This window comes from Borostomias antarcticus, assembly GCF_949987555.1.
Source record: "Borostomias antarcticus genome assembly, chromosome: 15".
In the NCBI taxonomy this organism is placed as follows: domain Eukaryota; kingdom Metazoa; phylum Chordata; class Actinopteri; order Stomiiformes; family Stomiidae; genus Borostomias; species Borostomias antarcticus.
Window position 1 is genome coordinate 20,422,192 of NC_140248.1, and position 288,358 is coordinate 20,710,549.

At 43.3% G+C, this 288,358-nt stretch overlaps 28 protein-coding genes across 29 annotated transcripts in view; 25 read left to right on the forward strand and 3 right to left on the reverse strand.

The window, feature by feature from the left end:
• Positions 1-20,031: 20,031 nt before the first annotated feature.
• Positions 20,032-21,098, reverse strand: avd (avidin; the record flags this gene model as incomplete). The annotated part of the gene is made up of 3 exons (XM_084450358.1): positions 20,032-20,065; positions 20,179-20,299; positions 20,870-21,098. The coding sequence occupies 3 exons, from the start codon at positions 21,096-21,098 to the stop codon at positions 20,032-20,034; spliced, it is 384 nt and encodes a 127-aa protein (XP_084306484.1).
• A 3,508-nt stretch (positions 21,099-24,606) lies between these two features.
• On the reverse strand, positions 24,607-28,912 carry asb3 (ankyrin repeat and SOCS box containing 3). Its single transcript, XM_084449357.1, has 10 exons — positions 28,851-28,912; positions 28,014-28,251; positions 27,489-27,659; positions 27,299-27,411; positions 27,032-27,170; positions 26,730-26,907; positions 26,372-26,590; positions 25,151-25,714; positions 24,906-25,039; positions 24,607-24,769 (listed from the first exon to the last, which is right to left on the reverse strand). Exons 2-10 carry the CDS (start codon positions 28,210-28,212, stop codon positions 24,618-24,620), a joined length of 1,869 nt encoding a protein of 622 aa, XP_084305483.1. The 5' UTR covers positions 28,213-28,251; positions 28,851-28,912; the 3' UTR covers positions 24,607-24,617.
• Positions 28,913-32,477: 3,565 nt separating this feature from the next.
• On the forward strand, positions 32,478-39,747 carry LOC311318926 (short transient receptor potential channel 7-like; the record flags this gene model as incomplete). The annotated part of the gene is made up of 12 exons (XM_084450360.1): positions 32,478-32,761; positions 34,643-35,405; positions 36,095-36,277; positions 36,619-36,783; positions 36,950-37,166; positions 37,383-37,616; positions 37,707-37,971; positions 38,552-38,747; positions 38,932-39,153; positions 39,235-39,306; positions 39,399-39,474; positions 39,599-39,747. The coding sequence occupies exons 1-12, from the start codon at positions 32,508-32,510 to the stop codon at positions 39,745-39,747; spliced, it is 2,796 nt and encodes a 931-aa protein (XP_084306486.1). The 5' UTR covers positions 32,478-32,507.
• A 1,160-nt stretch (positions 39,748-40,907) lies between these two features.
• On the forward strand, positions 40,908-45,319 carry LOC311318352 (eukaryotic peptide chain release factor subunit 1-like). The gene is made up of 10 exons (XM_084449654.1): positions 40,908-41,205; positions 42,211-42,386; positions 42,615-42,754; positions 42,903-43,041; positions 43,147-43,337; positions 43,451-43,580; positions 43,710-43,883; positions 43,998-44,062; positions 44,243-44,390; positions 44,510-45,319. Exons 1-10 carry the CDS (start codon positions 41,120-41,122, stop codon positions 44,590-44,592), a joined length of 1,332 nt encoding a protein of 443 aa, XP_084305780.1. The 5' UTR covers positions 40,908-41,119; the 3' UTR covers positions 44,593-45,319.
• Positions 45,320-48,951: 3,632 nt separating this feature from the next.
• fbxw11b (F-box and WD repeat domain containing 11b) lies at positions 48,952-57,425 on the forward strand. Its single transcript, XM_084449980.1, has 13 exons — positions 48,952-49,015; positions 50,647-50,712; positions 51,216-51,435; positions 51,882-52,068; positions 52,400-52,490; positions 53,788-53,925; positions 54,034-54,152; positions 54,308-54,557; positions 55,320-55,438; positions 55,580-55,690; positions 55,904-55,982; positions 56,268-56,432; positions 56,589-57,425. Exons 1-12 carry the CDS (start codon positions 48,977-48,979, stop codon positions 56,427-56,429), a joined length of 1,581 nt encoding a protein of 526 aa, XP_084306106.1. The 5' UTR covers positions 48,952-48,976; the 3' UTR covers positions 56,430-56,432; positions 56,589-57,425.
• LOC311318927 (fibroblast growth factor 18-like) lies at positions 56,524-66,222 on the reverse strand (the record flags this gene model as incomplete). The annotated part of the gene is made up of 7 exons (XM_084450361.1): positions 56,524-56,643; positions 59,218-59,463; positions 59,612-59,718; positions 60,104-60,281; positions 64,676-64,759; positions 64,878-64,902; positions 66,200-66,222. The coding sequence occupies 7 exons, from the start codon at positions 66,220-66,222 to the stop codon at positions 56,524-56,526; spliced, it is 783 nt and encodes a 260-aa protein (XP_084306487.1).
• A 2,992-nt stretch (positions 66,223-69,214) lies between these two features.
• Positions 69,215-91,140, forward strand: LOC311318928 (uncharacterized protein; the record flags this gene model as incomplete). The annotated part of the gene is made up of 7 exons (XM_084450362.1): positions 69,215-71,740; positions 72,418-72,476; positions 72,650-72,762; positions 72,948-73,190; positions 74,915-77,313; positions 89,863-90,915; positions 91,096-91,140. 7 exons carry the CDS (start codon positions 69,215-69,217, stop codon positions 91,138-91,140), a joined length of 6,438 nt encoding a protein of 2,145 aa, XP_084306488.1.
• Positions 91,141-91,636: 496 nt separating this feature from the next.
• LOC311318929 (protocadherin alpha-2-like) lies at positions 91,637-94,054 on the forward strand (the record flags this gene model as incomplete). Its single annotated transcript, XM_084450363.1, has 1 exon — positions 91,637-94,054. One exon carries the CDS (start codon positions 91,637-91,639, stop codon positions 94,052-94,054), a length of 2,418 nt encoding a protein of 805 aa, XP_084306489.1.
• Positions 94,055-95,567: 1,513 nt separating this feature from the next.
• LOC311318930 (protocadherin alpha-2-like) lies at positions 95,568-104,088 on the forward strand (the record flags this gene model as incomplete). Its single annotated transcript, XM_084450364.1, has 3 exons — positions 95,568-95,853; positions 98,918-99,171; positions 102,229-104,088. The coding sequence occupies 3 exons, from the start codon at positions 95,568-95,570 to the stop codon at positions 104,086-104,088; spliced, it is 2,400 nt and encodes a 799-aa protein (XP_084306490.1).
• A 1,736-nt stretch (positions 104,089-105,824) lies between these two features.
• On the forward strand, positions 105,825-108,200 carry LOC311318931 (protocadherin alpha-7-like; the record flags this gene model as incomplete). The annotated part of the gene is made up of 1 exon (XM_084450365.1): positions 105,825-108,200. The coding sequence occupies one exon, from the start codon at positions 105,825-105,827 to the stop codon at positions 108,198-108,200; it is 2,376 nt and encodes a 791-aa protein (XP_084306491.1).
• Positions 108,201-110,104: 1,904 nt separating this feature from the next.
• Positions 110,105-117,060, forward strand: LOC311318932 (protocadherin alpha-8-like; the record flags this gene model as incomplete). Its single annotated transcript, XM_084450366.1, has 2 exons — positions 110,105-111,239; positions 115,802-117,060. The coding sequence occupies 2 exons, from the start codon at positions 110,105-110,107 to the stop codon at positions 117,058-117,060; spliced, it is 2,394 nt and encodes a 797-aa protein (XP_084306492.1).
• A 13,802-nt stretch (positions 117,061-130,862) lies between these two features.
• Positions 130,863-145,581, forward strand: LOC311318225 (protocadherin alpha-C2-like; the record flags this gene model as incomplete). Its single annotated transcript, XM_084449488.1, has 4 exons — positions 130,863-133,382; positions 135,714-135,772; positions 141,168-141,253; positions 145,274-145,581. 4 exons carry the CDS (start codon positions 130,863-130,865, stop codon positions 145,579-145,581), a joined length of 2,973 nt encoding a protein of 990 aa, XP_084305614.1.
• A 41,451-nt stretch (positions 145,582-187,032) lies between these two features.
• On the forward strand, positions 187,033-189,387 carry LOC311318933 (protocadherin gamma-A11-like; the record flags this gene model as incomplete). Its single annotated transcript, XM_084450367.1, has 1 exon — positions 187,033-189,387. Exon 1 carries the CDS (start codon positions 187,069-187,071, stop codon positions 189,385-189,387), a length of 2,319 nt encoding a protein of 772 aa, XP_084306493.1. The 5' UTR covers positions 187,033-187,068.
• A 1,008-nt stretch (positions 189,388-190,395) lies between these two features.
• Positions 190,396-202,100, forward strand: LOC311318934 (uncharacterized protein; the record flags this gene model as incomplete). The annotated part of the gene is made up of 6 exons (XM_084450368.1): positions 190,396-192,732; positions 195,947-196,064; positions 196,191-197,239; positions 198,463-198,494; positions 199,416-201,753; positions 202,011-202,100. Exons 1-6 carry the CDS (start codon positions 190,432-190,434, stop codon positions 202,098-202,100), a joined length of 5,928 nt encoding a protein of 1,975 aa, XP_084306494.1. The 5' UTR covers positions 190,396-190,431.
• A 1,750-nt stretch (positions 202,101-203,850) lies between these two features.
• Positions 203,851-206,936, forward strand: LOC311318935 (protocadherin gamma-A4-like; the record flags this gene model as incomplete). The annotated part of the gene is made up of 2 exons (XM_084450369.1): positions 203,851-206,178; positions 206,877-206,936. The coding sequence occupies exons 1-2, from the start codon at positions 203,890-203,892 to the stop codon at positions 206,934-206,936; spliced, it is 2,349 nt and encodes a 782-aa protein (XP_084306495.1). The 5' UTR covers positions 203,851-203,889.
• Positions 206,937-207,375: 439 nt separating this feature from the next.
• Positions 207,376-214,543, forward strand: LOC311318937 (protocadherin beta-16-like; the record flags this gene model as incomplete). Its single annotated transcript, XM_084450372.1, has 4 exons — positions 207,376-209,703; positions 211,858-212,041; positions 212,168-213,216; positions 214,532-214,543. The coding sequence occupies exons 1-4, from the start codon at positions 207,415-207,417 to the stop codon at positions 214,541-214,543; spliced, it is 3,534 nt and encodes a 1,177-aa protein (XP_084306498.1). The 5' UTR covers positions 207,376-207,414.
• Positions 214,544-215,123: 580 nt separating this feature from the next.
• The window catches only part of pcdh1g18 (protocadherin 1 gamma 18), a 145,233-nt gene continuing 71,998 nt past the window's right edge, over positions 215,124-288,358 (forward strand). Inside the window, exon 1 of one of the 2 annotated variants that reach the window (XM_084449489.1) lies at positions 215,124-217,442. In XM_084449489.1, the coding sequence (XP_084305615.1) occupies positions 215,139-217,442 (2,304 nt within the window). In that variant the 5' untranslated portion in view covers positions 215,124-215,138. Of the gene's footprint in view, positions 217,443-255,342; positions 257,659-288,358 lie in introns of those variants that run through there. The other variant, XM_084449490.1, reaches the window with a different exon arrangement.
• Positions 219,997-232,853, forward strand: LOC311318449 (protocadherin beta-16-like; the record flags this gene model as incomplete). The annotated part of the gene is made up of 6 exons (XM_084449800.1): positions 219,997-220,312; positions 220,451-220,503; positions 220,693-221,939; positions 223,180-223,361; positions 229,911-232,066; positions 232,842-232,853. 6 exons carry the CDS (start codon positions 219,997-219,999, stop codon positions 232,851-232,853), a joined length of 3,966 nt encoding a protein of 1,321 aa, XP_084305926.1.
• On the forward strand, positions 234,899-237,498 carry LOC311318450 (protocadherin gamma-A4-like; the record flags this gene model as incomplete). Its single annotated transcript, XM_084449801.1, has 2 exons — positions 234,899-237,241; positions 237,472-237,498. The coding sequence occupies exons 1-2, from the start codon at positions 234,938-234,940 to the stop codon at positions 237,496-237,498; spliced, it is 2,331 nt and encodes a 776-aa protein (XP_084305927.1). The 5' UTR covers positions 234,899-234,937.
• On the forward strand, positions 238,402-240,750 carry LOC311318451 (protocadherin gamma-A11-like; the record flags this gene model as incomplete). The annotated part of the gene is made up of 1 exon (XM_084449802.1): positions 238,402-240,750. The coding sequence occupies exon 1, from the start codon at positions 238,435-238,437 to the stop codon at positions 240,748-240,750; it is 2,316 nt and encodes a 771-aa protein (XP_084305928.1). The 5' UTR covers positions 238,402-238,434.
• On the forward strand, positions 243,688-246,006 carry LOC311318452 (protocadherin gamma-A11-like; the record flags this gene model as incomplete). Its single annotated transcript, XM_084449803.1, has 1 exon — positions 243,688-246,006. The coding sequence occupies one exon, from the start codon at positions 243,688-243,690 to the stop codon at positions 246,004-246,006; it is 2,319 nt and encodes a 772-aa protein (XP_084305929.1).
• On the forward strand, positions 247,221-249,581 carry LOC311318453 (protocadherin gamma-A11-like; the record flags this gene model as incomplete). Its single annotated transcript, XM_084449804.1, has 1 exon — positions 247,221-249,581. The coding sequence occupies exon 1, from the start codon at positions 247,266-247,268 to the stop codon at positions 249,579-249,581; it is 2,316 nt and encodes a 771-aa protein (XP_084305930.1). The 5' UTR covers positions 247,221-247,265.
• LOC311318454 (protocadherin gamma-A11-like) lies at positions 251,799-254,117 on the forward strand (the record flags this gene model as incomplete). Its single annotated transcript, XM_084449805.1, has 1 exon — positions 251,799-254,117. One exon carries the CDS (start codon positions 251,799-251,801, stop codon positions 254,115-254,117), a length of 2,319 nt encoding a protein of 772 aa, XP_084305931.1.
• Positions 261,356-270,992, forward strand: LOC311318455 (uncharacterized protein; the record flags this gene model as incomplete). Its single annotated transcript, XM_084449806.1, has 4 exons — positions 261,356-263,701; positions 264,994-265,288; positions 268,811-270,780; positions 270,981-270,992. Exons 1-4 carry the CDS (start codon positions 261,401-261,403, stop codon positions 270,990-270,992), a joined length of 4,578 nt encoding a protein of 1,525 aa, XP_084305932.1. The 5' UTR covers positions 261,356-261,400.
• Positions 271,930-274,294, forward strand: LOC311318456 (protocadherin gamma-A11-like; the record flags this gene model as incomplete). The annotated part of the gene is made up of 1 exon (XM_084449807.1): positions 271,930-274,294. The coding sequence occupies exon 1, from the start codon at positions 271,979-271,981 to the stop codon at positions 274,292-274,294; it is 2,316 nt and encodes a 771-aa protein (XP_084305933.1). The 5' UTR covers positions 271,930-271,978.
• On the forward strand, positions 275,443-277,860 carry LOC311318458 (protocadherin beta-16-like; the record flags this gene model as incomplete). The annotated part of the gene is made up of 1 exon (XM_084449809.1): positions 275,443-277,860. The coding sequence occupies one exon, from the start codon at positions 275,443-275,445 to the stop codon at positions 277,858-277,860; it is 2,418 nt and encodes an 805-aa protein (XP_084305935.1).
• LOC311318459 (protocadherin beta-16-like) lies at positions 279,959-286,457 on the forward strand (the record flags this gene model as incomplete). Its single annotated transcript, XM_084449810.1, has 3 exons — positions 279,959-280,186; positions 283,742-285,892; positions 286,431-286,457. The coding sequence occupies 3 exons, from the start codon at positions 279,959-279,961 to the stop codon at positions 286,455-286,457; spliced, it is 2,406 nt and encodes an 801-aa protein (XP_084305936.1).
• The window catches only part of LOC311318460 (protocadherin beta-16-like), a gene marked incomplete at both ends in the record, with an annotated part of 9,827 nt that continues 8,514 nt past the window's right edge, over positions 287,046-288,358 (forward strand). The window contains one exon of the mRNA XM_084449811.1: positions 287,046-288,358. This exon is cut by the window's right edge and continues 1,087 nt beyond it. Within this exon, the coding sequence (XP_084305937.1) occupies positions 287,046-288,358 (1,313 nt within the window).

Here is a 288,358-nt window from a genome sequence, read left to right on the forward strand (position 1 = left end):
TACTCCAGAACCTCGTTCTTCCTCTTCCTTGTTCTGGTGGAGGTGGTGGATGGCCCTGGAGTGGTGGATGACTGTGAGGTGGTGGATGACCCTGGAGTGGTGGATGACTGTGGGGTGGTGGATGACCCTGGAGTGGTGGATGAACGTGGGGTGGTGGATGAACGTGGGGTGGTGGATGACCCTGGAGTGGTGGATGAACGTGGGGTGGTGGATGACCCTGGAGTGGTGGATGAACGTGGGGTGGTGGATGAACGTGGGGTGGTGGATGAACGTGGAGTGGTGGATGACCTCGGGGTGCTGGAAGGCCCTGGGGTGCTGGAAGGCCCTGGGGTGCTGGAAGGCCCTGGGGCAGAGGTACTGTCCACCTCATCATCAGGCTCCTCTGCGTCCGATGAGGAGTCCACTGCGGTGGCTATCAGGTTTAGGGGCCTGATGGAGTCCCTCTGCCCCAGAGCCTCATGCATGGCCGCGAAGAATGGCCAGTTTCCAGCTGTGACCTGACCACTCTCCGTCCCTGACCCAGTCCTTGGCAGTATGAGATCCTGTGTGACGTGTAAAAGAAACAAGGTCAAATGAACACATTCACCTTTTGATGGACCTTTACTGATTATCCATGGGGCCGGGGCCCACCACCGTTAGTGGACAGTAAACCCACATAGTGAAGGAGCCTACATGTGACCCAGTGGCCCACCCATCAGAGAATAACACATAAGATAGTATATACAGTAAACCCACATAGTGAAGGAGCCTACATGTGATCCAGTGGCCCATCCATCAGGGAATAAGACATAAGATAGTATATACAGTAAACCCACATAGTGAAGGAGCCTACATGTGATCCAGTGGCCCATCCATCAGAGAATAAGACATAAGATAGTATATACAGTAAACCCACATAGTGAAGGAGCCTACATGTGATCCAGTGACCCATCCATCAGAGAATAACACATAATTGCTTCACCCTATACTTTTTCTTTAAGTTCTCCCATTTCTTTGCTGCTTGTATGGCAGTCAGGATGCCCTCCAATCCCATATCTCTTATGATCACACTGTTGGGCAAAGTAATGTTGGGGGTTCGTTGTGTGGGATGAAATGCAAACTGATATCAGAGCAGGACATTTACCACAGCAGCAGTAGGTGTACTAATTTATATGCCACACAGAACACACACGCCAGTTCATATGTGTTAGCTCTAGCTGTTGTGTTTACAGTCATCCATTGGCTGGCTGAATAATCACAAACTAACATTTCTGGGGTTTGCTGTACTTACTTGAAACCTTGAGCAGAGGCGTTTCTGTGGCCAGTGAAGAGGGGCTCGAGTGTAGTCCGCAGCTGGATCAATTGGAGGGTTTGTTGATCGCTCCCTATTAGTGAAGAAAATTGCGATGCTGTTGGATCGGATCGGATTACAGCATGTTTGGGATTCATCATCATGCCATTATGTGACAAGCAACTATAGCTATGTGTCCCTACTTACATGAGAATGTCTTTCTTGTCGTTTGTTTTGATTTTTCTCCGGCGGTTCTGCCTACAAGTTCTTCCATCTTGTTTGTTGTGCTACGTTGTTGTGGTAACCTGTGTTTTTAAGCGATTTCACGTCACGACGCTATGAACTGTGGGTAATTCCCTTGGGCTAAGTCTGCAGAAATGCAGACTTACGGGAAGGGGCCATAAAGGGCTCAAAATGGCTGCCGGAGAGCCCTCGCGCACTTGCCGAGTTGACATTGGGACACCCCTAAGCCCTCGCGGACTTCGCGGGAGCGCGCCCTTAAGTCTGCGAGTCTGCAAGGGTGGACATTGGGACTGGGCCATTGTGTTCATCAGGCCAAAAACACATTTTGTGAGGTCACAGTCATTGAACTTTGACCTTTGTCCCCACGATCTAAGCAGTTCATCCTTGGGTGCCATTGAACATTTGTACCAAAGGGGAAGAAATTCCGTCAATATGTTCCCAAGATATTGCATTAACAAATATCGGACGGACGGACGGACGGACAACGACAGGCTATCGCCTGGCGGAGGCATAAAAATTAATTGTGGCAAGCGCCCCCAGGTGGTGGGCTCCGGTACAACAAGTGTGACGGACAAACGAACGCACACGCACGCACCAACGTACACGGTCAATTTGACGTCACTTCCCTTTATTTCATCAGGTGGGGGACGATGAGCAAACTGTTCTATGTGATAGTGTTTCAACCTGCGTGGATCAGAAAGAGAGAAAGATCTCAGCAGTGGATATGGAAATGGTTCCCAGCGGTGTGGAAGGAACGGAGCAGAAATGGTAAGTTGGCATTACATTACATTACAGTCATTTAGCAGACACTTTTATCCAAAGCGACTTACAATAATTGCATTTAACGCAGTACGTAATGACTGTAACGGCTCTCTTTCTTCCTCTTTTGTTTGAGTAGTTGGCAGTTGGTGTGGACGGGTGATCCCGTTGCCTACCCAGAGACCCTACTCCAGGGAAAGGGGCCTCTGGAGAGAGAGAACAGGGCTCTGCCACAGAAAAAAAAAAGGAGTACTTTTCCGCCTCAGTTTCCGCCAAAACCCCGGGAGCTGAAAAGACCATGCCTGTAAATAACTGCTCCTGCTGAGCTTGGGGTACAACAACAACAACAGGAGCCGGAGCAGACGGCCATAGCAACATGCCTGTCAATCACCCAGTGTGCTGCAGCAGCCCCCATCGAGCTCAGTAAAGCCCAACGACTCACACAACCAACAGGAGAGAGCTCCGTTGGAGCATCTAATGTGGATTACAGGGCTTTGTTCCATTGAGCAGCCTCGGCGCAGGTCTCTGCCGGCTAAAACACTTTGGCCTCAGTATGCTTGAACTCTAAAGCTCTTGACCTCCGGCAACAAGAATAGCCCAGCAGGAACATCATCTCGGTCAGTCATGTACTATAGCTGCTTTTGAGTTGTAATGGGAAAAAAAACTCTTACCCTAACCTTAACCTGCATATTGTGCTCACTCTTTCTCTCTCTCTTCTCTCTGCGTCTCTCTGGAAGTGTGTGTTTGCTCTAGCTGTTTGCTGTGTGGGAGATCACAGAAATGAGCTGTCTGAGCTCTGATAACTTTTATTACCTATCTGCTGAACTTACTGAACAGTACAGTATGTTCCCATAAACTACGCTTGCCCCAAGCCACAGAACACCTAACAAGATATACTGTCATTGAGAAATATAATTTGACAGCAAGATCAGTTTGAGTATCTGGTTTGCTATCTATCCAATATATACTACTACAACCAAACTTGTATCTAAAAATGTTTGCTTTGAAATATTCACATCCACTATACCCAAATTATTATACACAGTATGTTACATGAGTCTTATGCTGTGTTCACACCGGGCACAACAATTTTTTACAATTTTTTGTTTACATAGAAAGACAGCAGTGTAAAGACAGCATAAAGAAGAATGTTCAGTAAATAACTTTCTACAAAATCCTAATTAAAAGCACAAATTGCATTGGGTAGGGTGAAATGGGTCCAACAGCAGTTCCTCAGGGCATCAATTAACAGAACAGGGGATTGAGGCTAGAAAGCTGGTATCTCTCAAGCAGAAATTCAACAACAGTTCATGGCTTTGAAAGCACTCTTAAAGGAATAGTAAAGGGAAAATGCATGTTTAGCCCTGTTTTAGGGTTACTTGTGATCATATACAATGATTCAGATCAAAACGTTGACAAAGCTAGCATTTTTGAGAAAGTTGATAATTGCTCTACCACCGTTTTGGTTATACAATTCTGATTCTGAAAACTGCCCTTCCACCTCCAAACTTGATGGTTTGTTTTACAAACTAGCCTTGTTAGAAATATGTCACTGTTCACTTCATGATCAAAGGAACACACGTCAGCAAACATACCACTACAATTATTGCTCGTCCCATCTCCCTCCCCTTGTCACAAGCTTTCAACTAAAGGTTTGTCACCGGGGGACATGGGGAGCATAGGGATTTGAGAAGTGGTTCATAGAACCTCAGATCTCAATGTGTGACCATGGCAACATCTATCCCAAAGCAGTTGTTTGTAAGGGAAATCATATAGTGAAAGAAGAGAGCAGAGAATGAAGAGTTGTTCAGCTGTGATTTGCCAGATGAGAGTGGTAACTGCAGGTAGACATGCTGTCTATTGTACTCCAGGGCATTCATTGGGGTCCACATAATGGTTGAGACATTCCTTAATGTGTGAGCTAAAAAGCAAAGCTACCAAGTCTTTACTAAAAACATTTTCCCCTGTCCTATTGAGCTTTAAAAAAATAAAAATAAAAAATAAAAAACTATATATAAGCCGTTATTGTCCTCGATATCAAACCAAACCATGACACTGAAAGAAAGGCCAAAGAACATAGGAATGCTAAGGGCTGTGGATAGGTTGCTTGAGTACTTTCGTTTGAGTACTTTCATTGACTACTTCACCTCTTTGTAGTAAGTCCATCATCTCAACTGCGATTGAACCGAACCCACTGATCATAGGAAGGATAAACGCTACATAGGCGGTCGGGGCAGGTTGGTTCGGGCGGGGGAGGAGGGCTTTGTACCCTGAGAAACATTCCCGCCCTCTGGCTTTCCCCTACGGAATCTCTCCAAACCCTGCACGGATTCAGACACATCTGAGGGGAGATTATTAGGGGACCTGTGAACAAGGTCAAAGCCTTATGGAAGAACACAGAGCAAGTTAAGTTTAACTTCCACTTCATCCCTGAGCCTCAGAAAATACTTTGGAGATAGTTGAGGCAGGCTCTGGTGAAAGCTCCCCCGCCGGCACGCAGGGCTTTACTTTTGATGTTAATTCCTTGAAAGCTGTTTCTTTAGCTGGGGATTAGTGCATGGAGAGCTAGGCTTACCATGTGCCAGCTAATAAAGATGACACATCTAACACAGGTACATACACCCGCCCGAGAACAGTGCTTATAAAGTTCCTTAATTATGAGCAGCTCGGATGGCTTTAGTAAGTACAAGAATAGGCAGACATACACATACATTAAAAATCATTGCTATTCTTCAAACAAAAGTCCTGAGGGAGAATACACCATTTCATCGTGGGGCACACATGCATAGTCATACAGACACATACTGTAGTTACACACATGTGCACCTGAACACACACACATGCACTCAATCATTGGATCCTTATTTTCCTTTTTTACAGACACATAATTCAAGCTTTCAACACATTTAAGACAATACTGAGCACTCGGCCTCTCAGGCTCCCTTCGCCATATTATGAGAGTGACAGTTATGAAGTGTGTCCATTACAGCCCATAAGCGTCCATTACAGTTACTGATTAGTCTCCATGCCTGCGCTAGCTCGAGGGACTGTTGTAGCTAATGATTCTATGGCGGCATGCATACAGAACTGACACCACGATTCATCTGTGCGGCCTAAGTCCCCAAGATTAATAGGTAATTCAGGAGAACACTCGTCCCTCTGAATGTTTAAAATGAGCCCCTCCCATCTCTGGTTTTCCTGCTTGGATAGCCAGAGGAGTAAACTAATCAGCTCTATCCCTACATCCTTCCTCCTTTCAAGAGCAATGAATAATTCTTTTTTTAACAGCTTATTTGGCAGAAACTCTTGCCCAGATTTAAAGGCACTATATATTTCATCCAGGGTACTCTACATTCAGATAATATACAAGTTGGGAGATTGTGAGATAGCTAAAATTGATTCCATTAGAACTGTGTTGATAACCAATGGTTCTGATCATGCACAGTGACATTCATTCTACCCCACAATAAAACTGCATGGAATTCATTACTGAAAAAGTGACATAGTAAGGTAACTTTAAAAGGGTCCACGTTTGCAAAACTAACTTTTTCATTATTTTTGCATATACGTTTGAGTCGCTGATGGGCCTACTAACACATAAAGTATGACGTGGAACAACCCAGTCATTTTGTTGTGGTCAACCGAAATGAAAACATTAGAAAAAAAGTCAGTCCCAGCAAGCCATTCAAATTTCCCATGTTAAATTACGTCACAGTCAGGGACCTATTATAATAATCCCGCCCTCATTTGAATACCTCCAATCACCTGCGTTCGTTTACCTGGCTATAAAGGCTGGCATTATTTGCAGGTTCCGCTAGCCAGCATAATGTCTTTGCATGGAAAATGCTCTGTTCTTGGATGTACTAAGCAGCACAGATCGCTACATCGTCTCCCAAGCTCAAAAGACAGAAGAGCTGAGTGGATACATTTTATTTTTGATGGCAACTTTCCCACTGAAATTGGCAAAATACTGGCAGTGTGTGCTAGGCAGTTTTTGACCAATTGCTTTTCCAACCTGGGTCAGTACAATGCTGGATTTTCAGATAAACTCTTTCTGAATGATCAAGCAATACCAACTGTCCGTGGAAATCATGCAGAAACTGTAATACTAAGTAATTATGCTGTGTGTTTCTTTACATGAACAAACTCCCCTTTTGCCTCAATCTGGATGCTCGTCTCATCATATACGTTAGAGTAACATTAGTGGAATGAAATTGGTAGACTTCTAGTTGACCGAGCGGTCATTAGTTTTCTCCGGAGGGTGGCTGGGGTCTCCCTGAGAGATCGGGTGAGAAGTTCAGTCGTCCGGGAGAGACTCGGAGTAGAGCCGCTGCTCCTTGTTATCGAAAGGAGCCAGTTCAGGTGGTTCGGGCATCTAGTGAGGATGCCTCCTGGGCGCCTCCCTAGGGGGTGGTTCCAGGCGTGTCCGGCTGGGAGAAGGCCGTTGGGTAGACCCAGGACTAGGTGGCGGGATTGCATCTCCGCACTGGCCTGTGAGCGGCTAAAGATTCCCCAGGCAGAGCTGGTTGATGCTGCTAGGGAAAGGGATGTCTGGGGCCCCCTGCTGGAACTGCTGCCTCCGCGACACGACCCCGGATAAGCGGATGCCGATGGATGGATGGATGGATGGATGGATGGATGGATGGATGGATGGATGGATGGATGGATGGATGGATGGATGGATGGATGGATGGATGGATGGATGGATGGATGGATGGATGGATGGATGGATGGATGGATGGATGGATGGATGGATGGATGGATGGATGGATGGATGGATGGATGGATGGATGGATGGATGGATGGATGGATGGATGGATGGATGGATGGATGGATGGATGGATGGATGGATGGATGGATGGATGGATGGATGGATGGATGGATGGATGGATGGATGGATGGATGGATGGATGGATGGATGGATGGATGGATGGATGGATGGATGGATGGATGGATGGATGGATGGATGGATGGATGGATGGATGGATGGATGGATGGATGGATGGATGGATGGATGGATGGATGGATGGATGGATGGATGGATGGATGGATGGATGGATGGATGGATGGATGGATGGATGGATGGATGGATGGATGGATGGATGGATGGATGGATGGATGGATGGATGGATGGATGGATGGATGGATGGATGGATGGATGGATGGATGGATGGATGGATGGATGGATGGATGGATGGATGGATGGATGGATGGATGGATGGATGGATGGATGGACATTTGTGTTACATCAAAGTGCACATTTCAGCGGAGGCTTGTCATAGCAGGTTGCTATTGTGTTGATGGTGGTGGTGTTTGCTAGAGAACTGTCATGTCTAATGAGCTGTGATCAACAATATCAGAGTGTGGCTGTGTGCCACAGATTATGATTAACATTACATTAACCAGACTTTCACAGTAATGAGATTTGCAAGGGATGTAGGCTACCGTTCGGTTCTTAAAATTATACAAATAAAAAAAATGCTTTATTTTACAGCCCAGTTTTACTGTAGCTAGCACTTACCTCTATAGTATAAATTAATGACGGAACATACATTTCAAAGCAATCAACAGTACCTGGAACCAAATGCAAAAATTGTGACTACATGGGGCGGCTGTAGCTCAGGAGGTAGAGCAGGTTGTCCATTGATGGTAGGGGCAGCGGTTCGAATCCCAGCTCCTCCTGACGACATGTCGAAGTGTCCTTGGGTCAGACATTGAACCCCAAATTGCTCCCAATGACCAGGCTAGCACCTTGCATGGCAGCTGCCACCATTGGTGTGTGTGTGTGAATGGATGAATGAGAGGCCTTCATTGTAAAGCACTCTGGATAAAAGCACTGAATAAGTGCAGTCCATTTACCATTTACATTTCAAAGAGACTACAGTGCTTTTATGGAAGGTTATTTGTTGCACAATGTACCTTCTCAGTGAATATTTAACCAGGGTGAAAAAGTAAAGCATTATTTAAATCAGCTTATCTACTGTAAAATGGAATGGAAAACATGCTGTAATCAAAATGTCAGTGCTATATGGAAGAAGTGTTCTGAATTGCTCCACTTGACATCATACAGTGTTATTGAATGCGCAATGAGACTGCAGGCATCTTTTAATGAATTAAATTAAATTAAAGGTAAGTAAATTAACTCTAACATGTTAGGCCAACATATGAGCATTTTAATCCTCATGCCTATGTATGTATTGAGAAACATACTTCCCAAACCATAAAAGAATGTGAGCTCATGGAGAAATAGAAAGAGTAAAAGGCAAAAGGAAAAAATATCCTAAGGGCTCAAGTAATGAAACCCTGATGTGAGACGGAAACCTCTGGAGGCTGCTTATCTTTACTATAATGACACATCCGGCGTCGGTCTGTGGCACAATTATCTTGGGAACAGATCGATGTATGAAGTTAACATTCGGCAGGGGTATTTCTCTAGCCTCGTGAGACCATCCTGATCTCGCGAGCTCACATTCTGTTTCTCTACACAGCTCAATTTGGCCAGGCTCAACATAAATCTGTTTGTGCTTTGAGTAAAATTTACTTTGGCCAATCAGTGTCCTATGAGGAGTAACTACTGGCATCTACATGTTTAGGCGATCATAAATAAAGGAGCCCATCGAACACCCCCCCACCCCCCCTAAGTGATCAATTAAATTGTGCTTCATCATCAATAAATCAATAAATTACGCCAGTCACACACACGTCTGAGGATTTTAACAACAAAGGAGGAGCAACATGTAAATATGTAACATCAAACAGGAGCAACATGTAGGCCTACCTTCTGTAGGAGTGATGATATGATGGGGAGGCAGTAGGGTGCTCTATTCATGTTCATCTTGCGCTGTAGGCTCTCCCTCATCATGGACGGCATATTGTGGTTGCATGGAAGTTATGGAACTGCTGCAAGAAAAAGACTACACATCAAGGGACAGAGAGAAAGAGATAGAGAGAGATAGAGAGAGAGAGAGACAGAGAGAGAGGGAGAGAGATAAATCAGATGGACACAAAAAGGGGCCTAGAATAGAACTTACAGTCAGTGTCAACATCAGATGTGGTAGATGGAGATGGCTCCAATGGCTGGAATAATTTCAACAATGCTCCTGAGGTCAAAAATGGAAAACAGATGATATGGCAAGAAAGGGATTTTTGTGCATAGATTGAGAAAATACTAGCAAAACAATTGACCTATATATTGGGCTCCGCAACAAGATGATTAGATGGCAATAAAGTCTGTTCTAAAATGAGACTATGCTTCCACTCTCCTTCAGTCTGTTGCACCTGAACTCCTTTCCTTTCTAACCCACCTCATCAATGCAGATATCAGGGTGCTTTCCCTCCACTTTCAAGACTGCCAGAGTCACCCACCTCCTGAAGAAACAATTTCCCGACCCCTCTGACGTCAAAAGCTACAGACCGGATTCCCTTCTAACCTTTCTATCGAAAGGTTTTAACAAACTATCTTCATATCTCCACCAGAACAACCTTCTGGATCCCCATCAGTCCGGGTTCAAGGCTGGCCACTTGACAGAGACTGCCCTCCTTGCAGAGACAGAGTCATTCCATGCAGCGAGAGCAAACTCTCTCTCTCTTTCGTTCTCATACTCCTAGACCTATCAGTAGGATTTGATACAGTAGACCACCAGATCCTCCTCTCCACCCTCGAGAAGAAAGGCATCACTGGCTCTGCACACTCCCTGTTCGTATTCTACCTGACGGGCCGCTCCTACCAGATGACATGGAGAAGGTTGATGTCGGAACCACGTAGTCTGACTATGGGGGTTCCACAAGAGTCTGTCCTGGGTCCTCTCCTTTTTTACCTCTACAACACCCATCTCTGGGTTCTGTCATTCGCTTGCATGGCTTCTCCTATCACTGCTATGCTGATGACACCCAACTGGTCCTGTAATTTCTCCCTTCAGACACACAAGTGGAGGCACGCATAGCTGGGTGGCTTGGCTAATATCTCAGATCACACCACCTCAAGCTCAACCTGGACAAGACTGAGCTGCTGTTCCTCCCAAGGAAGGGCTGCCCTCACTGGGACTTTGCCATCACCATTGAAGACATAGTGGTAACGCCAACTCGGACTGTGAGGAATCTGGGTGTGACCCTGGACGAGCAACTGTCGTTCTCTGCACATATCACATCCGTTACACACTCTTGCAGATTCCTGCTCTACAACATCAGGAGGATTTGCGCTTTCCTCACTGACGAAATGGTGGAGGTGCTCATCCAAGCCTTTGTCATCGCCTGCCTGGACTACTGCAACTCCCTCCTTGCTGGGGCCCTGGCATCGGCCATTAAACCCCTGGAACTTGTCCAGAATGCTGCTGTTCGCCTGGTGTTCAATCACCCCAAGTTCTGGTAAATGGTAAATGGTAAATGGACTGCACTTACATAGTGCTTTTATCCAAAGTGCTTTACAATGGCCTCTCATTCACCCATTCACACACACATTCACACACCAATGGCGGCAGCTGCCATGCAAGGTGCTAGCCTGCTCATTGGGAGCAATTTGGGGTTCGGTGTCTTGCCCAAAGACACTTCGACATATGGACAGGAGGAGGCGAGATTCGACCTTATGATCATTGGATGACCCGCTCTACCACTGAGCAACAGCCTCCCCAGTTCTCTCACATAACGTCCCTTCTCCGTTCTCTACACTGGCTTCCTGTAGCAGCTCGCATCCAGTTTAAACCTCTGGTACTAGCCTACAGGGCAATGAAAGGAACAGTCCCCTTATACTTGCACCTCGCCCCATTGCTAAGGGTTAGCTCATTAGTGTAGACTATTAACGAAGGGGAGTTGTTTCAAGTAACCTATTGTATGTTTAGTGCATTTAAGAAAAATGTTATAATGCATAGCAGTAGTCTTTATGCTCCAACGGCCATGCATAGCAGCTGACATGTATACTGTAGCCTACCAATGCGCAGAACAACCATGACGAGTACTGGAATGGAATGGAGGACGCAACTGTCATGACAAGTGTCATGGAATTTTGAACAGGCACTTTGCTTTGACTGTGGCCTATAAAGTGCAATCTTGACAAAGCACTTTAAGATTCCTCTTGATTAAAAAAAAAAGTACAGCATAATTGTTGCTTTGCATTGCATCACACGAGACCGAGCTCCAAGAAAAATAAACAAAACAAGTCAAGGAAGGGTGTCGGGTTACTGGTAGATGTCATCAGACGGTCTGGTAGGGAAGGGAGGCAGTAGACAGTACACCATAAGGGATGAAAAGAGCTTGTGTTACGGAGACATGTCATCAGCAGACTAGAGATGAGAATTCGCTAACCAGTTTCTTATGGGCTGCTTGTCTGTGGTACTCTGGGGCTACAGGTTATGACACGGATCCAGTCTGCCCCCACAACACACGCTTAATGAGAGCCCCCATATTCAAGGTCAGCCATAACGAGACAAAAAAAGGCCATGTAGTATTATCTTCCACAAAGCCTTGTGAAAATTGTTGTGGGGGTTAAGGCGTGTGTGGTGTGTGTGCGTGTGTGCAGGGCCACCGCTAGGGGGTGGTGAAAGGGGCGGTGGCACCGGGCCTCGCGCTTTAGAAGGCCACGCGTTAGATACATTTTTGTTTCACTTTTGCGGGGGAGAGAGAGAGGAAGAGGGTGGGGGGCTGCATAAAGGCCTCACAATGCCTATTTCGAACAGGGCCTCGCATATCTCCCAGACAGCCCTGTGTGTGTGTGTGTGTGTGTGTGTGTGAGTGTGTGTGTATGTGTGTGTGTGTGTGTGTGTGTGTGTGTGTGTGTGTGTGTGTGTGTGTGTGTGTGTTTGATGCATGTTGAATTTCTCTATATAGTAGTATTTATGCATAAGGTTTTGCATAAGGGTATGCCTCATAATTTAATTTCTTACACTGGGTCCGGGTTCCTGGTTGCGTTTTAATTAGCTCATAAATCAATACTAACCTGTGGTTGAACTCCTGGTGGAGAGCTCCCATACAAAGTGAGCTGGTCTATTTTCTCTTTTACCACTGTAAAATCCTTCAAAGCACTCTAATCTGATCAACCAATGGTTGGTTTCAGATGAGGAATTATTGTGAACAGATTCTTATCCAAACAGTCCCAGGACCCAGTTACAAATCTGCAGTCGACAGAAATGCAGTTTGACAACGAAATGGTACAAAGTCTTGTCTCTGCAGGATTACAAATGTCAATTTATTAGCATTACTAACGCTACCTCGACAAGCACCAGCAATCCATGTGACAGCTTAATCCAGTAGTATCCTCAAAGTAAAATGTAGTTACCACTATATTAAAATGAAACCATGATGGGTCTGTCAACTCGTATTCTACTCTGAGAGCAACTGTGAAACTTTCAAAACTATGAAGTCATTTTCAGTACAATGTCACAGTGCCCTCTATTGGCAATTATGTATGTGGGGGGAGAAAACAATGCAGTTTTGCATGGCTTGAGATCAAGGTTCTACCAGGAACAACACAAACTCAACACTTTCCTAATAACTTCATTTCTCCAAGTAACTCCAAGACCACGTCATCGTTTATTTGGTCACCTCCTTCAGTGATTATTTTTAAAACATCAGCACTTCACACACCACTCTCATCAGTTGACTCAAGTGTCCCTACTGACCCTCATTGATTTGCTGACCCCCCTTGTCCACTTGCACACCCCCTTCAAACTGTCCAATGACAGCTCAGCCAACCTCCCTGGACTCATTGGAGTCCTGATCTTCCTGCATTGTCAACTCCACTGGTAATCTCATCACCCTATTATCCAGACCTGGGGTCAAAATACTACTTGAAATCATTCAAATCCTTACTGTATTTGTGCATGGCTCTTCTTGTTTGGCACAATGGAACCAATGGGTTGTTCACAATAATGCAGACCACACCTACCAGACATTCCTGGAAGACTAAACGAAACGCTAAAGTAAAGGATTTAAAGTAGCATTTAGCCCCAGGTCTGTTACTAGCCTCTCTCATTATTATGGTGCACCGGGAGGATCTCCTTTCCTGCAAGCAGCACACAGACAGAACGCAGCCCCCCTGCTGCAGTACAACCCCCTTTCCCAGAACTAAACAGCATCCCACTGATTCATCTGGCAAGTGCCTCTATGGGTGTCCACAATAATGGAAGAAAATTACAAAGCATCTTTGCATCTTATGTAAATCCCCTAATTTGGTGAATAGATTCTCAACTAACTTTCATATCATAACGAGTATGATATTGGTGCACAAAGCCACCTGCTGAGAAGGAAAGAGCAAGAATGAGAAAAAGTATGATGGGAAGAGCAAAAAGCAGCTTGGGTCTCTGAAAAGGTACGAGACACTATAAGCAGCAACATCAAGCAGACAATTGAAACCACCTACTCCCTGTGTGCCACAGTCAACAAACACTCCTAGTATCTTTAAGGAAAGACATTGAAAAATGAGTGTAGATCAACATCACAGCACATAACACGTAACCCCCTCGCAATCAGAGTATTGTTGTTTTTTTATTTATTTAATGTAACCTTTATTTAACCAGGTAAAGAAGCTTGAGAGCAAATAACTCTTTTTCGAGCCACACCTGACCAAAATGGCAGCATAAAAAAACAACAAGAAACTAAAACAAAGACAGACCAATATAGAACACAGTTGGCCAGAAGACAGAGAACACAGACAAAAGAAGGGAGAGAGATAAAATATTGCATGCAGTAGCCAAATTGTGTGTGTGGGGGGGGGGGGGCACACAGGAGGGGGGGGGGGGTTAAAGGGGATGCTGTGGAAGGAAGATCAAGTTAAATTAGCATTATACACATACACCATTACTACAGGGTGTACAATGACCAATAAACATTATGTAGTAAAGCATTTGCACACTCCCAAATCATGTCATGGTGATTGGTGGATTGATGCAAATCACTGTTTCCAATTCCTTTATTGACAAGGCCTAGCCTCACTCACAAAGAATGAATAGGAGAATAAAAATAATGATTCTAGACATAGCGCTGGTTACAGAAATGCTGGGAGGTTTGAAACAAAGCTCCAACTCAAACCATTTATTGCCCATTGTGATATTTTTGCAAACTCCAATGCTAAAATTCCAAATCATAGTAGGCCAGAAAAGTTTCACAATGGAGTGTTATTATCTGGCGAAGTGTTTGCATTTGTGCTCCTCTTCTGCCTGTCAGGGGCATACAGGTAGCTATCTAGGGTGAGTCATGCGCTCTAAATGAGTTCCTTTGTGTTTTAAATTGCTAGTTTAATATTTAACTATTAATTTGCCATAATAATGTTCTCCTCCTTATAGTCAGTCATTGAGAAATAGGATGTTATAATGAATTAGTAGTGCATTAGTAATATCACAGCTTGAATTATAGATGAGAAGAAGACATGCCAGAGGAGGTTGGAGCAGTGTTGCAAGAGAGATAGTTAATAATCATTTCCACTCAGGGACACTTGTCAAGGGAATGTCTTGGTTGGTCTGTAGATATGTTAATTGGATCTGGTCATTTTACAGCCAATCCGTTTTACCATTACTTTGTTGACTGTGACGCATGTGCATGTATTTGTTTATTTCATTGTATTTAATTTAACCTTTATTTATACAGGGAAGGCCCTTGAGAGCAAGCTCTCAAATATTAGCCATGGAAAGACAATACATGCAATTAAAAAAATACTCCCCACAAATGGACGTGTTTTTTGGATCTTGATTTGAAAATTTAGAATCATATAAAACCTGACATAGCATCTGAGTACATTGGATTTCTGTACATAGGACACTTGAGTACATATCATTGCACATACTTTACATGAACACAGAACACACATATTGTATATAAACACATTGCACATATACTGCATATATACACATTGCACATCATTTTGTATTTGCAATTTGCTCCCTGCACTATGTACAGTATTTTATATCTCTTGTCCTGTCTCTGCCTTGTCCTGTCTCTCTGTCATTTTCGCTGTCCTGTCTATGGTTGTCTATCCATCAGTGTTATGCACCAACTAACCAGAACACATTCCTAGTATGTGTAAAAACCTGGCAACCTGGCAAAATAAAAACGGATTCTGAATAATAATAAGACTACATAGCCAGCCTGGTCCACCATGGTTCTGTCTTCAGAACTGTAGGGTTTCCTTGCTGGGTACAGTGTTGTCTACACTGTAGGGGCCAGGATATAATGCCTGTATCTAGTCCACAGAAGAATAGATGCATCTCTCTCTCTCTCTCTCTCTCTCTCTCTCTCTCTCTCTCTCTCTCTCTCCCTCCCTCTCTCTCCCTCTCTCTCTCTCTCTCGAGGGGGGGAGAAGATGGCTGGAGTAGGAGCATGGGAGGTGCCCGGCAGAGTGAGAGGAATAGAGCTAGCTATGTAACAGGCTTTCACACTGTCATCTCTGTAATAGAGTCCAATCATGATGAGTGCCTGGGATTGATTCAGTTCGCTCCCTCTTCCCTCTTTTGATTCCCCCCCATTAGATCACTAGAGATGGTGAACCTATTATCAGCGTGCTTGCCACTGATACCCACAGACCCTACTTGGCAGGTGCACACAGCTGCTGCAGACCTCAGAGTGTGCACATATACAGGGAGTCGCTGCAGACCACAGAGTACGCAGATAAGTAGTGTGAGATGTGCGTGGGGGGGAGGACAGATAAAGGCCCAATCCCAATTCCCTTACCTTGGCCCTTGAAAGAGAGAGAGAGAGAGAGAGAGAGAGAGAGGGAGAGAGAGAGAGAGAGAATGGGGAAAGAGAGAGAGACTACAGTAAGACTACAGTTGATACACTGTAGGCTGCCAAGAGATGGAGCTAGATTTATTGCTTGCCACAAACACATACGCGCAAACATGCGCACACGCATGCACGCCCACACAAACACACTTCCTCTCTCTCCCTCTCTCTCTCTTCAACTCTGACATTTAAAGCTAGCAGTGATTTACAAGTTGTTTCCAGCTACCTCTGATATTTGGCATTTCAAACTTTGAATCCTACAAACGAGATCTTTAGTATTCTGAGAGTTATCTCCAGCGAGGACTGATGAAGGGAGTCTGAAAAGTAATCTCTACAAAGTGTGTCGTCAGAGCACATTGACAACCCCGCCATGTCACTCCAAGATAAAGTTTCAGTTATTTCCCTCTATCTCACCCCAGCATCCCCCCATTTCATTCCCTCGTCTAAGAATGTTAAGCAGGGGGATATTTCTGCGCACTTGAGGCAATGAATGGGCAAGTAGTGAAATGAAATGTGGTTGGTTCTGCTGTCAAACCTCTAATTTTTCCCTATGATATGCAAATCAGTTAATCTCCTGGTTATGTGAGGATCAGTTCCACCACTGCTCTAGCATGTTTGGCATAATTTGACAGTTCTGTAACAGAGAATACAAAATAATCGTTACATATTCATACACGCTCTGAGCAGTGACACTTTTTATGCTAATGTCAATACTATCTATTAAGGGTTTGCAGGTATTGTCTTCCATCAGTGCTCACTTTAACTGGTAAAAAATCTAAAAATCAAACGCTTCAATTCAAAGATTTTAAATCTTCAGAATCAGCTCCTCGTGGAATAGATAAATACTGACCTCTAGTGTTTTGATTGGTACTTACATTTCTGTGCTTGAGTGTCATACAGTAGGGAAAGAGAAATGTCTGACTAGTCATCAACAAGTGTACTGTACAAAAAGAGTATGATATAGATGTTAAAACGGGAAAGGCTGGTGGGGAAGTCAGAGTGAGTAGCTTCTCTCAGAAGTGGTTCCAGACAAGGATCAGTCTGGGAGACAGGGAACTGACGCAGCCACCTCCTCTGACAGACACCCAGCCAGTCTGACATCTAGACGGAGCTCAGAGAACTGAGGGGTAGAGGGGGGGACTCGGATCTGTGGCACTAGAGCACAAAGTCTAGCTGACAGGTCACAAGTGACAGCCATGGAATAGAGTGAGAGAGAGAGAGAGAGAGAGAGAAGCCATGCTGATGGGGCAGTCAGTCAGGGAGACCGGCAGTGTCAGTTACCCTGAAGGGAAGTGACTGCTGAACTGCTGAGAGAGAGATCCATCCAGGATCACAAGAGCACGGTCAAGCTGGAGCTGAAACTGGGCATTGCAATGGTCATTATCAGCTCCATAAGCCTACCAATGTCTGGGACATTTTCTGATGAAAATAAAATTAAATGTAATTTTGTTTAGTTGAGATAGATCATTTGAATGCAGCTGCTTTGACGGGCAGAGCTGTAAGGTAGATCCATAGTTCAAAGCTGCATTTTCAGTATTTCAGCCTTGCTGCAGACAGACGCAAGGGGGTTCGCCGCCAGCCCAAGTAAACTAAGACCCAGGTTGAGGAACTAGCTCTGGAAGTGATGGCTCAAAGGTGAAGTGAAGGAACCAAGGGGGGGGGGGGGGTAAAGAGAGAGAGAGAGAGAGAGAGAGAGACATCTACATGACATCTACACCACTCGCTGTAAGAGGAAAGCCTGTACCATCATTAGGGACCCCAGTCACCCTGCCCATGCACTGTTCTCTCTCCTTCCATCCAAAAAACGTTACCGGAGCATCAAGTCACGTACCACCCGTCTCACTAACAGTTTTTTTCCACAGGCAGTTAGGCTGATGAATCACTGATGCTCCTACTTTTGCTCTATGCACTTTAATGTCTCTTTGTAATGTCTTAATGTCGTATTTCGTAGTGTCTATAGTGTCTTAATGTCTTATTTTGTAAACGTCTCCTGTCATATTGTTGTAATGTCTTACTGTCTTATGCCTCAAGTCATGTCTTGATGTCTGAGAGTGCCGGGCACAGTGCATTTCATTGTATTTTATAAATACACATAAAAGCCTTGAACTTGAACTTGAACTTGAAAGAGAGAGAGAGAGAGAGAGAATGTTAATTTCCAAAATGTACTATACCAGCATTTGATTTATCAAACCATTAAGTAATGGATAGCATATTTATGGTCAAATGCAACAGACCTGGACAGAGGTGGAGCTGCATTTATACATCCAGGGGGATAATGGATAAATAGTGTTATATAATATCTCACAGGCCCAAGAGCGCCACTTGAGACCTGATAAAACCTACAAGCTTGAGACTTTCAGGTCAGTGAGGAGAGGAGGAAGGTGATGGAAATGAAACTATAATAAGAAAATAATCTAAGGAGAAAGATTATATAAATCAAACCGCTGTACTGTGTACTCCTTGCCAGCACCTTTTTCCTCCCGTCTATACTGATGGAGGTGGGCCTACCCACTCCCGACCAGGGTTCAACATTTGCTAAGCTCCGGTTTCACTGATTTATTGCACCGTCTAGTGTCAAGACTAACGTTTCGAGCACTATGCTCTTCATGCAGTCTAATGAAAAGTGTGGTGCGTGAAACGTTACTCTGACATTAGACGGTGCAATGAATCAGTGTAACCTAGCAGTGTGCGAGCTGTTCTCTGGCCCAATCCCAATGTCCCCCTAAAACCCTCAACTCTCATAGACTTATTGACGAGAGCATAATCTAGTGCTGAAGGCAAAGTGCAAGAATAGAACTCTAAAATACAATAGGTGCTTAAGAGGGTGGATCGTTGTAGTACTTCTTGAAGAGATGAGTTTTGAGCCTGCGACGAACGATGGGCAGCGACTCCTGCTGTCCTCCTGACATCAGTGGGCAGTTCGTTCCACCACCGCGGGGCCAGGGCAGAGAAAAGCCGTGACCATGTCGATCGACCGCAGGGGCCTCGGAGTGACGGGGCAACCAGTCGCCCCGAGGTAGCAGAGCATAGCGGTCAGGAGGGGTAGGGTTTGACCATGACCTGGAGGTAGGTTCAAGGTTCAAGTTTGTCTCCCTATGGAGAAAATCTTAATGGAGGTAGAGGCAGTGCTGCATTACAAAAAACAGGAATAGCATACAAGACAAGAAACATGACACGAGTACAGTGCATAGTTCCCTATTATCCTATAAAGTGACCCAAGTGCATAGTTCATCACATTAATTTAGTCACATTAGTTGAGCGCCAGCCTCAGATGAGCACTTGTTCAATAGATTAATCGGAACGGGAATTAATGAAAACTTATACTTGTTCAGCCTACATGTTCAGCCTACATAAAGGAACCCTATACCTCTTGCCAGACCTCAGCAACTCATACTCAAGAGTTCAACACATGGGCTGGGTCTGACAGAATCTTCTTTGCCTGCTGAATTGTGCACTCTTCAAAGATTCTTTGGGGTGATAGGAGGGTGGACATTCCCATGATTTTTTCCAGCTCAGCCCAGGAGGGGGCTGTTCCTTTCATTGCCCTGTAGGCTAGTGCCAGAGTTTTAAACTGGATGCTAGCCGCTACCAGGAGCTTTCTGGACAAGTTCCAGGGGTTTAATGGCTGACGCCGGGGACTTAGCAAGGAGGGAGTCGGAGTAATCATGGCGGGAGATTGTGTACTTGACGATTTGACAATGGGACAGCCCTAAGCCCTCACTCACTTAGTGGGAATGTGCCTCAAAGTGCATGTCCGTAAGGGTGGATATTTGAGACTGGGCCTTTTTCTGTTCACCTTCGGCTCAGCACCTTCCCCATCTTGTGGATGTGCGCCTTTCCTCTTACTCCGGGTTCATCGTCCAGGAGTCCTCCATGTGGCAGTCACTACAATTCCATATCTAACCAGCAGAGGTCTCCCTCCAATAGCAATCTGACCAGATTAAAGCATATACAGGAAAGTTCCAAAGATGCAAATAATATTTATTTTGTAAACTTATCACAGATTAAATACAGCCTGGAGTCGGTAGATTCAGAGGTGCACAAAGACCATCTAGTCAGTGGTCTAAGATGAAAGTGTCTTCTCCCATCCTGATGGTCAAAAACAAATGAAGCAAAATAACAAATCAATACTTCCTCAAGGTACAAGATATGTGTACCATATAGTGCAATATTCAAGTAAATAATCATGTAGTAGCCTATACCTGGTGTTCTTCCAGTTGTCTGTAAGGCTCTGAGCCACAGAGCGCAGCATCCAGAGAGTCTTCAGTACTCGCTTCCCATCTGGCAAGGAGAAACACTGACCCACCCACGAGCTACAGGAGCCTGTATGGGGCCATGGACAGCCAATTAAAAATCACACCAGGAACCTCCCAGATAGCAAGCGGATCTGGGCCATATACAGGCCAGATCTGGCCCTTGTGGCTTAGTTCCGGCCCATATATGGCCCAGAATCATTACACATCCGCTTGCTATCTGGGCTCTGACCAGCTATGAACAGCCAGTGTCACATTTGCCTAGGGGTGTAGGGGTGGGACCTACCCACCCCCCCCCCCCCCCCCTCGCTCTGTAAAGCGCATTGTGTTGCCTGTGTATGAAATGCACTATAGAAATTAAGTTTGTTTTCATTTGCGTAGCATAGTAAAGGTTTAGAGGGGATTTCAGCTGGCCGACATTCAAGCCACACTTGAGCACGGCTGGTCGCTGTGTCATATGATAGTAGCTGAGAGATAGGCCTAGCCTACCCACCATAACCTGTAGGAGATGCGGTAGGCCTATTCATTGCTGACCAACTGCGGTGCAAACTACCTGGAATGTGTACACACAACACACACACACACACACACGTCTCCAATAGCACAGAGAAAACACGCACGCACGCACACACACACTTACCCGTCTCCCATAGCACAGAGAAAGCAACAGAGGTTTGCAGACCCTGGTTACTGACGACACCAATTAGCTTGCCCAGTTGGAAAGGCCCTGTGGCTCCAGGCTCGGTCTCCACTGCAGTTAGGTAGTCACCTCGGAGCTCCGAGCCATCGGCCTGGATACGCAGAACAGACCCCAGCTGATTCCTCCACAGCCCTGTCACATTGCAGCACAGGACCTGGAAGTAAAACATCATATGCTCTTCTTTTCTATCTGGCATGCAAACCAAGCTCAAACAATTATTGAATGCAAATAGGTCAATTCAGACACTGCAAGTATAAGCAATACGGTTAATTCCTTACATTAAAAAGAAGACCGTGTAAAGTAAGGACATGAAAAAGGAAATACTTAGTAGCACAATTCATGATAGATTAGAGCAGATATTCAAAATCTCATTCGCCTCCTTCGGTCTGCGAATATAAGCAGTATTTCGACCGCTTAATTTACTAAACAGGAGCAGGTGTGATATAGCCACCAATTTCCACTGACCTTAATTAGTAAGGGGGTTGTCATTAATTGACTGTTTGGTATTTAGCATCATAGCTGTTATAAGGTTATTTACGATCATGTACAACAGCCCATATCAACATTTTGACAGACACTCTTGAGGTAATGCTAACTACAGCCAAGAACACAATGGATCTCTATGGGCATAATTAGGGCCCGAGCACTAGCGGTACGAGGCCCTATTGAAATTGTAAGGATTATTATTCCCCCTTCTACCTTCTTCCTTCTCCTACCTTCTCCTTCTTCTCCCTAAACAAATGCCTTTTTGGCAAAAAATGCATGAAACCTTGCAGATACGTCAGTCCCGGTGACAATTTTTATATTTCATGGGTGACGGAAATGGGCGTGGCAAAACGGCTCAAGAGCGCCCCCTGGAAAATGGCGAGCCCCACCTTTCAGTTTGATGTAGGCGAACGAAATTCGGTGGGCATATGTAGTTCACCGAGACACACTAAAATGTCTCTTGGAGCTATACCCAACATTCAACAGGAAGTCAGCCATTTTGCTCTTAATGTGCCATTTTGTCCTCCTACAGATTTCATCCGATCAACTTCATATTCGGTCAGCTTCATCTTAAGACCCTTGTGATCAAAAGTTATCAATAAAAAATTGTTTTCACCAAACACCCTTGCTGTGGCGCCCCGCCAAATTTTGACATTTCGCCATAAAACAGGAAGTCCTCATAACTCCTCCATACATTATCCAATTTGTCCGATATATCTCATGCTTGATGAAGGTTGCATCACACATCTGTAAGTCAGTATTGCGTCATACCTACAGCGCCACCTACTGGTGAAACAGGAAGTCCTCATAACTCCTACATACGTTATCCCATTTACTCCAAATTGCTCAGGGTTGATGAAGGTCGCATCCTGAACACATCTGTGCGTCAGCATTGAGTCATACGTATAGCGCCGCCTACAGGTCAGGCAGGAAGTCATCATAACTCCTACATACATTGTCCGATTTACACAACATTTCTCACACTTCATCAAGGTACCGTCCTGATGCGATCTATGCGTCGGTATTGAGTCACGCTTAGAGCACCACCTACTGGTGACAGGAAGTTTCTCTCAGTACTGGACACCGAAATAGCACACCCTTTAACAGCGTCGCACCCTGACACGCGTGGGGTGCGAGGGCCCGCTCACTGCTGCTCGCAGCGCTAGTTATAAAGTAATTCTGGACCTCAAAGGTCTTTATTGGCCACACGTGATCACACAACACAGGCCACAACGCACGCATGCACGTGAGTGAGGCGACACCATGGAGGTAGCCATAGGAGGTAGGCTATATGGCGACAGCACGCACACGCGCACACTTAAATGGTCACCGGTGGAGATTGTTCCCTGTATTTATCCCATCCAAGCCGTCCTCCTTCAGGGACAGCCAGGAGCCATGGGAAGCCATCGTTTATGGCGCGGGTGGGGACTATAAGTCTGAGTGCTCCACTTCTAGTTTTAGTACGGAGGCCTACTACAGCTGCCCCTAGAAAGTAGTCTATGTACTTTGCACGCAGTACTGCCTGCTGGCTTGCTTAGGCTACTGCAAAATGGGAATGGATGTAGTAGGTCCTACTAAGTAGGACATCCTGGTATTTTTGCCATAGGCTACTGTGGCATACTATGTATTGGGACATTCTACGTCCATTTTTGACATACCATATACTAACATTTGTACTTCGACCTGTAACTGTTTTTTATTATTATTATTATTATTATTATTGTATTTGTTCCGTTGTTATTTGTGTATCTGTGTGAACTCGTCAACACTGTAAATGAGGGAAACATAATTTATACTTTACGAGTATCGTTTGAAATGAAAATATAGTAGGCCTTGAAGGAATTGAAGTTTGAAATGAAAATATAGTAGGCCTATGGAATTATGCAATTCGGAACGCAGCCCTGGTCTTGGTCAGGGACCGGAAACTCTTGCTATCACAGGGCAAACTCCGCACAGAAAGGCCTGGAGACCTTGCTATGAGGCGACAGTAGCCTAGGTACTAGGCAGAGTTCAACACATGGGCTGGGTCTGACAGAATCAGAAAGACACTTTGGCACAACGCCAGGAGCTGGAATCGAACACATAAAGCGAATACTACATAAAAATTCAAATCACATGATTGCATTTAAATTGTATTATTAAGTCAAATAATGCAGGCAAAAGTGGAAAATGAAAATGCAATCCCAATATTCATTATACTGTATGCTTCCATATCGCTGCTGTTGAGCGGAAACCTTGTACATATCTCCAAAATGGTACGTTTTCAGAATGTTGAAAAGAACATTCAATTTTCTAGGTTTTTGAACATAACATTTTATGATAAGCTGTTTAGAATAGTCTACATTTAATTGGTCCCAGGGCTGGGAGGTGTGCAGAGGTTGTAAAGGTAGTCCCAGCTTTCGATGTAAAAAAAAAAAGAAGAAAAAAAAAAGGAAGAAAAAAAAAAAAGACAGAAGCTTTTAAAGGGGTAGTTCAGAAATTTGGACATAATGTTTAATTTACTACTTAGCCATTATGTTGTTGATCGATGGACGTATTCAGCTGATTCCATTCTGTCCTTGTGGGCATACACATTTTGCTAATGCTTACATAATGTAATGGTTCTGGGGTACCAAACAACTCCACGGTGTACTTAATGGTACAAGTTATTTGAGTGTGTGAGGACCTAGCTAAAACGCATGTCCAGTAGCTTTCTTTTAAGGAATTTAAAATATGGGTCACATCGTCCTTCCACAGAGAAAATAGGTCCCCAAAAAATAAAGGATTCAATGATAGTTTGACTTCAAAAATGATGGTAACGCTCAAATGAACCCTGACACACTGTCCTCATATTTCATTTGCTTTGGGTGCACTGCAAAGTATTTAAGTGAGTTTGGTAGTGGATGTTTCCCTAGTACCATTGTGTTGTGATAGCATTAACAGCATGTGTATGCCTATGCCCACACGAAGGACAGCATGGAAGCAGCTGAAAATGATCTCAACTCTTCAGTCGAAACTGAGGCTCTATGTACACAATTTTGAACTATCCGTCTAAGTCAAGGCTCAATGGAAACAAACAAAACAAAGCACAAATACCCAATTTGTAGCTAATACATTTATTACAGTAGCAGGTATGTACAGTATGTGTGCTATAAGGGTAGTGAGGGTGTGTGTGTGTGTGTGTGTGTGTGTGTGTGTGTGTGTGTGTGTGTGTGTGTGTCTACTAGGGCGGTAGGATGTTTGTAAACTGGACATATCTCTGCAGAGGAGGGGGCAGAGGCAGCTGCTGGACAACAGGCGTCTGCATCAGAGCATAAGAACCCAACAGCTCCCTGATCTGGAGCCTGCAGAGGTGAGAGAGAGAGGGCATACACTCTATATACACACACACACACACACACACACACACACACATACACACATACACACACACACACACACACACAGATTAGGATTGACTTCATGGCAGTTCACCAAACATCATTATTCCTGTGTCATGTGCACATTTTACCTAGGTGTGTGTGTGGTGTCCAGGTCTCGTTCTCCTGTCGTTGGTCAAGTATTTGTCTTAGGGGGCGGGGCAGAGTCGACCAATTCACAAACTCCAGCAAGTAATTAAGCACCTCACTCTTCACCTCCTTCAGCCTGGGGCAAATTACACGCAGAAACAGAACAAGAAATTTAAGAAAAATCAATGGTACCTTGTGAAATTCAGGTGTGTGTGTGTGTGTGTGTGTGTGTGTGTGTGTTTCTTACATGTTAGGGTGCATGAGTAGGGCGGGTTCCAGTCCGGCGCTCAGTAGCAAAGGGAGCCAACAAGCAGCATAGTGCACCTTCCTGACCGCAACAGACACCAGCCCGGCCAACTCTTCTGCATTTAACCCAAGGTCCTTTGGCTGCTCTGGACTGGGCATGCTCCCACTTGATTGCTCTGGACTGGGCATGCTCCCACTTGATTGCAAGTGGGTGCATGCCACATCCCTAGTTGGAGGATCGGGACTGTACATGCTCGAGCTTGACTGCTCTGGACTGGATGTGCTCGAGACTGACTGCTCTGGACTGGACATGCTTGAGCTTGACTGCTCTGGACTGGACATGCTGGAGACCGACAGTTCTGGACTGGATGCGCTCCAGCTTGACTGCTCTGGACTGGACACGCTCCCATTCGGTGGATGGGGTCCAGGAACAGGCCTGCTCAGGTGGACTCTCCGGTGGTGAAGAATCAGCTGCAGCATATCTGGTTTGTTAGTACCCAGCACATAAATCCACACCCTCTGGTTCAAACTTGCCCCCGCGGCTATCAACAGCCTCACTGAATCACTGAAAAATAAAGGGGAGTGAATGAGTGAGAAAGTGACAAAAGAAAGAAAAAGGGAGAGAGTAGACAGAGAGAGAGAGATAGAAGGAGAGAAAAAGATGAGATGGGGGGGCCAGGCTAGCCTCGTAAGACCGTCCTGATCTAGTGAGCTCACATTCTGTTTCTCTCCTTATATCAGTCTGGACTGGACTGGACCCCCTGTCTCGAACGATTTCAGTGGGCGGGAGTAATTGCCTTGACAGACTAAATCCTTCAGCCAATCAGCGTAACAAAACTTGACAACAAATCCAGTCGGTAGAACAGCAAAAACGTATTTTCCATACATACTCTGTGCATATTCTTCTTCTTGTTTATTATTGAATCTTGTGCAATAACTGCACTTATCTCTGTTTATTCTACTCACATTAACGTTACTGCTTGTTGCTTCGAGAGACTGTTTTGCCACGGGAACCAATCCGGGGTGACGTTCTACTGGGGGGGCTGAACAGCAGTGAGAATGCAGTCCCTGATTGGCCCAGTCAAAATGTAATTGTAGAGAATTCATACAAGATAGGGGGAAGTCCAGACTGATCTGCGGAGGGAAAATGAATGTGAGCTCGCAAAATCGGGATGGTGTCACGCGGCTAGGGCAAGACAGTCCCTGGGTTATACGCATGTACCTGAGGGGCTGGTTGGACAATCCAGCAGAATGAAAAGCCATGGTAAGCGGTGTCTCATAGAACAGGAATGGAGTGCAGTTCTGGGCATCTGGGTGGAAACCCTCCTTCAGCAGCAGCTCCATGCTCTCGGTCTGGTCCAAGGCGGAGTACACTGGACTCACCATGCCCTCTTTACGGTCACACACACGGTCGGTCACGGCGCACAGCCTCTTCAGGATACTGGTAGATCACTCACACACACACACACACACACACAGACACAGACACACAGACAGACACACACACACACACACGTTAATATACTAGCCCTTTTATTCCAAAAAACAACCGTGCTCTCCTATTCCAACTGCCTGTGTACCTGATGTGCCCGAACTCAGCAGCTGCATGGATGGGGAGCTGAGGCCAGCCCATGCTGCAGACTAGGTTTGGATTAGCACTGTGTGCGAGGAGAACTTCCACACAACCCTCGTGGCCCTCCTGAGACGCAATCATCAGTGGCGTGGCCAAGTCACCAGCCTGGGTGTTGACATCCGCACCTTCAAATCACACAAGTAATCAATATACACACACACACACACACACACACACACACACCACACCACACCACACCACACACAAACACACACACACCACACCACACACACACACAGAGCCGTGTACCTGCATCAACAAGGATCTCCAGGCAGTGCTGCTGTCCGTACTGTGCAGCCACAAACAGGGGTGTGATCTGGTGGTCATCCCGGGCCTCCAGCTGGCACCCTGGCACGGCCACCAGGAGGCGCACCATCTCACAGCAGCCCTGGGAGAGCAGACAACCAGCATGGTGGTGATGATATATACACTATGCATTAGAGATAACGGGGCGGGTTTGCATTCTATTTGTGTGTGTGTGTGTGTGTGTGTGTGTGTGTGTGTGTGTGTGTGTACCTTATAGGCAGCCTGATGAAGGCAGGTCCAGCAGGACTCGGTGTGTTTTCCATTGATTTTTGCCTCCTTCCTGATGAGGAACTCCACAACTTCCTTGTGGCCACCATCAACAGCTACACAAAGCATGTATAATGATAAGATAAGAAATAGTCATCGAAGCAGTGTGTGTTTATGTGAGTGTGTGTGTTACCTGCGTATATAGGGCAGGAGCCATCATTGGTTAACTGGTTGATGTTGGCCCGTGCATTAACGAGGAGTCTGACCACAGCCAAGTATCCGCGCTGGGCGGCCAGGTATAAGGCGCTCTCGCCCTCATGACTTCTGGACCCCACATAGGCACTGCCCCTGCGGGAGGAGCCTGCTGTTGACATCCAATGGAGAGAGGGTATCTCAATCGACAATCTCAATCTGCAAATGTCATGCAATGGAGCGAGACTAGGGATAGGAAAGGGAATATTTGAAAGGCTTCAATCATCTAAACTGGTTCCTTCATTCAAATGGACGTCATGGCCTACAAGTCTTCCTTCCCGTATAGAATTTCACTTTTTGACTCTCACCAGTGAAAGCAACCATTTCAGATCATTGATGTATGCCATTCATTGCCCATAAGAGAGGCACAGCCATAGCCCTACACCAGGATCAAGTCAGTGTAGTGCGTCCCACTGTGGGGAGACATAGCCCCTCAATGCCGCATGCTCTTCTGTCCATGCCTTACCAACAGCAGAGAGGAGCTCGCGTACACACTCCGTGGAGCCAGCGGCTGCAGCCTCGTGCAGAGCGTGCCAGCCGCGGTTATCCTGGCTGTCGATGCTGAAGCCCTGGTGGATCTGCGCGCGCACCCTCCGCCTGCACCCGGCGCGCGCTGCTGCCGCTACAGAGGAGACCGTGTCACTGTAACATTCTGCAAAGTCCATCTTCCTTCCTCCCTATACGCTCCTCCTTGTGAAACAAATCTGACACAGGAGGAAAAATGATGGAGAGGATGGATTGGGAGAGGGGGAAGAAAAAACGTGTGTTAAGTTTATGATAGCCTCTGAATTCATGTGGCTAGAAGGAAAACTACCTAGGCTTCTACTCAGCGATAAACATATCATCATGCCGAGTAATGGTGCGTTCGTTTGTGGTCGGAGGTGGCAAGTCGCAAGTGGCAAAATACCTACCTCCGACCTGTGTGCATTCGAGCTATATACCATTATATCACAGTTACCTAGTTATATCTAGTGCATTCGAGCAACTGGGGGCTGAGAAACATATCCGAATTTGCGACGAGGAAGTGCGAGTTCATGCGGTGTTTTATTTAATCATTCCTAGTAGCAAGTCGCAATTTGCCACCTCCCAGTTATAAACGAACGCACCATAAGGACAGGGTATATCAACAAGGTGGCTGGGTAAATACTTTCGCTAACATTAGCTAGAAGACAGCTAGCTAGCTATGCTAAGACTAAGTTGAAGGCCACGACACATATCTCAAGCTAGACTACTTAAGCGAGCGGTTTTCCGTGAAACTGTTTCTAAGTGCATCAAAATCCCAGTATTTAGCTAAGGTGTTTACCCGAGTGATTGTTCGTTTCAAGTTTTATAGCAGTGAGCAATATAGCCTACAAGCGACATCAATAAATCGGGTAGTACTTCCGTACACATGCATTGTACGTCCTACCATTGGCCCATTAGACCTCCTCGGCGATGACGCGTTGTGGGGGGGGCGGGGGGGTCTCGCCCACATGTTGGGGAAAATCTGAAGTCTATAATAATTATTATTAATATTAATAATAACAATAATCATAATCATCATGTAATTTTTAACACACATTTCATTAAGAGCGGAAAGGCAGACACATAACGAATGCATACGTTTAGAATATTATTATCATTGGGTCCATTTTTATTTAGAAGCCACCAAGAGCCACAGGAGGTACAGCTCTTTATTGTAGGCCTGTGGGTATCAATGGCAGCGCTGTGGTGGTCTGTGGGAAACAAGGCCAGGTCCAGCCTGGCTGATGTGCGTGGCTGGCTTGTTTCTGTTCAGGACTGGTAGGACGGAAGCTAGTCATGCCACCGAAAAAGCTGTGAATTGAAATTATATGAAATAATATCTGATAAATTAAGATAGGTCTTGTCGCCTGGACGCATCAGTTCCAATGCTTTCAATGCTAATCCGTCACATAGGAGAGGTAGGGGTACACAGGTTTCCCCGTTTGTGCCAGTAGCCAAGTGGGACCCTCGATCTGCGCTTGTGTGAGATGAGGTAACTTCACACAACCAGGTGGTAGTAGTCTGTATGGGGGAATGGATGTCCACCGGATGTATAAAATGTAAACAACAGTGTTTATTTAGCTACATTTAGACTAGAAGAGTTTTGCTCAGCAAAGTGACCAAGTCACTCCAAAACACTACCAGACATTGGCCTACATTGGCTAATAAGACAGCTCATTTTATTGGATTTTAGGGGCATTTCTATTTCATATGAATATTTTAAGAAAAATTCATAAATTTCTTTATATAGCTTACCTGAAATGTGAAACTAGCAGAATTGGAACTGCATTATTTAAAGAAGCTAAGAACTTTAATACATTTAAAAACTTTTCAGCCTGAGTAGTTTAAGCATTGAACTGAGCCTATAGCTTAAAAGATGAGCAAGTTGTGTAAATTCTGCTTACTGACCCTTGAGAGCATGCATATTAAGTAGAATGGCAAAATGGCAAAAGCAATTAGACCTCCGAGACACTGACCTGCACCCAGGGGTGAAGACCCTGTGTCGCCACTCAGGGGCTGAGTCGTGGGGTCCATGGTATGGATAGTGGAGTGGTGGTGAGACTCCATCCCCTCGGGTCAGAGCAGTTCAGGGTTAGTCCAGTTACTTCTGGGCAATCTCCATGCACCCACTGGTGAAAACCGTGTGTCTCTAGCCCACTCAGGGGCTGAGTTGTAGGGTCCGTAGCATGGATAGTGGCGTGATGGCAAGACTCCCGGGCTACCCACCTGCCCCCACCAGTGAAGATCGTTTTTCTCTAGCCCTCTCAGGGGCTGATTTGTGGGGTCCGTGGCATGGACAGTGGCATGGTGGCAAGACTCTGCCCCCTTGCATCATATTGGGTCGGGGGCTGTGGACCCCTCTCTGGGCTACCCACCTGCCCCCACCGGTGAAGACAAGTGTGTCTCTAGCCCTCTCAGAGGCTGTGCATGGCGTGGTGGCGAGACATACACACAGTACAATGACATTCAAAAATGTTGACTCTTGAAAATTGTTATCCACACCATTAGGCATAAAGGCATATCAAAACGGGCATATCAAAAAATAAATAAATAAAAAGGGCCCTCAGAGAGCACAGATCTCTGCCCATGACGTTGTCGTCAGCATGTCCAGTGACATTAGGGTACCGATACTTAGAGGAGATAAATGTCAAAAATATTCTGGTGGTGCATCAGCTGTGGTTCGCCGAATGAGTGCTCTTCGGCTCTGATCTCTGATGTATCTCAACTCCTAGTTAGCTAGCTATATATGGAGATCTGCAGGACACTGACCTAAACTAAATGGCAAGGTCAAATTCCTGACCCAGTCTTTTGTCAAAACATTGTGTTTTGGTATATCTGAAGTGTGATCTGTCAAAGCTGCCTGACTAATGCATCAACTTTAATCTAGGTGAAAGGAGATTGAAATTAGATTATATTCCGCAGTTATCAATTGACGCCTGACCTAATCTGTGATATGAGGTTAACTATTTCTGGCAGACAGTTTATACAATATTAAAATGACTATGGAGTTTGACTTTTCATTATGGATTGAATGGATTTGTACTTTGCATTACATGACCAATCCCATTTCTACAGCCTCATATATTGGAGGATAGCCTAAAAGGTGTGGGCCACATGGAAATAAGGCTATAGACCTAATGTTCCCCATCGAGTATCCACCAAAATAAATGACTGTAAATAATTCAGGTTTGTGTTTTTTATGTCTGTTACATAATCAATATCCTGTCTAAATGCAAATGACATGATCCTCATAAAATCCTCAATATATTTTAATTACATGATTTGCGTGTGTCTGCGCGCGTGTATGTGTGCGCGCATGCGTGCATGTGTGTGTGTTTCCAAGGTGAATTCTAAGTGGGGTTTTGGGAGGATGGGACTCTTAGCTTTTACCCTGTCTCAGGTACATTTCTGAAACATGTTTTGTGGGATTTTGAATAGTTTAAATTCTCAATGGCAGCGTGCGTGCGTGCGGCATTAGATATATGCATGTGCTGTTAAGTCATTGTGGATATACTGTACAATGCATACCAAGTGTTGTTTAGTGTAAGCTACGTGTGATTTGACTTATTTGCTAAAACAAAAACTATACACAACTGGTGGAGCATGACAAAATATTTATGATTTGGGGATTGACCAATAATACTCAAGTTATTGCATGAAGTTGCATCAATGCTCATCTATACAATTTTGACTGTGAACAGCTGGCTCACTGAGTAGCGTTTTCTGCAGATAAAATTGTGTTAGCAAGATTGCATCGTGTGTGGTCACATTAGATTATCAATTTGTGTCACCTTCGACACAGAGCAGTCTCGTCTTGATGGACTATGCTCCTTTGAAGTGCATCAAAGACCCACAACAGGATGTTGGGATGAGACAGTCCCATTTATCATACAATTATGTTAGAGTTGAAAGGCTTGGTGTCTCCCTCCACGTAGGCTCACTGATGCAATAGGCCGTCACAGAGTAAACCATAGGCTTCACAGTATAGCCTACCTTGTTAGAGAGGAGATTGGAAAGTGTTAATGGACAGTAAATCCTCGGCTGAAAGAATAGATTATACATTGCATAAATCTACGTGTGTGTGTGTGTGTGTGTGTGTGTGTGTGTGTGTGTGTCTGTGTGTGTGTGCGCGCGCGCGTGTGTGTGTGTGTGTGTATGTATGTATGTGAGTGTGCGCGCGCGTGCAGTGAATGAGAGAGAGAGAAAGCACACACATTGGTTCGCCTTCTCAAGATGTCATGCTCTAGATTCAGGACTGTTTGGACAGGCCAAAATAGCCTGTAGTTAAATAATCTAGAATGCAACATTCGCGATGAGGACAGCCGCCGTTTTCTCATCGCCCAGTCGATGTTGCCCTGAAACGGCAACTGAGCAGTGGGAGACTGAACATCAACCAGCACAATCAGCTGGTAATGATAACACCCAATTTCTTAACCCACCAACGTTGACCCGCTGTATGACGCTCCCTGATGCTTCGTATCGACAAAGACGAGGACATTCGAAGGAGGAGCGGCGTGATTCCACAGAGCACCGCGAAGAGAACCGCGGGCATCATATCGTTTCAATGAATGCCTATGGAGTCCAGAACGGTGCATTTCAGTCTCACGAACATATTTCCTGGAATTCAGATGTCGGAATGGATGATTTTAATACTCAGTGGGTCCACTCAGAGCACTCAGAGTCCCAATCGAGCATCTCTCCTCAGAAAACGTAAGTGACACATTGACAGTTTGACCGGGGGAGGGGGCGTATGGCAATTCCTTGCATTACGACAGCCAGGGGGGCAGAGGTATACTTGCATTCTAAAGTGAAATATAACTTAACCTATCGTTTTAAAATGTATCTGTCAATCATAATTCCTCACAATTGACTGTCATAACTTTGATTGGATTGGATCTCACCGCTAGCCTAGGCCTATCAGTTCCTCGAGGAACAGGTGAGATGCATCACTTTGGTCGAATCCATTGATACACTCCAACGTAGGCTCATTATAATGATCATTATATTATCATATATAAATCATATTATAAATACATTTATAAAAAATACCATTCAAACTGAAAAGCAAAACACGATACAGTAGGTTAAGTCGATTTTTGGGCTGTAAAGAATCAAGTTAAAATGAAATTTTTTGATCACAGATTTCAAGCTGTCTATTTATTTTTGTGATGTGTTTGAGAAAGGAGAAAGGAGAAAGTCAAACGTGTTTTATTTAGGCCTATCGAGCACAGTATAACACAAGTTCATTCTGAACAATTACATTATTACTATGTGTTAAGCAACAGCTAGGCCTATGCATAAAAAAGTAAAACACTACCAGCTGTTCCAGAGCCAGTAAAGATGGAGAATATGCACAGTAAGAATAAGAATATTATTATATTAATTTTCTTCTTCTTCTTCTTCTTCTTCTTCATATTATTATTATTATTATTATTATTATCCACTCCTCCTTATTAGTAGTATACATATAAAGTGTAGGAGTGCCAATGGATATGTACATTCAATTGTGATGATGTACATTGGACATGGGAAATGACTAGATACACTGAAGGGATTGATGTGATCATGTTGCTGATTGAGAAGTAACCTGGGGGGAAAAACAGTTTGTGAGTCTAGTAGTCCATGCCTGGATGTTCTGGTAACATCTACCAAATGTCAGCGGCAACAACATTCCATTGGCTGGGTGACTGTAGTCTTTTATGATTTTCCATGCTTTCCTCCAATGCAATCCAGCTTTATTTATAGAGCACATTTAAAACAACAAGAGATGACCAAAGTGCTTTCCATTTCAATCAATACAAAAACACAGTAGACAATGCAATAGGACAATAGAAGCATAATGAAAGATAATAAAGAGCTACTCTGATACTCAGCATTAAAAGGCCAGGGAAAACAAATGTGTTTTTAGTTGGGACTTAAACACTGGAAGCGTTGGGGCCAGCCTAATGTGGAGGGGCAGCTCGTTCCAGAGTTTGAGGGCTACGACGGCAAAGGCTCAGTCCTCCCTGTGTTTTAGCCTAGATTTAGGGACGACGAAGGTGACTGGTCAGCTGACCTGAGAGACCGTAATGGGATGTACGGGTGTAGGGTGTCGGCGAGATAGGGTAGGGCCAGACCATTCAAGTCTCTATAAGCAAACAATACAATCTTAAAATGAATCCTAAACTGCACAGGAAGCCAATGGAGGGAGGCAAGAACAGGAGTAATATGTTCTCGTTTACGTGTCCCTGTCAGTAGCCGGGCAGCAGCATTTTGCACTAGCTGGAGACGTGACAGCGAGGCCTGGCTGAGATCAAGATAAAGGGCATTGCAGTAATCGAGGCAGATGGACACAAACGCATACATGACTCTCTCAAAGTCACGAAAGGAAAGACTTGACCTTAGAGAGCTGCTTCAGCTGAAAACATCTAGACCTCCTATGGGATCTTGTGTGGTAGATACCTTGCAAAGAGGGGAGGTGGCAGCCAATGATGCCTTCACCAGTCAGGAGAAGCTGCCATACCACCACCATGGAGACACCATTGGTGATAAGTTGGCTTCATGCATTATGGTTCTCATGGTTCTTTATTCCTCATGTCTCTCTCCATCCAGAGTTGAAACCATGCACCATAGACGAGCCACCATTCGGGAGAAGGGTCGGCGGCAAGCTATTCGTGGTCCAGCCTACATGTTCAGTGAGCGGGGTACCAACCTCACTGCTGAAGAAGAGCGCTTCCTAGATGCTGCTGAGTACGGGAACATCCCAGTAGTTCGCAAGATGCTGGAGGAGTCCAAGACCCTCAATGTCAATTCTGTGGACTACATGGGCCAGAATGCACTGCAACTGGCTGTGGGTAATGAGCACTTGGAGGTAACAGAGCTGCTGCTGAAGAAGGAGGGGCTGGCACGTGTGGGCGACGCCCTCCTCCTGGCTATCAGTAAGGGTTACGTTCGCATCGTGGAGGCAATTCTGGCCCACCCTGCGTTCGGAGGTGGGCTGCGTCTCACCCTCAGCCCTCTGGAACAGGAGCTACGGGATGACGACTTTTACGCCTATGACGAGGACGGCACGCGCTTCTCACATGACGTGACCCCCGTCATCCTGGCTGCTCACTGTCAGGAGTATGAGATAGTGCACACCCTGTTGATGAAGGGGGCGCGCATCGAGAAGCCCCACGACTACTTCTGTAAGTGCAACGAGTGTGCGGAGAAGCAGTGCCGCGACTCCTTTAGCCACTCCCGCTCCAGGATGAATGCCTACAAAGGGCTGGCGAGCGCCGCTTACCTGTCCCTGTCTAGTGAAGACCCTGTCCTCACAGCCCTGGAGCTCAGCAATGAGCTGGCCAGGCTTGCCAACATTGAGACCGAGTTCAAGGTGAGAGACACTGCGACACAAACACAGGTGGCAGGAGGAGATTCTGGTGACACACACACACACACACACACACGACATTTTCTTGACTGATTGTGAAAGGATCCAATCAGGAAATGTGTGGCCACTCCCACAAATTGCTCTCAATTAATATTAGAGCACGTTAATGTAGTGATCGGGATCAGTTTGCTCATGGCTGAAAATGTTTCTATAGACATCAAGCATATTCAAATGACCTTGTATGCATGTTGTCTATGCAAAAAAAAAATGCAAGGCTTTCATGTACAGGGTCTATTAATGTGCTCATTCATGCAGGATAAGCCACCCCCACTCTGGGGGAATTTAATTATGAGAATCAGGGCGAGGAGGCAAGTTTAATCAGGGATTTCCATGGTCAGTACAGTATGCGGCCTGACATTGCTGGAGTGAACTGTTGATTGAATACGCTCCACAGGGAAGTCTTTCTCTCGCTCCACAGGGAAGTCTTTCTCTTTATTATTATATATCCAGATTACCAACCTCTTCACAGAGTTTTGTTGGAGGGTTAGCATATGAAACAAGTGCCTAAGAATACATAGTGTACATACCTAGCTACCTATTTTTGAGCAGTGAGGACCAATGGGGTTTGGCTTGTTTTCAACTCTTGTTCCTTACTCTCAACATCTCTTTTCTCTCCATTTCTGTTGGCAAAGAATGACTACAGGAAGCTGTCTATGCAGTGTAAGGACTTCGTTGTGGGGGTCCTGGACTTATGCAGAGACACAGAGGAGGTGGAAGCCATTTTGAATGGGGATGTGGACCAAGCTCTGCCTGGGGATTACAGTCGACCCTGCCTCAGTCGGGTCAAATTGGCCATTAAGTATGAAGTCAAGAAGGTTCGCCCAACCAATGTCAATGCCTTTTTTTCCACTTCCCTCCTTTGTCTATGTGGTGTGGGCGTGTGTATTGCTGATAATAGCAACCAGGATCATAGACACAACTGATTGCTATTGTAACATCTTCCCAATACCCTCCCCCCTTTAAAGGCTATGTAAGGAATCCAGAAATAGCATGCCAATAGGATTCACCCTAGTGAACTGTAGTGTTTACATCATCTGCTAATGGAGGTTATGATTTACAGCACATTACTACCCACATATACCGTACACAAGGTCCACCTCAGTTGCCTTCTCCAACTGCTGTCGTTAGTCATTGTTCTGCACTATTTTCTCCACAGTTTGTGGCACACCCTAACTGCCAGCAGCAGCTCCTGACTCTGTGGTACGAGAACTTAGCTGGTCTCAGGCAGCAGTCTGTTGGAGTCAAATGCTGGATAGTCCTGGGAGTGACTTTTGGTCTTCCTTTCCTCGCGATTGCATATTGGATCATGCCTTGCAGTAAGGTACTGTACAGTTCACTATTTTCTCTTGTTTTACTCGGAATTACTCATTAAAATCACATAATAAATAATTATTATCGTCGATAGTGTTGTCACTGTATACGATGTGCTCTTTTGGGATAGATGGGTGGGTTGAAGATCTTATGTGGTTTAATTTCCTTTTCACCAGATGAGTCGGATTCTCCGGAGTCCCTTCATGAAATTTGTGGCCCATGCTGTGTCATTCACCATCTTTCTGGGACTGCTGGTGCTGAATGCCTCTGACCGCTTTGAGGGGGTCAAGAACCTTCCGAATGAGACTATAACAGACCACCCCCATCAGGTCTTCAGGGTCAAAACCACCCAATTCTCCTGGACTGAGATGCTGATCATGAATTGGGTCCTTGGTATGTCACTGCTGTGCTTTTATCGCACAACTTAAGTGTTCATACAATTAGTGTTTTTAAAAATGTTTAAAAAAATATTTAAAAAGTCATATAATGTCAACTTATGTGTGACATAGTAATGTAATTCAGTAATTCTGTAATTCAGTCCCTGTAAGGAGGCCCTCGAAACAGTGGGCCTGTTTGACACATGCTAAAATTCCATATGCTTCCTATTAGGTATGATCTGGTCAGAGATGAAGGAGATCTGGGCAGATGGACCACGAGAGTACGCCATGCACCTGTGGAATGTTCTGGACTTTGGCATGCTGTCCATCTTCATCGCCTCGTTCACAGCGCGGCTCATGGCCTTCCTGAAGGCCACCCAGGCCCAGCTGTACGTCGACCTGCACGTCCCCAACACAGATTTGAGCAACGCCTCTTTGCCTGCAGATGTAGCATACTTCACCTATGGTCAGTATAGTGGTATGCTCATACTGCCATTTGCAAGTTGTTAGAAAACTGGTTTCTCTCTATTCATCAGTGTCTTCCTTCACTTCACAGCAAGGAACAGGTGGCTCCCTTCTGACCCGCAACTGATATCAGAGGGTTTGTACTCCATAGCAGTGGTGCTTAGTTTCTCACGCATTGCTTACATCTTGCCTGCAAATGAAAGCTTTGGCCCACTCCAGATCTCTCTCGGACGCACGGTCAAGGACATCTTCAAGTTCATGGTCATCTTCATTATGGTCTTCCTAGCGTTCATGATTGGCATGTTTAATCTATATTCTTACTACCTTGGAGCCAAGTACAACCCTGCTTTTACCACGTAAGTGCACACCAAATTCATGTAGCATTAAAGCAATACATCGCGATATTTGGACCTTTACAAACATGTCTGGTGCTAATTCTCCAATTAGATTTACTAAAAGTAAGCTGAATCGTCCAAACAGTCTACTCAGAAAGATAATACATTGACATTTATACTTTTTAAAACTCGCGCCCCCGGGACGCAGCATTCAGTCGAAGTGCGCATGCGCAACGTTGTGCTTAAACAACACAGTAGTAACTAACTATTCCGGCGTCTATGGATATCATGCGTTTTTTAGCTCAATGATATCATGGCGGAGGTGAGAAAACCAAAGCAAAACATCACGGAGGAAGCCAGAAAAAGAAAAAGACAATCTGATAACTTTACGACAATGCACTTACTCGAAGAGCCTGTGGGGGCGCAGTTCCGAGAAAACGCTATGTATTGCTTTAACATGCAATCTTTCTATTTCTCTGTATTGTATGTAATGTGTGTGTGTGTGTGTGTGTGTATGTACGTACAGTATGTACCTATTTATGTGTGTGCATGTGTGGGTTCATGTACAGTACATTTGTGTTTGTGTGACTGTGTCCCACAGGGTAGAGGAGAGCTTTAAGACTCTTTTCTGGTCCATCTTTGGCTTGTCTGAGGTTGTCTCGGTCGTCTTGAAGTATGACCACAAATTCATTGAGAACATTGGTTACGTTCTGTTTGGAGTCTACAATGTCACCATGGTGATCGTGCTGCTGAACATGCTAATTGCAATGATCAACCACTCCTACCAGGAGATTGAGGTGAGCAAACAAAATCTATGAACACCACAAGGGCTTAGATTGGAAATCAATAATAAGTGTTATAACATAATTACTGTTTGGAGGTCACGGGAAAGGGAGGACAACTAAATATGACGAGGCTGTCCTTTACCTCCATCTGTTCTTTTCCTGCAGTAGAACTCACCTTGCTTGTCTCCCTCAACAGGAGGATGCCGATGTGGAGTGGAAGTTTGCCCGTGCCAAGCTGTGGCTTTCCTACTTTGATGAGGGACGAACGCTTCCCCCGCCATTCAACCTGGTTCCCAGCCCCAAGTCCTTCTACTACCTAGCCCTGCGCACAAGGATCTGCCTGGTGAAACTGTGCAAGGCTAAAGCCTATCGTCATGACAACCAGCGAGAGATGGGCTTGATTGACACAAGATTTAAGGTCAGACATTGACCTTAGCTGTGTGAACTGTGTATCAATGAGTGGTTTAGTAAAAGGGGTGTGATGTATTCTCTGTTTCAGTTCAGTCAATACACCAGGACTCAGGGTGACCCCGCCACATGTAAACCCATCGAACATCCAACACGATACCAGGTAACCTGCTCTCTCCTTATTGCAGTGTCCAGTATGAGATCATGCTCATACACCCCACAATTCTGACTATAGCATTCGATTCCTCTCTATAGAAACTCATGAAGCGGCTGATCAAGAGATATGTGCTCAAAGCTCAGGTTGACAGTGAGAATGATGAGATTAACGAAGGTGAGAATTAGTTTAGATCATTTCAGACTCATAAAGGTCCTTATTCGGTCATTTTAACTGGAAGGCTGGGGAAAGGGGTTGTATGAGATGTATGAATAATCAATTACACTTCTGATCTCTGCAGGTGAACTGAAGGAGATCAAGCAGGACATTTCCAGCCTACGCTACGAACTCCTTGAGGAGAAGTCTCAGGCCACGGAGGAACTAGCTGACTTGATCCAACAACTTGGTGACAAACTCAGCAAGAACACCAAAAACCTTGAGAGGAATTGAGAAGCGTAAATCAGAATCCAGAATGACAGAATCAAACATGTTTATTACCAAGTAGTTTTTCCACATAAGAGGAAATTGCTTTGGACTATTGTGTTTATTGTGGACAGTTGTTTATTGTTATAAACAAGTGCAAGGACAAGAGGACAAATGTGTGCAACCTGAAATGTAAAATAGTATTTTATTAATAGTAGTAATAATTGTAATAATTAATTATTGGATTGTAGGCTACTCTCTCTTGATATTTACCTGTGTAACACCTCCCTCCCCTCGCGATCAGATTAGATACAGTAACTGCTGACTGTGAAATTGTTGCATCGTTATAGGGAATTGTATTTATTTTATGTGCTAGTATTTCAGTTCAGCCTGATGTGCTTATGTTCTGTTGCACAAAGATAATAATAAAGAAGTAACATCATACTAGCTCAGTAGTTTATTTTCTACACTATGGTATATGAAGCAATTGAGGGTTGCATGGATTGAAGGGTTCTCATTATTCAGATATAGATTTGTTTATTGCCATGGTAGTTTACACATACTAGGAATTTGTTCAGGTTGATGGTGCATACACTGATGGAGACAACATCAGACATGTTGCAGGACAGGATAGTGCAGTGCAGATACAAAATACAATATAACTCCCCAAAAAGTACACAGAATGGGGTGTGGTCAGGAAGAAGCTGTTTTTATGGCACGGGGTCTTGGTCCTGATGTACCTCAGCCTCTTACCGTAGGGGAGTGATTCAAAGAGATAAGGGTATAAGGGTTCCCATTCTCATCCACCCAAAAATCTGACTTCAGAATCAGATATAATTTTTGCTGCTTCTTTTTTTTTACACTAGGAATTTGTTCTGGACAATAGTGCAATAATGGACAGACAACAATAGACTTGTGCACGGTCAAGACAAGACAGTGCAAAGACAGGGTAGTGGAAATCTCACTAATAATCCATTTGTAAAAAAAAAAAAAACATTGCAAGTTTTCGTCTCACCTCATGCATCTCACACATAGATAGGTCTCGATTGGCCAATACATTTATTCTCTCAGCTCCACCTACTTTATGTTGTGGCCCAATGACAATGCTCCCTGTAGTGTTTCCAGGAAGTGGTGTGTAGCTTGCTTAGCTACCCGCCAGTCTGCTAGCCCTATGGAGCTAACGTTACTATAAGTTAGTCCAGTGCTAACTTCACAGCTTTTCTAGTCGCTGTTGCCTTTAGAAGTATTGCCAATTTTCTTTTGACCCGTGCATACGATTCAACACTAGTCGCCTGTCATTGTAGCCAGGTACTAGAGGTCTCGTTCTCCCTGCCCATCTTTCCATGGTGCTAACGTTAGTGACTGCCCTCCCAGGTCCAACATTTAGGCATAGAAAAAAATGGCGGACGACACCAGCGCAGCGGACAGAAACGTGGAGATATGGAAGATAAAGAAGTTGATCAAAAGTCTGGAAGCTGCCAGGGGGTAAGCGTTTACGTGATGTCGTGACAAGTCTTCGGCTTCATCACTGCCAGGGTGTCTTATTGTAACGTGACTCATGGTTGGATAGGAAACTACAGCTAGCGTTAGCAGCTAGCTAAGGTCCAGTGATCATTCGTGTTAGCCTTAGTTCAGAGCAGCATGCGTTCTCGTCTTTGGGTCTGGAACTTTAAGCTAACATCGGTAGAGCTTTACGAAACATAGCATGCACATTGACATCAAAGTGGTTGTGTATTTAGTCGTTTTTATGAACACAGTAGCTACCTTGCTGTATCCAGGAAGCATCTCTGTGTTGTAACCTTGTTGCTCTGCTTGTGCGGATATTAGCTAGTTAGCTCCCCCAATGCTATCAGCTAACGTGAAATAAGGTTGTGATCTGATGGCCCCTCGCACTGAGCATGGTGTCTCTCGACATGGCATTTACAATGCATGGTTTTGTGAAATATCGTGTACTTAGGACACTAGATTACATTAAAACGTTCACAGCTTCAACATGTTCAGTTTGTTTGCTTATTCCTTTCAAAATGACTTTTTGGCTTGACTTCACTAACCATGGAGAATAGCGTGTGTGAAAAGTTTGCTTAGTGTCATGCGCATGACTTGGCACAGTGTTACGAGCTAGCCAGAAGGTATGGCGCTAGCTAGCTACGTGCATCATGGAGGCCTGGATACGTCGTCCAAAGTGGTTTGCCTGTCACTGGAGAAGCTTGCCTGATCACAAGCAGCTGTTACAGTACTTGACATGTTGCCAACACATGTATCATTTTTATTGTAATAAGGCATTCGATTTTAGATATTCGTTTTTAACATTTAGGCAATTTATCATATCTAGCCACCCATCCATAACTAAAGTGGTAAGAATTGACTACAACATTGTGTCATTTATATTGAAACTATCTTTGTAGCTTTATGCCCTGTTGTAGATATGGTAGAGTCTGCCCCTTGTCAATGAATAGACAATTGACCTATTTTGTTTTTTTCTCTTTTCAGGAATGGCACGAGTATGATCTCGTTGATCATCCCGCCAAAGGACCAGATCTCCAGGGTGTCTAAGATGTTAGCGGATGAGTTTGGTACAGCATCAAATATCAAGAGCAGAGTCAACCGACTGTCAGTGCTTGGTGCCATCACTTCTGTCCAGCAGAGACTCAAGCTCTATAATAAAGGTGTGTTAGTGTGCGATAGTATATACCTTTCCTCAGTTTACTCTGCAGCTATCTTTATTATAGTTGTTTTAATTGATGAAAATTAATCTCCCAAACTATAAACTGAAAATCAAATTCATAATATACTCTCAGGTATGTGATTTCCCGATCAATGGAAGCTGAAGGGTGGTCATTAATTGAGAATTCAAAAAGTAATTCTGATGGTCCCTGTTCTTTATTTCCTGACAGTGCCTCCCAATGGCTTAGTTGTCTACTGTGGAACTATCGTGACAGAGGAGGGCAAAGAGAAGAAAGTGAATATCGACTTTGAGCCTTTCAAACCTATTAACACCTCGCTGTATCTTTGCGACAACAAGTTCCACACAGAGGTCAGGCTTCCAAACCCTCACGCCTTTTCAATTATATTTCCCCCCTTGTCTCTCTCTTATTTATTTTTACATCCATGTGATCAGAAAATTCTGATAAAGATATTCTATCTTTTTCCCCCACTTGTCTTTTTTCCATCTGTCTTTCTAGGCGCTCACTGCCTTGCTCTCCGACGACAGCAAGTTTGGTTTTATTGTAATTGATGGAAGTGGAGCCCTCTTCGGAACACTGCAGGGCAATGCTAGAGAGGTGCTGCACAAGTTCACTGTGGACCTACCCAAAAAGCATGGTAAAATAATCCATACCCACTCTTCGTCTCAACATATACAAAACCAAATTAATATGACTTGTGAATAAAGCCATGAATCTCAAACATGCCTCTTCCCTCTTCTAGGCAGAGGAGGGCAGTCTGCTCTACGTTTTGCGCGCTTGCGTATGGAGAAGAGACACAACTATGTGCGAAAGGTGGCAGAGACGGCGGTCCAGCTCTTCGTGTCTAACGACAAAGTCAATGTAGCAGGCATGGTCCTGGCTGGTTCAGCTGACTTCAAGACAGAGCTTAGCCAGTCAGACATGTTTGACCCGGTTAGTACCCCTCAATATAAGCCCTTCCCTGGTATCAGTCGGTGTTGATCATTGCCATGTTATAAGGTGAATCTGCCCAATAACTGATGATTGTCTCTAATGTATCCATGCAGAGGTTACAGGCAAAGGTTTTGAAGCTTGTTGATATCTCATATGGGGGAGAGAATGGTTTCAACCAGGCCATTGAGCTGTCTGCGGAGGTGCTGTCCAATGTGAAATTCATTCAGGAGAAGAAACTAATAGGTACTTGCATAGTTCTACGTGATTGTGTGAATGCCTGGGGGCTTATGTTTCATAAGTCCAACTTTTTTTCTTTTGGTATTTACTCTGTCATGGAGATTATGTAGAACACACATTTCCCTTCACTTTAAGGACGATACTTTGACGAGATCAGTCAGGACACTGGAAAGTACTGCTTCGGAGTGGAAGACACACTAAAAGCCCTGGAAATGGGAGCTGTTGAGATTCTCATTGTGTACGAGAACCTAGACACTATGAGATACATCCTACGATGTCATGGGGCAGAGGGAATTGCAATGGAAAATGGTATGTAAAAGAACATGTGAATGCACGAACACACACACACACACACTGGACACAGTTGATGAGTTATAATTGTATTTTTATGCTTGTTTTCTACCCCATTGTCTAATGATCTAGATGAGAAGATTTTGTATTTGACGCCAGAGCAGGAGAAAGACAAATCTCACTTCATAGACAAAGAGGTTAGTAGGGGGTGTTTTATGAACTGCCATAGGGGAAAGGGCAGCTGTCAGATGCCAAGATATTGTATCGCTTGATTTTGTTTTTGCTCTTTGCAGTTGCATTTTGGGGTCTCTGTTGTCCAGTATGTGCCAGCCAACTTATTTGGCTAACATGAGTGTTGGTTTTGTTTTTTTCCGTAGACGGGACAGGAACATGAGCTGATTGAGAGTATGCCATTGCTTGAGTGGTTTGCAAACAACTATAAGACTTTTGGAGCTACACTTGAGATTGTGACAGACAAGAGCCAAGAGGGATCCCAGTTTGTTAAAGGCTTTGGTGGAATTGGAGGTAAGGGTTCCATAGTGTATTGATACCTGAATGTAATTGTAAAACCGTAAAATGATTATTACCAGACAACTCAAAGTCCACACCTTAATCAATGATTGTTCCTTATTTTTCCTCTTTAGGAATATTGCGTTACAGGGTAGATTTTCAAGGCATGGAGTATCAAGGAGAAGACGATGAAGACTTTGATTTGGATGACTACTAGGTAGTCAAGACGGACTGTTCGAAACAAGGAAAATTCAAATGAAAGGCTTTCCCTCTCGTGACTGAAATGACAGGCTAATGGGATAAATTAGTTACCAAGTGAGGGAGCCAGAACTCCTGAGAAAGAGACATTTATGTGATAATTTACAAAGATGTGTCCCTTAATCTGAGCAGTGGTTCCATCTCCTGGTCAGATGAGCAATGTTGTGGTATGTTATTCTCCACTACATAAATGACACATTAAGTGACTTGACAAATAAAAGCCCCCTCTGTATGACTGCTTGCCCCTCTTCCAACCACTATAAAAAATATATATTTTTGATCTTAAATGCACCCAGCCTTATTTTCCCCACTTCAAATTTACCTTTTTTTGTTTTTTTTACTAATTCCTGCTGCTGTTATATTTAATGAGATGACTTGTGATAATTTGTCTCACTCTTTAATCAAATATGTGGAGAGATGGAAGAATCATTAAATTTGAACTGCTTGACTGCCCCATTTCCTGTCCTGGCCTCCAGTCTCATGCTTGCCTGATTCCAGCGCTGGTGTCTTGACAGGTTTTGGGATGATCACAAATACTCTCCAGACCACTATTCTCTTGCTTACATGTGTCATCATTTGGTTGACCATGTTTATATCTTATCCATGTAAAGATTGTAATTTATTTTTGATCAGAAAGTATAGAGCTGCACTTTATATACTATATTATCCCACAAAAAGTTGTCAATTTCACCCTATACTCGTAACAAACCATGCCCTCATTACTGTGTTTGATATGATTATTAGAGCCGTCAATCGATTATGTTAATTGCAATTCATATTTTTTGCTGGGAAAATGGAAATGTAGATATTTCAATTAAAATACATTACCTTGTGGCAGAGGAGTAAAGCATTGAATAGACATTACAAAAGGTGGCTTTAGTAGTCAATATATTCTTTTAAATTATTTGCAATATCTTATGTGTAAGGCTATCAATCAATCTGAGCAAAATATTTGCCAATAGTCTGTGGATTTTCGAAACTTGTGCCTCTTGATGCTGGCTTGTAGCTGCATTGGCTACATAATTGGCAATGCTTCCATTAAGCCCTTGTCTTCTACCATAGCAATTAATCAGCAGTCCATAGCAATTCATTTTGCAACTGAGTTTGTCAATTTGCCTGAGGTAGACTAGGGCATATTCAAATATGAAGCGTGCATTTAGCGCAGTTTAGTACCGGGGGCTAAATGCAAAAAATTATACATTGTTTCATTTTGATTTGTCTCGGTTATGTTCAGACTGCCTTTTTACCAACCGAGCCAAATTTGAAAACGACGGCATGCAGTGCTGAGGTCGAGGTCGCTCGTTGATTGGATGGAAATTCTGACGGGGGTCATTACAGAGATTCCAGGGAACAGTGTAAGACAGAAAATATGGAAAACTTTCGGAAGGTGTGGTGCTATTACTGTTGATTTGGTGCTATCACCGAATCACCAGTGACCAACAAGACCAACAGACCTCTCGAAGCCACTCTGCTTCAGCCGTTCGCTGACTATATATTGAATACTTATGAATTTGTGTTGGTTCTTTTAAGCATGTCATTGATTTCCTCGTCTGCCCAAATATCCAGGAGGCATCGTGTTTCCTCGTTGTCAAGCCCCTGTTTACTTTTTTCGCAGCCATCGTGGCTAATAACTGTACGGCAGCTGATTAATCCAAAAAGGCGTAATACATCCTGCGGTTTATCTGTGCCAGACCCGGGCTAGGCGTGGTCACCTTCAGACATGAACAACCCGATTCAGAACTCGATTGGAATCGGGCCTAGCCCACCTTTTCAGAGCAGGCTCGACCCGTAGGATTTGGCGCGTCCACATGTAGACATGTCCACACGGACCGGGACAATGGGAAACCGATTCCAATCTCGATTAAACCGAGATAAAGCATGCCTGTTTGAATACGCCCTTAGCCTACTCATTCTGTGCTGCCTGCTCTCTGTAACCTATGGGTCTGCTAGGCAAAATCTATTATTATTATTAATTTGGATTCATTTGCTGTAATTAAACCAATGCAAATCAATGCATAATTAATTGGTTTAATTAACGTGTTAAATTGAGCCCTAATGATTATACAAGATGGAGTAAAGAAAGTGTATATTCTATTGTATGCAAGTAAGCAATTTATAGAAATAGGTGTGAGGAAACAAAACACTTTAGGCTTTGTCATTGTCTGAATTGAACAGTGATGCACTCTAGATGGAATGAGCGTCTTTCAGAATGAGAAACGGGGCAATGAAACCCAATGATCAGAGGGCCGGACTGGCCATGTGGCGTACCGGGCAAATGCCCGGTGGGCCGGACCTACTTGTGGGCCGATCTAAAAAAAAAAAAAAAAGAGCTAACGAACGGCCCATAGAGCAGGGACAGCGGCCCATTGGTCCATCCTCTATAGTGACACTGGGCTGGCCCAATCATATGTAGGCCCCACCCCTCCCTCTGTTAGTTTCAGGTGTCAAGAAATCGCGCAGCACCCCCCCCCCCCCCCCCCCCCGTCAACAAATCGCGCACCCCCCCCCCCCCCCCCCCCGTCAACAAAACGAAACTGAAGGTGTTCCATCTCACCGCGTCGGCTCGGCTAGTGGCCTGACTGGGGCTACATTTCCCGGCAGGAAATATTCACCCAGTCCAGCCCTGTGGGCCGGTCTGGGCCAAAAATGCCAGGGCCGATTTTTTGTCCCAGTCCAGCCCTGGACGTCACATAAGGTATCATACTACACTCAATCCAAATGAGTTTAGAACTCCAGAGGTTATACAGCACATAACACGTAAAGCATTTCATATATTCATATTCATTAAGAAAATGTCATGTTTCCATTCCATTGCCACAAAGGATCATGCATTGTAATGATTGTATGTGGGGGACAACATGTTTACTGTGCACTTGTTTGCCATTTTATGTATGACACACTTGTATATGGACAAAAGTATTGGGCCACCTACACATTACACCTACGTGAGCTTTTATGATATCCCATTCTAAACGCATAGGCATTAGTATGGAGTTGGTCCCTCTTTTACAGCTGTAACAGCTTCCACTCTTCTGGGAAGTCTTTCTACGAGGTTTTGGAGTGTGTCTGGGAATTTTTGCCCATTCATCCAGAAGAGCATTTGTGAGGTCAGAGACTGGTTTTGGACGAGAGGACCTAGCTTGCGATCTCTGTTCTAGTTCACCCCAAAGGTGTTCGATGGGGTTGAAGTTAGGGCTCTGTGCGGGCCAGTCAAGTTCTTCCACGCCAACCTCACCCAACCATGCCTTATTCCCACAGACACACTCCAAAATTTTGTAGAAAGCCTTCCCAGAAGAGTTGAAGCTGTTATGGCTTCAAATGGGGACCAACTCCATATTAGTGCCTATGAATTTATAATGCGATGTAATAAAAGCTCAAGTAGGTGTAACGTGTAGGTATCCCAATACTGTAGTGTATTTTGTAAGATACATTATTTTAAATTGAATATTCAGGTAGAGCTGGGTTAGCAAACTCTGGCATAATAACATCTTAAAGCCAGTGGGGATGTTATGCAGCAATTGTATACACTGGTCTGGACATACAAATTAAACATGTTAGTCAGATTCAGATTTGTATTTGGCGAAGTAGGCTTGCACCTATGAGGAATTTGTCTATGCATGTCGGTGCATGAAAATAGACAGTGCAATAACGACAGGACAGTACAGGACAGTTATCCTTTTTTGATTAATGAGCTATATGCACAACTCCAGTACTTCCTGAAATTAGACATGCTTCTCTATTTCCTGTCTTACACTATTGGATGAACTGATTATTCAGGTGTGCCTGATCATTGTGCTGCAGTCAGGCACACCTGATTAATCATTTCATCCAATAGTGTAGGACAGGAAATAGAGAAGCATGTCTAATTTCAGCAAATACTGGAGTTGTGCATATAGCTCATTGTGGATGGACAGATGTGTAGGCATACCTTGGTATATTTAGAACACACACTTGCCGCCGGTAATGAATAGGGAATTTGAAAATTGATATAGCAAGATTTGACGTTGAACTCCTATGAACAAGTATTTCTGAGATTGTTGTCACTGGTTTTCATCAATAATCGTCAATTTCATGCCTTTCCAATTATGAGAAGGCGTTCCAGATCGCCTTAGCAGCAGAAAATAGCCAATCGCGGAAAGGCGGTGGATGACAACAACAGCTTCTTTCTTTTTTTTTGTCATTTCTGACCAACCAGGTGCGTCCGCCAGAGACAGTAGACTCCGCCCCCATGACTCCGCCCCACCCCCACTCCCAGTTGTACCCTGTGACGTCATATCAGCTGCGGACCGCAGGGCTGGGTTTCCATTTTCACAGCGAGCAACTTTCAGATAGGGAACAACAATATGGAGCCGGAGATGGAGGACAAAACATTGGAACTGATGGTGAGTTTGGGAAGGGACGGGTTTGGGCTGCCGATTGAGTGCCGACTACACTCCGATTGAGTCGGTAAATCGATAGGATGGCGGCAGGAAAGTGATGATCGGCGAGCTAGCTAGACAAATACCTGGCTAACGTTAGGCTAAGGCTAGGCTAGTTTAGGGAGGGCCCAAGCTAGGCTAGGCTACCTAAAAGAGCTAGCTGACATTAGCTAGTTGGCTAACATTAACTCAATTGATCTTTTTTTCATAACTATTGACTGTAGTAGTCCTAGGCTCATAAAACGAGGAATAGTCAATAAAACTACAATCCATCAATAAGCCGGTGGCTTGCAAGCTAACGTTACTGTGCTAAACGTTAGCTATCAAATCTGGCTAACATTAGATGGCTAAACCAGCTAACGTTAGCTAGCTAGCCGACAAGCAGACAAGAATGGTCTGCGCCATTTCATTTGCTCAGTGAGTAGTTTGCTACTACCACCCCTAGCTAGCTAGATACTTGGCTTGTCATTTCGGTCAGACAGCCGGCGATCAAGCTAGTAAATCTAACAGCTGGGGTAGCTGACATTACAGTAAGGCTAGCATTACAGCAGCCTAATCAACATCACCCCAGACAGTCACGGCTAGCTAGCTACATATTATTTAGCCATATAGCCGGGACATCCATCCCTATCAACATAGCTTACCTTAACAGGCCCTTTTCACCAGCGAGCTGTGAGCTAGCATAGCCGTCTAGCTTGCTACCACTTTTCCCAACGAGCTGTTTTCATTGGGAACTGTTCATTTCAATCTGCGTAGAAGGAAGTGCTTAGCTAGGTCACGTAGCTAGCTACTACTGGGCTATGCTTGGTCGATGATTAATCATAAAGACGAGATCTTGTGAACATGACATGACTGTTCGATGACCAGCATCAGAAATCTACTCTAGCTTAATGTCAGGCAGTGTCGTTTCCTTGAAACAGACTAGCCATGTACGTGTTAGCGTTATTCTTTGGACACCGAGAGCGAACGCTTTCAGTTAACTCGATAGTCAGTGTCACTCATTTTAAAATGCTGAGAGAATCATGTATAGTATTTAGCCTGTAATTATAACTCTTTCTCTTTGTAACAAGCGGCTAGTGCCTACACACCAACCCGTAAGACACTAACTTTATACAGCCTGAAGTGTCCTGCACCTGCTTATGTGACCCTATATAAAGGAGATTGCACTGAGACCTGACAGCTGTTGCATTGCCAGCTCCCAACTGCTTAATGTGGACATTATCATAGACTTCACCTGTAAGCAAAGCTGGAACAAGGATGATTTGCTTTGTGGTTTGAACATGGTGTTGTATGTAAATTCAAACCTGTAAGACTTGATAGTGGGTACAGATTGTCATGGGTGGAGATTTGGCAGCTGTTGACCAGCCATGGGATCCTCCCTCTCAAATCCAAGTATGCACACAGCCGGGAGCACCAACACGTGGTTTACTTTGAATGAGCGTATTCCTGAAATATATCATACAGTATAGGCTTGTTCCGTAGTTTGCCTGGACTGGTGGACTGGTGCTGGAGGCGCCTTTGTGCAGCATTTGAAAAAAATAATGTCTCTCTTTTGAATGCACTAATGGATTCTCGGGCTCTCCTACCCCCCACAGAACACATCTGTCATGGATTCGCAGACGACAGATGACATCTCGTCAAAGAAGACCACAGTGTTCAAGGTTAGCCAGCTGCAGTCACAAAGCAAAGCAGTGACGTGATCATCCTCAAGGAACCCACTGTCACACCACTGAATAGTTTCCACCATCACTTTCTCCTGTTCCCCTCCAGGTGTTACAATGTCATTTTCTTCATTAGCAAAGTCTGATCGGCCACTGAACTCTGTAGGCCACACTGTCAAGTGACATTCAAGCTCAAATTTGTCAATTGCACACTCTCTAGCACACACTCATCTGTAACCTAGGCTGCAGTACCTCCCAGCTATAAATGCCTTGTTCAAGGACACAGCAGCGGTGGCAAGGTTCGCTACTGATACCTGCAACTGTCTCGACAGCCAGATCATGCACCACCTTTTCTACTGGTCAGGCTCAGAGTTTGAACCAGCAACGTTCTGATCACCGCTCCATATCTCCCCAAGTGAAATACCAGCTTGGATGTGTTTAGTCACAATCGATAACATCTTTCTGGGTCTGGTTCAAATTTCTGTCGTCTTTTGTACTTGCAGATCACAAATGGTCCAATGACGGGCTCCAGGAAGCGGCCATCCGAAGGGAACTATGATAAGGAGAAGGAGGTGTGTGTCCAGCTGTTTGACCAGTGGTCAGAAGCTGAGCAGGTGGAGTTTGTGGAACACCTGATCTCGCGGATGTGCCACTACCAACATGGCCACATCAACTCCTACCTCAAACCCATGCTACAAAGAGATTTCATCACTGCACTGCCAGGTATGGTGCATGGTACTACTGCAAAATCATAGTACTATGGCAACATCATTAGCATTACTGGTCTGTAGCATATTGTTATCGCATCAATGCCAGGCTACCTTATTTATTTTTATTTTTTTTTACCAGACCAACCACTGCAACATGGAGGAGGGAAATGTATTAGTGCACTGGTATGGTTAGGGTTATGGTGGTCTTGTCTTTTGAGGCTTTTGACAAACCCTTACTTATCACATAAAACAGTTTTATATTAGCATTATTGGTCTGTAGCTTATTATAATACTAATTATTATTATTTATGTATGAATAATTGTTATTATCAAATCAATGCAATGCTACTATTTTACAACAATGCACAATACCTACCAGCAATGAAATGAAGTCACCTTATTGACACCATGCTGGCACAAAGGTGATCAAATGCCTTGCTTCTGTGTCCTGCATTGTAGCTCAGGGTCTGGACCACATAGCGGAGAACATCCTGTCCTTCCTGGACGCGCGGTCGCTGTGCTCGGCGGAGCTGGTGTGTAAGGAGTGGCAGAGGGTCATCTCGGAGGGCATGCTGTGGAAGAAGCTCATCGAGCGCATGGTCCGCACGGACCCCCTGTGGAAGGGCCTGTCTGAGAGGCACCAGTGGTGAGCACAGCCTGGCAGCGTTGGGCCACTCTGCCCCAGCGGAGGTGCTCTATAGCTAGGGGTTGAAACCTTTAGTATATGAATAAAATGTAAAATATGAATCAATGCTTTGTTACATCCCCACCCGCAAGCACACGTCTAATGGCTCACATGGAAGACGACTCCATCCAATTACTGGTGTTTTTTTTTTTTGCCATTCTCATCACCCACTCTCAAGACTCAACACCATGCATTGCATCCAAGCTGATCATGTTAATCTTTGCCAGTGAAATCGAGAGGAATGGGGCATTTGTGACGTTCTTATTGAAGTCTCCTCCTCCCCTCCTCCTAGGGAAAAATACCTGTTCAAGAATCGGACCACAGAAGTCCCACCAAACTCGTACTACCGCTCCCTCTACCCCAAAATCATCCAGGACATAGAGGTGGGTCCTCCTTGTTTCTCTCCCTCTCTTCAGCTCTCCACCTCTCATTACATTACATTAGTCACTTAGTTGACACTTTTATCCAAAGCCAATTACAATAATTGCATAGGAAAAGCCAATGTGCTACTACTTGCCAGAACTCACAAGTGCATCTACTTTCTAAAACAAGTGATTAAGAGCATAATCTAGTGCTGAAGGCTAAGTGCAAGAAAATACAATAGGTGCTTAAGAGGGAGGATTGTACTTTTTGAAGAGATGAGTTTTGAACCTGCGGCAAAAGATGGGCAGCGACTCTGCTGTCCTGACGTCAGTGAGCAATTTGTTCCACCACCGGGGGGCCAGGACAGAGAAGAGCTGTGATTGTGTCGATTGACCGCAGGGGCCTCGGAGTGACGGGGCAACCACTCGCCCTGAGGTAGCAGAGCGTAGCGGTCAGGAGGGGTATAGGGTTTGACCATGGCTTGGAGGTAGGAGGGGGCTGTTCCTTTCATTGCTCTATAGGCTAGTACCAGGGTTTTAAACAACGCGAGCTGCTACAAGGACCCAGTGTAGGGAACGGAGAAGGGAAGTTGTGTGGGAGAACTTGGGGTGGTTGAACACCAGGTGAGCAGCAGCTTTCTGGACAAGTTCCAGGGGTTTAAGGGCTGACACCGGCGCCCCAGCGAGGAGGGAGTTGCAGTAGTCCAGGCGGGAGATGTCCAGGGCCTGGATGAGCACCTTCCTCAGTGAGGAAAGGGCGAATCCTCCTGATGTTGTAGAGAATCTGCAGGAGCGTGTGACGGATGTGATGTGTGGAGAACGACAGTTGTTCGTCCAGGGTCACGCCCAGATAGAGATGTAACGGTGTGAAAATTTAATATCACGATTATAGTGACCAAAATTATCACGGTTATCAGTATTATCGTGGTATTGTAAAATGTGCTGAAAATTTTCTAACACTACAGATGCACACACTGTAATCATTTCGCCAAATTTTATATTGAAAACCACTAATAAAATTAGCGGCACTATGCACTTTTTTGCATTAACATTAAAATAAGTCTTTGAGACCGTTTCCAGCTTTGGTTGGTGCTGGACAGTATTTAGTGAGTTTTTCAAAAGCGGGGCAATCAAGCATGGTTTTAATGATAAAATGATCACAATAAAATGTACACCATAAAATGTAATCAAATTGAATCACGGTTTATCATCATACCGGTTATCGTTACATCCCTACGCCCAGATTCCTGGCAGTCCGACTGCGTGGTCTCTCCTGGTTCATGCGCTCACTCGGCCCGCTCTTGTTCTCTGACCACAGACAATAGAGGCCAACTGGAGGTGTGGCCGGCACAACCTGCAGCGGATCCAGTGTCGCTCGGAAAACAGCAAGGGGGTTTACTGCCTGCAGTACGACGACGACAAGATCATCAGCGGCCTCCGAGACAACTCCATCAAGGTGGGTGGACCCGGAACGTCAGCCTCTTGTGTGTCTGCGCATCATCCGTCTGCGCATCATCCGTCCACCCTGGTCCATTCTCAACCCTGCTGCTCTGTCTGTGTTCAGATCTGGGACAAGCAGTCTCTGGAGTGTCTGAAGATCTTGACGGGGCACACGGGCTCGGTGCTGTGTCTCCAGTACGACGAGAGGGTCATCGTCACGGGCTCCTCAGACTCCACCGTGAGGTCAGTCTCTCTCTCTCTGCTCTCGCTCTCTCTCCTCGAACCCGCATCCCCCCTCAATCCGTTTCCTTTCTAGTCTAGTCCCAAGTTGTGTGTGAAGCTTGAGTGCTCTTCAGTTCAATAGTCTCTCTCTCTCTCTCTCTCTCTCTCTCTCTCAGGGTGTGGGATGTGAACACTGGCGAGGTGCTGAACACTCTGATCCACCACAACGAGGCGGTCCTCCACCTACGGTTCTGTAACGGCCTGATGGTGACGTGCTCCAAGGACCGCTCCATCGCCGTGTGGGACATGGCCTCGCCCACGGACATCAGCCTCCGCCGGGTGCTGGTCGGCCACAGGGCGGCCGTCAACGTGGTGGACTTCGACGACAAGTACATCGTGTCGGCGTCCGGCGACCGCACCATCAAGGCAAGTACCCGCGGGTCGGCGCGTCGCAGCCTCCCCGACGAGCGCGCGGCACCGCGAGGCGTTTCGCCCGAGGAACCCGGTAGAGAGCAGCACAGAACCGGAGTTTATCGCAGTCGAAGGGGGGAGAACCCAGAGTGCTCGGTTCGGCTGCGGGCAAAAAGCGTTAGCCCTGCCTGTCTACTCACCTCGGGCCCCGTCCCAAGCCCCGTTCCCCGTTCCCCCCCCCCCCCCCCACCCCCTGTCTTCCAGACGGTGGATTTGTGGCGAGCCGGGATTCCAGGAACAAAGCGACCCTGCCTGGCTAGCCCACCCATCGTCCTGGGAGTAGGGCCAAGGCATTCCTCACCGAGCCGGCTCCTGCCTTCTACGCCCCAGTTCTCTGAAAACATTCCCAAAGTAACAAGGGAGGGTCAGGAGACGTGTGTGTTTGAGTTTGAGGGGGGAGTCATTGAGTTTATTCTGGACCTACATACTACATATGTTACTATAACCGGCACTTGTGCGTTAACACTCATGTCTTCATTGGCTCGCAAAAGTCACACTCTCAAACATGCGTTCCGTGTCCAAAGAGGGAGGTCTCTGGGGTATTTTGCGGACCACAAAGACTGTTCCTGCGGCAGCTTCGCGGGCCTGGTCTAGACGGCGATCGGTAGGGGGGGGGAGGGTACGGCGGATCGGATGGGAGACTTTGTGAAATGCTTCTAGATTCCCTCCTCGGTTGCATCCGCGGTGACCTGTGCGTCATGCTGTGTCCCCTCACAGGTGTGGAGCACCAGCACTTGCGAGTTCGTGCGCACGCTGAACGGCCACAAGAGAGGAATCGCCTGTCTGCAGTACAGAGACAGGCTAGTGGTCAGCGGCTCCTCCGATAACACTATCCGGTGAGTGTGTGTGTGTGCGCGTGTGCACGTGCGCTCACGTGCGCATGCTCACGAGGGGCGTAATATAGCCTACACATCGTGTCATCTACTACTGATATCCTTCTGTGCCACTTGACTGTAACCTCTCCTCTCTGCTCCCAGGTTGTGGGATATTGAGTGTGGGGCGTGCTTGCGGGTTTTGGAGGGCCATGAAGAGTTGGTGCGCTGCATTCGTTTTGACAACAAAAGGATTGTTAGCGGAGCCTACGATGGGTAAGAGGACATTTGATTGATGACTTGCACTACAATTACTCTACAGGCGAAGAGCCTGCGTTGTGCTGATCGCTATTCGACTGACGGGAATCTGCCTGTTTAATGTTTTGTTTCCCCAAACTCATCCAATAGTGTCTCGGAACGCTGTTGCTTGGCGGTGATTGTTGTCATCGCATGAGATGATGATCCACTGTCTGCTTTTTTTCGTTGTAGCAAAATTAAAGTGTGGGACCTTCAAGCAGCTCTGGACCCCCGCGCCCCCGCCAGCACCCTCTGCCTGCGCACACTGGTGGTGAGTCTAGACGCGCTTACGCCCTCTGAGGTCTGGTTCATTTTCATATTCTCCGTTTTTATCCTCGTAGGATTCAGATTGGTCCCATGATACGTTGTTGGGGAGTTAAAACCAATGTAGTTTCCCCTGGGCAATGCACCGCCAAAAAAAAAAAAAAAAAGCCAAGGATGTTATAAAACAGCGGAATGCAGTTTATTAGATCCTACAGACACAGATATTAGAGCAGAGGGATATACAGATGCTAACGATAACGGTCCCTTGATGCCGACGGCCACTGTCTTTCAGGAGCATTCTGGGAGGGTTTTCCGGCTACAGTTTGATGAGTTCCAGATTATCAGCAGTTCCCATGATGACACCATCCTCATCTGGGATTTCCTGAATGTGTCCACTAACGGTCAGACAGAGGGCCGGTCGCCCTCCCGCACGTATACCTACATCTCCAGATAGCAGGTAGGTACCCTGGCGTACACGTTGTCCATCCAGACTCAACGTTGGCACTTAACACTTAAATGCACCTTCGATCACACACGCAGACATGCGTTCACTGAGTGTCGCGCATACGTGGCTGTAATGTACCGATGGACGCGTCTCCTCCTGTGTCCCCAGGGCAGGCCCAGTGGAATGTGGTGCGTTTACGGGGACCGTGCTGGTGGCCAAGTCTCTGTGTCAATGTGTCGGGGGTCAGAAGTCGAGGAACAGACCCACCCTTCCCTTATCCCGCAATCCTCCACAATCCTCCTTGCACCATCTCTCCATCTCTGTGCTGCTGCTGTTCATTCTGACCCCCCCCCCCCGCCACACACACACACACACACACTCCCTCCCCCCCGCCATCATCCTCAGTACCGGACACACACTGCACCTTGCCCTCCAAGTACACTCAGACAAAGAGACATTATGTCACACGTTGCCGCCTCCCCCTTTGCTCAGTTCATCAAAGGCCGAGGCTAAGACATGTGAAGGAAAATGAGCGACATTTCTGGAGAGATGGAGCCCGGGGGATGGAGTTACCCTGAAGAGGGATGGATGGATGGATGGATCGATGGAGGAAGGGCTGAGGCCCAACTCGCACCCAGCCCGAGTGACCCATGCTTCAGGCCCGCCCACTCGGGCCAAAAGACTGTATCAATCTTGTTCTTATGTCATATGTTTTGTTTGGTGGCAGAAAAAAAAAAGACTTTGTAAGAGAGGTCAACGTGTATATATCCTCTCAGAGGACTTTACTGCATGGATGAATGATGGGACAACATCGTGTGATAGTGACCTAGTTCTGTTTTTCTATCTTTTTTTATTTTATTATTTTTTATTTGGGACTTCTGATTCATTTAGCTTTCTTTGTTACATTGTACTAAACATTGTTGTTTTTTTTTTCTCTCAAAGCCCTCTCAAATCCTTGCTCTTGTCCTTTCCTGTCACCCCTCACTATCTCCCCCTCTGTCTTGTTCTGTCCCCCTCTTGCCGTCTGCCTGTCTAGGTTCTGAATGACCCCTAACTTGAGCTGAAATTAGTTGTAAACAGAAATGTCTCGTCTAAAATGGTGTTGTATATTGAAATGATTTTTTAAAGCAAAGAAAAAAAAACATTACTAAGAATAAAGTACTTGACTGTGAAGGAGTGTTAACCGGTGTCTCAGGGTTTTTCCTCCACTTCCCAGCGCTCCATCGGAGATGAGGTCCTCTAACTGCAGCAACGTTCATTTGTCACGTTGTGCTTTGTACTTGTAACAGATTCCAAACAGCACAGCGAACATAGTGTGCTAGTTATGTCAGAATGGCTGTCTGCACTGGCGACTGTTGGAGGGAGAATGTGCACGTTTATTAGGATCCCCATTAGCCGACGCCAGAGTGACGGCTCGTCTTCTCTGTGAGTATATTATTATATTAGGGGAAGGATCAAAGTGGGGAGTGCAGACAGGGAATGCTGCTGTTGGAGCCCAGAGTGGGTAATCAGGAATGCACCAGTTGTCTGGAACCCAGATTTCTACCCACTATAACATTGTACATTTACACACTCTACCTCACATACTACCAAAATTGAAACTCCCATTTGAACAGCGAGAGGCCAGGCTAAACTTCTAAGCCCTCCGCTCCTAAGAGACCTGCAGGCAAGAAAACGGTCCCAGCTACAGGAAATGACCCCGCTGTGGGTGGGTCTGCTGGTGAGACTACCACCCAGATATGAAAGTGCAATATGAACGGTGGCATGGCTCCTGGAGGTGTGCCCGGATGTATAGCCCGAGTGACCCCTCACCCAGGCTCGGGGTAGTAAAGGGATAGCCCTGGGAGGGAGAGGGCACAACATCGAAACCCACGCGAAGAAGAAGATGAAAGTACATCCCTGTTCATTGAAGAGAACAGGTTCATGTACATCAGATGTTTACAATGTAGGTTTTGTTGTGACCACCAGATGGTGCTTGTTCTCCATTTCCTTAGGGGAATCTTTTCAGAACTTAGTTGGTATCATAGTATTATGACTCTTACAATGTCAGGTGTAGCAGAGAGACACGAAGTGTGTATTTACCTGTAATATATATTTTTTTTTTAGTAGAATCTGTACCTCAACAGCATTTGACAATAGATTGGCTTCATATAATTGGCCTAAATGGTAAGTAAAATAAATAATTTTATTAACAATAGCAATAGAATCCATTATACAATGTTAGAGTTCAGGAGTTCAATAATTCCATATGAGATGAGATATAACAGATATTGTGCTAGCTGTTACAACAGCCTTACATACTGAGTGAAAGGACAGGAACAGAGGATCCTGAGTCAGTTATAAAAAGTAAACAAAGTTGTAAGGATAGAGTATCATGGCGTGTCCCACGTTGTCTCCTGTTCTCTGTACTCATCATGGTTCAGCTGTCTTTGGGAGGATTTGGAGCTTGGTCCTGAACACCGTTGATCAGTTGTCATGACTATTTGGAATTGATTGAACCCTATATCGTTCATTTGTCTCGAATATGAAGGGAGCTTGAGTGTCTAGACCAACTTCAATTTGTCGGCACCATAACTAACACCATAGCTGTCTTGTGTGTGCAAAAAATGTTCAGCATTGTTCAACAGTCTTAAGTGTTCACCAAAGTGTTCACATGTCTACCACTATTGACGATAGTGTCAGGGAGGAGAGGAAGATGGTTCAGTTCTTTTGCTAAGAGCAAAGCAGTCTACTAGGAGGGGCCACTAGTTCCTGTGGATCGAGGGGTCGGTGTTGGTGTGGGTTTGGTCCCTCTCACTCTCTTGCTCCTCTTGCTGACGGTGGTGAATCGAAATGGCAGCAGGTCAGGCTGCTCCCCGGGGGGGAGGCGCTTCATGAAGTGGACGTCCTGCTGGTTGGGGAGTGTTTGGGAGCCCCGGCGAGGGCGCCCCCTCTTGGTGAAGCCCACATACCAGCCTGGATAGCGGGCAGACATCAGCGCTGTGTAGTGGTTCTCTAAAACCATTTCGATGAAGACGCAGTCTGCACTGCGATTGCTGACCCTCTGGAATAGAATACACGTACGTGATATTAAAATTAATTACCACAGACAGCAGTGTGCTGGTATTGATCTGTAAATACGTAGAATACTATTGTAATCACCATCCAAGAGAATTAATACGTCAAATGAAGTGTTCATATATATGCCTCACCTTCCCCAAAAGCTTCCCTCGACGGTTCATGCAGAGGTAGAAGTTGGTCTCTTTCCCACGAATTCTCACCTGACTACCAAAGGTGTCATCTTCCACAACAAGCTGGGCTTCAGAATAGGCAGGGGCACAAAGACAGATTTTAAGAGGAGATGCAAAAAAAATTTTGACATGTACATTTCTCCAGGTGCATATTGTCATGTGTGTATGGATATCTATGGCAAACATGGAGCCCTCAAAGAAAATTTGCATTAAAGGTTCTTGTCCTTGTAGAGGAACCCTCTGACAGCCCTTTAAAACCCTTTGTGGTTCCAGGGTGAACTATTTATTCAAGCAAAGACTCCAGCTACAATCATTTCATCAATGAAAGGTTCTATCAGGAACCAAAACAGACTCTTAAAGGGCCGTTCAGTGTTCCCTACAGGGACAACTGAATAACCCTTTTAGAACCCGTTTGTGTCTGAGAGTATGTGTTAGCTGTAAGATGTGTAGTACCATATTTGTCCCCATCGTCTCCCTTGGCACTTATCCGCCTCCCGAGCACCTGGAGGTGTTTGCCGCTGGTCCTGCTGTACAGCTGGTACACCCTGTGATGCCGTCGGCTCATCACGTCTCGAACCCGTGTCTCATTCTCCACATGGACTCCGAAATTAACATTGTCCACAGCTAACTCCTGCAACGACCAGGGAGGGGATTAGAATGGCCTGATTTAGATTACCAAGCAAATGGGCAGCACACTATGTACCTGTGTGTGTGTGTGTGTGTGTGTGTGTGTGTGTGTGTGTGTGTGTGTGTGTGTGTGTGTGTGTGTGTGTGTGTGTGTGTGTGTGAGAGAGAATTATAATTATTTTTTTATATCTATTTTTTCTTGTAGTATGCATATTCACCTGCAGGGGGCTGCAGACTACCAGTGAAGCCTGGACAGATCTGAGAACAAGGGTAAATGGGAACAGAATATAAGCACTCACTATTCCAAATCCATCAACCAGTTCTGCACTCGCCCATCTTTGTATACACTATCTACACACAAAACATCCGTCACATCCATAAATCAAGAACGATGAGAGCATGGGAGCAGGAGCGACGGTTGGCAGTACCAAGCCTTTCATTTCCATCCCACAGCCCCCTGGCGGTGTACTCATTAGGGGACCCTGCCTGGCTGGACCCCCTGCGTTGTCCAGATGTGGGGATGCCTGGAACACAGCCTACAGCTGGGCCAAAACAGACACAGATGTCTGCTCTACTTTCACTTGGTTCTACTTTTGTTTCCTCCCTGTTTTACCTCTGAGAAAAACAAGGTGAAGTCAGATGTTATCGCTGATGGTTGGGAATTTAGAGTGATGCAGGCCTTTGATGAAGAGCAGAAGGGACAGTAATCAGGATGGGGTCGTTCCTCATGGTAAAGCCGTGCTTTGCTTACGAGCACGCCTGCTCCAGGCTTAGCCAGAAAGACCTGACACAATTGTGAATTGTGTGTGATAAATCCAAACATCAGTCAAATTAACTGCTTATGGATTCATCCTAATCAGCCTTTTACACAAACCCCTGTTGGCAGAATACCAAGTGTATTGTGTTCCAAACAAGGTAGAAAGCCTATAGGCCCAGTCTGGGCCTTGAGCACAACACACTGGCAATGCAGAGATGCTCCAGTACACAGAAAGGGCCAGATATCATTTCATGGAGTGATGTGGATTAACGTGGAGCACAGAAAAGCACGTCACCACCTTACAGGTTCAGCAAAGCCAGGTAGGGGCTACTGTAGGCATATAGTTCTCCAATAATTTACAATTACAATACATTTACACATGAAATTGGAATTGCAAAAATCCTATGCTGGCTGCCAATAGAATAACTGCCAGGCCATCAGAATGCCTGCAACCTGTATAATACCTATAGGACGCCTGCGAGACCACACCTGCTGAGCCCACATGCCTATAGGCTACCCTATTGCCCCCCCACAAACACATGCGTGCGTCTCACACAGGGAACTTCACACGTGGACGGTAACGGAACTTTCACTTTACTTCATCATGCAGATACCAGGGCTAAACGTCGATCTACTTTTCAAGGAAATCCTCGTGTCGAGCTTCATGAAGGCACGTTTCACTTACAACAGGACCAGTGTAGAGAGGATATAAGTCATCGCTTGAGCGCCGCTGCTGTACCGAGCAGCTATCCAGGCCAGGGGAAGTCAGGCACTTTAACCGAGGATCCCTCTACAGACCCGTTCGTTGTGGGGTGGACCGGGGAACAGCAACAATTCCTGCGGGCATCAGCAGCGCACGCCGGGCACATTGATCAGGAAGGATGCTGGCGGAGAGGAATGGGTTTAGTGATGTCACTGTTGCCAAAAAGTGAACGCGGATGGAAAGCCTACACAATGTCCCGAGTCCCGAACGGCGTAGGCTACTCCCGATGATGATGATTATGATGATGATGATGATGAAAAGGTGAGGCAAAAAAGAATGTGCTTCACAAAGCGTTCTCCATCTGTTTAAAATGTAGCGTTGCACTTAAAAGGCTCAACATACGCCCGACTTGCTTGTGGTAGGCTATTCTTTCTTTCTCTGTCCTTCTTCTAGCCTATTGTGCAAGTCCAGACATTTGAAGAAACATCTTTTTCCGGATTCAGACTTCAGGTTGAGATTTCCAGGTGAGGGTGAGGATACGGGTTCAGGTAGCTTGTCTAGACCAGGACGCGGTGTCGCCTAAGACCAGCAGCTTCCCGCGGGGATCCAGATCATCAAAACGTTCAGGGGGATGCAGCAGGGGAGCCAGAAGCGAAGTTGGGTTCGTTATCCCGCATGACTCATTTGTAAAAGTAGAAAGTTTTAGTTTACGATATAACAAGCACCTACAAGAACGGAGTTCCGTGAGATTGCGCACGACCGAGGGTGGAGGGACACGTTGACACCCCTGACTAGGCTACATGCAAAGCAGACGCCCTTTGAACCTGCTCTTTGAAGCGCAAATAGCCTACAAACGGTAGGGATACATAGTTATTTTTTGCTTCAGGTGTCCGTCCCTACAGGTGAAGATGTGTTCGCTGCATCCGTTTCTCTCTCCCAGGTTGGGCTACTTTTAGCCTGCATTTGTGCGATATGGCCGCCGCCACATCCGATGTGGGTAGCCTACAGTTGGCCTGTGGTCACATTCTTGAATTATGTTTCTTGAGTCATGTGCTTTTTAATTTAAGTGGGTCGTTCCACTTGTCTGTGTAGTGTTTAGGCTAACTTTAAACGAAACTTCTATCGAGAAGACTAATGAAAAAGGAAAGAGAATGAGACAACTAAGGAAATAAGGGGAGGGTGTGCACGTGGTATGTAAGCAAAATAGGGATCCAAAATGAACATATTTTCAGAGATTCAACAACACCGCGAGTTCCCCGCTCCCCTCACCACCGTGGAACCGCAGACGAACGGTCCGCCAATGCCCCCCCCCCACCCCACCCCACCCCACACACACACACACACACCCCTATCCTCACCACACACACACATATATACACACATTCTCTGTCTCTCTCTCTTTCTTTCTCTCTCTCTCTCTCTCTCTCTCTCTCTCTCTCTCTCACACACACACACACACATAACGTTATGTCTGATTTTGGAGATGATTGATCAACTTTATATATGACCCCCATGGAAAGAGGTCAAATCGGTGTCACGAGTCGACTGCCTCATTGCTGCTGCCCTGGAGGCTCGGCCTACACCACAGAAAGTGTAGCAGTATAACAGTGAGCATTGTTAGACCCACGGGCCTAACAGGTTCCATATGGGGCATCTGGGCCTGGCCAAGCAGACCAGTTTCACAGTACTGGGCCTGGCACAACCAACCAACATTCTGTCTTCTTTCATTTGGGCTGTCATGCTTTTGCCTGACACTTGTGCTGTGATTGGATAACCTCTTGCCCCTGTGACGAATGATACTTTTTCTCCCTTGAGTTACCTTCACGGTCACCTTCCCTCTTTGCTCAGTCGAGTCCCACACACTAGACAGATATTTTAGGAAATATGGAAAAAACAATGGAAAACTATTACACACAAGCTCCCTCTCCGTTGATTCCGGGTGGGTCCTTTTTAGATTAGTGTCACAACAGCGTTGTCTTATCTGCCGTCTAGCTGTTTTCAAAATTGGCTTTCATATCGCTGGCATAGATCTTCAATCATCATATCATTCATCACATTTGCTCTCTCTCTCTCTCTCCCCCCCACCCCTCTCTCTTTCTCTTTCACACTCAGACAGGCGTACAAACATTCTGTCTTGGCTCATCCTCTGTCTTTCCAGTCTTTGAAGGCAGTTCAGACTTAATATAAGACAGGTCCCCACCACAACAAAAGACCTAAGTTTGAGTTTGAATAAACAATGTCTTTCTCTCCCAGGCTCCCACCCTTTCTGTCTGTCTGTCTCACACTCCCATTTTCCTTTCTCTGTATTATTTCGCTCTTGGCATTAGGAGAAGTATGTGCACTTGTTATGCGTTTTCCATCGTTGCGTTTTCGTTTTCTCTGGAATAGATTTGCTGTGAGGAGTGAAGGAGCGAGGTGAACAATCGAGAGAGAGACATGATGAAGGAGATCATGCAAGAGAAACTTAATACGTAATTCACCTGATGCATGATGGGTAAAACATATGATCCCCTTGTCCGAACTAGGACAACTGTGAACTGACGTAAGGGTTAAGGTTTTAATGAGGGCGCTGTAGATAGACCCTCCCCTACCCCCAAACAGCAGATAGATGACATGTTGTTCATGTTAGAGATGTAAAACCCTCTGGAGTTGGTGTTCTGTGTAGGCACGTCATAGTGAATACTGGTTTGTTTGCCTCTGCATGACCTTGACAAGAGGAGTAAACGGCACTGATCTAAAACAGCTTTAAAACAGGAACGCAATCTTACGTACTCCAAAAACTTGACTTGATATTTGCTGCTATTTAGGCGTCTGGATTGACTTCAGACTAAAAAGGCAGTTGTATTTGGTACATCATTCAGTCATGGCTGTGTGCCCAGGCAGCTAGAATTCCCTAGCACTGTTGCGCCTTGGCTTGGGAGTCTCCTGTCAGTCATACCTTATTAGAGCTGCTTCGTGATTGGCTCAGATCTGCTGGTACCTGCTCAATCCAGGAAGCTGCCTCAGCCTGCTGTGGCTCAGCCTGTGGCATGGAGCAGAAGTGTGAGGTACATATGCTGAAGGTCTGTGGTGTGGAGCATGGTTGCCCAGGGCATATTGGTTAGGGTGTGAATGTGTCCTAACAGCCGTTTGTGCCATACCGTGAAGCAGTGGGGTCCCGCAAAGCTTGGGAGTGAGACGTAGAAAACACATAGAAATGTCCTGCTGATGACACTGTGTGAGAGGTGATGGAGCCAAAAAAGTGGTCTGAAAGATAGCATTAGATATAGCCCGAAATAATAACAATTCTATTTGAATCAAGAAAATAATATTTCAAGATTGCTGCATGAACTGCACTCGGTTCTACGGTGACATTATTCTATCTACTGGAGTGACGTCCCGTTGGCAGCTGGCCATCACAAATCAGACATGAGCACGGCCACCTGGACTGTAGGGATAACACAGTGGCGTCTAATCTATCTGTTGGCCTACATGTTCTTATTATTCGGTTGTGTTCTGTGTATCAAATTGCTTTACAGATTAGCATGCACAGCTGCAACACGCACCCACGCGCACGCACGCACACACGCATGTGCACACACACACACACACACATCAAGGTCATTTTTGACACTATACCATGCTTCCCCCACCTCTTCACCTATACTGAGCCAGGTGGCTGGCAGGTGTTTGGCCTTGACCTGTGATTCTCTTACTGTACGAGTTTCTCTGTTGCTCTAGTGTTGTTATATTATGTTATGTTATTTTTATTTATAATGCGCCCCCCAACCAACTGTTACATCAGCCCGGGGCGCAGCCCGGGTACAAAAAGAGACAAACAAAATACTGCACCTGCATTGAAGCCCGAGAATAGATATACACATATACTATATATATACACACACACACACACACATTATATTGCATGCAACTGTTTGATATGTAGATATCAGTATTGCCACTATGTGCGGCACAGTGGAACTGTGTAGTGGCGATCAAACTCTGACACTGAAAGATACCGTTCTTCAGTGGTCTGTCCTTATTTATCATTGAACAGAGAAAGTGATGTCGCACACTCTGGCTTCTTAGATGCAAAATTGATTTAATGAAACATAAAAAAAAAGACCAACGTTTCAGCGCTAGGCCTTCATCAGGGTCATCTTATTTATCCTTGAGTTAACTACTGGTATTTGCATGTCTGTAGTTCACGCCAGGTGCCACGCCAGGTGTTCCGAATGTGCGCTGCATCTCCTGGTATGTTCTCTCCACACCGTGTGCAACTCCTGATTCCAAAAGCACAAAAGTATTTTCCTATTTATGTCTGTCCTTTTTTCCTGTGGGCATCCTGAGGTTTACACAGCTGATTAGCAGGTGCTGTAGCCACCCCTATCCTCCTCCTCCCTCTCTCCTCTCTTTCTCTCCCTCCCCCTCTCCTCTCCCCCTCTCTCTCTATCTTACACCCATCTTGATCCTTCATCTGTACCCTCTTATCTTGTTGTCACCCATCTCTTGCCTCCCCAGACAACCTGTTATTTGTAGTTTGGTTCGCGGGTACAGTACAGTTTCAGTATGCGTACGTTAAACTCTCTCACCATCCACTGGCCTTATCCTGCTTCCACACTGCTCCAACAAACAAGTTACATTTGTCCTCATCTTCATCGATGGGGGTGTAGACCTGCACAACTATGACTGATATTTGTAAAATAAATATGCTGTATAGAGAGAGAGCGAGAGAGAGGGAGAGGGAGGGAGGGAAGGAGGGGGGGTGGCAGTGCCCACATTCCTTGCGCATTCCTGACATTCTCTGTCTGTGGCATCCTGCACCATCCCTGGGACCGAAGGGAGGTTAGATAGACGCGGTGGACAGGGGGGGCGGAGACGGAAAGACAGAGAGACTAGAGTTGACTCAGGTTATTCAAACTAATATTGAGTATCTGCCTCCCTCTACTGGCCCCCTGAAGTACAGAAATACATTTGCTGTCTCACACTGCTGGGGTCTTTGCATACACAGGGTGGCATAGAAAAACATTCACTACCTCCCATGTCATATCTTTTTGGTGACAAAATACCTGGAATTAGCTGTGTAGTTGCAGGGCTTGTATCAGACGTTTACCGTTGGATTTGGAAACATGTTGAATCTGATAACTAAAAAAAAGAGAGAAACCACACACTCTTCTCTAGATGCTGGAAGTGGATGTATTGATAATATAATAAATTGTGTATTATATAATATAGGCCTATATATAATTCCACTTCCAGCATCTAGAAAAGAGTGTGTGGTTTCTCTCTTTTTTTAGTTGATCATTGATCCGTTACCGGCACCTCGCTAAGACTTATACGGTGTGCGTTCTCTTCCTTTTTCTGCACGTGAATCTGATAACTACCATATATAAGCTCATGTAGTCTATATATTACACATCTGCAGTCATACAGCTTTACTTTAGTGTAATTAAGACCAAACAGATTGATACCCCTTTAATGTGTGTGTGTGTGTGTGTGTGTGTGTGTGTGTGTTGTGTGTGTGTGAGTGCGCATGCATGCACGTGCATTTGTGTTTTAATCCTTTTGTATTTATTTATTTTTATCAGTAAATGTGTTTGTCCCGATACCAACGGCCACTTAGCAGTCAAAGTATGTTTCCGCTTTGGGTAAATGACACTAAGAATGCACTTAGGCAGTAAAAAGCAGGTCAATGTAACTAAACCAGAGAAACCCACATGTGCATCCCATGGATAGCCGCGGGATTATTTCTCACAAAACATCTTAATTCCTCTGTTCGCTAATGATCCCGGATAAATGCCCTCTAATCCCCACTCCATTAATTAAAAGGAGCACGAGCCCATGGAAAACCTCACCATCTGCTGCGCTTTCATTCCGGTAGACAGATTGTGTTTTCAGTTGAGCTCATTTAAAACAAGGGGATTGGACTGTTTTTAGAGCAGGCGGGTGTAGTGTGATGGAGGGATGAGAGTAGTGTGAGAGTAGTGTGATGGAGGGATGAGAGGATGACCTCCTGGGTGAGGAATCACTGCGGCGCATCATCCCCTTTCTCATTTAAAGTGCCTATAGTCTACTTTCCAGTTGTTTCCCTCTACACTAAAGCTGCTATAGAACCGTTTGTAACAATAGAAGAAGAAAAAACGTCTGGAAAAAGGTTATGCATAGAGCTCCATTTCAGCTCCATTAGGTGCTATCTGGAACCATAAAGAGAAAACCTTTTTCAGGTTAGAAATACGTTTTGGTGGTTCCAAATATGGACATGAAATGGAGTTAGAATAACAGAGGTTCGGGAGGAGAAAGACAATGCCACAACTCTGTCATCAACAAATCAGATATGGTCACACCCTGCCAATCAGCTCAACCTGACGCACCTGCTACCACCGTGTCTACAAGCTTCCTGCCAACTATTCACAGTATAAAATCAACCTGTATTATCTCATTATTGTCAACCATTCATTCTGTTTATCATTCCAGTAAACTTCATTAAACATATTATTCAGTTGTTAGTGTGGTCTTTGAACTTGTGAAAAAATGGAATGATAAGGTTCTATACGGAACCTTTTTTCAGATAGTTCCCCTATTGTCCTAACTAACAAATAGTTCTAGCGCCCATTTTTTTGATATATGTTTTAGGCCAATAGCTACAACCTGCCTAGGACTACTGAAAATAAATATGTTGTGCTATTCAACCTGCCATTTAAACCTGCAAGAAAAATAAGCTTGTCAATATGAAAATAAATAATATATTTAGCATTGCACATAATATATTCACATTGCAGGATCCTTTTGTAATTGTATGTATTGTAACTGTAACTTAGTCCCAAATGTGTAAAGTAACGATGGGAGTAGGGTAAGGATTAGTGCTAAAGATAGTGTACTGTGCCCAAACTGCATGGAATCTGGAACAGATGTTTTTCCCTGTTGGAATACTGGGATTGGGCCAACACACACACACACACACACACACTCACTCACTCACTCACTCACTCACTCACTCACTCACTCACTCACTCACTCACTCACTCACTCACTCAATACACACACACACTCACTGTCTCTCTCTCTCTCTCTCTCTCTCTCTCTCACACACACACACACACTCACTCAATACACACACACACTCACTCTCTCTCTCTCACACACACACTCACTCACTCACTCAATACACACACACTCTCTCTCTCTCTCTCTCACTCTCACACACACACACACACACACTCACTCACTCACTCACTCACTCACTCACTCACTCACTCACTCACTCACTCACTCACTCACTCACTCACTCACTCCAGAGCACCACCGCGCTAATCAAAGACAGACAGCCACCATTTCCCAACACAACCCCTCCCTCTCTCCTCTGTCTCTCACTCACACATTATTCAAAGACATTCACTCGAATGGCACGAACGCGACCACTCCTTCCGCGTCAAGTTTTCATGGCGAAGAGCGCGCATTTCTTGATGTGAACTAGTCCGGGCTGTGCCATAGCCCACAGATGGACCAACGAAGTGCTAAGAGACAACTGGCGTGGAAATGGCAAGTTACCTGCCTGGCGCTTGTGTGCGTCCTGGATTTAGTTTGGGGCCAGATTCGCTATTCGATCCCAGAGGAGCTGGAACACGGGGCTTTTGTTGGAAATATTGCTGAAGACCTGGGGTTAGATCTCGAGAGACTCTCAGCTCGCCGATTTCGAATTGTTTCTGGTGCGAAAAAGCAATATCTGGAGGTGAATTTAGAAAATGGAGTTTTATTTGTCAATGAAAGAATAGATCGCGAGGAACTCTGTGAGCAAAGTCTGTCCTGCTCTTTCCATCTGCAAGTAGTCATCGAGAGCCCCTTGGAACTCTACAGAGTAGAAGTAGAAATTTTGGATGTGAACGATAACTCCCCCAGTTTCCCTTGGAGCGAGTTTAATTTGGATATATCCGAGTCCGCGGTGGCCGGGTCTCGCTTTCCGCTGGAGAGTGCGCAGGACATGGATGTTGGTAGCAATTCTCTCCGCTCATATTTGTTGAGTGTAAACGAACATTTCGTCTTGGACATTCAGACGCGCAGTGATGGCAGTAAATTTGCGGAGTTAGTCCTGGAGAACTCGCTGGATAGAGAGCAGCAGAAAACGCACCAGATGGTCCTGACCGCTGTGGACGGAGGCTCACCAGAGAGGTCCGGGACCGCGCAGGTCAATATAACTGTTCTGGACGCAAACGACAACGCGCCGGTGTTCGACCAGTCGTTCTACAGAGTGAGACTTGTGGAAAATGCACCTAAAGGCACAGTTGTGATTAAACTAAACGCGTCTGATGTGGATGAGGGTCCTAACGCTGATATCACGTATTCATTCAGTGGACATGCCCCCATGAAGGTGCGCGAGCTTTTCAGCGTTGACTCCCGCACCGGAGAGATCAAAGTGAAAGGACTCATAGATTATGAAAAGGCGAGGATGCACGAGATATATGTGCAAGCTAAAGACAAGGGCCCCTCGGCAGTGGCCGTTCACTGTAAAGTGCTGGTGAATATATTGGATGTGAATGACAACCTTCCCGAAGTGATCTTAACATCTGTGTCCACACCCGTCCAAGAGGACGCACCCCCGGGGACGGTCATAGCCGTTATCAGCGTAATGGACCGGGACTCCGGTGAAAATGGAAATGTCGACTGTGAAATTCCGCACCATGTCCCTTTCCAGCTCCACTCTTCTTTTAAGAACTACTACACATTAGTCACTTGCGACTTTCTGGACAGGGAGACGGTGCCTGTGTACAACATCACACTCACTGCCAGAGATATGGGCGCTCCTCCCTTATTCACAAGGAAAACTATTCTAGTTCAAGTGTCAGACATGAATGACAACGCACCCCGATTCAAGCAGCCTTCATACACAGTATATTTGACCGAGAATAACGCGCCCGGGGCCTCGATTTGCTCGGTAACGGCCCTGGATCCAGATTCGGACCAAAATGCATATCTTTCTTACTCTATTCTGGAGGGTGATATAGAGGGAATGCCCGTGTCCACATACGTGTCCATAAACTCTGACAACGGAAACATTTACGCGCTGCGCTCTTTTGACCATGAGCAGCTAAGACACTTCCAGATTTTTGTTCAAGCACAAGATGCTGGCTTCCCACCACTGAGCAACAATGTTAGCGTCAATGTGTTTATTTTGGACCAAAATGACAATGCACCTGTCATCGTATCGCCTGTACCCGAGAACGGCACGGCAGTGACTGGGGTTGTTCCTTGGTCAGTGGATGCTGGTTACCTTGTGGCGAAAATTACTGCAACGGACTCAGACGCAGGTCAAAACTCGCGTCTTTTCTACCAGGTGCTCCAGGCAACAGACCAGAGTTTGTTCAGCGTTGCCCTCTACACGGGCGAAATCAGGACGATTCGTCGCTTGGTGGATAAAGACCCCACAAGGCAAAGGCTGGTGATCCTGGTCAAGGACAACGGTCAGCCGCCCCTCTCGGCCACAGTTTCCATCATCCTGTCAGTTGTTGACAGCGTGCCAGAGTCGCAGCCTGATTTCGGCGACCCCGCGCCTGGCCCCCAGTACCGCTCGAACCTCACTTTGTACTTAATAGTGTCCCTGGGCGCAATCTCGTTCACGTTTCTAGTGGCTATTATTGTCCTGGTCACGATAAAGGGATACAGGGACAGACATTCCATCCGGGGATACAGCTTCTCTCTCGGTGGGTGCTGCGGATTTCCACCAGAGGAGTCAGACACGGATGTGTACAAGAAGTCCAACCTAAACCTGCAAATATCCACTGCAGGCACCAAAGGAAACATGAACTACGTGGAGGCCAATGGCAACGCCCCTCTTTCCCAGGCATACTGCTACAAGATGTGTCTGACCCCAGAATCATCCAAGAGTGATTTCATGTTCCTAAAGCCATGCAGCCCGATAACTGCAGCTCCACAGAATAATAACACCAAGACCGCAGAATACCTCTTCTCGGGTTGGAGTTTACAGGACCGCAGTCAGCTGGTGAACAACGGAGCTACAACTCCAAGCGAAGTAAATCAATCAATTTTTTTTAATTAACACATTTACGCACCATTACGCACAATACTTTTGAATCGAAAAGAAACGTTCAATATAAGTAATCGAATTTAAGATAACATGTAGGCTAGCCTACACAAATTGAATTCTACTCAATGTTACCTCAACCATAAAGATCTAGTTACATATTGTTCTGTTTACCCTCCCAAATGACAGATTAAGGAAATAATATAAGTAAAATAATTTAATTTCCAACATGCCTGCAAGGCTATCTGATTCGCATATTATGTTCCTGATGGTGGGCTCTATATAAAATCCTCTTTTGCTCTTAATTAACTTGCCTAGTAAAATAAAGGTTGATGATGATGATGATGATGATGATGATGATGATGATGATGTTTGGCTGTGAAGAGGTGCTGCCCCTATAGAGATCACTGGGGCTGTCCCACTTCTCACGCAATTATCCATTATTGGTCTGGATTAATATCACTAATCATCAACTAGTTAAGAGTCAGAGGGCTAACTGTCAAATAATATGTTTTGTTTGTTTACCTTTGTGTTATGTACATGTTTTTTACTGTATGATATTTTAGTAAAAACTGTGTTTAAAACTTTTTGTATCATGATTTGTGAATTTTTCTAGTCCATGTCCTCTAAATCTCTATATAATTATGTATATCCTAATTTTCCAGCTAAGGCAAGCAAACGACTGGACATTGACCAAAAACCAACGGAACTCAGCATACAGGAGGTGAACACACACACACGCGCACACACACACACACACACACACATACACACACACATACACACTTACACACAAACATGCATGGCCACAAACACACGCACACACAAAAACATGCACGCCCACACACATGCCCTGAAGGTAATTCTGCACTCTGCCTTTTCCCTTGAAAGCTACAGCTCTGTGAACATGGAGAGAACCCTCCCACGTAGGCCCCAGCAGGATCCAGACGGGTTCTCCTGTCCAGGTTCTCCTGCACCACAGTACTGGACCTGGGGAAGTCACATGCCAGGTAGCCCCCCCCACTATGTTCATAGAATCATGTTCCAATTAGGTGTGTTTCACATGACTGTTGAAGGATCGGTAATGTACAGAGAAGACAAGCTACGTGAGCCATACCTACTATAGTTGTGTTAACAGTGTGTGTAGTTGTTGCAGAACATCACCTAATTATGAAATTATGTGCTTTGGTAACAGACTACAAGATGTCCCACCAAGCTGTCGGAGGGGTTCCAAACCGCTCATGGACTCCAAGGTATACTCAGCCTCACTCTGCTCAGCCACCGCCTGACTACCAGCACAATGTCTACATTCCTGGCACGCCGTCTGGCTACTGCACTCTGAAGCCGGCACCCAGAGGTGAACTGGATGTCTACAACTCATTCTCTACATTTGGGAAGAAGAGGAGGTTAATTTCGCACTATGACCATCCTCTGGAGAGTGAGGGTGCCCTGATAAACACTGACTTTTTCAAATTAGACTTTTAAAAAAGTACATACAATTCATGAACATCTTCTGTTGATTCTAATTTATTTATTTAATCACATCACAACTCATATTATTTGGGATGTAATTAAGATCTAGGAAGTAGTGCTGAAGAGAACCATTTTAACAGTAGTAGAACCCTCTGATGGAACCAGATAGAACTCTTTTCAGTTTTGTAAGATGCCGTTTGGAACCTTGAATGGTTCTTTCTGACCTGAAAATCTATGCTCCTTCATCTGACCCAAAGAAGACAATGTTAAGAACTGTAGCAACCGTATTTATACAACCGTGTTTTTAAGATAGTTTTACATTCATCATATTATCCTGTACTGTGCTGGTGTATTATGCTGATTATCCCGGCGCTGATAATGGTAACCAATGATAGTTGTGGTGATAGTGTCTGGCACAACTGAAACATTACTCTGCTGGCATACAGAAATATCCCCCGCGAGTAGCTGCGCCATCCCATAATGCAATCATTCACAGTCCTGCAATTATACTATTGTGCATAGCTTACCCTAATGTTTTGAATGACATGTTGATAAAGTCTGAAGATTTTCTTCGTCATCTCTGTCATACTATTGTCCTTTTATTGAATGAATGAACCAAAAAGGATGCATGAATAAAAAGAATACACTGTTATGACAAATTCGCTATTACTTTTGAAATAATAATACACAATGGGTGTATCCATGTTCCCGTGCTCGGTTTCACGTATGCCTATTTCAATTGACTCATAGGCCTACTTCCATACTTGGGAGTAGGCCTAACTTTCGTGCTCCAAGTTGCGTGCAAGTATATTGAGAAACACCTAATGGCTTTTGAGTAACAACACACACATTTCTTGAATTCCTCCAGAATCAAAGAGACCCATAGTCCATAAATTGGACCTCCGCTGTTCTGCTCTCACTTTTATTGAGTAGTTTGAAGTTAAGCCGTCCCGAAAAAGTTAACATTTATGGTCTTTGTTCGTTGGAACTTTGCTGGGCTTGTTAGGCGTAAACTATAGACTAAGCTATTGTCAGTTTCAGTTTAAGAATGTTAGGCCTACTAACTATGTTGAAACCCTTTAGGCAGTACCCTAAAAGTTAATGCAGCCTGTCTACTGTAGGCTACAAAACCATGGCTGCTCGCTCAGCGCTTGAGGGACAATGCGGCGCTGTCCACGCGATCTCGGTGCTGAAATTGCAATGTTCGATTTTGTTCCGGACTTGCCTAACCTAACTTCAAAACACTGTAGGCACGAGACAGATTGATTTCAAAAATAAAATAATATATATAAAAATATTCAAATCAGATAGGGCCAGTGTAGTTGATTATAGGCTACATTTTCATTGTAATGGCTATTTAAATGTGTAAACTGTCACATGTCACTCAGGCATGTGAAATAATTTTGAAAGGCGCATAAGTCTATTTTGTTACAAATTGTAAGTGACGACTATAGCAGACGTCATCGCGATTTAGGGAATAACGGGAATAACGTGGGCTACCGCAGCTGTGCGCGTGGAGACTCGACATGAATTCAACCTGACAGATGAGAATGGCTGCAATTAAACAGCACATTTAGGACAGTATGTGGATATAAAGACGACCGCTTTCAGCAAATATTATTGTTAATTCATTTACACAACCATTTGCAATCGCAATCATGGCACGGTTTGTTTCGTCTTCATGGGCAGGGTGGGTTGCGGCACTCTTTGTATTCTGTGGGATGTGGGAGACCGCTTTGTCCGTCACTCGGTATTCCATTCCAGAAGAAATGCAAGAGGGTTCCGTTGTGGCGAACTTGGCTACAGATTTGGGACTCGATGTTCGCAGTCTGGTAAGGCGCAAAGCAAAGCTTGATATCATCCAAAGTAAAAAATATCTTGACATCAACAAAGGAACGGGAGAACTGTACATCATCGAGAAGATAGACAGGGAAAACATATGCACGAGCAAGACAACCTCTTGTTTTCTGAAAATGGATGTCATATTTGAAAACCCAATTCGTATTTTTAATCTTGAACTGGAAATTATGGACATTAATGACAACGCGCCTATTTTTCGAAGGGAAACCATGCACTTGGACATTTCCGAATCCACTGCTCCAGGAGAGAGGTTCTCTCTGACAAATGCAGTGGATGCAGACGTTGGCGCAAATTCAATCAAGACGTATTATCTAACCGAAAGCAAATCTTTCACAATCGATATACAGACAGGCAGCGATGGCTCTAAATATGTGGATTTAGTTCTGAATAGCCGTTTAGACCGAGAAGACCAGGCGATTCATAATCTAATACTAACCGCTGTAGATGGCGGCGTCCCTGCGCGATCAGGCACTGCCAGCATAATAATTAGGGTTCTGGATATCAATGACAACGCCCCCTTTTTTAACCAGGAGATATATACCGTTAATATAACTGAGAATTCCCCCATTGGGACACTAGTAATGAATTTGAACGCAACCGACTTAGACGAGGGTACAAACGCAGAGATGACGTATTCATACACATTGTACACGTCAGAAAAAACACAAGAAATGTTCTCTCTGAACCCGGATACCGGAGAGATTAAAGTAAAGGGTGTGACTGATTTTGAGGAAAGTCAAAGTTTCGAAATGCACATACAGGCCAAAGACAAAGGCCCAAATGCATTATCTGGAGAATGTAGGGTAATGGTGTTCGTAACTGACCTGAATGACAACTATCCTGAGATAACCATCAAATCTTTGAAAAGTACAGTCAAAGAAGATGTTGCCATAGGGACTTTGATAGCAGTTATTAGTATCAGTGACAGGGACTCTGGGAGCAATGGTGAAGTTGAACTCACTTTAAATCAGCAAGCATCTTTACCGTTTGTTCTCAATAAATCCTCTGAGGATTACTTTGCTCTCCTTGTTTCAAAACACCTGGACCGTGAGACGATTCCCAGATATGACATCACTTTCAGAGTCACAGATCGAGGCACGCCTCCATTATCTGATAACGAAACCATCATCTTGGAGATTCTTGATATCAATGATAATGCACCAGTATTCCCCCAGTCTATGTACTCGATCCATGTGGTGGAGAATAATGTACCTGGAGCGCTGTTGACCTCACTCAGTGCTTTTGATCCAGACCTCCACGAGAACCAGTATCTGGTCTATTTCATCATGGAGAAGGAGATCTTGAACACATCAATGTCCATGCTGTTCTCCATCAATCCGGAGAATGGGAATCTTTATGCACTGAAGACTTTTGACTTTGAGAGAGAGAGGGACTTCCTGTTCCACATTGAGGCCAGAGACTCCGGTCTTCCTCCACTCAGCAGCAATGTTACTGTTCGTATTATCATTGTGGACCAAAACGACAACACCCCTGTCATAGTAGCCCCATGGCGTGCACAGGGCTCCGTCATTGAGGAGGTCATCCCCAGATCCACTGACAAGGGACACTTGGTAGCTAAAGTCATCGCCATTGACACAGATTCAGAACAGAACTCACGTGTCACATACCAGCTTCTGCAGATCAGTGATTCCACACTGTTTAGTCTGGATCAGTACAATGGAGAAATCCGCACGACCAGGATGTTCAGTTATAGGGACCCGCGCCATCAACGTCTGGTCGTCGTCGCTAAAGACAACGGAGACCCAGCTCTCTCTGCTACCGTGACCATCAAGATATCAACAGTTGAACACATGGTGACGTCCTTCTCAGAGACCACGGAGGAGCCGTTAGAATACGACGTGTTCTCCGACCTGAACCTGTATCTGCTCATCGGTCTGGGGTCCGTGTCCTTCCTGTTACTCATCACCATCCTGGTGATCATTGTGCTGAAGTGTCAGAAGCCCAAGCCCATGAAGATGCCTCCGCCGAACAGGAACAGTGTGATCAGTAGGAACAGTGTGATCAGCCAGAGGAGCTCCACCATAGCGGACTCCACCCTGATCTCCAGCGATGCCTACTGGTACAGTCTGTTCCTAGCAGAGACCAGGAAAGGCAAGGTGGTTGTCAGACAGCCTATAGTGCCAAAGGGAGCAGGGTACTTTGTGTCCAGTATACCCAGGAGCATAGGGCCCACTGAGACCAGCGACTCCAGGGCATCCACTTTACAGGTAAGGCACCCCAGGCATGGCTGCAGGCCCAGAGCAATAGACTTGATTTATTTAGTGGACGGTGTGATTACTTGAACTTGTGCGCTTTTCAATTGCATTTGTTCTCCACAGATTAAGCCTTAAATACAGACTAGCATGTCCCTCGCAATCCTCAATATGTTTACTGGTATTAGGTGACTATGCATTGCTTTCATGTATTCAAATTGTTTTCTAACCAGTAAATGAGAATGCATTTTCAAGTACATGACAAGACCTTTCATCATGTTGGATTCTCTCCACCATGCATACTGGCTGTGTATGACCCACTTTACAATGTCTTATCCCACTGGAGACGTTCACCTGTTTGAGGGATTATTTCTGTCTTTTATGCCAACAGGCCAATGCTCTTTCAGCTAATGAAAAATTATGCACTATGATTTGAACTAATATCTGAGTGGAGTATTAACCCTGCCATGCCGTATAACAGTCAGTTATTACTGTTTAGTTATCATACAGATACCTAGTTACAGTATAAAGACTATTTGGTTTGCCTTGGAGTAATTCCATCCATGGTGGGTTGTCTTGTTTAGCATAATTAAATCACCCAGCCGTGTGAATTCCCAGTCATGTTGGTGCCACTTAGAGGCATCGTGTGCATGGGATACATGCAATTTTAATGACAGAGGGATTTCCAAGAAAGTCAGTCTGGTTTTGCTATCCCTAAATTCACTAAGCCTTATTCAAGATCAGGGTTGTGTGTATATCAACAAAAACATATTTTACTGAACTACTAGGCTATGTAAGGCCTTCTTTTATGATGTTTTCCTTTCAGGATGCAGTCCCCAAAGGTGTCTTATCTCAATGTTTTGGGGATTGTAACGTTAGATGTAAACAAATTAGGGATGGACGGGCATTGTTGGAATGAAAAAGTATATTATATTTTGAAATGATTCATGCCAAAATGCCTTTGCTCTTCATCACATTTTAAAGGCATGTGTGTGTTTGTGTGTGTGTGTTCAAAATGACCATTGAATCTTTCTTTTTTCTATTTTTAAGTTCTCAAAATGAAAGGAAGCCCATTCTACAGCTGGAGGTATGCTGGTTGCTGAATACATGTTGTAGGAGCAATGTGATTGGTGCAGCATAAAATAGAATTTCTCAATCATTTTTTGTTGCAATTCTGTCTGTTCTGCTCAAATAATTGGATATTCAAATTTTAAATTGTCAACAGAAAAGCATATTAGAACTTTGTCTGAGTAGGAAAAGCCCAGAACCCTTTTTAGAAGGAGGCGTTTATTTGTAAAATGACCACAAAGAGCAGACAGACCTAAATTCTCACAGATGATGCATAAACAATAAGAATAGTACCTGGTCTATTTTCTCTCACCGTTTGTCGGTTTCCCTCTGCGTCCTCCCCTGACACACCACACACTCTTCTTCCCATTGACCTTCACTGCAATTCTATATTACTGGATATTAGATTGGCTAATCTCTCTAAAACGCAAAACCAATCACTCATGACAGTTGAGATTAGGTCCAAAGTGTCAGTCTGCATGAGGTTTGCTTGGCAAAGATATGGCAAAGTGCTGGCGCAGATAAAGGAGGGGGTTAGGGCGTGCACTGTCCTGGGCCCTCAGTTTGGGTGCCTGCTTTAAAACAGCAACTGCATCAACTCTCATTCTCACACCCCCACGCATTAGTTCTGGTTGGGACCTCTTATCAGTTCTTTGAAAGAAAGAGAAATGTTCAAAGGATGACTGACTTAGAATTATACCGTAGACAGCACCACAAACTTTGGTCCACGCATGCATATGCATGTTCACACACACACACACACACACACACACACACACGCACACACGCACACACGCACACACGCACACACGCACACACGCACACACACACACACACACACACACACACACACACACACACACACACACACACACACAGGCCTACCAGCACTGCCATGTGCATGTCTCCTTTCCCCTTTTTGTGTCCCTGTTTTTGTTTGATCTTATTTGGTTTTATTCAAATCTCCTCTGCCTGCTTTTAATCTGGCCTGGTGACTAAAGCACTATAATTCGGCTAATTTACCTTTTTTCAGCAGAGAGCGTAACAGAAAATGGCACACAAAGCCTGGTAGAATTCATCGAGCAAACCTGCTTGGATAGTCAAGAGGCACAGGACTCCACCTATCTTTGATTGATGGTGGCAGTAACCAGTCAGGCCCTGGTTGAGGGAGTCTTTGCATGAGTGGTGGCATTTTCGCTGTCAGTCCAGTTAATCTCCTTATTCAGTGGCTAACTTTTTTTTCTCTCTCTTCATTGGCAGGAGTCCAGCAGTGACCTGCCATGACTTCCTGGTTGGGGTGAAAACCTTTCTACAACTTCCGTGTAACACATACAGACATCCAGAACCACGCCTACACCCTTCTGTCCATCCCTGGGATCCAACAATGACCTCTGGGGTCAGCTCCTCAGACCCTCTGCCCAAACACCAAGCACTCCAGCCACCTCAGCAACAGCAAACTACCTTCAGCTTTCTCAATCAAGCATGAATCTGCATGGCTGCATTACTAGGTACTTCTCATCAAGAAGAAACTTCAAATACTAACGGAGGTTTTTGGGGCTTCATCAGAGAGCTGTCTGGGGATATTCCCTCTCTGATACCTTGGAACTACACTTCCGGAATTAACATTCCATTCACTACTACTCCAGGACAAATGTGATGCAAAAGGGTGATACTATTATCATGTTTTACAGGGTTTCCTTGTCCTGTTCATTACAAGCTAGTTGTACTGTGTGAAACTAAGAAGTCATTTTGCAAATCCATTATGAGAACAAAAAACGCAGATCATATTTTTCAGCATACAGTAATTGTGACATGTAGATTTGATAATGCATAACTTAGACATCACATTCGGCCATCAATAAATTGCAGATCTCACTGTCAGATAATGTCCAGGGAAAACCACAACCATGAAAAACGCCTGTATGTAGCCTGTCCCTTCCTGAACAGAGTGGGGTATATCAAACACTATGGCAGGCCTGTACCATTAGCAGGGCTTACCTGACGGGATCATGTCACAAGTCTATTTTAGATCTAATAGGAGAGTACTGGAGCTCACGGATCATCTTTAGAAAAATGTTTATTTGGTGCACAAATCAGTCACTGACAGTGTTCTTTTGACAGAATTATCATTCTGAAATAGACAGTCAAAACCTCAGTGATTGATCTGTGCACCAAATAAAAGTTTTTCTTAAGATGATCCATGAGCTCCAATACTCTCCTAATTGATGCTGCTGGTGCTTAACTGAGAGCTCCGGTCCTCAACTCCACAAGCGGGTTTTAGCACGTGAACTTTCACAAATCACAGGCCTTTGACAGGGTCCCACTACTGTGTTTAGAGTCTCAGAAGCTCATCATTCCTCACACTGTGAAAAAAAAGGGAAATCAGAATAAAATGAGCTTCAAAAAACGGTATTGTATAGAAATACATTTAATATAGTTACTCTATAGAATAGGACTGTAAAAAAAAAAAAAAAAGTATATTTGAAATATTTTAAGCATTTTAAGCAACACACTACCCTGGCCATGTTTTTTTATTTTAAAGTTGACTGTTTTATCAATGACCATGTTTTTGATTGATATATTTGCCATAACTATACTTATTGCTGCTTTTTGTGAATTATTCAAGTGCATTTTATGTTGTATGATATTTAGTAGTAGTGCAATACATCAAATGGTCTCTGATTTGATCATGTACATACATTCTAATCAAATTCTCCACTGAGTCCATTACTTGAAATGTAGCCAAATTGTACTTCCATAGACATCTACACTTCCTCAGATGAGAGAGAGAGAGAGAGAGAGAGTGTGTGTATGTGATTAAGTATTTCATTTCAAATAGATTATACACTCATTTCAAAGATACTCTATGAAGTTTTAAGGGGGGGCAGTAGAGCGAGACGATCTTGTGTAACTGGCAACAAATTCAATTCAGTGTTCAGTAATTAACATTCAACTTGAAGCATCTCTTTCTGTCTCTCTGTCCCACTTTTAAACCCTCACTCTGGGAAGAGTTTGACCTCCTCTCCCCTCATTCCCCTCACTATGTGGCATGACGATGATATTATCCCAAGCTGCTCTGCCACACACACACGCACACACACACACACACACAGCTGTGAGCCTGCCCACCTAATGAGTCCATTTGTTGAGGCTATTGTGTGACCGCTGGTGTAATTCCAAGTGTTCAAAAATTCCAGACTAAACGTTGAGAGAATGGGCTGTCCATGTGCCTTGTGCATCAAAACGGAGCGTGTGACCATAGAGGAGAACGAGATAATGGTGCTTAATCCAGATTTCTAAGTCATGATTATTACCAGAGCTGACATGCCATCTGGATGGACTTACATCCCTCACATTGGAGTGAAACAGGGCAAGTCACCAGACTGGGATGAGGTGACCTGGGAATCCAGATCCAGTATTTTGTTAGAACAGCTGTTGCGTAGAAAACCAATGTATACAGGTTCAAAACATAGCTTGGTAAAACAACTTTCTACTTTGTGTTTTTTGATACGGTATACTTTTTGATATCAGTTGTATTCGCTGTAGTGTGTTTGGTGCTTGCCTTGTAACTCGTGCTTTTTCTATTTTGTTTATACTGCCTAGTCCTGCATTTTGATTCTGCTGTCAAGTTTTGTCCTGGGTCGTACATAGATAGTCTCTATGTATGGCTGACCTGTCTTTATGCATCTGTCATATTATGGGATGCCCTATCCTGAGCACTGGACAGATGGGAACTCCGCCCTTATTGGCAGGTCAGTTAAAGATGGAGTAGGAGAGAAAGGCCTTGCTTAGACTTTTTATTCCTGAGACATTTTTTGGGGAGTGGATTCTGTTGCGCTGATGTTCTGGCCATAGATGCAGATGTGAATAAAGCTTTTAGATGTGAACCATGGCCCTCACTCTGTCTTTTTTGAATGGCAAAGTTGGCATGATATATAGTGATAGGATTCTTCAATCTCCACACGCACGCACGCACGCACACACACACACACACACACACGAACACACACACACACACACGTGCTGACCCAGTTTTCTTTCACTAGTGCTAGAGACTAGCTAATCGAAACAGCCGTTTCCTGAGCTATCTTTTCTGGTCTTTAAGAATACCATCTGCAACAATGGATGGCCTCCATTATGACAGCACAGAACCTCCACACTGCAGTCCACAGGATGATTGATGGTAGCCCGGCTTGCTGCCAGAAACCACCCGGCAGCCTAGGAAACCGTTGCCGTGGCAACCGTTCTACCTTCCTGTGATCGCAGAGGAGGGAGATTACCATGGACACCCTGCTCTCTCATTTCCCTGCCCTCGCTCCCTCTCTCTGCCGCCGCCCTCCGCATTGCTCCTATGCCTCATGCGCTCTCTCTCTCTCTCTCTCTCTCTCTCTCTCTCTCTCTCTCTCTCTCTCTCTGTCTTCATCCTTGCTTTCTCCTCTCTGTCTCTCTCCTTATCTATGTCCCTCTCAGTGCATTTATATGTGGGCGGAGTGGGATAAGGACATTGTTTTTCATTTTCATGAATAGCCAAAAGCAAAGGTTTGTGATGTCTATTCAGGCGTGTTACTGAAGCCTCAGCAGCAGAGTGTGCTCAGGTTTCAACAGTCTCAGCACCCTCTATCTGCACAAACTACCATAACTACTACTACTACAATAATCCTCTCTTATCTCATACCCCACCCTCACCCTGCTCTTCTGCCATGATCCTCTCCCTCTCTCTCACTCCCTCTCTCTCCCGCTCTCGCGCTCACTCACTCTTTCTCTCTACCACTAGAAATTCCCCCATTGACAAAATCAGCTCTTACTGTTGGACCATGGACAGCGACCTTACTGAGCATTACCATGGAGACAGCCTCCCTGTTCTGTTCAGTGCTGCAGCGGAGAAAAAGAGAGAGAATACAATTCACTTATTGTCCACCGGGGGTCAGGTTTTTACAAGGGATCAGGAATAATACAGACTAAAAAAAATGGATTTACTTTTTATAGTGATTAACTATTCATTTTTCCAAAATAGGCAAACTGGACTTATTCAACTAACCTTTCTTCCATAGTTTTATTCTCATTAGGCATTGCCTAAAATTATTACTATTGCCACAATTCCTTCATTATTCTAAATAATCGAAATAACATGCCTGTAAACCGTAACCCATAAAGGGAACCTTAATGACTACAGACCAGTGGCATTCACCTCTCATATCATGAAGACTCTGAAAAGGCTTGTCCTGGCTCACCTCAGATCGCTGGTGAAGAAAAATCTGGATCCGCTACAGTTTGCCTACCAGGCTCACATAGGAGTGGATAACGCCATCATCTAAATATACTGTACCTGCTACACAAGGTATATATATATATATATATGGTATATATATATATATATATATATATATATATATATATATATATATATATATATATATATATATATATGTTGGAGCCAATTAGGAAATTAAGACGATTTATATCAACTTGTATTAAATGAACAATGACTCCACCCGGTGGACATCTTAGAAAGAGGCCAAGGACAGGAACTATAGTCCACACATAGACACTGACAGCCCCCCCCCCCCCCCCCCAGTTAATTGAGCCAGGTGTGCTGGTATGTTAGATGCAACACGGGAAACCTTTGTCAACCGTACAGCTATACCGCACAGCTACCGACCTTTGGATTTATTTACATTTTCTTGAAGATACATTTTGAAATACAGAAAGTAGGCTATTGTTTTTGATCCTGAATTTATTTGGACACGAACACACACGCATCACACCCATGCACAAACAAACACACACACACACACACACACACACACACACACACACACACACACACACACACACACACTCATACAAGCTAGAAGCTCCAAGAAAGAACTGAAGACGGCAAGGAAAGTAGCCTAAGTGAAATCTGATTATCCGCGATGTGGTGGATGCGTTGACTTCCGTATGCATCTAGTTGGATTGGCGTAAGTGGAACATTCGAAAAGGCCAATACTATATATATATATATATATATATATATATATATATAGGTATATACAACACCACAGATGTTCATTATAGATTAATTTGTTTCTCCTCATCACATCCACCGTTGAACTATGAATACACCATGTATGCCTACTTCAGAGATAAGATAATGAATATAGGAGCAGTATAGCCAGGCCAAGCGTTTTACTTGTTGCGTTTTACTTGTTGAACCTCTTCCTCCATGTAATGGACACAGGGGCGACATTTCTACTGGGGACAGGGGGGACTTTCCCCCACTTTTCAAAATCGTGTTTTTGCCCCCCCCCCCTACACACACACACACATTTTAAAGTCCACGTTTGAAAAGGAGGCAACAGCTTGATTTTAAGTCATTCTTTGGAATGGGAATGAAAATAAATCAAGAAAATGTGGGTTAATTAGTGGTTACTTGTATTTCTACTCTGTTTTTCGACGTTAGTTTGTTCCACTTCTGTAACGTTAGCTAGGCTATAGCTATAGCTAGCTATAGCTATAGCTAGCTAGTTTACCTCAGAAGTAGAATAAGCTATTGTAGCTAGCTAACTAATTTGTGTTTAGTTATCAACAATGCAGTGGTAATAACATTGCCTATATGAATATATTAATCATCACTATAACCTTGTTCATGATAAATGCGTCTGCTCAGCACTGTTCTATAACGTTTGCTTGTTCATATCAACTGCTTTCATATCAGAGATCAGATGAGGTTGAGCCAGCAGTGGACAGGGACCAAGGAGGTTATGACAGGGACAGGCAGGATGAGGCAGGGAGCAGCAGCTCTGCGTTGCAGGTAGGCTTGTGTGCAGGTAGGCTTGTGTGCAGGTAGGCTATGTGTGCAGGTAGGCTTGTGTGCAGGTAGGCTATGTGTGCAGGTAGGCTTGTGTGCAGGTAGGCTTGTGTGCAGGTAGGCTATGTGTGCAGGTAGGCTATGTGTGCAGGTAGGCTATGTGTGCAGGTAGGCTATGTGTGCAGGTAGGCTATGTGTGCAGGTAGGCTATGTGTGCAGGTAGGCTATGTGTGCTGTATAAAGTATGGAAAGCACATAATCCCTCTGCTGTTAGTTCACTCACTGTAATTTTGGACTCACTGGATTTCATGAGTTATTGATAACCAATTTATTAATCGAGAAATCAAAAAATTACTTATTTATTCATGTTTAGATGAATAACTTTGCCAATGTGCATTTGTGCAATGACATGAGGACATTGAGAGCAGTATGGCTAATGAAATAACTGCCAATATCTGTCAGAAACACCTCAATCCACTTTAAGATTATCTAAGTATATATAATTATAACAACCTTTGTTTTCATTAGTTATTGATAACCAATTTATTAATATTTGAGAAATCAATAAATTAGATTATTAATGTTTAGATTAACTACTTTGCCAATATCTGTCAGAAACACCTCAAACACCTCAAGTCACCTGTGCAACATTCTATTATATAAATCAACATTATATTATATATATCAAACTATGACAACCTTTGGTTTTCACGATTTATTGATTTCCAATTTATTAAAAATTGAGAAATCAATAAATGACATATTTATTAATATTTAGATGAATAACTTTGCCAATGTGCATTTGTGCAATGACATGAGGACATTGAGAGCAGTATGGCTAATGAAAAAATAGTAGGCTAGGGTTAAATAGAAATGTCATGATTTGAGCTTTGTGCACGCAGAAATCAAGCGTGCTATGCACGCACAAATTTGCCATCCCTGCTTGTGTCCCCCCCACTTCTGAAACTAAAGTTCCACCCTTGAATGGACATATGAGCTTGTTTACACTGGCTCATACAGACATGCAGAGAAAAGTAGTATCACAACTTAAGTCCTCCACATCCCTGCTCGGTCCTATCCCCACCGATTTTCAAAACTATTTTTGACTCTGTCTCAGGACATTCTAGCCATTGTTAACTACTCCCTGTTTATAAGTATCTTCCCACCAGCACTCAAAACTGCCTTGGTAAGACCCGTTCTGAAGAAAAGTAACCTAGACGCTTCAGTTCCTAGCAATTTTGGACCAATCTTCCCTTTTTGAATAAAATTCTGGAAAAAATGTTTTCAAACAGATAAATGACTTCCTAGCTGCAAGTTGTACCTTTGACATCTTTCAGCCCTGTTTTCGCGCCCATCATAGCACAGAGACGGCATTAGTCAAAGTTGTTAATGACCTTAGAATGAACACTGACTCCAAATAGCTCTCTGTTGTTGTCCTCCTGGACCTGAGTGCAGCTTTTGATACCGATTCTCCGGTCCAGTCCTAAATTGGTTTGGGACCTATTTAACTGGTCAGGAATTTTTCGTTGCCCTTGATGACCACAGCTCAGAAAAGATTCAAATGACCTGTGGAGTGCCTCAAGGATCCATCCTAGGGCCCTTTTCAGCCAGTCATTAAGAGGTAAACCGTAGCTATGCAGATAACACCCAACTCTATATTTCTGTAACACCCAGTAATTGCAGCCTGATTGACTGACTTGTAAAGTGTATTATAGATATATAATAGATATAATATAATATATATGTCATATAATTTCCTCTGGCTAAAACAAGACAAAACAGATGTACTGATCACTGGTGAAAAACCTGAGAGAAACTATCTGCACATGTGCATAAGTGTGGGTGCATACTCACTAGGTGGGGATGCACTTGTTTGATTTAGTTAGATACATTTTGTGGGGGGAAGAGCTGCACCCCTTTTCCTGTTGCTCATGTTTTGTTGCCCATATCAATAAATGGACCAACACAATGCAAACTTGAGTTGTGTGTCGAAGCTAATAACTCCTGCTACAAAAGTTAGCCTATTTTACAGGCCTGGCTTGAAAGGGTTAATACTAATAATTTGGAATGCAATACATTTCCCATCACCACTTGTATGAAAAAACATTAGAGAATGTAAATTGGATGCATTTAATTTATATATTCAACATGCAATATCATAAGTCTCTATTTTTGTGTGATTTTGGCATTTTCGGGCATGAAGGGGTTAATATCTGAAAATGCCCAAGGGGTATCACCGAGCACACTTGTATTTTGAAGAGGTACCCCCAAGCTACAAGAAACAGCAAAGAAAAATTGCACCCGACAAAACAAGGTTCAACCCCATGGCTCCCGGACTACATGGGGGAGCCCTTGAACTATATACAGTATTGCTCTGTGTTTTGGAATGGCACATTAATGAAATGCTGTGAATACTGAACTTAGTGTGAACACAATTCCACATTCCTTGTGGTAGACATTGGGTTACTGACTTTGGAATTAGCTTTACAATTAGTGGGTTAGTGGGGTGCATCCCTGTCCTCCTCAGCCCGTTTATGTCACAGCCCTTGATCTCTCTTTGTCACCCCCCCCCCCCCCCCCCCCCCACACACACACCTTCTCCCTCCCTCCCTCTCTATCTTATCTCTCTCTCTACTGGGTTGATGGTCTCTCTCTCTCTCTCTCTCTCTCTCTCTCTGTGGAACCTATGTGACTTGTTTGGTGCCCATCTCCCCCTAGTTAACCTCCCTCGCCAAACTCCTAAGGCCAGCTACATCAGTGACTAGAAAACATCAAATTTGATAAATCTAGAAATGTGCAAAGAACTGACTAAGCAGCAATAATTGTTTGACCGATGTGAATATACGGCAGGACACTTTACAAATATGACTGTGGCCTCTGCGAGATAAGTTATCACAGCGGCTGGCCGACTGAGGAACTGTCCATGGTGCTGAAGTTGTAACCACGTTTTTTTGTGTCTGTCTGACAGTCTGTCTGACTGGCTCCTATTCATAACTTCTACTGACACATCTGCACAATTTCTTCATACATAGAATTCATACAAAGCAATATTTCACGGGTTATAAACTTTTGTCTCCTGTGATTTTCAAAGCGTGTTCATGTTCTCAGCAGCCTACTTACAGTGTAGGCGGGGGCTATCTCTTCTGATGGCCCTGTTCTTTTCCACGCGGTGTCAGTGTCCACCCGCAAAACACAGATTTCTTCTTGAACTCCACCCACGAAAGCTGAGCAGAGCATTCATAACTGCGCTTCAATAAACTGGTGGTTCATAGGAGGAGTATGTGTCTTTTTATGGAATAGTCTGTTTCCATAGTCTATCATGCCTTTCTTTGTCCTTGATGTCACAATGTATGCTTTCTAAGATGGGTTACGCAACAATGGCTGCATTCGAAAAATGCATTTGGATTGTAAATCTTTTTTGTCTGTCTCTTTCTCTTCGCGATGCTGTGCTTGGACAAATTACCTATTCTGTTTCCGAAGAGGTCCACCCGGGAACGTTTGTTGGGAATTTGGCAAAGGATTTGAATCTCAAAGTAAGTGAACTTGAGACAAGGATGCTACAGATTGAAGCAGGATCACCAAAGAAACATTTTGAGGTAAATTTGATGACCGGAGTTATTTTCGTTAGCGAGGCTATAGACAGAGAAGAGCTTTGTCCTAGCAGCCTGGTTTGCACTGAAAGCTTGGAAGCAATCGTCAGTCATCCTTTAAGAATGTACAGTATTGAAATAACTATACTTGACGTGAACGACAACGCCCCAGTTTTTCCAGGGAAATCACAGATTGTTAGTATTGCTGAACATACTTCCCCTGGAGCTAGATTCCACCTGCCTACAGCCGAAGATCCAGATGTAGGGAGCAACTCCGTTGACTCATATAAACTCTCCCCAAATGCATTCTTCAGACTAGACCTGTATAGGCCCGCTGAATCTGACCATGGTCCATCGTCTGAATTAGTGCTAGAGAAAGCTTTAGACCGAGAGAAGCAGGCTGTAATCAAGCTTGTATTAACTGCAGTTGATGGAGGAAAGCCTCCCAGATCCGGGACAACGGAAATTATTATCAACGTGCTGGATGCAAACGATAACGCGCCTGTGTTTTCCAACCCTCTATACAAGGCTAAAGTCTCAGAGACTGCGCCCGTTGGCACTACTATACTGAGGCTTAACGCTACAGATCTGGACGAAGGTGTGAACGGTGAAATCATGTATTTGCTCAGCCAACAAGGTCAGAGGGGAGATTATAATAGATTTGCTATTAACCAGAGCACTGGGGAAATAACGGTGGCGCGTCCTTTGGATTTTGAAGAGACCGGTGCGTATGAGATCCGCGTAGAGGCCCAGGACAGAGGCAGCACGCCGTTAGCCTCACAGTGCAAAGTACTGATAGAGGTAGTTGACATAAATGATAACGCCCCTGAAATCAAACTGTCCTCCCTGTTGGAGAGCGTGAGAGAAGATGCTAAAAAAGGCACAGCAATCGCGCTGATCACGGTTCTTGATAAGGATGGGGGTAAAAACGGCCGTGTGCATTGTACCATAAGCGCCGGTACACCGTTTGTGCTGGAGTCATCCCAAGGTAAATATTACTCCCTAGTCCTTGGAGCAATGCTCGACAGGGAAGTCAACTCCCAGTATAATGTCACTATCATAGCTACAGACGAAGGAACTCCTCCCTTGTCTAGCACCAGCGTTTTTACTGTTCACGTTTCTGATGTCAATGACAACGCCCCGCGCTTTCCAGACTCCACAGTTAACGTGTACATTAAAGAAAACAGCCCACCGGGATCCATGATATGTGCTGTGACCGCGTTAGATGCAGACACGAAGGCAAACGCTCAATTAATATACTCTCTCGAGCCCATAACTAAAACACCACTATCATATGTTGCAGTCAATGTGAACTCCGTCACAGGGGAAATATACAGCATGCAGTCATTTAACTATGAGGAAATGAAACGATTCCAGTTCCAAGTTCAGGCCACAGACTCTGGTGTTCCTCCTCTGAGCAGCAACGTGACTGTGAACGTTTTCATCCTGGATGAGAATGACAACACTCCTGTTATTCTCCCGCCCTATTCTGACCAAGGCTCTGTTAACTCTGAGAACATCCCCTACTCTGCTGAAGCGGGCTACTTCGTGGCCAAGATCAGGGCTGTAGATGCCGACTCTGGTTATAATGCGCTGCTCTCCTATCACATCTCTGAACCAAAGGGGACCAATCTGTTCAGAATTGGAACCAGCAATGGAGAGATCAGGACTAAGAGACGCATGAGTGACAATGACTTAAAAACTCACCCGCTGGTCATTCTGGTGTCTGACAATGGAGAACCTTCCCTGTCTGCCACTGTGACTATTGATGTTGTGGTTGTTGAAAGTACAGGTGACCTGCAGACAACTTTCAGACAAGTACCAGTAAAGGAGGACAGTTTCTCGGATCTAAACCTGTATCTGCTCATCTCCATTGTCTCAGTATCAGTGATATTTCTACTGAGTCTCATCAGTTTAATAGCAGTAAAATGCCACAGGACAGATGGCAGTTTCAGCAGGTACAGCGCCCCAATGATCACCACCCACCCTGACGGGAGCTGGTCTTACTCCAAATCTACTCAGCAGTATGACGTGTGTTTTAGCTCTGACACCATGAAGAGTGACGTAGTAGTTTTCCCCACGCCGTTTCCACCTGCTGATGCGGAGCTGGTCAGTATCAATGGAGCCGACACTTTCAATAGGACACAAACCCTGCCCAACGGTGAGAAGGTAAGGGAACTTTGCCTACTACAAATATCCAGAGTTTAAACTAGCACTCAGTGTTGATGTTTCTATACTTCATGTTTCTTTTTGTATTGAATGTCAGAGCTCCTGCATTTTTAAAAATCACTCTGTATCAATATTACAAGACATTGCACTGCGCCCTACACCTAATGTGTTTGTGTTCAGCACCACGGCCCTGGACAGCGACATCACAAAGCAAATTCCCCTTGAGACAGGAGAATAGCAATGTCTATTTCTTAAGTCTGAAGAGCAAAAGCTTAAGAGCAATGTTGTAATTAGTGGCCAGTGTATTGAATCCTTCTCAAATTGCAGTTTACCAACATGCTGGTTCTTCCTAGGCTGCTTCTGGGACTCTCTTTGTGAGCTGCCAGGGACCCTTCTCTCAGTTTTAGTAACAGGATTAAAGTTAGTTCTTTGATGCACTCTTGATGTATTATTTTCTTAGGCAGTATTCATCCATTGGCAGAAGGGGTCGCTATAGACCATGATTTGAAACAGAGCCTGTTTATGCATTCATTTTCTGGAACTCCTCCTTCTATGACTGGCATCCATTGCGAGTATAGAGCATTGTCAGTAGTGTTGGATGGTGTCGTATGTCTTAGGGATAATTTGGAAAGAGAAGTGTCGAATTCATCCCTGTGAAGGCTGTACATTTTCTCTATTTTGTCATTGATGAACTTAAGGTGCCTGTGAACTGCGCATAGCTATGGGTCTCACGGTCCTTGGACATCTCTGGTTCAGGATTCTACTGCTGCTGTTTTCTTTGTTGGATTTATCTTCCGGACAGATTGCCTATTCCATCTCAGAGGAGGTGAACAAGGGAACCGTGGTTGGAAATATTGCCAAGGATCTCAATCTCAATGTTCAAGAAGTGGAGACACGTATGTTTCAGATTGCATCTGGATCCAATAAGAAATATTTTGAGGTAAATCAGAAAACAGGCGCACTGTTTGTGAATGAGAGAATTGACAGAGAGGAGCTATGTGGGATAGGTGAGAAATGTATCTTAAACATAGAGGCTTTGGCACACAACCCCCATAGTCTTTATCGGATTGAAATCAATATATTGGACATAAATGATAATACACCAATATTCTCAGTTAACACACTCCCATTGAATATAACTGAGAATGCAATTGCGGGAGATACGTTTCTCTTACCCATTGCTAAAGATCCAGACGTGGGTACTAACTCGGTGAAGACCTACAAGCTGAGTTCAAATGAACACTTCTCTCTTGATATACAAAGTCATGGAGGGCGAAGTAAGTCTTTGGAGTTGGTGCTACAGAAACCTTTAGACCGAGAGAAACAGGCTGTGATCCAGCTGGTACTCACTGCCTTGGATGGAGGAAAACCTCCCAGAACTGGAACTCTACAGATCGTGGTGAATGTTATGGATATTAATGACAACAATCCCGTTTTCAGTCAGACGCTTTACAAAGTAAAAGTTAGAGAGAATACACCTAAACAAACAAAGATCCTTTCGATTATTGCAACCGATTTAGATGAAGGAGTGAATGGGGAGATGGTGTATTCTCTAGTCGGGGATGGCACTGAAAATGGTGGAGATATACTCACTATTGTTCCTGAGACAGGGGTCATTGAAGTAAAGGGAATTATTGACCATGAAGAAAATGCTGCAATTGAGTTGAGAGTGCAAGCTAAAGACAGGGGCGTTCCTCCCAGAAGCACACGTTGTAAAGTTCTAGTTGAAGTTGTCGATGAGAATGATAATGCTCCTGAAATCTCAGTGACATCACTCATAGATACAGTACGAGAGGATATGAAACCTGGCACAGCTGTTGCTTTAGTCACCGTTACTGATAGAGATGGAGGTAAAAATGGAGCAGTGCTGTGTAACATTGCAACCTCTGTTCCTTTCAAGCTGCAGCCTTCATATAAAAATTACTACTCTCTAGTGGTGGACGGGCCCTTGGACAGAGAGCGAGTGTCACAGTATAATATAAGAATTACAGCCACAGATGAAGGGGTGCCACCTCTCTCTAGCTCCAGTATCATTACTGTTCACATTTCTGATGTGAATGATAACGCACCCTGTTTTTCACACCCCATCTTAAACGTTTATTTGAAAGAGAATAGTCCTGTTGGACATCTTATTACCATGCTGGCTGCGAATGATTCTGACATTAATGAAAATGCTCAGATAACCTATTCTTTGTTGGTAGAAAGAAATAAAGCACCATTGTCCACCATGATAAACATTAACTCTTTAACTGGTGAACTGTTCAGCATGCAGTCGTTTAACTATGAGGAGATGAAAACATTCCAGTTCCAAGTTCAGGCCACAGACTCTGGTGTTCCTCCTTTGAGCAGCAACGTGACTGTGAACGTTTTCATCCTGGATGAGAATGACAACACTCCTGTTATTCTCCCGCCCTATTCTGACCAAGGCTCTGTTAACTCTGAGAACATCCCCTACTCTGCTGAAGCGGGCTACTTCGTGGCCAAGATCAGGGCTGTAGATGCCGACTCTGGTTATAATGCGCTGCTCTCCTATCACATCTCTGAACCAAAGGGGACCAATCTGTTCAGAATTGGAACCAGCAATGGAGAGATCAGGACTAAGAGACGCATGAGTGACAATGACTTAAAAACTCACCCGCTGGTCATTCTGGTGTCCGACAATGGAGGACCTTCCCTGTCTGCCACTGTGTCTATTGATGTTGTGGTTGTTGAAAGTACAGGTGACCTGCAGACAACTTTCAGACAAGTACCAGTAAAGGAGGACAGTTTCTCGGATCTAAACCTGTATCTGCTCATCTCCATTGTCTCCGTATCAGTGATATTTCTGCTGAGCCTCATCAGTTTAATAGCAGTGAAATGCCACAGGACAGATGGCAGTTTCAGCAGGTACAGCGCCCCAATGATCACCACCCACCCTGACGGGAGCTGGTCTTACTCCAAATCTACTCAGCAGTATGACGTGTGTTTTAGCTCTGACACCATGAAGAGTGACGTAGTAGTTTTCCCCACGCCGATTCCACCTGCTGATGCGGAGCTGATAAGTATTAATGGAGCCGACACCTTCAATAGGACACAAACCCTGCCCAACAGTGAGAAGGTAAGGGAACTTTGCCTACTACAAATATCCAGAGTTAAATAGCACTCAATGTTGATGTTCCTACACTTCCTGTTTCTTTATACAGGGAATTGCTGAACTCCTGCAATTCAAACTAGAAATGGTGCTTGGAGAGCTCAGACCTCCACCCATGAATGCATTTTGTGGATCTGTGCGCGTGCATGTGTGTCCGAGGAGGACATGTTGTGTCATGCTGCAATCGTTAGGTCGAGAGCTTTATGTTATTCCAAACCCTGTGTCTCTGTGACCTTCCCATGTAGAGATATGGCTGTTTCAACTCCCCCATTGACAATGAAAAGGGGGAATTTTTCCCTCCTGAGCATAAGTCCAAAAAGTGAATGGAGGTGAATGGCTGGCTATGTTTGGGCAGCGCGTGGACACGATCCCTGATTCAGAAAAATGTAATGGGTTCTAAGATACCCATGCTACACCCCTACACCGCGTGTCATGAAAATCAGTCTGATAGTTTTTGTGTAATCCTGTTAACAAAGAAAGATAGAAAGAAAGAAACAAACAAACAAACAAACAAACAATAAACGGCTTGTGGATCCATCCCATTATTCAGTTCCACTCCAAAGTGTAATGGCTTTTAAGTTGGATCATGCTACACCCCTCCACCGAGTGTCATGAATATCGGTGTGGTAGTTTTTGTATAATCCTAGTCAAAAAAATGAGTGGAGGTGAATGGCCGGCCATGTTTGGGTGGGTTGTGTACCCGCGCTGTGATTTGGATCTGCTCCAAAATATAATCTTTTCTAAGTTGGCCTACGGTACACCCCTCCACAAGTTTCATGAAAATCGGTCTTTTAGTTTTTGTGTAATCCTGCTAACAAACAAACAAACGGACAAATGGACGGAGGAACAAACACTCAAAAGCACCAAAAACATGACCTCTCACTCTGCCCTGTCGCTGGGGCGGAGCTAAAAATCAATCTGTATCCATACTGCAAAACATTGCACTGTGCCCTACAACTTATGTGTTTGTGTTCAGCACCATGGTCCTGGACAGCGACATTGCAGAGCGATTCCCCTTTGAGACTGGAGAATACAGTAGCAATGTCTATTTCTTATGTCTGAAGGGTGAACACTTAAGAGCAATGTTTGTAATACAGGGTCAGTGTATTGAATCCTTTTCCTCGAACTGCAGTTTAACAACATGCTGCTTCTACCTTGAGGTCCTTCCAAGAAGGTCTTTGTGAGCTTTCAGGGACCCTTCTCTCAGTTTTGGTAACAGGATTCAAGTTAGTTCTTTTATGCACTCTTGATGTATTATTTTCTTAGGCAGTATCCATCCATTGGCAGAAGGGGTCGCTATAGACCATGATTTGAAACACAGCCTGTTTATGCATTCATTTTCTGGAACTCCTCCTTCTATGACTGGCATCCATTGCGAGTATAGAGCTTTGTCAGTAGTGTTTCATGCTGTCGTATGTCTTGGGGATAATTTGGAAAGAGAAGGGTGGAATTAGTCCCCATGTAGACTGTACATTTTCATTATTTTCTCATTAATGACCTCAAGGTTGAACTGTGGATAGCCATGGGTCTGACTGTCCTCGGATGTCTCTGGTTCAGGATTCTTCTGCTGATGTTTTCTTTGCTGGATTTATCTTCCGGCCAGATTGTCTATTCCATCTCAGAGGAGGTGAACAAGGGAACCGTGGTTGGAAATATTGCTAAGGATCTCAATCTCAATGTTCTGGAACTGGAGTCCCGTATGTTTCAGGTTGTATCTGAATATAGCAAGAAGTATTTTGATGTTAATCTGAAGTCGGGTGTTCTTTTCGTGAATGAAAGAATTGACCGAGAAGAGCTTTGTGGGAATAGTGACAAATGTTCCTTGAGTCTACAGGCTATTGCACACAATCCTCTGAAACTCTTTCGCGTTGAAATCACTATCTTGGATATGAATGACAATGGTCCCATTTTTTCAGTTAAGTCTTTCACCATGAACATATCTGAAAACGCAGCTGCAGGAGAACGATTTCCTGTACCTTTGTCGGAAGATGCAGATGTTGGTACTAACTCAGTAAATACCTATAAACTGAATGCAAATGAACACTTCTCTCTGGATGTACAGAGTGGTGGAGAGCAGAGTGTGTCTGCTGAGTTGGTGCTACAGAAACCTCTGGACCGAGAGAAACAGGCTGTGATTCAGCTGCTACTGACGGCTGTTGATGGAGGAAAGCCTCCTAGATCCGGCACATTACAGATTACCGTATATATAATGGATATCAATGACAACAATCCCGTTTTTAGCAAATCATTATATAAAGTTAAGATTGCAGAGAATGTTAAAATTGGCTCCAAAATAATGTCTCTCACAGCAACAGATATAGATGAAGGTATAAATGGTGAGATTATTTATTCTTTTGTTGGCCTCGGAAATACTAAAGGATATAACATGTTCTCTATTGATCCTCATTCTGGGCAAATATCAATCAAAGGCAATCTAGACTATGAGGAAAATGTTGGTGTTGAATTGCGTGTTCAAGCTGCCGATCAAGGCCAACCCCAGAAAAATACCCATTGTAAAGTTTTGGTGGAAGTAGTGGATGTGAATGACAATGCACCACAGATATTAATGACATCACTTATGAGCACAGTGAGAGAGGATGCTGAATCTGGTGCTGCTGTTGCATTGATAATGCTCTCTGATAAAGATGGGGGTAAAAATGGAGTTGTGAACGGTCACATCAGAGGAACTGTTCCTTTTAGACTGCAGTCGTCTTACAAAAATCAGTACTCTCTAGTAGTGGAGAGACCGTTAGACAGAGAGCTTCATTCCCAATACAACATTACTATTGTAGCCATAGATGAGGGCACCCCACCTCTCTCCAGCACCAGTGCTATTACTGTGCATATTTCTGATGTGAATGACAACCCACCCCACTTCCCAGAGCCTATTGTCAATGTCTATTTAAAAGAAAATAGCCCAGTTGGGGACCTGGTAGTCAGTATGAATGCAGAAGATGCAGATGAAAATGAAAATGCGCATGTAACATATTCTTTAACAGGTAGTGATGCATTAACCTCTTTAGTCAATATCAATGCATTAACAGGCAATATTTACAGTCTGCAGTCGTTTAACTATGAGGAAAGGAAACGATTCCAATTCCATGTTCAGGCCACAGACTCTGGTGTTCCTCCTCTGAGCAGCAACGTGACTGTGAACGTTTTCATCCTGGATGAGAATGACAACACTCCTGTTATTCTCCCGCCCTATTCTGACCAAGGCTCTGTTAACTCTGAGAACATCCCCTACTCTGCTGAAGCGGGCTTCTTCGTGGCCAAGATCAGGGCTGTAGACGCCGACTCTGGTTATAATGCGCTGCTCTCCTATCACATCTCTGAACCAAAGGGGACCAATCTGTTCAGAATTGGAACCAGCAATGGAGAGATCAGGACTAAGAGGCGCATGAGTGACAATGACTTAAAAACTCACCCGCTGGTCATTCTGGTGTCTGACAATGGAGAACCTTCCCTGTCTGCGACTGTGACTATTGATCTTGTAGTTGTTGAAAGTACAGGTGACCTGCAGACAACTTTCAGACAAGTACCAGTAAAGGAGGACCGTTTCTCGGATCTAAACCTGTATCTGCTCATCTCCATTGTCTCAGTATCAGTGATATTTCTACTGAGTCTCATCAGTTTGATAGCAGTAAAATGCCACAGGACAGATGGCAGTTTTAGCAGGTACAGCGCCCCAATGATCACCACCCACCCTGACGGGAGCTGGTCTTACTCCAAATCTACTCAGCAGTATGACGTGTGTTTTAGCTCTGACACCATGAAGAGTGACGTAGTAGTTTTCCCCACGCCGTTTCCACCTGCTGATGCGGAGCTGATCAGTATCAATGGAGGCGACACTTTCAATAGGACACGAACTCTGCCCAACAGTGAGAAGGTAAGGGAACTTTGCCTACTACAAATATCCAGAGTTTAAACTAGCACTCAATGTTGATATTTCTATACTTCATGTTTCTTTTTGTATTGAATTTCCGAGCTCCTGCATTTTTTAAAAATCACTCTGTATCAATATTACAAGACATTGCACTGCGCCCTACACCTAATGTGTTTGTGTTCAGCACCCTGGCACCAGGACAGCGACATCACAAAGCAAATTCCCCTTGAGACAAGAGAATAGCAATGTCTATTTCTTCAGTCTGAAGAGCAAAAGCTTAAGAGCAATGTTGTAATTAGTGGCCAGTGTATTGAATCCTTCTCAAATTGCAGTTTACCGACATGTTGGTTCTTTCTAGGCTGCGTCTGGGACTCTCTTTGTGAGCTGCCAGGGACCCTTCTCTCAGTTTTAGTAACCTCATTAAAGTTAGTTCTTTGATGCACCCATGATGTGTTATTTCTTGGGCAGTATTCATCCATTGGCAGAAGGGGTCGCTATAGACCATGATTTGAAACACAGCCTGTTTATGCATTCATTTTCTGGAACTCCTCCTTCTATGACTGGCATCCATTGCGAGTATAGAGCATTGTCGGTAGTGATCATTTGGAAATAGAAGTGCGGAATTCATCCCGGTGTAGGCTGTACATTTTCTATATTTTCTCATTAATAACCTCAATGTGCTCATGAACTGTGGATAGCTATGGGTCTCACTGTCGTTGGATGTCTCTGGTTCCGGATTCTACTGCTGCTGTTTTCTTTGTTGGATTTATCTTCCGGACAGATTGTCTATTCCATCTCAGAGGAGGTGAACAAGGGAACCGTGGTTGGAAATATTGCCAAGGATCTCAATCTCAATGTTCAAGAAGTGGAGACACGTATGTTTCAGATTGTATCTGGATCCAATAAGAAATATTTTGAGGTAAATCAGAAAACAGGCGCCCTGTTTGTGAATGAGAGAATTGACAGAGAGGAGCTGTGTGGGATAGGTGAGAAATGTATCTTAAACATAGAGGCTTTGGCACACAACCCCCATAGTCTTTATCGGATTGAAATCAATATATTGGACATAAATGATAATACACCACTATTCTCAGTTAACACACTCACACTGAATATAACTGAGATTGCAATTGCAGGAGACACATTTCTCTTACCCATTGCTAAAGATCCAGACGTGGGCACTAACTCGGTGAAGACCTACAAGCTGAGTTCAAATGAACACTTCTCTCTTGATATACAAAGTCATGGAGGGCTAAGTAAGTCTTTGGAGTTGGTGCTACAGAAACCTTTAGACCGAGAGAAACAGGCTGTGATCCAGCTGGTACTCACTGCCTTGGATGGAGGAAAACCTCCCAGAACTGGAACTCTACAGATCGTAGTGAATGTTATGGATATTAATGACAATTTTCCCATCTTCAGTCAGACGCTTTACAAAGTAAAAGTCAATGAGAATACACCTAAACAAACAAAGATCCTTTCAATTATTGCAACCGATTTAGATGAAGGAGTCAATGGAGACATAGTGTATTCTCTAGTCGGGGATGGCACTGAAAATGGTGGAGATATATTCACTATTGTTCCTCAGACAGGGGTCATTGAAGTAAAGGGAATTATTGACCATGAAGAAAATGCTGCAATTGAGTTGAGAGTGCAAGCTAAAGACAGGGGCGTTCCTCCCAGAAGCACACGATGTAAAGTTCTAGTTGAAGTTGTTGATGAGAATGATAATGCTCCTGAAATCTCAGTGACATCACTCATAGACACAGTACGAGAGGATATGAAACCTGGCACAGCTGTTGCTTTAGTCACCGTTACTGATAGAGATGGAGGTAAAAATGGAGCAGTGCTGTGTAACATTGCAACCTCTGTTCCTTTCAAGCTGCAGCCTTCATATAAAAATTACTACTCTCTAGTGGTGGACGGGCCCTTGGACAGAGAGCGAGTGTCACAGTATAATATAAGAATTACAGCCACAGATGAAGGGGTGCCTCCTCTTTCTAGCTCCAGTATCATTACTGTTCACATTTCTGATGTGAATGATAATGCACCCTGTTTTTCAAACCCCATCTTAAACGTTTATTTGAAAGAGAATAGTCCTGTTGGACATCTTATTACCACGCTGGCTGCAAATGATTCTGACATTAATGAAAATGCTCAAATATCTTATTCATTGTTATCAGGAAAGAATAAAACACCCTTGTCTACCTTGATAAACATTAACTCTTTAACAGGCGAAATTCACAATCTGCAGTCGTTTAACTATGAGGAAATGAAACAAATCCAGTTTCAAGTTCAGGCCACAGACTCTGGTGTTCCTCCTCTGAGCAGCAACGTGACTGTGAACGTTTTTATCCTGGATGAGAATGACAACACTCCTGTTATTCTCCCGCCCTATTCTGACCAAGGCTCTGTTAACTCTGAGAACATCCCCTACTCTGCTGAAGCGGGCTACTTCGTGTCCAAGATCAGGGCTGTAGACGCCGACTCTGGTTATAATGCGCTGCTCTCCTATCACATCTCTGAACCAAAGGGGACCAATCTCTTCAGAATTGGAACCAGCAATGGAGAGATCCGGACTAAGAGACGCATGAGTGACAATGACTTAAAAACTCACCCACTGGTCATTCTGGTGTCTGACAATGGAGAACCTTCCCTGTCTGCGACTGTGACTATTGATGTTGTGGTTGTTGAAAGTACAGGTGACCTGCAGACAACTTTCAGACAAGTACCAGTAAAGGAGGACAGTTTCTCGGATCTAAACCTGTATCTGCTCATCTCCATTGTCTCAGTATCAGTGATATTTCTACTGAGTCTCATCAGTTTAATAGCAGTGAAATGCCACAGGACAGATGGCAGTTTCAGCAGGTACAGCGCCCCAATGATCACCACCCACCCTGACGGGAGCTGGTCTTACTCCAAATCTACTCAGCAGTATGACGTGTGTTTTAGCTCTGACACCATGAAGAGTGACGTAGTAGTTTTCCCCACGCCGTTTCCACCTGCTGATGCGGAGCTGATCAGTATCAATGGAGGCGACACTTTCAATAGGACACAAACTCTGCCCAACGGTGAAAAGGTAAGGATACTCTGTCTATCACAAAACCAATAAGTTTTAATTAGTACTCCATGTTGCAGTTGCTGCTCCACTTCATGTGCTATTTCATATCCCTTATCCACAATGCAAAACTATTTTTATGCTCTCCCTATGCAGTATGTGTTTCCATTCAGCACCACGGCAATGGACAGCGACAGCGCAAAGCAATTCTGCTTTTAGGCTGGACAGTATAGCTTGCTTATATTGTTTTTAATCTAATGCCCAGTATTTAAAATTGAACCATTCTTTCATTAATTGCAATTTTACAAGGAAGAGCATGCTTGTTCTACCTGGGATGCTTCTAGGAAGGTCTGTGCGAGCTGTCAGTGACCTTCCAGTTCTATAGATATATATCTGGAGTTAATTTGTTGACGCACTCTTGATGCACTGTATGTAGAAAATGTTGTCTTGTGTTATCCATTCTTTGGCACAAGGTGTCGCTATAGACCATGATTTGAAATGTCTGCATTTTAAGTCATTTATTTTTGTAGGACTCCTCCTTCCTTGTTGGCATCCATTGCAGTCTATTGCTTTGTCAGTGTTGTACGGAATCGTGTTTCATGGGGACAATGTGGAAAGAGAGAGGTGGGGTTGATCGGTATGTAGCCTAGATATTTTCTTAATTTCCTCATCATTGACCCCAAGGTTGAACTGTGGATAGCCATGGGTCTGACCGTCTTTGGATATCTCTGGTTCAGGATTCTTCTGCTGCTGTTTTCTTTGTTGGATTTATCTTCTGGCCAGATTGTCTATTCCATCTCAGAGGAGGTGAACAAGGGAACCGTGGTTGGAAATATTGCCAAGGATCTCAATCTCAACGTTCAGGAACTGGAGTCCCGTATGTTTCAGATTGTGTCTGGATCTAAAAATAAGTATTTTTATGTAAATCGCAAAACAGGCGCCTTGTTGGTGAATGATAGAATTGACAGAGAGGAGCTGTGTGGGACAAACAAGAAATGTGCCTTAAACATTGAAGCCTTGGCACACAACCCCCATGGTCTCTATCGTGTTGAAATAGTCATATTGGACATGAATGATAATGCACCCATTTTCTCAGTAAATACAGTCACATTGAATATATATGAGAATGCCAATACCGGAGAAAAGTTTATCTTACCCATCGCTAAAGATCCTGACGTGGGAAGTAACTCTGTGACGACTTACATTCTGAACCCAAATGAACACTTTTCTCTGGATATACAGGGTGGTGGAGATCAGAGTGTGTCTGCTGAGTTGGTGCTACAGAAACCTTTAGACCGAGAGAAACAGGCTGTGATCCAGCTGGTACTCACTGCCTTGGATGGAGGAAAACCTCCCAGAACTGGAACTCTACAGATTGTGGTGAATGTTATGGATATTAATGACAACAATCCTGTTTTCAGTCAGACGCTTTACAAAGTAAAGGTTGGAGAGAATACACCTAAACAAACAAAGATCCTTTCAATTATTGCAACCGATTTAGATGAAGGGGTGAATGGGGACATAGTGTATTCTCTAGTCGGGGATGGCACTGAGAGTGGTGCAGACATATTCACTATTAATCCTGAGACAGGGGTCATTGAAGTAAAGGGAATTATTGACCATGAAGAAAATGCTGCAATTGAGTTAAGAGTGCAAGCTAAAGACAGGGGCGTTCCTCCCAGAAGCACACATTGTAAAGTTCTAGTTGAAGTTGTTGATGAGAATGATAATGCTCCTGAAATCTCAGTGACATCACTCATAGACACAGTACGAGAGGATATGAAACCTGGCACAGCTGTTGCTTTAGTCACCGTTACTGATAGAGATGGAGGTAAAAATGGAGCAGTGCTGTGTAACATTGCAACCTCTGTTCCTTTCAAGCTGCAGCCTTCATATAAAAATTACTACTCTCTAGTGGTGGACGGGCCCTTGGACAGAGAGCGAGTGTCACAGTATAATATAAGAATTACAGCCACAGATGAAGGGGTGCCACCTCTCTCTAGCTCCAGTATCATTACTGTTCACATTTCTGATGTGAATGATAACGCACCCTGTTTTCCACAGCCCGTCTTAAACGTTTATTTGAAAGAGAATAGTCCTGTTGGACATCTTATTAGCACGCTGGCTGCAAATGATTCTGACATTAATGAAAATGCTCAGATGACCTATTCATTGTTGGTAGAAAGAAATAAAGCACCATTGTTCACCATGTTAAACATTAACTCTTTAACTGGTGAACTGTTCAGCATGCAGTCTTTTAACTATGAGGAGATGAAAACATTCCAGTTCCAAGTTCAGGCCACAGACTCTGGTGTTCCTCCTTTGAGCAGCAACGTGACTGTGAACGTTTTCATCCTGGATGAGAATGACAACACTCCTGTTATTCTCCCGCCCTATTCTGACCAAGGATCTGTTAACTCTGAGAACATCCCCTACTCTGCTGAAGCGGGCTACTTCGTGGCCAAGATCAGGGCTGTAGACGCCGACTCTGGTTATAATGCGCTGCTCTCCTATCACATATCTGAACCAAAGGGGACCAATCTCTTCAGAATTGGAACCAGCAATGGAGAGATCAGGACTAAGAGACGCATGAGTGACAATGACTTAAAAACTTACCCGCTTGTCATTCTGGTGTCTGACAATGGAGAACCTTCCCTGTCTGCGACTGTGACTATTGATGTTGTGGTTGTGGAAAGTACAGGTGACCTGCAGACAACTTTCAGACAAGTACCAGTAAAGGAGGACCGTTTCTCGGATCTAAACCTGTATCTGCTCATCTCCATTGCCTCAGTATCGGTGATATTTCTACTGATTCTCATCAGTTTAATAGCAGTGAAATGCCACAGGACAGATGGCAGTTTCAGCAGGTACAGCGCCCCAATGATCACCACCCACCCTGACGGGAGCTGGTCTTACTCCAAATCTACTCAGCAGTATGACGTGTGTTTTAGCTCTGACACCATGAAGAGTGACGTAGTAGTTTTCCCCACGCCGTTTCCACCTGCTGATGCGGAGCTGATCAGTATCAATGGAGCCGACACTTTCAATAGGACACAAACTCTGCCAAACACTGAGAAGGTAAGATATTTGTATACACATTAATTTCCCCATACCCTTGCATGTTTAATGTTGGTAACAGCGGATTTTTTGATGTTTGATAGCTTGTTCTACCTTGGGCCCTATTTCGAAATCACTGATCACTGTTGGATGTTTAATGATCACATAATAGCAAGATCTATCGGTTTTGATTGATATTGAGATTAACCATAGTTGTGCATCAACTTAGACTCAAATTCCCTTCGTTTTCTTGTGTTCAAATTCATCATGACTAATATGGAAAACGAAAAGTGGCTTGGCAATTGCTTCAGCTTCAGAATGTTCCGCTTCGGTTGTTTCATTTTAAAGATCTTCGACCTTTTCTTCAACAAGCCTTTAATCTTCTTTTTTTATGGAGTTGGCACATCTCTTAAAATAGGCTATATTTTAATAAGAATTACAGAACGGTAAAGTTACTGAACTTCAAACGTAGAATTATGATACAACCATGGAGAAAATATAACCCTGGAGAAGCAGGTTATTCCCGAGAAGTAGGCATTATTTAAGGTCAGGACCATGGACAGCGACACAGCCTTCTTGCGTACATTTACTTTACCACTTAACACTCTATTACAGTACCTTACATTGCATCTTACACACTACACGCACGCACACGCACACACACAAAATACAACACACGTGCTCTCTTTCTCGTGCTTCTCAATTAAACTAAAGATTCTGCTTTTTAGCTGGTAGGCAAACCCCTTTGATCTATAGATTCTATAGGCCTAACCTTCGGTATAAACTACATTTCTTTAACCCATTTAAAAAAAAAACTTTAACGTTACCCTTAACAGTTCTGTAGTATTTCCATTTGCAGGTTCGTTTTGTAACATACTGTATCCTAGGCCTACCTGAAGGGGGAAATAAATAGAAAGTTTAGCTCAGAACACGAGCGGCTTCCATCAAAGCACTAATTGTCCCTGTTAGACCCAAATATCTGATACGTAGATTGCTACTAGACCCCATGAAAATATAAATATTTGCGATTGTATTATTACAAAAGATTTAAAAAAGTTATAGGCATATTGGATATTACTCTACATTGTCAAGGTATAGCCACACTCTTCCTTTGCTATATTAGCTCTCGTATTCCAGTATGGATTTCTGGAAATGTTTGGCTTGCACTCTATCGTACTATGATATGAGACTATGATATGAGACAGAAATGACAAATTATCTAGTAAATAATAGGTTTTGTGCCAAGTAGACTACCTAAGAACAAACATCACGATTTCTACGCATGAAGGGCCGAGAGGGTGTGATTCATCGCCTCATACTGTATGAAGGGAACGGTTATAGGCCCAATGTGCAGCGGAGTAATTAAGCAGACTTGGTAGGCCTACTTAGATAAAACATTAAATTGTTAGTAGATGCTTAATGTTTATACGTATACAGAAAAATAAAACCTTTATATATTTTCCTGAATTTGTAGCCTAGTTTAATCCTCTTTCCGTTCTTCTTTATTGAATAAATATGAGCAACAAATAAACACTTGGTGTCGCTGCAGACCGTGGTTTTAGAAAATGTTATTTTAATGTAAACCCCACCTTTCTCCCCGTTTATTGGTGTTTCAGGGTGTTGTCAGAAGGGTCGCTGAAACGCAGGACACAGACAGGGATATAGGCCTCTACGAACAGTGTTATTTTGGAGATCAGATCACGTTGGCGTTTGAAACAAAAGCGTCCTAGTCTTGTGAATTGATCATAAATGATTCATCCACTGATGATGCGTGGATAACGATGGCCCTTTTCGTTTGGATTGTGGTTCTTCCGTTGTTTTGCTTATGGGAGGTATCATCCCGTCAGATTTCCTACTCCGTCACAGAAGAGGTGAACAAGGGAACTGTTGTTGGAAATATTGCCAAGGATCTGAATCTCAATATTCAGGAACTTGAGTCTCGTATGTTTCAGGTTGTATCTGAATCTAACAAGAAGTATTTTGATGTGAATCTGAAGTCGGGTGTTCTGTTCGTGAATGAAAGGATTGACAGAGAGGAGCTTTGTGGGACTAGTGAGAAATGTTCCTTGAGTCTGCAAGCTATTGCTCACAATCCTCTTAATCTATTTCGTGTTGAAATTACTATTTTGGATATAAATGACAATGGTCCATTTTTTCCCGTAGAGTCACTAATATTGAATATTTCTGAAAACGCAGCTGCAGGAGAACGTTTTTTTCTGCCACTGGCTGAAGATGCGGACGTGGGTAGTAACTCAGTGAAGACCTACAAGCTGAGCCCAAATGAACACTTTTCTCTGGATGTACAGAGTGGTGGAGAGCAGAGTGTGTCTGCTGAGTTGGTGCTACAGAAACCTCTGGACAGAGAGAAACAGGCTGTGATTCAGCTGCTACTGACGGCTGTTGATGGAGGAAAGCCTCCTAGATCCGGGACTGTACAGATAATCACTAATATTTTGGATACCAATGATAATAACCCAGTTTTTAGCAAATTGTTGTACAAAGTGAAAGTTTCAGAGAATGTTAAGATTGGCTCCAAAATAATACATCCCACTGCGACAGATATGGATGAAGGTATAAATAGTCAAATTATTTACTCATTTGTTGGACAAGGTAATGCTAAGGGATATAATATGTTCGCTATTGATCCTCATTCTGGTGAAATATCAGTCAAAGGTAATCTAGATTATGAGGAAAATGTTGGTGTTGAATTGCGCGTGCAAGCTGCTGATCAAGGCCACCATCCAAAAACCACACAGTGTAAAGTTTTGGTGGAAGTAGTGGATGTGAATGACAATGCACCACAGATATCAGTGACATCACTTATGAGCACAGTGAGAGAGGATGCTGAATCTGGTGCTGCTGTTGCCTTGATAATGCTCTCTGATAAAGATGGGGGTAAAAATGGAGTTGTGAACGGTCACATCAGAGGAACTGTTCCTTTTAAGCTGCAGTCGTCTTACAAAAATCAGTACTCTCTAGTAGTGGAGGGACCGTTAGACAGAGAGCTTCATTCCCAATACAACATTACTATTGTAGCCATAGATGAGGGCACCCCACCTCTCTCCAGCACCAGTGTTATTACTTTGCATATTTCTGATGTGAATGACAACCCACCCCACTTCCCAGAGCCTATTGTCAATGTCTATTTAAAAGAAAATAGCCCAGTTGGGGACCTGGTAGTCAGTATGATTGCAGAAGATGCAGATGAAAATGAAAATGCGCATGTGTCATATTCTCTAACAGGTAGTGATGCATTAACCTCTTTAGTCAATATCAATGCGTTAACAGGCAATATTTACAGTCTGCAGTCGTTTAACTATGAGGAAAGGAAACAATTCCAGTTCCAAGTTCAGGCCACAGACTCTGGTGTTCCTCCTCTGAGCAGCAACGTGACTGTGAACGTTTTCATCCTGGATGAGAATGACAACACTCCTGTTATTCTCCCGCCCTATTCTGACCAAGGCTCTGTTAACTCTGAGAACATCCCCTACTCTGCTGAAGCGGGCTACTTCGTGGCCAAGATCAGGGCTGTAGACGCCGACTCTGGTTATAATGCGCTGCTCTCCTATCACATCTCTGAACCAAAGGGGACCAATCTGTTCAGAATTGGAACCAGCAATGGAGAGATCAGGACTAAGAGACGCATGAGTGACAATGACTTAAAAACTCACCCGCTGGTCATTCTGGTGTCTGACAATGGAGAACCTTCCCTGTCTGCGACTGTGACTATTGATGTTGTGGTTGTTGAAAGTACAGGTGACCTGCAGACAACTTTCAGACAAGTACCAGTAAAGGAGGACCGTTTCTCGGATCTAAACCTGTATCTGCTCATCTCCATTGTCTCAGTATCAGTGATATTTCTACTGAGTCTCATCAGTTTGATAGCAGTGAAATGCCACAGGACAGATGGTAGTTTCAGCAGGTACAGCGCCCCAATGATCACCACCCACCCTGACGGGAGCTGGTCTTACTCCAAATCTACTCAGCAGTATGACGTGTGTTTTAGCTCTGACACCATGAAGAGTGACGTAGTAGTTTTCCCCACGCCGTTTCCATCTGCTGATGCGGAGCTGATCAGTATCAATGGAGGAGACACTTTCAATAGGACAAAAACCCTGCCCAACAGTGAGAAGGTAAGATCTTTAGATATACATTAATAGCTTAACTTTTATTTTTATTTTTTGATGAGTGATTGCTGGGTCTGCATTGGGACGTTTTTACAAATTCACTTTTTTGATGTTTAATGGTAATTTTATTGCAAGATACATAATATTTTAGATTGATGTTGAGATTTGAATAAATGTAGCCTTGCATCTATTTAAGGCAAATTCCCATAATGCGTTTTCGTGAGTTCAAATCAGCACCTCTGACGTGGACCGCAACAGCTGGCTCGGCTGAGGCTATGGCTTTAGGATTTTGCACTTAGGTACAATCCATTGTTCTGTTGTTTTTAATCTACGTTTTCTTCAACAAACCATTATTTTCTCCCTTTGATTGGTTCTCCTAAAATCGATTTCATGTGAGAGAAAAGTTTCAATTTTTGAAATTGAAAATGAAAGCATTGACAATGTTCCCATTCGAATTCCACTCACATACTTTGCACTAGGCTACAGTTAAAGGTTAATAGAATGGAATATAACTTATTTGTTTTTGTCAGTGGAAATTTCAGATATGGCATTCTGATATACATAATTGATCATGGTAATTCTGGACTCTGGATTGTGATTATCCGACTTAACATCACTGCTACCATAGCCTGCCGCTAGCACCGCTAAACTAGGCTACTTGCTCCACCTGCGCATCCCAACTGCTACACTGAGTCGGCTACTCTGTAGGCAACTGCTGGGAAAAGACATTTGCCACTAGCCTACAACCACTACGGCTGCTGCTGCTACAGAGGCTAATTTACTGTGTAGTTTACAGAAGCTAAATTAAGTTAAACTACGCTAAATTCAGGAATTGAGGTAACGTTAACACTAGCTAAATGCTATTTAGCACTTTGAGATTGTCTCTCAATGAAAAGTGTTTCCTAAAAGTATTATTATTATTATTATTATTAGTAGTAGTAGTATTAGTATTAGTATTAGTAGTCGTTGTTGTTGTAGTAGCAGCAGTGGTAGTAGTAGTAGTAGTAGTATTAGTATCCTTTATTCAAGTTATTCCGAAATTAATTATTCCCCATTGTGTGGACAGTGACACCATTATGAATCTAAATCGAATCATACAATGGACATAATATAGACCTGTTGACTTGAGCTGATAGGCGAATGCGGTGTCATGTGTTCAGATTCAGCACTACTCCTGTGGACAGTGACCGGTGGCATGGTCTTTCCTTTAGCTTGAGGATATTGCACTTTAGTAGTTTCATTTCTTTCAGTGTTTTCATCAGCCAGCTTTTATTCTTCCCTTTTTGAGTAGAAGAAAATAGGCTATCTTTACAGCAGAATTGCATCATGAAATTACTGAACTTCACGTGTGTCGTTCAGATAAAAACACTGGAAAAATACCAGTATTCTGGAGTGCTAAGAATTGTGATTAGTCAAAGGTAAAATTAATCCATAATGTAGGCTATGCATTATTGCAAGTCGGCAACACTGTGTGGACAGCGACACAAATAAGAATCTAGGCCTACACATTTTTATTATTGTTTGCATATAAATGAAATGTAGACTGACTGAACTTGAAGGCCCTTTTTCGTTTGACTGGTGGGAACACAAACTTTTCCAAAGAGCAAAACACTTTGTCAAATATTATATCAAAATATCAAAATTGAAATGTGTTTGGAAATATGTATTTTCAAAAATGTGTAGTTTGTCTCTCTTCAGTCTTCTTTAACATGTTGAATAAATAGAAGTAGTAGGCTATAAACACTTGATGTCGCTGCAGACCGTGGTTATTTGGAAAATGTAGGCTAATGAAACCCCTCCTTTCTCACCGTCTATTGATGCTTGAGGGTGTTGTCAGAAGGGTTGGTGAAACGGAGGACAGACCGAGACAGGCTTCTATGAACGGTATTGTTTGGGAGATCGTATCGCGGATATCTGGTGATTCGTGCAGAACGATGTATCTTTCCGTTTGGATTGTGGTTCTCTCGTTGCTTTGCTTATGGGAGGTATCATCCCGTCAAATTGTCTATTCCATCTCAGAGGAGGTAAACAAGGGAACCGTAATTGGAAATATTGCCAAGGATCTCAATCTCAATGTTCAGGAACTGGAGTCCCGTATGTTTCAGGTTGTATCTGAATCTAACAAGAAGTATATTGATATAAATTTGAAGTCGGGTGTTCTGTTCGTTAATGAAAGACTCGACCGAGAGGAGCTTTGTGGGAGCAGTGAAACATGTTCTTTGAGTGCACAGGCTATTGCACACAATCCTCTGGACGTCTTTCGCGTTGACATTTCTATCTTGGATGTAAATGACAACCCGCCTTCCTTCTCGGTTAAGTCACTGGTGCTAAATGTAACTGAAAACGCAGCTGTAGGAGAACGTTTTCTTCTGCCAGTTGCTGAAGATGCTGACGTGGGTAGTAACTCAGTGAAGACCTACAAGTTGAGTCAAAACGAGCACTTTTCTCTGGATGTACAAGGCGGTGGAGAGCAGAGTGTGTTTAGTGAGTTGGTGCTACAGAAACCTTTAGATCGAGAGAAACAGGCTGTGATTCAGCTGCTACTGACTGCTGTAGATGGAGGAAAACCACCCAAATCAGGGACATTACAGATAATCGTACATGTAATTGATATCAATGACAATAATCCAGTTTTCAGCAAATCTCTATATAAAGTGAAAGTTGCGGAGAATGTTAAAATTGGCACCAAAATAATTTCTCTTACAGCTGCAGATATAGATGAAGGTATGAACGGTGAAATTATTTACTCGTTTGTTGGCCATGGTAATGCTAAGGGATATAATATGTTCTCTATTGATCCTCATTCTGGGGAAATATTGGTGAAGGGTAATTTAGATTATGAAGAAAATGTTGGTGTTGAGTTGCGCGTGCAGGCAGCTGATCGAGGCCAGTATCCTAAAACGACCCATTGTAAAGTTTTGGTGGAAATAGTGGATGTGAATGACAATGCGCCACAGATATCAATGACATCACTTATGAGCACAGTGAGAGAGGATGCTGAATCTGGTGCTGCTGTTGCATTGATAATGCTCTCTGATAAAGATGGGGGTAAAAATGGAGTTGTGAACGGTCACATCAGAGGAACTGTTCCTTTTAGACTGCAGTCGTCTTACAAAAATCAGTACTCTCTAGTAGTGGAGGGACCGTTAGACAGAGAGCTTCATTCCCAATACAACATTACTATTGTAGCCATAGATGAGGGCACCCCACCTCTCTCCAGCACCAGTGCTATTACTGTGCATATTTCTGATGTGAATGACAACCCACCCCGCTTCCCAGAGCCTATTGTCAATGTCTATTTAAAAGAAAATAGCCCAGTTGGGGACCTGGTAGTCAGTATGAATGCAGAAGATGCAGATGAAAATGAAAATGCGCATGTATCATATTCTCTAACAGGTAGTGATGCATTATCCTCTATCAATATCAATGCGTTAACAGGCAATATTTACAGTCAGCAGTCGTTTAACTATGAGGAAAGGAAACGATTCCAGTTCCAAGTTCAGGCCACAGACTCTGGTGTTCCTCCTCTGAGCAGCAACGTGACTGTGAACGTTTTCATCCTGGATGAGAATGACAACACTCCTGTTATTCTCCCGCCCTATTCTGACCAAGGCTCTGTTAACTCTGAGAACATCCCCTACTCTGCTGAAGCGGGCTACTTTGTGGCCAAGATCAGGGCTGTAGACGCCGACTCTGGTTATAATGCGCTGCTCTCCTATCACATCTCTGAACCAAAGGGGACCAATCTGTTCAGAATTGGAACCAGCAATGGAGAGATCAGGACTAAGAGACGCATGAGTGACAATGACTTAAAAACTCACCCGCTGGTCATTCTGGTGTCTGACAATGGAGAACCTTCCCTGTCTGCAACTGTGACTATTGATGTTGTGGTTGTTGAAAGTACAGGTGACCTGCAGACAACTTTCAGACAAGTACCAGTAAAGGAGGACCGTTTCTCGGATCTAAACCTGTATCTGCTCATCTCCATTGTCTCAGAATCAGTGATATTTCTACTGAGTCTCATCAGTTTAATAGCAGTGAAATGCCACAGGACAGATGGCAGTTTCAGCAGGTACAGCGCCCCAATGATCACCACCCACCCTGACGGGAGCTGGTCTTACTCCAAATCTACTCAGCAGTATGACGTGTGTTTTAGCTCTGACACCATGAAGAGTGACGTAGTAGTTTTCCCCACGCCGTTTCCACCTGCCGATGCGGACCTGATCAGTATCAATGGAGGAGACACTTTCAATGGGACACAAACCCTGCCAAACACTGAGAAGGTATGTATTCAGACTATCCTACATCCACACTTCACAATCAGTGTAGCTAAGTGGTTCACTCGTTTCTAAGTTGAGCAAAATTACCTTTAAAGGCTTCACAGTAACACAGTTTGGTTGCACAAAAACTGGTTGATCACATCTAAGCTTTTTTGGAGGTATTTTCTATGATAATAAGGTGCTTTTTTTAGTGTAGGCCTACTAATCAATCAACTAAAATTAAATGCTCTTTTTAAAAGTGCAGACAGTTCAATAACTTAAATTAATAAAATAAAGAAAACTTTAAATTACAAAAAGTCCCCTGCCCTGTCCCCTTTGCAAGAGATCTCCAGAAGCCTCAGAATCATGGCCAATTTGGCCTCTTGCCCTTTGTCCCTGGGTGAACCAGGTGTCCTCCAAACTCAGTTATCCTAATAAGGTCTTCGATTGTGTCTCTGTGGAGAGATGCTCCGACATCTGACTCGATCCTGTTTTGAGAAGAGACATAGTAGGCTATACTATATCGTGCGAGAGACGGAGAAAGAAATGCCGGGTTGTTAAAAGGATTATACTAAATAATCAAAGCAAATCGGCCAACTGTGACCAAAATATGACTTAAAGGAGTAGTAAAGGGAAAATGCATGTTTAGCCCTGTTTTAAGGTTACTTATGATCATATACAATGGTTCAGATCAAAACGTTGACAAAGCTAGCATTTTCGAGAAAGTTGATAATAGCTCTACCACCGTTTTAATAGCTCTACCACCGTTTTGGTCATACAATGGATGTGGATGGGCATCTTGAAAAATCATTCAAAACATGTTAAACTCTCGATTTCAAAGACAAGAAGCTCACCGAGGGTGTAATTGGTGTTCGTTGGTGTTTTGACATCAAATTCGCCGCAAAGTATGAATCCTGTAGGGTTTTATTGATCATTTTATGAAATCCATTGACTTGTATTGAAGCGACCATGTAGATGTGTAAATCAATCCGCAGAGGGGATTCAGGAAGCGGAACTACTTACGGTAGCTATTGTTATTGTTTATGTTGCTAGGCTACCTAGTTTGCAGACGTTTACACACGTATGTGCTGTGACTAAATAGTTCTATGCTAAATATTTAAAAAAGCCTTTCCAGATTAACTAGAATCTTACTTTATGGCGAATTATATGTCAGAACGCCAACTAACACCTAGGTGAGTTTCTTGTCTTTGAAATCGAGTTTAACATGTTTTTGAATGATTTTTCAAGATGCCCATCCACATCCATTGTATGACCAAAACGGTGGTAAAGCAATTATCAACTTTCTCGAAAATGCTAGCTTTGTCAACGTTTTGATCTGAATCATTGTATATGATCATAAGTAACCTTAAAACAGGGCTAAACATGCATTTTCCCTTTACTACTCCTTTAAGGATTTAATAATAATAATAATAATAATAATAATAATAATAATAACAATGGTAATAATAAGAATAACAATCATACATACTATTATTCTTATTAATATTATTATTATTATTATTATTATTATTATTATTATTATTATTATTATTATTATTATTATATTTACACAAAAAAGGCCAATAGTGTTCAGCGGCACTGGACGGATTTATGGTGCTAATTGCCCTCAAATTGGTGGCAGTCTGGAGCCCTGCTGGTTAAAGTAATCTTTTTCAAAAGAACTGTTTGGGCCTATTTAATATTGTTTACTTGTGTGTTTGATATGTTTACCATGTACTTCTAAGCGCAATGGCACAGAGTGAACCGCTGTTTTGGACACCAGTGCGTAATGGCCAAACAATCTCGCAAAATTGTTGCATTTGTGCAACAAATAAACACTTTATTATGTGTGTAATATTTGATTATAAGCCTCTAAACGTGAGCACATTATACCACAGGGGAATTATATTACATAGGAATGGAAAATACGACATTGCCAGATATCCAAACTCCTTGGCGCAATCGTATTGCTCAGCATATTTATTTAAAAACACAGGATGTCGCTGTTGACCGTGAAAGTTATTACTTCTCATGAAATAACGGTCTCCTCCCTCTTTCGTGGTGTAAATTGAGTCGAGTTTTGGCAGCGATGGGCTTTGCGAGAAGAGAGAAACAAGGATATTGGCGTTGAACACAGAACGAAGAGATCAAAGTAATATTACATCAACTGGTACTTTTGATATTCCGCTTATTTCTATTTGATCGGCGCGCAGTCTTCAGGTGTAGCGATGGCCCTGATGGAGCGAAAGCGTCCTGTGCCGTGGTGGATACCGCATCTGCTGCTTTGTTCATGGGGATTTTGTGAGGGGCAGCTGCTTTATTCTGTTTCCGAGGAGTTGGATAAAGGTGCATTTGTTGGAAACGTCGCCAAAGATCTACACATAAACGTGCAGGAACTGGAAACGGGAGAAGTCCAACTTGTAACCGGGTCCAAAAGGAAGTATTTTGATATTGACGCAAAGACTGGTGCTATTTTTGTTAATGACAGAATCGACAGAGAGTCTCTCTGCCCTTATTTAGTCAAATGTGCTGTTGATGTTGAGGTAATATTAAATAATCCAGTGCGAATACATCGTATAGAAGTGAACATCATAGACGTGAATGACAACGCGCCCCTATTTGGAGAGCGCATTTATACTGTCAACATGTATGAATCTGCTTCATCTGGTGACAGACTCCCTTTACCCATTGCCAGTGATCCAGACGTCGGTAGTAACGCAGTGAAAACATACAAGCTGAATCCAAATGAACATTTCGTATTGGATGTACACAGTGGAGAACAGAGTGTGTCTGCTGAGTTGGTGCTACAGAAACCGTTAGACCGAGAGAAACGGTCTGAAATAAAACTTCTCCTCACGGCTGTTGATGGAGGAAAACCTCCCAGATCTGGAACATTGCAAATAATTGTTAATTTGATAGACGTGAACGACAATACTCCAACTTTCAGTAAAACCCTCTATAAAGCTCTCCTGGCCGAAAATGCTGCTATTGGGACGTTAATTCTCACCGTTAACGCAACAGACGCAGACGAAGGCGCAAACGGCGAGATTGAATATGCATTTACTGGTAAAAACGACGTGAATCGGGTGTATGCGATCAACCAACAAACCGGAGAAATCACAGTTAAAGAGGGGATCGATCACGAGGAGATATCTGCTTTTGAAATCCGCGTGCAAGCAAAAGATAAAGGTAATCCACCCAGGACTGCCCACTCCAAAGTACTGATTGAAATACTTGATGTGAACGACAACGCACCAGAGATCATCCTGACATCTCTCCCAGGCGCGGTGAAGGAGGACGCTAAGAAAGGAATTGTTGTAGCTTCAATCAATTTGCGTGACAAAGATAGTGGCAAAAATGGCCAAATCAAAGCAGAACTTACAGGCACTATTCCTTTTAAATTACAGTCGTCTTACAAGAATTATTATTCTTTAGTTGTGGACGGGCCTTTGGACAGAGAGAGTGTCTCGCTTTACAATGTTACCATAAAGGCCATGGATGAGGGGACTCCGCCTCTCTCCACTACTAGTGTGATAACTGTTCACGTGTCTGATGTGAATGACAACGCGCCTCGCTTCACAGATCCCGTAGTTAATATGTATTTAAAGGAGAATAGTCAAGTAGGTGATCTGGTTGGCCGCGTTAAAGCAAGTGACCCTGATGACAATGACAATTCTCAAGTAGTGTATACATTTTTTGAACGCACCAGAGACGCACGTTTGTCTACATTTCTCAATCTGAATTCTTTAACTGGTGAACTGTTCAGCATGCAGTCGTTTAACTATGAGGAGATGAAAACATTCCAGTTCCAAGTTCAGGCCACAGACTCTGGTGTTCCTCCTCTGAGCAGCAACGTGACTGTGAACGTTTTCATCCTGGATGAGAATGACAACACACCTGTTATTCTCCCGCCCTATTCTGACCAAGGCTCTGTTAACTCTGAGAACATCCCCTACTCTGCTGAAGCGGGCTACTTCGTGGCCAAGATCAGGGCTGTAGACGCCGACTCTGGTTATAATGCGCTGCTCTCCTATCACATCTCTGAACCAAAGGGGACCAATCTGTTCAGAATTGGAACCAGCAATGGAGAGATCAGGACTAAGAGACGCATGAGTGACAATGACTTAAAAACTCACTCGCTGGTCATTCTGGTGTCTGACAATGGAGCACCTTCCCTGTCTGTGACTGTGACTATTGATGTTGTGGTTGTTGAAAGTACAGGTGACCTGCAGACAACTTTCAGACAAGTACCAGTAAAGGAGGACAGTTTATCAGATCTAAACCTGTATCTGCTCATCTCCATTGTCTCCGTATCAGTGATATTTCTACTGAGTCTCATCAGTTTGATAGCAGTGAAATGCCACAGGACAGATGGCAGTTTCAGCAGGTACAGCGCCCCAATGATCACCACCCACCCTGACGGGAGCTGGTCTTACTCCAAATCTACTCAGCAGTATGACGTGTGTTTTAGCTCTGACACCATGAAGAGTGACGTAGTAGTTTTCCCCACACCGTTTCCACCTGCTGATGCGGAGCTGATCAGTATCAATGGAGGTGACACTTTCAATAGGACACGAACTCTGCCCAACAGTGAGAAGGTAAGATTACCATCTGAATCTTACATAGCCTAGGTATTGCTTGGTGTTGTATGGTTTCGAGTGAATTGTAGATGAATTGTCTGAATATAATATGCCCCTCAAATTACATGGCAGACTCAGATTTGTTCATGCTTTAGGCCTATTTTGATTCTTATGTATTTGTTTTGTCGTTGAAAACCCAACCTCATCTTGTGCAGTATTCGCGTAGGCCTACTTTCAGCACCTTGGACAGCGGCACTATATAGGCTACAGACGGTTAACAAAGGGAAGTACACTTTTTCATGGATTATTCACTCCCCTACATTTCCCCCCTGCTATTAAATTGGCTCTCTCTTCTAGGACCTTCCACCACCGCCTTATTTTGTAAGGTTCTCAGTTACGATATTGACACATTCACTTCGACGCTGGCATATTCATGTGAGTTAAAAGGAAAAAACAAATTTTTGCTAATTTCTTTGTAGATGGCTATACGCTAATAGTAGACATCATGTTAGACCCCTCAATTAATATGTTTAGTGCAGCGTCGGCTAAATTACAATTCTTTGGACTTTGTGAACTGGTTTAGTACTTGTTTTCCACCTAATGTCGCAGACGATCTTACGAATCTGCATGATGTAGCCTACATCGTAGGCCTATCGAGTGCATGATAGGCACGCATTGTGTTTCGTATTTTGTCACTAATACACCTTTCCTGTCTCAAGGTGTCACCTGACAGGTTATATGATTAATTGATATGCACCATATAATAGGCCATAACAAAATCATCAGGTAAATAAACCAACATACTTTATACTATACAACATAGAGAGAACAATATCAGCACTTAGCAAACCATACAAATCATAGTAAAGGTGCACAATAATATCCCCAGAATATACACCATTATACACTCCCACCCTCCCTTTTAAAGCTCTAGATTACACTTCAAAAATATACACTTATCTGTCAGGTCAAAGACCTTGTACACTGCTTTGTACAGTACAGTGCACAACTGAATCAGAAAAAACACACTCACTCACTTATGCATGTGCGCACACTCACACACACACACACACCTGGTAAATAGAGGGGACTAGCCAGAAAGGCACAAGGGAGAGTCACCACAGAAATAGTCCCAAGTCAGAGTCCCTTTTGGAGCCTGCGTGTAGATCCAAAACTCTTCTGTTTTGAGTAGCAATGAGTTAATATCACCTCCACGACAGGGGTGCTTTAGTTCGATGCCCAAGTATCTAACAAAAGAAACATGGTGAGCAGCATATGTGAAATCATAATTTCTTGTTTTTAGCTGTCTGGCAATATTTTTTTCTGATATATGTCAAATGGGCATTTGAGCATATTCTGTAGATCACATTATTGGTCTTGCATGTTAACACCCCAATTTTTAAAGGTTTTCCTGTCCATGCGTGTGAAATTGCATTGTGTTCAGGTACCACATCTGCAATTGACACAAGGAATAGTCTGTGAAAAAAAAGGGTCTGGGTCAGTGGTGGAAGGTGGGTTCTCACCAGTAGGGTTCATAGATTGGGTGGTCTGTTGTAGACAATACAAGGCTGTGTGGTTAAACATTTGTTAAGTGCTGGGTAAGTGCTGGGTCAGATTCTATCATCTTTAATCTGGATTATATATTTGACTCTAGGATGCTCAGGATTAGTTAGGTTACATTTTCAACCTTCCTTGGCTGCGACTGTCTATTCATGTTGTGTTTGTTGAAAGTATAGATGAAAGAGGACAGTTTCAGCAGGTACAGCGCCCCAATTATCTCCACCCACCCTGACGGGAGCTGGTCTTACTCCAAATCTACTCAGCAGTATGACGTGTGTTTTAGCTCTGACACCATGAAGAGTGACGTAGTAGTTTTCCCCACGCCGTTTCCACCTGCTGATGCGGAGCTGATCAGTATCAATGGAGCCGACACTTTCAATAGGACACGAACTCTGCCTAACAGTGATTAGATGAGAGTTGGTATTATTTTGAATGGAGAATGACTTGAGTGATAACCCAAGACCACATTGTCAGGGATTTACACCTTCACAGGGAGAATCGGACAAAAAGAGAGCCATTTGATGCCCAGAGGGCTAATGAGAACTAAAAAGTTCTCATTAAAAAAAACAGGGGAGTGGAATTAATCCCAATCAAACTTAAAGAGAGGCCGTTCTGCGTCCTCCGCTGTGGGCCTCTTGGTCGGTTCCTCCCGGGGACCATGCGTCGGGGCGCCAGGTACGGCTAATCCTGTCGGGACCCCTTTCTCCCCTCCAGTCAATTGACTGCAGCTGTAGGATCGGGTTCCGCCCGGCTGATTAGCCAATCGGTCACTGCTGCGGTCAATCCTGCAGTACCTCCCGTTCACTACCAGCCCTCTGGGCCTGCGGCACGCTGTCCATGGTGCTGATCATGTTGCTGAACGAACTCGAGTTGCCACAACTCCCTGTCTTGTCGTATTGAAAATTCATAGTACGTACATGCAAATGTTTTTCATCACCAGTGTGTGGGTACAGTAATTGTGTCCCGGCAGGGAGGTTAGCATGTGCTTTTCCCTCAATCTGCTGTTTTTGTCCTGAACATTTAAGGACCAGCACATTATATTTAATTAAGATTATTAAAATTGTCATGTTATGTTTATGTATTAGAAGGTTGGCGGTGGAATGTGCATTTATCCTGGTAGTCTCGTTTCCTAACCCTCCATAGCATTCTGTTAATCGTGATGTTTGTTTTACGTACGAGAAGACCACTTCAATTCAATTTCCCACCCACAGATCTTAGTTGAGTGTTGATAATGTGTCAGTGTCATATGAATATGAAGTAGGGCAATGTATGATTGTGGTTCATTGATGCTCATGATGTTAGTGATGGCCTTTACTCTGCTCTTCACACTCCACCAGCTTCAAATGGACCCCTTTATCTGTTGTAGCCTCGGGCTGCAGGGTAATGCATGTGTTGTTGCAGTAGGAAAGTCAACACATAGGATCTCCCAATTCATAACATTAAAACATAGATTTATTATATATTAATAGGTGGCAATATTAATTCATTATTATTAATGATATTTATGATATTCCTAGCCACTGTCGAGGACTCTGTCTGTATAGGAGTTGTGTTGATCTCTGCCTCCATTTTCATCACCATATGAGCACACTTTGTGTCTGGTCAGTTTGTACCAGTTATCTGTCAGGGAGCAGATATAGCCGTCTGTTGTTTCAAGGTCCAAGTGGGACAGAAGAAGCTCAAGCAGACTTGTTTGTTGTCAACATTTTAGCTCGGAGGCCTTTTTTTCAAGACCCATCTCAAAGGCCTACCAGGGTGTATTGTCGACTGTTTCTGATCTCCTTCATAAAGGCTGCTTTCTGTCTGTCTGTCGTCGGGATTACGGGTTCCCTAGCGCTAATCTGGTGGACACTAGTAAAGCATGAGTATTGAATCTACCAGTGCATCTGTGCAGGGCCGCCGACAGGGGCGGGGACAAAGGGGACAGTTGTCCCCGGGCCCCAGATCAGGGGGGGCGCCAAACTGACCCTCTAAACTTGAAATAATCTGCCGGAATATTTTGTCAAAAATAAATATCTGTGAAGGTTTAAGATGGTATTTGTCAGTCACATAAAAGCTTGTTATATTTTATATTGATAATTTTCCTTGACATAGTGGTCAAGAACAGATTCACGTCCCCTCCCTGTAGCCCAATGCAAAAATGGTTTGGTCCATCTTAAGTTTAACATCATGCTCTCAGGCAGCAAATATACTGGAGGAAGAGATGACATGCTTGCGTGGATCATGGGGCAGTTTTCTGACAGAGGCAACTGCTGTTGCCAGTGTCCTGGGCATCGAACCCAAGTTCAAAATGAGACAGAGAAAGAGGAAGCGCTTTTTTGATGAGTCAGATTCAGAGCGTGATGCGATAGAGAAAAGCCCAGCAACTATATTCAGAAATAAAGTGTTTAAATGTCGCTATGGACAGCATCATTTCCCAGTTAGGTGTATGCTTCCCATCAGTTAAGCAGATTTGCAAGGAGTTTGGTGTTTTATGGAAATTTAGAAACATGTCCAAAGACGATATCAGTGCGTCATGCAGAAAGCTGTCCGCGAAATACGAGAATGATCTCTCACAGTCACTTGAAGATCAAATCCACCATGTAAATACTATCTACAGTGCGACATTTGAAGACGGTCTCGGACCTTTGGACCTTTTGAATGCTATATACAAAATGGAGTATATTTGGAGACCTGTGCGTCTTGTTGCACATTTTCCTAAGTCTTTTCATAACTTCAATGCCCTCATAAATGACTTTGCAACCCGAAAAGTTTGGCGCTTGTCTTTCATTCATTAAACATTGGAACTGATGTGATGTGATCTGTGAGGCTAGACAGTGACCGGTCTGTAGTTGTGTCTGTGAGGCTAGGCAGAGGGAGGTCTGTGGTTATTACTGTGAGGCTAGGCAGAGACAGGTCTGTGGTTGTGTCTGTGAGGCTAGGCAGAGACAGGTCTGTGGTTGTGTCTGTGAGGATAGGCAGAGGCAGGTCTGTGGTTGTGTCTGTGAGGCTAGACAGAGACAGGTCTGTGGTTGTGTCTGTGAGGCTAGGCAGAGGCAGGTCTGTGGTTGTGTCTGTGAGGCTAGACAGAGACAGGTCTGTGGTTGTGTGTGGTTGTGTCTGTGAGGATAGGCAGAGGCAGGTCTGTGGTTGTGTCTGAGTCTAGGCAGAGACAGGTCTGTGGTTGTGTCTGTGAGGATAGGCAGAGGCAGGTCTGTTGTTGTGTCTGTGAGGATAGGCAGAGGCAGGTCTGTGGTTGTGTCTATGAGGATAGGCAGAGGCAGGTCTGTTGTTGTGTCTGTGAGGATAGGCAGAGGCAGGTCTGTGGTTGTGTCTATGAGGCTAGGCAGAGACAGGTCTGTGGTTGTGTCTGTGAGGATAGACAGAGACAGGTCTGTGGTTGTGTCTGTGAGGATAGACAGAGACAGCGCAGCAGGGTAATGTCTATCCCACCGTCCCGTGGGTCAGCTGTGTTCTGTACCACCAGTCCTTCACTGTGGACAGCGGATCAGTTGGGCTGTAAGTGGGTCATGGGCTGTAGTTCCGTCGAGCCCGTCTGGCAGACGGAGATACGCGGATTAACGATTTGTGGGATTGCGGACCGGAGCTCTGGAGCAGTCCCACCTGCATTATGTGAGGAAGTCAGTAGCATGACGATGCATTGCTGTACGGGGAGTGATACTGGATCGTTAGTCCCCCGAGACTGGCCTGGTATAGAGCTTGCTCTATCATATATTCTGTCGTATACTCTCTCTTTCTCTCTTTTTCTCTCTCCCCTGATTATTCTCTCGCTCTTTCTATGCTCTTCTTTCATACTCTTTCTCTACGTCTTCTTCGTGTACTCTTTCTCCCTTTCTCCCTTGTTTTAAATGTCATTTTATAATGTGTTTTTTCTTGAATTTTATTTTATATGACCTTTTATAATGTGTTTCTTGCACTTTGTCTTGAAGCTTTTAATGTCTCATGTAAAGCACTTTGAATTGCCTTGTTGCTGAAATGTGCTATACAAATAAATTTGCCTTGCCTTGCCTTTCATACTCCATTTATTTCTCTCCCTTACTCTCTTTACCTCTCATACTGTCTAACTCTGTCATGCACTCTCTCTCTCTCCCACTCTCATACTCTCTCTTTCCCACAATCTCCCATTCTCTCTCTGTCTCCTCTCTTAGGTTTTCAAAGCAGCATGGCATGTATTTATCATGTGTGCTAATCCTTAGTGATATTTCAATATTCTCGCTATAACAATACCAAATTACGTCATGAGCAAATAAAGAGAATCACGCTTATGTTATCCATGGTTTATCGATTATGATATGAATATGATTGAGTGATCAGTTTAAGGTTTGTTTGTTTTGTCAATTATTTGCTAGAAAGGTGCCTTTCAAAGCTGAAATAAGGTGCCTGGTTTTGAACCTATTTATTCTTCAGCCTATATTTAACTTTGTGGCCTGACTGTCAATTTCAGCCTGCTGGGTTCAGTGTGATATCATTCCCTGGTGTTGTCAACATGATTATAATACTCCAGCCAGTCTTATTCTCAGGCTCTGGAGCTCCATCCAATATTACTCAACCGTGGCCTTATTCAGAACCGCAGTTCAATATTTTTTACTTTTAATGAATTCAGAATGAGCTTCTAAACTTTGACTAGTTGCTAGAGCTGCAGGGCTGACTCAGCAGGAATCAGGATCAATTCCCTGCAGTGCAACAAATACAGAGGGGAAAGGATGCAGGGAGAAAGAGAATAAGAGAGACAGGATATCCTTTCATCTACTCTTATTTGTGGTTGTTCCTTCCCAAGTCTGCTCTTAATGCCAGGGGGGATTCAGGAAGAAATATTATTCATATTAATAAAACACTTCTCTGTTTGGGAATATCTTATGCATCCATCTGATGATGATATGGATAGAAAACTGCAGTCACACACACACAAACACAGAGAGAGAGGGGGAGAGAGAGAGAGAGAGAGAGAGAGAGGGGGAGAGAGAGAGAGAGAGAGAGGGGGGGAGAGAGAGAGAGAGAGAGGGGGGGGGGAGGGGGGGAGAGGGAGAGAGAGAGAGAGGGGGGGAGAGAGAGAGAGAGGGAGAGAGAGAGAGAGGGGGGGGGGGAGAGAGAGAGAGAGAGAGGGGGGGGGGAGAGAGAGAGAGAGAGAGAGAGAGAGAGAGAGAGGCAGTGCAGGATCTCTGCCAGTAAAATTCCACTCTGAATCTCTCCACTGCACCACTGAGGCAGGCTAGGGCTGTGTGTCTGTAAATAGGTGTGGCTCTCTCACGTAACCTACACACGCAGCCCCCACTCCTTCCTCTCTCCTTCCTCATCCTCTCTTTTGTCTTTCTCTGCCCCCCTCTTTTTACTCGTCTGTCACCTTCCCTCTCTCATTTTTCTCATCTCTCTCCTCTCTCTCATGCCACACCCATGTGTGCTGGTTGGACCGCCGCATCAATGATGTTGCCTCTTCTGCCGGTCATGTAACAGTGTCTGCTGGTGTATTATTCACAGAGCCAGCGGGGTTGCAGCATCGCTCAGATAAGCCCCAGGCTCAGCAGTGACGCATGCCGTCTCACAGTCAGACTTTACATTATGTGCTACAGACTGTATTTGTGTGGAAATGCTACAGTAGCATCGGTATTAGCAGCATGACTTCCCATCTGTCTCTTGCTACAGCTGCTCAGTCTTGCTGTCTCTTTGAGAATTGATCTTACAGTACTGGCTGTGAATCGAAAGGCCCCCTGTCAATACAATCCTCATTAGCCATCTCTCATTCCATGGCTGGATTGCATCGGCACATGTAAGTGGGCTAGCAGTCGGACGTCACATACTCTCCACATACACACGCACGCTCGCACGCACGCACACACACTTGTGGCAGAGCCAACCAAACAGAGCTGTGCAAGAGGTGTTTAACATAAGGCTGTTCTCTGGTGCCCTCTGCCTGTGTTGGGGTGTCCATGAAGGCTGGGAGGCTGATTGCTCCGTCGGTGGAGCTGGAACAGGACAGTAGACTGTGCTCCAGTGGAACTATTCGTAAGAGCAGAAAAACCCTCTAGTTCCCATGCGGTTCTAAGTAGAACCCTTTAGGGTGCTGTTTGGATCCCTAGTCGGTTCTTTCGGACCTTAAAAGGGCTCTATATGGAACCTTTTTAGAGGTTACAAACAGTTCCATCCAGCACCCTGTTTTTTGAGGGTGGCTGTCAGTCAGTTTAGACCAATGAATACACAGCATGTCTATTTTCTATTTGTGGCCTCAATATGTCCTATCCTCATTCTCCAACTTTTATCTGTCTGAGAAGCTAAGATCCCTCCTATCTCTTTCCATTTGTTTATGCTCATCTTGATGTCTCTCTCTCTCTCTCTCTCTCTCTCTCTCTCTTCCCCTCTCCTTCTCTCAAAGACACACCCACACAATCTGGCAGCACTATCTGACACAACAGCAGCACGTACATGATTACTGTAGGTCACTTACTGGGTTCCCACTCGGTAGTGGCTAGTTCCCATAAACGCAGAGACCGGTCAAACCCTAACCCCAACCCTAAACCAAACCATAACCTTAACCTGACCCTAACCTTAACCCAACCCTATCCTTAAACTTAAAGGGGAACGCCGCTGTCATAGCACGTTTAGCTCAAATGTCGCTTTGTCCTCAATGAAACTGATCCGTACACACCAACATTTAACCGATCCGTGCAGTAGTAAGCTAGCTCCTTTTTCCTCTGTGCGCGCACCCTCTTTATAATGGAGGTATATGGGCCTCTGCTAAAAACTATGATAAACATGCATTTTCAAGGCAGGAAGCGCAGGGTGTGATCTTACCGGTGTCATTATGCTGTTGTGAAATATATTGCATTCTCAAACCGAATATTGAAACAAAAGCTCCATTTGAGCCAGAACTATTTCGCCGAACACACTACACCATACCTTTCGCACTGTAAACGTCTGCCGCGGTAAAGCTAGACGATTGTTTACATCCTCCTAGCTATGCCTAACACGTCAACACATGGGGATCATTTCACAAGACAACATTCTACTGAGACCGGTAAGGGGCTTCCTGCCTTGAAAATGCATGTTTATCATAGTTTTTAGCAGAAGTGCATAGACCTCCATTATAAAGGGGGTGCGCGCACAGAAGAGTAGTAAGTCCATGCAGTAGTAAGCTAGCTCCTTTTTCCTCTGTGCGCGCTAGATAACATTCTACTGAGGGGCTAAGGGGCTTCCTGGCGCTTCCTGCCTTGAAAATGTATGTTTATCATAGTTTAGCAGAGGCCCATATACCTCCATTATAAAGGGGGTGCGCACACAGAGGAAAAAGGAGATATCTTAACTACTGCACGGATCGGTTAATTGTTGGTGTGTACTAATCGGTTTCATTGAGGACAAAGCGACATTTGAGCTAAACTTGCTATGACAGCGGCGTTCCCCTTTAAGTAAAGGACACATATGGATGTCACAACAGTCCATAAAGTCAGTGGACTTTGTCAGTGGTTTGCTCCTATGATAACCAGACGAATTTGTCTTGTTGGGATGGACTGTGTGAATACCACCTGGCACAGTGACGTGTGCCTCATGTTGAGACTGTTCAGCAGTGCAGTGAGTGGTGAACACTAGAGGGCAGCCACTGTCAGGACTTGCCTTTCTGTGTCTGTGTTTAGTCTCCTCAGCTGCAGACTGCTGCAGCACCACAGGCTCACAGCATCAGAACAACACAGAGGCAGACAGAGACTGGTACATATATGGATGGATTAAGGGATCATGAGAGCGAGAGAGACAGAGGTACAGTAGAGAAAGAGAGAGCGCTGTTCAGCGACGCCCGTAGCTGGTTGCGTGTCCGTGGTCGCCCTTGCTGAGGGCACTGGGCTGCTGTGGTGTGCTCTGTTGTGTTGGGGCTGTTCTGTGTCGGGGGGGCTGTCTGAGGCTGCTCTCTCAGATGGCTGCACCTCAGCTCATGTTCAGCACACTTACATAAGCAAGGTCAGGGCTGCAGGCCAGGCCGCTGAGAAGGATGGAGGGGAGCGCCGGCTCCTTGGTGCGCATGTGTCTGGGAACAGAAGTGTTCCCTTCCACTATTAGGCTGGAAAGCTTTTGATGTTTATTCACTGACGTTTATGATAAAGACTGATTTTCTGTTCAGGAATATGATAATTATCTTAGCAAATGGCATTTATAATATTTCATAAACTTGATTTTTTTTTTTTTTTTGCCAGCAATGATTTTTCAAGAGTACTGTACAGTAGATATGTTATTTTTGAAATGGTGGATATAGCATTTTGGGATGAAACACTTCATAAATTTAGATATTTTTAGATAAGCTTTATTGGCAGTATTTTGCTAAATAATCTTTCATATAATATAATTCTGTTAGTACCAACTAAGCAAATTCCATAAAAATTCAAACTAAAAGGGACCTCTCTCTCTCTCACACACACACACACGCACGCACGCACGCACACACACACACACCTACACACACAGACACGCTCACTCTCATTTTGAACTTTTGGAGAGGTGTAGCTCAGGGGAGATGACCCCCTGCTGGTTCTGAGTCAACTTTGCCTGTGTGGAGGTCTTGGATCCCGCTGAAGGGATAGGGATGCCAGATTTATTTTTATAGAACAGAATGTTTCCTACTCTTTCTTCGACTCACGCATGTGTATTCTCTCACTCATCTTACTCTCTTTCTCCCATTCTCAATTTGTCTAGATTCATCCCTTCTTTCTCACTCATTCTGTCACTCTGTCCCTCTTTACTGTTTTATCTCTAACATTATTTTTCAATCTGTCCCGCTGCTCATCTCTTTGTGACCTCGCCTCTTTTTGGCAGGTTCCATCTCTTGATATCAACCTGTCTGTGTCAGATTACGCCCTACCTCTCCCAAACCCAGGTGTTAAGAACCGCCTGACAAGTCTCGGCTCCTGTAGGATGTGTTCTAGAGCAGAGGCTCCACCTGTATATGAAACTGTATATTTACAGAGAGAGGCAGAGACGGCTCTGTTAGAAGCACCAGGGGACTACAGACACTAGATACCTGGACAGCAGCAGGTGGGACAGCTGCCTGTGATGAGCTCATTATGACCACCATGGGACTCGTCTAGTGTAAGGAGAAGAGCCAGAAAAGCTTTTTTTTTTTTTCTTCAAACTTTATTTACCCAGGAAGTCTCATTGAGATTAAAATCGTGTTTGCAAGAGAGACCTGGCCAGGATAGCAGAATACAATAGTTATAGACAATGCAAGTCAACAAAACAATAAACAGACACAATTCAGTCAGGATTAAAACATACTGTAGCATCGCAAAAACACATACATTCTTCTGTTACAGTATCTTATATAAGATATTTAAAATCCCCCAGAGGTAGATTTGTTAATTTCAGTTAGCCCTGTAGTTTATTCCTTGTCCATGGTGCGTAGCAGAAAACTGCTTTCCCCAGCTCTGTACGAACCAGGTTTCCCAGCTCTGCATGATCACATTAGGTGATCTCTCAGGCTGCAGGTCTCGGGTGGGAGGAGTGTGCTCTGTGGTGTGATGGACAGATGTGGAGGGATCTGTGTTGTGTCCGACCAGTGGGAAGCACACCACACACCAGACAGCCTCTCCAGCTTCAAATAGAGGATATTTTGTTCTGTTCTCTAATCTTATGTCAACAGAAACTCAGAACACACATGCGGGAGGACATGATGTAGAGATGCTGTGTTTATACTGAGTGTAAGATGGCTGACAAATTGTGCCAGTGGATACAATTCAGGAGGATTATTTTGGATAAATGCATCGAGGATACATCGAGCAACATTCTCTACTTCTTTTTTGTGTGCAGTTGATTAAACATGCAGGAAGCATTCTATTGCACCATGTTCAGAGTTGTCCTAGGCTAAAGCCTTGGCAAGCTTCCCAGATGTTGAGCCCTTAACAGTATTCCCGGTGTGGAATGTTTATCAGACAATGATGGATTCCAGGAATCATACTAGTGCTTTTGGACTTTATGGTTTTCTATTACGCAATCTTGCAAAATTGTCATGCAAAATTATCTTCACATGGGTCCTCTGTGCAAATTAGATTTTGTGGTCTACCAGAATACATATGGCTTAGATGATAAAAATATGATTGGAATGAAATCTGGGTTGTCATGTTACAGTACCCTCCCCCCTCAGCCTCCTATGGTAGGGGTGGGAGCAGGGGCGTGCTGGCCATCTGTAGGTTCTGGAGAATCACAGAATGGCCGCCAGTGATAACGGTCATCGGCCGGCAGGCTAACTGGCCTGGCCCGCGGTAACCCCCCCGTCCCCGTCGACCAATCGCTAGCACCCCCCCCCCCCCCTCCTCCTCTGTTCAACGGAATGAAAACAGTGCGGCTGGGTCAGACTCCAGGGCTGTTTTTTCGTCTCAGCGTGTCCCTGGGTGGGAGCGGGGGGTCTTGGTTGGCCAGTAGAGTAGAGGACTGCAGATGTGGATGTGTGGGCTGCTCAGTGAATCATTGGTCTGCAGTCGTCAGCTTCCTGCTGGAATGATTCACCCAGGTCCTTCCTGAGAGATCAGTCCTCACGCTGATGCACTCCGCCTGGGGTCAAACTGACAGGTGGCCTGACGGGACAGAGCTACGGTTGATCCCTGCATCCACCTCTCTTTCTCTCTCTCTCTCTCTCTCTCTCTCTCTCTCTCTCTCTCTCTCACACACACACACACATACCTTCACATCAATCAATATTCATTCCGATTATTTCTAAGGCATATTATATACTGCAAAAACCATTAAGAGGCAAAATGTATTCAGATTGATCTGGTGACTGGCTACTCAAATTGCAATGGCTTTGCCTGAAATCAATTTGCTGATGTCATCACCCCAACAAATGACCTTAGCAACATGATCTCCGCTGGTACTGTATCTGATGACCTTATGGTTTTGCCAAAAGCAAACCAGGGTTAATGGCAAGGACCAGGCCAAGGGCCAAAGTACTTTTGTTTTTATTGATAATATGGGGCATACTTACAAACATTTTACTGTGGATCCTGCCAGTGCAAAAAAGGAACTAGCAACAGTTACATTAGCATCAGTTTCAGAGTGACAGACACATTTGTTGATGGATGCACAGACAGCACACCTCGGGCGGATACACCCGAGTGACCTTCATGGGCTGTCTCCAGTCAAGCATGGTGACCATGATGACGGCGATGATGATGATGAGGAGGAGGAGGATGATTGTGGTCATGTGGGAGACAGGGGTGGACTGAACGGCTAATTGGCGTAGCGGAGATGATATGCAAGCACAGTTGTGCGCTCCTCGGTGACACAGAGGCTGAGACGTCTGGTTTATTGGGGTCACCGCCACGGGCATCTTTAGATGTGATTACATGAGTTGTCTCTCCGGGATCGGCCACTGACAACAATCCCTGTGTTGGAGAAGGTTGTGAATGTCAGCGAGTGTGTGGTCAGCCTGTGCGCCCTGCCCTTATGTGGAGGTGGTGTTAGATATACTGTAGCCAGAGTCGCCGTATAGGAGATAAAGCTGCTATAGCTACTCTAATTCAGACTGAGGACAAATGCAATCCCATGAGAAAGCATGTATGCTTTTTTGAGGGAATTTGAATGTGTTACATTCGACTGAAGGGTATTCCTCCACAGCACTTAGTAATTGCAATTTTGATTAATATTAATAAGACGGTGCCAGGCGAGAGGTCTATCAAGCGCATTTTCAAGGATAGATGTGGAGGTTGTTGTGTCCCCATTGGACTGTTGGTTTTGGTGGGGTATCCAGTCTCCGTTCTTTTCCTTAAGGTGCTGAAATGCAGCCAGCCTTCTTAAGCACGCAGCCCCTCCCCCGCTTGGCGCCAATACAATCACACAGGACGATGGAGAGAGAGGGAGAGAGAGAGGGAGAGAGAGAGGGAGAGAGAGAGGGAGAGAGGGAGAGAGAGAGAGAGAGAGAGAGAGGGAGAGAGAGAGGGAGAGAGGGAGAGAGAGAGAGAGAGAGAGAGAGAGGGAGAGAGAGAGAGAGAGAGAAAATGGATGGGGAGGGGCGGTTGCGCCAGTGGGGAGGGAGAAGAGGAGAGGAGAGCGAGCGTGCGCGCGAGATGCGCAACACCAGTGGCAGCAGGGAAACACACCCGTCAGCCGCGCGCAGGGGAGAGAGAAAAAAGGCTGCATGGACAAAGGAAACATGGATGCAATGGAGAGGTATACCTTCAAACAGATACCGGAATGGATGTGCCGCTCCTCTTGTGCCTCTCGGGAAACCAATTAGCCTATTTTAATGCGGTGGTGGGAGGCAAGATTCTGCAAGCTAAAAGGCGGAAAGCATTGTTTAATCCGTCTGCGGATCCTATGAGCTTGCAATGGCTGTTGTAGGGATATGTAACAGTATAGGGAACAATGTGCCTCTATTTTTTGTTGTATTTTTCTTATGTTGTGGCCTTTCATTTGGACAATTACGTTACACCATTCCGGAAGAATTAGAAAATGGGGCACTGGTTGGAGATCTCGTGCAGGACTTGGGGTTGGATATCCGAACGCTCTCCACCCGAAAGATAAAGGTAACCTCCAATAGCGGAAAGAGGTATGTGGATGTCAACCCCAAAAATGGAAAATTACTTGTCAATGAGAGAATAGACAGAGAGACTCTATGTGATTTGAGCAGCACCTGTTTTATACATTTAGAGGTGCTTGTTGAAAACCCCTCCGAGGTCCACAATGTCGAGGTGGAGATTGTGGATGCGAATGACAATGCGCCGCAGTTCCCTAGAGACGAATATCAACTGGAAATTACAGAGTCTGCTTTACCAGGGTCTCGCTTCCCTATTGAAAATGCACAGGATCCGGACGTGGGATCAAATTCTGTTCGTCAGTATCGACTCAGCCCAAACGAACACTTTGCGCTGGATTCCAATAAACCCTCTCTGAATAGCAAGCACATCGAGCTGGTGCTCAAAAAGCCCCTTGACCGCGAGCAGACGCCTTACCACCAATTAATACTGACCGCTGTGGACGGCGGGTCACCAGCAAAAACCGGTACCGCTAAAATCAACGTGCAGGTTGTGGATTCAAACGACAATGTCCCCTTATTCGACAGCTCAGTTTACAAAGTGAAAGTACTAGAAAATTCCCCTAAAAACACCCTGGTAATCAAGCTGAACGCCACAGACCTCGACGAGGGCACCAACGGGGAGGTGTATTACTCCTTCAGTAGCTACACACCTGAGAGAGTCAGACAGATGTTCTCCATGGACACAAACACGGGGGAGATCAGAGTAAAGAACAACGTGGACTATGAAGAGACTAACTCCTATGAGATGTACATTCAAGCTATGGACAAGGGCCCCGGAGCAGTAGCAGCCCATTGTAAGGTGGTGGTGGAGGTGGTGGATGTGAACGACAATGTCCCTGAGATAGTGCTGTCATCTCTGTCAAGCCCAGTGAGGGAGGACGCCCGTGCTGACACTGTGGTAGCTCTCATCAGTGTGACTGACAGGGATTCTGGCGCCAACAAACAGGTGAGCCTGGAAATCCCCCCTGGCCTCCCCTTTAAGATCAAGTCCTTCAGGAACTACTACACCTTAGTCACCTCCGCCTTCCTGGACCGCGAGACCACCGCCGCCTACAACGTCACGCTCAGCGCCACGGATGGCGGCACCCCGCCCCTCTCCTCGCAGAAGACCATCCAGGTGGACGTGGCCGACGTCAACGACAACCCGCCGCGGTTCGAGCAGACCTCCTACACCGTCTACGTGACGGAGAACAACGCGCCCGGGGCCTCCCTATGCACGGTGAAAGCCCAGGACTCGGACATCAACGAGAACGCCCGCATCAGCTACACCGTCCTCAACGACAACAACCACGGCATCCCCGTCACCTCCTACGTGTCCGTGAAGGCGGACACGGGCGAGGCCTACGCCTTGCGCGCCTTTGACTATGAGTCACTCCAGGAGTTCCACTTCCAGGTCAAAGCTCAAGACGGGGGCGTCCCGCCGCTCAGCCGGGTGGCGACCGTTTACATCTACATCATGGACCAGAACGACCACGTGCCAGAGATCGTCAACCCCCCACGCAACGGCACGCGCTCCATAGAGACGGTGCTGAAGAACGCCGAGCCCGGGGCCCTGGTGACCAAGGTGGTGGCGTACGACGCGGACGCAGGCCCAAACGCCTGGCTGATCTACGTGCTGGAGCAGGCCACGGACCTGGACCTGTTCAAGGTGCATGAGCACACCGGCGAGATCCGCACCACGCGCCGCGTCCTCGAGGACAACTCCACCTCCTTCAGTCTGACCGTGCTGGTGCGTGACCATGGCCAGCCGGCGCTCTCGTCCACCGCCACCATCAACGTGGCCGTCATGGAGGTGCCGCCTAAGGTGACCCCTGACCCCAAGAGGATCATCCGACCCCACAGTACCCTGCTCTTCTCCAAGGTGACGCTCTACCTGATCGTGGCCCTGAGTGCCACCACCTTTGTGTTCCTGGTGACTGTGGTGGTGCTGGCCATTGTACGCTGCCATGCCTACTGCACCCAGCCTGGCTCCTGCTCCCCCTGCTGTGTGTCCCAGAAGCCCCCACCTGATGGCGGGAGTGGCATGGCCGCCGGTGGGGGAGGCGGGGCGCAGCCTAACAACAACGTGGTCCTACGGAGAGACCTCAAAGTTGAGCCGCACTACATCGAGGTGCGAGGGAACGGCTCGATGACCAAAACGTACTGCTACAAGACGTGTCTGACGGCCACCTCGGGCAGCGACACCTTCATGTTCTACAACACGGGCCGTCCAATCAGTGGCACCTGGGGTTCCGAGCGGTTCTTCACCGGTGGGAGTGGCTTCGTACGGAGGCTGAGCATGCCCGACGCCTCGATGCAAGTCTGTCCAGAGGTGTGTCAGGTTTTTAAGTCTCATTTATTCACAACAGTGCCACCATGACAGGTTACACATTCCATTACACTCCGTACCATTAGGGAACAAGGAACCCTGAACACTGTATCTCAGTGGCAGTTGAATCTGTCTGTTTCTTCTTTTTTTATTTTGTTCATACAGTACATTCAGAGAGTGTGAATGTGTGATCTGTTCTTCTGGTCCAACTTCCATCCTAGCCAACAGTGTAGTTCAACTCCTCTCTGCTCAGCACTTATACTCCATCAATGTCAGGCTGTGTATTTCTGATGATTTGGGGATTCGTGCTTCGGTTAGATGTTGTCATCACAGTACAGTGTCCACTCAGGGCTTGGTCACTTTGACTCCGCTGGCTGAGTCTGTCCAAGTGGATTTGGCTTTGTCATATCTCACTGTCAGGCTGAGGCTCTCATTGCCTGTCTACTGTCGCTATCCTATTGTGTGTGTGTGTGTGTTGTGCTGGTGTGTGTGTTTGAGTGCATGCGTGTGATTTCTTGCGTGCGTTCGACTAATCACAAGCTTTGTTCGCCGTCTGCCGATAGATATCTATGTTCACCCTACAGTAGTATTCCCTAGTGTCTTCTCAGTAGACCCCATTCACGAAGGCTGTGTGCTGCCCTAGGAAAGCGTTGGCATTCATGTTCATGTGAGATCACAGCTCAGCAGTCGAGGCTCATTGCTGTAGGAAAGTACCAACATGAGAGCCACTAGAATTAAATGGCTGGAATAAAATGGGCTCTGAATTATTACAGAGGATGAATGTGTTCCTCACAGGAAGTCATAGTCTGAAGTCTTATTGGGATTGTCTGTTAACCTCAGGAAGACTTCCAGCAAGTGTCTCATTGTCTTCAGAATCAGACGAGCGCTTACGGGATTTTGCGTTCACGGGTAGTGTAAATGGGGCTAATCAGCGAGGGCTTCTTTTTAATCCATGCATGCTCCAGTTTTGCTGCCACGTTTTTCCGTCCGTTTACAATTAGTTGTATTTCTGTACCCGTTTAATTGGCGTGAACTCATGCTTACTCCAACGAGCGGAGATATGGGCTGCTCTGATGGGCTCGCGTACGATCTGATGTCTTGCTGTCTCACGCATTGATGCCACGGGGGTTGGCTTGCGAGGCTGGAGAGGTGGGAGTCTGGCTCTGGATGGGTCATGTTAGTTCCCCCCGCCAGACAGCGCCGGTGGTGCAGGAGTAATAAGCAAAGGAAAGGTCTGGCCAAGATAAAAGTGGAAGTGGAAATTAGATTAACCTCCAGCTCCTGTTTCCTCGCCCCACAAATTAGATTCAGTCAGAGATGCTGTGTCTTGGAGCAGTGGATACTTCCCTGCGGAACAGATCTGATTAAAGAACATAATGTACCGTCTTTAACTGGGACGCATGTTTGAACAGGGGCTGGAGTCTCCAGCTGAGACACTCTGACCACCACTCTCCCTTGACGTTGTTGGTGGATGCAGTCAAGGTGTTCATGCAATGTTTCAAACTTGCGAAAAGTGACATGCAGGTGTAAACACTTAGGTCAAGTGCAACAATACTGTACATATTGCACACGGGGAACGTCAATGAAAGACCCGCCCTTCACCCCCGTCCAACATGAACAGGGTTGGGGGATGTGGTTGCCCTGGTGACAGAGGCTCTAGCTGATTGGATTAGCCCTGACACCCAGCTGCAGTGTGACTGAGGAGACAGTAATTTAGCAGAGGACTGCTGGCAGCTCAGAGCCCACAGCACTCTCTCTCTCTCTCTCTCTCACACACACACACACACACACACACACACACACACACACACACACACACACACACACACACACACACACTATATCAGTGTGTCCAGGCATGTAGTGGTGAGTAAAGAAGTGGATATATTCTGACTAAAGAAGTGTGTATACTGTAGCAGAAATGTTACAGGTTTTACATTTGAAGAAGTGGGTATACTGTGGGTACATAGATAAAGAGGTAGCTATACTCCATATACCTCTGTATACCCTCCACTATACCACTGAGCGTGTCTCTCAAAGTAATTGCTGAGAGTGATAAAGGGTGTGTGTGTGTGTGTGTGTGTGTGTGTGTGTGTGAGTGATGGCAGACACACTGTCTTACTGGACTGCAGTGCTCCTTTCAGGATGCATAGCTGAGATGTGCTACATGATAAATTGATGAGACCTTACACTATCTGGTCTGGTCTCACTCTACTGTACTTTATATCAAACTTACCTACCTCTATACCCCCCCCTCCCCCCCCCCTCTCATCTCACTCTTTCTCTCTCTCTCCACCTCCCCCCCCCCTCTCTCTCTCTCCGTCTGTCTCTCAGCCAAAAGCCCCGAATGCTGACTGGCGTTACTCTGCGTCTTTGAGGGCGGGTATGCAGAGGTAAGCATTTTCTTTTCTCCGTTTTACCAGGGATTTAAAATACCCAGGATGAACCAGCCTATCGCTATATGGCTCCTTCTTTGCCATGGTGAAATACTTCCCCCCGCCGTCTTTCTACTCATTAAAGTGATTTGATGACTCATTGATTTTAATTGACATGCCATTCTAGCATAAAAGCCGATGTTCATGAGTAGCCTGAAAGCTAAAAAAGAGAGAGAGAAAAAAAATCCTTCAAACCCACCATGGGTGCCAAAGCCTTCAGACCCACCCTGGGTGCCAAAGCCTTCAGACCCCCCCTGGGTGCCAAAGCCTTCAGACCCACCCTGGGTGCCAAAGCCTTCAGACCCACCCTGGGTGCCAAAGCCTTCAGACCCACCCTGGGTGCCAAAGTCTTCAGACCCACCATGGGTGCCAGTAGGTTACCAGCAGTCTTCAGACCCACCATGGGTGCCAGTAGGTGACCAGCAGTCTTCACACCCACCATGGGTGCCAGTATGATACCAGTGAGGCTGGGAGGCAGAGCTCAGTCTGTAGACTGCAGAAGACATGACAGATCACAAGAGCTCACCCAGCTACAGCCACCCTGACCACTGGCAGCTCCTCCACATGTCTGACCCCTCAGCCCCGTCCCCTCCTATATGGGACAGCTGCCTGTGCTCTAGGGGGCCATACACACACATGCGCACACACACACACACAACGGATGATTCTTCGCCTACAAAAATCAAGGGAACACACACACACACACACACACACAGTGTGAACAGTACCAGCCCCGGTAGTTGTGCTGCGCTGCAATGCGTTGGTATATATAGGTCATCTACGTCCCGAGCGCCACGCCCCCCACATACAGACCTTCAGCGGGAGTCGTGAAGGACAAAGCTGATGGACTGATTACGGGCCTTCTTAGACACAGATAATCACACACACACACACACACAGTGCAGGGCCACAGACTCCTTCCTCAGTTAAGGGAACGTGTTAATGAGCTCGCCCCCCTGGGCGTGTCCTTCACGGGAGAGGGTGTGAACACAGACTGCAGAGGACATGTCACCATAAATAACAGCGCTGTTACAGTATGACGATCGATGGGGGGGGGGGGGGGTTGCTCACAACATCATAGTGAGACAGGCGATGCTCATCGTCTCTAGCACCTCAGAGCTTTGGTCTGGGTTCACAGGTCTTGGATGTGTGGTCCGGGGTCACTTGTACTGCACTTAAGCACGTGGTGATGTTTAAGTGTGTTGAATTTGGTCTTGCACTTTATGGTGACAGTGTATCAATGTCATAGAAACATAAATTACAATTAATAATTGATATCTTCCGTCTTGGTACTGTATATTACGGCTGCACAGTTTAAAATGGCAGTGTCTGTAACATGCACACAATCTACCTGTGTACAGTATTCACTTGCTTATGCGTTGACCCACATACAGTAACAGTACATACCCAATCTTGACACCATTTCTGGCCCACCCCACCCACTCACTCTCTCAATCTGCACCTACTGTACTGTACAGTACTACACAACACACCATGCAAACCACTTCATCCCACGCGCTCTCTCGTCTCGTCTAACGTTATCTTTGTCCCCCGGATCTCGCTACCCACCCCCCCCCTCATTAACCCAGCAAACAGCTTCAGTCTATACCAATCCACACCCTAAGCCCTAAACCCACACTCGTCCTATAGGCTCTTCTTGGGGTATACGCTATAATAATTCAGCATAATTTTAATAGTTACAGGACATCAGGGGTCTTTTTTTAGCCACACGGCAGTGATACACAAACACACGTGATGAGCAGCGACACACAACACACACACACACACACACACACATTCATGCATCTGCGGTCCAAGCCGGTGGAATTTATCCTCTGCATTTCTCCCATCCAAGCTGTCCTCCTCCAGGGGCAGCCAGGAGCAGTGGGCAGCCTCGTCAGTGACGCTTGGGGACCAAGTTCTGGTCAGGGTTAGGGGTCAGGGACAGGACTGAAGAGCATCTTCTGCATGTTTTTCATATTAGGGTTCTATGTGGAGGGAACCAGAATGAGCATGGGGAGACAGTATTCACAGTGACGTGCACCGGTACTGTACATATATGTAACCACACACTGTTGGTAATTTGTGATAGTACAAAACTTCACAGGAGACCCAAGTCGTTCAGCCTTTATGGGTATTTATGACGGTAACACACTCAATACAGCTTCACACTGTTCTGATGTACAGCCCCCAGCCCAACTGGTTCATCACCTTTTATATGCAGATCTTCAAACGCACTGTGTGCGTCATATAAGGCTAATGGTTTTCTTGGAACTTATGTGAGTAGATATTAATCTTGTTATTGAGAGATATTGTGAAATGGGACATTCCAGTCTAGAACGCTCTGACGTGCACAACTCACTAGGGACCTCAACTGAGCTCGCTGTTCTCTTCCTGTTGTTCTCCTCAGCCGAGCCAACTTGACCTTACGGCCAAACAACCCTCTAAACCAGGGATCTCAAACTCGTGGGCCATTTGCGGCCCGCCACACCCCTCCATCCGGCCCGCGACATAATTTCTCATAGTTGGCGCCGGCAGGCAGGCCTACAATGCGAAATTCAAGTCGTTCAAACATGGGGCGAAATTCTGTTATTGTGCACAGCGCTCGAGGTGAACGATGCAGTCACAGGTGCAATCAATCCGCACGCGACTATGAACTATGAACGGAATGCAGCTCGCCACCGAGAGGCTGTTTTCATGGTTAACTAACGATAGGAACATAGACAGATTCAAGAAAGATGGACATTGCAGTATTTTTTGTAGAGTTCAATAGAAATGCTACCTGCCTGATATGCAAGAACAAAGTCGCCGTTCTGAAGGAATATAATGTCAAGAGCTCTTCATTACTAAACATGGAGAACAGTGTCATAGGGAGACGAGAGGAAAAACGAGCCACACAGCTGAGAGGGCTGATGTCTCAGTCTTTCAAGATAAGTGTCTAGCCAGAAATAGAGTAGTAGCCTACACAGGTATTCAAGTGTCTGGTAAGAAATGGAAACAAACTTGAACTTTAATAAATGCAAGTAGCTACAAGTCCAGGGCAGGCTTACAGTAGTGATGCATCTTGCAGCTAAAACAGAATAGTAGGTAGTACAAATGTAGGCTATTCAAGATAAAATAAAAGTAAGGAAAAATGATTTGCAGCACTAACTGTTAAAATATATTAAAATGAATGGAAACCGGTTTGAATTTGTATGATGAAAATGTTATGGAATAGTCTTGCAACATTTAGAGACTGAGTTGTGAGTCTAGTTATGGAAATGAAAAATGTCATTTTCTGAAATATTTCACTTTCTTATAGTTAGTAGTAGTTGAAGTTGACGTGGCCCTCCTATGAGTTGACGATACCAGCAGTGGCCCCAAGCCAATTTGAGTTTGAGACGCCTGCTCTAAACACTGTTAAGTTTCCACAACAACACACACACACACACACAAGTTAGAGCAGAGAGAGCAGTGCACGTCTGCTGTAGTAGTGCTGCATTGCAGAGGTCCCAGTCAGGATACCTACTTCCCTACATGTCTCCCAGCTGGGCATTCATAATGCATGGGAATGCATAGACATGGGGTCTGGGTCTCTGTGTGCCTGAGCCTGCCATGCTCTCCATCAGATATGATATTTACTGTTCTTTTTACAAACAATGCCCTGTGTCTGCTAATGCTTTTAGGTTTCTGTATGTCCGACTTGGTAAAAGATGAATGATGTACCTCTGTGGGAAGATGTTATCAGGTTAATTCATTTTCATTCTATAGAGACCATAACATGTAGAAAGAGTGTTGAAGAGGTAGCCCTTTCCCCGCCCCAGAGTTTTTCCTGCTTAGAGGAATTTTTGGCACCCCCCCCCACCCCCCCAAAGAGATTTTACCCAGAGCCAAAGGAAAATCAGCAGTGCCAAAATGCTAAACATTTAGAATAAAAATAGCAGTTCAAATACTCTCCAAATGAGTTTGATAGCTTGTTTCAAGTGCAGCCCATCCCTCTTTCATTGCATTGTCCACGGCTTGGACCACTAGTGATCAAGATGATTAATAGACAGGTTATCAGTATCCTAAACATCTGTTCATATCAGATTTGTGTCCTGTCGGGAGATTTCCCACGATTGTGAAAAGTGAGCTCAGTCAAAACGACAGCAAAGAATATAGGCCTATATTCTGGTAGGCTACTTGGCATAAAACGTGAGGTTTCCCCCCAAATGAGTGTGTGTATCACCCCACAAAGACCCATTCTGAGCCAGGGAAACCCCTGCTGCCTCTGTGCCTGCCTAGTCTTCCCTCTCCTCTGCTCTGCTGGGTTAGTGGGCGTATCCTCCGTCACCCTGCCTCTCAGGACGTATCCTCCGTCACCCTGCCTCTCAGGACGTATCCGTCCTCACCCTGCCTCTCAGGACGTATCCTCCGTCACCCTGCCTCTCAGGACGTATCCGTCCTCACCCTGCCTCTCAGGACATATCCTCCATCACCCTGCCTCTCAGGACGTATCCTCCGTCACCCTGCCTCTCAGGACGTATCCGTCCTCACCCTGCCTCTCAGGACGTATCCGCCGTCACCCTGCCTCTCAGTACGTATCCGTCCTCACCCTGCCTCTCAGTACGTATCCTCCGTCACCCTGCCTCTCAGGACGTATCCGCTGCTGTCACCCTGCCTCTCAGGACGTATCCTCCGTCACCCTGCCTCTCAGGACGTATCCGTCCTCACCCTGCCTCTCAGGACGTATCCTCCGTCACCCTGCCTCTCAGTCAACACATTTAATGGGAGGTGAAGTGTTTCAAAAACAGGCCTCTATACCCTCAGGCAGGGCGAAGACCAAGGCACCGAAGCTTTCACGTCTGCGCGCGTGCACACACATGCACACGCACGCACGCATACACACACACACTCACACACACACACTGATGTGTCTCTATATCAGTTTAATAAATCACTTCAAACTGATATAGAGACACACAGCTCCCGGGCATTCCCAAGAAAAAGACTGATTATGTTGGGCATCAGCCTAGAGGGAATAATTAGAGCTGTAAGGTGTGTGTGTGTGTGTGTGTCTGTGTGTGTGTGTGTAGTAATGTAATGCATATGCAATTAATATCTTTTGGTGTGTAAAGTAATGCATATGACATTAATAAAATTTTTTTTTTTTTTACTTGACCTACACTCAACTTATCATGACATCATCCCGGAAGACAATCAGAAGGGTCTATTGTTTCAGTTGTTTGTGATGTCACTACTACTGTGATGTTAATACTAAAGCATTCAGGTGCCTGCATTTCTTTCAGTCCAGTCAAAGCTGTTAGTGATGTGAAACGTTGACTGTAGTGCCATGTTTGTTATCATATGGGCCTGTTTGAATCTGTGTCTCCAGCTCGGTCCACATGGAGGAGTCGTCAGTGATGCAGGGAGCCCAGGGGATGCTGGTCCAGAACTGGCCCACGGTGTCCAGCGCTGCAGGTGAGGGGGGGGGGGATGGGGGGGTAGGGGGGGATGGGGGGGTAGGGTGGGCCTGGGGTGCACAGGATTCGGTCTGCTTCTCTTCCGGATACAGTTATCTGAAAAGACAGCAAATTAATACAAATAATTTGGGCAGATGGGACACATGCAGGTGACCTTTTAGAATGCCTCCATCCTACTCTTCCAGATGAAGACACTGCAGTAGCTAGGACTCCACAGCCATCATCCTGGAGAGACCAATGATCAACAGCAACACATAGTCCTCCCAGAGAGGAACCAATAAGGAGTGGCACAGAATCCCAAATATGGGCCATGGCATCAGTCACATGGCTCAGAGGGGGAGAAGTGAGTCAGAATAAACGTGATACTGTAGGTGAACAGCACTGTCTCATAGTTGGGATGGGTTGGCAGGTGAGAGAAAAAGTTATATTTGGATCAGCAAGCAGCGCTGGCAGCTGAAAATAGAGGTGTGATACAAGCTGGATCCCTACTGTGTTCACACTGGGTTTACCTTCGAAGATGATTAGAATGAGAGAGAGAGAGAGAGGGAAGAGGGAGGGAAGGTGGGTCTGGGGAAGGGATTTGATGCCAGTTGACTGGTAAGCTCTTGTGGCTGAGGTTCTATCAGAATATCTGGGTGGTGGTTGGAGTTCCTGTCAGCTGGCTCCCCCCCCCCCTCCTACTGTCAGCCCATGCATGGCTCTCATCGATCCCCCGTCCAGTAAGGGGAGGAGCTAGACCAGATGTGGGTCCCTAGGGCGGGCAACTGTAGCATCGCTGTGACAGTCTGAAGTGTGTGTGTGTGTGTGTGTGTTTGCATGCATGCACGCACAACTGCTTTACTTAGTGCAAGTCTGCATAGAAGAGAGAAAGAGATGGGGTGGGGGGGGGGTAGAGGGAGAGAACGGAGGGAGAGAGTAAGTGAGTGGAGGGAGAGATGGAGAGAGAGAGTACGTGAGTGGAGGGAGAGATGGAGAGAGAGAGTACGTGAGTGGAGGGAGAGATGGAGAGAGGCGGGGAGTGTATCAACTCCATTGATTGTTCTACCTGGCTGCAGTTTTGTGGAGCGTACGGAAAGCTTCCACGCTGCGCTCCTGCTGGGAATCCAATAGTGTCTGGAGGCAGAGAGGACGTGCGGAGAGAGACGCCGCAGGCTTCTCAGCGCCAGCGGGGCCCAGGGGGGGGTCTCATGCAGGGTTAGGAGAGGCTCTGTGACCAGAGAGGGGGGTCTCCTGCAGGGTTAGGAGAGGCTCTGTGACCAGAGAGGGGGGTCTCCTGCAGGGTTAGGAGAGGCTCTGTGACCAGAGAGGGGGGTCTCCTGCAGGGTTAGGAGAGGCTCTGTGACCAGAGAGGGGGGTCTCCTGCAGGGTTAGGAGGGGCTCTGTGACCAGCGGGGCCCAGGGGGGGGGTCTCATGCAGGGTTAGGAGGGGCTCTGTGACCAGCGGGGCCCAGAGGAGGGTCTCATGCAGGGTTAGGAGGGGCTCTGTGACCAGCGGGGTGCAGGATGAGGCAGTTCTGGAATGGATGATAGGGGTCGAGGGTCAAAGTGCTGTGCATTGGGGCCTTTATAACGGTGCACGTATGTATTACCCAGGTGATAATGATACAGTATACTTGAAATAGGTGGTTGACTTCCTCTATTCGTTTTTTTGGGGGGGAAGGGGGGGGGTTGCACTACGGAGTCCAGAGGGGGATCGAGTACAGGTTACAGTGGTGGTGGTGGTGATGGTGGGGGTAGTTCCTGTGAGAGACAGTGGCATCTAGAATGATCTGGGAGAGACAGAAAGACACTCAGGTGGATGGAGAGGGAATGAGAGATATGGGGGGTGGAGAAGGAGAGTGAGATGGGGGTGGATGAGGAGAGAGAGATGGGGGTGGATGAGGAGAGAGAGATGGGGGTGGAGGAGGAGAGCGAGATGGGGGTGGATGAGGAGAGAGAGATGGGGGTGGATGAGGAGAGAGAGATGGGGGTGGAGGAGGAGAGAGATGGGGGTGGAGGAGGAGAGAGAGATGGGGTGGAGGAGGCGAGAGAGATGGGGGGTGGAGAAGGAGAGAGAGATGGGGGGTAGAGAAGGAGAGAGATGGGGGGTGGAGGAGGAGAGAGAGATGGGGGGAGGAGAAGGAGGGAGATGGGGGGTGGAGGAGGAGAGAGGTCCAGGACTGGCAGGGCCTTGCGGTAGCGTTGTTGCTAGGAAACGCCATGTGACCTGTTGCTAAGCAACGCTGTCTAACTGAGAGATTGCTGCAGCACCGCCGCCCTCCATCAGCAGGGAGTGGGCGAGGACAGTTTCCACGGCAACCATTTATAACCATTTATACCCTGAATGGAAGATTAGAGAGAGAAATAGAGTGAGGTAGAGAGAGAGAGAGAGAGAGAGAGAGAGAGAGAGAGAGAGACTAGAGAAGGATAGGTGTTTAGTGAGGAGAGGAGAGAGGGGTGGAGCCGTGATGGGGAGGAAGTACGATGGGGGTTGAGGAGAGATAGAGACACAGGACGGCCCAAGGTTGTAGAAATATGTCCTCACAAAATCCTAAGCCTACTGTATGCACGGTACAGGAACAGAACATTAGTGTTTGTGTAGGTCAGAATGAATGAATTCAGGTTGAGCAGAAAGAATGAATTCAGGTTGAGCAGGGATCTCTCAGCTTGGACAAGAAATAATGTACTGTGAATGTAGGACACTGGGTAGTGAAATGAGGTTACAACCAGCCATGGTAACCTGCTTAGCAGCAAATCCAGCCTGTATCATTATGGGATGTTAGCAGTCAGGAATAAGCTATTAGCAGGGTAGAGCAGGGCTAGAAATAACCCTTCAAATGACTGGAGGTACAGAGGCTGCTGCCGAGCCCGTCATGTCTGCTCCTCTAGGCACCCCGCTGGGAACTAGACTTACAAAAGATTCTGCCACAACTTCAATGGGGCGACGTTCAGTCAACCTGAAGCAACGTTCCCTTTGAGAGCCACGAGAGAGATGGAGAGAAATACAATTGTGCACATACTGTATGATTCAGGACAGGTATTAAGCGGTCTACTTGATCCATTATTCTTTTCAGCCATCTTGGATCCATCAAGCTTTGGGGAGCTCAGGCTTTGCCCTTTTACTGAACCATTCAGTATATTGCAGTGTTCTATATACATATATGTCACATTAAACATACACACATACTGTATTAAACATACACACATACTGTATTAAACATACACACATACTGTATTCACAGTTTGTATGTCCCATTGGGACATTATTTGTATTCATCTAGGCTCTAGATGAATACAAACAGCCTTTTCATAATTAACCTACAAATTAAATAAACAATCTCTTTCCAGGGTCTGGGATGGATGAGAGAGAGAGAGAGAGAGAGAGAGGGAGAGAGAGAGAGAGGGAGAGATGGGGAGAGAGAGAGAGAGAGAGAGAGAGAGAGAGAGAAGTAGGTCAGAGCAGTGGGAAACTGGTGTGGGCTTGAGAGCACTGTCTGCCCTGCACACAACTTCACATCCCATCCCCTTTGTTTTCCTCTCTCTCTCTCTCTCTCTTGTCCTCTCTTTCACCAGCGGTCCAGTTCCTCGATTGCTCCTACTCTCTTTCTGTGTCTCTGGCCTGCTATTCTGTCTCTCTCTCCCACACTCTATCAACATATCTCTTCACATCACATATTCTCTCGTTCCCAGTTTCACTCTCTTCCACCTCTCTTGGTCTCTTTCACCCATTTTCTAATCTGTTCTCTATACCTTCGTTCTCATTTTCGGTTTCATTCTCTCTCTCTCTTGTTCACCTTCATGGTTGCATCATTGTATAATTGCATGTTTTCTTAGTTTAGCTTCACCTCTGCCTCACCTGTGCTTCTGTTCACGAAGGCTCGCAGTGGGAATTTATTTAGCACTTGATGCAGCTACCAGAATTGATGATGTTGATGGTGAAGATGAATAAAAGATGATATCTATTCTCTGTGCCCCTCTCACCCCCCCCCCCCCCCCCCCCCCTCCCAAAACTCTCTCTGTCTGTCTGTCTGTCTCATAGACGGGGAGGGGGGCGAGCTGTCCCCCCCAGTAGGTGCTGGAATCAACAGTAACAGCTGGCACTTCCGCTATGGGGCGGGGCCGGGCTACGGCCCCCCTCAGGCCCTGAGGCCTGGAGAGATCCCCCCGGAGGCCTTCATCATCCCCGGCTCCCCCGCCATCATCTCCATCCGCCAGGACCCCGGCGCCGGGGACGACAAGAGCGACTTCATCACCTTCGGCAAAAAGGAGGAGGCCAAGAAGAAGAAAAAGAAGAAGAAGGACAAGAAGGACAAGAAGGATAAAGGGAAGGAGGACGAGGAGGAGTAGAGCAGAGCGGGGCGATTAGAAAGCAGAGCTACCAACAACAAAGGTCCAAATGACAGAGCCAGAAAAAGCCAAATTTGTATTTTAGAAGCAGGGAGGCCCCCCTGTGGTGTGTTTGCATAGATAAGCGGAACCACTCCAGCCAAGCCCCCATGACTGCAGGCCTGTCTGCTCCTCAGCCTGTAAACATGTCACACTAGGCTCTCTGCCTGCTCGAACTGAGGCTCTGAACACAACCAAAGCCTTGGGAGGTTGTAAATAGCTCTCTCTGCTGAAAGAAAAGGCTGTTCCAAACGTATCAAACGAGAGAGAATATTTTGGATTAGAACTGTTTTTAAAGTCAATATTGCGGCCCCGCTTGTACACTGTGCCAGAAAGTGAGACACACCTTCAGCTAGTAATGGTGATTTTTGACTGACACCACAGCCCTGCCCCTGGCCCCGCCCTCTCAAACTGGCCTTCCTCTCTCTCAGGCCCCGCCCACGTTGGCGTCTCTGTCTTTACTCCGCCCCCTGCCCTCTTTGCTCTCCTGATTGGAGGGGTGGAGGAGTGGAACTGGCTTTCTTCTGCAGTGACATGGAGGCCTTGTACAAATTGAGAAATGCTGTTGCTTTTTTTTTATAAAACAGAAAAAAAGAAAAAGTGACCAGACACCTTACATGTGTGTTTGTACAGTCATTGAGCAGGGTGAGATTAGCATAGTGTGAGATTAGGGGTGGCTGAGATTAGGTGGTCACACTTTACAATAAGGGTCACAAAAACATTAGTTAACTGTTAACTAATGCTTATTTAGGGTTAGGTTAGGTAACTAATGTTAATTAATACCTTAGTTAAGGTTAGGATTAGGGTTAGTTGAGTTAAACTTAGTTAACATAAATAACATTAGTAAATGGTTAATAGAGACATTAGTTAACTGTTACTTAATGCTTAATAATGCATTAACTAATGCTTATTAATGTACCCTTATTGTAAAGTGTTACCGATTAGGTGTTGGCTGAACCAGAGGTGTTCCTTGCCTGTTACACGTCCGTCTTCAGCACAGAGCCCAGTGTATGGGCTGAAGATCTGAGCTCTACACACCGTCAGCACAGACAGAGCTGGAGAAAACACACACACACACTCACACACAGTCAAGGTGGACATGGCCACACCTCTCTGGACACTAAACATCTATAACCCAGGACAGAGGCCCATACTAAAGGCTTCTCTCTCAGTGGTGTGTAATATACAGCTAGGCAGGAATGCTGCTGCTCAATGTCTCTTCTCCAAGCCTGATCCCCTCGCTCTTGCTTCTGTCCGTGAATGTTCAATAGCTGCTCTAAAGCCCCGCCCCCCAGTCTCACCCGCTTTGGTGCTTTTACAGTAGGATTTGCTCGCGTCGTGCGCTGCGTGTTCCCCTCCCCCGACTCCTCTGGCCTCCTGACAAACCGCTCCTCTGCGACAGGTATCCTGTATTACAGACCCAAACACACAGACAGACACGTTAGCTTTAACTGAGCCTCTGTTACTGGGTGCCCAGCACTCCTCCACACTTCCAGTATGTTTTTGGGTCAGACGTCATCACCTTCACCAGTTGCACAGCACAGTTACGGGGACTCCAGAGAAGTTAGCTGGTCATGGAGAAAAAGGATGATTTGTGCATCAACGGTGCTGAGAGTAAGCAGTGAAAGTCCCAGATATTTTACATGTTGTAAAACACCTTGATCGCATCATGATGTGAAAGACAACAGCAGTGTCTGGAGATAAATATATCCTTTTTGGATAATATACCCGCGGTATACTTGCTATTCACATCTCCTGTGTTCCTTGGCTGTGCAGGTCCTCAGAAATTAAGGCGCCACAAAATATGCACTTGTCTATGTTTGTGATGTTAAACAGCAAGTATACCACGGGCATTAGTGTGATGGGAGCCGATATCTGACCAATCAGAAGGGGCAGAACAGTGATGTCAGTGCTGCTATTGGACAGACTTCCCCACATAAACACATGCTCCCCCTTCAGGTGTGATTCTGTGCTGTCAGATCACAAAGTGGCTGTTTGCATGTTATAAGCAAAGGAAACAGATACTATATAAATTAGATATATACTGTATAGATAGATATGTTTTTCATTACTTTCAAACATTTATCACTTAACACAGAGTATTTTCTCTGCTGAAATAGATGTACAACATACTCTCAACACGGACCTACACACCTACACACACACACAGACATGCACACATTAACAGATACTGTACACATGCTATAAGTCATGAACATACAGGAATCACATTTTCTATCCTGTTGAAGTTAAATTGAACTAACCTAGTTATATACTGTACGTAATGCTGTAGTATTATGCTATGAAATACCCTTTTATTTACGCCCTTATGATTTTTAAAGATCAATCCTGTACCTTGTGTTACGCTTTGAAATGATCGAACAAACACTGTAATGTGAATCTAAATCATATATTCACCAGTCATATGTATTCCTTACCCCTTTGAAAATAAAATGACAAAATCAACAACAAAAAAATTCAAAAGGGAGAAAAAGAAAACAAAAAAGTTGATGTACTCTGCTTGTGCGTAGTGAATGTCTCATCAGTCAACTGGTGCCTGGAGGCCATTGAGCAGTCGACTGAGATGGTGCAGATCTGTCGAGAACCTTTTTGTACACCTGCTCATCAGTGTAATGGTGGTAGTGATTCTTCTTTTTTTTTATTATTTGATGAATCTGGTGACGTGTTTTGTTTATAAATCACAAAATAAAATGTTTCTTTCTTAAATATCTGACAATGTTGTGATTTGACCTTGATTTCAACTCTGCCCTTGCTGTAGGTCCCTATTCACACACAAATGAGAGTGAGAATGAGTGGTCAGGCCCTAGAGAGAGCATTCATCAGGATTAGATAACACATCACTTCCACTTTGTCACTGGAGCGAAAGCTCTCCCATGAATTATACATCTATACTGGTTGAAAGGGCTCTCCTAGTCAGAGTAGGAAACACTTCATTCATTTCTATGTTCTGATTATCTCATTCATTAGGGCAAATGGCTAAACGATATGTTGCGGCTTACTCCCCTCCAGACTGAAACATCCATAGCATACAGAGTCAAAGTTAACAAAAGTGACATCACCATTACAGTATGTTAGAGACAGCCCAATATGGATGACCTAACGTACTGCAGAGGCTTGCCAGAGTTTATTCGGAGGTCTTGTGTTGGTAGTTATCGTGCTCAGGGCCTCTGCAGCCTTGGGGCGGTCCGCCTGCCTCGACTCCCCCCTGTTCCCTAGCCGTCTCCTGCAGCCTGAGAGTAACGAAGACCCAGGCTCTCAGAGAGAGGAGTCTCACCCTCTCTCACCCTCTCCCACGTGTCCTTTGCGTGTTCCAGGAGACGGTATCCATGGATACAAGGGGATGTCATGACGCCAGAGTACCAGGGTTGTCTCTTTTGATATTAGGTAGCACAGATTAAACTGATAAGGATGTGTGAGACTAAGGGAGATATACACTCAGTAAAAAGGGTGCTACATTAACTGTTTTTAACAATTGAAGAACCCTCCATATACAGTAGATCCCTTTAGTGTTCTATTGTTATAAATGGTTGTATATAGCATTGTTTATAGAGTAGAGTGGTGCAGAGAGAAAGAAAGATAGAGATCGAGAAAGAGAAAGAAAGATGCATGTAAAAAGAAAAAAAGATAAGTAAGAGAAACCAGAGAAACAGTTGACAGAGCATCAGGTCTCATTATTGGTAGGCTACAGGGAAGTCCAAATGAAAGTAAAACAATGTTGCAGCCGGTGCATTTGCATGCATGTGTCTGCCTGGTACAGTACTGTACGTGTGTAGACACGATTGTCATAATAATGCTGTTGCATTACCATATAGGTTACCACTTGGCTTGGGCGTCAAGACACTAGCTGGACTGAAACACTGAGTGGACAGAAACGGACTTTGACTGACTGATGCACCCAGGTGCATATTCAGCTGATCTTATTGGGCAGTATCCTGTGACGTCACGGGGAATCATGTCCTGTTATGTCCAGGTGCTTGTTAGGCGTATTTTACCATAAATGACAATGATATATCTCTATACAACAGCATTAAGGCATTGAATCCCATAATTAATTAAGATATTGTATAAAGATGCACTCTATGGCGATGTGACGACATCGTACAGTAGACTGACGCAGAGGCACTCCCGTCTCCCAAACTGGCCACACGCGGCAGAAACCGTTTTATGGTCTATGGCGCCCCACAGCACCTAAAGCTATAAAGGAATATGGTATGCAGTGTCTGTAATAATAGACTTTCGATCCTTTAGCTTGTGTGATGTAGGGTATTGGTCGTTGCGTTGTTGTTGAGATATGGCCACTCACTGCCATCGCCTCGAGTCCCGCAGACAGTTTGTGTATGGCAGTGGCTCTTGTGGTTGTGTTAGCTTCATGTTTGCTCTTCTCTAACTTGTCTGATGTCGTATGAGAACACCTGGAGGTTCGCGCTGAAGTATCCAGGCTTCTTTACCTTCCCTTCGTCCTCTTCTGACAACCATTCATAATTTAACTCAAATGTTATTTGTGAAATATTCCTGATCTTGGCGGGGCTAAGTTTGTTACATACTAAACTAAGATGGATAACGACCGTTAATGTAATCAGCCTGATTTAGGCAGGTAGTTTTGAAGCAGATAGATCTATTTTGTAATACCCGAATCTTTTCATATGCGGCAATGTAATGCCTTAAGAAAATATGCAACAGTATATTTAATAAATTACTTTATCACCCCAAACTCCTGGCTATGTTGTTCTAAATATGCTATATGTGTTAGTTTACTGGAAACATGTTGAAAATATCTCTCACTTTGGTTGGTTTTAGCAGTCTTTAACCTGCGGAGGTTTCTGTCCATGGTGCTGAAACGGTATTCTAGGCTAGGTTTCAGAAAAAGCACTGCCTTTTGCGCACACATCATGACTCTATCTAAGGAGATATTTCAAAAGTTCTCAAAACAAATGAGACGTTCCTTTGACTGACATATAGTCTACAAGGCAGATCATTTGGACACATGGCATCGTTCTTTTGCAGGCTTTAACGCCGTGGTTTGAACGCACCTTCTTCCCTAGCCCACAGCCTCATGGTGTCGCTCCTCACCAACTCCGGGAAACGATTCTGAGATCACTCCCATTCTACCCCGTCCTCATGTACTTTGAGCCGTAGAAGAAGGCAGAAGGTTAATAGATTGCTCTCCGTTGTACTTTTTTAACAAGTACTGTAGGCCTATTGAGATTTGTATTGCCTGTGCTCATTTGCAGAACTCATGTTTGATGCTTTTTTTTTTATTACTGAAGATGTCGCAATCACAGTGGGGATAACAATGGCGAGTCAAGCTGTATATGGGTGTGTTGCTTATTATGCAGACATTTGCAGCAGACATTCACTTTACTCTCCCAGAAGAGACAAAGTCAAAATATGCGATTGGGAGCTTGAGCAACAACCTCGATTTAGATTTTCGGCGACTGAGGGTTCGAAAGGCCCGTGTTGACTATCAGGGAGAAAAACGTTCTAAATATAAAAATAAATTTGGTCTGAAAAAAAATAAACAAATAAATTTGTCACTGCTCTGCCTAGGAATGGACTAGACACCCATGGGTGGCAGATCTCTGATCAGAGTGGCTTGTACTACATACCTGTGAATGTTCATGAAGATTGTAGATAGAAATAAATTTGGTATGAAAATAAAAACGCCATACTTACCCCTTATGTTTTTTTTCAGGTGGAAATAATTAAATTTGTCACTGCTTGGCCTAGGACTGGACTAGACACCCATGGGTGGCAGATCTCTGATCAGAAAGGCTTGTACTACATGCCTGTGAATGTTAATGAAGATTGTAGATAGAAATAAATTTGGTCTGAAAAAAAAAAAACGCCATACATACCCCTTATGTTTTTTTTCAGGTGGAGATAATAAAATTTGTCACTGCTCGGCCTAGGACTGGACTAGACACACCTGGGTGGCAGATCTCTGATCAGAGTGGCTTGTACTACATACCTGTGAATGTTCATGAAGATTGTAGATAGAAATAAATTTGGTCTGAAAAAAAAAACGCCATACATACCCCTTATGTTTTTTTTCAGGTGGAGATAATTAAATTTGTCACTGCTCGGCCTAGGACTGGACTAGACACACCTGGGTGGCAGATCTCTGATCAGAGTGGCTTGTACTACATACCTGTGAATGTTCATGAAGATTGTAGATAGAAATAAATTTGGTCTGAAAAAAAAAACGCCATACATACCCCTTATGTTTTTTTTCAGGTGGAAATAATTAAATTTGTCACTGCTCGGCCTAGGACTGGACTAGACACACCTGGGTGGCAGATCTCTGATCAGAGTGGCTTGTACTACATACCTGTGAATGTTCATGAAGATTGTAGATAGAAATAAATTTGGTCTGAAAAAAAACCCGCCATACATACCCCTTATGTTTTTTTTCAGGTGGAAATAATTAAATTTGTCACTGCTCGGCCTAGGACTGGACTAGACACACCTGGGTGGCAGATCTCTGATCAGAGTGGCTTGTACTACATACCTGTGAACGTTCATGAAGATTGTAGATAGAAATAAATTTGGTCTGAAAAAAAAAACGCCATACATACCCCTTATGTTTTTTTTCAGGTGGAGATAATTAAATTTGTCGCTGCTCTGCCTAGGAATGGACTAGACACCCATGGGTGGCAGATCTCTGATCAGAATGGCTTGTACTACATACCTGTGAATGTTCAGGAAGATTGCAGATAAAAATAAATTTGGTCTGAAAAAGAAAAAGCCATACATACCCCTTATGTTTTTTTTCAGGTGGAGATCATTAAATTTGTCACTGCTCTGCCTAGGAATGGACTAGACACCCATGGGTGACAGATCTCTGATCAGAAAGGCTTGTATTACATACCTGTGAATGTTCAGGAAGATTGTAGATAAAAAATAAATTTGGTCTGAAAAAAAAAACGCCATGTTTTTTTTCAGGTGGAAATAATTAAATTTGTCACTGCTCTGCCTAGGAATGGACTAGACACCCATGGGTGGCAGATATCTGATCAGAAAGGCTTGTACTACATACCTGTGAATGTTCATGAAGATTGTAGATAAAAATAAATTTGGTCTGAAAAAAAAATGCCATACATACCCCTTATGTTTTTTTTCAGGTGGAAATAATTAAATTTGTCACTGCTTGGCCTAGGACTGGACTATCAATCAATCAATCAATCAAAGCTTTATTTATATAGCGCATTTCATACCCAGAGGCAACACAATGCGCTTTACAGAGAACAAGGGAGGTGGGCAGACATCCCACCCCTACATATTCCAGAGGGAAGCAAAAAAACAGTAATCACCCGGGGGCCAGATAAGTGAGCTGTAAAAATTCTTCCCTGACCCCTCTCAACGAGGCGATCGAGCAAGCTCCTGGAGTATGTTTGTCTACCGGCTAAGAACATTTACAGAGCAATAAATAACATTAAATTACATTTTCAGAGTAAGAGAGGCTAATAACATCATAGGAGAGACATGGCAAACATTGGTGTATGTCTGTGTGTGCATAAATGTGCCTGGGCCCAGATAGAGGCAGGGTCAGGGGTAGGATCGGGTAGGAAAAGGATACGGACCCGGGTTAGGGTGAGGGGAAGGGGATCTGAGCCCAGGACTGGTGTCTGTCAGTGTGTGTGTGAGTGTGCCTGGGTCCAGGTAGAGGCAGGGGTCAGGGGTAGGGTGGGGGTAGGAAGAGGATACGGACCCGGGGTAGGGTGAGGGGAAGGGGGTACTGGACCCAAGCCGAAGGCCGGAAGTGGACTGTTGTATGTCTGTGTGTGCGTGTGTGTGTGTTAACTAATTTGCTACGACATCTGCAGCAGACACAGGGGTATCTATCGGACTCAGGGTGGTCTACTGGTGACAGTGGGGCATCCACTGGACCTGGTTAGAAGATAGGAGGGAGAGAGAGAGACACTAGGGAGAGGGGAGGCAGAACAGGGTTAGTAGCACACGGAGCCATATATAGAGCAATACATTACGTCAAACTACATTTTCAGAGCAAGAAAGGCTAAGAGCATCATGGGAGAGGTGTGGCAAACACTAATGTGTGTCTGTGTGTGTGTGCGTGCCTGGGCCCCGATAGAGGCAGGGGTTGGGGTAGGGTGGGGGGTAGGAAAAGGATACGGACCCGGGTTAGGGTGAGAGGAAGGGGATCTGAGCCCAGGACTGGTGTATGTCAGTGTGTGTGTGAGTGTGCCTGGGTCCAGGTAGAGGCAGGGGTCAGGGGTAGGGTGGGGGTAGGAAGAGGATACGGACCCGGGTTAGGGTGAGGGGTAGGGGGTACAAGACACTCATGGGTGGCAGATCTCTGATCAGAAAGGCTTGTACTACATGCCTGTGAATGTTCATGAAGATTGTAGATAGAAATAAATTTGGTCTGAAAAAAAAAACGCCATACATACCCCTTATGTTTTTATTCAGGTGGAGATAATGAAATTTGTCACTGCTCTGCCTAGGAATGGACTAGACACCCATGGGTGACAGATCTCTGATCAGAAAGGCTTGTACTACATACCTGTGAATGTTCAGGAAGATTGCAGATAAAAATTAATTTGGTCTGAAAAAAAAACGCCATGTTTTTATTCAGGTGGAAATAATTAAATTTGTCACTGCTCTGCCTAGGAATGGACTAGACACCCATGGGTGGCAGATCTCTGATCAGAAAGGCTTGTACTACATACCTGTGAATGTTCAGGAAGATTGCAGATAAAAATAAATTTGGTCTGAAAAAAAAAACACCATGTTTTTATTCAGGTGGAAATAATTAAATTTGTCACTGCTCTGCCTAGGAATGGACTAGACACCCATGGGTGGCAGATCTCTGATCAGAAAGGCTTGTACTACATACCTGTGAATGTTCAGGAAGATTGCAGATAAAAATTAATTTGGTCTGAAAAAAAAAACGCCATACATACCCCTTATGTTTTTTTTCAGGTGGAGATAATTAAATTTGTCGCTGCTCTGCCTAGGAATGGACTAGACACCCATGGTTGGCAGTTCTCTGATCAGAAAGGCTTGTACTACATACCTGTGAATGTTCAGGAAGATTGCAGATAAAAATAAATTTGGTCTGAAAAAAAAAACACCATGTTTTTTTTCAGGTGGAAATAATTAAATTTGTCACTGCTCTGCCTAGGAATGGACTAGACACCCATGGGTGGCAGATCTCTGATCAGAAAGGCTTGTACTACATACCTGTGAATGTTCATGAAGATTGTAGATAAAAATAAATTTGGTCTGAAAAAAAACGCCATACATACCCCTTATGTTTTTTTTCAGGTGGAGATAATTAAATTTGTCACTGCTCGGCCTAGGACTGGACTAGACACACCTGGGTGGCAGATCTCTGATCAGAGTGGCTTGTACTACATACCTGTGAATGTTCATGAAGATTGTAGATATAAATAAATTTGGTCTGAAAAAAAAAACGCCATACATACCCCTTATGTTTTTTTTCAGGTGGAAATAATTAAATTTGTCACTGCTCGGCCTAGGACTGGACTAGACACACCTGGGTGGCAGATCTCTGATCAGAGTGGCTTGTACTACATACCTGTGAATGTTCATGAAGATTGCAGATAAAAATAAATTTGGTCTGAAAAAGAAAAAGCCATACATACCCCTTATGTTTTTTTTCAGGTGGAGATCATTAAATTTGTCACTGCTCTGCCTAGGAATGGACTAGACACCCATGGGTGGCAGATCTCTGATCAGAAAGGCTTGTACTACATACCTGTGAATGTTCATGAAGATTGTAGATAAAAATAAATTTGGTCTGAAAAAAAAACGCCATACATACCCCTTATGTTTTTTTTCAGGTGGAAATAATTAAATTTGTCACTGCTTGGCCTAGGACTGGACTAGACACCCATGGGTGGCAGATCTCTGATCAGAAAGGCTTGTACTACATGCCTGTGAATGTTCATGAAGATTGTAGATAGAAATAAATTTGGTCTGAAAAATAAAACGCCATGTTTTTTTTCAGGTGGAAATAATTAAATTTGTCACTGCTCTGCCTAGGAATGGACTAGACACCCATGGGTGGCAGATCTCTGATCAGAAAGGCTTGTACTACATGCCTGTGAATGTTCATGAAGATTGTAGATAGAAATAAATTTGGTCTGAAAAAAAAACGCCATACATACCCCTTATGTTTTTTTTCAGGTGGAGATAATTAAATTTGTCACTGCTTGGCCTAGGACTGGACTAGACACCCATGGGTGGCAGATCTCTGATCAGAAAGGCTTGTACAACATGCCTGTGAATGTTCATGAAGATTGTAGATAGAAATAAATTTGGTCTGAAAAAGAAAAAGCCATACATACCCCTTATGTTTTTTTTCAGGTGGAGATAATTAAATTTGTCACTGCTCTGCCTAGGAATGGACTAGACACCCATGGGTGGCAGATCTCTGATCAGAAAGGCTTGTACTACATACCTGTGAATGTTCATGAAGATTGTAGATAAAAATAAATTTGGTCTGAAAAAAAACCCGCCATACATACCCCTTATGTTTTTTTTCAGGTGGAGATAATTAAATTTGTCACTGCTCTGTCTAGGAATGGACTAGACACCCATGGGTGGCAGATCTCTGATCAGAAAGGCCCTTATGTTTTTTTTCAGGTGGAGATAATTACATTTGTCACTGCTCTGTCTAGGAATGGACTAGACACCCATGGGTGGCAGATCTCTGATCAGAAAGGCCCTTATGTTTTTTTTCAGGTGGAGATAATTCAATTTGTCACTGCTCTGTCTAGGAATGGACTAGACACCCATGGGTGGCAGATCTCTGATCAGAAAGTCTTGTACTACATACCTGTGAATGTTCATGAAGATTGTAGATAAAAATAAATTTGGTCTGAAAAAAAAACGCCATACATACCCCTTATGTATTTTTTCAGGTGGAAATAATTAAATTTGTCACTGCTTGGCCTAGGACTGGACTAGACACCCATGGGTGGCAGATCTCTGATCAGAAAGGCTGGTACTACATGCCTGTGAATGTTCATGAAGATTGTAGATAGAAATAAATTGGGTCTGAAAAAAAAACGCCATACATACCCCTTATGTTTTTTTTCAGGTGGAGATAATTAAATTTGTCGCTGCTCTGCCTAGGAATGGACTAGACACCCATGGGTGGCAGATCTCTGATCAGAATGGCTTGTACTACATACCTGTGAATGTTCATGAAGATTGTAGATAAAAATAAATTTGGTCTGAAAAAAAAAAACACCATGTTTTTTTTCAGGTGGAAATAATTAAATTTGTCACTGCTCTGCCTAGGAATGGACTAGACACCCATGGGTGGCAGATCTCTGATCAGAAAGGCTTGTACTACATACCTGTGAATGTTCATGAAGATTGTAGATAAAAATAAATTTGGTCTGAAAAAAAAACGCCATGCATACCCCTTATGTTTTTTTTCAGGTGGAAATAATTAAATTTGTCACTGCTTGGCCTAGGACTGGACTAGACACCCATGGGTGGCAGATCTCTGATCAGAAAGGCTTGTACTACATGCCTGTGAATGTTCATGAAGATTGTAGATAGAAATAAATTTGGTCTGAAAAAAAAACGCCATACATACCCCTTATGTTTTTTTTCAGGTGGAGATAATTACATTTGTCACTGCTTGGCCTAGGACTGGACTAGACACCCATGGGTGGCAGATCTCTGATCAGAAAGGCTTGTACAACATGCCTGTGAATGTTCATGAAGATTGTAGATAGAAATAAATTTGGTCTGAAAAAGAAAAAGCCATACATACCCCTTATGTTTTTTTTCAGGTGGAGATAATTAAATTTGTCACTGCTCTGCATAGGAATGGACTAGACACCCATGGGTGACAGATCTCTGATCAAAATTGCTTGTACTACATGCCTGTGAATGTTCATGAAGATTGTAGATAGAAATAAATTTGGTCTGAAAAAAAAAACGCCATACATACCCCTTATGTTTTTTTTCAGGTGGAGATAATTAAATTTGTCACTGCTTGGCCTAGGACTGGACTAGACACCCATGGGTGGCAGATCTCTGATCAGAAAGGCTTGTACAACATGCCTGTGAATGTTCATGAAGATTGTAGATAGAAATAAATTTGGTCTGAAAAAGAAAAAGCCATACATACCCCTTATGTTTTTTTTCAGGTGGAGATAATTAAATTTGTCGCTGCTCGGCCTAGGAATGGACTAGACACCCATGGGTGGCAGATCTCTGATCAGAATGGCTTGTACTACATACCTGTGAATGTTCATGAAGATTGTAGATAAAAATAAATTTGGTCTGAAAAAAAAAAACACCATGTTTTTTTTCAGGTGGAAATAATTAAATGTGTCACTGCTCTGCCTAGGAATGGACTAGACACCCATGGGTGGAAGATCTCTGATCAGAAAGGCTTGTACTACATACCTGTGAATGTTCATGAAGATTGTAGATAAAAATAAATTTGGTCTGAAAAAAAAACGCCATACATACCCCTTATGTTTTTTTTCAGGTGGAAATAATTAAATTTGTCACTGCTTGGCCTAGGACTGGACTAGACACCCATGGGTGGCAGATCTCTGATCAGAAAGGCTTATACTACATGCCTGTGAATGTTCATGAAGATTGTAGATAGAAATAAATTTGGTCTGAAAAAAAAAACGCCATACATACCCCTTATGTTTTTTTTCAGGTGGAGATAATTAAATTTGTCACTGCTTGGCCTAGGACTGGACTAGACACCCATGGGTGGCAGATCTCTGATCAGAAAGGCTTGTACAACATGCCTGTGAATGTTCATGAAGATTGTAGATAGAAATAAATTTGGTCTGAAAAAGAAAAAGCCATACATACCCCTTATGTTTTTTTTCAGGTGGAGATAATTAAATTTGTCGCTGCTCGGCCTAGGAATGGACTAGACACCCATGGGTGGCAGATCTCTGATCAGAATGGCTTGTACTACATACCTGTGAATGTTCATGAAGATTGTAGATAAAAATAAATTTGGTCTGAAAAAAAAAAACACCATGTTTTTTTTCAGGTGGAAATAATTAAATGTGTCACTGCTCTGCCTAGGAATGGACTAGACACCCATGGGTGGAAGATCTCTGATCAGAAAGGCTTGTACTACATACCTGTGAATGTTCATGAAGATTGTAGATAAAAATAAATTTGGTCTGAAAAAAAAACGCCATACATACCCCTTATGTTTTTTTTCAGGTGGAGATAATTACATTTGTCACTGCTTGGCCTAGGACTGGACTAGACACCCATGGGTGGCAGATCTCTGATCAGAAAGGCTTGTACAACATGCCTGTGAATGTTCATGAAGATTGTAGATAGAAATAAATTTGGTCTGAAAAAGAAAAAGCCATACATACCCCTTATGTTTTTTTTCAGGTGGAGATAATTAAATTTGTCACTGCTCTGCATAGGAATGGACTAGACACCCATGGGTGACAGATCTCTGATCAAAATTGCTTGTACTACATGCCTGTGAATGTTCATGAAGATTGTAGATAGAAATAAATTTGGTCTGAAAAAAAAAACGCCATACATACCCCTTATGTTTTTTTTCAGGTGGAGATAATTAAATTTGTCACTGCTTGGCCTAGGACTGGACTAGACACCCATGGGTGGCAGATCTCTGATCAGAAAGGCTTGTACAACATGCCTGTGAATGTTCATGAAGATTGTAGATAGAAATAAATTTGGTCTGAAAAAGAAAAAGCCATACATACCCCTTATGTTTTTTTTCAGGTGGAGATAATTACATTTGTCACTGCTTGGCCTAGGACTGGACTAGACACCCATGGGTGGCAGATCTCTGATCAGAAAGGCTTGTACAACATGCCTGTGAATGTTCATGAAGATTGTAGATAGAAATAAATTTGGTCTGAAAAAAAGGCCATACATACCCCTTATGTTTTTTTTCAGGTGGAGATAATTAAATTTGTCACTGCTCTGCCTAGGAATGGACTAGACACACCTGGGTGGCAGATCTCTGATCAGAAAGGCTTGTACTACATGCCTGTGAATGTTCATGAAGATTGTAGATAAAAATAAATTTGGTCTGAAAAAAAAACGCCATACATACCCCTTATGTTTTTTTTCAGGTGGAAATAATTAAATGTGTCACTGCTCTGCCTAGGAATGGACTAGACACCCATGGGTGGAAGATCTCTGATCAGAAAGGCTTGTACTACATACCTGTGAATGTTCATGAAGATTGTAGATAAAAATAAATTTGGTCTGAAAAAAAAACACCATACATACCCCTTATGTTTTTTTTCAGGTGGAAATAATTAAATTTGTCACTGCTTGGCCTAGGACTGGACTAGACACCCATGGGTGGCAGATCTCTGATCAGAAAGGCTTGTACTACATGCCTGTGAATGTTCATGAAGATTGTAGATAGAAATAAATTTGGTCTGAAAAAGAAAAAGCCATACATACCCCTTATGTTTTTTTCAGGTGGAGATAATTAAATTTGTCGCTGCTCGGCCTAGGAATGGACTAGACACCCATGGGTGGCAGATCTCTGATCAGAATGGCTTGTACTACATACCTGTGAATGTTCATGAAGATTGTAGATAAAAATAAATTTGGTCTGAAAAAAAAACGCCATACATACCCCTTATGTTTTTTTTCAGGTGGAAATAATTAAATGTGTCACTGCTCTGCCTAGGAATGGACTAGACACCCATGGGTGGAAGATCTCTGATCAGAAAGGCTTGTACTACATACCTGTGAATGTTCATGAAGATTGTAGATAAAAATAAATTTGGTCTGAAAAAAAAACGCCATACATACCCCTTATGTTTTTTTTCAGGTGGAAATAATTAAATTTGTCACTGCTTGGCCTAGGACTGGACTAGACACCCATGGGTGGCAGATCTCTGATCAGAAAGGCTTGTACTACATGCCTGTGAATGTTCATGAAGATTGTAGATAGAAATAAATTTGGTATGAAAAAAAAATGCCATACATACCCCTTATGTTTTTTTTCAGGTGGAGATAATTACATTTGTCACTGCTTGGCCTAGGACTGGACTAGACACCCATGGGTGGCAGATCTCTGATCAGAAAGGCTTGTACAACATGCCTGTGAATGTTCATGAAGATTGTAGATAGAAATAAATTTGGTCTGAAAAAAAGGCCATACATACCCCTTATGTTTTTTTTCAGGTGGAGATAATTAAATTTGTCACTGCTCTGCCTAGGAATGGACTAGACACACCTGGGTGGCAGATCTCTGATCAGAAAGGCTTGTACTACATGCCTGTGAATGTTCATGAAGATTGTAGATAGAAATAAATTTGGTCTGAAAAAGAAAAAGCCATACATACCCCTTATGTTTTTTTTCAGGTGGAGATAATTAAATTTGTCACTGCTCTGCCTAGGAATGGACTAGACACCCATGGGTGACAGATCTCTGATCAGAATTGCTTGTACTACATGCCTGTGAATGTTCATGAAGATTGTAGATAGAAATAAATTTGGTCTGAAAAAAAAAACGCCATACATACCCCTTATGTTTTTTTTCAGGTGGAGATAATTAAATTTGTCGCTGCTCGGCCTAGGAATGGACTAGACACCCATGGGTGGCAGATCTCTGATCAGAATGGCTTGTACTACATACCTGTGAATGTTCATGAAGATTGTAGATAAAAATAAATTTGGTCTGAAAAAAAAAAACACCATCTTTTTTTTCAGGTGGAAATAATTAAATGTGTCACTGCTCTGCCTAGGAATGGACTAGACACCCATGGGTGGAAGATCTCTGATCAGAAAGGCTTGTACTACATACCTGTGAATGTTCATGAAGATTGTAGATAAAAATAAATTTTGTCTGAAAAAGAAAAAGCCATACATACCCCTTATGTTTTTTTTCAGGTGGAAATAATTAAATTTGTCACTGCTTGGCCTAGGACTGGACTAGACACCCATGGGTGGCAGATCTCTGATCAGAAAGGCTTATACTACATGCCTGTGAATGTTCATGAAGATTGTAGATAGAAATAAATTTGGTCTGAAAAAAAAAACGCCATACATACCCCTTATGTTTTTTTTCAGGTGGAGATAATTAAATTTGTCACTGCTTGGCCTAGGACTGGACTAGACACCCATGGGTGGCAGATCTCTGATCAGAAAGGCTTGTACAACATGCCTGTGAATGTTCATGAAGATTGTAGATAGAAATAAATTTGGTCTGAAAAAGAAAAAGCCATACATACCCCTTATGTTTTTTTTCAGGTGGAGATAATTAAATTTGTCGCTGCTCGGCCTAGGAATGGACTAGACACCCATGGGTGGCAGATCTCTGATCAGAATGGCTTGTACTACATACCTGTGAATGTTCATGAAGATTGTAGATAAAAATAAATTTGGTCTGAAAAAAAAAACACCATGTTTTTTTTCAGGTGGAAATAATTAAATGTGTCACTGCTCTGCCTAGGAATGGACTAGACACCCATGGGTGGAAGATCTCTGATCAGAAAGGCTTGTACTACATACCTGTGAATGTTCATGAAGATTGTAGATAAAAATAAATTTGGTCTGAAAAAAAAACGCCATACATACCCCTTATGTTTTTTTTCAGGTGGAAATAATTAAATTTGTCACTGCTTGGCCTAGGACTGGACTAGACACCCATGGGTGGCAGATCTCTGATCAGAAAGGCTTGTACTACATGCCTGTGAATGTTCATGAAGATTGTAGATAGAAATAAATTTGGTCTGAAAAAAAAACGCCATACATACCCCTTATGTTTTTTTTCAGGTGGAGATAATTACATTTGTCACTGCTTGGCCTAGGACTGGACTAGACACCCATGGGTGGCAGATCTCTGATCAGAAAGGCTTGTACAACATGCCTGTGAATGTTCATGAAGATTGTAGATAGAAATAAATTTGGTCTGAAAAAAAGGCCATACATACCCCTTATGTTTTTTTTCAGGTGGAGATAATTAAATTTGTCACTGCTCTGCCTAGGAATGGACTAGACACACCTGGGTGGCAGATCTCTGATCAGAAAGGCTTGTACTACATGCCTGTGAATGTTCATGAAGATTGTAGATAGAAATAAATTTGGTCTGAAAAAGAAAAAGCCATACATACCCCTTATGTTTTTTTTCAGGTGGAGATAATTAAATTTGTCACTGCTCTGCCTAGGAATGGACTAGACACCCATGGGTGACAGATCTCTGATCAGAATTGCTTGTACTACATGCCTGTGAATGTTCATGAAGATTGTAGATAGAAATAAATTTGGTCTGAAAAAAAAAACGCCATACATACCCCTTATGTTTTTTTTCAGGTGGAGATAATTACATTTGTCACTGCTTGGCCTAGGACTGGACTAGACACCCATGGGTGGCAGATCTATGATCAGAAAGGCTTGTACAACATGCCTGTGAATGTTCATGAAGATTGTAGATAAAAATAAATTTGGTCTGAAAAAAAGAAAACACCATCTTTTTTTTCAGGTGGAAATAATTAAATGTGTCACTGCTCTGCCTAGGACTGGACTAGACACCCATGGGTGGAAGATCTCTGATCAGAAAGGCTTGTACTACATGCCTGTGAATGTTCATGAAGATTGTAGATAGAAATAAATTTGGTCTGAAAAAAAAACGCCATACATACCCCTTATGTTTTTTTTCAGGTGGAGATAATTACATTTGTCACTGCTTGGCCTAGGACTGGACTAGACACCCATGGGTGGCAGATCTCTGATCAGAAAGGCTTGTACAACATGCCTGTGAATGTTCATGAAGATTGTAGATAGAAATAAATTTGGTCTGAAAAAAAGGCCATACATACCCCTTATGTTTTTTTTCAGGTGGAGATAATTAAATTTGTCACTGCTCTGCCTAGGAATGGACTAGACACACCTGGGTGGCAGATCTCTGATCAGAAAGGCTTGTACTACATGCCTGTGAATGTTCATGAAGATTGTAGATAGAAATAAATTTGGTCTGAAAAAGCCATACATACCCCTTATGTTTTTTTTCAGGTGGATATAATTAAATTTGTCACTGCTCTGCCTAGGAATGGACTAGACACCCATGGGTGACAGATCTCTGATCAGAATTGCTTGTACTACATGCCTGTGAATGTTCATGAAGATTGTAGATAGAAATAAATTTGGTCTGAAAAAAAAAACGCCATACATACCCCTTATGTTTTTTTTCAGGTGGAGATAATTACATTTGTCACTGCTTGGCCTAGGACTGGACTAGACACCCATGGGTGGCAGATCTCTGATCAGAAAGGCTTGTACAACATGCCTGTGAATGTTCATGAAGATTGTAGATAGAAATAAATTTGGTCTGAAAAAGAAAAAGCCATACATACCCCTTATGTTTTTTTTCAGGTGGAGATAATTAAATTTGTCGCTGCTCGGCCTAGGAATGGACTAGACACCCATGGGTGGCAGATCTCTGATCAGAATGGCTTGTACTACATACCTGTGAATGTTCATGAAGATTGTAGATAAAAATAAATTTGGTCTGAAAAAAAAAAACACCATGTTTTTTTTCAGGTGGAAATAATTAAATGTGTCACTGCTCTGCCTAGGAATGGACTAGACACCCATGGGTGGAAGATCTCTGATCAGAAAGGCTTGTACTACATACCTGTGAATGTTCATGAAGATTGTAGATAAAAATAAATTTGGTCTGAAAAAAAAACGCCATACATACCCCTTATGTTTTTTTTCAGGTGGAAATAATTAAATTTGTCACTGCTTGGCCTAGGACTGGACTAGACACCCATGGGTGGCAGATCTCTGATCAGAAAGGCTTATACTACATGCCTGTGAATGTTCATGAAGATTGTAGATAGAAATAAATTTGGTCTGAAAAAGAAAAAGCCATACATACCCCTTATGTTTTTTTTCAGGTGGGAATAATTAAATTTGTCGCTGCTCGGCCTAGGAATGGACTAGACACCCATGGGTGGCAGATCTCTGATCAGAATGGCTTGTACTACATACCTGTGAATGTTCATGAAGATTGTAGATAAAAATAAATTTGGTCTGAAAAAAAAAAACACCATGTTTTTTTTCAGGTGGAAATAATTAAATGTGTCACTGCTCTGCCTAGGAATGGACTAGACACCCATGGGTGGAAGATCTCTGATCAGAAAGGCTTGTACTACATACCTGTGAATGTTCATGAAGATTGTAGATAAAAATAAATTTGGTCTGAAAAAAAAACGCCATACATACCCCTTATGTTTTTTTTCATGTGGAGATAATTAAATTTGTCACTGCTCTGCCTAGGAATGGACTAGACACCCATGGGTGGCAGATCTCTGATCAGAAAGGCTTGTACTACATGCCTGTGAATGTTCATGAAGATTGTAGATAGAAATAAATTTGGTCTGAAAAAGAAAAAGCCATACATACCCCTTATGTTTTTTTTCAGGTGGAGATAATTAAATTTGTCACTGCTCTGCATAGGAATGGACTAGACACCCATGGGTGACAGATCTCTGATCAAAATTGCTTGTACTACATGCCTGTGAATGTTCATGAAGATTGTAGATAGAAATAAATTTGGTCTGAAAAAAAAAACGCCATACATACACCTTATGTTTTTTTTCAGGTGGAGATAATTAAATTTGTCACTGCTTGGCCTAGGACTGGACTAGACACCCATGGGTGGCAGATCTCTGATCAGAAAGGCTTGTACAACATGCCTGTGAATGTTCATGAAGATTGTAGATAGAAATAAATTTGGTCTGAAAAAGAAAAAGCCATACATACCCCTTATGTTTTTTTTCAGGTGGAGATAATTAAATTTGTCGCTGCTCGGCCTAGGAATGGACTAGACACACCTGGGTGGCAGATCTCTGATCAGAAAGGCTTGTACTACATGCCTGTGAATGTTCATGAAGATTGTAGATAGAAATAAATTTGGTCTGAAAAAGAAAAAGCCATACATACCCCTTATGTTTTTTTTCAGGTGGAGATAATTAAATTTGTCACTGCTCTGCCTAGGAATGGACTAGACACCCATGGGTGACAGATCTCTGATCAGAATTGCTTGTACTACATGCCTGTGAATGTTCATGAAGATTGTAGATAGAAATAAATTTGGTCTGAAAAAAAAAACGCCATACATACCCCTTATGTTTTTTTTCAGGTGGAGATAATTACATTTGTCACTGCTTGGCCTAGGACTGGACTAGACACCCATGGGTGGCAGATCTATGATCAGAAAGGCTTGTACAACATGCCTGTGAATGTTCATGAAGATTGTAGATAAAAATAAATTTGGTCTGAAAAAAAGAAAACACCATCTTTTTTTTCAGGTGGAAATAATTAAATGTGTCACTGCTCTGCCTAGGACTGGACTAGACACCCATGGGTGGAAGATCTCTGATCAGAAAGGCTTGTACTACATGCCTGTGAATGTTCATGAAGATTGTAGATAGAAATAAATTTGGTCTGAAAAAAAAACGCCATACATACCCCTTATGTTTTTTTTCAGGTGGAGATAATTACATTTGTCACTGCTTGGCCTAGGACTGGACTAGACACCCATGGGTGGCAGATCTCTGATCAGAAAGGCTTGTACAACATGCCTGTGAATGTTCATGAAGATTGTAGATAGAAATAAATTTGGTCTGAAAAAAAGGCCATACATACCCCTTATGTTTTTTTTCAGGTGGAGATAATTAAATTTGTCACTGCTCTGCCTAGGAATGGACTAGACACACCTGGGTGGCAGATCTCTGATCAGAAAGGCTTGTACTACATGCCTGTGAATGTTCATGAAGATTGTAGATAGAAATAAATTTGGTCTGAAAAAGCCATACATACCCCTTATGTTTTTTTTCAGGTGGATATAATTAAATTTGTCACTGCTCTGCCTAGGAATGGACTAGACACCCATGGGTGACAGATCTCTGATCAGAATTGCTTGTACTACATGCCTGTGAATGTTCATGAAGATTGTAGATAGAAATAAATTTGGTCTGAAAAAAAAAACGCCATACATACCCCTTATGTTTTTTTTCAGGTGGAGATAATTACATTTGTCACTGCTTGGCCTAGGACTGGACTAGACACCCATGGGTGGCAGATCTCTGATCAGAAAGGCTTGTACAACATGCCTGTGAATGTTCATGAAGATTGTAGATAGAAATAAATTTGGTCTGAAAAAGAAAAAGCCATACATACCCCTTATGTTTTTTTTCAGGTGGAGATAATTAAATTTGTCGCTGCTCGGCCTAGGAATGGACTAGACACCCATGGGTGGCAGATCTCTGATCAGAATGGCTTGTACTACATACCTGTGAATGTTCATGAAGATTGTAGATAAAAATAAATTTGGTCTGAAAAAAAAAAACACCATGTTTTTTTTCAGGTGGAAATAATTAAATGTGTCACTGCTCTGCCTAGGAATGGACTAGACACCCATGGGTGGAAGATCTCTGATCAGAAAGGCTTGTACTACATACCTGTGAATGTTCATGAAGATTGTAGATAAAAATAAATTTGGTCTGAAAAAAAAACGCCATACATACCCCTTATGTTTTTTTTCAGGTGGAAATAATTAAATTTGTCACTGCTTGGCCTAGGACTGGACTAGACACCCATGGGTGGCAGATCTCTGATCAGAAAGGCTTATACTACATGCCTGTGAATGTTCATGAAGATTGTAGATAGAAATAAATTTGGTCTGAAAAAGAAAAAGCCATACATACCCCTTATGTTTTTTTTCAGGTGGGAATAATTAAATTTGTCGCTGCTCGGCCTAGGAATGGACTAGACACCCATGGGTGGCAGATCTCTGATCAGAATGGCTTGTACTACATACCTGTGAATGTTCATGAAGATTGTAGATAAAAATAAATTTGGTCTGAAAAAAAAAAACACCATGTTTTTTTTCAGGTGGAAATAATTAAATGTGTCACTGCTCTGCCTAGGAATGGACTAGACACCCATGGGTGGAAGATCTCTGATCAGAAAGGCTTGTACTACATACCTGTGAATGTTCATGAAGATTGTAGATAAAAATAAATTTGGTCTGAAAAAAAAACGCCATACATACCCCTTATGTTTTTTTTCATGTGGAGATAATTAAATTTGTCACTGCTCTGCCTAGGAATGGACTAGACACCCATGGGTGGCAGATCTCTGATCAGAAAGGCTTGTACTACATGCCTGTGAATGTTCATGAAGATTGTAGATAGAAATAAATTTGGTCTGAAAAAGAAAAAGCCATACATACCCCTTATGTTTTTTTTCAGGTGGAGATAATTAAATTTGTCACTGCTCTGCATAGGAATGGACTAGACACCCATGGGTGACAGATCTCTGATCAAAATTGCTTGTACTACATGCCTGTGAATGTTCATGAAGATTGTAGATAGAAATAAATTTGGTCTGAAAAAAAAAACGCCATACATACACCTTATGTTTTTTTTCAGGTGGAGATAATTAAATTTGTCACTGCTTGGCCTAGGACTGGACTAGACACCCATGGGTGGCAGATCTCTGATCAGAAAGGCTTGTACAACATGCCTGTGAATGTTCATGAAGATTGTAGATAGAAATAAATTTGGTCTGAAAAAGAAAAAGCCATACATACCCCTTATGTTTTTTTTCAGGTGGAGATAATTAAATTTGTCGCTGCTCGGCCTAGGAATGGACTAGACACCCATGGGTGGCAGATCTCTGATCAGAATGGCTTGTACTACATACCTGTGAATGTTCATGAAGATTGTAGATAAAAATAAATTTGGTCTGAAAAAAAAAAACACCATGTTTTTTTTCAGGTGGAAATAATTAAATGTGTCACTGCTCTGCCTAGGAATGGACTAGACACCCATGGGTGGAAGATCTCTGATCAGAAAGGCTTGTACTACATACCTGTGAATGTTCATGAAGATTGTAGATAAAAATAAATTTGGTCTGAAAAAAAAACGCCATACATACCCCTTATGTTTTTTTTCAGGTGGAAATAATTAAATTTGTCACTGCTTGGCCTAGGACTGGACTAGACACCCATGGGTGGCAGATCTCTGATCAGAAAGGCTTATACTACATGCCTGTGAATGTTCATGAAGATTGTAGATAGAAATAAATTTGGTCTGAAAAAGAAAAAGCCATACATACCCCTTATGTTTTTTTTCAGGTGGAGATAATTAAATTTGTCGCTGCTCGGCCTAGGAATGGACTAGACACCCATGGGTGGCAGATCTCTGATCAGAATGGCTTGTACTACATACCTGTGAATGTTCATGAAGATTGTAGATAAAAATAAATTTGGTCTGAAAAAAAAAAACACCATGTTTTTTTTCAGGTGGAAATAATTAAATGTGTCACTGCTCTGCCTAGGAATGGACTAGACACCCATGGGTGGAAGATCTCTGATCAGAAAGGCTTGTACTACATACCTGTGAATGTTCATGAAGATTGTAGATAAAAATAAATTTGGTCTGAAAAAAAAACGCCATACATACCCCTTATGTTTTTTTTCAGGTGGAAATAATTAAATTTGTCACTGCTTGGCCTAGGACTGGACTAGACACCCATGGGTGGCAGATCTCTGATCAGAAAGGCTTGTACTACATGCCTGTGAATGTTCATGAAGATTGTAGATAGAAATAAATTTGGTCTGAAAAAAAAACGCCATACATACCCCTTATGTTTTTTTTCAGGTGGAGATAATTACATTTGTCACTGCTTGGCCTAGAACTGGACTAGACACCCATGGGTGGCAGATCTCTGATCAGAAAGGCTTGTACAACATGCCTGTGAATGTTCATGAAGATTGTAGATAGAAATAAATTTGGTCTTAAAAAAAAACCGCCATACATACCCCTTATGTTTTTTTTCAGGTGGAGATAATTAAATTTGTCACTGCTCTGTCTAGGAATGGACTAGACACCCATGGGTGGCAGATCTCTGATCAGAAAGGCCCTTATGTTTTTTTTCAGGTGGAGATAATTACATTTGTCACTGCTCTGTCTAGGAATGGACTAGACACCCATGGGTGGCAGATCTCTGATCAGAAAGGCCCTTATGTTTTTTTTCAGGTGGAGATAATTAAATTTGTCACTGCTCTGTCTAGGAATGGACTAGACACCCATGGGTGGCAGATCTCTGATCAGAAAGGCCCTTATGTTTTTTTTCAGGTGGAGATAATTCAATTTGTCACTGCTCTGTCTAGGAATGGACTAGACACACCTGGGTGGCAGATCTCTGATCAGAAAGGCTTGTACTACATACCTGTGAATGTTCATGAAGATTGTAGATAAAAATAAATTTGGTCTGAAAAAAAACCCGCCATACATACCCCTTATTTTTTTTTCAGGTGGAGATAATTAAATTTGTCACTGCTCTGCCTAGGAATGGACTAGACACACCTGGGTGGCAGATCTCTGATCAGAAAGGCTTGTACTACATGCCTGTGAATGTTCATGAAGATTGTAGATAGAAATAAATTTGGTCTGAAAAAAAAAACGCCATACATACCCCTTATGTTTTTTTTCAGGTGGAGATAATTAAATTTGTCACTGCTCTGCCTAGGAATGGACTAGACACCCATGGGTGACAGATCTCTGATCAGAATTGCTTGTACTACATGCCTGTGAATGTTCATGAAGATTGTAGATAGAAATAAATTTGGTCTGAAAAAAAAAACGCCATACATACCCCTTATGTTTTTTTTCAGGTGGAGATAATTAAATTTGTCACTGCTTGGCCTAGGACTGGACTAGACACCCATGGGTGGCAGATCTCTGATCAGAAAGGCTTGTACAACATGCCTGTGAATGTTCATGAAGATTGTAGATAGAAATAAATTTGGTCTGAAAAAGAAAAAGCCATACATACCCCTTATGTTTTTTTTCAGGTGGAGATAATTAAATTTGTCACTGCTCTGCCTAGGAATGGACTAGACACCCATGGGTGGCAGATCTCTGATCAGAAAGGCTTGTACTACATACCTGTGAATGTTCATGAAGATTGTAGATAAAAATAAATTTGGTCTGAAAAAAAAACCGCCATACATACCCCTTATGTTTTTTTTCAGGTGGAGATAATTAAATTTGTCACTGCTCTGTCTAGGAATGGACTAGACACCCATGGGTGGCAGATCTCTGATCAGAAAGGCCCTTATGTTTTTTTTCAGGTGGAGATAATTACATTTGTCACTGCTCTGTCTAGGAATGGACTAGACACCCATGGGTGGCAGATCTCTGATCAGAAAGGCCCTTATGTTTTTTTTCAGGTGGAGATAATTACATTTGTCACTGCTCTGTCTAGGAATGGACTAGACACCCATGGGTGGCAGATCTCTGATCAGAAAGGCTTGTACTACATACCTGTGAATGTTCATGAAGATTGTAGATAAAAATAAATTTGGTCTGAAAAAAAAAAGGCCATACATACCCCTTATGTTTTTTTTCAGGTGGAGATAATTAAATGTGTCACTCCTCTGCCTAGGAATGGACTAGACACACCTGGGTGGCAGATCTCTGATCAGAATGGCTTGTACTACATACATGTGAATGTTCAGGAAGATTGCAGATAAAAATAAATTTGGTCTGAAAAAAAAAAAGCCATACATACCCCTTATTTTTTTTTCAGGTGGAGATAATTAAATTTGTCACTGCTCTGCCTAGGAATGGACTAGACACACCTGGGTGGCAGATCTCTGATCAGAAAGGCTTGTACTACATGCCTGTGAATGTTCATGAAGATTGTAGATATAAATAAATTTGGTCTGAAAAAAAAAACGTCATACATACCCCTTATGTTTTTTTTCAGGTGGAGATAATTAAATTTGTCACTGCTTGGCCTAGGACTGGACTAGACACCCATGGGTGGCAGATCTCTGATCAGAAAGGCTTGTACAAGATGCCTGTGAATGTTCATGAAGATTGTAGATAGAAATAAATTTGGTCTGAAAAAGAAAAAGCCATACATACCCCTTATGTTTTTTTTCAGGTGGAGATAATTAAATTTGTCACTGCTCTGCCTAGGAATGGACTAGACACCCATGGGTGGCAGATCTCTGATCAGAAAGGCTTGTACTACATGCCTGTGAATGTTCATGAAGATTGTAGATAGAAATAAATTTGGTCTGAAAAAAAAACGCCATACATACCCCTTATGTTTTTTTTCAGGTGGAGATAATTACATTTGTCACTGCTTGGCCTAGGACTGGACTAGACACCCATGGGTGGCAGATCTCTGATCAGAAAGGCTTGTACAACATGCCTGTGAATGTTCATGAAGATTGTAGATAGAAATAAATTTGGTCTGAAAAAAAGGCCATACATACCCCTTATGTTTTTTTTCAGGTGGAGATAATTAAATTTGTCACTGCTCTGCCTAGGAATGGACTAGACACACCTGGGTGGCAGATCTCTGATCAGAAAGGCTTGTACTACATGCCTGTGAATGTTCATGAAGATTGTAGATAAAAATAAATTTGGTCTGAAAAAAAAACCGCCATACATACCCCTTATGTTTTTTTTCAGGTGGAGATAATTAAATTTGTCACTGCTCTGTCTAGGAATGGACTAGACACCCATGGGTGGCAGATCTCTGATCAGAAAGGCCCTTATGTTTTTTTTCAGGTGGAGATAATTCAATTTGTCACTGCTCTGTCTAGGAATGGACTAGACACCCATGGGTGGCAGATCTCTGATCAGAAAGGCTTGTACTACATACCTGTGAATGTTCATGAAGATTGTAGATAAAAATAAATTTGGTCTGAAAAAAAAAGGCCATACATACCCCTTATGTTTTTTTTCAGGTGGAGATAATTAAATGTGTCACTGCTCTGCCTAGGAATGGACTAGACACACCTGGGTGGCAGATCTCTGATCAGAATGGCTTGTACTACATACATGTGAATGTTCAGGAAGATTGCAGATAAAAATAAATTTGGTCTGAAAAAAAAAAAGCCATACATACCCCTTATTTTTTTTTCAGGTGGAGATAATTAAATGTGTCACTGCTCTGCCTAGGAATGGACTAGACACACCTGGGTGGCAGATCTCTGATCAGAAAGGCTTGTACTACATGCCTGTGAATGTTCATGAAGATTGTAGATAGAAATAAATTTGGTCTGAAAAAGAAAAAGCCATACATACCACTTATGTTTTTTTTCAGGTGGAGATAATTAAATTTGTCACTGCTCTTTCTAGGAATGGACTAGACACCCATGGGTGACAGATCTCTGATCAGAATTGCTTGTACTACATGCCTGTGAATGTTCATGAAGATTGTAGATAAAAATAAATTTGGTCTGAAAAAAAAACCGCCATACATACCCCTTATGTTTTTTTTCAGGTGGAGATAATTAAATTTGTCACTGCTCTGTCTAGGAATGGACTAGACACCCATGGGTGGCAGATCTCTGATCAGAAAGGCCCTTATGTTTTTTTTCAGGTGGAGATAATTACATTTGTCACTGCTCTGTCTAGGAATGGACTAGACACCCATGGGTGGCAGATCTCTGATCAGAAAGGCCCTTATGTTTTTTTTCAGGTGGAGATAATTCAATTTGTCACTGCTCTGTCTAGGAATGGACTAGACACCCATGGGTGGCAGATCTCTGATCAGAAAGGCTTGTACTACATACCTGTGAATGTTCATGAAGATTGTAGATAAAAATAAATTTGGTCTGAAAAAAAAAGGCCATACATACCCCTTATGTTTTTTTTCAGGTGGAGATAATTAAATGTGTCACTCCTCTGCCTAGGAATGGACTAGACACACCTGGGTGGCAGATCTCTGATCAGAATGGCTTGTACTACATACATGTGAATGTTCAGGAAGATTGCAGATAAAAATAAATTTGGTCTGAAAAAAAAAAAGCCATACATACCCCTTATTTTTTTTTCAGGTGGAGATAATTAAATTTGTCACTGCTCTGCCTAGGAATGGACTAGACACACCTGGGTGGCAGATCTCTGATCAGAAAGGCTTGTACTACATGCCTGTGAATGTTCATGAAGATTGTAGATATAAATAAATTTGGTCTGAAAAAAAAAACGCCATACATACCCCTTATGTTTTTTTTCAGGTGGAGATAATTAAATTTGTCACTGCTTGGCCTAGGACTGGACTAGACACCCATGGGTGGCAGATCTCTGATCAGAAAGGCTTGTACAAGATGCCTGTGAATGTTCATGAAGATTGTAGATAGAAATAAATTTGGTCTGAAAAAGAAAAAGCCATACATACCCCTTATGTTTTTTTTCAGGTGGAGATAATTAAATTTGTCACTGCTCTGCCTAGGAATGGACTAGACACCCATGGGTGGCAGATCTCTGATCAGAAAGGCTTGTACTACATGCCTGTGAATGTTCATGAAGATTGTAGATAGAAATAAATTTGGTCTGAAAAAAAAACGCCATACATACCCCTTATGTTTTTTTTCAGGTGGAGATAATTACATTTGTCACTGCTTGGCCTAGGACTGGACTAGACACCCATGGGTGGCAGATCTCTGATCAGAAAGGCTTGTACAACATGCCTGTGAATGTTCATGAAGATTGTAGATAGAAATAAATTTGGTCTGAAAAAAAGGCCATACATACCCCTTATGTTTTTTTTCAGGTGGAGATAATTAAATTTGTCACTGCTCTGCCTAGGAATGGACTAGACACACCTGGGTGGCAGATCTCTGATCAGAAAGGCTTGTACTACATGCCTGTGAATGTTCATGAAGATTGTAGATAAAAATAAATTTGGTCTGAAAAAAAAACCGCCATACATACCCCTTATGTTTTTTTTCAGGTGGAGATAATTAAATTTGTCACTGCTCTGTCTAGGAATGGACTAGACACCCATGGGTGGCAGATCTCTGATCAGAAAGGCCCTTATGTTTTTTTTCAGGTGGAGATAATTCAATTTGTCACTGCTCTGTCTAGGAATGGACTAGACACCCATGGGTGGCAGATCTCTGATCAGAAAGGCTTGTACTACATACCTGTGAATGTTCATGAAGATTGTAGATAAAAATAAATTTGGTCTGAAAAAAAAAGGCCATACATACCCCTTATGTTTTTTTTCAGGTGGAGATAATTAAATGTGTCACTGCTCTGCCTAGGAATGGACTAGACACACCTGGGTGGCAGATCTCTGATCAGAATGGCTTGTACTACATACATGTGAATGTTCAGGAAGATTGCAGATAAAAATAAATTTGGTCTGAAAAAAAAAAAGCCATACATACCCCTTATTTTTTTTTCAGGTGGAGATAATTAAATGTGTCACTGCTCTGCCTAGGAATGGACTAGACACACCTGGGTGGCAGATCTCTGATCAGAAAGGCTTGTACTACATGCCTGTGAATGTTCATGAAGATTGTAGATAGAAATAAATTTGGTCTGAAAAAGAAAAAGCCATACATACCACTTATGGTTTTTTTCAGGTGGAGATAATTAAATTTGTCACTGCTCTTTCTAGGAATGGACTAGACACCCATGGGTGACAGATCTCTGATCAGAATTGCTTGTACTACATGCCTGTGAATGTTCATGAAGATTGTAGATAGAAATACATTTGGTCTGAAAAAAAAACCGCCATACATACCCCTTATGTTTTTTTTCCGGTGAAGATAATTAAATTTGTCACTGCTCTGTCTAGGAATGGACTAGACACCCATGGGTGGCAGATCTCTGATCAGAAAGGCCCTTATGTTTTTTTTCAGGTGGAGATAATTACATTTGTCACTGCTCTGTCTAGGAATGGACTAGACACCCATGGGTGGCAGATCTCTGATCAGAAAGGCCCTTATGTTTTTTTTCAGGTGGAGATAATTCAATTTGTCACTGCTCTGTCTAGGAATGGACTAGACACCCATGGGTGGCAGATCTCTGATCAGAAAGGCTTGTACTACATACCTGTGAATGTTCATGAAGATTGTAGATAAAAATAAATTTGGTCTTAAAAAAAAACCGCCATACACACCCCTTATGTTTTTTTTCAGGTGGAGATAATTAAATTTGTCACTGCTCTGTCTAGGAATGGACTAGACACCCATGGGTGGCAGATCTCTGATCAGAAAGGCCCTTATGTTTTTTTTCAGGTGGAGATAATTACATTTGTCACTGCTCTGTCTAGGAATGGACTAGACACCCATGGGTGGCAGATCTCTGATCAGAAAGGCCCTTATGTTTTTTTTCAGGTGGAGATAATTACATTTGTCACTGCTCTGTCTAGGAATGGACTAGACACCCATGGGTGGCAGATCTCTGATCAGAAAGGCCCTTATGTTTTTTTTCAGGTGGAGATAATTCAATTTGTCACTGCTCTGTCTAGGAATGGACTAGACACCCATGGGTGGCAGATCTCTGATCAGAAAGGCTTGTACTACATACCTGTGAATGTTCATGAAGATTGTAGATAAAAATAAATTTGGTCTGAAAAAAAAAGGCCATACATACTCCTTATGTTTTTTTTCAGGTGGAGATAATTAAATGTGTCACTGCTCTGCCTAGGAATGGACTAGACACACCTGGGTGGCAGATCTCTGATCAGAATGGCTTGTACTACATACATGTGAATGTTCAGGAAGATTGCAGATAAAAATAAATTTGGTCTGAAAAAAAAAAAGCCATACATACCCCTTTTTTTTTTTCAGGTGGAGATAATTAAATTTGTCACTGCTCTGCCTAGGAATGGACTAGACACCCATGGGTGACAGATCTCTGATCAGAATTGCTTGTACTACATGCCTGTGAATGTTCATGAAGATTGTAGATAGAAATAAATTTGGTCTGAAAAAGAAAAAGCCATACATACCCCTTATGTTTTTTTTCAGGTGGAGATAATTAAATTTGTCACTGCTTGGCCTAGGACTGGACTAGACACCCATGGGTGGCAGATCTCTGATCAGAAAGGCTTGTACAACATGCCTGTGAATGTTCATGAAGATTGTAGATAGAAATAAATTTGGTCTGAAAAAAAAACGCCATACATACCCCTTATGTTTTTTTTCAGGTGGAAATAATTAAATTTGTCACTGCTTGGCCTAGGACTGGACTAGACACCCATGGGTGGCAGATCTCTGATCAGAAAGGCTTATACTACATGCCTGTGAATGTTCATGAAGATTGTAGATAGAAATAAATTTGGTCTGAAAAAGAAAAAGCCATACATACCCCTTATGTTTTTTTTCAGGTGGAGATAATTAAATTTGTCGCTGCTCGGCCTAGGAATGGACTAGACACCCATGGGTGGCAGATCTCTGATCAGAATGGCTTGTACTACATACCTGTGAATGTTCATGAAGATTGTAGATAAAAATAAATTTGGTCTGAAAAAAAAAAACACCATGTTTTTTTTCAGGTGGAAATAATTAAATGTGTCACTGCTCTGCCTAGGAATGGACTAGACACCCATGGGTGGAAGATCTCTGATCAGAAAGGCTTGTACTACATACCTGTGAATGTTCATGAAGATTGTAGATAAAAATAAATTTGGTCTGAAAAAAAAACGCCATACATACCCCTTATGTTTTTTTTCAGGTGGAAATAATTAAATTTGTCACTGCTTGGCCTAGGACTGGACTAGACACCCATGGGTGGCAGATCTCTGATCAGAAAGGCTTGTACTACATGCCTGTGAATGTTCATGAAGATTGTAGATAGAAATAAATTTGGTCTGAAAAAAAAACGCCATACATACCCCTTATGTTTTTTTTCAGGTGGAGATAATTACATTTGTCACTGCTTGGCCTAGAACTGGACTAGACACCCATGGGTGGCAGATCTCTGATCAGAAAGGCTTGTACAACATGCCTGTGAATGTTCATGAAGATTGTAGATAGAAATAAATTTGGTCTTAAAAAAAAACCGCCATACATACCCCTTATGTTTTTTTTCAGGTGGAGATAATTAAATTTGTCACTGCTCTGTCTAGGAATGGACTAGACACCCATGGGTGGCAGATCTCTGATCAGAAAGGCCCTTATGTTTTTTTTCAGGTGGAGATAATTACATTTGTCACTGCTCTGTCTAGGAATGGACTAGACACCCATGGGTGGCAGATCTCTGATCAGAAAGGCCCTTATGTTTTTTTTCAGGTGGAGATAATTAAATTTGTCACTGCTCTGTCTAGGAATGGACTAGACACCCATGGGTGGCAGATCTCTGATCAGAAAGGCCCTTATGTTTTTTTTCAGGTGGAGATAATTCAATTTGTCACTGCTCTGTCTAGGAATGGACTAGACACACCTGGGTGGCAGATCTCTGATCAGAAAGGCTTGTACTACATACCTGTGAATGTTCATGAAGATTGTAGATAAAAATAAATTTGGTCTGAAAAAAAACCCGCCATACATACCCCTTATTTTTTTTTCAGGTGGAGATAATTAAATTTGTCACTGCTCTGCCTAGGAATGGACTAGACACACCTGGGTGGCAGATCTCTGATCAGAAAGGCTTGTACTACATGCCTGTGAATGTTCATGAAGATTGTAGATAGAAATAAATTTGGTCTGAAAAAAAAAACGCCATACATACCCCTTATGTTTTTTTTCAGGTGGAGATAATTAAATTTGTCACTGCTCTGCCTAGGAATGGACTAGACACCCATGGGTGACAGATCTCTGATCAGAATTGCTTGTACTACATGCCTGTGAATGTTCATGAAGATTGTAGATAGAAATAAATTTGGTCTGAAAAAAAAAACGCCATACATACCCCTTATGTTTTTTTTCAGGTGGAGATAATTAAATTTGTCACTGCTTGGCCTAGGACTGGACTAGACACCCATGGGTGGCAGATCTCTGATCAGAAAGGCTTGTACAACATGCCTGTGAATGTTCATGAAGATTGTAGATAGAAATAAATTTGGTCTGAAAAAGAAAAAGCCATACATACCCCTTATGTTTTTTTTCAGGTGGAGATAATTAAATTTGTCACTGCTCTGCCTAGGAATGGACTAGACACCCATGGGTGGCAGATCTCTGATCAGAAAGGCTTGTACTACATACCTGTGAATGTTCATGAAGATTGTAGATAAAAATAAATTTGGTCTGAAAAAAAAACCGCCATACATACCCCTTATGTTTTTTTTCAGGTGGAGATAATTAAATTTGTCACTGCTCTGTCTAGGAATGGACTAGACACCCATGGGTGGCAGATCTCTGATCAGAAAGGCCCTTATGTTTTTTTTCAGGTGGAGATAATTACATTTGTCACTGCTCTGTCTAGGAATGGACTAGACACCCATGGGTGGCAGATCTCTGATCAGAAAGGCCCTTATGTTTTTTTTCAGGTGGAGATAATTACATTTGTCACTGCTCTGTCTAGGAATGGACTAGACACCCATGGGTGGCAGATCTCTGATCAGAAAGGCTTGTACTACATACCTGTGAATGTTCATGAAGATTGTAGATAAAAATAAATTTGGTCTGAAAAAAAAAAGGCCATACATACCCCTTATGTTTTTTTTCAGGTGGAGATAATTAAATGTGTCACTCCTCTGCCTAGGAATGGACTAGACACACCTGGGTGGCAGATCTCTGATCAGAATGGCTTGTACTACATACATGTGAATGTTCAGGAAGATTGCAGATAAAAATAAATTTGGTCTGAAAAAAAAAAAGCCATACATACCCCTTATTTTTTTTTCAGGTGGAGATAATTAAATTTGTCACTGCTCTGCCTAGGAATGGACTAGACACACCTGGGTGGCAGATCTCTGATCAGAAAGGCTTGTACTACATGCCTGTGAATGTTCATGAAGATTGTAGATATAAATAAATTTGGTCTGAAAAAAAAAACGTCATACATACCCCTTATGTTTTTTTTCAGGTGGAGATAATTAAATTTGTCACTGCTTGGCCTAGGACTGGACTAGACACCCATGGGTGGCAGATCTCTGATCAGAAAGGCTTGTACAAGATGCCTGTGAATGTTCATGAAGATTGTAGATAGAAATAAATTTGGTCTGAAAAAGAAAAAGCCATACATACCCCTTATGTTTTTTTTCAGGTGGAGATAATTAAATTTGTCACTGCTCTGCCTAGGAATGGACTAGACACCCATGGGTGGCAGATCTCTGATCAGAAAGGCTTGTACTACATGCCTGTGAATGTTCATGAAGATTGTAGATAGAAATAAATTTGGTCTGAAAAAAAAACGCCATACATACCCCTTATGTTTTTTTTCAGGTGGAGATAATTACATTTGTCACTGCTTGGCCTAGGACTGGACTAGACACCCATGGGTGGCAGATCTCTGATCAGAAAGGCTTGTACAACATGCCTGTGAATGTTCATGAAGATTGTAGATAGAAATAAATTTGGTCTGAAAAAAAGGCCATACATACCCCTTATGTTTTTTTTCAGGTGGAGATAATTAAATTTGTCACTGCTCTGCCTAGGAATGGACTAGACACACCTGGGTGGCAGATCTCTGATCAGAAAGGCTTGTACTACATGCCTGTGAATGTTCATGAAGATTGTAGATAAAAATAAATTTGGTCTGAAAAAAAAACCGCCATACATACCCCTTATGTTTTTTTTCAGGTGGAGATAATTAAATTTGTCACTGCTCTGTCTAGGAATGGACTAGACACCCATGGGTGGCAGATCTCTGATCAGAAAGGCCCTTATGTTTTTTTTCAGGTGGAGATAATTCAATTTGTCACTGCTCTGTCTAGGAATGGACTAGACACCCATGGGTGGCAGATCTCTGATCAGAAAGGCTTGTACTACATACCTGTGAATGTTCATGAAGATTGTAGATAAAAATAAATTTGGTCTGAAAAAAAAAGGCCATACATACCCCTTATGTTTTTTTTCAGGTGGAGATAATTAAATGTGTCACTGCTCTGCCTAGGAATGGACTAGACACACCTGGGTGGCAGATCTCTGATCAGAATGGCTTGTACTACATACATGTGAATGTTCAGGAAGATTGCAGATAAAAATAAATTTGGTCTGAAAAAAAAAAAGCCATACATACCCCTTATTTTTTTTTCAGGTGGAGATAATTAAATGTGTCACTGCTCTGCCTAGGAATGGACTAGACACACCTGGGTGGCAGATCTCTGATCAGAAAGGCTTGTACTACATGCCTGTGAATGTTCATGAAGATTGTAGATAGAAATAAATTTGGTCTGAAAAAGAAAAAGCCATACATACCACTTATGTTTTTTTTCAGGTGGAGATAATTAAATTTGTCACTGCTCTTTCTAGGAATGGACTAGACACCCATGGGTGACAGATCTCTGATCAGAATTGCTTGTACTACATGCCTGTGAATGTTCATGAAGATTGTAGATAAAAATAAATTTGGTCTGAAAAAAAAACCGCCATACATACCCCTTATGTTTTTTTTCAGGTGGAGATAATTAAATTTGTCACTGCTCTGTCTAGGAATGGACTAGACACCCATGGGTGGCAGATCTCTGATCAGAAAGGCCCTTATGTTTTTTTTCAGGTGGAGATAATTACATTTGTCACTGCTCTGTCTAGGAATGGACTAGACACCCATGGGTGGCAGATCTCTGATCAGAAAGGCCCTTATGTTTTTTTTCAGGTGGAGATAATTCAATTTGTCACTGCTCTGTCTAGGAATGGACTAGACACCCATGGGTGGCAGATCTCTGATCAGAAAGGCTTGTACTACATACCTGTGAATGTTCATGAAGATTGTAGATAAAAATAAATTTGGTCTGAAAAAAAAAGGCCATACATACCCCTTATGTTTTTTTTCAGGTGGAGATAATTAAATGTGTCACTCCTCTGCCTAGGAATGGACTAGACACACCTGGGTGGCAGATCTCTGATCAGAATGGCTTGTACTACATACATGTGAATGTTCAGGAAGATTGCAGATAAAAATAAATTTGGTCTGAAAAAAAAAAAGCCATACATACCCCTTATTTTTTTTTCAGGTGGAGATAATTAAATTTGTCACTGCTCTGCCTAGGAATGGACTAGACACACCTGGGTGGCAGATCTCTGATCAGAAAGGCTTGTACTACATGCCTGTGAATGTTCATGAAGATTGTAGATATAAATAAATTTGGTCTGAAAAAAAAAACGCCATACATACCCCTTATGTTTTTTTTCAGGTGGAGATAATTAAATTTGTCACTGCTTGGCCTAGGACTGGACTAGACACCCATGGGTGGCAGATCTCTGATCAGAAAGGCTTGTACAAGATGCCTGTGAATGTTCATGAAGATTGTAGATAGAAATAAATTTGGTCTGAAAAAGAAAAAGCCATACATACCCCTTATGTTTTTTTTCAGGTGGAGATAATTAAATTTGTCACTGCTCTGCCTAGGAATGGACTAGACACCCATGGGTGGCAGATCTCTGATCAGAAAGGCTTGTACTACATGCCTGTGAATGTTCATGAAGATTGTAGATAGAAATAAATTTGGTCTGAAAAAAAAACGCCATACATACCCCTTATGTTTTTTTTCAGGTGGAGATAATTACATTTGTCACTGCTTGGCCTAGGACTGGACTAGACACCCATGGGTGGCAGATCTCTGATCAGAAAGGCTTGTACAACATGCCTGTGAATGTTCATGAAGATTGTAGATAGAAATAAATTTGGTCTGAAAAAAAGGCCATACATACCCCTTATGTTTTTTTTCAGGTGGAGATAATTAAATTTGTCACTGCTCTGCCTAGGAATGGACTAGACACACCTGGGTGGCAGATCTCTGATCAGAAAGGCTTGTACTACATGCCTGTGAATGTTCATGAAGATTGTAGATAAAAATAAATTTGGTCTGAAAAAAAAACCGCCATACATACCCCTTATGTTTTTTTTCAGGTGGAGATAATTAAATTTGTCACTGCTCTGTCTAGGAATGGACTAGACACCCATGGGTGGCAGATCTCTGATCAGAAAGGCCCTTATGTTTTTTTTCAGGTGGAGATAATTCAATTTGTCACTGCTCTGTCTAGGAATGGACTAGACACCCATGGGTGGCAGATCTCTGATCAGAAAGGCTTGTACTACATACCTGTGAATGTTCATGAAGATTGTAGATAAAAATAAATTTGGTCTGAAAAAAAAAGGCCATACATACCCCTTATGTTTTTTTTCAGGTGGAGATAATTAAATGTGTCACTGCTCTGCCTAGGAATGGACTAGACACACCTGGGTGGCAGATCTCTGATCAGAATGGCTTGTACTACATACATGTGAATGTTCAGGAAGATTGCAGATAAAAATAAATTTGGTCTGAAAAAAAAAAAGCCATACATACCCCTTATTTTTTTTTCAGGGGGAGATAATTAAATGTGTCACTGCTCTGCCTAGGAATGGACTAGACACACCTGGGTGGAAGATCTCTGATCAGAAAGGCTTGTACTACATGCCTGTGAATGTTCATGAAGATTGTAGATAGAAATAAATTTGGTCTGAAAAAGAAAAAGCCATACATACCACTTATGGTTTTTTTCAGGTGGAGATAATTAAATTTGTCACTGCTCTTTCTAGGAATGGACTAGACACCCATGGGTGACAGATCTCTGATCAGAATTGCTTGTACTACATGCCTGTGAATGTTCATGAAGATTGTAGATAGAAATACATTTGGTCTGAAAAAAAAACCGCCATACATACCCCTTATGTTTTTTTTCCGGTGAAGATAATTAAATTTGTCACTGCTCTGTCTAGGAATGGACTAGACACCCATGGGTGGCAGATCTCTGATCAGAAAGGCCCTTATGTTTTTTTTCAGGTGGAGATAATTACATTTGTCACTGCTCTGTCTAGGAATGGACTAGACACCCATGGGTGGCAGATCTCTGATCAGAAAGGCCCTTATGTTTTTTTTCAGGTGGAGATAATTCAATTTGTCACTGCTCTGTCTAGGAATGGACTAGACACCCATGGGTGGCAGATCTCTGATCAGAAAGGCTTGTACTACATACCTGTGAATGTTCATGAAGATTGTAGATAAAAATAAATTTGGTCTTAAAAAAAAACCGCCATACACACCCCTTATGTTTTTTTTCAGGTGGAGATAATTAAATTTGTCACTGCTCTGTCTAGGAATGGACTAGACACCCATGGGTGGCAGATCTCTGATCAGAAAGGCCCTTATGTTTTTTTTCAGGTGGAGATAATTACATTTGTCACTGCTCTGTCTAGGAATGGACTAGACACCCATGGGTGGCAGATCTCTGATCAGAAAGGCCCTTATGTTTTTTTTCAGGTGGAGATAATTACATTTGTCACTGCTCTGTCTAGGAATGGACTAGACACCCATGGGTGGCAGATCTCTGATCAGAAAGGCCCTTATGTTTTTTTTCAGGTGGAGATAATTCAATTTGTCACTGCTCTGTCTAGGAATGGACTAGACACCCATGGGTGGCAGATCTCTGATCAGAAAGGCTTGTACTACATACCTGTGAATGTTCATGAAGATTGTAGATAAAAATAAATTTGGTCTGAAAAAAAAAGGCCATACATACTCCTTATGTTTTTTTTCAGGTGGAGATAATTAAATGTGTCACTGCTCTGCCTAGGAATGGACTAGACACACCTGGGTGGCAGATCTCTGATCAGAATGGCTTGTACTACATACATGTGAATGTTCAGGAAGATTGCAGATAAAAATAAATTTGGTCTGAAAAAAAAAAAGCCATACATACCCCTTTTTTTTTTTCAGGTGGAGATAATTAAATTTGTCACTGCTCTGCCTAGGAATGGACTAGACACCCATGGGTGACAGATCTCTGATCAGAATTGCTTGTACTACATGCCTGTGAATGTTCATGAAGATTGTAGATAGAAATAAATTTGGTCTGAAAAAGAAAAAGCCATACATACCCCTTATGTTTTTTTTCAGGTGGAGATAATTAAATTTGTCACTGCTTGGCCTAGGACTGGACTAGACACCCATGGGTGGCAGATCTCTGATCAGAAAGGCTTGTACAACATGCCTGTGAATGTTCATGAAGATTGTAGATAGAAATAAATTTGGTCTGAAAAAAAAAGGCCATACATACCCCTTATGTTTTTTTTCAGGTGGAGATAATTAAATGTGTCACTGCTCTGCCTAGGAATGGACTAGACACACCTGGGTGGCAGATCTCTGATCAGAATGGCTTGTACTACATACATGTGAATGTTCAGGAAGATTGCAGATAAAAATAAATTTGGTCTGAAAAAAAAAAAGCCATACATACCCCTTATGTTTTTTTTCAGGTGGAGATAATTAAATTTGTCACTGCTTGGCCTAGGAATGGACTAGACACACCTGGGTGGCAGATCTCTGATCAGAAAGGCTTGTACTACATGCCTGTGAATGTTCATGAAGATTGTAGATAGAAATAAATTTGGTCTGAAAAAGAAAAAGCCATACATACCCCTTATGTTTTTTTTCAGGTGGAGATAATTAAATTTGTCACTGCTCTGCCTAGGAATGGACTAGACACCCATGAGTGGCAGATCTCTGATCAGAAAGGCTTGTACTACATGCCTGTGAATGTTCATGAAGATTGTAGATAGAAATAAATTTGGTCTGAAAAAAAAACGCCATACATACCCCTTATGTTTTTTTTCAGGTGGAGATAATTACATGTGTCACTGCTTGGCCTAGGACTGGACTAGACACCCATGGGTGGCAGATCTCTGATCAGAAAGGCTTGTACAACATGCCTGTGAATGTTCATGAAGATTGTAGATAGAAATAAATTTGGTCTGAAAAAAAGGCCATACATACCCCTTATGTTTTTTTTCAGGTGGAGATAATTAAATTTGTCACTGCTCTGCCTAGGAATGGACTAGACACACCTGGGTGGCATATCTCTGATCAGAAAGGCTTGTACTACATGCCTGTGAATGTTCATGAAGATTGTAGATAAAAATAAATTTGGTCTGAAAAAAAAACCGCCATACATACCCCTTATGTTTTTTTTCAGGTGGAGATAATTAAATTTGTCACTGCTCTGTCTAGGAATGGACTAGACACCCATGGGTGGCAGATCTCTGATCAGAAAGGCCCTTATGTTTTTTTTCAGGTGGAGATAATTACATTTGTCACTGCTCTGTCTAGGAATGGACTAGACACCCATGGGTGGCAGATCTCTGATCAGAAAGGCCCTTATGTTTTTTTTCAGGTGGAGATAATTCAATTTGTCACTGCTCTGTCTAGGAATGGACTAGACACCCATGGGTGGCAGATCTCTGATCAGAAAGGCTTGTACTACATACCTGTGAATGTTCATTAAGATTGTAGATAAAAATAAATTTGGTCTGAAAAAAAAAGGCCATACATACCCCTTATGTTTTTTTTCAGGTGGAGATAATTAAATGTGTCACTGCTCTGCCTAGGAATGGACTAGACACACCTGGGTGGCAGATCTCTGATCAGAATGGCTTGTACTACATACATGTGAATGTTCAGGAAGATTGCAGATAAAAATAAATTTGGTCTGAAAAAAAAAAAGCCATACATGGACTAGACACACCTGGGTGGCAGATCTCTGTATTCAACCAACTAGTGTTTGCTCTAGGTATGTGTCCACAATGGGGTTGATGTTTTGGGTTTGTCCACTCTTATTTCTTATCACGCTTGATGGTTGATTTTCGTTTTTTGGGAAGTTGTGGTTTACTTCACTTCAGTCTTGATTAGACAATTTATAATGACATTTATTTCTGCTGTGTTTTGAGCAACCTACCTGGGAACAATTTAGTATCCTCCTTAGTATTGTAATTGTTTAATTTTCTTATCAGGAATTCCCTGGCCTTCATACATTTTTTTAACTTAATTCATTGGGGCTACGTTTCAGGACCTCGGACAGCGACATATTTCCATTGATCTCATGCTGCACTTATTTTAATTAGTTAACATTGCAAAAGAGAGAAAGCAAATGTTGCATATTTATAATGACTGCTATGAAACTAACGTGCAAAAAACATGTAATGATAATGAAGATTACAACTTCTTTAAATGTATTTTACAAATTCTAACCTACACACTGTAGCATAATGCGATCATGTTTCATAATTTCCATATTAACTGGTCTCTTATCAAAGCTATTAATTTAGATAGTTGCACATTTCCCTTAAGGGTGCACTCATAACTACATCATGAGAGAATAGCAAAATGGTTGAAGGATATAGATTAATATACAGAATGATCTGCCTTATTTGTTGAGGACTCAGGATGTCGCTGTCTACCAGCTAAGGACAACTGGAAAGGCCTCCAACCAAGTACAAAGGGGGTGTTATTATCTAGGTTTTAACAGGAGTGAGTCAGATACAAATGTATGCGGTTCTCTGTAATATGATGATCATCTTTAATTGAAGCGGGTTTTACGTTACGTTTTGTAGCAGACATCAAAGTGCATTGTATTTACAATCCAGAATGGAACACAGAAGATATTTTGCTCTTTTCTTCCGTTTGACACTCTTTGTCGTCCTCGTGCGCATCAACAATGGAGACCTGAGCTACTCTATTCCAGAGGAGATGAAATGTGGATCTATTATCGGAAATATAGCCAAGGATCTTGGGCTTGATAATAAGAAACTTTCTTCTCGATATGCTCGTTTAGATATGGATGATACAGGACACTATTGTGATATTAATCTCAATACTGGTGATCTCGTTGTGGCTGAGAGAATGGATAGAGAACAGCTCTGCGGTCTAAGGATTTCTTGTGTGTTAAAATTCGAAATGGTTCTCGAAAATCCTTTGGAATTGCATCGTATATCTCTTCAGATTCAGGACATTAACGACAATTCACCCCAATTTGCAGATGACAGAATTAAACTGGAAATCTCTGAGTCGGCCGTAAAAGGTACTCGCTTTCCTATCAACGAGGCCCACGATGCGGATATAGGTCAGAATGCTGTTCAAAGCTATGCTTTACAACGCAATGACCATTTTGTTTTGGCTGTTCACACCAACAGAGACGGAGGAAAGTATGGTGAGTTAGTGTTAGAGAGGGAGTTAGATCGAGAACAACAAGATGAGGTGACATTATTACTTACTGCAGTTGACGGTGGAACTCCACAAAGATCTGGGACGGTAATTATACACGTCAGTGTGCTGGATGCAAATGACAACATTCCCGTTTTTAGCAAAGAGGAGTACAAAGTCACTTTGCCAGAAAATTCACCTTTGGGCACCGTGGTAGCTACAGTGAGCGCCACGGATGCTGACGATGGTGCAAATGGGATTATTACTTATGAAATGGGTCGATTATCTGAGGATGCGCGGAAAATGTTCCAACTAGATAGTAACACGGGATCAATCAGTCTTACTGGGGCGATCGATTACGAGAAACAGTCATTGTATGAACTGCGCGTACTTGCCAAAGATGGCGCAGGTTTGGTATCCTATACGAAAGTACTGATCGATGTTACCGACGTAAATGACAACGCACCAGTGATATTCGTCAAGTCTCCGACCAATTCTATCCCTGAGAATGTGTCACCTGGTACAGAGGTGGGCATCATTAATGTCCAGGATAAAGACTCAGCGGGAAATAGACAGGTCCGCTGCTCCATCCAGCAGAATGTTCCTTTCAAACTAAATCCCTCCATTAAAAACTACTATTCTCTGGTAACTACCAGTGAATTGGACCGTGAGATGATATCAGATTATAACATAACTATCACTGCTACGGATGAGGGATCCCCACCTTTATCCTCCTCAAAGACTATTCATCTATCTGTCTCTGACGTAAATGACAACCCTCCTGTGTTTGAAGAACAATCCTACAGCGCCTATGTGACTGAAAATAACAAGCCTGGCTCCTCTATGTGTTCTGTTACTGCCAGAGACCCAGACTGGAGACAGAACGGCACAGTGGTCTATTCTCTACTGCCCAGTGAGGTCAACGGTGTCCCGGTGTCTTCATATGTATCCATTAACGGAGACACGGGGGTGATCCATGCTGTGAGAGCATTTGATTATGAACAGTTTAGGAGCTTCAAGGTCCAGGTTGTAGCCAGAGACAATGGTTCTCCTCCACTCAGCAGTAACGTGACTGTGAGTGTCTTCATAACAGACGAGAATGACAACTCTCCACAGATATTATACCCTGCTCCAGCAGGGAACTCCTTGATGACTGAGATGGTCCCCAAAGCTGCTCTGGCAGGGTCCCTGGTTTCCAAGGTGATAGCTGTGGATGCTGACTCTGGGCAGAACGCGTGGCTTTCATATCAGATTGTTAAATCGACTGATCCAGGACTTTTCACTATTGGTCTCCACAGTGGAGAGATCAGGGCCCAGCGGGACATTTCTGATTCTGACAGTATGAAGCAGAACCTGGTTATATCAGTGAAAGATAGCGGACAGCCCTCCATGTCTACAACCTGTTCTGTCTACTTACTGATATCAGATAACCTAGCTGAAGTTCCTGAGCTGAAAGACATGTCTTATGAGGGGAAGGACTCCAAACTAACCTCCTACTTGATCATCGCTCTGGTGTCCGTCTCCACCTTTTTCCTGACTTTCATCATTATAATATTGGCCGTGAGGTTTTGCCGTAGGAGGAAACCTAGACTGTTGTTTGATGGAGCAGTCGCCATTCCCAGCGGGTATTTCCCTCCCAACTATGCAGAGGTGGATGGAACAGGAACGCTTCGGAGTTCTTACAATTATGACGCTTACCTGACAACGGGCTCACGCACCAGTGACTTCAAGTTTGTCAGATCTTACAATGACAACACGCTGCCGGCTGATCAGACACTGAAAATGAGTCCGGATAGATTATTAGAGGGAAGTGTCCTCACTCTCAACACAGCAGGAGAATCTAACAAGGTAAGCCATCACAAATAGTTACACCAGCTTTTGGTTGGAAGCATTGGCCAATGTTTCAAGTAATTGCTGACCTAATTTCTGTATTCAACCAACTAGTGTTTGCTCTAGGTATGTGTCCACAATGGGGTTGATGTTTTGGGTTTGTCCACTCTTATTTCTTATCACGCTTGATGGTTGATTTTCGTTTTTTGGGAAGTTGTGGTTTACTTCACTTCAGTCTTGATTAGACAATTTATAATGACATTTATTTCTGCTGTGTTTTGAGCAACCTACCTGGGAACAATTTAGTATCCTCCTTAGTATTGTAATTGTTTAATTTTCTTATCAGGAATTCCCTGGCCTTCATACATTTTAGAACTTAATTCATTGGGGCTACGTTTCAGGACCTCGGACAGCGACATATATCCGTTGAGCTCATATTGCACTTATTTTAATTAGTTAACATTGCAAAAGAGAGAAAGCAAATGTTGCATATTTATAATGACTGCTATGAAACTAACGTGCAAAAACATGTAATGATAATGAAGATTACAACTTATTTAAATTTATTTTACAAATTCTAACCTACACACTGTAGCATAATGGGATCATGTTTCATCATTTCCATATTAACTGGTCTCTTATCAAAGCTATTAATTTAGATAGTTGCACATTTCCATTAAGGGTGCACGCATAACTACATCATGAGGGAATAGCAAAATGGTTGAAGGATATAGATTAATATACAGAATGATCTGCCTTATTTGTTGAGGACTCAGGATGTCGCTGTCTACCAGCTAAGGACAACTGGAAAGGCCTCCAGCCAAGTACAAAGGGGGTGTTATTATCTAGGTCTTAAAAGGAGTGAGTCAGATACAAATGTATGCGGTTCTCTGTAATATGATGATCATCTTTAATTGAAGCGGGTTTTACGTTACGTTTTGTAGCAGACATCAAAGTGCATTGAATTTACAATCCAGAATGGAACACAGAAGATATTTTGCTCTTTTCTTTCGTTTGTCACTCTTTGTCGTCCTCGTGCGCATCAACAATGGAGACCTGAGCTACTCTATTCCAGAGGAAATGAAACGTGGATCTATTATCGGAAATATAGCGAAGGATCTTGGGCTTGATTATAAGAAACTTTCTTCTCGATATGCTCGTTTAGATATGGATGATACAGGACACTATTGTGATATTAATCTGAATACTGGTGATCTCGTTGTTGCTGAGAGAATGGATCGAGAACAGCTCTGCGGTCTGAGGATTTCTTGTGCTTTAAAATTCGAGATGGTTCTCGAAAATCCTTTGGAATTGCATCGTGTATCTCTTCAGATTCAGGATATTAACGATAATTCACCCCAATTTGCAGATGAGACTATTAAACTGGAAATCAGAGAGTCGGCTGATAAAGGAGAGCGCTTTCCTATCAACGAGGCCCACGATGCGGACATAGGTCAGAATGCTGTTCAAAGCTATGCTTTACAACGTAATGACCATTTTTCTTTGGCTGTTCATACCAACAGAGACGGAGGAAAGTATGGTGAGTTAGTGTTAGAGAGGGAGTTAGATCGAGAACAACAAGATGAGGTGACATTATTACTTACTGCAGTTGACGGTGGAACTCCACAAAGATCTGGGACGGTAGTTATACACGTCAACGTGCTGGATGCAAATGACAACATTCCCGTTTTTAGCAAAGAAGAGTACAAAGTCACTTTGCCAGAAAATTCACCTTTGGGCACCGTGGTAGCTACAGTGAGCGCCACGGATGCTGACGATGGTGCAAATGGGATTATTACTTATGAAATGGGTCGATTATCTGAGGATGCGCGGAAAATGTTCCAACTAGATAGTAACACGGGATCAATCAGTCTTACTGGGGCGATCGATTACGAGAAACAGTCATTGTATGAACTGCGCGTACTTGCCAAAGATGGCGCAGGTTTGGTGTCCTATACGAAAGTACTGATCGATGTTACCGACGTGAATGACAATGCACCAGTGATATTCGTCAAGTCTCCGACCAATTCTATCCCTGAGAATGTGTCACCTGGTACAGAAGTGGGCATCATCAATGTCCAGGATAAAGACTCAGGGGGAAATAGACAGGTCCGCTGCTCCATCCAGCAGAATGTTCCTTTCAAACTAAATCCCTCCATTAAAAACTACTATTCTCTAGTAACTACCAGTGAATTGGACCGTGAGATGATATCAGATTATAACATAACTATCACTGCTATGGATGAGGGATCCCCACCTTTATCCTCCTCAAAGACTATTCATCTATCTGTCTCTGACATAAATGACAACCCTCCTGTGTTTGAAGAACAATCCTACAGCGCCTATGTGACTGAAAATAACAAGCCTGGCTCCTCTATGTGTTCTGTTACTGCCAGAGACCCAGACTGGAGACAGAACGGCACAGTGGTCTATTCTCTACTGCCCAGTGAGGTCAACGGTGTCCCGGTGTCTTCATCTGTGTCCATTAACGGAGACACGGGGGTGATCCATGCTGTGAGAGCATTTGATTATGAACAGTTTAGGAGCTTCAAGGTCCAGGTTGTAGCCAGAGACAATGGTTCTCCTCCACTCAGCAGTAACGTGACTGTGAGTGTCTTCATAACAGATGAGAATGACAACTCTCCACAGATATTATACCCTGCTCCAGCAGGGAACTCCTTGATGACTGAGATGGTCCCCAAAGCTGCTCTGGCGGGGTCCCTGGTTTCCAAGGTGATAGCTGTGGATGCTGACTCTGGGCAGAACGCGTGGCTTTCATATCAGATTGTTAAATCGACTGATCCAGGACTTTTCACTATTGGTCTCCACAGTGGAGAGATCAGGGCCCAGCGGGACATTTCTGATTCTGACAGTATGAAGCAGAACCTGGTTATATCAGTGAAAGATAACGGACAGCCCTCTATGTCTACAACCTGTTCTGTCTACTTACTGATATCAGATAACCTGGCTGAAGTTCCTGAGCTGAAAGACATGTCTTATGAGGGGAAGGACTCCAAACTAACCTCCTACTTGATCATCGCTCTGGTGTCAGTCTCCACCTTTTTTCTGACTTTCATCATTATAATATTGGCCGTGAGGTTTTGCCGTAGGAGGAAACCTAGACTGTTGTTTGATGGAGCAGTCGCCATTCCCAGCGGGTATTTCCCTCCCAACTATGCAGAGGTGGATGGAACAGGAACGCTCCGGAGTTCTTACAATTATGACGCGTACCTGACAACGGGCTCACGCACCAGTGACTTCAAGTTTGTCAAATCTTACAACGACAACACGCTGCCAGCTGATCAGACACTGAAAAGAAGTCCAGATAGATTATCGGAGGGAAGTGTCCTCACTCTCAACACAACAAGAGAATGTAACGAGGTAAGACAATTTATTTGAGATCCTTTCTCTCTTGAAAATTAACAGTTATACTTTCGGGCATCTCTTAAGTCTACTTAGCCGCAACATAATCAGCACCAATGACAACAGTGAGTTGTAGTATTTTTTGTTCTTTCAAAACTTTGCTGGCAACCATTAGGCCTACATCAGAGGAAAAACGTGCCATCTAAATGTCATTGCAGCCCATGTAAAATGCGCAATCACGCTTCACTTCCACTCTCATGTTAACGAGTGCCGCGCTTATAACCAGCTGGTGGGCGGACGACTCGCTGACGTGGATATGATTTTTCAGCACGGGGATGAAAAATTCTGGGCATCTGCATGCGCGTTTGCGCATTAGCACAGAAACACACTGTATTATGCACAATATCTGTATCATTTCACCACCCCTCCCCAACCTAGCCTACTAATATTTGTACTATTGTTATTAATGATTTTAATACAGCCTATTACAATGTGAAGGCTAGCTGTTAATTTAGCTTGAGCTGCTATGGCCTTCTCCTGTGCTAGAATTGAATTTAGAACAAAATCCACTGGAGTCCGATGTAATAGTTAGGCTAAATAATTAATTAATTAAATAAATAAAAAAAATATTTATTCCTCGAATTAAGCACTAAAATGCATTTAGTAATACTACTACTACTACTACTAATAATAATAATAATAATAATAATGAGGTGAAACAAATAGGCTGTAGGCTACATGCCTGCAGACAAATGAGAATTGGCTCCGACACATAGCCTATGATTTTGAATACAGGCCCTAGGGAACTTATATTTTAATACAGGCCCTAGGGAACTTATATTTTAATACAGTCCCTATACGGAACTTATATTTGAATACAGGCCCTAGTAGGGAACAGAGACAATCACCATTGTGGGATGAATGAAGTTAAATCAAGTCATACATTTTGCATATTCGTTTTTATAATGTTTTTTTCTTGTCTTTATTATAGTAGGTTATACAATTTGTTCAATGAATTAGGCTACTGGCCAAATACTCGTGCTAGCCTAGTCATCTCCCATTGCTTCCAGTACAATCCAATCAGAAGTCACAAGTTCAAAGCCAGCTGGAAAAAAACAACCAAATGCACATACCCAATTCCCATGCTATTAAATTAAGTTTACAAATCTAGAATGTTCTGTTAGTTGTCTGTCTTTCACGGAATACGCTTCGAAATATGGCCTCTTGTGGGGCCGTGGGGACAGTTGTGCTCAAATCTGCGCATGGAATAAAGCGTCTGGGCGCTCTGCCACTAGTGGGTTTCCGCCAAGCCTAAACTTTGAGCGAGGATGTGACGTCTGGAACTTCATACAGGGCTATGATATCATCAGCCAATACATTCGCAAATTATTTTTTTCCCGTCCATGTTAGCTACATTTCTCAGTGGAAACTTTGGCCTCTTTCAGCACCACGGCCTCTGGAGAGCTCCCTCGTGTTTATGTATCTGTCTGAGTGTAGTGAACGTGACATGCGAGTACTTGTCACTTGGGATACTTTATACTGCAGATCAGTGGGTGAACTTGTCTCTTCTCCTTGATGAGAGGTTACTGGATAGTGCATTTCTTATTCTGAGCATCTTGCACACATTACTGTTTACTCGGCATAGTACTTAGTTTATTCATGATTTAGCCTACTTCCTATAACACCTAGTTCATCAACCAGCTGAGCTGCAGCCCTGAGCTCTCTTATGAATATTGACGTGAAAAGATAGTTTGCATCTATGAATACATTTGACTTCAATAGGCATTTATTTTTTCAGAGTACAGTATAAGTTACTGCCGTCTCGGTAGGCCTATACTCATTAGGAATGCGGAATAACCATTGAGATTATGAGGGCTAGTCTAATTTTGCTGCAGTTTTAATGAAGTACGCCGAGTGTCGCTATCTACCAGCAATTGATGTTATATGTCTCTCCACCCACTTCTACAATACAAGGCGAAAATATCGTATACGCTTTGCACTGAAAAGAACAGTTGGCTTTTTATATTTTAGACAGAGAATACGTGGATATTTTGCCTGGATTATATGGTATTTGATTGCCACCCAATTAGGATTTGACTAGCCTATGTTTTTCTTGAAAATGGAATACAAGGGCGTCTCAATTTGTCCATCGATATTTTTGCTGGCTTTGTGTCCTTTGCTCGTCCGCACCAGCCACGGAGATGTGACCTATTCTATTAACGAGGAGATGAAACGTGGATCGGTAATCGGAAATATAGCCAAGGATCTGGGACTGGACACTAAAGGACTGTTGACTCGGAAAGCTCGCTTAAATGTTGATGGTGGCACCAAACGCTATTGTGATATTAATTTAAGCACAGGTGAACTAGTCGTCGCTGAAATAATAGACAGGGAGCAGCTTTGTGGCAGGAGGCTTTCCTGCTCCTTGAAATATGAAATGGTCCTAGAGAACCCTTTAGAATTACATAATATGATTCTGCAGATACAAGACGTTAATGATAACGCTCCGCAATTTGCTGAAGACGTTGTTAAATTTGAGATCAGAGAGTCAGCAGTAAAAGGCGCCCGATTTGCTGTGAACCAGGCACATGACGCAGATATAGGCCTCAATGCTGTCCAAAGCTATATATTGCAAAGGAATGAACACTTTAGTTTGGCCGTTCATACTAATCCTGGTGGTGGAAAGCACGGCGAATTGGTTTTAGAGAAAGAGCTGGATCGTGAACAACAGCAAGAACTGACATTACTGCTTACTGCTGTTGACGGAGGGACTCCACAGAGATCTGGTACTGTAGTTATACACGTCACTGTTCTCGATGCAAATGATAATAAGCCAGTATTCAGCCAGAACATGTATAAGGTTAATCTGCCTGAGAACTCGCAAGTAGGTTCTGTTGTTATTACTGTGTCTGCTACTGACGCTGATGAGGGGGCAAATGGGGAAGTGACGTACGGATTTGGACCCATCTCAGACGACGTTAAGAAATTATTTGCCCTCAATCCCAAAACTGGCGACATAAGCATAGTACAGGAAATTGATTTCGAAAAGGAGTCAGTTTATGAATTCAGTATCCAGGCAAAAGACAATTCGGGACTGACATCTTTTGCCAACATTATGGTCGAGATTACAGATGTCAATGACAACGCCCCTTTGATATCGATAACATCTCTGACCAATGCCATCCCTGAGAATGTGTCACCTGGTACAGAGGTGGGCATCATTAATGTTCAGGATAAAGACTCAGGGGGAAATAGACAGGTCCGCTGCTCCATCCAGCAGAATGTTCCTTTCAAACTAAATCCCTCCATTAAAAACTACTATTCTCTGGTAACTACCAGTGAATTGGACCGTGAGATGATATCAGATTATAACATAACTATCACTGCTACGGATGAGGGATCCCCACCTTTATCCTCCTCAAAGACTATTCATCTATCTGTCTCTGACGTAAATGACAACCCTCCTGTGTTTGAAGAACAATCCTACAGCGCCCATGTGACTGAAAATAACAAGCCTGGCTCCTCTATGTGTTCTGTTACTGCCAGAGACCCAGACTGGAGACAGAACGGCACAGTGGTCTATTCTCTACTGCCCAGTGAGGTCAACGGTGTCCCGGTGTCTTCATATGTATCCATTAACGGAGACACGGGGGTGATCCATGCTGTGAGAGCATTTGATTATGAACAGTTTAGGAGCTTCAAGGTCCAAGTTGTAGCCAGAGACAATGGTTCTCCTCCACTCAGCAGTAACGTGACTGTGAGTGTCTTCATAGCAGATGAGAATGACAACTCTCCACACATATTATACCCTGCTCCAGCAGGGAACTCCTTGATGACTGAGATGGTCCCCAAAGCTGCTCTGGCGGGGTCCCTGGTTTCCAAGGTGATAGCTGTGGATGCTGACTCTGGGCAGAACGCGTGGCTTTCATATCAGATTGTTAAATCGACTGATCCAGGACTTTTCACTATTGGTCTCCACAGTGGAGAGATCAGGGCCCAGCGGGACATTTCTGATTCTGACAGTATGAAGCAGAACCTGGTTATATCAGTGAAAGATAACGGACAGCCCTCTATGTCTACAACCTGTTCTGTCTACTTACTGATATCAGATAACCTGGCTGAAGTTCCTGAGCTGAAAGACATGTCTTATGAGGGGAAGGACTCCAAATTAACCTCCTACTTGATCATCGCTCTGGTGTCAGTCTCCACCTTTTTTCTGACTTTCATCATTATAATATTTGCCGTGAGGTTTTGCCGTAGGAGGAAACCTAGACTGTTGTTTGATGGAGCGGTCGCCATTCCCAGCGGGTATTTCCCTCCCAACTATGCAGAGGTGGATGGAAAAGGAACGCTCCGGAGTTCTTACAATTATGACGCGTACCTGACAACGGGCTCACGCACCAGTGACTTCAAGTTTGTCAGATCTTACAATGACAACACGCTGCCAGCTGATCAGACTCTGAAGAAGAGCCAGGTTGATTCTCATGGGGAAAGTGTAATCACGTTCAACACAGACGATTTCGAGGTAAGGAAACTTCAGCTGTCAAAAAACTGAATCACTTAAATGGGTTATCTATCAGAACCTTATAGGCATTTAAATTACAGCCTATAAATTAAGCAATATGAGAGGGAATGCTGTTACAGTGAATATCAGCATGGATGTGATTCGGAGTAGCCCTACCGAAGATTATCACAGCCGTGCTGATATTCAGTATAACACCAGCAAGACATCGAGTGTTGCTTTCGTTATTTTTAATATGCGTATTGCGTTGCTTTCAGCCATCCGCAATCTGATATATTTCCCCGTTGTTTGCCGTTGCTAAGCAAACAGCCCACAACGTAGGCTAAACAGAGAAAGCAAGCTACTGCTAGCTAGCGGCTAAATAAACGTAAAGTTTGTTTGTTACATTAACGTTATTTCATTCATATTCCTGTTGCAATGGTCAGGCATCCGCTCACAAATGACTTTCCAGTTGAGTTGGGTAGCATAACGTTAACGTTGTCTAGATGGACGAAACGGTTCGGTTTTTAGGGACGTTTTTTCCACCAACTGTTAAAATAATAGTAGGCTATGTAGTTACTTTTTAGCTAGAGATACGCCCAATTTACTTAACAACTTGTTTAGTTTATGATAAACAAGCAGAGGCGACCTACCAAGTGCAGCAGAGTGCATTCATACGTGCGACGTTCAAAAGGCTTTGGAAACATTAGCAAGCAAGTGCCATCCTAGATTTCAATGTATCAAATGAGTCAGCGGAATGATACCAGTAGTGAAAAGTCTCAGTGCTATTATACTGAATAACAGCACTCATGGAATGCCTCTTGTCCAATCAAATTACTTGGTCGGCACTACGTGTTGTATGACCTGTGTTATACGCTACTACTAGCCCAGAGCTGTATAAAGATAAGTTACTATCCCAGAGCTGTATATTAGAAGGCTATGTTATCTTTAGGCAATGTTTTGTATATCTGCGACGTGAGCAAAACCCCTCACACTTGTCGGCCTAGGTCCTATATTGGCATTGTTTGGGTGGGATGTTTACCACACAAAGTCCAGTCTTGAATGCTGGTGGCCACGTGGCGACTTTAGTCCTGGGTGTGGACATTATGAGAGCGGCTGTAGCTCAGTTGGTAGAGTGTGTCGTTCAATGATCGAAGGGTCAGTGGTTCGAATCCCAGCTCCTACTGTCCACATGTCGAAGTGTCCTTGAGCAAGACACCTAACCCCAAATTGCTCCCAATGAGCAGGTTAGCACCCTGCATGGCTGCCACCGCCGTTGGTGTGTGAATGTGTATGTGAATGGGTGAATGAGAGGCCATTGTAAAGCGCTTTGAGTGCCGCTAAGGTGGAAAAGCGCTATATAAGTGCAGTCCATTTATGTTCTGATATAGGCTACATTATATATATGACTGTAGAATCACTGAATATGATAGTTTTTGTGCTTTAAAATGTTTTTTTTCTAGCCAAAAAAGGAGGCCTGTTTGCTGTCTTGACAAAGATATAGCCTAGGCTTATTTCAGCACCACGACTGATGGACAGCTCATCTGTCTTTGTGCTCAGTGAACTGAGGTCACTCATGTAGGCTACATTGTACATTTAGGCTATTAAAGATTAATTCGTGGATTCTTACTGAGAGGCTATTGACATACATTTAGGGGTGTATTTCTACGCGTGTTTGAGAGTTGTTTGCGCAAACCTAACGCAGGTCGGCTATTTCCCATTTTAGATGCAGACCATCAGAGCGGTTTTAAAATAAAAAAATAAAAAAATAACGATTAATTACTGACTTCAAATTCGTCTCCATAAATAAATCTGTAAGATTGTTTCTGTTTGTGTAGAGGCTTCTTCACGTTCATGAGGTTACTCGTTAAGCATAATTTGATTTCTAAACGTCTACCTGTTTTTGACATAATATGCTGCAGTTTTTGTGAAGTACACACAGTGTCGCTATCTACCAGCAGTTATTGGTAAATGCATCTCCTCCCACTTGTAAAATTTCCAAGGACAGAAAATCATAATAGGTCGTGAAAAGAAAGCTTAGTGCATTGTGCATTTCGTATACTGGATGCAATTTTGGTTTGGATATCTGCTTTTGTTCACATATGAAGAAAACCTCTCACATGAACATGGAATACAAGGGCTTCCCAATCGCAGCATCTATTTTTTGTCTGGCTTTGTTTCCTTGTTTATGGCGCACCAGCTATGGAGATGTGGCCTATTCTATTCCGGAGGAGATGAAACGCGGGTCGGTAATCGGAAATTTAGCAAAAGACCTGGGACTGGATGCCAGAGGATTTATTACCCGAAAAGCTCGTTTAGATGTTGATGGTGGTAACAAACGCTATTGTGATATTAATTTGAACACCGGTGAATTGGTCGTCGCTGAGATAATAGACAGGGAGCAACTTTGTGGTAGTATGCTTTCCTGTTCCCTAAAATATGAAATCATCCTGGAGAATCCTTTAGAATTACATAACATAATCCTGCAGATACAAGATATCAATGATAACGCTCCACAATTTGGGGAAGACATCGTTACATTTGAGATCACAGAGTCGGCAGACAAAGGCGCTCGATTTGCGGTGAATCAGGCACTTGATGAAGACATAGGCCTGAATGCCGTACAAAGCTACACATTACAAAGGAATGAACACTTTAGTTTGGCCGTTCATACTAATCCTGGTGGTGGAAAGCACGGCGAATTGGTTTTAGAGAAGGAGTTGGATCGTGAACAACAGCAAGAGCTGACATTACTGCTTACTGCTGTTGACGGAGGGACTCCACAGAGATCTGGTACTGTAGTTATACACGTCACTGTTCTCGATGCAAATGATAATAAACCAGTGTTCAGTCAAAATGTCTATAAAGTGAATCTGCCTGAGAACTCGCCAGTAGGTTCTGTTGTTATTACTGTCTCTGCTACTGACGCAGACGAGGGGGCAAATGGAGAAGTGACGTATGGATTTGGACCCATCTCAGACGAAGTGAAAAAAATGTTTTCCCTTAATCCCAAAAGAGGAGAAATAAGCATAGTTGGAGAGATGGATTACGAAACGAAGTCAATTTATGAATTCAGAATCCAAGCAAAAGACAATGCGGGACTGAGCTCATTTGCAAACGTTATAGTAGAAATTACAGATTTAAATGACAATGCTCCTTTGATATCTCTGAAATCTCTGACCAATCCCATCCCTGAGAATGTGTCACCTGGTACAGAGGTGGGCATCATTAATGTCCAGGATAAAGACTCAGCGGGAAATAGACAGGTCCGCTGCTCCATCCAGCAGAATGTTCCTTTCAAACTAAATCCCTCCATTAAAAGCTACTATTCTCTGGTAACTACCAGTGAATTGGACCGTGAGATGATATCAGATTATAACATAACTATCACTGCTACGGATGAGGGATCCCCACCTTTATCCTCCTCAAAGACTATTCATCTATCTGTCTCTGACGTAAATGACAACCCTCCTGTGTTTGAAGAACAATCCTACAGCGCCTATGTGACTGAAAATAACAAGCCTGGCTCCTCTATGTGTTCTGTTACTGCCAGAGACCCAGACTGGAGACAGAACGGCACAGTGGTCTATTCTCTACTGCCCAGTGAGGTCAACGGTGTCCCGGTGTCTTCATATGTATCCATTAACGGAGACACGGGGGTGATCCATGCTGTGAGAGCATTTGATTATGAACAGTTTAGGAGCTTCAAGGTCCAGGTTGTAGCCAGAGACAATGGTTCTCCTCCACTCAGCAGTAACGTGACTGTGAGTGTCTTCATAGCAGATGAGAATGACAACTCTCCACACATATTATACCCTGCTCCAGCAGGGAACTCCTTGATGACTGAGATGGTCCCCAAAGCTGCTCTGGCGGGGTCCCTGGTTTCCAAGGTGATAGCTGTGGATGCTGACTCTGGGCAGAACGCGTGGCTTTCATATCAGATTGTTAAATCGACTGATCCAGGACTTTTCACTATTGGTCTCCACAGTGGAGAGATCAGGGCCCAGCGGGACATTTCTGATTCTGACAGTATGAAGCAGAACCTGGTTATATCAGTGAAAGATAACGGACATCCCTCTATGTCTACAACCTGTTCTGTATACTTACTGATATCAGATAACCTAGCTGAAGTTCCTGAGCTGAAAGACATGTCTTATGAGGGGAAGGACTCCAAACTAACCTCCTACTTGATCATTGCTCTGGTGTCCGTCTCCACCTTCTTCCTGACTTTCATCATTATAATATTGGCCGTGAGGTTTTGCCGTAGGAGGAAACCTAGACTGTTGTTTGATGGAGCAGTCGCCATTCCCAGCGGGTATTTCCCTCCCAACTATGCAGAGGTGGATGGAACAGGAACGCTCCGGAGTTCTTACAATTATGACGCGTACCTGACAACGGGCTCACGCACCAGTGACTTCAAGTTTGTCAAATCTTACAACGACAACACGCTGCCAGCTGATCAGACACTGAAAAGAAGTCCAGATAGATTATCGGAGGGAAGTGTCCTCACTCTCAACACAACAAGAGAATGTAACGAGGTAAGGCAATTTATTTGAGATCCTTTCTCTTTAAAATTAACAGTTATACTTTCGGGCATCTCTTAAGTCTACTTAGCCGCAACATAATCAGCACCAATGACAACAGTGAGTTGTAGTTTGTTTTTTTTCAAAACCTTGCTGGCAGCCATTACATCAGAGGAAAAACTTGCCATCTAAATGTCATTGCAGCCCATGTAAAATGCACAATCACGCTTCACTTCCACTCTCATGTTAACGAGTGCCGCGCTTATCACCAGCTGGTGGGCGGACGACTCGCGGACGCGGATATGATTTTTCAGCACGGGGATGAAAAATTCTGGGCATCTGCATGCGCGTTTGCGCATTAGCACAGAAACACACTGTATAATGCACAATATCTGTATCATATCACCACCCCTCCCCAACCTAGCCTACTAATATTTGTACTATTGTTATTAATGATTTTAATACAGCCTATTACAATGTGAAGGCTAGCTGTTAATTTAGCTTGAGCTGCTATGGCCTTCTCCTGTGCTAGAATTGAATTTAGAACAAAATCCACTGGAGTCCGATGTAATAATTAAATAAATAAATACTATATTTATTCCTCGAATTAAGCACTAAAATGCATGTAGTAATACTACTACTGTTACTACTACTACTACTACTACTAATAATAATAATAATAATGAGGTGAACAAATAGGCTGTAGGCTACATGCCTGCAGACAAATGAGAATTGCCTCCCACACATAGCCTATGATTTTGAATACAGGCCCTAGGGAACTTATATTTTAATACAGACCCTACGGAACTTATATTTTAATACAGGCCCTAGTAGGGAACAGAGACAATCACCATTGTGGGATGAATTAAGTTAAATCAAGTCATAGATTTTGCATATTCGTTTTTAGAATGATTTTTTCTTGTCTTTATTATAGTAGGTTATACAATTTGTTCAATAAATTAGGCTACTGGCCAAATGCTCGTGCTAGCCTATTCATCTCCCATTGCTTCCAGTACAATCCAATCAGAAGTCACAAGTTCAACACAAGCTGGAAAAAAACAACCAAATGCACATACCCATGCTATTAAATTAAGTTTACAAATCTAGAATGTTCTGTTAGTTGTCTGTCTTTCACGGAATACGCTTCGAAATATGGCCTCTTGTGGGGCCGTGGGGACAGTTGTGCTCAAATCTGCGCACGGAATAAAGCGTCTGGGCGCTTGTGCCACTAGTGGGTTTCCGCCAAGCCTAGACTTTGAGCAAGGATATGACGTCTGGAACTTCATACATGCCTATGATAACACCAGCCAATACATTCGCAAATTGTTTTGTCCGTCCATGTTAGCTATATTTCTCAGTGGAAACGTTGGCCTGTTTCAGCACCACGGCCTCTGGAGAGCTCCCTCGTGTATCTGTCTGAGTGTAGTGAACGTGACGTGCGAGTACTTGTCACTTGGGATAATTTATACTGCAGATCAGTCGGTGAACTTGTCTCTTCTCCTTGATGAGAGGTTACTGGATAGTGCATTTCTTATTTTGAGCATCTTGCACACATTACTGTTTACTCGGCATAGTACTTAGTTCATTCATAATTTAGCCTACTTCCTATAACACCTAGTTCATCAACCAGCTGAGCTGCAGCCCTGAGCTCTCTTATGAATATTGACGTGAAAAGATAGTTTGCATCTATGAATAAATTTGACTTCAATAGGCATTTATTTTTTCAGAGTACAGTATAAGTTACTGCCATCTCGGTAGGCCTATACTCATTAGGAATGCGGAATAACCATTGAGATTATGAGGGCTAGTCTAATTTTGCTGCAGTTTTAATGAAGTACGCCGAGTGTCGCTATCTACCAGCAATTGATGTTATATGCCTCTCCACCCACTTCTACAATACAAGGCGAAAGGATTGTGTAGGCTTTGCACTGAAAAGAACAGTTGGCTGTTTATATTTTAGACACACAGTGAGTAGATATTTTGCCTGGATTATATGGTCTTTGATTGCCACACGATTAGAATTTGACTATGTTTTTCTTGAAAATGGAATACAAGGGCGTCTCAATTTGTCCATCGATATTTTTGCTGGCTTTGTGTCCTTTTCTCGTCCGCACCAGCTACGGAGATGTGACCTATTCTATTCCCGAGGAGATGAAACGCGGATCGGTAATCGGAAATATAGCCAAGGATCTGGGACTGGATGCCAAAGGACTGTTGACCCGGAAAGCTCGCATAGATGTTGACGGTGGCAAAAAACGCTATTGTGATATTAATTTGAGCACAGGTGAACTAGTCGTCGCTGAAATAATAGACAGGGAGCAGCTTTGCGGCAGGAGGCTTTCATGCTCCTTAAAATATGAAATGGTCCTAGAGAATCCTTTAGAACTACATAATATGATTCTGCAGATACAAGACGTTAATGATAACGCTCCACAATTTGGGGAAGATATTGTTAAATTTGAGATCAGAGAGTCGGCAGTCAAAGGCGCCCGATTTGCTGTGAATCAGGCACATGACGCAGACATAGGCCTCAACGCGGTCGAAAGCTACATATTGCAAAGGAATGAACACTTTAATATTGCCGTTCATACTAATCCTGGTGGCGGAAAGCACAGCGAACTGGTTTTGGAGAAAGAGTTAGATCGTGAACAACAACAAGAGGTGACATTACTGCTTACTGCTGTTGACGGAGGGACTCCACAGAGATCTGGTACTGTAGTTATACACGTCACTGTTCTCGATGCAAATGATAATAAACCAGTTTTCAGCCAGAACATGTATAAAGTTAATATGCCTGAGAACTCGCCAGTAGGTTCTGTTGTTATAACTGTGTCTGCTACTGACGCAGACGAGGGAGCAAATGGGGAGGTGACGTACGGATTTGGACCAACCTCAGACGACGTAAAGACATTATTTTACCTCAATCCCAAAACTGGCGAAATTAGCATACTTGCGGAGATGGATTTCGAAAAAGAGTCAATTTATGAATTCAGTATTCAAGCCAAAGACAATGCAGGACTGACATCTTTTGCCAATGTTATAGTCGAGATTACAGATGTAAATGACAATGCCCCGTTTATATCTATAAAATCTCTGACCACTCCCATCCCTGAGAATGTGTCACCTGGTACAGAGGTGGGTATCATTAATGTCCAGGATAAAGACTCAGGGGGAAATAGACAGGTCCGCTGCTCCATCCAGCAGAATGTTCCTTTCAAACTAAATCCCTCCATTAAAAACTACTATTCTCTGGTAACTACCAGTGAATTGGACCGTGAGATGATATCAGATTATAACATAACTATCACTGCTACAGATGAGGGATCCCCACCTTTATCCTCCTCAAAGAATATTCATCTATCTGTCTCTGACGTAAATGAAAACCCTCCTGTGTTTGAAGAACAATCCTACAGCGCCTATGTGACTGAAAATAACAAGCCTGGCTCCTCTATGTGTTCTGTTACTGCCAGAGACCCAGACTGGAGACAGAACGGCACAGTGGTCTATTCTCTACTGCCCAGTGAGGTCAACGGTGTCCCGGTGTCTTCATATGTATCCATTAACGGAGACACAGGGGTGATCCATGCTGTGAGAGCATTTGATTATGAACAGTTTAGGAGCTTCAAGGTCCAGGTTGTAGCCAGAGACAATGGTTCTCCTCCACTCAGCAGTAACATGACTGTGAGTGTCTTCATCACAGATGAGAATGACAACTCTCCACAGATATTATACCCTGCTCCAGCAGGGAACTCCTTGATGACTGAGATGGTCCCCAAAGCTGCTCTGGCGGGGTCCCTGGTTTCCAAGGTGATAGCTGTGGATGCTGACTCTGGGCAGAACGCGTGGCTTTCATATCAGATTGTTAAATCGACTGATCCAGGACTTTTCACTATTGGTCTCCACAGTGGAGAGATCAGGGCCCAGCGGGACATTTCTGATTCTGACAGTATGAAGCAGAACCTGGTTATATCAGTGAAAGATAACGGACAGCCCTCTATGTCTACAACCTGTTCTGTCTACTTACTGATATCAGATAACCTGGCTGAAGTTCCTGAGCTGAAAGACATGTCTTATGAGGGGAAGGACTCAAAACTAACTTCCTACTTGATCATCGCTCTGGTGTCTGTCTCCACCTTTTTTCTGACTTTCATCATTATAATATTGGCCGTGAGGTTTTGCCGTAGGAGGAAACCTAGACTGTTGTTTGATGGAGCAGTCGCCATTCCCAGCGGGTATTTCCCTCCCAACTATGCAGAGGTGGATGGAACAGGAACGCTCCGGAGTTCTTACAATTATGACGCGTACCTGACAACGGGCTCACGCACCAGTGACTTCAAGTTTGTCACATCTTACAATGACAACACGCTGCCAGCTGATCAGACACTGAAAAGAAGTCCAGATAGGTTCCTCACTCTCAACACAGTAGGAGAACTGAACGAGGTAAGACAATTTATTTGAGATCCTTTCTCATGTGAAAATTAACAGTTATATTGTCGGGCAGCTTTAAAGTCTACTTAGCCGCAACATAACCGGCACTATGACCTAATTTTGGCGCATATCTTAAAACGTGGACGGCCCACGCAACAGTAAATTTGAAGTAGTTTTTTTTTTCAAAACCGGATTAATACGTTTTGTATAAAGTGTATATAGGCTCATCAATTTCTTATTAAAACCCGATTACACGTCGCTTTAGCCATTCCATCAGATTAAAATACATGCATTACAGTGTATGTAAACTATCGTTAGGCCTAAAAATTGAGCGAGGATGTAGCATAGCCTATCTACTTTTGGAATGCCTTGGAACTAACTTGTTTTTATGAAGGCCTATTAAATGTTCACGAACTGTATTTTATTTTTATCCACGAATCATGTCGTCTCTGTTCCACAACTAGCTACATTTGCATACCTCAGTGTAAACTTTGGCCTGTTTCAGTACCATGGATAGCTCCCGAGTGTTTGTAGCTGCCTGTGCTGCGTTGCTACTAGCGGGAGCTACTTATTGGAGAATAGTCTGTGAACGTTACTCTCTAACTTGATGAGAGACTACTGGATAGTGCCTTCCTTATTCTGAGCATCTTGTGCACATTACTGTTTAATAGTATTTAGTTTATTGATTGGATCCCACCTGCGTTCTATAGAATACTGAGTTCCTCAGCCTCAAGCTGAGCTGCAGCCCTGAGCTATGTTATGAATACTGACGTGAAAGGATAGTTTGCATCCATTGGACTTAAATAGTATTGGTTTGTATTTCAGGCTACAAGCCACTGCCATCTTGGTAGTCATATAGGCTGATTATTAGGAATAACCATTGAGACGGAGTGCCTGGTCTAGAAAACATTTTCCTGCAATTTTAACGAATTACACCGAGTGTCGCTATCTACCAGCAATTGATGTTTCTGTAGCCTACATGTTTCTCTCCACCCACTTATACAATAAGAGGAAAACGTCGTGTAGGCTTCGCACTGAAAAGAACAGTTGGTTGTTTGTGTTTCATACGGACAATACCTAATTCTGCCTGGATGGTATTTGATTGCCAGATGATTAGGATTTGAAACGTCTTTCTTTAACATGGAATGCAGGAGCTCCTCGATTTGTTTTTCCTTATTTTGTCTGTCTTTGTTTCCTTTGCTCGTCCGCACCAGCTACGGAGATGTGACCTATTCTATTAACGAGGAGATGAAACGCGGGTCGGTAATTGGAAATATAGCCAAGGATCTGGGATTGGACGCCAAAAGACTCATTTCACGAAAGGCTCGCTTAGGTGCTGATGGTAACAACAAACGCTACTGTGATATTAATCTGAATACCGGTGAAATAGTCGTCGGTGAAATTATAGATAGGGAGCAGCTCTGCGCTAGGAGGCTTTCCTGCTCCTTGAAATATGAAATTGTCTTGGAGAATCCCTTAGAATTGCATAACATAATTTTGCAAATACAAGATGTAAATGATAACGCTCCACAATTTGGGAAAGAAGTTATTAAATTTGAGATCAGAGAGTCGGCAGACAAAGGCGCCCGATTTGCTGTGAACCAGGCACTGGACGCAGATATAGGCCTCAATGCTGTCCAAAGCTACATATTGCAAAGGAATGAACACTTTAGTTTGGCCGTTCATACTAATCCTGGTGGTGGAAAGCACAGCGAACTGGTTTTGGAGAAAGAGTTAGATCGTGAACAACAACAAGAGGTGACATTACTGCTTACTGCCGTTGACGGAGGGACTCCACAGAGATCTGGTACTGTAGTTATACACGTCACTGTTCTCGATGCAAATGATAATAAACCAGTTTTCAGCAAGAACATATATGAAGTTAATCTGCTTGAGAACTCGCCAGTAGGTTCTGTTGTTATTACTGTGTCTGCTACTGACGCAGACGAGGGGGCAAATGGAGAGGTGACGTACGGATTTGGTCCCATCTCAGACGATGTGAAGAAAATATTTTCCCTCCATCCCAAAACGGGTGACATAAGCATCGTTGGAGAAATGGATTTCGAAAAAGAGTCAATTTATGAATTCAGTATCCAAGCCGAAGACAACTCAGGACTGACTTCTTTTGCCAATGTTATAGTCCAGATAACGGATGTAAATGACAACGCCCCGTTGATATCTATACAGTCTCTGACCACTCCCATCCCTGAGAATGTGTCACCTGGTACAGAGGTGGGCATCATTAATGTCCAGGATAAAGACTCAGGGGGAAATAGACAGGTCCGATGCTCCATCCAGCAGAATGTTCCTTTCAAACTAAATCCCTCCATTAAAAACTACTATTCTCTGGTAACTACCAGTGAATTGGACCGTGAGATGATATCAGATTATAACATAACTATCACTGCTACGGATGAGGGATCCCCACCTTTATCCTCCTCAAAGACTATTCATCTATCTGTCTCTGACGTAAACGACAACCCTCCTGTGTTTGAAGAACAATCCTACAGCGCCTATGTGACTGAAAATAACAAGCCTGGCTCCTCTATGTGTTCTGTTACTGCCAGAGACCCAGACTGGAGACAGAACGGCACAGTGGTCTATTCTCTACTGCCCAGTGAGGTCAACGGTGTCCCGGTGTCTTCATATGTATCCATTAACGGAGACACGGGGGTGATCCATGCTGTGAGAGCATTTGATTATGAACAGTTTAGGAGCTTCAAGGTCCAGGTTGTAGCCAGAGACAATGGTTCTCCTCCACTCAGCAGTAACGTGACTGTGAGTGTCTTCATAACAGATGAGAATGACAACTCTCCACAGATATTATACCCTGCTCCAGCAGGGAACTCCTTGATGACTGAGATGGTCCCCAAAGCTGCTCTGGCGGGGTCCCTGGTTTCCAAGGTGATAGCTGTGGATGCTGACTCTGGGCAGAACGCGTGGCTTTCATATCAGATTGTTAAATCGACTGATCCAGGACTTTTCACTATTGGTGTCCATAGTGGAGAGATCAGGGCCCAGCGGGACATTTCTGATTCTGACAGTATGAAGCAGAACCTGGTTATATCAGTGAAAGATAACGGACAGCCCTCTATGTCTACAACCTGTTCTGTCTACTTACTGATATCAGATAACCTGGCTGAAGTTCCTGAGCTGAAAGACATGTCTTATGAGGGGAAGGACTCCAAACTAACCTCCTACTTGATCATCGCTCTGGTGTCTGTCTCCACCTTCTTCCTGACTTTCATCATTATAATATTGGCAGTGAGGTTTTGCCGTAGGAGGAAACCTAGACTGTTGTTTGATGGAGCAGTCGCCATTCCCAGCGGGTATTTCCCTCCCAACTATGCAGAGGTGGATGGAACAGGAACGCTCCGGAGTTCTTACAATTATGACGCTTACCTGACAACGGGCTCACGCACCAGTGACTTCAAGTTTGTCACATCTTACAACGACAACACGCTGCCAGCTGATCAGACACTGAAAAGAAGTCCAGATAGGTTCCTCACTCTCAACACAGTAGGAGAACTGAACGAGGTAAGACAATTTATTTGAGATCCTTTCTCATGTGAAAATTAACAGTTATATTGTCGGGAAGCTTTTAAGTCTACTTAGCCGCAACATAACCGGCACTATGACCTAATTTTGGCGCATATATTAAAACGTGGACGGCCCACGCAACAGTAAATTTGAAGTCTTTTTTTTTTTCAAAACCGGATTAATACGTTTTGTATAAAGTGTATATTGGCTCATCAATTTCTTGTTAAAACCAGATTACACGTCGCTTTAGTCATTACATCTGATTAAAATACATGCATTACAGCGTGTGTAAACTATCGTTAGGCCTAAAAATTGAGCGAGGATGTAGCATAGCCTATCTACTTTTGGAATGCCTTGGAACTAACTTGTTTTTATGAAGGCCTATTAAATGTTCAAGAACTGTATTTTATTTTTATCCACGAATCATGTCGTCTCTGTTCCACAACTAGCTACATTTGGCCTGTTTCAGTACCATGGATAGCTCCCGAGTGTTTGTAGCTGCCTGTGCTGCTTTGGTACTAGCGGGAAGCTACTTATTGGAGAATAGTCTGTGAACGTTTCTCTCTTACTTGATGAGAGACTACTGGATAGTGCCTTCCTTATTCTGAGCATCTTGTGCACATTACTGTTTAATAGTATTTAGTTTATTGATTGGATCCAGCCTGCGTTCTAAATAATACTTAGTTCCTCAGCCTCAAGCTGAGCTGCAGCCCTGAGCTATGTTATGAATACTGACGTGAAAGGATAGTTTGCATCCATTGGAATTAAATAGTATCGCTTTGTGTTTCAGGCTACAAGCCACTGCCATCTTGGTAGGCATATAGGCTACTTCTTAGGAATAACCATTGAGACGGAGTGCCTGGTCTAGAAAACATTTTCCTGCAATTTTAACGAATTACACCGAGTGTCGCTATCTACCAGCAATTGATGTTACTGTAGCGTACATGTTTCTCTCCACCCACTTATACAATAAGACCAAAACGTCGTGTTGGCTTCGCACTGAAAAGAACACTTGGTTGTTTGTGTTTCATACGGACAATACGTAATTCTGCCTGATGGTATTTGATTCCCAGATGATAAAGATTTGAAACGTCTTTCTTGAACATGGAATGCAGGAGCTCCTCGATTTGTTTTTCCATATTTTGTCTGGCTTTGTTTCCTTTGCTCTTCCGCACCAGCTACGGAGATGTGACCTATTCTATTAACGAGGAGATGAAACGCGGGTCGGTAATTGGAAATATAGCCAAGGATCTGGGATTGGACGCCAAAAGACTAATTTCACGAAAGGCTCGCTTAGGTGCTGATGGTAACAACAAACGCTATTGTGATATTAATCTGAACACTGGTGAATTGGTTGTCGCAGAAATTATAGATAGGGAGCAGCTCTGTGCTAGGAGACCTTCCTGCACCTTAAAATATGAAATAGTGCTGGAGAATCCTTTAGAAATATATAACATGATCCTGCAGATACAAGATGTAAATGATAACGCTCCTCAGTTTGGAACAGAATTTGTAAAATTTGAGATCAGAGAGTCGGCAGACAAAGGCGCCCGGTTTGCGATAAATCAGGCTCATGACGCAGATATAGGCCTCAACGCTGTCCAAAGCTACACATTACAAAGGAATGAACACTTTAGTTTGGACGTTCACACAAATCCTAGTGGTGGAAAGTATGGCGAGTTGGTCTTGGAGAACGAGCTAGATCGTGAGCAACAACAAGAACTGACATTACTGCTTACTGCAGTTGACGGAGGGACTCCTCAGAGATCTGGTACTGTAGTTATACACGTCACTGTTCTCGATGCAAATGATAATAAACCAGTGTTCAGTCATAATGTCTATAAAGTGAATCTGCCTGAGAACTCGCCAGTAGGTTCTGTTGTTATTACTGTCTCTGCTACAGACGCAGATGAGGGGACAAATGGAGAAGTGACGTATGGATTTGGACCCACCTCAGAGGAATTGGGAGACTTATTTTCACTTGATGCTAAAACTGGCGACATAAGCATTGTTGGAAAAATAGATTTCGAAAGAGAAACAATTCATGAATTGAGCATTCAAGCTAAAGACAACTCAGGACTGACTTCTTTTGCCAATGTTATAGTCGAGATTACAGATGTAAATGACAATGCCCCGTTGATATCTATACAGTCCCTGACCACTCCCATCCCTGAGAATGTGTCACCTGGTACAGAGGTGGGCATCATTAATGTCCAGGATAAAGACTCAGGGGGAAATAGACAGGTCCGCTGTTCCATCCAGCAGAATGTTCCTTTCAAACTAAATCCCTCCATTAAAAACTACTATTCTCTGGTAACTACCAGTGAATTGGACCGTGAGATGATATCAGATTATAACATAACTATCACTGCTACGGATGAGGGATCCCCACCTTTATCCTCCTCAAAGACTATTCATCTATCTGTCTCTGACGTAAACGACAACCCTCCTGTGTTTGAAGAACAATCCTACAGCGCCTATGTGACTGAAAATAACAAGCCTGGCTCCTCTATGTGTTCTGTTACTGCCAGAGACCCAGACTGGAGACAGAACGGCACAGTGGTCTATTCTCTACTGCCCAGTGAGGTCAACGGTGTCCCGGTGTCTTCATATGTATCCATTAACGGAGACACGGGGGTGATCCATGCTGTGAGAGCATTTGATTATGAACAATTTAGGAGCTTCAAGGTCCAGGTTGTAGCCAGAGACAATGGTTCTCCTCCACTCAGCAGTAACGTGACTGTGAGTGTCTTCATAACAGATGAGAATGACAACTCTCCACAGATATTATACCCTGCTCCAGCAGGGAACTCCTTGATGACTGAGATGGTCCCCAAAGCTGCTCTGGCGGGGTCCCTGGTTTCCAAGGTGATAGCTGTGGATGCTGACTCTGGGCAGAACGCGTGGCTTTCATATCAGATTGTTAAATCGACTGATCCAGGACTTTTCACTATTGGTCTCCACAGTGGAGAGATCAGGGCCCAGCGGGACATTTCTGATTCTGACAGTATGAAGCAGAACCTGGTTATATCAGTGAAAGATAACGGACAGCCCTCTATGTCTACAACCTGTTCTGTCTACTTACTGATATCAGATAACCTGGCTGAAGTTCCTGAGCTGAAAGACATGTCTTATGAGGGGAAGGACTCAAAACTAACCTCCTACTTGATCATCGCTCTGGTGTCCGTCTCCACCTTTTTTCTGACTTTCATCATTATAATATTGGCCGTGAGGTTTTGCCGTAGGAGGAAACCTAGACTGTTGTTTGATGGAGCAGTCGCCATTCCCAGCGGGTATTTCCCTCCCAACTATGCAGAGGTGGATGGAACAGGAACGCTCCGGAGTTCTTACAATTATGACGCGTACCTGACAACGGGCTCACGCACCAGTGACTTCAAGTTTGCCAGATCTTACAACACGCTGCCAGCTGATCAGACACTGAAAAGAGGTCCAGATAGATTATTAGAAGAAAGCATCATTACACTCAACTCCACAGGAGATTCGAACGAGGTAAGGCAATTTAATCGAAATCCTCTCTGGTGAAAATTAAGAAATCATATTTTTGGGCCTACTGTAGCCTATTTTGCAGCATAGCCTAATATGTAGGCTATGCGGCAGCACAGCCGTGCCAATAACCACGACAACGCACGACCTCGAGTGTGTTATTGCTTTTATACAACAGCACTGCCGTTGAATTGTTTTGGGAAACCTAGGTTTGTAATTGCAGCGTTCAATTTCGCTAATTTGCATTGCTTTCAGACATTCGCAATCGGTAGCCTACTTTGTTTACCGCTGCTAATAGGCAATTCAACGCCAGCTGGACTGGTCCCCAAAACAGAGCGAGCTAGCTAGGTAGCTAGCGACCAATATAACTTAATGAAAGTAGGCCCTGTGTGTCCCAAAGTGTGTCACCTTTCAACAAAAAGAAAATAACCTTTCAAATGTCAGTACATTTACTGCTCATAATCTCTATCACGTCGTGATACAATGTAGGCCTATCAAAGCGGAGTGAAACTTTTACCGGTGATTTTACCTGTTGGTATATTGTGGCTCGGCTTCGATGCCAACCACAATGCGAGGTTGGAACTACTGTAGATGTTGTAGCCTAATTATCTTTTAATGTAATTCTTAGTATAAAGTCAAACGTTATTACTATAGCGCATTTCATACACCGTACGCATATCTGATACCGTCCAGGGCCCACATAATTAGAGAATGAAGAGCAGAAGAGCAGAATGAGCCTTGGGTAAAGTGTAATCAAGTTCTGATTCGTCAGAGAAAACTCTCTATTGTCTTATCTAAAATCATTTGAAGCCTAGGAAAATTGTCTTTAGGCCTAGGATATATTTTGGGACTATGCTACTTTTGGAATTAGCCTATATATTGGTGTGTAGGCTACTACCTTCTCTTCTTTCGTAAATGCTATCATCCGTCCCTATTCCTCAAAACTGATACAGTAGCTTCATTTGTCATGGGAAGCCTTGCCCCTTTTCAATACCAAGGAAGTAGACAGCTCCCCTGTGTGTTCGTATCAGTCCGAGTCTAGTGAACGTATGCGACCAATTGGCACTTGGGGGATGCTACTCATTGCAGATTATCTTCTATAATGAGAGGCTACTGTTTCGTAAAATGTATGTTTTATATGAGATTCGTAACGCACACTGGTAAATCAAATCAAATGTAGCCGTGATTTACATAAAACAAACCTGTGTGTGTGTGGTTAGTTGGCAAAAATTACGCCCCTATGTGTTTGTGTGTGTGCGTGCATGTTTGTGTGTGCTGGCGCGTTTGCGTGTGGGTGCCCATACACATATGTGAATTCCAGGTTTTACCATGAATGACAAAGACAAAATATTACTTTTTACGTTCACTTTAGTTGGTATGCTGTTTCAGCACCACGCATAAGGACAGCGTCTGTCAGGGCATTTCTACGCAAATAAGCCACAGTTTTGGTTCCGCAAGCAAGCAATTATTTAAGTGAACGAGTTAGATGCAATCACTGGAGGCCTTCTCGATCTGTTCAAAGAGTGTTCAGTCGCAAATGCCACAAGCTACACATCTCTGCCTACATTTTTAGATTGCAGTTTTCAAATAAATACTCTTAGTGTCGCTGTTGACTATGGATTGGCCGTTGGACACATTTTAAATACAGTCCAGCCCTACAAAAGGGGCAGATATTTAATGATAAGGGAGACAAAGCTATGTGCAGCGGTGGATAGGCTACGATAGACTACCGGATATATTAGGCCTAACAAATAATATTTGTTCCGTTTGAATAACACATTCCACGCAACGTTGAAAATCTGTGGACATTATAGGCCTAAGTCTTTGGAAATATGGGTTTACGAGTTTCGTCCTCGTTGCTCTGTCTCGCTCTTCTTTTCTTGGTGCGTACGACCAGTGCGGACACGAGATATTCTGTGCCAGAGGAGATGAAACGCGGATCTATAATTGGAAATTTAGCTAAGGATCTTGGATTGGATGCAAAACGATTTTCATCCAGAAAGGCGCGTTTGGATATGGATGGTAGCCGTGAAAGGTACACAGATATAAATCTGAATACTGGCGATTTAGTTGTGTCTGAAAGGATTGACAGGGAGGAGCTGTGTGGGCCGAGGGTCTCTTGTACCTTGAAATACGAGCTTGTGTTGGAGAACCCGCTTGAACTGCATCGCATCACTGTGGACGTCCAAGATATCAACGATAACTCACCAACATTCTCCACGGATCGTATTCAACTAGAGATAAGGGAGTCAGCCGATAGAGGAGCTCGCTTCCTTCTGAGCGAGGCTCACGATGCTGACATAGGACAAAATGCAGTTCAAAAATATTCACTTGAAAAAAATGACTATTTTTCAGTAGTTGTCCATTCAAACCCAGACGGTGGAAAATACAGTGAGTTAGTGTTACAGAAGGAGTTGGATCGTGAAGAGCAAGATGAGGTGACATTATTACTAACTTCAATTGATGGTGGGACTCCGGAGAAGTCTGGTACTGTAAATGTACACGTCACTGTTCTAGATGCGAATGATAATATCCCAGTATTTAATCAGAAGGAATATAAAGTCACTTTGCCTGAAAATTCTCCATTGGGAACTGTTGTAACTACCGTTACGGCCACTGATGCAGACGAGGGATTGAATGGCGAGGTGACGTATGAATTGAGTCGATTGAGTAACAAAGCGTCAAAGCTGTTTTCTATTAACAAAACAACAGGGCAAATTAAGGTGATGGGGCCTGTTGACTTTGAGGACGAAACATACTATGAAATGAGCGTGCAGGCGAAAGATGGTTTAGGTTCAGCCTCTAATTGTAAAGTCACTATTGAAATTACAGATGTGAATGACAACGCTCCAGTGATATTCATCAAGTCTCTGACCAATCCCATCCTTGAGAATGTGTCACCTGGTACAGAGGTAGGCATCATTAATGTCCAGGATAAAGATTCGGAGGCAAATAGACAGGTCCGCTGCTCCATCCAGCAGAATGTTCCTTTCAAGCTAAATCCCTCCATTAAAAACTACTATTCTCTTGTAACTACCAGTGAATTGGACCGTGAGATGATATCAGATTATAACATAACTATCACTGCTACGGATGAGGGATCCCCACCTTTATCCTCCTCAAAGACTATTCATCTATCTGTCTCTGACGTAAATGACAACCCTCCTGTGTTTGAAGAACAATCCTACAGCGCCTATGTGACTGAAAATAACAAGCCTGGCTCCTCTATGTGTTCTGTTACTGCCAGAGACCCAGACTGGAGACAGAACGGCACAGTGGTCTATTCTCTACTGCCCAGTGAGGTCAACGGTGTCCCGGTGTCTTCATATGTATCCATTAACGGAGACACAGGGGTGATCCATGCTGTGAGAGCATTTGATTATGAACAGTTTAGGAGCTTCAAGGTCCAGGTTGTAGCCAGAGACAATGGTTCTCCTCCACTCAGCAGTAACGTGACTGTGAGTGTCTTCATAACAGATGAGAATGACAACTCTCCACAGATATTATACCCTGCTCCAGCAGGGAACTCCTTGATGACTGAGATGGTCCCCAAAGCTGCTCTGGCGGGGTCCCTGGTTTCCAAGGTGATAGCTGTGGATGCTGACTCTGGGCAGAACGCGTGGCTTTCATATCAGATTGTTAAATCGACTGATCCAGGACTTTTCACTATTGGTCTCCACAGTGGAGAGATCAGGGCCCAGCGGGACATTTCTGATTCTGACAGTATGAAGCAGAACCTGGTTATATCAGTGAAAGATAACGGACAGCCCTCTATGTCTACAACCTGTTCTGTCTACTTACTGATATCAGATAACCTGGCTGAAGTTCCTGAGCTGAAAGACATGTCTTATGAGGGGAAGGACTCCAAACTAACCTCCTACTTGATCATCGCTCTGGTGTCTGTCTCCACCTTCTTCCTGACTTTCATCATTATAATATTGGCCGTGAGGTTTTGCCGTAGGAGGAAACCTAGACTGTTGTTTGATGGAGCAGTCGCCATTCCCAGCGGGTATTTCCCTCCCAACTATGCAGAGGTGGATGGAACAGGAACGCTCCGGAGTTCTTACAATTATGACGCGTACCTGACAACGGGCTCACGCACCAGTGACTTCAAGTTTGTCACATCTTACAATGACAACATGCTGCCGGCTGATCAGACATTGAAAAGAAGTCCAGATAGATTATTAGAGGGAAGTGTCCTCACTCTCAACACAAGAAGAGAATGTAACGAGGTAAGACCATTTATTTGAGATAATTCCTTTCTTGAAAATTATTCTGGTATGTTTGTGGGCAGCTGTAAAGTCTACTTAGCTGCAACATTATCAGCACCAATGATCGCATTTTGTCGCATATGTGAAAACGTGGAGGGCCCACGCAACAGTGAGTTGAAGTATTTAGTTTCAAAACTTTGCTGTGGATGCTGACTCAGAGAAAAAGCGTGTCATCTTAATTTCATTGCAGCCCATGTAAAATGCGCAAGCACGCTTCACTTCCATTCCCATGTTAAAGCCCCAGTCCGCGATTGAAAAGTAACACTTTTTGGTGTTATTGTTTTGGTTCCTGCCATTCCAAAATTATGGGCATCCACATGCACATTTGCGCAGCTGCATATAATTACATTGTATTATGCACAATATCTGTATCATATCACCACCCCTCCCCAACCTGTACTAATATTTTTACTATTATTATAAATTATTTTCATACATAGCCTATTACAATGTGACGGCTGGCTGTCAATATTGCTTGAGCTGTTATGGCCTTCTCGTGTGCTATCATTTAATATAGAACAAAATCCACTGGACTCCAATAATAAATAATAATAATTATTATTATTATTATTATTGTTATTATATTACATGCATTTGAGTGCTTTGTTTGTGGAATAAAGATATTATATATATATATATATATATATATATATATATATATATATATATATAATACAATAACATATGATCTTTATTCCACGAACAAAGCACTTAAATGCATGTAATACTACTACTACTACTACTACTAATAATAATAATAATAATAAACATTAGAATAATAAATATAAAAATAATAAGGTCGTGATAACAATTAGGCTGTATGCTACAGTAGGCCTGCAGCCAAATGAGAATTGGCTCCGACACATAGCCTTTGATTTTGAATACAGGCCCTAGGGAACTTATATTTGAATACAGGCCCTAGGGAACTTATATGTTAATACAGACCCTATACGGAACTTATATTTTTCATACAGGCCCTAGTAGGGAACCGAGACAATCACCATTGTGGGATGAATGAAGTTAAATCAAGTCATACATTTTGCATATTGGTTTTTATAATGTTTTTTCTTCTTTATTATAGTAGGCTATATAATTTCTTCAATTAATTAAGCCTAGGCTTGTAGGCTACTGGCCAAATGCTCGTACTAATCCAATCAGAAGTCACAAATTCAACACTAGCTGGAAAAAAAATGCAAGGAAGTTTACAAATCCAGAATGTTCTGTTAGTGGTCTGTCGTTCACGGAATGCGCTTTGAAAAATAGCGTCTAGTGGGGCCGTGGGGGCCTTTTTGCTTATATCTGCGCACGGAATAAAGCGTCTGGGCGCTTGTGCCACTAGTGGGTTTCCGCCAAGCCTAAACTTTGAGCGAGGATATGACGTCTGGAACTTCATACAGGCCTATGATATCATCAGCCAATACATTCGCAAATTATTTTTTTCCCGTCCATGTTAGCTGCAGTGCATTTCTCAGTGGAAACGTTGGCCTGTTTCAGCACCACGGCCTCTGGAGAGCTCCCTCGTGTTTATGTATCTGTCTGAGTGTAGTGAACGTGACGTGCGAGTACTTGTCACTTGGGATACTTTATACTGCAGATCAGTGTGTGAACGTGTCTCTTCTCCTTGATGAGAGGTTACTGGATAGTGCATTTCTTATTCTGAGCATCTTGTACACATTACTGTTTACTCGGCATAGTACTTAGTTTATTTATGATTTAGCCTACTTCCTATAACACCTAGTTTATCAACCAGCTGAGCTGCAGCCCTGAGCTCTCTTATGAATATTGACGTGAAAAGATAGTTTGCATCTATGAATAAATTTGACTTCAATAGGCATTTATTTTTTTCAGAGTACAGTATAAGTTACTGCCATCTCAGTAGGCCTATACTCATTAGGAATGCGGAATAACCATTGAGATTATGAGGGCTAGTCTAATTTTGCTGCAGTTTTAATGAAGTACGCCGAGTGTCGCTATCTACCAGCAATTGATGTTATATGTCTCTCCACCCACTTCTACAATACAAGGCGAAAGGATTGTGTAGGCTTTGCACTGAAAAGAACAGTTGGCTGTTTATATTTTAGACACACAATAAGTAGATATTTTGCCTGGATTATATGGTATTTGATTGCTACACGATTAGAATTTGACTATGTTTTTCTTGAAAATGGAATACAAGGGCGTCTCAATTTGTCCATCGATATTTTTGCTGGCTTTGTGTCCTTTGCTCGTCCGCACCAGCTACGGAGATGTGACATATTCTATTAACGAAGAGATGAAACGTGGATCGGTAATCGGAAATATAGCCAAGGATCTGGGACTGGATGCCAAAGGACTGTTGACCCGGAAAGCTCGCATAGATGTTGACGGTGGCAAAAAACGCTATTGTGATATTAATTTGAGCACAGGTGAACTAGTCGTCGCTGAAATAATAGACAGGGAGCAGCTTTGCGGCAGGAGGCTTTCATGCTCCTTAAAATATGAAATGGTCCTAGAGAATCCTTTAGAACTACATAATATGATTCTGCAGATACAAGACGTTAATGATAACGCTCCGCAATTTGGGGAAGATATTGTTAAATTTGAGATCAGAGAGTCGGCAGACAAAGGCGCCCGATTCGCTGTGAATCAGGCACATGACGCAGATATAGGCCTCAACGCTGTCCAAAGCTACACATTGCAAAGGAATGACCACTTTAGTTTGGCCGTTCATACTAATCCTGGTGGTGGAAAGCACAGTGAACTGGTTTTGGAGAAAGAGTTAGATCGTGAGCAACAACAAGAGGTGACATTATTGCTTACTGCCGTTGACGGAGGGACTCCACAGAGATCTGGTACTGTAGTTATACACGTCACTGTTCTCGATGCAAATGATAATAAACCAGTTTTCAGACAGAACTTGTATAAAGTTAATCTGCCTGAGAACTCGCCAGTAGGTTCTGTTGTTATTACTGTCTCTGCTACTGATGCAGACGAGGGGGCAAATGGGGTGGTGACATACGGATTTGGACCCACCTCAGACGACGTAAAGAAATTATTTTACCTCAATCCCAAAACTGGCGAAATCAGCATAGTTGCGGAGATGGATTTCGAAAAAGAGTCAAATTATGAATTTAGTATTCAAGCCAAAGACAATGCAGGACTGACATCTTTTGCCAATGTTATAGTCGAGATTACAGATGTAAATGACAATGCCCCGTTTATATCTATAAAGTCTCTGACCACTCCCATCCCTGAGAATGTGTCACCTGGTACAGAGGTGGGCATCATTAATGTCCAGGATAAAGACTCAGGGGGAAATAGACAGGTCCGCTGCTCCATCCAGCAGAATGTTCCTTTCAAACTAAATCCCTCCATTAAAAACTACTATTCTCTGGTAACTACCAGTGAATTGGACCGCGAGAGGATATCAGATTATAACATAACTATCACTGCTACGGATGAGGGATCCCCACCTTTATCCTCCTCAAAGACTATTCATCTATCTGTCTCTGACGTAAATGACAACCCTCCTGTGTTTGAAGAACAATCCTACAGCGCCTATGTGACTGAAAATAACAAGCCTGGCTCCTCTATGTGTTCTGTTACTGCCAGAGACCCAGACTGGAGACAGAACGGCACAGTGGTCTATTCTCTACTGTCCAGTGAGGTCAACGGTGTCCCGGTGTCTTCATATGTATCCATTAACGGAGACACGGGGGTGATCCATGCTGTGAGAGCATTTGATTATGAACAGTTTAGGAGCTTCAAGGTCCAGGTTGTAGCCAGAGACAATGGTTCTCCTCCACTCAGCAGTAACGTGACTGTGAGTGTCTTCATAACAGATGAGAATGACAACTCTCCACAGATATTATACCCTGCTCCAGCAGGGAACTCCTTGATGACTGAGATGGTCCCCAAAGCTGCTCTGGCGGGGTCCCTGGTTTCCAAGGTGATAGCTGTGGATGCTGACTCTGGGCAGAACGCGTGGCTTTCATATCAGATTGTTAAATCGACTGATCCAGGACTTTTCACTATTGGTCTCCACAGTGGAGAGATCAGGGCCCAGCGGGACATTTCTGATTCTGACAGTATGAAGCAGAACCTGGTTATATCAGTGAAAGATAACGGACAGCCCTCTATGTCTACAACCTGTTCTGTCTACTTACTGATATCAGATAACCTGGCTGAAGTTCCTGAGCTGAAAGACATGTCTTATGAGGGGAAGGACTCCAAACTAACCTCCTACTTGATCATTGCTCTGGTGTCTGTCTCCACCTTCTTCCTGACTTTCATCATTATAATATTGGCCGTGAGGTTTTGCCGTAGGAGGAAACCTAGACTGTTGTTTGATGGAGCAGTCGCCATTCCCAGCGGGTATTTCCCTCCCAACTATGCAGAGGTGGATGGAACAGGAACGCTCCGGAGTTCTTACAATTATGACGCGTACCTGACAACGGGCTCACGCACCAGTGACTTCAAGTTTGTCAGATCTTACAATGACAACACGCTGCCAGCTGATCAGACTCTGAAAAGGAGTCCAGATAGATTACTAGAGGGAAGTGTCCTCACTCTCAACACAGCACGAGAACTGAACGAGGTAAGACAATTTATTTCAGATCCTTTATCTGGTGAAAATTAACATTTATATTTTCTGGCAGCGTTTAAGGTTTTTCAAAACCAGAATAATAAGTCGTGTATGAAGCGTAATCAGGCTCAACAATATATTTTTAAAACCAGAATAGACGTCGCGTAAGCCATTACATCAGATCAAAAACGTGCATTGCAGCGTATACAAACTAACTATCGTTAGGCCTAAAAATTTAGCGGGGATGTGGCATAGCCTATCTACTTTAGGAATGCCTATTTTCGGAACTAACTTGTTTTTATGAAGGCCTGTTATATGTTCAAGGACTGTATATTATTCTCTTCCATGAATGCTATATTGTCTCTGTTCCACAACTAGTAGCTACATTTCTCAGTGGAAACGTTGGCCTGTTTCAGTCCCATGGATAGCTCCCATCGGGTTTAGCTGCCTGTAACCCGCGTTGGAACTATAGAAGGAGGCTACTTATTGTAGAATAGTATGTGGACGTTTCTCTTTTACTTGATGATAGACTACTGGATAGTGCCTTCCTTATTCTGAGCATCGTGTACACATTACTGTTTAATAGTACTTAGTTCATTCATTGGATCCAGCCTGCGTTCTAGAGAATACTGAGTTCATCAGCCTCGAGCTGAGCTGCAGCCCTGAGCTATGTTATGAATACTGTCGTGAAAGGATAGTTTGTATCCTTTGGAATTAAATAATATCAGTTTGTGTTTGAGGCTATAGTTTAAGCCACTGCCATCTTGGTAGGCATATAGGCTACTTATTTGGAATAACCATTGAGACGGAGTGCCTGGTCTAGAAAACATGTTCCTGCAATTTTAACGAATTACACCGAGTGTCGCTATCTACTAGCAATTGATGTTACTGTAGCCTACATGTTTCTCTCCACCCCCTTATACAATTAGACCAAAACGTCGTGTTGGCTTCGCACTGAAAAGAACAGTTGGTTGTTTGTGTTTCATACGGACAATACGTAATTCTGCCTGGATGGTATTTGTTTGCCAGATGATTAGGATTTGAAACGTCTTTCTTGAACATGGAATGCAGGAGCTCCTCGATTTATTTTTCCTTATTTTGTCTGTCTTTGTTTCCTTTGCTCGTCCGCACCAGCTACGGAGATGTGACCTATTCTATTAACGAGGAGATGAAACGCGGGTCGGTAATTGGAAATATAGCCAAGGATCTGGGATTGGACGCCAAAAGACTCATTTCACGAAAGGCTCGCTTAGGTGCTGATGGTAACAACAAACGCTATTGTGATATTAATCTGAACACCGGTGAACTAGTCGTCGGTGAAATTATAGATAGGGAGCAGCTCTGCGCTAGGAGGCTTTCCTGCTCCTTGAAATATGAAATAGTCCTGGAGAATCCCTTAGAATTGCATAACATAATTTTGCAGATACAAGATGTAAATGATAACGCTCCTCAATTTGGAAAAGAAGTTGTTAAATTTGAGATCACAGAGTCGGCAGTCAAAGGCGCCCGGTTTGCTGTGAACCAGGCACTGGACGCAGATATAGGCCTCAACGCTGTCCAAAGCTACATATTACAAAGGAATGAACACTTTAGTTTGGCCGTTCATACTAATCCTGGTGGTGGAAAGCATAGCGAACTAGTTTTGGAGAAAGAGTTGGATCGTGAGCAACAACAAGAGGTGACATTACTGCTTACTGCTGTTGACGGAGGGACTCCACAGAGATCTGGTACTGTAGTTATACACGTCACTGTTCTCGATGCAAATGATAATAAACCAGTTTTCAGCAAGAACATATATGAAGTTAATCTGCCTGAGAACTCGCCAGTAGGTTCTGTTGTTATTACTGTGTCTGCTACTGACGCAGACGAGGGGGCAAATGGAGAGGTGACATACGGATTTGGTCCCATCTCAGACGATGTGAAGAAAATATTTTCCCTCCATCCCAAAACGGGTGACATAAGCATCGTTGGAGAAATGGATTTCGAAAAAGAGTCAATTTATGAATTCAGTATCCAAGCCGAAGACAACTCAGGACTGACTTCTTTTGCCAATGTTATAGTCCAGATAACGGATGTAAATGACAACGCCCCGTTGATATCTATACAGTCTCTGACCACTCCCATCCCTGAGAATGTGTCACCTGGTACAGAGGTGGGCATCATTAATGTCCAGGATAAAGACTCAGGGGGAAATAGACAGGTCCGCTGCTCCATCCAGCAGAATGTTCCTTTCAAACTAAATCCCTCCATTAAAAACTACTATTCTCTGGTAACTACCAGTGAATTGGACCGTGAGATGATATCAGATTATAACATAACTATCACTGCTACGGATGAGGGATCCCCACCTTTATCCTCCTCAAAGACTATTCATCTTTCTGTCTCTGACGTAAACGACAACCCTCCTGTGTTTGAAGAACAATCCTACAGCACCTATGTGACTGAAAATAACAAGCCTGGATCCTCTATGTGTTCTGTTACTGCCAGAGACCCAGACTGGAGACAGAACGGCACAGTGGTCTATTCTCTACTGCCCAGTGAGGTCAACGGTGTCCCGGTGTCTTCATATGTATCCATTAACGGAGACACGGGGGTGATCCATGCTGTGAGAGCATTTGATTATGAACAGTTTAGGAGCTTCAAGGTCCAGGTTGTAGCCAGAGACAATGGTTCTCCTCCACTCAGCAGTAACGTGACTGTGAGTGTCTTCATAACAGATGAGAATGACAACTCTCCACAGATATTATACCCTGCTCCAGCAGGGAACTCCTTGATGACTGAGATGGTCCCCAAAGCTGCTCTGGCGGGGTCCCTGGTTTCCAAGGTGATAGCTGTGGATGCTGACTCTGGGCAGAACGCGTGGCTTTCATATCAGATCGTTAAATCGACTGATCCAGGACTTTTCACTATTGGTCTCCACAGTGGAGAGATCAGGGCCCAGCGGGACATTTCTGATTCTGACAGTATGAAGCAGAACCTGGTTATATCAGTGAAAGATAACGGACAGCCCTCTATGTCTACAACCTGTTCTGTCTACTTACTGATATCAGATAACCTGGCTGAAGTTCCTGAGCTGAAAGACATGTCTTATGAGGGGAAGGACTCCAAACTAACCTCCTACTTGATCATCGCTCTGGTGTCAGTCTCCACCTTCTTCCTGACTTTCATCATTATAATATTGGCAGTGAGGTTTTGCCGTAGGAGGAAACCTAGACTGTTGTTTGATGGAGCAGTCGCCATTCCCAGCGGGTATTTCCCTCCCAACTATGCAGAGGTGGATGGAACAGGAACGCTCCGGAGTTCTTACAATTATGACGCTTACCTGACAACGGGCTCACGCACCAGTGACTTCAAGTTTGTCACATCTTACAACGACAACACGCTGCCAGCTGATCAGACACTGAAAAGAAGTCCAGATAGGTTCCTCACTCTCAACACAGTAGGAGAACTGAACGAGGTAAGACAATTTATTTGAGATTCTTTCTCATGTGAAAATTAACAGTTATATTGTCGGGAAGCTTTTAAGTCTACTTAGCCGCAACATAACCAGCACTATGACCTCATTTTGGCGCATATCTTAAAACGTGGACGGCCCACGCAACAGTAAATTTGAAGTCTTTTTTTTTTTTTTTAACCGGATTAATACGTTTTGTATAAAGTGTATAGGCTCATCAATTTCTTGTTAAAACCAGATTACACGTCGCTTTAGTCATTACATCAGATTAAAATACATGCATTACAGCGTATGTAACTATCGTTAGGCCTAAAAATTGAGCGAGGATGTAGCATAGCCCATCTACTTTTGGAATGCCTTGGAACTAACTTGTTTTTATGAAGGCCTATTAAATGTTCAAGAACTGTATTTTATTTTTATCCACTAATCATGTCGTCTCTGTTCCACAACTAGCTACATTTGGCCTGTTTCAGTACCATGGATAGCTCCCGAGTGTTTGTAGCTGCCTGTGCTGCTTTGGTACTAGCGGGAAGCTACTTATTGGAGAATAGTCTGTGAACGTTTCTCTCTTACTTGATGAGAGACTACTGGATAGTGCCTCTAGATTACTAGATGGAAGTGTCCTCACTCTCAACTCAGCAGGAGAATCTAACGAGGTAAGAAATAAAAATAGTTTCTCTACCTATTTTATTTCGAAAGCCAGCTTGTGTCCATTTGGGCAAGTTATTTGACCACAATGGAAATTAATATCCACTATTTTTTCTTAACACGACTGAAAGTGTGTGTGCATATACAGTGTATATGTATGTATATATATATATATATATATATATATATATATATATATATATATATATATAAACATATATATAGCCAAGGCAAGTTTATTTATATAGCACATTTCAGCCACAGGGCAATTCAAGATGCTTTACATGAGACATTAAAAGCATTAAAACAAAATGCAAGACATTATAGACATTTAAAACAAAAAGCAGGACAAATAGAATACAGGAATAAAAGTTACAATGCAGTATACAGTACAGTATACTCCATAAACATAACTCCTCTTAGAAAGCAGTGGCAAAAAGAAAAGTCTTCAGGCTAGTAAGCTGCAGTTTTCTGGTAGTTTGTTCCAGATATGTGGAGCATAAAAACGGAACGCTGCTTCTCCATGTTTTGTTTTAACTCTTGGGACAGAAAGCAGACCTGTGCCAGACAACCTGAGGGGTCTGGATGGTTCATAGCGTATGAGCAGATCAGAAATATATTTTGGCCCTAGACCATTCAGTGCTTTGTAAACCAACAGCAGTATTTTAAAGTCAATTCTTTGAAAGACAGGAAGCCAGTGTAAGGACCTTAGAACTGGTGTGATGTGATCCACTTTCTTAGTCTTAGTGAGGATTCGAGCAGCAGCGTTCTTAATCAGCTGCAGCTGTCTGATCGATTTTTTAGAGAGACCTGTAAACACGCCGTTACAGTAGTCGAGTCTACTGAAGATAAATGCATGGACAAGTTTTTCCAAATCCTTCTGGGGCATAAATCCTTTGATCCTTGATGTATTCTTCAGGTGATAGTAGGCTGACTTTGTAATTGACTTAATGTGGCTGTTGACATTCAGGTCTGAGTCCATGACTACACCAAGATTTCTGGCTTTGTTTGTGGTTTTTAGCATTACTGATTGAAGTTGAGCACTGACTTTTAATCGTTCTTCTTTGGCTCCAAAAACAATTACTTCAGTTTTATTTTTGTTTAGTTGGAGGAAGTTCTGGCACATCCAATCATTGATTTGTTGAATGCACTTACTCAGCGCTTGTATGGGATTATAGTCTCCTGGTGATATGGTGATATAAATGTGTGTGTCGTCTGCATAGCTATGGTAACATATTTTGTTGCTTTCCATAATTTGAGTTAGTGGGAGCATGTAAATGTTGAACAGAATAGGCCCCAGGATGGAGCCTATTCTGTCAGCTCAGATTTGTAGTTGCCTATAGACACAAAATAGTCCCTGTCCTTTAAGTAGGATTCAAACCAATCTAACACTGTAACAGAAATTCCAAACCAATTTTCCAGTCGGCCTAGTAGTATGTTGTGGTCTACCGTGTCGAACGCAGCGCTGAGATCCAGTACTACTAAGACTGAGATTTTGCCATTATCTGTGTTTAAATGGATGTCATTAAATACCTTAATTAGAGCAGTCTCTGTGCTGTTGTGTGGTCGAAATCCCGACCGATATCTATCTATCTATCTATCTATCTATCTATCTATATATATATATATAGATATATATGACTATTACTAAAAAGGCCTAGCTGACTTAAGCATAGTGTAGTCTAACCTCCCTGATGGTTAGACTGAATTCAATGGTCCACCAACCTTTGTATTCAGTGTTGGTTTACTTCGTCTCAGCCCTGATTAGGAATTATTTTATTGTAACATTTGTTTCTGGTGTGTTTCGAGCGATCTACATGAGAACAATTTTGTATCACCCTAATATTGTATTCCTACAATGTCCTTATCAAGAATTGTTGGCCCTTTAGTGCATTTCAAACTTCATGTCGGATATGTTTCAGCTCCTCGGACAGCGATACTGTCACTGAGCCTTTGCTGTTAGGCTAATTCTTAAAAAATAAGAAACAGGACGAAAAACAAATATTGCACGATGCCGATGAAACTAATGTGCATCGTGCAATAGGGTAATAATTATGAAGAATCTTAAAGAGTAAGTGAAAGCACATTACACATTTTTAAATGTTTTACTTTTAAACAAACAGCCAAACTGACAGCGGCAACGAGCAAGGTGTCGAAATGGCTAGTTTATGCTTGACCCTTAATGTAGGCAAAACCGTTGCTTGTATTTCACAGCGAGGAATAATAATTCAATTAATCCTGACATTTTAATTAATGGTGAAGTCCTCACACCTGTGACACGTTAAATATCTAACGTTAGGCATTATAATTGACACAAAAAATAAGTTAGTAGGGTCATTATCAATGTTAAATTTAATCTGAATAATAGAGCATTGTGTAGCGGTATTCTCCGTCTGCCGCAAAGCTTTTTGTAAATGCTATGGTTTTCCACCATCTCTCTTACTGCATAACAACCTGGTCACAGTTGTGATTACCCTCAAGTACAACTTAACAAGATTAAAAAGACTCTCTGTAATCACTGTAACATCCTGAAAAATATAATTTCCTAAATTTTGATAACTTCTTATTTTACTCTGATGCATGCCTGATGTTTAAAATTATTCCTAATCTCGCACAGACGCACACCCTCCTAGCGGATGCCTCGCCTATCCCGGCAGTGGTGGTGCCGGTAGAACTTGAGCATTTACGGATGACTGAGTACCGCAGTTCAGAAAGACAGCTTTTGATCAATCTGCTTTCTCGGTTAAAATAGTGGGGAAATGGAATTCTATACCCACAAACATTAGAAACTCAAGAAGCTTTACAGTGCTTAAAACTAGCCTCAAGCTTTGGTTAAAGTCAACACAAATGTATCATCACCAAAGATTGCCCTATATTATACTGATTTGAACTATTTCACATTCATGGACTGTTTTATGCCGTGTAGTTGCTGCTCTGTGGTTCTTATTTGTTTACCTGCCCAGGTACGCCTACTGTATGTTATCTTCTAGCTAACTCTGGTGCAATTACGTTTTAATTGTGCGCTGTCCCTGCAAGAATAAATAAATAAATAAATACAATTCTAACACTCAACCACGTAGGCCTAATGGGTCTATGTTATTATTTCAGCCCATCTAACAGGTCTCTTATCAATGCTATTTATTGATAAACCCAGGTTGGACAGTTGCACATTTTCCCTTTAAGATTCATGAATGCTACTGTACATTAATCAGGGAATACCAAAAGGGGTAGGATATGCCTTTATCATCTGCTGTATTTGTTAAGGACTCAGGATGTCGCTGTCTACCAGCTAAGGACAGCTGGAAAGGTCTCCACCAGTCTCCTCAGTACAAAGGGGGTGTTATTCTCTACGTCTAAACAGGAGTAGAGTAATTCGCATGCGTTTTTCTACCATTTCCTTGATTATCATCTGTAGTTGACGCGGGTTTTACGTTACGTTTTGTAGCAGGAATCAAAGTGGTTCTCATTTACATAAAAACATCAGGACATCAAGGTTCTTTTGATTTACAATTCAGAATGGAAAACCGAGGATATGTTTCTCTTTTCTTCCTGATGGCTGTGCTTGTTTTCCTCGTGCGCATCAGCAATGGAGACCTGAGCTATTCTATTCCAGAGGAAATGAAACGTGGATCTGTAATCGGAAATATAGCGAAGGATCTGGGGCTTGATGATAAGAGACTGTCAGCTCGAAAAGCTCGTTTAGATGTGGACGGTACAAAACGCTATTGTGATATTAATCTGAATACTGGTGATCTCGTTGTGGCTGACAGAATGGATCGAGAACAGCTCTGCGGTCTGAGGATTTCCTGTGCGTTAAAATTCGAAATGGTTCTCGAAAATCCTTTGGAATTGCATCGTATATCTCTTCAGATTCAGGACATTAACGATAATTCACCCCAATTTGCAGATGATGCTATAAAATTAGAAATCAGAGAGTCTGCCGTGAAAGGTGCCCGCTTTCCCATCAACGAGGCCCACGATGCGGATATAGGTCAGAATGCTGTTCAAAGCTATGCTTTACAACGTAATGACCATTTTTCTTTGGCTGTTCATACCAACAGAGACGGAGGGAAATATGGCGAGTTAGTGTTAGAGAAGGAGTTAGATCGAGAACAACAAGATGAGGTGACATTATTACTTACTGCAGTTGACGGTGGAACTCCACAAAGATCTGGGACGGTAGTTATACACGTCAACGTGCTGGATGCAAATGACAACATTCCCGTTTTTAGCAAAGAGGAGTATAAAGTCACTTTGCCAGAAAATTCTTCTTTGGGCACCGTGGTAGCTACAGTGAGCGCCACGGATGCAGATGATGGTGCAAATGGGATGATTACTTATGAAATGGGTCGAATATCTGAAGATGCGCGGAAATTATTTGAGCTAGATAGTAATAGGGGATCGATCACACTTACTGGACCGATTGATTTCGAGGAACAGTCCTTTTATGAACTGCGTGTACTTGCCAAAGACGGAGCAGGACTCGTGTCCTATACGAAAGTATTGATCGACATAACCGACATTAATGACAATGCACCTGTGATATTCATCAAATCCCTGACCAATCCCATTCCTGAGAATGTGTCACCTGGTACAGAGGTGGGCATCATTAATGTCCAGGATCAAGACTCAGGGGGAAATAGACAGGTCCGCTGCTCCATCCAGCAGAATGTTCCTTTCAAACTAAATCCCTCCATTAAAAACTACTATTCTCTGGTAACTACCAGTGAATTGGACCGTGAGATGATATCAGATTATAACATAACTATCACTGCTACGGATGAGGGATCCCCACCTTTATCCTCCTCAAAGAATATTCATCTATCTGTCTCTGACGTAAATGACAACCCTCCTGTGTTTGAAGAACAATCCTACAGCGCCTATGTGACTGAAAATAACAAGCCTGGCTCCTCTATGTGTTCTGTTACTGCCAGAGACCCAGACTGGAGACAGAACGGCACAGTGGTCTATTCTCTACTGCCCAGTGAGGTCAACGGTGTCCCGGTGTCTTCATATCTATCCATTAACGGAGACACGGGGGTGATCCATGCTGTGAGAGCATTTGATTATGAACAGTTTAGGAGCTTCAAGGTCCAGGTTGTAGCCAGAGACAATGGTTCTCCTCCACTCAGCAGTAACGTGACTGTGAGTGTCTTCATAACAGATGAGAATGACAACTCTCCACAGATATTATACCCTGCTCCAACAGGGAACTCCTTGATGACTGAGATGGTCCCCAAAGCTGCTCTGGCGGGGTCCCTGGTTTCCAAGGTTATAGCTGTGGATGCTGACTCTGGGCAGAACGCGTGGCTTTCATATCAGATTGTTAAATCGACTGATCCAGGACTTTTCACTATTGGTCTCCACAGTGGAGAGATCAGGGCCCACCGAGACATTTCTGATTCTGACAGTATGAAGCAGAACCTGGTTATATCAGTTAAAGATAACGGACAGCCCTCTATGTCTACAACCTGTTCTGTCTACTTACTGATATCAGATAACCTGGCTGAAGTTCCTGAGCTGAAAGACATGTCTTATGAGGGGAAGGACTCCAAACTAACCTCCTACTTGATCATCGCTCTGGTGTCTGTCTCCACCTTCTTCCTGACTTTCATCATTATAATATTGTCCGTGAGGTTTTGCCGTAAGAGGAAACCTAGACTGTTGTTTGATGGAGCAGTCGCCATTCCCAGCGGGTATTTCCCTCCCAACTATGCAGAGGTGGATGGAACAGGAACGCTGCGGAGTTCTTACAATTATGACGCTTACCTGACAACGGGCTCACGCACCAGTGACTTCAAGTTTGTCAGATCTTACAATGACAACACGCTGCCAGCTGATCAGACACTGAAAAGAAGTCCAGATAGAATATTAGAGGGAAGTGTCCTCACTCTCAACACAGCAGGAGAATCTAATGAGGTAAGAAATCTTGTTTTATGTCATGAATAGACTTTGGTCCATTTATGACACATAGCGTGTTTGAAAAACAGGGAGGACCCAAGAAACTGACTTGGTTACGCCATTTAATCTCTTGTAATGCTCTGCTGGGTGGCAACTCTCACTTGAGTCTAATGGAAAGTGTAACACACACACTACTACTCTTTGCACTACCTACCTTGAAGAAATGTGTGTAATATACCTTTATTTTAGTGTAATAGCCTACATAAAATGGCCTTAATCTTGATCGAGAGACATGGCCTCTCTAGGCCTATACTGCTGGTACAGTGCTACTTTTGGAACAGTACAAGGGGGTTTTCACACACCCCTGCAATGTCATTGTGTAGGCTCCTATATGTTTTAGCATATGCTGTCACTTTGTCCTTTGCTTTTTTTTCTGTCCCATACCCAAACCGATTTTGATTTCTGCAGGTAAATCATAGCCTTTTCAGCACCAGCCTGTCAAGACCTGGGTTTCAAAGCCTGGCACAACCAAGAATTAAAACAATTATAGGAGACTTATTTGAAGGCCAAACCCTGTTGTCATTCTCCGAGCTGCAGCAGTGATACAACCTGGAGAACTATCATTTTGTAGATACTTACAGTTCAGGCACTTTATCAGTAAGGATACCACATTAGCTTTTACCACCGTACCTTGCCGGTTGAGAGGGCTTTGCCCTTGCAGTTATCCAAGAAAACTGTCAGTGTCTAACTGTCTATTAGAGTTATCAACTCTAATTCATCCCTGCCTCCCCAGACTACTAAATAAGCCTAGGAGAGAGACCTAGGCATTCCTGACAACACCAGACCATTATCCCTCCTCTACCAAACTTTACAGTTGGCACAATGCAGTCAGGCAGGTAAAGTTCTCCTGGCATTCGCCAAACTCAGACTCGTCTATCAGACTGCCAGATAGAGAAGCATGATTCGTCACTCCACAGAACACATCTCCAGTGCTCCAGAGTCCAGTGGTGGCGTGCGTTACACTACTCCATCTAACACATGGTATGGCCTTGGTGATGGGGTGTCTCATCCAACATCAGTGTCTGACCTCACAAATACTCTGGTGGATGAATGGGCAATAATTCCCACTGACACACTCCAAAATCTTGTAGAAAGCCTTCCCAGAAGAGTGGAAGCTGTTATAGCTGCAAAGGGGGGACCAGCTCCATGTTAATGCCTATGAATTTAGAATGGTATGTCATAAAAGCTCCTGTAGGTGTAATGTGTAGGTGTAATACTTATGTCCATATAGTATATGTACTATATGCTACAGTGGGAACATTGTTTGAGACTTGGCAACCCTATTTAGAGTATATTGGACCCACCCTAGCGATGGCCACCATGCAAGGGTTTCCACACCAAGGGTGAAGGTGACTGTCCCTTTTCTTTCTCTTCTTTCTTCTAAAGGTTCTAGTTCATGACTTCCCTCTATGGGGGGAAAGGGGATCATGGAATAGTGATGTAATGATGTACACACTGTGTAGGTGGCAATAGGCAACCCTGCAATAGGAGAAGAGGCTGAGATATGGATAGAGGGTGAAATACTTCGGCTTACTTTAAGTGATACTGTCTAACCCTATATGGTGATGTTGTATACTTTTTTTCTTTTACAATCTCTATTCTATTATTATTGTCATGATTATCAACAAAGTTGTCCTGCCTTGTTATTATTTGTAAATACTATATATATATATATATATATATATATATATATATATATATATATACGATTTTTTTATGTTATTATTTTTTGGGCAGCTGTTAAGTCTAGCCGCAACATAACCAGCACTATGACCTAATTTTGGCGCATATCTTACAACGTGGTGGGCCCACGCAACAGTAAATTAAGCGTGTTTTTATTTTTTTCAAAACCAGATTACATTTTGTATGAAATGTAATCAGACTCAACAATGTATTCTTAACCAGATTAGACATTGCTTTAGCCTACATGCGATGATCTACTTGTGGGATAGGCTACCTACTTTTGTAACTAAGGTTTTTTATAAAGGCATGTTATTATGTTCAATCACTGTATTTTATTCATTTCCAAATGATATGGTCCGTCCCGTTCCACAACTACATTTCTCAGTGGAAACTTTGGCCTGTTTCAGTCAGGTTTCAGTACCATGGATAGCTCCCGTGTGTTAGCTGCCTGTAGCCTGCGTTCACTGGGTACTAGCGGGAAGCTATTATTACACAATAGTCGGTGAACGTTTCCCTTTTGCCTGATAATAGGCTACTGGATAGTGACTTCCTTATTCCGAGAATCTTGTACACATTACTGTTTAATAGAGATGGCACACTTAGTTTATTCATTGGATTTACCCTACAATACCTAGTTCCTCAAACTCAAGCTCAGCTGCAGCCCTGAGCTATTTTATGAATGCTGACGTGAAACATTAAACGTAAATAAAAGCCTGTGTTTCAGGCTACAGTAGAAGCCACTACCATCTTGGTAGATCTATGGGATGCTCATTAGGAATAACCATTGAGACGGAGTGCCTGGTCTAGCAAACATATTCCTGCAATTTTAATGAATTACACCGAGTGTCGCTATCTACCAGCAATTGATGTTACTGTAGCCTACATGATTCTCTCCACCCACTTAACGAAAACGTCGTGTAGGCTTCGCACTGAAAATAAGAGTTGGTTGTTTCTATTTGAGACGGACAATACATAGTTATTCGGCCTGGATGGTATTTGATTGCCAGATGATTAGGATTTGAAACGTCTTTCTTGAAAATGGAATGCAGGAGCTCCTCGATTTGTTTTTCCTTATTTTGGCTGGCTTTGTTTCCTTTGCTCGTCCGCACCAGCTACGGAGATGTGACCTATTCTATTAAAGAGGAGATGAAACGCGGGTCGGTAATTGGAAATATAGCCAAGGATCTGGGATTGGACGCCAAAAGACTAATTTCACGAAAGGCTCGCATAGATGTTGATGGTGACAACAAACGCTACTGTGATATTAATCTGAACACTGGTGAATTGGTTGTCGCAGAAATTATAGATAGGGAGCAGCTCTGTGCTAGGAGGCTTTCCTGCACCTTAAAGTATGAAATAGTGCTGGAGAATCCATTAGAAATATACAACATAATCCTGCAGATACAAGATGTAAATGATAACGCTCCTCAGTTTGGAACAGAATTTGTAAAATTTGAGATCAGAGAGTCGGCAGACAAAGGCGCCCGGTTTGCGATAAATCAGGCTCATGACGCAGATATAGGCCTCAATGCTGTGCAAAGCTACATATTGCAAAGGAATGAACACTTTAGTTTGGCCGTACACACAAATCCTGGTGGTGGAAAGTATGGCGAGTTGGTCTTGGAGAACAAGTTAGATCGTGAGCAACAACAAGAGGTGACATTACTGCTTACTGCAATTGACGGAGGGACTCCACAGAGATCTGGTACTGTAGTTATACACGTCACTGTTCTCGATGCAAATGATAATAAACCAGTATTCAGTCATAATGTCTATAAAGTGAATCTGCCTGAGAACTCGCCAGTAGGTTCTGTTGTTATTACCGTCTCTGCTACTGACGCAGATGAGGGGGCAAATGGAGAAGTGACGTATGGATTTGGACCCACCTCAGAGGAATTGGGAGACTTATTTTCACTTGATGCTAAAACTGGTGACATAAGCATTGTTGGAAAAATAGATTTCGAAAAAGAAACAATTCATGAATTGAGCATTCAAGCTAAAGACAACTTTGGGCTGACTTCTTTTGCCAATGTTATAGTCGAGATTACAGATGTAAATGACAATGCCCCGTTGATATCGCTGAAATCTCTGACCAATCCCATCCCTGAGAATGTGTCACCTGGTACAGAGGTGGGCATCATTAATGTCCAGGATAAAGACTCAGGGGGAAATAGACAGGTCCGCTGCTCCATCCAGCAGAATGTTCCTTTCAAACTAAATCCCTCCATTAAAAGCTACTATTCTCTGGTAACTACCAGTGAATTGGACCGTGAGATGATATCAGATTATAACATAACTATCACTGCTACGGATGAGGGATCCCCACCTTTATCCTCCTCAAAGACTATTCATCTATCTGTCTCTGACGTAAATGACAACCCTCCTGTGTTTGAAGAACAATCCTACAGCGCCTATGTGACTGAAAATAACAAGCCTGGCTCCTCTATGTGTTCTGTTACTGCCAGAGACCCAGACTGGAGACAGAACGGCACAGTGGTCTATTCTCTACTGCCCAGTGAGGTCAACGGTGTCCCGGTGTCTTCATATGTATCCATTAACGGAGACACGGGGGTGATCAATGCTGTGAGAGCATTTGATTATGAACAGTTTAGGAGCTTCAAGGTCCAGGTTGTAGCCAGAGACAATGGTTCTCCTCCACTCAGCAGTAACGTGACTGTGAGTGTCTTCATAACAGATGAGAATGACAACTCTCCACAGATATTATACCCTGCACCAGCAGGGAACTCCTTGATGACTGAGATGGTCCCCAAAGCTGCTCTGGCGGGGTCCCTGGTTTCCAAGGTGATAGCTGTGGATGCTGACTCTGGGCAGAACGCGTGGCTTTCATATCAGATTGTTAAATCGACTGATCCAGGACTTTTCACTATTGGTCTCCACAGTGGAGAGATCAGGGCCCAGCGGGACATTTCTGATTCTGACAGTATGAAGCAGAACCTTGTTATATCAGTGAAAGATAACGGACAGCCTTCTATGTCTACAACCTGTTCTGTCTACTTACTGATATCAGATAACCTGGCTGAAGTTCCTGAGCTGAAAGACATGTCTTATGAGGGGAAGGACTCCAAACTAACCTCCTACTTGATCATCGCTCTGGTGTCAGTCTCCACCTTTTTTCTGACTTTCATCATTATAATATTGGCCGTGAGGTTTTGCCGTAGGAGGAAACCTAGACTGTTGTTTGATGGAGCAGTCGCCATTCCCAGCGGGTATTTCCCTCCCAACTACGCAGAGGTGGATGGAACAGGAACGCTCCGGAGTTCTTACAATTATGACGCTTACCTGACAACGGGCTCACGCACCAGTGACTTCAAGTTTGTCAGATCTTACAATGACAACACGCTGCCGGCTGATCAGACACTGAAAAGAAGTCCAGATAGATTATTAGAGGGAAGCGTCCTCACTCTCAACACAACAGTACAGTCCAATGAGGTAAGACAACTAATAGGTAACCCTCTCTGTAGTGGGAATTGAGCAATTTCATCTGTGATGTCTGCATATTTTCTGCATATAAGTTGCCGATATTTAATTTATTTAGAAATCTAGCACAGTGTATTACATTTGTCTAGTTAGGTGTCCATAATGGGATGGGAGTGATATCTTCAACTCTTTTTTCTTATCCTGATTGAAAAGGAATTGGTTGACTGTTTTGTACTCAATAGCTCACTGAAGTTGTGTCGTCGCTGTGATTGTATGATATGCTGACATAGTTTGAATGGATGTGGTCCATGGTCCTGCAATCCTTGAATTCAATTGTAATTTACTTCGATTCAGCCTTCATTAGACCATTTGTAGTTATATTTTTTCTGATGTATTTCGAGCAATGTACTTAGGAACAATGTATCCCTCCAATCAGTATCTTACTATTAAGAATGTATGGGCCTCCCTGCATTTTGAACTTCTGAAATCCGAATCGGCTAATTTCAGCACCTCAGACAGCGACATACTTGTATCTGATGAGCCTAATCCGCGGTCATATCGATTTTTTAACAGTGTATAAAGAAGGGGAAGCAAATGTTGCACGTGTAAATAATTTGTCGCCTACGTGTAAACACCATGGAAATAATAACGACGATTTCTAAAAACTAAAATCACAATTTTCGGTATTTAAATGTGCTGCATAGATTATAGCATACACTCATATGGGTTGAATACTTTTGAATGTTATAACCCGTTTCTAAAAATAAATAATAATAAATAAATACAATTAAAAAAAAACATCAAGTTAGTTGCACATTTACCATTTCAAACGGTGCAGGAATGAGGAGTAGTACAGTAGGCCTACAGTATATTGGACGTTATCTGCTGTATCTGTTAACGGCTCAGGATGTCGCTGTCTACCAGCTAATACATACACGTCTCCACACAAGTACAAAGGGGAGTTATTCGCTACCTTTTCAGAGGAGCAAGTCGGATATATGCGTTTGTTTTACGTTTTCTTGATAACGATCATCTAGTTGATTTGGTGTTTATGTTTTAAACTTTGTAACGGTAAACAAAGTGGATTGGATTTACAATTCAGAATGGAAGACCGACGATATTTTGCTTTATTCTTCCGTATGGCCGTCCTTGTGTTCTTCGTGCCCATCAGCAATGGAGACGTGAGCTACTCTATTCCAGAGGAGATGAAAGATGGATCTGTAATCGGAAATATAGCGAAGGATCTGGGGCTTGATAATAGGAGACTGTCGGCTCGAAAAGCTCGCTTAAATATGGATGGTAGCAAACGCTATTGTGCTATTAATCTCAATACTGGTGATCTCGTTGTGGCTGAGAGAATGGATCGAGAACAACTTTGTGGTCTGAGGATTTCCTGTGCATTAAAATTCGAAATGGTTCTCGAAAATCCGTTGGAGTTGCATCGTATATCTCTTCAGATTCAGGACATTAACGATAATTCACCCCAATTTGCAGATGATAGAATTAAGCTGGAAATCACTGAGTCGGCTGTAAAAGGTACTCGTTTTCCTGTCAACGAGGCCCACGATACGGATATAGGACAGAATGCTGTCCAAAGCTACTCTTTGCAAATGAATGACTATTTTTCTTTGGCTGTTCATACAAACGAGGATGGAGGGAAATACGGAGAATTAGTGTTAGAGAAGGAGTTAGACCGTGAACATCAGCAGGAGGTGACATTATTACTTTATGCTGTTGATGGCGGGACTCCACAGAGATCTGGTTCTGTTGCTATTCATGTCACTGTGCTGGATGCGAACGACAACATTCCTGTTTTTAGCAAGAATGCTTACAACGTTAATTTGCCAGAAGATTCACCAATAGGTTTTATTTTGACCACAGTCAAAGCTACGGATGCAGACGAGGGGGCAAATGGAGATATTGCTTATGAATTTGGTCGAATATCTGAAGATGAAAAGACATTGTTTATGCTAGACAGTAAAACTGGAGCGATCAAACTTACTGGGACGATTGATTACGAGGAACATTCATTTTATGAACTACGTGTGCTTGCCAAAGATGGCGCAGGTTTGGTATCTTATACGAAACTGTTGATAGACGTAACCGACATAAATGACAACGCACCAATTATATTCATCAACTCTTTGACCAATCCCATCCCCGAGAATGTGTCACCTGGTACAGAGGTGGGCATCATTAATGTCCAGGATAAAGACTCAGGGGGAAATAGACAGGTCCGCTGCTCCATCCAGCAGAATGTTCCTTTCAAATTAAATCCCTCCATTAAAAATTACTACTCACTGGTAACAACCAGTGAATTGGACCGTGAGATGATATCAGATTATAACATAACTATCACTGCTACGGATGAGGGATCCCCACCTTTATCCTCCTCAAAGACTATTCATCTATATGTCTCTGACGTAAACGACAACCCTCCTGTGTTTGAAGAACAATCCTACAGCGCCTATGTGACTGAAAATAACAAGCCTGGCTCCTCTATGTGTTCTGTTACTGCCAGAGACCCAGACTGGAGACAGAACGGCACAGTGGTCTATTCTCTACTGCCCAGTGAGGTCAACGGTGTCCCGGTGTCTTCATATGTATCCATTAACGGAGACACGGGGGTGATCCATGCTGTGAGAGCATTTGATTATGAACAGTTTAGGAGCTTCAAGGTCCAGGTTGTAGCCAGAGACAATGGTTCTCCTCCACTCAGCAGTAACGTGACTGTGAGTGTCTTCATAACAGATGAGAATGACAACTCTCCACAGATATTATACCCTGCTCCAGCAGGGAACTCCTTGATGACTGAGATGGTCCCCAAAGCTGCTCTGGCGGGGTCTCTGGTTTCCAAGGTGATAGCTGTGGATGCTGACTCTGGGCAGAACGCGTGGCTTTCATATCAGATTGTTAAATCGACTGATCCAGGACTTTTCACTATTGGTCTCCACAGTGGAGAGATCAGGGCCCAGCGGGACATTTCTGATTCTGACAGTATGAAGCAGAACCTGGTTATATCAGTGAAAGATAACGGACAGCCCTCTATGTCTACAACCTGTTCTGTCTACTTACTGATATCAGATAACCTGGCTGAAGTTCCTGAGCTGAAAGACATGTCTTATGAGGGGAAGGACTCCAAACTAACCTCCTACTTGATCATCGCTCTGGTGTCTGTCTCCACCTTTTTCCTGACTTTCATCATTATAATATTGGCCGTGAGGTTTTGCCGTAGGAGGAAACCTAGACTGCTGTTTGATGGAGCAGTCGCCATTCCCAGCGGGTATTTCCCTTCCAACTATGCAGAGGTGGATGGAACAGGAACGCTCCGGAGTTCTTCCAATTATGACGCTTACCTGACAACGGGCTCACGCACCAGTGACTTCAAGTTTGTCAGATCTTACAACACGCTGCCAGCTGACCACACTCTCCAGAAGAGACAGGTTGACTACGGGGATAGCGTTAATATGCTCAACAGCACAGGAGATTCTGAGGTGAGCAAATTTCAGTTTGAACATTAATAACGGGAGAAGATCAGTCTCAGATTAAAATGTTCATTTTATGGGCATAATTTGACTGAAGTGTAAGCCTACTGTATATAGGTTTCGCCTTAAAGGTTACGGGTAGGTGAAGCCTGTCCTATTAATGTGCACATTTGCTTTGGACTTACCTTTCAATGACAGCTTCAATGTTCAGGGCTGCATTTTTTAATTCTACATAACCCGTTGGTCAGTTTGTCAGTGCTTGCTATGCTAGGCTACTATGAGGAAGAGTCTGTTTCAGCACCAGAGCTTGTGGACAGCTCCCCTGTTTCTATAGTCAGCCTAGTGGAAAGCTAGGCCTGTGGTGAACAAAGTGGCAGAGAAATCCACAGACTAATTTCAATTTGATGTGAGCTATCAGATAGTCTGAGTATTGTGTCCACATGGTAAGCCCACCTGCTACTTATTCAATGGGTAGGCGAACGTGTTATAGGCAGACTACCTGCCATAGCTCAATTCATTTACGTTGATGTTCACAGCAAAAGCTGCATACCAGAGGCACAGTTTAAATCTTTTCCAAAGAATATCAAGAATGAATTAGTCTGGCACATGGTGTTTGAAAAGACAGCACAATATCCCCCCCCTTCATCAACGTGAGATTCTGAGATGAGGAAACAGTAACGCAACCTTAAGCCTGCGGTGAATGATATGCCACGTCATTTCAATTTAATGAGAGAGGCTGTAACAAGGGCACTATTTTGGTACCGTAGCAAAGTGCTAAGGGCTAAGTTTTGTCCGTCGCAAACCCAATATTTCTCGCCTCCGCCGAGTTTGGTGTGCAATGACGACACACCAAACTCGCAATTGTCATACGTCTTCATTGCGCACCAAACTCGGTGGAACCGAGAAACATTGCGTTTGCGACGGACAACCGTAGCACTTAGCTCCGGCACGAAAATAGGGCCCTAAGCCTTGTTTTTACATGTTAAGCCCATTAGCTATGTATTCATTTAATGGTCTTATGTACCATTAAAGGACTATGCTCGTTTTTGACAACCTGGACCTTATTTACGACATATTATAAGAAGTTTGACTCACCCAGATCACTTTTGTGTTGTTCGGAGGCCTGTAGAAGAAATTTAAAATCCAGCGCGAGCCAGTATATCCATGTAATGGCGGCGCACGGGGCAAAGGGAATGCAGCTTCTCAAAATCCATTTTCGGCCGCTAAACGGTTGTTTTCATCAATCACATTGCATGAATCGACAGTTGATATTCCTCTACGCGAGCCATTCTTTCGGTTGGTTTTCAAATACTCTGTAGCCACTGTAATATGATCTTTAGAAGCCTCTCCCCCACTTGCTCCAGCACGCATGCGCACAGGCCAGCGCGCAGCCTGCTATTCTCCGGCTCACATTCTCTGCGCTACGATCGTAGTTGGTGCCGAGAATATTGTCGTCGTCATTCGTCAGCAACAATCCGATCGTAGCGCAGAGAATCTGAGGGAGCATAGCCAGTGTAAAGATCATATTACAGTGGCTACAGACCACGTATTTGAAAACCGAAAGAATGGCTCGCGTAGAGGAATATCAACTGTCGATTCATGCAATGTGATTGATGAAAACAACCGTTTAGCGGCCGAAAATGGATTTTTAGAAGCTGCATTCCCTTTGCCCCGTGCGCCGCCATTACATGGATATACTGGCTCGCGCTGGATTTTAAATTTCTTCTACAGGCCTCCGAACAACACAAAAGTGATCTGGGTGAGTCAAACTTCTTATAATATGTCGTAAATAAGGTCCAGGTTGTCAAAAACGAGCATAGTCCTTTAAGGCTACAATTGTAATAGCTCAAAGCAATTAGGCCTATTTCCACGCGTTCACAGTAAAAGCTAAAGGACAGTGGTAAAGAGTAGACTAAAGCCCCATACATATTTACCAACATATATTAAAAAATAATATTAAATTGCATTCAAAACGAATTAAATCCTAGTCTATATCGTGGTTAATGTTTAAGATTATACTTAATAATCATCTTGTACTGTCACACCCCGCACTGCTACCTTGAGACCGACTGTTCTTCCTGCCCTTGTGTGTCCCTCCTGTGTGATTGGCTCATCTCTATGTGTGAGTGTATGTCATTTTCTATTCGTATTTATCACATCCCGCCCCTACTGTCTGCCCTTGTGTTCTGTGTTCACTTTCCTTTGTATTGTCCCTTTTTTTATGTGTTATGTATTTTTATATCTCCGCTGTGAAGCACTCTGTGCACTCGTGCTGTGAAGAGCTCTATAAAGGTTGACTTACTTACTTACTAATTTACTCACTTACTTACTTACTTACTTGTTGCCTCGTGTTGAGTATCTGTGGTCGTGCTGATGTGATTCTTCCATCGCCTCGTTATGTTCAGTCTCACCTGCACCCCCTTCCCTCGTTAGACCCCTCATGCTTTTTATACCAGCCGACTTATTTTGTTCTCTTGTCAAATCCTTGTAATGTTTGTGCTATTGTCTGTGCTCCCGTGTTTCCGGATTGAACTCACGTAACCTTCTTCGCCTGCGTCCTGCTGCATTTGGTTCCTCCACTACGTAGCACATATCATGTGCATTGACTTAAGTGCCTAAAAGTCTTACACACCATCTCTGCAGTTTTTGTTAAATACACAGAGTGTCGCTATCTACCAGCAATTATAGCTAAAGTCTCTCTCCACCCACGTGTACAAAACACGGGATGGGGGGCGGATCGTATTAGACGTGAAAACGACAGACCTTTGTGCATAAGCGTTGTAGACCTGGCTACTGGGAAAATATATATATATTGGATATCACATTTCAGAAGCTCTGGCTAAGATCAGGCCGTCTGGACTTAAAATGGAATATTATGGTTTTTCTATCCGTGCATCGATGTTTTGGCTGGCTTTGTTTCCTTTGCTCTTCCGCACCAGCTATGGAGATGTGACCTATTCTATTCCGGAGCAGATGAAACGAGGTTCGGTAATCGGAAATATAGCAAAGGATCTGGGATTGGACGCCAAAAGACTAATTTCACGAAAGGCTCGCTTAGATGTTGATGATGACAACAAACGCTATTGTGATATTAATTTGAACACTGGTGAATTGGTTGTCGCTGAAATTTTGGATAGGGAGCAACTTTGCGCTAGAAGGCTTTCTTGCTCCTTGAAATATGAAATTGTCTTGGAGAACCCTTTAGAATTACATAATATAATTCTGCAGATTCAAGATATCAATGACAATGCACCACAATTTGGAACAGAAGTTTTAAAATTTGAGATCAGAGAGTCGGCAGACAAAGGCGCCCGGTTTGCAATCAATCAGGCTCATGACGCAGATATTGGCCTCAATGCTGTCCAAAGCTATACATTACAAAGGAATGAACACTTTAGTTTGGCCGTTCACACTAATCATGGTGGTGGAAAGTATGGCGAGTTGGTCTTGGAAAAGGAATTAGATCGTGAACAACAGCAAGAGGTGACATTACTGCTTACTGCTGTTGACGGAGGGACTCCTCAGAGATCTGGTACTGTAGTTATACACGTCACTGTTCTCGATGCAAATGATAATAAACCAGTGTTCAGTCAGAACATGTATAAAGTTAATCTGCCAGAAAACTCGCCAATAGGATCTGTTGTTATTACTGTCTCTGCTACTGACGCTGATGAGGGGGCGAATGGAGAAGTGACGTATGGATTTGGACCCACCTCAGAGAAATTGGGAGACTTATTTTCCCTTGATCCCAAAACTGGTGAAATAAGCATAGTTGGTCACATAGATTTCGAAAAAGACTCAACATATGAATTGAGCATACAAGCCAAAGACAACTCTGGATTTAACTCTTTTGCCAACGTTATAGTGGAGATTACAGATTTAAATGACAATACGCCATTGATATCTATAAAATCTCTGACCAATCCCATTCCTGAGAATGTGTCACCTGGTACAGAGGTGGGCATCATTAATGTTCAGGATAAAGACTCAGGGGCAAATAGACAGGTCCGCTGCTCCATCCAGCAGAATGTTCCTTTCAAACTAAATCCCTCCATTAAAAGCTACTATTCTCTGGTAACTACCAGTGAATTGGACCGTGAGATGATATCAGATTATAACATAACTATCACTGCTTCTGATGAGGGATCCCCACCTTTATCCTCCTCAAAGACTATTCATCTATCTGTCTCTGACGTAAATGACAACCCTCCTGTGTTTGAAGAACAATCCTACAGCGCCTATGTGACTGAAAATAACAAGCCTGGCTCCTCTATGTGTTCTGTTACTGCCAGAGACCCAGACTGGAGACAGAACGGCACAGTGGTCTATTCTCTACTGCCCAGTGAGGTCAACGGTGTCCCGGTGTCTTCATATGTATCCATTAACGGAGACACGGGGGTGATCCATGCTGTGAGAGCATTTGATTATGAACAGTTTAGGAGCTTCAAGGTCCAGGTTGTAGCCAGAGACAATGGTTCTCCTCCACTCAGCAGTAACGTGACTGTGAGTGTCTTCATAACAGATGAGAATGACAACTCTCCACAGATATTATACCCTGCTCCAGCAGGGAACTCCTTGATGACTGAGATGGTCCCCAAAGCTGCTCTGGCGGGGTCCCTGGTTTCCAAGGTTATAGCTGTGGATGTTGACTCTGGGCAGAACGCGTGGCTTTCATATCAGATTGTTAAATCGACTGATCCAGGACTTTTCACTATTGGTCTCCACAGTGGAGAGATCAGGGCCCAGCGGGACATTTCTGATTCTGACAGTATGAAGCAGAACCTGGTTATATCAGTGAAAGATAACGGACAGCCCTCTATGTCTACAACCTGTTCTGTCTACTTACTGATATCAGATAACCTGGCTGAAGTTCCTGAGCTGAAAGACATGTCTTATGAGGGGAAGGACTCCAAACTAACCTCCTACTTGATCATTGCTCTGGTGTCAGTCTCCACCTTCTTCCTGACTTTCATCATTATAATATTGGCCGTGAGGTTTTGCCGTAGGAGGAAACCTAGACTGTTGTTTGATGGAGCAGTCGCCATTCCCAGCGGGTATTTCCCTCCCAACTATGCAGAGGTGGATGGAACAGGAACACTCCGGAGTTCTTACAATTATGACGCTTACCTGACAACGGGCTCACACACCAGTGACTTCAAGTTTGTCAGATCTTACAATGACAACACGCTGCCAGCTGATCAGACACTGAAAAGAAGTCCAGATAGATTATTAGAGGGAAGTGTCCTCATTCTCAAAACAGCAGGAGAATCTAATGAGGTAAGACATCTCTAAATTGTTAAATCGGCTTGTGGTGGCAATTGAGTAATTAGAGCTGTGAAGACTGCCTATAGTCTGAAAAGGTTTGATCAATATTTTAATTAAATTTCCTTCGAAAACTACAGTTGTTGTTATTTTAGTCCAGTTATGTATTTACAATGAGAAGGCCTCTTCACCTCTCTTTCTTGTCTTCACTATTAAAAGGATAGTTTGAGGGGTTTTCACTTAAAAGGCCTAATTCACTGAATCATCATGTAGGCCTAATCTTGGTTATTATTTGTTATGTTGGCATTGTGCAAAGTCCATGGCATTATCTTTCAATGTTTTAATTATTTTTTGGTTTACTTTGGTTAGGCCTTGACTGGGTACTCAGAATAGACCTTGACTAGATAATTTAGTGACATTTGTTTCTGATGTGTTTCGTGCAATTTACTTGAGCATAAGGTGGTAGCCCCCTGAGAAGGCTATATTATTTGTACAATCTCATCGAAAATGCTGGGCATTCACTGCGTTTGGAACTTCTGAAATAACACTCCACTAGGTTTCAGCACCTGGGACAGCGACACTGCCGTTGAGCCTATGATATGGTTGTCAGTTAATTAACAGTGCAAAGAAGGGAAAGCAAATGTTGCACATACATGAGCAATGCTTCCTATGAAACTAGAGAGCAAACACCATGAAAATAATGATGTTTCCTACATTTAAAAAAAGTAACAGTAGATCATTTTCGTTTTTAAATGTGTCGTATAAATATTTACCTCCAACAATGTTGCATGCATTACAATGTAGATTAATTTGGCACCTATCCAACCAGTCTCTTATCAAAGTTGATTTTTAATAAAACAAGATTAGAAAGTTGCAGATTTACTCTTTAAAGATGCATGAATGCCTACATCTTGAGGGAAATGCCAAAATTGAAGGAGCATACAGTATGAAGGCCTATGTTATTGTCTGCTGTATTTGATAACGACTCAGGATGTCGCTGTCTACCAGCTAAGGACAGCTGTATATAAGCATCCACCCAAATTATCTACGACATAACAGAGCAAGTCAGATACAAATGTATGCTTTCGTAGGCAGTTTTCTTGATAATGATCATCTATATTTGATGGTTTTTATGTTAAGCTTTGTAGCAGGAATCAACGTAGGCTACATTGGATTTACAACTCAGAATGGAACACCGACGATATTTTGCTCTTTTCTTCCGTTTGGCACTCTTTGTCGTCCTCGTGCGCATCACCAATGGAGACCTGAGCTACTCTATTCCAGAGGAAATGAAACGTGGATCTGTAATCGGAAATATGGCGAAGGATCTGGGGATCGGTACTAAGAAACTGACAGATCGAAAAGCTCGTTTAGATATGGATGATACAGGGCACTATTGTGATATTAATCTCAATACTGGTGATCTCGTTGTTGCTGAGAGAATGGATCGAGAACCGCTCTGCGGTCTGAGGATTTCTTGTGTGTTAAAATTCGAAATGGTTCTCGAAAATCCTTTGGAATTACATCGTATATCTCTTCAGATTCAGGACATTAACGATAATGCACCCCAATTTGCGGATGATACAATTAAACTGGAAATCAGAGAGTCGGCTGATAAAGGAGAGCGCTTTCCTATCAACGAGGCCCACGATGCGGATATAGGACAGAATGCTGTCCAAAGCTACTCTTTGCAAATGAATTACTATTTTTCTCTGGCTGTTCATACAAACGAGGATGGAGGGAAATACGGAGAATTAGTGTTAGAGAAGGAGTTAGACCGTGAACATCAGCAGGAGGTGACATTATTACTTTATGCTGTTGATGGCGGGACTCCACAGAGATCTGGTTCTGTTGCTATTCATGTCACTGTGCTGGATGCGAACGACAACATTCCTGTTTTTAGCAAGAATGCTTACAAAGTCAGTTTGCCGGAAAATACTGCGATAGGTTTTATTTTAGCAACAGTCAAAGCTACGGATGCAGACGAGGGGGCAAATGGAGAGGTTACATATGAATTTGGTCGAATATCTGAAGATGAAAGGAAATTGTTTCACCTAGATAGTAAAACTGGATTGGTCAGCCTTACTGGACCGATTGATTACGAGAAACAATCATTTTATGAACTGCGCGTACTTGCCAAAGATGGCGCAGGCTTGGTATCCTACACGAAATTATTAATCGACGTTACAGACATGAATGACAACGCACCAGTGATATTTATCAAATCTCTGACGACTTCCTTCCCTGAGAATGTGTCACCTGGTACAGAGGTGGGCATCATTAATGTCCAGGATAAAGACTCAGGGGGAAATAGACAGGTCCGCTGCTCCATCCAGCAGAATGTTCCTTTCAAACTAAATCCCTCCATTAAGAACTACTATTCTCTGGTAACTACCAGTGAATTGGACCGTGAGATGATATCAGATTATAACGTAACTATCACTGCTACGGATGAGGGATCCCCACCTTTATCCTCCTCAAAGACTATTCATCTATCTGTCTCTGATGTAAATGACAACCCTCCTGTGTTTGAAGAACAATCCTACAGCGCCTATGTGACTGAAAATAACAAGCCTGGCTCCTCTATGTGTTCTGTTACTGCCAGAGACCCAGACTGGAGACAGAACGGCACAGTGGTCTATTCTCTACTGCCCAGTGAGGTCAACGGTGTCCCGGTGTCTTCATATGTGTCCATTAACGGAGACACTGGGGTGATCCATGCTGTGAGAGCATTTGATTATGAACAGTTTAGGAGCTTCAAGGTCCAGGTTGTAGCCAGAGACAATGGTTCTCCTCCACTCAGCAGTAACGTGACTGTGAGTGTCTTCATAACAGATGAGAATGACAACTCTCCACAGATATTATACCCTGCTCCAGCAGGGAACTCCTTGATGACTGAGATGGTCCCCAAAGCTGCTCTGGCAGGGTCCCTGGTTTCCAAGGTGATAGCTGTGGATGCTGACTCTGGGCAGAACGCGTGGCTTTCATATCAGATTGTTAAATCGACTGATCCAGGACTTTTCACTATTGGTCTACACAGTGGAGAGATCAGGGTCCAGCGGGACATTTCTGATTCTGACAGTATGAAGCAGAACCTGGTTATATCAGTGAAAGATAACGGACAGCCCTCTTTGTCTACAACCTGTTCTGTCTACTTACTGATATCAGATAACCTGGCTGAAGTTCCTGAGCTGAAAGACATGTCTTATGAGGGGAAGGACTCCAAACTAACCTCCTACTTGATCATTGCTCTGGTGTCCGTCTCCACCTTTTTCCTGACTTTCATCATTATAATATTGGCCGTGAGGTTTTGCCGTAGGAGGAAACCTAGACTGTTGTTTGATGGAGCAGTCGCCATTCCCAGCGGGTATTTCCCTCCCAACTATGCAGAGGTGGATGGAACAGGAACGCTCCGGAGTTCTTACAATTATGACGCTTACCTGACAACGGGCTCACGCACCAGTGACTTCAAGTTTGTCAGATCTTACAACACGCTGCCAGCTGACCACACTCTCCAGAAGAGACAGGTTGACTACGGGGATAGCGTTAATATGCTCAACAGCACAGGAGATTCTGAGGTGAGCAAATTTCAGTTTGAACATTAATAACGGGAGAAGATCAGTCTCAGATTAAAATGATCATCTTATGGGCATATTCATAATTTGACTGAAGTGTAAGCCTACTGTATATAGGTTTCGCCTTAAAGGTTACGGGTAGGTGAAGCCTGTCCCATTCATGTGCACGTTTGCTTTGGACTTACCTTGCAATGACAGCTTCAATGTTCAGGGCTGCATTTTTTAATTCTACATGTAGCCTATGCGTTGGTCAGTTTGTCAGTGCTTGCTATGCTAGGCTACTATGAAGAAGAGTCTGTTTCAGAACCAGAGCTTGTGGACAGCTCCCCTGTTTCTATAGTCAGCCTAGTGGAAAGCTAGGCCTGTGGTGAACAAAGTGGCAGAGAAATCCACAGACTTATTTCAATTTGATGTGAGCTATCAGATAGTCTGAGTATTGTGTCCACATGGTAAGCCCACCTGCTACTTATTTAATGGGTAGGCGAACGTGTTATATAGGCAGGCTACCTGCCATAGCTCAATTCATTCATGTTTATGTTCACAGCAAAAGCTGCATACCAGAGGCACAGTTTAAATCTTTTCCAAAGAATATCAAGAATGAATTAGTCTGGCACATAGTGTTTGAAAAGACAGCGCAATATCCCCCCCCTTCATCAACGTGAGATTCTGAGATGAGGAAACAGTAACGTAACCTTAAGCCTGCGGTGAATGATATGCCACGTCATTTCAATTTAATGAAAGAGGCTGTAACAAGGGCACTATTTTGGTACCGTAGCAAAGTGCTAAGGGCTAAGTTTTGTCTGTCGCAAACCCAATATTTCTCGCCTCCGCCGAGTTTGGTGTGCAATGACGACACACCAAACTCGCAATTGTCATACGTCTTCATTGCGCACCAGACTCGGTGGAACCGAGAAACATTGCGTTTGCGACGGACAACCGTAGCACTTAACTCCGGCACGAAAATAGGGCCCTAAGCCTTGTTTTTACATGATAAGCCCATTAGCTATGTATTCATTGAATAGGCTAATGTACCATTAAGGCTACAATTGTAATAGCTCAAAGCAATTAGACCTATTTCCACGCGTTCACAGTAAAAGCTAAAGGACAGTGGTAAAGAGTAGACTAAAGCCCCATACATATTTACCAACATAGGCCTATATTAAAAATAATATTAAATTGCATTCAAAACGAATTAACTCCTAGTCTATATCGTGGTTAATGTTTAAGATTATACTTCATAATCATCTTGTACCGTCACACACCGCACTGCTACCTTGAGACCGACTGTTCTTCCTGCCCTTGTGTGTGTCCCTCCTGTGTGATTGTCTCTTCTCTATGTGAGTGTATCACATTTGTTATTCGTATTTATGACATCCCGCCCCTACTGTCTGCCCTTGTGTTTTGTGTTCACTTTCCTTTGTATGTATTGTCCCTTTTTTATGTGTTATGTATTTTTTATATCTCCACTGTGAAGCACTCTGTGCACTCGTGCTGTGAAGAGCTCTATACACGTTTACTTACTTACTCACTCACTCACTCACTCACTCACTCACTCACTCACTCACTCACTCACTCACTCACTCACTCACTCACTCACTCACTCACTCACTCACTCACTTACTTACTTACTTACTTGTTGCCTCGTGTTGAGTATCTGTGGTCGTGCTGATGTGATTCTTCCATCGCCTCGTTATGTTCAGTCTCACCTGCACCCCCTTCCCTCGTTAGGTCCCTCATGCTTTTTATACCAGCCGACTTATTTTGTTCTCTTGTCAAATCCTTGTATTGTTTGTGCTATTGTCTGTGCTCCCGTGTTTCCGGATTAAACTCACGTAACGTGCATTTGGTTCCTCCACTACGTAGCACATTGACTTAAGTGCCTAAAAGTCTTACACACCATCTCTGCAGTTTTTGTTAAATACACAGAGTGTCGCTATCTACCAGCATTTTTAGATAAAGTCTCTCTCCACCCACGTGTACAAAACACGGGATGGGGGGCCGATCGTATTAGACGTGAAAACGACAGACCTTTGTGCATAAACGTTGTAGACCTGGCTACTGGGAAAAAAAGAAAAATATATATATATTGGATATCACATTTCAGAAGCTCTGGCTAAGATCAGGCCGTCTGGACCTAAAATGGAATATTATGGTTTTTCTATCTGTGCATCGATGTTTTGGCTGGCTTTGTTTCCTTTGCTCTTCCGCACCAGCTATGGAGATGTGACCTATTCTATTCCGGAGGAGATGAAACGAGGTTCGGTAATCGGAAATATAGCCAAGGATCTGGGATTGGACGCCAAAAGACTAATTTCACGAAAGGCTCGCTTAGATGTTGATGGTGACAACAAACGCTATTGTGATATTAATCTGAACACCGGTGATTTGGTTGTCGCTGAAATTATAGATAGGGAGCAGCTCTGCGCTAGGAGGCTTTCCTGCTCCTTGAAATATGAAATTGTCCTGGAGAACCCTTTAGAATTACATAATATAATTCTGCAGATACAAGATATCAATGACAATGCACCACAATTTGGAACAGAAGTTTTAAAATTTGAGATCACAGAGTCGGCAGTCAAAGGCGCCCGGTTTGCAATAAATCAGGCTCATGACGCAGACATAGGCCTCAATGCTGTCCAAAGCTATACATTACAAAGGAATGAACACTTTAGTTTGGCCGTTCACACTAATCATGGTGGTGGAAAGTATGGCGAGTTGGTCTTGGAAAAGGAATTAGATCGTGAACAACAACAAGAGGTGACATTACTGCTTACTGCCGTTGACGGAGGGACTCCACAGAGATCTGGTACTGTAGTTATACACGTCACTGTTCTCGATGCAAATGATAATAAACCAGTGTTCAGTCAGAACATGTACAAAGTTAATCTGCCTGAGAACTCGCCAATAGGATCTGTTGTTATTACTGTCTCTGCTACTGACGCTGATGAGGGGGCAAATGGAGAAGTGACGTATGGATTTGGACCCACCTCAGAGAAATTGGGAGACTTATTTTCCCTCGATCCCAAAACTGGTGAAATAAGCATAGTTGGTCACATAGATTTCGAAAAAGACTCAACATATGAATTGAGCATACAAGCCAAAGACAACTCTGGATTTAACTCTTTTGCCAACGTTATAGTGGAGATTACAGATTTAAATGACAATACGCCATTGATATCTATAAAATCTCTGACCAATCCCATTCCTGAGAATGTGTCACCTGGTACAGAGGTGGGCATCATTAATGTTCAGGATAAAGACTCAGGGGCAAATAGACAGGTCCGCTGCTCCATCCAGCAGAATGTTCCTTTCAAACTAAATCCCTCCATTAAAAGCTACTATTCTCTGGTAACTACCAGTGAATTGGACCGTGAGATGATATCAGATTATAACATAACGGTCACTGCTACGGATGAGGGATCCCCACCTTTATCCTCCTCAAAGACTATTCATCTATCTGTCTCTGACGTAAATGACAACCCTCCTGTGTTTGAAGAACAATTCTACAGCGCCTATGTGACTGAAAATAACAAGCCTGGCTCCTCTATGTGTTCTGTTACTGCCAGAGACCCAGACTGGAGACAGAACGGCACAGTGGTCTATTCTCTACTGCCCAGTGAGGTCAACGGTGTCCCGGTGTCTTCATATGTGTCCATTAACGGAGACACAGGGGTGATCCATGCTGTGAGAGCATTTGATTATGAACAGTTTAGGAGCTTCAAGGTCCAGGTTGTAGCCAGAGACAATGGTTCTCCTCCACTCAGCAGTAACGTGACTGTGAGTGTCTTCATAACAGATGAGAATGACAACTCTCCACAGATATTATACCCTGCTCCAGCAGGGAACTCCTTGATGACTGAGATGGTCCCCAAAGCTGCTCTGGCGGGGTCCCTGGTTTCCAAGGTGATAGCTGTGGATGCTGACTCTGGGCAGAACGCGTGGCTTTCATATCAGATTGTTAAATCGACTGATCCAGGACTTTTCACTATTGGTCTCCACAGTGGAGAGATCAGGGCCCAGCGGGACATTTCTGATTCTGACAGTATGAAGCAGAACCTGGTTATATCAGTGAAAGATAACGGACAGCCCTCTATGTCTACAACCTGTTCTGTCTACTTACTGATATCAGATAACCTGGCTGAAGTTCCTGAGCTGAAAGACATGTCTTATGAGGGGAAGGACTCCAAACTAACCTCCTACTTGATCATCGCTCTGGTGTCTGTCTCCACCTTCTTCCTGACTTTCATCATTATAATATTGGCCGTGAGGTTTTGCCGTAGGAGGAAACCTAGACTGTTGTTTGATGGAGCAGTCGCCATTCCCAGCGGGTATTTCCCTCCCAACTATGCAGAGGTGGATGGAACAGGAACGCTCCGGAGTTCTTACAATTATGACGCTTACCTGACAACGGGCTCACGCACCAGTGACTTCAAGTTTGTCAGATCTTACAATGACAACACGCTGCCGGCTGATCAGACACTGAAAAAAAGTCCAGATAGAATATTAGAGGGAAGTGTCCTCACTCTCAACACAACAGGAGAGTCTACCGAGGTAAGAAATCACTAAATAGTTAAATCGTCTTGTGGTGGCAATTGAGCAATTAGTGCTGTGAAGACTGCCTATAGTCTGAAAATGATTAATCAATATTTTAATTAAATTCCCTTCGAAAACTACAGTTGGTGTTATTTTAGTCCAGTTATGTATTTACAATGGGATGGCCTCTTCACCTCTCTTTCTTGTCTTTACTATTAAAAGGATAGTTTGAGGGCTTTTCACTTAAAATGCCTAAATCACTGAATCATCATGTAGGCCTAATCTTGGTTATTATTTGTTATGTTTGCATTGTGCAAAGTCCGTGGCATGATCTTTCAGTGGTTGAATTAATTTGTGGTTTAGTTTGGTTAGGCCTTGATTGAGTACTCAGAATAGGCCTTGACTAGATCATTTAGTGACATTTGTTTCTGATGTGTTTCATTTACTTGAGAATAATGTAGTATCCCCCTGCGTATATTATTTGTACTACCTTATCGAGAATGCTGTGCATTCACTGCGTTTGGAACTTCTGAAATAACACTCCACTAGGTTTCAGCACCTGGGACAGCGACACTGTCGTTGAGCCTATGATATGGTTGTCAGTTAATTAACAGTGCAAAGAAGGGAAAGCAAATGTTGCACATAAACGAGCGCTGCTTCCTATGAAACTAGAGAGCAAACACCATGAAAATAATGATGATTCCTATTTAAAAAAGTAACAATAGACCATTTTCGTTTTTAAATGTGTTGTATAAATATTTACCTGCAACCAGCTTTATTATGTTGATTAAGTTGGAGCCCCTACAACCAGTCTCTTATCAAAGTTGATTGTTAATAAAAAACAAGGTTATATAGTTGCGGATTTACTCTTGAAATACGTATGAATGCCTACATATTGAGGGAAATGCCAAAATGGAAGGAGCATACAGTATGAAGGCCTATATTATTGTCTGCTGTATTTGATAACGACTCAGGATGTCGCTGTCTACCAGCTAAGGACAGCTGTATATAAGCATCCACCCAAATTCTCTACGACATAACAGAGCAAGTCAGATACAAATGTATGCTTTCGTAGGCTGTTTTCTTGATAATGATCATCTATAGTTTATGGTTTTTAGGTTAAGCTTTGTAGCAGGAATCAACGTAGGCTATATTGGATTTACAACTCAGAATGGAACACCGACGGCATTTTGCTCTTTTCTTCCGTTTGTCACTCTTTGTCGTCCTCGTGCGCATCAGCAATGGAGACCTGAGCTACTCTATTCCAGAGGAAATGAAACGTGGATCTGTTATCGGAAATATAGCGAAGGATCTGGGGCTTGATGATAAGAGACTGTCAGCTCGAAAAGCTCGCTTAGATATGGACGGTACAAAACGCTATTGTGATATTAATCTGAATACTGGTGATCTCGTTGTGGCTGAGAGAATGGATCGAGAACAGCTTTGCGGTCTGAGGATTTCTTGTGCTTTAAAATTCGAGATGGTTCTCGAAAATCCTTTGGAATTGCATCGTATATCTCTTCAGATTCAGGATATTAACGATAATTCACCCCAATTTGCAGATGATACAATTAAACTGGAAATCAGAGAGTCGGCTGATAAAGGAGAGCGCTTTCCCATCAACGAGGCCCACGATGCGGATATAGGACAGAATGCTGTTCAAAGCTACGCTTTACAACGTAATGACCATTTTGCTTTGGCTGTTCACACCAACAGAGACGGAGGGAAATATGGTGAGTTAGTGTTAGAGAGGGAGTTAGATCGAGAACAACAAGATGAGGTGACATTATTACTTACTGCAGTTGACGGTGGAACTCCACAAAGATCTGGGACGGTAGTTATACACGTCAACGTGCTGGATGCAAATGACAACATTCCCGTTTTTAGCAAAGAGGAGTATAAAGTCACTTTGCCAGAAAATTCTTCTTTGGGCACCGAGGTAGCTACAGTGAGCGCCACGGATGCAGATGATGGTGCAAATGGGGTTATTACTTATGAAATGGGTCGAATATCTGAAGATGCGAGGAAATTATTTGAGCTAGATAGTAATAGGGGATCGATCACACTTACTGGACCGATTGATTTCGAGGAACAGTCCTTTTATGAACTGCGTGTACTTGCCAAAGACGGAGCAGGACTCGTGTCCTATACGAAAGTATTGATCGACATAACCGACATTAATGACAATGCACCTGTGATATTCATCAAATCCCTGACCAATCCCATTCCTGAGAATGTGTCACCTGGTACAGAGGTGGGCATCATTAATGTCCAGGATAAAGACTCAGGGGGAAATAGACAGGTCCGCTGCTCCATCCAGCAGAATGTTCCTTTCAAACTAAATCCCTCCATTAAAAACTACTATTCTCTAGTAACTACCAGTGAATTGGACCGTGAGATGATATCAGATTATAACATAACTATCACTGCTACGGATGAGGGATCCCCACCTTTATCCTCCTCAAAGACTATTCATCTATCTGTCTCTGACGTAAATGACAACCCTCCGGTGTTTGAAGAACAATCCTACAGCGCCTATGTGACTGAAAATAACAAGCCTGGCTCCTCTATGTGTTCTGTTACTGCCAGAGACCCAGACTGGAGACAGAACGGCACAGTGGTCTATTCTCTACTGCCCAGTGAGGTCAACGGTGTCCCGGTGTCTTCATATGTATCCATTAACGGAGACACAGGGGTGATCCATGCTGTGAGAGCATTTGATTATGAACAGTTTAGGAGCTTCAAGGTCCAGGTTGTAGCCAGAGACAATGGTTCTCCTCCACTCAGCAGTAACGTGACTGTGAGTGTCTTCATAACAGATGAGAATGACAACTCTCCACAGATATTATACCCTGCTCCAGCAGGGAACTCCTTGATGACTGAGATGGTCCCCAAAGCTGCTCTGGCGGGGTCCCTGGTTTCCAAGGTGATAGCTGTGGATGCTGACTCTGGGCAGAACGCGTGGCTTTCATATCAGATTGTTAAATCGACTGATCCAGGACTTTTCACTATTGGTCTCCACAGTGGAGAGATAAGGGCCCAGCGGGACATTTCTGATTCTGACAGTATGAAGCAGAACCTGGTTATATCAGTGAAAGATAACGGACAGCACTCTATGTCTACAACCTGTTCTGTCTACTTACTGATATCAGATAACCTGGCTGAAGTTCCTGAGCTGAAAGACATGTCTTATGAGGGGAAGGACTCCAAACTAACCTCCTACTTGATCATCGCTCTGGTGTCTGTCTCCACCTTCTTCCTGACTTTCATCATTATAATATTGGCCGTGAGGTTTTGCCGTAGGAGGAAACCTAGACTGTTGTTTGATGGAGCAGTCGCCATTCCCAGCGGGTATTTCCCTCCCAACTATGCAGAGGTGGATGGAACAGGAACGCTCCGGAGTTCTTACAATTATGACGCTTACCTGACAACGGGCTCACGCACCAGTGACTTCAAGTTTGTCAGATCTTACAATGACAACACGCTGCCAGCTGATCAGACACTGAAAAGGAGTCCAGATAGAATATTAGAGGGAAGTGTCCTCACTCTCAACACAACAGGAGAGTCTACCGAGGTAAGAAATAACTAAATAGTTAAATCGTCTTGTGGTGGCAATTGAGCAATTAGTGCTGTGAAGCCTGCCTATAGTCTGAAAATTATTAATCAATCAATCAATCAATCAATCAAAGCTTTATTTATATAGCGCATTTCATACCCAGAGGCAACACAATGCGCTTTACAGAGAACAAGGGAGGTGGGGATACGACCCACCTCTACATATTCCAGAGGGAAGCAAAAAAACAGTAATCACCCGGGGGCCAGATAAGTGAGCTGTAAAAATTCTTCCCTGACCCCTCTCAACGAGGCGATCGAGCAAGCTCCTGGAGTATGTTTGTCTACCGGCTAAGAACATTTATAGAGCAATAAATAACATTAAATTGCATTTTCAGAGTAAGAGAGGCTAATAACATCATAGGAGAGACATGGCAAACATTGGTGTAAGTCTGTGTGTGCATAAATGTGCCTGGGCCCAGATAGAGGCAGGGTCAGGGGTAGGATCGGGGTAGGAAAAGGATACGGACCCGGGTTAGGGTGAGGGGATCTGAGCCCAGGACTGGTGTCTGTCAGTGTGTGTGTGAGTGTGCCTGGGTCCAGATAGAGGCAGGGGTCAGGGGTAGGGTGGGGGTAGGAAGAGGATACGGACCCGGGGTAGGGTGAGGGGGAGGGGGTACTGGACCCAGGCCTAAGGCCGGAAGTGGACTGTTGTATGTCTGTGTGTGCGTGCGTGTGTGTTAACTAATTTGCTACGACATCTGCAGCAGACACAGGGGTATCTATCGGACTCAGGGTGGTCTACTGGTGACAGTGGGGCATCCACTGGACCTGGTTAGAAGATAGGAGGGAGAGAGAGAGGCACTAGGGAGAGGGGAGGCAGAACAGGGTTAGTAGCACACGGAGCCATATATAGAGCAATACATAACGTCAAACTACATTTTCAGAGCAAGAAAGGCTAAGAGCATCATGGGAGAGGTGTGGCAAACACTAATGTGTGTCTGTGTGTGTGTGCGTGCCTGGGCCCCGATGGAGGCAGGGGTTGGGGTAGGGTGGGGGGTAGGAAGAGGATACGGACCCGGGTTAGGGTGAGGGGATCTGAGCCCAGGACTGGTGTATGTCAGTGTGTGTGTGAGTGTGCCTGGGTCCAGGTAGAGGCAGGGGTCAGGGGTAGGGTGGGGGTAGGAAGAGGATACGGACCCGGGTTAGGGTGAGGGGTAGGGGGTACTGGGCCCAGGCCTAAAGCCGGAAGTGGACTGTTGTATGTCTGTGTGTACGTGTGTGTGTGTTAACTAATTTGTTACGACATCTGCAGCAGACACAGGGGTATCTATCGGACTCAGGGTGGTCTGCTGGTGACAGTGGGGCATCCACTGGACCTGGTTAGAAGATAGGAGGGAGAGAGAGAGGCACTAGGGAGAGGGGAGGCAGAACAGGGTTAGTAGCACACAGAGCCATATATAGAGCAATACATTACAACAAACTACATTTTTAGAGCAAGAAAGGATAAGAGCATCATGGGAGAGGTGTGGCAAACCCTGATGTGTGTCTGTGTGTGTGTGCGTGCCTGGGCCCAGATAGAGGCAGGGGTTGGGGTAGGGTGGGGGGTAGGAAAAGGATACGGACCCGGGTTATGGTGAGGGGATCTGAGCCCAGGACTGGTGTATGTCTGTATGTGTGTGAGCGTGAGTGTAGGTGTGCCTGGGTCCAGTTAGAGGCAGGGGTCGGGGGTAGGGTTGGGGGTGGGAAAAGGATACGGACCCGGGGTAGGGTGAGGGGAAAGGGAACTGGGCACAGGTCCAGGCCTAAGCTGGATGTGGACTGGTGTGTGTCTGTGTGTACGTGTGTGTGTTAACTAAGTACTACAACATCCACAACTGACACGGGGGTATCTATTGTCTGCGGGCGACAGTGGGGCATCTACTGGACCAATGTATACAGAAGATTCACAGGTAGGTTTGAGGCTGCCTTTCTGTGTCTCAAGTTCCTAGCTAGTGATTGTAGGCTAGGTCGAAAAGGTACGTCTTGAGGTCTCGCTTGAAGACCTCCGTTGTTTCGGCCCTTCTTAGGCACTCCGGTAGGGTGTTCCAGAGGTTGGGGGCATAGAAACTAAAAGCTGCCTCTCCGTGTTTCTTGGTCCTGGCTTTTGGAACTGTTAAAAGTTCAGTACCTGAGGATCTGAGTGGTCTGTTGAGCATGTACTTAACAAGCATGTTTGAAATATATTCTGGTGAGTGATTGTGGAGAGATTTATAGACTAGTAGTAGTATTTTAAAGTCTATTCTAGAGTTGACAAGTAACCAGTGTAGTGATTTTAAGGCTGGTGTGATGTGTGCCCTTCGTCTAGTCTTAGTGAGGACTCGTGCTGCAGCATTCTGTATCATTTGTAGCTTAGAGATTGCTTTCTTTGGTAGGCCTGATAGTAGAGCATTGCAGTAGTCCAGCCTGCTTGTGATGAAAGCATGCATTAATCTTTCGGTGTCAGCCTGAGAGAGAAAGGGTTGCACCTTGGCAATGTTCCTTAGGTGGTAGAAAGATGTCTTTGTAATATTCTTTATGTGATTTTCGAAATTAAGATCTGAGTCAAGTATGACACCTATTAATCAATATTTTAATTACATTCCCTTCGAAAACTACAGTTGGTGTTATTTTAGTCCAGTTATGTATTTACAATGGGATGGCCTCTTCACCTCTCTTTCTTGTCTTCACTATTAAAAGGATAGTTTGAGGGCTTTTCACTTAAAATCCCTAAATCACTGAATAATCACCCTAATCTTGGTTATTATTTGTTATGTTTGCATTGTGCAAAGTCCGTGGCATGATCTTTCAGTGGTTGAATTAATTTGTGGTTTAGTTTGGTTAGGCCTTGATTGAGTACTCAGAATAGGCCTTGACTAGATCATTTAGTGACATTTGTTTCTGATGTGTTTCATTTACTTGAGAATAATGTAGTATCCCCCTGCGTATATTATTTGTACTACCTTATCGAGAATGCTGTGCATTCACTGCGTTTGGAACTTCTGAAATAACACTCCACTAGGTTTCAGCACCTGGGACAGCAACACTGCCGTTGAGCCTATGATATGGTTGTCAGTTAATTAACAGTGCAAAGAAGGGAAAGCAAATGTTGCACATACATGAGCAATGCTTCCTATGAAACTAGAGAGCAAACACCATAACAATAATGATGATTCCTATAAAAAAAGTAACAGTAGACCATTTTCGTTTTTAAATGTGTTGTATAAATATTTACCTGCAACCATAGCTTTATTATGTTGATTAAGTTGGAGCCCCTCCAATCAGTCTCTTTTCAAAGTTGATTGTTAATAAAAACAAGGTTATATAGTTGCGGATTTACTCTTGAAATACGTATGAATGCCTACATATTGAGGGAAATGCCAAAATGGAAGGAGCATACAGTATGAAGGCCTAGATTATTGTCTGCTGTATTTGATAACGACTCAGGATGTCGCTGTCTACCAGCTAAGGACAGCTGTATATAAGCATCCACCCAAATTCTCTACGACATAACAGAGCAAGTCAGATACAAATGTATGCTTTCGTAGGCAGTTTTCTTGATAATGATCATCTATAGTTGATGGTTTTTATGTTAAGCTTTGTAGCAGGAATCAACGTAGGCTATATTGGATTTACAACTCAGAATGGAACACCGACGGCATTTTGCTCTTTTCTTCCGTTTGACACTCTTTGTCGTCCTCGTGCGCATCAGCAATGGAGACCTGAGCTACTCTATTCCAGAGGAAATGAAACGTGGATCTGTTATCGGAAATATAGCGAAGGATCTGGGACTTGATGATAAGAGACTGTCAGCTCGAAAAGCTCGCTTAGATATGGACGGTACAAAACGCTATTGTGATATTAATCTGAATACTGGTGATCTCGTTGTGGCTGAGAGAATGGATCGAGAACAGCTTTGCGGTCTGAGGATTTCTTGTGCTTTAAAATTCGAGATGGTTCTCGAAAATCCTTTGGAATTGCATCGTATATCTCTTCAGATTCAGGATATTAACGATAATTCACCCCAATTTGCAGATGATATAATTAAACTGGAAATCACTGAGTCGGCTGATAAAGGAGAGCGCTTTCCTATTAACGAGGCCCACGATGCGGATATAGGACAGAATGCTGTTCAAAGCTATGCTTTACAACGTAATGAGCATTTTGCTTTGGCTGTTCACACCAACCGAGACGGAGGGAAATATGGTGAGTTAGTGTTAGAGAGGGAGTTAGATCGAGAACAACAAGATGAGGTGACATTATTACTTACTGCAGTTGACGGTGGAACTCCACAAAGATCTGGGACGGTAGTTATACACGTCAACGTGCTGGATGCAAATGACAACATTCCCGTTTTTAGCAAAGAGGAGTATAAAGTCACTTTGCCAGAAAATTCTTCTTTGGGCACCGTGGTAGCTACAGTGAGCGCCACGGATGCAGATGATGGTGCAAATGGGATTATTACTTATGAAATGGGTCGACTATCTGAAGATGCGAGGAAATTATTTGAGCTAGATAGTAATAGGGGATCGATCACACTTACTGGACCGATTGATTTCGAGGAACAGTCCTTTTATGAACTGCGTGTACTTGCCAAAGACGGAGCAGGACTCGTGTCCTATACGAAAGTATTGATCGACATAACCGACATTAATGACAATGCACCTGTGATATTCATCAAATCCCTGACCAATCCCATTCCTGAGAATGTGTCACCTGGTACAGAGGTGGGCATCATTAATGTCCAGGATAAAGACTCAGGGGGAAATAGACAGGTTCGCTGCTCCATCCAGCAGAATGTTCCTTTCAAACTAAATCCCTCCATTAAAAACTACTATTCTCTGGTAACTACCAGTGAATTGGACCGTGAGATGATATCAGATTATAACATAACTATCACAGCTACAGATGAGGGATCCCCACCTTTATCCTCCTCAAAGACTATTCATCTATCTGTCTCTGACGTAAATGACAACCCTCCTGTGTTTGAAGAACAATCCTACAGCGCCTATGTGACTGAAAATAACAAGCCTGGCTCCTCTATGTGTTCTGTTACTGCCAGAGACCCAGACTGGAGACAGAACGGCACAGTGGTCTATTCTCTACTGCCCAGTGAGGTCAACGGTGTCCCGGTGTCTTCATATGTGTCCATTAATGGAGACACGGGGGTGATCCATGCTGTGAGAGCATTTGATTATGAACAGTTTAGGAGCTTCAAGGTCCAGGTTGTAGCCAGAGACAATGGTTCTCCTCCACTCAGCAGTAACGTGACTGTGAGTGTCTTCATAACAGATGAGAATGACAACTCTCCACAGATATTATACCCTGCTCCAGCAGGGAACTCCTTGATGACTGAGATGGTCCCCAAAGCTGCTCTGGCGGGGTCCCTGGTTTCCAAGGTGATAGCTGTGGATGCTGACTCTGGGCAGAACGCGTGGCTTTCATATCAGATTGTTAAATCGACTGATCCAGGACTTTTCACTATTGGTCTCCACAGTGGAGAGATCAGGGCCCAGCGGGACATTTCTGATTCTGACAGTATGAAGCAGAACCTGGTTTTATCAGTGAAAGATAACGGACAGCCCTCTATGTCTACAACCTGTTCTGTCTACTTACTGATATCAGATAACCTGGCTGAAGTTCCTGAGCTGAAAGACATGTCTTATGAGGGGAAGGACTCCAAACTAACCTCCTACTTGATCATCGCTCTGGTGTCCGTCTCCACCTTCTTCTTGACTTTCATCATTATAATATTGGCCGTGAGGTTTTGCCGTAGGAGGAAACCTAGACTGTTGTTTGATGGAGCAGTCGCCATTCCCAGCGGGTATTTCCCTCCCAACTATGCAGAGGTGGATGGAACAGGAACGCTCCGGAGTTCTTACAATTATGACGCTTACCTGACAACGGGCTCACGCACCAGTGACTTCAAGTTTGTCAGATCTTACAATGACAACACGCTGCTAGCTGATCAGACACTGAAAAGGAGTCCAGATAGAATATTAGAGGGAAGTGTCCTCACTCTCAACACAACAGGAGAGTCTACCGAGGTAAGAAATCACTAAATAGTTAAATCGTCTTGTGGTGGCAATTGAGCAATTAGTGCTGTGAAGCCTGCCTATAGTCTGAAAATGATTAATCAATATTTTAATTACATTCCCTTCGAAAACTACAGTTGTTGTTATTTTAGTCCAGTTATGTATTTACAATGGGATGGCCTCTTCACCTCTCTTTCTTGTCTTCACTATTAAAAGGATAGTTTGAGGGCTTTTCACTTAAAATGCCTAAATCACTGAATCATCATGTAGGCCTAATCTTGGTTATTATTTGTTATGTTTGCATTGTGCAAAGTCCGTGGCATGATCTTTCAGTGGTTGAATTAATTTGTGGTTTAGTTTGGTTAGGCCTTGATTGAGTACTCAGAATAGGCCTTGACTAGATCATGTAGTGACATTTGTTTCTGATGTGTTTCATTTACTTGAGAATCATGTAGTATCCCCCTGCGTATATTATTTGTACTACCTTATCGAGAATGCTGTGCATTCACTGCGTTTGGAACTTCTGAAATAACACTCCACTAGGTTTCAGGACCTGGGACAGCGACACTGCAGTTGAGCCTATGATATGTTTGTCAGTTAATTAACAGTGCAAAGAAGGGAAAGCAAATGTTGCACATACATGAGCAATGCTTCCTATGAAACTAGAGAGCAAACACCTTAACAATAATGATGATTCCTATAAAAAAAAGTAACAGTAGACCATTTTCGTTTTTAAATGTGTTGTATAAATATTTACCTGCAACCATAGCTTTATTATGTTGATTAAGTTGGAGCCCCTCCAATCAGTCTCTTTTCAAAGTTGATTGTTAATAAAAACAAGGTTATATAGTTGCGGATTTACTCTTGAAATACGTATGAATGCCTACATATTGAGGGAAATGCCAAAATGGAAGGAGCATACAGTATGAAGGCCTATATTATTGTCTGCTGTATTTGATAACGACTCAGGATGTCGCTGTCTACCAGCTAAGGACAGCTGTATATAAGCATCCACCCAAATTCTCTACGACATAACAGAGCATGTCAGATACAAATGTATGCTTTCGTAGGCAGTTTTCTTGATAATGATCATCTATAGTTGATGGTTTTTATGTTAAGCTTTGTAGCAGGAATCAACGTAGGCTATATTGGATTTACAACTCAGAATGGAACACCGACGGCATTTTGCTCTTTTCTTCCGTTTGACACTCTTTGTCGTCCTCGTGCGCATCACCAATGGAGACCTGAGCTATTCTATTCCAGAGGAAATGAAACGTGGATCTGTAATCGGAAATATGGCGAAGGATCTGGGGATCGGTACTAAGAAACTGACAGATCGAAAAGCTCGTTTAGATATGGATGATACAGGACACTATTGTGATATTAATCTGAATACTGCTGATCTCGTTGTGGCTGAGAGAATGGATCGAGAACAGCTCTGCGGTCTGAGGATTTCTTGTGTGTTAAAATTCGAAATGGTTCTCGAAAATCCTTTGGAATTGCATCGTATATCTCTTCAGATTCAGGACATTAACGATAATTCACCCCAATTTGCGGATGATACAATTAAACTGGAAATCTCTGAGTCGGCTGTAAAAGGTACTCGCTTTCCCATCAACGAGGCCCACGATGCGGATATAGGTCAGAATGCTGTTCAAAGCTACTCTTTGGAAATGAATGACTATTTTTCTTTGGCGGTTCATACAAACGAGGATGGAGGGAAATACGGAGAATTAGTGTTAGAGAAGGAGTTAGACCGTGAACATCAGCAGGAGGTGACATTATTACTTTATGCTGTTGATGGTGGGACCCCACAGAGATCTGGTTCTGTTGCTATTCATGTTACTGTGCTGGATGCGAACGACAACATTCCTGTTTTTAGCAAGAATGCTTACAAAGTCAGTTTGCCGGAAAATACTGCGATAGGTTTTATTTTAGCAACAGTCAAAGCTACGGATGCAGACGAGGGGGCATATGGAGAGGTTACATATGAATTTGGTCGAATATCTGAAGATGAAAGGAAATTGTTTCACCTAGATAGTAAAACTGGATTGGTCAGCCTAACTGGACCGATTGATTACGAGAAACAATCATTTTATGAACTGCGCGTACTTGCCAAAGATGGCGCAGGCTTGGTATCCTACACGAAAGTTTTAATCGACGTTACAGACATAAATGACAACGCACCAGTGATATTCATCAAATCTCTGACGACTTCCTTCCCCGAGAATGTGTCACCTGGTACAGAGGTGGGCATCATTAATGTCCAGGATAAAGACTCAGGGGGAAATAGACAGGTCCGCTGCTCCATCCAGCAGAATGTTCCTTTCAAACTAAATCCCTCCATTAAAAACTACTATTCTCTGGTAACTACCAGTGAATTGGACCGTGAGATGATATCAGATTATAACATAACTATCACTGCTACGGATGAGGGATCCCCACCTTTATCCTCCTCAAAGACTATTCATCTATCTGTCTCTGACGTAAATGACAACCCTCCTGTGTTTGATGAACAATCCTACAGCGCCTATGTGAATGAAAATAACAAGCCTGGCTCCTCTATGTGTTCTGTTACTGCCAGAGACCCAGACTGGAGACAGAACGGCACAGTGGTCTATTCTCTACTGCCCAGTGAGGTCAACGGTGTCCCGGTGTCTTCATATGTATCCATTAACGGAGACACAGGGGTGATCCATGCTGTGAGAGCATTTGATTATGAACAGTTTAGGAGCTTCAAGGTCCAGGTTGTAGCCAGAGACAATGGTTCTCCTCCACTCAGCAGTAACGTGACTGTGAGTGTCTTCATAACAGATGAGAATGACAACTCTCCACAGATATTATACCCTGCTCCAGCAGGGAACTCCTTGATGACTGAGATGGTCCCCAAAGCTGCTCTGGCGGGGTCCCTGGTTTCCAAGGTGATAGCTGTGGATGCTGACTCTGGGCAGAACGCGTGGCTTTCATATCAGATTGTTAAATCGACTGATCCAGGACTTTTCACTATTGGTCTCCACAGTGGAGAGATCAGGGCCCAGCGGGACATTTCTGATTCTGACAGTATGAAGCAGAACCTGGTTGTATCAGTGAAAGATAACGGACAGCCCTCTATGTCTACAACCTGTTCTGTCTACTTACTGATATCAGATAACCTGGCTGAGGTTCCTGAGCTGAAAGACATGTCTTATGAGGGGAAGGACTCCAAACTAACCTCCTACTTGATCATCGCTCTGGTGTCTGTCTCCACCTTCTTCCTGACTTTCATCATTATAATATTGGCCGTGAGGTTTTGCCGTAGAAGGAAACCTAGACTGTTGTTTGATGGAGCGGTCGCCATTCCCAGCGGGTATTTCCCTCCCAACTATGCAGAGGTGGATGGAACAGGAACGCTCCGGAGTTCTTACAATTATGACGCGTACCTGACAACGGGCTCACACACCAGTGACTTCAAGTTTGTCACATCTTACAATGACAACACGCTGCCAGCTGATCAGACACTGAAAAGAAGTCCAGATAGGTTCCTCACTCTCAACACAGTAGGAGAACTGAACGAGGTAAGACAATTTATTTGAGATCCTTTCTCATGTGAAAATTAACAGTTATATTGTCGGGCAGCTTTTAAGTCTACTTAGCCGCAACATAACCAGCACTATGACCTAATTTTGGCGCATATCTTAAAACGTGGACGGCCCACGCAACAGTACATTTGAAGTCTTTTTTTTTTTCAAAACCGGATTAATACGTTTTGTATAACGTATTGGCTCATCAATTTCTTGTTAAAACCAGATTACACGTCACTTTAGCCATTACATCAGATTAATATACATGCATTACAGTGTATGTAAACTATCGTTAGGCCTAAAAATTGAGCGAGGATGTAGCATAGCCTATCTACTTTTGGAATGCCTTGGAACTAACTTGTTTTCATGAAGGCCTATTCAATGTTCAAGAACTGTATTTTATTTTTTATCTACGAATCATGTCGTCTCTGTTCCACAACTAGCTACATTTGCATACCTCAGTGTAAACTTTGGCCTGTTTTAGTACCATGGATAGCTCCCGAGTGTTTGTAGCTGCCTGTGCTGCGTTGGTACTAGAGGGAAGCTACTTATTGGAGAATAGTCTGTGAACGTTTCTCTCTTACTTGATGAGAGACTACTGGATAGTGCCTTCCTTATTCTGAGCATCTTGTGCACATTACTGTTTAATAGTATTTAGTTTATTGATTGGATCCAGCCTGCGTTCTATAGAATACTTAGTTCCTCAGCCTCAAGCTGAGCTGCAGCCCTGAGCTATGTTATGAATACTGACGTGAAAGGATAGTTTGCATCCATTGGACTTAAATAGTATCGGTTTGTGTTTCAGGCTACGAGCCACTGCCATCTTGGTAGCATATAGGCTACTTCTTAGGGATAACCACTGAGACGGAGTGCCTGGTCTAGAAAACATTTTCCTGCAATTTTAACGAATTACACCGAGTGTCGCTATCTACCAGCAATTGATGTTACTGTAGCCTACATGTTTCTCTCCACCCACTTATACAATAAGACCAAAACGTCGTGTTGGCTTCGCACTGAAAATAACAGTTGGTTGTTTGTGTTTCATACGGACAATACGTAATTCTGCCTGGATGGTATTTGTTTGCCAGATTATTAGGATTTGAAACGTCTTTCTTGAACATGGAATGCAGGAGCTCCTCGATTTGTTTTTCCTTATTTTGTCTGGCTTTGTTTCCTTTGCTCGTCCGCACCAGCTACGGAGATGTGACCTATTCTATTAACGAGGAGATGAAACGCGGGTCGGTAATTGGAAATATAGCCAAGGATCTGGGATTGGACGCCAAAAGACTCATTTCACGAAAGGCTCGCTTAGGTGCTGATGGTAACAACAAACGCTACTGCGATATTAATCTGAACACCGGTGAACTAGTCGTCGGCGAAATTATAGATAGGGAGCAGCTCTGCGCTAGGAGGCTTTCCTGCTCCTTGAAATATGAAATAGTCCTGGAGAATCCCTTAGAATTACATAACATAATTTTGCAGATACAAGATGTAAATGATAACGCTCCTCAATTTGGGAAAGAAGTTGTTAAATTTGAGATCACAGAGTCGGCAGACAAAGGCGCCCGGTTTGCTGTGAATCAGGCACTGGACGCAGATATTGGCCTCAACGCTGTCCAAAGCTACATATTGCAAAGGAATGAACATTTTAGTTTGGCCGTTCATACTAATCCTGGGGGTGGAAAGCACAGTGAACTAGTTTTGGAGAAAGAGTTAGATCGTGAGCAACAACAAGAGGTGACATTACTCCTTACTGCAGTTGACGGAGGGACTCCACAGAGATCTGGTACTGTAGTTATACACGTCACTGTTCTCGATGCAAATGATAATAAACCAGTTTTCAGCAAGAACATATATGAAGTTAATCTGCCTGAGAACTCGCCAGTAGGTTCTGTTGTTATTACTGTGTCTGCTACTGACGCAGACGAGGGGGCAAATGGAGAGGTAACATACGGATTTGGTCCCATCTCAGACGATGTGAAGAAAATATTTTCCCTCCATCCCAAAACGGGTGACATAAGCATCGTTGGAGAAATGGATTTCGAAAAAGAGTCAATTTATGAATTCAGTATCCAAGCCGAAGACAACTCAGGACTGACTTCTTTTGCCAATGTTATAGTCCAGATAACGGATGTAAATGACAACGCCCCGTTGATATCTATACAGTCTCTGACCACTCCCATCCCTGAGAATGTGTCACCTGGTACAGAGGTGGGCATCATTAATGTCCAGGATAACGACTCAGGGGGAAATAGACAGGTCCGCTGCTCCATCCAGCAGAATGTTCCTTTCAAACTAAATCCCTCCATTAAAAGCTACTATTCTCTGGTAACTACCAGTGAATTGGACCGTGAGATGATATCAGATTATAACATAACTATCACTGCTACGGATGAGGGATCCCCACCTTTATCCTCCTCAAAGACTATTCATCTATCTGTCTCTGACGTAAATGACAACCCTCCTGTGTTTGAAGAACAATCCTACAGCGCCTATGTGACTGAAAATAACAAGCCTGGCTCCTCTATGTGTTCTGTTACTGCCAGAGACCCAGACTGGAGACAGAACGGCACAGTGGTCTATTCTCTACTGCCCAGTGAGGTCAACGGTGTCCCGGTGTCTTCATATGTATCCATAAACGGAGACACAGGGGTGATCCATGCTGTGAGAGCTTTTGATTATGAACAGTTTAGGAGCTTCAAGGTCCAGGTTGTAGCCAGAGACAATGGTTCTCCTCCACTCAGCAGTAACGTGACTGTGAGTGTCTTCATAACAGATGAGAATGACAACTCTCCACAGATATTATACCCTGCTCCAGCAGGGAACTCCTTGATGACTGAGATGGTCCCCAAAGCTGCTCTGGCGGGGTCCCTGGTTTCCAAGGTGATAGCTGTGGATGCTGACTCTGGGCAGAACGCGTGGCTTTCATATCAGATTGTTAAATCGACTGATCCAGGACTTTTCACTATTGGTCTCCACAGTGGAGAGATCAGAGCCCAGCGGGACATTTCTGATTCTGACAGTATGAAGCAGAACCTGGTTATATCAGTGAAAGATAACGGACAGCCCTCTATGTCTACAACCTGTTCTGTCTACTTACTGATATCAGATAACCTGGCTGAAGTTCCTGAGCTGAAAGACATGTCTTATGAGGGGAAGGACTCCAAACTAACCTCCTACTTGATCATCGCTCTGGTGTCCGTCTCCACCTTTTTTCTGACTTTCATCATTATAATATTGGCCGTGAGGTTTTGCCGTAGGAGGAAACCTAGACTGTTGTTTGATGGAGCAGTCGCCATTCCCAGTGGGTATTTCCCTCCCAACTACGCAGAGGTGGATGGAACAGGAACGCTCCGGAGTTCTTACAATTATGACGCTTACCTGACAACGGGCTCACGCACCAGTGACTTTAAGTTTGTCAGATCTTACAATGACAACACGCTGCCGGCTGATCAGACACTGAAAAGAAGTCCAGATAGATTATTAGAGGGAAGCGTCCTCACTCTCAACACAACAGTACAGTCCAATGAGGTAAGAAAACTAATAGGTAACCCACTCTGTAGTGGGAATTAAGCAATTTCATCTGTGATGTCTGCATATTTTCTGCATATAAGTTGCCGATATTTAATTTATTTAGAAATCTAGCACAGTGTATTACATTTGTCTAGTTAGGTGTCCATAATGGGATGGGAGTGATATCTTCAACTCTTTTTTCTTATCCTGATTGAAAGGGAATTGGTTGACTGTTTTGTACTCAATAGCTCACTGAAGCTGTCTCGTCGCTGTGATTGTATGATATGCTGACATAGTTTGAATGGCTGTGGCATGGTCCTGCAATCCTTGAATTCAATTGTAATTTACTTCGATTCAGCCTTCATTAGACCATTTGTAGTTATATTTTTTCTGATGTATTTCGAGCAATGTACTTAGGAACAATGTATCCCTCCAATCAGTATCTTACTATTAAGAATGTATGGGCCTCCCTGCATTTTGAACTTCTGAAATCCGAATCGGCTAATTTCAGCACCTCAGACAGCGACATACTTGTATCTGATGAACCTAATCCGCGGTCATATCGATTTTTTAACAGTGTATAAAGAAGGGGAAGCAAATGTTGCACGTGTAAATAATTTGTCGCCTACGTGTAAACACCATGGAAATAATAACGACGATTTCTAAAAACTAAAATCACAATTTTCGGTATTTAAATGTGCTGCATAGATTATAGCATACACTCATATGGGTTGAATACTTTTGAATGTTATAACCCGTTTCTAAAAATAAATAATAATAAATAAATAAAATAAAATAAAAACATCAAGTTAGTTGCACATTTACCATTTCAAACGGTGCAGGAATGAGGAGTAGTACAGTAGGCCTACAGTATATTGGACGTTATCTGCTGTATCTGTTAACGGCTCAGGATGTCGCTGTCTACCAGCTAAGGACAGCTGGATACACGTCTCCACACAAGTACAAAGGGGAGTTATTCGCTACCTTTTCAGAGGAGCAAGTCGGATATATGCGTTTGTTTTACGTTTTCTTGATAACGATCATCTAGTTGATTTGGTGTTTATGTTTTAAACTTTGTAACGGTAAACAAAGTGGATTGGATTTACAATTCAGAATGGAAGACCGACGATATTTTGCTTTATTCTTCCGTATGGCCGTCCTTGTGTTCTTCGTGCCCATCAGCAATGGAGACGTGAGCTACTCTATTCCAGAGGAGATGAAAGATGGATCTGTAATCGGAAATATAGCGAAGGATCTGGGGCTTGATAATAGGAGACTTTCGGCTCGAAAAGCTCGCTTAAATATGGATGGTAGCAAACGCTATTGTGCTATTAACCTCAATACTGGTGATCTCGTTGTGGCTGAGAGAATGGATAGAGAACAACTTTGTGGTCTAAGGATTTCCTGTGCATTAAAATTCGAAATGGTTCTCGAATATCCGTTGGAGTTGCATCGTATATCTCTTCAGATTCAGGACATTAACGATAATTCACCACAATTTGCAGATGATACAATTAAGCTGGAAATCACTGAGTCGGCTGTAAAAGGTACTCGCTTTCCTATCAACGAGGCACACGATGCGGATATAGGACAGAATGCTGTCCAAAGCTACTCTTTGCAAATGAATGACTATTTTTCTTTGGCTGTTCATACAAACGAGGATGGAAGGAAAAACGGAGAATTAGTGATAGAGAAGGAGTTAGACCGTGAACATCAGCAGGAGGTGACATTATTACTTTATGCTGTTGATGGCGGGACCCCACAGAGATCTGGTTCTGTTGCTATACATGTCACTGTGCTGGATGCGAACGACAACATTCCTGTTTTTAGCAAGAATGCTTACAACGTTAATTTGCCAGAAGATTCACCAATAGGTTTTATTTTGGCCACAGTCAAAGCTACGGATGCAGACGAGGGGGCAAATGGAGATATTGCTTATGAATTTGGTGGAATATCTAAAGATGAGAAGACATTGTTTATGCTAGACAGTAAAACTGGAGCGATCAGACTTACTGGGACGATTGATTACGAGGAACAATCATTTTATGAACTACGTGTGCTTGCCAAAGATGGCGCAGGTTTGGTATCCTATACGAAACTGTTGATAGACGTAACCGACATAAATGACAACGCACCAATTATATTCATTAACTCTTTGACCAATCCCATCCCCGAGAATGTGTCACCTGGTACAGAGGTGGGCATCATTAATGTCCAGGATAAAGACTCAGGGGGAAATAGACAGGTCCGCTGCTCCATCCAGCAGAATGTTCCTTTCAAACTAAATCCCTCCATTAAAAACTACTATTCTCTGGTAACAACCAGTGAATTGGACCGTGAGATGATATCAGATTACAACATAACTATCAATGCTACGGATGAGGGATCCCCACCTTTATCCTCCTCAAAGAATATTCATCTATCTGTCTCTGACGTAAATGACAACCCTCCTGTGTTTGAAGAACAATCCTACAGCGCCTATGTGACTGAAAATAACAAGCCTGGCTCCTCTATGTGTTCTGTTACTGCCAGAGACCCAGACTGGAGACAGAACGGCACAGTGGTCTATTCTCTACTGCCCAGTGAGGTCAACGGTGTCCCGGTGTCTTCATATATGTCCATTAACGGAGACACAGGGATGATCCATGCTGTGAGAGCATTTGATTATGAACAGTTTAGGAGCTTCAAGGTCCAGGTTGTAGCCAGAGACAATGGTTCTCCTCCACTCAGCAGTAACGTGACTGTGAGTGTCTTCATAACAGATGAGAATGACAACTCTCCACAGATATTATACCCTGCTCCAGCAGGGAACTCCTTGATGACTGAGATGGTCCCCAAAGCTGCTCTGGCGGGGTCCCTGGTTTCCAAGGTGATAGCTGTGGATGCTGACTCTGGGCAGAACGCGTGGCTTTCATATCAGATTGTTAAATCGACTGATCCAGGACTTTTCACTATTGGTCTCCACAGTGGAGAGATCACGGCCCAGCGGGACATTTCTGATTCTGACAGTATGAAGCAGAACCTGGTTATATCAGTGAAAGATAACGGACAGCCCTCTATGTCTACAACCTGTTCTGTCTACTTACTGATATCAGATAACCTGGCTGAAGTTCCTGAGCTGAAAGACATGTCTTATGAGGGGAAGGACTCCAAACTAACCTCCTACTTGATCATTGCTCTGGTGTCTGTCTCCACCTTCTTCCTGACTTTCATCATTATAATATTGGCCGTGAGGTTTTGCCGTAGGAGGAAACCTAGACTGTTGTTTGATGGAGCAGTCGCCATTCCCAGCGGGTATTTCCCTCCCAACTATGCAGAGGTGGATGGAACAGGAACACTCCGGAGTTCTTACAATTATGACGCTTACCTGACAACGGGCTCACACACCAGTGACTTCAAGTTTGTCAGATCTTACAATGACAACACGCTGCCAGCTGATCAGACACTGAAAAGAAGTCCAGATAGATTATTAGAGGGAAGTGTCCTCATTCTCAACACAGCAGGAGAATCTAATGAGGTAAGACATCACTAAATTGTTAAATCGGCTTGTGGTGGCAATTGAGTAATTAGAGCTGTGAAGACTGCCTATAGTCTGAAAAGGTTTAATCAATATTTTAATTAAATTTCCTTCGAAAACTACAGTTGTTGTTATTTTAGTCCAGTTATGTATTTACAATGAGAAGGCCTCTTCACCTCTCTTTCTTGTCTTCACTATTAAAAGGATAGTTTGAGGGGTTTTCACTTAAAAGGCCTAATTCACTGAATCATCATGTAGGCCTAATCTTGGTTATTATTTGTTATGTTGGCATTGTGCAAAGTCCATGGCATTATCTTTCAATGTTTTAATTATTTTTTGGTTTACTTTGGTTAGGCCTTGACTGGGTACTCAGAATAGACCTTGACTAGATAATTTAGTGACATTTGTTTCTGATGTGTTTCGTGCAATTTACTTGAGAATAAGGTGGTAACCCCCTGAGAAGGCTATATTATTTGTACAATCTCATCGAAAATGCTGGGCATTCACTGCGTTTGGAACTTCTGAAATAACACTCCACTAGGTTTCAGCACCTGGGACAGCGACACTGCCGTTGAGCCTATGATATGGTTGTCAGTTAATTAACAGTGCAAAGAAGGGAAAGCAAATGTTGCACATACATGAGCAATGCTTCCTATGAAACTAGAGAGCAAACACCATGAAAATAATGATGTTTCCTACATTAAAAAAAAGTAACAGTAGATCATTTTCGTTTTTAAATGTGTCGTATAAATATTTACCTGCAACAATGTTGCATGCATTACAATGTTGATTAATTTGGCACCTATCCAACCAGTCTCTTATCAAAGTTGATTTTTAATAAAACAAGATTAGAAAGTTGCAGATTTACTCTTTAAAGATGCATGAATGCCTACATCTTGAGGGAAATGCCAAAATTGAAGGAGCATACAGTATGAATGCCTATGTTATTGTCTGCTGTATTTGATAACGACTCAGGATGTCGCTGTCTACCAGCTAAGGACAGCTGTATATAAGCCTCCACCCAAATTCTCTGCGAACAGAGCAAGTCAGATACAAATGCATGCTTTCGTAGGCAGTTTTCTTGATAATGATCATCTATATTTGATGGTTTTTATGTTAAGCTTTGTAGCAGGAATCAACGTATATTGGATTTACAACTCAGAATGGAACACCGACGATATTTTGCTCTTTTCTTCCGTTTGGCACTCTTTGTCGTCCTCGTGCGCATCAGCAATGGAGACGTGAGCTATTCTATTCCAGAGGAAATGAAACGTGGATCTGTAATCGGAAATATGGCGAAGGATCTGGGGATCGGTACTAAGAAACTGACAGATCGAAAAGCTCGTTTAGATATGGATGATACAGGGCACTATTGTGATATTAATCTCAATACTGGTGATCTCGTTGTTGCTGAGAGAATGGATCGAGAACAGCTCTGCGGTCTGAGGATTTCTTGTGTGTTAAAATTCGAAATGGTTCTCGAAAATCCTTTGGAATTACATCGTATATCTCTTCAGATTCAGGACATTAACGATAATGCACCCCAATTTGCGGATGATACAATTAAACTGGAAATCAGAGAGTCGGCTGATAAAGGAGAGCGCTTTCCTATCAACGAGGCCCACGATGCGGATATAGGACAGAATGCTGTCCAAAGCTACTCTTTGCAAATGAATGACTATTTTTCTCTGGCTGTTCATACAAACGAGGATGGAGGGAAATACGGAGAATTAGTGTTAGAGAAGGAGTTAGACCGTGAACATCAGCAGGAGGTGACATTATTACTTTATGCTGTTGATGGCGGGACTCCACAGAGATCTGGTTCTGTTGCTATACATGTCACTGTGCTGGATGCGAACGACAACATTCCTGTTTTTAGCAAGAATGCTTACAAAGTCAGTTTGCCGGAAAATACTGCGATAGGTTTTATTTTAGCAACAGTCAAAGCTACGGATGCAGACGAGGGGGCAAATGGAGAGGTTACATATGAATTTGGTCGAATATCTGAAGATGAAAGGAAATTGTTTCACCTAGATAGTAAAACTGGATTGGTCAGCCTTACTGGACCGATTGATTACGAGAAACAATCATTTTATGAACTGCGCGTACTTGCCAAAGATGGCGCAGGCTTGGTATCCTACACGAAATTATTAATCGACGTTACAGACATGAATGACAACGCACCAGTGATATTAATCAAATCTCTGACGACTTCCTTCCCTGAGAATGTGTCACCTGGTACAGAGGTGGGCATCATTAATGTCCAGGATAAAGACTCAGGGGGAAATAGACAGGTCCGCTGCTCCATCCAGCAGAATGTTCCTTTCAAACTAAATCCCTCCATTAAGAACTACTATTCTCTGGTAACTACCAGTGAATTGGACCGTGAGATGATATCAGATTATAACGTAACTATCACTGCTACGGATGAGGGATCCCCACCTTTATCCTCCTCAAAGACTATTCATCTATCTGTCTCTGATGTAAATGACAACCCTCCTGTGTTTGAAGAACAATCCTACAGCGCCTATGTGACTGAAAATAACAAGCCTGGCTCCTCTATGTGTTCTGTTACTGCCAGAGACCCAGACTGGAGACAGAACGGCACAGTGGTCTATTCTCTACTGCCCAGTGAGGTCAACGGTGTCCCGGTGTCTTCATATGTGTCCATTAACGGAGACACGGGGGTGATCCATGCTGTGAGAGCATTTGATTATGAACAGTTTAGGAGCTTCAAGGTCCAGGTTGTAGCCAGAGACAATGGTTCTCCTCCACTCAGCAGGAACGTGACTGTGAGTGTCTTCATAACAGATGAGAATGACAACTCTCCACAGATATTATACCCTGCTCCAGCAGGGAACTCCTTGATGACTGAGATGGTCCCCAAAGCTGCTCTGGCAGGGTCCCTGGTTTCCAAGGTGATAGCTGTGGATGCTGACTCTGGGCAGAACGCGTGGCTTTCATATCAGATTGTTAAATCGACTGATCCAGGACTTTTCACTATTGGTCTACACAGTGGAGAGATCAGGGTCCAGCGGGACATTTCTGATTCTGACAGTATGAAGCAGAACCTGGTTATATCAGTGAAAGATAACGGACAGCCCTCTTTGTCTACAACCTGTTCTGTCTACTTACTGATATCAGATAACCTGGCTGAAGTTCCTGAGCTGAAAGACATGTCTTATGAGGGGAAGGACTCCAAACTAACCTCCTACTTGATCATTGCTCTGGTGTCCGTCTCCACCTTTTTCCTGACTTTCATCATTATAATATTGGCCGTGAGGTTTTGCCGTAGGAGGAAACCTAGACTGTTGTTTGATGGAGCAGTCGCCATTCCCAGCGGGTATTTCCCTCCCAACTATGCAGAGGTGGATGGAACAGGAACGCTCCGGAGTTCTTACAATTATGACGCTTACCTGACAACGGGCTCACGCACCAGTGACTTCAAGTTTGTCAGATCTTACAACACGCTGCCAGCTGACCACACTCTCCAGAAGAGACAGGTTGACTACGGGGATAGCGTTAATATGCTCAACAGCACAGGAGATTCTGAGGTGAGCAAATTTCAGTTTGAACATTAATAACAGGAGAAGATCAGTCTCAGATTAAAATGATCATCTTATGGGCATATTCATAATTTGACTGAAGTGTAAGCCTACTTACAGGTTACTTATAGGTTTCGCCTTAAAGGTTACGGGTAGGTGAAGCCTGTCCCATTCATGTGCACGTTTGCTTTGGACTTACCTTGCAATGACAGCTTCAATGTTCAGGGCTGCATTTTTTTAATTCTACATGTAGCCTATGCGTTGGTCAGTTTGTCAGTGCTTGCTATGCTAGGCTACTATGAAGAAGAGTCTGTTTCAGAACCAGAGCTTGTGGACAGCTCCCCTGTTTCTATAGTCAGCCTAGTGGAAAGCTAGGCCTGTGGTGAACAAAGTGGCAGAGAAATCCACAGACTTATTTCAATTTGATGTGAGCTATCAGATAGTCTGAGTATTGTGTCCACATGGTAAGCCCACCTGCTACTTATTTAATGGGTAGGCGAACGTGTTATATAGGCAGGCTACCTGCCATAGCTCAATTCATTCATGTTTATGTTCACAGCAAAAGCTGCATACCAGAGGCACAGTTTAAATCTTTTCCAAAGAATATCAAGAATGAATTAGTCTGGCACATAGTGTTTGAAAAGACAGCGCAATATCCCCCCCCTTCATCAACGTGAGATTCTGAGATGAGGAAACAGTAACGTAACCTTAAGCCTGCGGTGAATGATATGCCACGTCATTTCAATTTAATGAAAGAGGCTGTAACAAGGGCACTATTTTGGTACCGTAGCAAAGTGCTAAGGGCTAAGTTTTGTCTGTCGCAAACCCAATATTTCTCGCCTCCGCCGAGTTTGGTGTGCAATGACGACACACCAAACTCGCAATTGTCATACGTCTTCATTGCGCACCAGACTCGGTGGAACCGAGAAACATTGCGTTTGCGACGGACAACCGTAGCACTTAGCTCCGGCACGAAAATAGGGCCCTAAGCCTTGTTTTTACATGATAAGCCCATTAGCTATGTATTCATTGAATAGGCTAATGTACCATTAAGGCTACAATTGTAATAGCTCAAAGCAATTAGACCTATTTCCACGCGTTCACAGTAAAAGCTAAAGGACAGTGGTAAAGAGTAGACTAAAGCCCCATACATATTTACCAACATAGGCCTATATTAAAAATAATATTAAATTGCATTCAAAACGAATGAACTCCTAGTCTATATCGTGGTTAATGTTTAAGATTATACTTCATAATCATCTTGTACCGTCACACACCGCACTGCTACCTTGAGACCGACTGTTCTTCCTGCCCTTGTGTGTGTCCCTCCTGTGTGATTGTCTCTTCTCTATGTGAGTGTATCACATTTGTTATTCGTATTTATGACATCCCGCCCCTACTGTCTGCCCTTGTGTTTTGTGTTCACTTTCCTTTGTATGTATTGTCCCTTTTTTATGTGTTATGTATTTTTATATCTCCACTGTGAAGCACTCTGTGCACTCGTGCTGTGAAGAGCTCTATACACGTTTACTTACTTACTTATTCACTCACTCACTCACTCACTCACTCACTCACTCACTCACTCACTTACTTACTTGTTGCCTCGTGTTGAGTATCTGTGGTCGTGCTGATGTGATTCTTCCATCGCCTCGTTATGTTCAGTCTCACCTGCACCCCCTTCCCTCGTTAGACCCCTCATGCTTTTTATACCAGCCGACTTATTTTGTTCTCTTGTCAAATCCTTGTATTGTTTGTGCTATTGTCTGTGCTCCCGTGTTTCCGGATTAAACTCACGTAACGTGCATTTGGTTCCTCCACTACGTAGCACATTGACTTAAGTGCCTAAAAGTCTTACACACCATCTCTGCAGTTTTTGTTAAATACACAGAGTGTCGCTATCTACCAGCATTTTTAGATAAAGTCTCTCTCCACCCACGTGTACAAAACACGGGATGGGGGGCCGATCGTATTAGACGTGAAAACGACAGACCTTTGTGCATAAACGTTGTAGACCTGGCTACTGGGGAAAAAAGAAAAATATATATATATTGGATATCACATTTCAGAAGCTCTGGCTAAGATCAGGCCGTCTGGACCTAAAATGGAATATTATGGTTTTTCTATCTGTGCATCGATGTTTTGGCTGGCTTTGTTTCCTTTTCTCTTCCGCACCAGCTATGGAGATGTGACCTATTCTATTCCGGAGGAGATGAAACGAGGTTCGGTAATCGGAAATATAGCCAAGGATCTGGGATTGGACGCCAAAAGACTAATTTCACGAAAGGCTCGCTTAGATGTTGATGGTGACAACAAACGCTATTGTGATATTAATCTGAACACCGGTGATTTGGTTGTCGCTGAAATTATAGATAGGGAGCAGCTCTGCGCTAGGAGGCTTTCCTGCTCCTTGAAATATGAAATTGTCCTGGAGAACCCTTTAGAATTACATAATATAATTCTGCAGATACAAGATATCAATGACAATGCACCACAATTTGGAACAGAAGTTTTAAAATTTGAGATCACAGAGTCGGCAGTCAAAGGCGCCCGGTTTGCAATAAATCAGGCTCATGACGCAGACATAGGCCTCAATGCTGTCCAAAGCTATACATTACAAAGGAATGAACACTTTAGTTTGGCCGTTCACACTAATCATGGTGGTGGAAAGTATGGCGAGTTGGTCTTGGAAAAGGAATTAGATCGTGAACAACAACAAGAGGTGACATTACTGCTTACTGCCGTTGACGGAGGGACTCCACAGAGATCTGGTACTGTAGTTATACACGTCACTGTTCTCGATGCAAATGATAATAAACCAGTGTTCAGTCAGAACATGTACAAAGTTAATCTGCCTGAGAACTCGCCAATAGGATCTGTTGTTATTACTGTCTCTGCTACTGACGCTGATGAGGGGGCAAATGGAGAAGTGACGTATGGATTTGGACCCACCTCAGAGAAATTGGGAGACTTATTTTCCCTCGATCCCAAAACTGGTGAAATAAGCATAGTTGGTCACATAGATTTCGAAAAAGACTCAACATATGAATTGAGCATACAAGCCAAAGACAACTCTGGATTTAACTCTTTTGCCAACGTTATAGTGGAGATTACAGATTTAAATGACAATACGCCATTGATATCTATAAAATCTCTGACCAATCCCATTCCTGAGAATGTGTCACCTGGTACAGAGGTGGGCATCATTAATGTTCAGGATAAAGACTCAGGGGCAAATAGACAGGTCCGCTGCTCCATCCAGCAGAATGTTCCTTTCAAACTAAATCCCTCCATTAAAAGCTACTATTCTCTGGTAACTACCAGTGAATTGGACCGTGAGATGATATCAGATTATAACATAACGGTCACTGCTACGGATGAGGGATCCCCACCTTTATCCTCCTCAAAGACTATTCATCTATCTGTCTCTGACGTAAATGACAACCCTCCTGTGTTTGAAGAAGAATTCTACAGCGCCTATGTGACTGAAAATAACAAGCCTGGCTCCTCTATGTGTTCTGTTACTGCCAGAGACCCAGACTGGAGACAGAACGGCACAGTGGTCTATTCTCTACTGCCCAGTGAGGTCAACGGTGTCCCGGTGTCTTCATATGTGTCCATTAACGGAGACACGGGGGTGATCCATGCTGTGAGAGCATTTGATTATGAACAGTTTAGGAGCTTCAAGGTCCAGGTTGTAGCCAGAGACAATGGTTCTCCTCCACTCAGCAGTAACGTGACTGTGAGTGTCTTCATAACAGATGAGAATGACAACTCTCCACAGATATTATACCCTGCTCCAGCAGGGAACTCCTTGATGACTGAGATGGTCCCCAAAGCTGCTCTGGCGGGGTCCCTGGTTTCCAAGGTGATAGCTGTGGATGCTGACTCTGGGCAGAACGCGTGGCTTTCATATCAGATTGTTAAATCGACTGATCCAGGACTTTTCACTATTGGTCTCCACAGTGGAGAGATCAGGGCCCAGCGGGACATTTCGGATTCTGACAGTATGAAGCAGAACCTGGTTATATCAGTGAAAGATAACGGACAGCGCTCTATGTCTACAACCTGTTCTGTATACTTACTGATATCAGATAACCTGGCTGAAGTTCCTGAGCTGAAAGACATGTCTTATGAGGGGAAGGACTCCAAACTAACCTCCTACTTGATCATCGCTCTGGTGTCTGTCTCCACCTTCTTCCTGACTTTCATCATTATAATATTGGCCGTGAGGTTTTGCCGTAGGAGGAAACCTAGACTGTTGTTTGATGGAGCAGTCGCCATTCCCAGCGGGTATTTCCCTCCCAACTATGCAGAGGTGGATGGAACAGGAACGCTCCGGAGTTCTTACAATTATGATGCTTACCTGACAACGGGCTCACGCACCAGTGACTTCAAGTTTGTCAGATCTTACAATGACAACACGCTGCCGGCTGATCAGACACTGAAAAAAAGTCCAGATAGAATATTAGAGGGAAGTGTCCTCACTCTCAACACAACAGGAGAGTCTACCGAGGTAAGAAATCACTAAATAGTTAAATCGTCTTGTGGTGGCAATTGAGCAATTAGTGCTGTGAAGCCTGCCTATAGTCTGAAAATGATTAATCAATATTTTAATTAAATTCCCTTCGAAAACTACAGTTGGTGTTATTTTAGTCCAGTTATGTATTTACAATGGGATGGCCTCTTCACCTCTCTTTCTTGTCTTTACTATTAAAAGGATAGTTTGAGGGCTTTTCACTTAAAATGCCTAAATCACTGAATCATCATGTAGGCCTAATCTTGGTTATTATTTGTTATGTTTGCATTGTGCAAAGTCCGTGGCATGATCTTTCAGTGGTTGAATTAATTTGTGGTTTAGTTTGGTTAAGCCTTGATTGAGTACTCAGAATAGGCCTTGACTAGATCATTTAGTGACATTTGTTTCTGATGTGTTTCATTTACTTGAGAATAATGTAGTATCCCCCTGCCTATATTATTTGTACTACCTTATCGAGAATGCTGTGCATTCACTGCGTTTGGAACTTCTGAAATAACACTCCACTAGGTTTCAGGACCTGGGACAGCGACACTGTCGTTGAGCCTATGATATGGTTGTCAGTTAATTAACAGTGCAAAGAAGGGAAAGCAAATGTTGCACATAAACGAGCGCTGCTTCCTATGAAACTAGAGAGCAAACACCATGAAAATAATGATGATTCCTATTTAAAAAAGTAACAATAGACCATTTTCGTTTTTAAATGTGTTGTATAAATATTTACCTGCAACCAGCTTTATTATGTTGATTAAGTTGGAGCCCCTACAACCAGTCTCTTATAAAAGTTGATTGTTAATAAAAACAAGGTTATATAGTTGCGGATTTACTCTTGAAATACGTATGAATGCCTACATATTGAGGGAAATGCCAAAATGGAAGGAGCATACAGTATGAAGGCCTATATTATTGTCTGCTGTATTTGATAACGACTCAGGATGTCGCTGTCTACCAGCTAAGGACAGCTGTATATAAGCATCCACCCAAATTCTCTACGACATAACAGAGCAAGTCAGATACAAATGCATGCTTTCGTAGGCAGTTTTCTTGATAATGATCATCTATAGTTGATGGTTTTTATGTTAAGCTTTGTAGCAGGAATCAACGTAGGCTATATTGGATTTACAACTCAGAATGGAACACCGACGGCATTTTGCTCTTTTCTTCCGTTTGGCACTCTTTGTCGTCCTCGTGCGCATCACCAATGGAGACCTGAGCTACTCTATTCCAGAGGAAATGAAACGTGGATCTGTTATCGGAAATATAGCGAAGGATCTGGGGCTTGATGATAAGAGACTGTCAGCTCGAAAAGCTCGCTTAGATATGGATGGTACAAAACGCTATTGTGATATTAATCTGAATACTGGTGATCTCGTTGTGGCTGAGAGAATGGATCGAGAACAGCTTTGCGGTCTGAGGATTTCTTGTGCTTTAAAATTCGAGATGGTTATCGAAAATCCTTTGGAATTGCATCGTATATCTCTTCAGATTCAGGATATTAACGATAATTCACCCCAATTTGCAGATGATACAATTAAACTGGAAATCAGAGAGTCTGCTGATAAAGGAGAGCGCTTTCCCATCAACGAGGCACACGATGCGGATATAGGTCAGAATGCTGTTCAAAGCTATGCTTTACAACGCAATGACCATTTTGCTTTGGCTGTTCACACCAACAGAGACGGAGGGAAATATAGTGAGTTAGTGTTTGAGAGGGAGTTAGATCGAGAACAACAAGATGAGGTGACATTATTACTTACTGCAGTTGACGGTGGAACTCCACAAAGATCTGGGACGGTAGTTATACACGTCAACGTGCTGGATGCAAATGACAACATTCCCGTTTTTAGCAAAGAGGAGTATGACGTCACTTTGCCAGAAAATTCTTCTTTGGGCACCGTGGTAGCTACAGTGAGCGCCACGGATGCAGATGATGGTGCAAATGGGATTATTACTTATGAAATGGGTCGAATATCTGAAGATGCGAGGAAATTATTTGAGCTAGATAGTAATAGGGGATCGATCACACTTACTGGACCGATTGATTTCGAGGAACAGTCCTTTTATGAACTGCGTGTACTTGCCAAAGACGGAGCAGGACTCGTGTCCTATACGAAAGTATTGATCGACATAACCGACATTAATGACAATGCACCTGTGATATTCATCAAATCCCTGACCAATCCCATTCCTGAGAATGTGTCACCTGGTACAGAGGTGGGCATCATTAATGTCCAGGATAAAGACTCAGGGGGAAATAGACAGGTCCGCTGCTCCATCCAGCAGAATGTTCCTTTCAAACTAAATCCCTCCATTAAAAACTACTATTCTCTGGTAACTACCAGTGAATTGGACCGTGAGATGATATCAGATTATAACATAACTATCACAGCTACAGATGAGGGATCCCCACCTTTATCCTCCTCAAAGACTATTCATCTATCTGTCTCTGACGTAAATGACAACGCTCCTGTGTTTGAAGAACAATCCTACAGCGCCTATGTGACTGAAAATAACAAGCCTGGCTCCTCTATGTGTTCTGTTACTGCCAGAGACCCAGACTGGAGACAGAACGGCACAGTGGTCTATTCTCTACTGCCCAGTGAGGTCAACGGTGTCCCGGTGTCTTCATATGTATCCATTAACGGAGACACGGGGGTGATCCATGCTGTGAGAGCATTTGATTATGAACAGTTTAGGAGCTTCAAGGTCCAGGTTGTAGCCAGAGACAATGGTTCTCCTCCACTCAGCAGTAACGTGACTGTGAGTGTCTTCATAACAGATGAGAATGACAACTCTCCACAGATATTATACCCTGCTCCAGCAGGGAACTCCTTGATGACTGAGATGGTCCCCAAAGCTGCTCTGGCGGGGTCCCTGGTTTCCAAGGTGATAGCTGTGGATGCTGATTCTGGGCAGAACGCGTGGCTTTCATATCAGATTGTTAAATCGACTGATCCAGGACTTTTCACTATTGGTCTCCATAGTGGAGAGATCAGGGCCCAGCGGGACATTTCTGATTCTGACAGTATGAAGCAGAACCTGGTTATATCAGTTAAAGATAACGGACAGCGCTCTATGTCTACAACCTGTTCTGTCTACTTACTGATATCAGATAACCTGGCTGAAGTTCCTGAGCTGAAAGACATGTCTTATGAGGGGAAGGACTCCAAACTAACCTCCTACTTGATCATCGCTCTGGTGTCCGTCTCCACCTTCTTCCTGACTTTCATCATTATAATATTGGCCGTGAGGTTTTGCCGTAGGAGGAAACCTAGACTGTTGTTTGATGGAGCAGTCGCCATTCCCAGCGGGTATTTCCCTCCCAACTATGCAGAGGTGGATGGAACAGGAACGCTCCGGAGTTCTTACAATTATGACGCTTACCTGACAACGGGCTCACGCACCAGTGACTTCAAGTTTGTCAGATCTTACAACGACAACACGCTGCTAGCTGATCAGACACTGAAAAGGAGTCCAGATAGAATATTAGAGGGAAGTGTCCTCACTCTCAACACAACAGGAGAGTCTACCGAGGTAAGAAATCACTAAATAGTTAAATCGTCTTGTGGTGGCAATTGAGCAATTAGTGCTGTGAAGCCTGCCTATAGTCTGAAAATGATTAATCAATGTTTTAATTACATTCCCTTCGAAAGTTACAGTTGGTGTTATTTTAGTCCAGTTATGTATTTACAATGGGATGGCCTCTTCACCTCTCTTTCTTGTCTTCACTATTAAAAGGATAGTTTGAGGGCTTTTCACTTAAAATCCCTAAATCACTGAATAATCACGTAGGCCTAATCTTGGTTATTATTTGTTATGTTTGCATTGTGCAAAGTCTGTGGCATGATCTTTCAGTGGTTGAATTAATTTGTGGTTTAGTTTGGTTAGGCCTTGATTGAGTACTCAGAATAGGCCTTGACTAGATCATTTAGTGACATTTGTTTCTGATGTGTTTCATTTACTTGAGAATAATGTAGTATCCCCCTGCGTATATTATTTGTACTACCTTATCGAGAATGCTGTGCATTCACTGCGTTTGGAACTTCTGAAATAACACTCCACTAGGTTTCAGGACCTGGGACAGCGACACTGTCGTTGAGCCTATGATATGGTTGTCAGTTAATTAACAGTGCAAAGAAGGGAAAGCAAATGTTGAACATACATGAGCAATGCTTCCTATGAAACTAGAGAGCAAACACCATAACAATAATGATGATTCCTATTAAAAAAGTAACGGTAGATCATTTTCGTTTTTAAATGTGCTGTATAAATATTTGCCTGCAACCATAGCTTTATTATGTTGATTAAGTTGGAGCCCCTCCAACTAGTCTCTTATCAAAGTTGATTGTTAATAAAAACAAGGTTATATAGTTGCGGATTTACTCTTCAAATACGTATGGATGCCTACATATTGAGGGAAATGCCAAAATGGAAGGATCATACAGTATGAAGGCCTATATTATTGTCTGCTGTATTTGATAACGACTCAGGATGTCGCTGTCTACCAGCTAAGGACAGCTGTATATAAGCATCCACCCAAATTCTCTACGACATAACAGAGCAAGTCAGATACAAATGTATGCTTTCGTAGGCAGTTTTCTTGATAATGATCATTTATAGTTGATGGTTTTTAGGTTAAGCTTTGTAGCAGGAATCAACGTAGGCTATATTGGATTTACAACCCAGAATGGAACACCGACGATATTTTGCTCTTTTCTTCCGTTTGGCACTCTTTGTCGTCCTCGTGCGCATCACCAATGGAGACCTGAGCTACTCTATTCCAGAGGAAATGAAACGTGGATCTGTAATCGGAAATATGGCGAAGGATCTGGGGATCGGTACTAAGAAACTGGCAGATCGAAAAGCTCGTTTAGATATGGATGATACAGGGCACTATTGTGATATTAATCTCAATACTGGTGATCTCGTTGTTGCTGAGAGAATGGATCGAGAACAGCTCTGCGGTCTGAGGATTTCTTGTGTGTTAAAATTCGAAATGGTTCTCGAAAATCCTTTGGAATTACATCGTATATCTCTTCAGGTTCAGGACATTAACGATAATTCACCCCAATTTGCAGATGATACAATTAAACTGGAAATCACTGAGTCGGCTCATAAAGGAGAGCGCTTTCCTATCAACGAGGCCCACGATGCGGATATAGGACAGAATGCTGTCCAAAGCTACTCTTTGCAAATGAATGACTATTTTTCTTTGGCGGTTCATACAAATGAGGATGGAGGGAAATACGGAGAATTGGTGTTAGAGAAGGAGTTAGACCGTGAACATCATCAGGAGGTGACATTATTACTTTATGCTGTTGATGGCGGGACTCCACAGAGATCTGGTTCTGTTGCTATACATGTCACTGTGCTGGATGCGAATGACAACATTCCTGTTTTTAACAAGAATGCTTACAAAGTCAGTTTGCCGGAAAATACTGCGATAGGTTTTATTTTAGCAACAGTCAAAGCTACGGATGCAGACGAGGGGGCAAATGGAGAGGTTACATATGAATTTGGTCGAATATCTGAAGATGAAAGGAAATTGTTTCACCTAGATAGTAAAACTGGATTGGTCAGCCTTACTGGACCGATTGATTACGAGAAACAATCATTTTATGAACTGCGCGTACTTGCCAAAGATGGCGCAGGCTTGGTATCCTACACGAAAGTATTAATCGACGTTACAGACATAAATGACAACGCACCAGTGATATTCATCAAATCTCTGACGACTTCCTTCCCTGAGAATGTGTCACCTGGTACAGAGGTGGGCATCATTAATGTCCAGGATAAAGACTCAGGGCGAAATAGACAGGTCCGCTGCTCCATCCAGCAGAATGTTCCTTTCAAACTAAATCCTTCCATTAAAAACTACTATTCTCTGGTAACTACCAGTGAATTGGACCGTGAGATGATATCAGATTACAACATAACTATCACTGCAACGGATGAGGGATCCCCACCTTTATCCTCCTCAAAGACTATTCATCTATCTGT

Coding starts and splice junctions, on each gene's coding strand:
- asb3 (XM_084449357.1), bottom strand. CDS start 28,212: ATGGACTTTGCAGAATGTTACAGTGACACGGTCTCCTCTGTAGCGGCA. Junction 27,171..27,298: donor TTCATCAGGCTGCCTATAAG/GTACACACACAC, acceptor CTGCTCTCCCAG/GGCTGCTGTGAGATGGTGCG. Junction 25,040..25,150: donor CTACTCATGCACCCTAACAT/GTAAGAAACACA, acceptor AATTTGCCCCAG/GCTGAAGGAGGTGAAGAGTG.
- LOC311318352 (XM_084449654.1), top strand. CDS start 41,120: ATGGCGGACGACACCAGCGCAGCGGACAGAAACGTGGAGATATGGAAG. Junction 43,042..43,146: donor GGACCTACCCAAAAAGCATG/GTAAAATAATCC, acceptor TCCCTCTTCTAG/GCAGAGGAGGGCAGTCTGCT. Junction 43,581..43,709: donor TCAGGAGAAGAAACTAATAG/GTACTTGCATAG, acceptor CTTCACTTTAAG/GACGATACTTTGACGAGATC.
- fbxw11b (XM_084449980.1), top strand. CDS start 48,977: ATGGAGCCGGAGATGGAGGACAAAACATTGGAACTGATG. Junction 52,069..52,399: donor CTGTCTGAGAGGCACCAGTG/GTGAGCACAGCC, acceptor CCCTCCTCCTAG/GGAAAAATACCTGTTCAAGA. Junction 53,926..54,033: donor TCCGAGACAACTCCATCAAG/GTGGGTGGACCC, acceptor GTCTGTGTTCAG/ATCTGGGACAAGCAGTCTCT.